Source organism: Anser brachyrhynchus, assembly GCF_964034855.1.
Source record: "Anser brachyrhynchus genome assembly, chromosome: 28".
In the NCBI taxonomy this organism is placed as follows: Eukaryota; Metazoa; Chordata; class Aves; order Anseriformes; family Anatidae; genus Anser; species Anser brachyrhynchus.
In genome coordinates this window covers 3,720,615-3,958,320 of record NC_137721.1, presented here as the reverse complement: position 1 = coordinate 3,958,320, position 237,706 = coordinate 3,720,615, and the positions used below count along the sequence as shown (strand labels likewise).

The 237,706-nt window shown below is 50.0% G+C and overlaps 10 protein-coding genes and 2 long non-coding RNA genes across 37 annotated transcripts; 3 read left to right on the top strand and 9 right to left on the bottom strand.

Moving 5' to 3' along the window:
- Positions 1-26,296: 26,296 nt before the first annotated feature.
- On the bottom strand, positions 26,297-29,250 carry LOC308183675. Its single transcript, XR_013942483.1, has 2 exons — positions 28,225-29,250; positions 26,297-28,041 (listed from the first exon to the last, which is right to left on the bottom strand). It is a non-coding gene; the product is annotated as an uncharacterized lncRNA (long non-coding RNA).
- A 47,626-nt stretch (positions 29,251-76,876) lies between these two features.
- Positions 76,877-81,369, bottom strand: LOC308183915 (ubiquitin carboxyl-terminal hydrolase 42-like). Its single transcript, XM_080570479.1, has 4 exons — positions 81,153-81,369; positions 80,356-80,438; positions 77,544-77,655; positions 76,877-77,182 (listed from the first exon to the last, which is right to left on the bottom strand). The coding sequence occupies exons 1-4, from the start codon at positions 81,360-81,362 to the stop codon at positions 77,150-77,152; spliced, it is 438 nt and encodes a 145-aa protein (XP_080426605.1). The 5' UTR covers positions 81,363-81,369; the 3' UTR covers positions 76,877-77,149.
- Positions 81,370-90,149: 8,780 nt separating this feature from the next.
- Positions 90,150-96,761, bottom strand: LOC308183913 (EF-hand calcium-binding domain-containing protein 12-like). 2 transcript variants are annotated; one of them, XM_080570476.1, is made up of 7 exons: positions 95,800-96,761; positions 95,418-95,612; positions 94,537-94,690; positions 93,565-93,791; positions 92,774-92,987; positions 91,785-92,034; positions 90,150-90,584 (listed from the first exon to the last, which is right to left on the bottom strand). In XM_080570476.1, the coding sequence occupies exons 1-7, from the start codon at positions 96,265-96,267 to the stop codon at positions 90,422-90,424; spliced, it is 1,671 nt and encodes a 556-aa protein (XP_080426602.1). In that variant the 5' UTR covers positions 96,268-96,761; the 3' UTR covers positions 90,150-90,421. The 2 variants fall into 2 exon arrangements, with proteins under 2 accessions (XP_080426602.1, XP_080426603.1); XM_080570477.1 differs by having other exon boundaries at positions 91,869-92,034; positions 95,800-96,757.
- A 16,228-nt stretch (positions 96,762-112,989) lies between these two features.
- LOC308183550 (EF-hand calcium-binding domain-containing protein 12-like) lies at positions 112,990-130,597 on the bottom strand. Of its 5 annotated transcripts, XM_080569752.1 has the most exons (16): positions 130,458-130,597; positions 126,765-126,826; positions 126,001-126,160; positions 124,996-125,252; positions 124,146-124,219; positions 123,435-123,505; positions 122,480-122,600; positions 120,528-120,636; positions 119,802-119,960; positions 118,639-118,896; positions 118,257-118,451; positions 117,377-117,530; positions 116,405-116,631; positions 115,614-115,827; positions 114,625-114,874; positions 112,990-113,424 (listed from the first exon to the last, which is right to left on the bottom strand). In XM_080569752.1, the coding sequence occupies exons 2-16, from the start codon at positions 126,774-126,776 to the stop codon at positions 113,262-113,264; spliced, it is 2,424 nt and encodes an 807-aa protein (XP_080425878.1). In that variant the 5' UTR covers positions 126,777-126,826; positions 130,458-130,597; the 3' UTR covers positions 112,990-113,261. The 5 variants fall into 5 exon arrangements, with proteins under 5 accessions (XP_080425878.1, XP_080425876.1, XP_080425875.1 ...); XM_080569750.1 differs by lacking the exon at positions 130,458-130,597 and having other exon boundaries at positions 126,765-128,503; XM_080569749.1 differs by lacking the exon at positions 130,458-130,597 and having other exon boundaries at positions 118,639-118,893; positions 126,001-128,503.
- A 59-nt stretch (positions 130,598-130,656) lies between these two features.
- LOC308183551 (EF-hand calcium-binding domain-containing protein 12-like) lies at positions 130,657-136,515 on the bottom strand. Of its 2 annotated transcripts, none has more exons than XM_080569753.1 (4): positions 135,645-136,515; positions 134,854-135,067; positions 133,865-134,114; positions 130,657-132,664 (listed from the first exon to the last, which is right to left on the bottom strand). In XM_080569753.1, the coding sequence occupies exons 1-4, from the start codon at positions 135,690-135,692 to the stop codon at positions 132,502-132,504; spliced, it is 675 nt and encodes a 224-aa protein (XP_080425879.1). In that variant the 5' UTR covers positions 135,693-136,515; the 3' UTR covers positions 130,657-132,501. The 2 variants fall into 2 exon arrangements, with proteins under 2 accessions (XP_080425879.1, XP_080425880.1); XM_080569754.1 differs by having other exon boundaries at positions 133,949-134,114; positions 135,645-136,510.
- A 45-nt stretch (positions 136,516-136,560) lies between these two features.
- Positions 136,561-147,962, bottom strand: LOC308183549 (uncharacterized protein; the record flags this gene model as incomplete). Its single annotated transcript, XM_080569747.1, has 11 exons — positions 146,238-147,962; positions 145,474-145,633; positions 144,469-144,725; positions 143,619-143,692; positions 142,908-142,978; positions 141,952-142,072; positions 140,000-140,108; positions 139,042-139,200; positions 137,879-138,136; positions 137,497-137,691; positions 136,561-136,770 (listed from the first exon to the last, which is right to left on the bottom strand). The coding sequence occupies exons 1-11, from the start codon at positions 146,352-146,354 to the stop codon at positions 136,561-136,563; spliced, it is 1,731 nt and encodes a 576-aa protein (XP_080425873.1). The 5' UTR covers positions 146,355-147,962.
- A 64-nt stretch (positions 147,963-148,026) lies between these two features.
- Positions 148,027-171,336, bottom strand: LOC308183876 (EF-hand calcium-binding domain-containing protein 12-like). Of its 7 annotated transcripts, XM_080570400.1 has the most exons (17): positions 170,361-171,336; positions 169,383-169,567; positions 165,690-165,751; positions 164,926-165,085; positions 163,921-164,177; positions 163,071-163,144; positions 162,360-162,430; positions 161,405-161,525; positions 159,453-159,561; positions 158,515-158,673; positions 157,352-157,609; positions 156,970-157,164; positions 156,090-156,243; positions 155,118-155,344; positions 154,327-154,540; positions 153,338-153,587; positions 148,027-152,137 (listed from the first exon to the last, which is right to left on the bottom strand). In XM_080570400.1, the coding sequence occupies exons 3-17, from the start codon at positions 165,699-165,701 to the stop codon at positions 151,975-151,977; spliced, it is 2,424 nt and encodes an 807-aa protein (XP_080426526.1). In that variant the 5' UTR covers positions 165,702-165,751; positions 169,383-169,567; positions 170,361-171,336; the 3' UTR covers positions 148,027-151,974. The 7 variants fall into 7 exon arrangements, 6 of the variants coding, with proteins under 6 accessions (XP_080426526.1, XP_080426527.1, XP_080426524.1 ...); XM_080570401.1 differs by lacking the exon at positions 169,383-169,567; XR_013942517.1 differs by lacking the exons at positions 165,690-165,751; positions 169,383-169,567; positions 170,361-171,336 and having other exon boundaries at positions 148,027-150,115; positions 150,909-152,137; positions 164,926-165,677.
- A 73-nt stretch (positions 171,337-171,409) lies between these two features.
- Positions 171,410-188,108, bottom strand: LOC308183548 (uncharacterized protein). Its single transcript, XM_080569746.1, has 15 exons — positions 185,146-188,108; positions 184,382-184,541; positions 183,377-183,633; positions 182,527-182,600; positions 181,816-181,886; positions 180,861-180,981; positions 178,909-179,017; positions 177,967-178,125; positions 176,804-177,061; positions 176,422-176,616; positions 175,542-175,695; positions 174,570-174,796; positions 173,779-173,992; positions 172,790-173,039; positions 171,410-171,589 (listed from the first exon to the last, which is right to left on the bottom strand). The coding sequence occupies exons 1-15, from the start codon at positions 185,260-185,262 to the stop codon at positions 171,427-171,429; spliced, it is 2,529 nt and encodes an 842-aa protein (XP_080425872.1). The 5' UTR covers positions 185,263-188,108; the 3' UTR covers positions 171,410-171,426.
- Positions 188,109-190,611: 2,503 nt separating this feature from the next.
- On the bottom strand, positions 190,612-215,139 carry LOC308183875 (EF-hand calcium-binding domain-containing protein 12-like). Of its 8 annotated transcripts, XM_080570393.1 has the most exons (17): positions 214,660-215,119; positions 207,284-207,899; positions 204,407-204,468; positions 203,643-203,802; positions 202,638-202,894; positions 201,788-201,861; positions 201,077-201,147; positions 200,122-200,242; positions 198,170-198,278; positions 197,424-197,582; positions 196,261-196,518; positions 195,879-196,073; positions 194,999-195,152; positions 194,027-194,253; positions 193,236-193,449; positions 192,247-192,496; positions 190,612-191,046 (listed from the first exon to the last, which is right to left on the bottom strand). In XM_080570393.1, exons 3-17 carry the CDS (start codon positions 204,416-204,418, stop codon positions 190,884-190,886), a joined length of 2,424 nt encoding a protein of 807 aa, XP_080426519.1. In that variant the 5' UTR covers positions 204,419-204,468; positions 207,284-207,899; positions 214,660-215,119; the 3' UTR covers positions 190,612-190,883. The 8 variants fall into 8 exon arrangements, with proteins under 8 accessions (XP_080426519.1, XP_080426520.1, XP_080426516.1 ...); XM_080570394.1 differs by lacking the exon at positions 207,284-207,899 and having other exon boundaries at positions 215,021-215,139; XM_080570390.1 differs by having other exon boundaries at positions 204,407-207,899; positions 214,660-215,120.
- Positions 207,898-214,629, top strand: LOC308183885. The gene is made up of 2 exons (XR_013942520.1): positions 207,898-212,134; positions 212,970-214,629. It is a non-coding gene; the product is annotated as an uncharacterized lncRNA (long non-coding RNA).
- Positions 215,140-215,239: 100 nt separating the features above from the next.
- KHDC4 (KH domain containing 4, pre-mRNA splicing factor) lies at positions 215,240-227,272 on the top strand. 7 transcript variants are annotated; one of them, XR_013942519.1, is made up of 15 exons: positions 215,240-215,396; positions 215,577-215,814; positions 217,190-217,318; positions 217,669-217,748; positions 218,354-218,406; positions 218,947-219,110; positions 219,490-219,701; positions 220,293-220,353; positions 221,129-221,186; positions 221,400-221,653; positions 222,159-222,314; positions 223,283-223,395; positions 224,780-224,871; positions 225,228-225,963; positions 226,424-226,458. XR_013942519.1 is itself a non-coding variant. In XM_080570404.1 (15 exons), the coding sequence occupies exons 1-15, from the start codon at positions 215,305-215,307 to the stop codon at positions 226,469-226,471; spliced, it is 1,854 nt and encodes a 617-aa protein (XP_080426530.1). In that variant the 5' UTR covers positions 215,240-215,304; the 3' UTR covers positions 226,472-227,272. The 7 variants fall into 7 exon arrangements, 5 of the variants coding, with proteins under 5 accessions (XP_080426530.1, XP_080426529.1, XP_080426528.1 ...); XM_080570404.1 differs by having other exon boundaries at positions 225,860-225,963; positions 226,424-227,272; XR_013942518.1 differs by having other exon boundaries at positions 223,311-223,395; positions 225,860-227,272.
- A 97-nt stretch (positions 227,273-227,369) lies between these two features.
- Positions 227,370-233,607, top strand: RIT1 (Ras like without CAAX 1). The gene is made up of 6 exons (XM_080570420.1): positions 227,370-227,531; positions 227,608-227,729; positions 228,146-228,202; positions 229,005-229,078; positions 229,561-229,752; positions 230,831-233,607. The coding sequence occupies exons 2-6, from the start codon at positions 227,636-227,638 to the stop codon at positions 231,059-231,061; spliced, it is 648 nt and encodes a 215-aa protein (XP_080426546.1). The 5' UTR covers positions 227,370-227,531; positions 227,608-227,635; the 3' UTR covers positions 231,062-233,607.
- The last annotated feature ends 4,099 nt before the right edge of the window (positions 233,608-237,706 follow it).

Here is a 237,706-nt window from a genome sequence, read left to right as displayed (position 1 = left end):
TGGGGATGCACTGCAGTGACTCGAAAGAGTCCACTGGCACCACTGCGGATGCACTGCAGTGAGTCCGGAGAGTGCCCTGGCACCAATGGTGATGCAGTGCAGTGAGTCCAGAGAGTGCAGTGGCACCACTGGGGATGCAGTGCAGTGAGTCCAGAGAGTGCACTGGCACCACTGGGGATGCAATGCAGTGAGTCCAGAGAGTGCACTGGCACCACTGGGGATGAAGTGCAATGAGTCCAAAGAGTGCACTGGCACCACTGGGGATGCAGTGCAGTGAGTCCAGAGAGTGCACTGGCACCACTGGGGATGCACTGCAGTGAGTCCAGAGAGTGCACTGGCACCACTGGGGATGCACTGCAGTGAGTCCAGAGAGTGCTCTGGCAGCACTGGCGATGTAGTGCAGTGACTCCAGAGAGTGCAGAGGCACCACTGTTGATGCAGTGCTGCGACTCCAGAGAGTGCACTGGCACCACTGGGGATGCAGTGCAGTGAGTCCAGAGAGTGCACTGACACCACTGGGGATGCAGTGCAGTGAGTCCAGAGAGTGCACTGGCACCACTGGTGATGCAGTGCAGTGAGTGCAGAGAGTGCACTGGCACCACTGGGGATGCACTGCAGTGAGCTCAGAGAGTGCACTGGCACCACTGGGGATGCAGTGCACTGAGTCCAGAGAGTGCACTGGCACCACTGGGGATGCAGTGCAGTGAGTGCAGAGAGTGCACTGGCACCACTGGGGATGCAGTGCAGTGAGTCCAGAGAGTGCACTGGCAGAAAAGGGGATGCACTGCAGTGAGTCCAGAGAGTGCACTGGCACCACTGGGGATGCACTGCAGTGAGTACAGAGAGTGCACTGGCACCACTGGGGATGCACTGCAATGAGTCCAGAGAGTGCACTGGCACCACTGGGGATGCACTGCAATGAGTCCAGAGAGTGCACTGGCACAAAAGGGGATGCACTGCAGTGAGTCCAGAGAGTGCACTGGCACCACTGGGGATGCAGTGCAGTGAGTCCAGAGAGTGCACTGGCAAAAAAGGGGATGCACTGCAGTGAGTCCAGAGAGTACACTGGCACCACTGGGGATGCAGTGCAGTGAGTCCAGAGAATGCACTGGCACCACTGGGGATGCACTGCAGTGAGTCCAGAGAGTGCACTGTCAGCACTGGGGATGCAGTGCAGTGAGTCCAGAGAGTACACTGGCAACACTGGGGATGCAGTGCAGTGAGTCCATAGAGTGCACTGGCACCACTGGGGATGCAGTGCAGTGAGTCCAGAGAGTGCACTGGCACCACTGGGGATGCACTGCAATGAGTCCAGAGAATGCACTGGCACTAATGGGGATGCTGTGCAGTGACTCGAAAGAGTGCACTGGCACCACTGGGGATGCACTGCAGTGAGTCCAGAGAGTGCCCTAGCACCAATGGTGATGCAGTGCAGTGAGTCCAGAGAGTGCAGTGGCACCACTGTTAATGCAGTGCAGTGAGTCCAGAGAGTGCACTGGCACCACTGGGGATGCACTGCAGTGAGTCCAGAGAGTGCACTGTCACCACTGGGGATGCAGTGCAGTGAGTCCAGAGAGTGGTCTGGGAACACTGGGGATGCAGTGCATTGAGTGCAGAGAGTGCACTGGCACCACTGGGGATGCAGTGCAGTGAGTCCAGAGAGTGCACTGGCACCACTGGGGATGAACTGCAGTGAGTCCAGAGAGTGCACTGGCACCACTGGGGATGCACTGCAGTGACTCCAGAGAGTGCACTGGCACCACTGGGGATGCACTGCAGTGAGTCCGGAGAGTGCCCTGGCACCAATGGTGATGCAGTGCAGTGAGTCCAGAGAGTGCACTGGCACCACTGGGGATGCACTGCATTGAGTCCAGAGAGTGCACTGGCACCACTGGGGATGCACTGCAGTGAGTCCAGAGAGTGCACTGGCACCACTGGGGATGCAGTGCAGTGACTCCAGAGAGTGCAGAGGCACCACTGTTGATGCAGTGCTGCGACTCCAGAGAGTGCACTGGCACCACTGGGGATGCAGTGCAGTGAGTCCAGAGAGTGTACTGGCACCACTGGGGATGCAATGCAGTGAGTCCAGAGAGTGCACTGGCACCACTGGGGATGCACTGCAGTGAGTCCAGAGAGTGCACTGGCACCACTGGGGATGCACTGCAATGAGTCCAGAGAATGCACTGGCACTAATGGGGATGCAGTGCAGTGAGTCCAGAGAGTGCAGTGGCACCACTGGGGATGCAGTGCAGTGAGTCCAGAGAGTGCACTGGCACCACTGGGGATGCACTCCAGTGACTCCAGAGAGTGCCCTGGCACCAATGGTGATGCAGTGCAGTGAGTCCAGAGAGTGCAGTGGCACCACTGGGGATGCAGTGCAGTGAGTCCAGAGAGTGCACTGGCACCACTGGGGATGCACTGCAGTGAGTCCTGAGAGTGCACTGGCACCACTGGGGATGCAGTGCAGTGACTCCAGAGAGTGCTCTGGGAACACTGGGGATGCAGTTCAGTGAGTGCAGAGAGTGCACTGGAACCACTGGGGATGCAGTGCAGTGAGTCCAGAGAGTGCACTGGCACCACTGGGGATGCACTGCAGTGACTCGAAAGAGTCCACTGGCACCACTGCGGATGCACTGCATTGAGTCCGGAGAGTGCCCTGGCACCAATGGTGATGCAGTGCAGTGAGTCCAGAGAGTGCAGTGGCACCAATGGGGATGCAGTGCAGTGAGTCCAGAGAGTGCACTGGCACCACTGGGGATGCAATGCAGTGAGTCCAGAGAGTGCACTGGCACCACTGGGGATGAAGTGCAATGAGTCCAAAGAGTGCACTGGCACCACTGGGGATGCAGTGCAGTGAGTCCAGAGAGTGCACTGGCACCACTGGGGATGCACTGCAGTGAGTCCAGAGAGTGCACTGGCACCACTGGGGATGCACTGCATTGAGTCCAGAGAGTGCAGTGGCACCATTGGGGATGCAGTGCACTGAGTCCAGAGAGTGCGCTGTCAGCACTGGGGATGCAGTGCAGTGAGTCCAGAGAGTGCACTGGCACCACTGGGGATGCAGTGCAGTGAGTCCAGAGAGTGCACTGGCCCCACTGGGGATGCAGTCCAGTGAGTCCTGAGAGTGCAATGGCACCACAAGGGATGCACTGCAGTGAGTCCAGAGAGTCCACTGGCACCACTGGGGATGCAGTTCAGTGAGTCCAGAGAGTGCACTGGCACCACTGGGGATGCACTGCAGTGAGTCCAGAGAGTGCACTGGCACCAACTTGAGCTGTACTGCTGTGAGTCCTGAGATTGCACTGGCACCACTGGGGTTGCAGTGCAGGTAGTCCAGAGAGTGCACTGGCAACACTGGGGATGCAGTCCAGTGCGTGCAGAGAGTGCACTGGCACCAGTGGGGAAGCACTGCAGTGAGTCCAGAGAGTGCACTGGCACCACTGGGGATGCACTGCAGTGAGTCCAGAGAGTACACTGGCACCACTGGGGATGCACTGCAGTGAGTACAGAGACTGCACTGGCACAACTGGGGATGCAGTGCAGTGAGTCCAGAGAGTGCACTGGCACCACTGGGGATGCACTGCAGTGAGTACAGAGACTGCACTGGCACAACTGGGGATGCAGTGCAGTGAGTCCAGAGAGTGCACTGGCACCACTGGGGATGCAGTGCAGTGAGTCCAGAGAGTGCACTGGCACCACTGGAATGCAGTGCAGTGAGTCCAGAGAGTGCACTGGCACCACTGGGGATGCAGTGCAGTGAGTCCAGAGAGTGCACTGGCACCACCGGGGATTCACTGCAAGGAGTCCAGAGAGTGCACTGGCACCACTGGGAATGCACTGCAGTGAGTCCAGAGAGTGCACTGGCACCACTGGGGATGCAGTGCAGTGAGTCCACAGAGTGCACTGGCACCACAGGGGATACACTGCAGTGAGTGCAGAGAGTGCACTGTCACCAATGGGGATGCAGTGCAGTGACTACAGAGAGTGCACTGGCACCACTGGGGATGCAGTGCAGTGAGTCCAGAGAGTGCACTGTCACCACTGGTGATGCACTGCAGTGGGTCCAGAGAGCCACTGGCACCACTGGGGATGCAGTGCAGTGAGTCCAGAGACTGCACATGCACCACTGGGGATGTAGTGCAGTGAGTCCAGAGAGTGCACTGGCACCACTGGGGATGCAGTGCACTGAGTCCAGAGAGTGCACTCTCAGCACTGGGGATGCACTGCAGTGAGTCCAAAGAGTGCACTGGCACCAAAGGGGATGCAGTGCAGTGAGACCAGAGAGTGCACTGGCACCACTGGGGATGCAGTGCAGTGAGTCCAGAGAGTGCACTGGCTCCACTGGGGATGCAGTGCAGTGAGTCCAGAGAGTGCACTGGCACCACTGGGTATGCAGTGCAGTGAGTCCAGAGAGTGCACTGGCTCCACTGGGGATGCAGTGCAGTGAGTCCAGAGAGTGCACTGGCACAACTGGGGATGCAGTGCAGTGAGTACAGAGAGTGCACTGGCACCACTGGGGATGCAGTGCAGTGAGTCCAGAGAGAGCAGTGGCACCACTGGGGATGCAGTGCAGTGAGTCCAGAGAGTGCAGTGACACCACTGGGGATGCAGTGCAGTGAGTCCAGAGAGTGCACTGGCACCACTGGGGATGCAGTGCAGTGAGTCCAGAGAGTGCACTGGCTCCACTGGGGATGCAGTGCAGTGAGTCCAGAGAGTGCACTGGCTCCACAGGGGATGCAGTGCAGTGAATCCAGAGAGTGCACTGGCACCACTGGGGGTGCAGTGAGTCCTGAGAGTGCAATGGCACCACAGGGGAGGCACTGCAGTGAGTCCAGAGAGTGCACTGTCACCACTGGGGATGCACTGCAGTGAGTCCAGAGAGTGCACTGGCACCACTGGGGATGCAGTGCAGTGAGTCCAGAGAGTGCACTGGCACCACTGGGGATGCAGTGCAGTGAGTCCAGAGAGTGCATTGGCACCAACTGGAGCTGCACTGCTGTGAGTCCTGAGATTGCACTGGCACCACTGGGGTTACAGTGCAGTGAGTCCAGAGACTACACTGGCACCACTGGGGTTGCACTGCAGTGAGTCCAGAGATTTCACAGGCACCACTGGGAATGCAGTGCAGTGAGTCCAGAGAGTGCACTGGCACCACTGGGGATGCAGTTCAGTAAGTCCAGAGAGTGCAATGGCACCACTGGGGATGCAGTGCAGTGAGTCCAGAGAGTGCACTGGGACCACCGGGTATTCACTGCAGTGAGTCCAGAGAGTGCACTGACACCACTGGGAATGCACTGCAGTGAGTACAGAGAGTGCACTGGTACCTCAGGGGCTGCACTGCAGTGAGTCCAGAGAGTGCACTGGCACCAATGGGGATGCACTGCAGTGAGTCGAGAGAGTGCACTGACACCACTGGGGATGCTATGCAGTGAGTCCAGAGAGTGCACTGGCACCACTGGGGATGCACTGCAGTGAGTCCAGAGAGTGAACTGTCACCACTGGGGACGCAGGGCAGTGAGTCCAGAGAGTGCACTGGCACCACTGGGGATGCACTGCAGTGGGTCCAGAAAGTGCACTGGCACCACTGGGGATGCAGTGCTGTGAGTCCAGAGAGTGCACTGGCCCCACTGGGGTTGCACTGCAGTGAGTCCAGAGAGTGCACTGGCACCACTGGGGATGCAGTGCAGTGAGTCCAGAGAGTGCACTGGCACCACTGGAGATGCACTGCAGTGAGTCCAGAGAGTGCACTGGCTCATCTGGGGATGCAGTGCTGTGAGTCCAGAGAGTGCACTGGTACCACTGGGGATTCAATGCAGTGAGTCCAGAGAGTGCACTGTCAGCACTGGGGATGCAGTGCAGTGAGTCCAGAGAGTGCACTGCCACCATTGGGGATGCAGTGCAGTGAGTCCAGAGAGTGCACTGGCACTTCTGGGGATGCAGTGCAGTGAGTGCAGAGAGTGCACTAGCACAACAGGGGATGCTATGCAGTGACTCCAAAAAGTGCACTGGCACCACTGGGGATGCACTGCAGTGAGTCCAGAGAGTGCACTGGCACCACTGGGGATGCAGTGCAGTGAGTCCAGAGAGTGCACTGGCACCACTGGGGATGCACTGCAGTGAGTCCAGAGAGTGCACTGGCTCCACTGGTGATGCAGTGCAGTGAATCCAGAGAGTGCACTGGCACCACTGGGGGTGCAGTGAGTCCTGAGAGTGCAATGGCACCACAGGGGAGGCACTGCAGTGAGTCCAGAGAGTGCACTGTCACCACTGGGGATGCACTGCAGTGAGTCCAGAGAGTGCACTGGCACCACTGGGGATGCAGTGCAGTGAGTCCAGAGAGTGCACTGGCACCACTGGGGATGCAGTGCAGTGAGTCCAGAGAGTGCATTGGCACCAACTGGAGCTGCACTGCTGTGAGTCCTGAGATTGCACTGGCACCACTGGGGTTACAGTGCAGTGAGTCCAGAGACTACACTGGCACCACTGGGGTTGCACTGCAGTGAGTCCAGAGATTTCACAGGCACCACTGGGAATGCAGTGCAGTGAGTCCAGAGAGTGCACTGGCACCACTGGGGATGCAGTTCAGTAAGTCCAGAGAGTGAACTGGCACCACTGGGGATGCAGTGCAGTGAGTCCAGAGAGTGCACTGGGACCACCGGGTATTCACTGCAGTGAGTCCAGAGAGTGCACTGACATCACTGGGAATGCACTGCAGTGAGTACAGAGAGTGCACTGGTACCTCAGGGGCTGCACTGCAGTGAGTCCAGAGAGTGCACTGGCACCAATGGGGATGCACTGCAGTGAGTCGAGAGAGTGCACTGACACCACTGGGGATGCTATGCAGTGAGTCCAGAGAGTGCACTGGCACCACTGGGGATGCACTGCAGTGAGTCCAGAGAGTGAACTGTCACCACTGGGGATGCAGGGCAGTGAGTCCAGAGAGTGCACTGGCACCACTGGGGATGCACTGCAGTGGGTCCAGAAAGTGCACTGGCACCACTGGGGATGCACTGCAGTGAGTCCAGAGAGTGCACTGGCACCACTGGGGTTGCACTGCAGTGAGTCCAGAGAGTGCACTGGCACCACTGGGGATGCAGTTCAGTGAGTCCAGAGAGTGCACTGGCACCACTGGAGATGCACTGCAGTGAGTCCAGAGAGTGCACTGGCTCATCTGGGGATGCAGTGCAGTGAGTCCAGAGAGTGCACTGGTACCACTGGGGATTCAATGCAGTGAGTCCAGAGAGTGCACTGTCAGCACTGGGGATGCAGTGCAGTGAGTCCAGAGAGTGCACTGCCACCACTGGGGATACAGTGCAGTGAGTCCAGAGAGTGCACTGGCACCACTGGGGATGCAGTGCAGTGACTCCAGAGAGTGCACTGGCACCACTGGGGATGCAGTGCAGTGAGTCCAGAGAGTGCACTGGCACCACTGGAGATGCAGTACAGTGAGTCCAGAGAGTGCACTGGCACCACTGGGGATGCAGTGCAGTGAGTCCACAGAGTGCACTGGCACCACGGGGGATGCAGTGCAGTGAGTCCAGAGAGTGCACTGGCACCACTGGGGATGCAATGCAGTGAGTCCAGAGAGTGCACTGGCACCACTGGGGATGAAGTGCAATGAGTCCAAAGAGTGCACTGGCACCACTGGGGATGCAGTGCAGTGAGTCCAGAGAGTGCACTGGCACCACTGTGGATGCAGTGCAGTGAGTCCAGAGAGTGCACTGGCACCACTGGGGATGCACTGCATTGAGTCCAGAGAGTGCAGTGGCACCATTGGGGATGCAGTGCACTGAGTCCAGAGAGTGCGCTGTCAGCACTGGGGATGCAGTGCAGTGAGTCCAGAGAGTGCACTGGCACCACTGGGGATGCAGTGCAGTGAGTCCAGAGAGTGCACTGGCCCCACTGGGGATGCAGTCCAGTGAGTCCTGAGAGTGCAATGGCACCACAAGGGATGCACTGCAGTGAGTCCAGAGAGTCCACTGGCACCACTGGGGATGCAGTTCAGTGAGTCCAGAGAGTGCACTGGCACCACTGGGGATGCACTGCAGTGAGTCCAGAGAGTGCACTGGCACCACTGGGGATGCACTGCAGTGACTCCAGAGAGTGCACTGGCACCACTGCGGATGCACTGCAGTGAGTCCAGAGAGTCCACTGGCACCACTGGGGATGCAGTGCAGTGAGTCCAGAGAGTGCACTGGCAGCACTGGTGATGCACTGCAGTGAGTCCAGAGAGTGCACTGGCACCACTGGGGATGCAGCGCAGTGACTACAGAGAGTGCACTGGCACCACTGGGGATGCACTGCAGTGAGTCCAGAGAGTGCACTGGCACCAGTGGGGTAGCACTGCAGTAGGTCCAGAGAGTGCACTGGCACAACTGGGGATGCACTGCAGTGAGTCCAGAGAGTGCACTGGCACCACTGGGGATGCAGTGCAGTGAGTCCAGAGAGTGCACTGGCACCACTGCGGATGCACTGCAGTGACTCCAGAGAGTGCACTGGCACCACTGGGGATGCAGTGCAGTGAGTCCAGAGAGTGCAGTGGCACCACTGGGGATGCAGTGCACTGAGTCCAGAGAGTGCACTGGCACCACTCTCAGGACTCACTGCACTACATCCCCAGTGGTGCATGTGCAGTCTCTGGTCTCACTGCAGAGAGTGCAGTGGCACCACTGGGGATGCAGTGCACTGAGTCCAGAGAGTGCACTGGCACCACTCTCAGGACTCACTGCACTACATCCCCAGTGGTGCATGTGCAGTCTCTGGTCTCACTGCACTGCATCCCCAGTGGTGCCAGTGGCTCTCTGGACTCACTGCACTGCATCACCAGTGGTGACAGTGCACTCTCTGGTCTCACTGCACTGCATCTCCTTTGGTGCCAGTGCACTCTTTGGACTCACTGCAGTGCATCCCCAGTGCTGAGAGTGCACTCTCTGGACTCAGTGCACTGCATCCCCAGTGGTGCCAGTGCACTCTCTGGACTCAGTGCACTGCATCCCCAGTGGTGCCAGTGCACTCTCTGGACTCACTGCACTACATCCCCAGTGGTGCATGTGCAGTCTCTGGACTCACTGCACTGCATCCCCAGTGGTGCCAGTGGCTCTCTGGACTCACTGCACTGCATCACCAGTGGTGACAGTGCACTCTCTGGACTCATTGCACTGCATCCCCAGTGGTGCCAGTGCACTCTCTGGAGTCACTGCACTGCATCAACAGTGGTGCCAGTGCACTCTCTGGACTCACTGCACTGCATCCCCAGTGGTGCCAGTGCACTCTCTGGACTCAGTGCACTGCATCCCCAGTGGTGCCACTGCACTCTCTGGACTCACTGCACTGCATCCCCAGTGGTGCCAGTGCACTCTCTGGAGTCACTGCAGTGCATCACCAGTGGTGCCAGTGCACTCTCTGGACTCACTGCACTGCATCCCCAGTGGTGCCAGTGCACTCTCTGGACTCACTGCAGTGCATTCCCAGTGGTTACATTGAACTCTCTGGACTCATTGCATTGCATCCCCTGTGGTGCCAGTGCACTCTCTGGACTCACTGCACTGCATCCCCAGTGGTGCCAGTGCACTCTCTGGACCCACTGCAGTGCTACCCCACTGGTGCCAGTGCACTCTCTGGACTCACTGCAGTGCATCCCCAGTGGTGCCAGTGCACTCTCTGTAGTCACTGCGCTGCATCCCCATTGGTGACAGTGCACTCTCTGGACTCACTGCACTGCATCCCAGTGGTGCCAGTGCACTCTTTGGACTCACAGCACTGCATCCCCAGAGGTGCCAGTGCACTCTCTGGACTCACTGCAGTGCATCCCCAGTGGCGCCAGTGCACTCTCTGGACTCACTGCACTGCATCCCCAGTTGTGCCAGTGCACTCTCTGGACTCACTGCAGTGCATCCCCACTGTTGCCAGTGCACTCTCTGGACTCACTGCAGTGCTTCCCCACTGGTGCCAGTGCACTCTCTGCACGCACTGGACTGCATCCCCAGTGTTCCAGTGCACTCTCTGGACTACCTGCACTGCATTCACAGTGGTGCCAGTGCACTCTCTGGACTCACTGCACTGCATCCCCAGTGGTGCCAGTGCACTCCCTGGACTCACTGCAGTGCATCCCCTGTGGTGCCATTGCACTCTCAGGACTCACTGCACCCCCAGTGGTGCCAGTGCACTCTCTGGACTCACTGCACTGCATCCCCAGTGGAGCCAGTGCACTCTCTGGACTCACTGCACTGCATCCCCAGTGGTGCCAGTGCACTCTCTGGACTCACTGCACTGCGTCCCCAGTGGAGCCAGTGCACTCTCTGGACTCACTGCACTGCATCCCCAGTGGTGCCACTGCACTCTCTGGACTCACCCCACTGCATCCCCAGTGGTGCCAGTGCACTCTCTGGACTCACTGCACTGCATCCCCAGTGGAGCCAGTGCACTCTCTGGACTCACTGCACTGCATCCCCAGTGGTGCCAGTGCACTCTATGGACTCACTGCACTGCATCCCCAGTGGAGCCAGTGCACTCTCTGGACTCACTGCACTGCATCCCCAGTGGTGCCAGTGCACTCTCTGGTCTCACTGCACTGCATCCCCTTTGGTGCCAGTGCACTCTTTGGACTCACTGCAGTGCATTCCCAGTGCTGAGAGTGCACTCTCTGGACTCAGTGCACTGCATCCCCAGGGGTGCCAGTGCACTCTCTGGACTCAGTGCACTGCATCCCCAGTGATGCCAGTGCACTCTCTGCACTCACTGCACTACATCCCCAGTGGTGCATGTGCAGTCTCTGGTCTCACTGCACTGCATCCCCAGTGGTGCCAGTGGCTCTCTGGACTCACTGCACTGCATCACCAGTGGTGACAGTGCACTCTCTGGACTCATTGCACTGCATCCCCTGTGGTGCCAGTGCACTCTCTGGAGTCACCGCACTGCATCAACAGTGGTGCCAGTGCACTCTCTGGACTCACTGCACTGCATCCCCAGTGGTGCCAGTGCACTCTCTGGACTCACTGCACTGCATCCCCAGTGGTGCCACTGCACTCTCTGGACTCACTGCACTGCATCCCCAGTGGTGCCAGTGGACTCTCTGGACTCACTGCAGTGCATCCGCAGTGGTGCCAGTGCACTCTCTGGAGTCACTGCAGTGCATCACCAGTGCTGCCAGTGCACTCTCTGGACTCACTGCAGTGCATCCCCAGTGGTGCCAGTGCACTCTCTGGACTCACTGCAGTGCATCCCCAGTGGTTACATTGCACTCTCTGGACTCATTGCGTTGCATTCCCTGTGGTGCCAGTGCACTCTCTGGACTCACTGCACTGCATCCCCAATGGTGCCAGTGCACTCTCTGGACCCACTGCAGTGCTTCCCCACTGGTGCCAGTGCACTCTCTGGACTCACTGCAGTGTATCCCCTGTGGTGCCAGTGCACTCTGTAGACTCACTGCACTGCATCCCAGTGGTGCCAGTGCACTCTCTGGACTCACTGCAGTGCATGCCCAGTGGTGCCAGTACACTCTCTGGACTAACTGCAGTGAATCCCCGGTGGTGCCAGTGCACTCTCTGGACTCACTGCACTGCATCCCCAGTGGTGCCAGTTCACTCTCTGGACTCACTGAACTGCATCCCCAGTGGTGCCAGTGCACTCTCTGGACTCACTGCACTGCATCCCAAGTGGTGCCTGCGAAGTCTCTGGACTCACTGCAGTGCATCCCCAGTGGTGCCAGTGTAGTCTCTGGACTCACTGCACTGCAACCCCAATGGTGCCAGTGCAATCTCAGGACTCACAGCAGTACAGCTCCAGTTGGTGCCAGTGCACTCTCTGGACTCACTGCAGTTTATCCCCAGTGGTGCCAGTGCACTCTCTGGACTCACTGCACTGCATCCCCAGTGGTGCCAGTGGACTCTCTGGTCTCACTGCAGTGCATCCCTTGTGGTGCCATGGCACTCTCAGGACTCACTGCACTGCATCCCCAGTGCTGACAGCGCACTCTCTGGTCTCACTGCACTGCATCCCCTTTGGTGCCAGTGCACTCTTTGGACTCACTGCAGTGCATCCCCAGTGCTGAGAGTGCACTCTCTGGACTCAGTGCACTGCATCCCCAGTGGTGCCAGTGCACTCTCTGGACTCACTGCACTACATCCCCAGTGGTGCATGTGCAGTCTCTGGACTCACTGCACTGCATCCCCAGTGGTGCCAGTGGCTCTCTGGACTCACTGCACTGCATCACCAGTGGTGACAGTGCACTCTTTCGACTCATTGCACTGCATCCCCAGTGTTGCCAGTGCACTCTCTGGAGTCACTGCACTGCATCCCCAGTGGTGCCAGTGCACTCTCTGGACTCACTGCACTGCATCCCCAGTGGTGCCAGTGCACTCTCTGGACTCAGTGCACTGCATCCCCAGTGGTGCCACTGCACTCTCTGGACTCACTGCACTGCATCCCCAGTGGTGCCAGTGCACTCTCTGGAGTCACTGCAGTGCATCCGCAGTGGTGCCAGTGCACTCTCTGGACTCACTGCACTGCATCCCCAGTGGTGCCAGTGCACTCTCTGGACTCACTGCAGTGCATCCCCAGTTGTGCCAGTGCACTCTCTGGACCTACTGCAGTGCTACCCCACTGGTGCCAGTGCACTCTCTGGACTCACTGCAGTGCATCCCCAGTGGTGCCAGTGCACTCTCTGTAGTCACTGCGCTGCATCCCCATTGGTGACAGTGCACTCTCTGGACTCACTGCACTGCATCCCAGTGGTGCCAGTGCACTCTTTGGACTCACTGCACTGCATCCCCAGTGGTGCCAGTGCACTCTCTGGACTCACTGCACTGCATCCCCAGTGGCGCCAGTGCACTCTCTGGACTCACTGCAGTGCAGCTCCAGTTGTGCCAGTGCAGTCTCTGGACTTACTGCAGTGCATCCCCACTGGTGCCAGTGCACTCTCTGGACTCACTGCAGTGCATCCCCAGTGGTGCCAGTGCACTCTCTGGACTCACTGCAGTGCTTCCCCACTGGTGCCAGTGCACTCTCTGCACGCACTGGACTGCATCCCCAGTGTTGCCAGTGCACTCTCTGGAGTCACTGCAGTGCATCCCCTGTTGTGCCAGTGCACTCTCTGGACTCACTTCACTGCATCCACAGTGGTGCCAGTGGACTCTCTGGTCTCACTGCAATGCATCCCAAGTGGTGCCTGCGAAGTCTCTGGACTCACTGCAGTGCATCCCCTGAGGTGCCAGTGCACTCTCTGGACTCACTGCAGTGCATGTCCAGTGGTGCCAGTGCACTCTCTGGACTAACTGCAGTGAATCCCCGCTGGTGCCAGTGCACTCTCTGGACTCACTGCACTGCATCCCCAGTGGTGCCAGTTCACTCTCTGGACTCACTGAACTGCATCCCCAGTGGTGCCAGTGCACTCTCTGGACTCACTGCACTGCATCCCAAGTGGTGCCTGCGAAGTCTCTGGACTCACTGCAGTGCATCCCCAGTGGTGCCAGTGGACTCTCTGGACTCACTGTAGTGCATCCCTTGTGGTGCCATTGCACTCTCAGGACTCACTGCACTGCATCCCCAGTGGTGCCATTGCACTCTCTGGACTCACTGCACTGCATCCCCAGTGGTGCCAGTGCACTCTCTGGACTCACTGCAGTGCATCCCCAGTGGTGCCAGCGCACTCTCTGGACTCACTGCACTGCAATCACAGTGGTGCCAGTGCACTCTCTGGACTCACTGCACTGCATCCCCAGTGGTGCCAGTGCACTCTCTGGACTCACTGCACTGCATCCCCAGTGGTGCCAGTGCACTCTCTGGACTCACTGCACTGCATCAACAGTGGTGCCAGTGCACTTTCTGGACTCACTGCACTGCATCCACAGTGGTGCCAGTGCACTCTCTGGACTCACTGCAGTGCATCCCCAAGGGTGCCAGTGCAATTACTGGACTCAGTGCAGTGCAGCTCAGTGGTGCCAGTGCACTCTCTGGACTCACTGCACTGCATCCCCAGTGGTGCCAGTGCACTCTCTGGACTCACTGCAGTGCATCCCCAGTGGTGCCAGTGCACTCTCTGGACTCACTGCACTGCATCCCCAGTGGTGCCAGTGCACTCTCTGGACCCACTGATGTGCTTCCCCACTGGTACCAGTGTACTCTCTGGACTCACTGCAGTGCATCCCCAGTGGTGCCAGTGCACTCTCTGGTCTCACTGCAGTGCATCCCCAGTGGTGCCAGTGCACTCTCTGGACTCACTGCAGTGCATCCCCAGTGGTGCCAGTGCACTCTCTGGACTCACTGCAGTGCATCCCCAGTGTGCCAGTGCACTTTTTGGAGTCACTGCAGTGCATCCCCTGTTGAGCTAGTGCACTCGCTGCACTCACTGCACTGCATCCCCAGAAGTGCCAGTGCACTCTCTGTACTCACTGCACTGTATCCCCATTGGTGGCAGTGCACTCTCTGGACTCACTGCACTGCATCCCCAGTGGTGCCAGTGCACTCTCTGGACTCACTGCAGTGCAACCCCAGTGGTGCCAGTGCACTCTCTGGACTCACTGCACTGCATCCCCAGTGGTGCCAGTGCACTCTCTGGACTCACTGCAGTGCATCCCCAGTGGTGCCAGTGCACTCTCTGGACTCACTGCAGTGCAGCCCCTGAGGTACCAGTGCACTCTCTGTACTCATTGCAGTGCATTCCCAGTGGTGTCAGTGCACTCTCTGGACTCACTGCAGTGAATCCCCGGTTGTCCCAGTGCACTCTCTGGACTCACTGCACTGCATCCCCAGTGGTGCCAGTGCACTCTCTGGACTCACTGCACTGCATCCCCAGTGGTGACAGTGCACTCTCTGGACTCACTGCACTGCATCCCAAGTGGAGCCAGTGCACTCTCTGGACTCAATGCACTGCATCCCCATTGGTGCCAGTGCACTCTATGGACTCACTGCACTGCATCCCCAGTGGAGCCAGTGGACTCTCTGGACTCACTGCACTGCAACCCCAGTTGTGCCAGTGCACTCTCTGGTCTCACTGCACTGACTCCCCTTTGGTGCTAGTGAAATCTTTGGACTTACTGCAGTGCATCCCCAGTGGCGAGAGTGCACTCTCTGGACTCATTGCTCTGCATCCCAAGTGGTGCCAGTGCACTCTCTGGACTCAGTGCACTGCATCCCCAATGATGCCAGTGCACTCTCTGGACTCACTGTACTACATCCCCAGTGTTGCATGTGCAGTCTCTGGACTCACTGCACTGCATCCCCAGTGGTGCCAGTGGCTCTCTGGACTCACTGCACTGCATCACCAGTGGTGACAGTGCACTCTCTGGACTCATTGCACTGCATCTCCAGTGGTGCCAGTGCACTCTCTGGACTCACTGCAGTGCATCCCCAGTGGTGCCAGTGCACTCTCTGGACTCACTGCACTGCATCCCCAGTGGTGCCAGTGCACTCTCTGGACTCACTGCACTGCATCAACAGTGGTGCCAGTGCACTTTCTGGACTCACTGCACTGCATCCACAGTGGAGCCAGTGTAGTCTCTGGACTCACAGCAGTGCATCCCCAAGGGTGCCAGTGCAATTACTGGACTCAGTGCAGTGCAGCTCAGTGGTGCCAGTGCACTCTCTGGACTCACTGCACTGCATCCCCAGTGGTGCCAGTGCACTCTCTGGACTCACTGCAGTGCATCCCCAGTGGTGCCAGTGCACTCTCTGGACTCACTGCACTGCATCCCCAGTGGTGCCAGTGCACTCTCTGGACCCACTGATGTGCTTCCCCACTGGTACCAGTGTACTCTCTGCACTCACTGCAGTGCATCCCCAGTGGTGCCAGTGCACTCTCTGGTCTCACTGCAGTGCATCCCCAGTGGTGCCAGTGCACTCTCTGGACTCACTGCAGTGCATCCCCAGTGGTGCCAGTGCACTCTCTGGACTCACTGCAGTGCATCCCCAGTGTGCCAGTGCACTTTTTGGAGTCACTGCAGTGCATCCCCTGTTGAGCTAGTGCACTCGCTGCACTCACTGCACTGCATCCCCAGAAGTGCCAGTGCACTCTCTGTACTCACTGCACTGTATCCCCATTGGTGGCAGTGCACTCTCTGGACTCACTGCACTGCATCCCCAGTGGTGCCAGTGCACTCTCTGGACTCACTGCAGTGCAACCCCAGTGGTGCCAGTGCACTCTCTGGACTCACTGCACTGCATCCCCAGTGGTGCCAGTGCACTCTCTGGACTCACTGCAGTGCATCCCCAGTGGTGCCAGTGCACTCTCTGGACTCACTGCAGTGCAGCCCCTGAGGTACCAGTGCACTCTCTGTACTCATTGCAGTGCATTCCCAGTGGTGTCAGTGCACTCTCTGGACTCACTGCAGTGAATCCCCGGTTGTCCCAGTGCACTCTCTGGACTCACTGCACTGCATCCCCAGTGGTGCCAGTGCACTCTCTGGACTCACTGCACTGCATCCCCAGTGGTGACAGTGCACTCTCTGGACTCACTGCACTGCATCCCAAGTGGAGCCAGTGCACTCTCTGGACTCAATGCACTGCATCCCCATTGGTGCCAGTGCACTCTATGGACTCACTGCACTGCATCCCCAGTGGAGCCAGTGGACTCTCTGGACTCACTGCACTGCAACCCCAGTTGTGCCAGTGCACTCTCTGGTCTCACTGCACTGACTCCCCTTTGGTGCTAGTGAAATCTTTGGACTTACTGCAGTGCATCCCCAGTGGCGAGAGTGCACTCTCTGGACTCATTGCTCTGCATCCCAAGTGGTGCCAGTGCACTCTCTGGACTCAGTGCACTGCATCCCCAATGATGCCAGTGCACTCTCTGGACTCACTGTACTACATCCCCAGTGTTGCATGTGCAGTCTCTGGACTCACTGCACTGCATCCCCAGTGGTGCCAGTGGCTCTCTGGACTCACTGCACTGCATCACCAGTGGTGACAGTGCACTCTCTGGACTCATTGCACTGCATCTCCAGTGGTGCCAGTGCACTCTCTGGACTCACTGCACTGCATCCCCAGTGGTGCCAGTGCACTCTCTGGACTCAGTGCACTGCATCCCCAGTGGTGCCAGTGCACTCTCTGGACTCAGTGCACTGCATCCCCACTGGTGCCACTGCACTCTCTGGACTCACTGCACTGCATCCCCAGTGGTGCCAGTGCACTCTCTGGAATCACGGCAGTGCATCCCCAGTGGTGCCAGTGCACTCTCTGGACTCACTGCAGTGCATCACCAGTGGTGCCAGTGCACTCTCTGGACTCACTGCCCTGCATCCCCAGTGGTGCCAGTGCACTCTGTGGACTCACTGCACTGCATCCCCAGTGTTGCCAGTGCACTATCTGGACTCACTGCCGTGCATCCCCAGTGGTGCCAGTGCACTCTCTGGACTCACTGCACTGCATCCCCATTGGTGCCAGTGCACTCTCTGGACTCACTGCACTGCATCCCCAGAGGTGCCAGTGCACTCTCTGGACCCACTGCAGTGCTTCCCCACTGGTACCAGTGCACTCTCTGGACTCACTTCAATACATCCCCAGTGGTGTCAGTGCACTCTCTGTAGTCACTGCGCTGCATCCCCAGTGGTGCCTGTGCACTCTCTGGACTCACTGCAGTGCATCCCCAGTGGTGCCAGTACACTCTCTGGACTCACTGCAGTGCATCCGCAGTGGTGCCAGTGCACTCTCTAGACTCACTGCAGTGCATTCCCAGTGGTGCCAGTGCACTCTCTGGACTCCTTGCAGTGAATCCCCGGTGGTGCCAGTGCACTCTCTGGACTCACTGCACTACCTCCCCAGTGGTGCCAGTGCACTCTCTGGACTCACTGCACTGCATCCCCAGTGGTGCCACTGCACTCTCTGCACTCACTGCAGTGCATCCTCTGTGGTGCCATTGCACTCTCAGGACTCACTGCACTGCATCCCCAGTGGAGCCAGTGCACTCTCTGGACTCACTGCACTGCACCCCAGTGGTGCCAGTGCACTCTCTGGACTCACTGCACTGCATCCCCAGTGGTGCCAGTGCACTCTCTGGACTCACTGCACTGCATCAACAGTGGTGCCAGTGCACTTTCTGGACTCACTGCACTGCATCCGCAGTGGTGCCAGTGCACTCTCTGGACTCACTGCAGTGCATTCCCAGTGGTGCCAGTGCACTCTCTGGATTCCTTGCAGTGAATCCCCGGTGGTGCCAGTGCACTCTCTGGACTCACTGCACTGCATCCCCAAGGAGCCAGTGCACTCTCTGGACTCACTGCACTGCATCCCCAGTGGTGCCAGTGCACTCTCTGGACTCACTGCAGTGCAAACCCAGTGGTGCCAGAGCAGTCTCTTTACTCACTGCAGTGCATCCCCAGTGGTGCCAGTGCACTCTCTGGACTCACTGCAGTGCATCCCCAGTGGTGCCAGGGCACTCTCTGGACTCACTGCACTGCATCCCCAGTGGTGACAGTACACTCTCTGGACTCACTGCACTGCATCCCCAGTGGTGCCAGTGCACTCTCTGGACTCACTGCACGGCCTCCCCTGTGGTGCCATTGCACTCTCAGGACTCACTGCACCCCCAGTGGTGACAGTGCACTCTCTGGACTCACTGCACTGCATCCCCAGTGGTGCCAGTGCACTCTCTGTAGTCACTGCGCTGCATCCCCAGTGGTGCCAGTGCACTCTCTGGACTCACTGCAGTGCATCCCCAGTGGTGCCAGTGCACTCTCTGTACTCACTGCAGTGCATCCCCTGTGGTGCCAGTGCACTTTTTGGAGTCACTGCAGTGCATCCCCTGTTGAGCTAGTGCACTCGCTGCACTCACTGCACTGCATCCCCAGTGGTGACAGAGCACTCTCTGTACTCACTGCACTGCATCCCCAGTGGTTCCATTGCACTCTCTAGACTCACTGCATTGCATCCCCAGTGGTGCCAGTGCACTCTCTGGACTCACAGCACTGCATCCCCAGTGTAGCCAGTGCACTCTCTGGACTCACTGCAGTGCATCTCCAGTGGTGCCAGTGCACTCTCTGGACTCACTGCACTGCATCCCCAGTGGTGCCAGTGCACTCTCTGGACTCACTGCAGTGCAACCCCAGTGGTGCCTGTGCACTCTCTGGACTCACTGCACTGCATCCCCAGTGGTGCCAGTGCACTCTCTGGACCCACTGCAGTGCATCCCCAGTGGTGCCAGTGCACTCTCTGGACTCACTGCGCTGCTTCCCCAGTGGTGACAGTTCACTCTCTGGACTCACTGCACTGCATCCCAAGTGGTGCCAGTGCACTCTCTGGACCCACTGCATAGCATCCCCAGTGGTGCCAGTGCACTCTCTGGACTCACTGCAGTGCATCCCCAGTGGTGCCAGTGCACTCTCTGGACTCACTGTAGTGCAGCCCCTGAGGTACCAGTGCACTCTCTGTACTCACTGCAGTGCATTCCCAGTGGTGTCAGTGCACTCTCTGGACTCACTGCAGTGAATCCCCGGTGGTCCCAGTGCACTCTCTGGACTCACTGCAGTGAATTCCCGGTGATGCCAGTTCACTCTCTGGACTTACTGAACTGCATCCCCAGTGGTGCCAGTGCACTCTCTGGACTCACTGCACTGCATTCCCAGTGGTGCCTGTGAAATCTCTGGACTCACTGCAGTGCAACCCCAGTGGTGCCAGTGTAGTCTCTGGGCTCACTGCACTGTAACCCCAGTGGTGCCAGTGCAATCTCAGGACTCACAGCAGTGCAGATCCAGTTGGTGCCAATGCACTCTCTGGACTCACTGCACTGCATCCCCAGTGGTGCCAGTGGACTCTCTGGACTCACTGCACTGCATCCCCAGTGGTGACAGTGCACTCTCTGGACTCACTGCACTGCATCCCCAGTGGTGCCAGTGCACTCTCTGGACTCACTGCACGGCCTCCCCTGTGGTGCCATTGCACTCTCAGGACTCACTGCACCCCCAGTGGTGACAGTGCACTCTCTGGACTCACTGCACTGCATCCCCAGTGGAACCAGTGCACTCTCTGGACTCACTGCACTGCATCCCCAGTGGTGCCAGTGCACTCTCTGGACTCACTGCACTGCATCCCCAGTGGTGCCAGTGCACTCTCTGGACTCACGGCAGTGCATCCCCTTTTGTGCCAGTGCACTCTCTGGACTCACTGCACTGCATCCCCAGTGGAGCCAGTGCACTCTCTGGACTCAATGCACTGCATCCCCATTGGTGCCAGTGCACTCTATGGACTCACTGCACTGCATCCCCAGTGGAGCCAGTGCACTCTCTGGACTCACTGCACTGCAACCCCAGTTGTGCCAGTGCACTCTCTGGTCTCACTGCACTGACTCCCCTTTGGTGCCAGTGCACTCTTTGGACTCACTGCAGTGCATCCCCAGTGGCGAGAGTGCACTCTCTGGACTCATTGCTCTGCATCCCCAGTGGTGCCAGTGCACTCTCTGGACTCAGTGCACTGCATCCCCAATGATGCCAGTGCACTCTCTGGACGCACTGCACTACATCCCCAGTGTTGCATGTGCAGTCTCTGGACTCACTGCACTGCATCCCCAGTGGTGCCAGTGGCTCTCTGGAGTCACTGCACTGCATCACCAGTGGTGACAGTGCACTCTCTGGACTCATTGCACTGCATCCCCAGTGGTGCCAGTGCACTCTCTGGACTCAGTGCACTGCATCCCAAGTGGTGCCACTGCACTCTCTGGACTCAGTGCACTGCATCCCCAGTGGTGCCAGTGGACTCTCTGGAATCACGGCAGTGCATCCCCAGTGGTGCCAGTGCACTCTCTGGACTCACTGCAGTGCATCCCCAGTGGTGCCAGTGCACTCTCTGGACTCACTGCAGTGCATCCCCAGTGGTTACATTGCACTCTCTGGACTCATTGCATTGCATCCCCAGTGGTGCCAGTGCACTCTCTGGACTCACTGCAGTGCATCCCCATTGGTGCCAGTGCACTCTCTGGACTCACTGCACTGCATCCCCAGTGGTGCCAGTGCACTCTCTGGACCCACTGATGTGCTTCCCCACTGGTACCAGTGTACTCTCTGGACTCACTGCAGTGCATCCCCAGTGGTGCCAGTGCACTCTCTGTAGTCACTGCGCTGCATCCCCAGTGGTGCCAGTGCACTCTCTGGACTCACTGCAGTGCATCCCCAGTGGTGCCAGTGCACTCTCTGGACTCCTTACAGTGAATCCCCGGTGGTGCCAGTGCACTCTCTAGACTCACTGCACTACCTCCCCAGTGGTGCCAGTTCACTCTCTGGACTCACTGAACTGCATCCCCAATGGTGCCAGTGCACTCTCTGGACTCACTGCACTGCATCCCCAGTGGTGCCAGTGCACTCTCTGGACTTACTGCACTGCATCCCCAGTGGTGCCAGAGCACTCTCTGCACTCACTGCAGTGCATCCCCTGTGGTGCCATTGCACTCTCAGGACTCACTGCACTGCATCCCCAGTGGAGCCAGTGCACTCTCTGGACTAACTGCAGTGCATCCCCAGTGGTGCCAGTGCACTCTCTGGTCTCTCTGCACTGCATCCCCAGTGGTGCCAGTGCACTCTCTGGACTCACTGCACTGCATCCCCATTGCTGACAGTGCCCTCTCTGGACTCAGTGCATTGCATCCCCAGTGGTGCCAGTTCACTCTCTGGACTCACTGCACTGCATCCCCAGTGGTGCCAGTGGCTCTCTGGACTCACTGCACTGCATCACCAATGGTGACAGTGCACTCTCTGGACTCACTGCACTGCATCCCCAGTGGTGCCAGTGCACTCTCTGGACTCACTGCACTGCATCCCCAGTGGTGCCACTGCACTTTCTGGACTCACTGCACTACATTCCCAGTGGTGCCAATGCACTCTCTGGACTCACTGCAGTGCATCCCCAGTGGTGCCAGTGCACTTTCTGGAGTCACTGCAGTGCATCCCCTGTTGTGCTAGTGCACTCTCTGCACTCACTGCACTGCTTCACCAGTGGTGCCACTGCACTCTCTGGAAACAGCGGGGTGCATCCGCAGCGGTGCCAGTGCACTCTCTGGACTCACTGCAGTGCATCCCCAGTGGTGCCAGTGCACTCTCTGGACTCACTGCACTGCATCCCCAGTGGTGCCAGTGCACTCTCTAGACTCACTGCAGTGCAGCTCCTGAGGTGCCAGTGCACTCTCTGGACTCACTGCAGTGCATCCCCAGTGGTGCCAGAGTACTCTCAGGTCTCACTGAACTGCATCCCCAGTGGTGCCAGTGCACTCTCTGGACTCACTGCACTGCATCCCCAGTGGTGCCAGTGCACTCTCTGGACTCACTGCACTGCATCCCCAGTGGTGCCAGTACACTCTCTGGACTCACTGCACTGCATCCCCAGTGGTGCCAGTGCACTCTCTGGACTCACTGCACTGCATTCCCAGTGGTGCCAGAGCACTCTCTGGACACACTGTAGTGTATCCCCATTGGAGCCGGTGCACTCTCTGGACTCACTGCAGTGCAGCTCCTGAGGTGCCAGTGCACTCTCTGGACTCACTGCAGTGCATCCCCAGTGGTGCCAGAGCATTCTCTGGTCTCACTGAACTGCATCCCCAGTGGTGCCAGTGCACTCTCTGGACTCACTGCAGTGCATCCCCAGTGGTGCCAGTGCACTCTCTGGACTCACTGCAGTGCATCCCCAGTGGTGCCAGCGCACTCTCTGGACTCACGGCACTGCATCCCCACTGGTGCCAGTGCACTCTCTGGACTCACTGCAGTGCATCCCCAGTGGTGCCAGTGCACTCTCTAGACTCACTGCAGTGCACCTCCTGAGGTGCCACTGCACTCTCTGCACTCACTGCAGTGCATCCCCAGTGGTGCCAGAGCACTCTCTGGTCTCACTGAACTGCATCCCCAGTGGTGCCAGTGCACTCTCTGGACTCACTGCAGTGCATCCCCAGTGGTGCCAGTACACTCTCTGGACTCACTGCACTGCATCCCCAGTGGTGCCAGTACACTCTCTGGACTCACTGCACTGCATCCCCAGTGGTGCCAGTGCACTCTCTAGACTCACTGCAGTGCATCCGCAGTGGTGCCAGTGCACTCTCTGGAGTCACTGCACTGCATCCCCAGTGGTGCCAGTGCACTCTCTGGACTCACTGCAGTGCAACCCCAGTGGTGCCAGTGCACTCTCTGGACTCACTGCAGTGCATCCCCAGTGGTGCCAGTGCACTCTCTGGACTCACTGCACTGCATCCCCAGTGGTGACAGTACACTCTCTGGACTTACTGTACTGCCCCAGCTGCCGCAGCCGCTCCAGACGTGGTAGCCCCTCCAGCCTCGGCAGCCGTTCCAGCCGCTCCAGCCGCGGCATCCGCGGCAGCCGGTCCAGCCGCGGCAGCCGCTCCATCCGCGGCATACGCGGCAGACGCTCCAGCCGCTCCAGCCGCGGCAGCCGCTCCAACCGCGGCAGGTGCTCCAGCCGCGGCAGCCGCGGCAGCCGCTCCAGCCGCTCCAGCCGCGTCAGCCGCTCCAACCGCTGCAGCCGCTCCAGCCGTGGCAGCCGCTCCACTCGGTAGCGGCACCACTGGGGATGCACTGCAGTGACTCCAGAGAGTGTACTGGCACCACTGGGGATGCAGTACAGTGAGTCCAGAGAGTGCACTGGCACCACTGGGGATGCACTGCAGTGAGTCCAGAGAGTGCACTGGCACCACTGGGGATGCAGTGCAGTGAGTCCAGAGAGTGTACTGGCACCACTGGGGATGCAGTGCATTGAGTCCAGAGAGTGCAGTGGCACCACTGGGGATGCAGTGCAGTGAGTCCAAATAGTGCACTGGCACCATTGGGGATGCAGTGCAGTGAGTCCAGAGAGTGCACTGGCACCACTGGGGATGCAGTGCAGTGACTCCAGAGAGTGCACTGGCACCACTGGGGATGCAGTGCGGTGAGTCCAGAGAGGTCACTGGCACCACTGGGGATGCACCCCGGCAAGTCCAGAGAGTGCACTGGCACCACTGGGGATGCAGTGCAGTGAGTCCAGAGAGTGCACTGGCACCACTGGGGATGCACTGCAGTGAGTCCAGAGAGTGCACTGGCACCACTGGGGATGCAGCGCAGTGAGTCCAGAGAGTGCACTGGCACCACTGGGGATGCAGCGCAGTGAGTCCAGAGAGTGTTCTGGCACCACTGGGGATGCAGCGCGGTGAGTCCAGAGAGTGCACTGGCACCAGTGGGGATGCAGTGCAGTGAGTCCAGAGAGTGCACTGGCACCACTGGGGATGCACTGCAGTGAGTCCAGAGAGTGCACTGGCACCACTGGGGATGCAGCGCAGTGAGTCCAGAGAGTGCACTGGCACCAGTGGGGATGCAGTGCAGTGAGTCCAGAGAGTGCACTGTCACCACTGGGGATGCAGTGCCGTGAGTCCAGAGAGTGCGCTGGCACCACTGGGGATGCACTGCAGTGAGTCCAGAGAGTGCATTGGCACCACTGGGGATGCACTGCAGTGACTCCAGAGAGTGCACTGGCACCACTGGGGATGCACTGCAGTGAGTCCAGATGCTAGCGTAGCAACCACATAATCACCAAGTGGTTATATGAAGGTGCTTTATTCAGCGCTGGAAGCCGGGACAGGTGCCCAAATCTGGCTTCAAGTCCCGTTACTTCCCAGCCGTTATTTATACATACAATATTGCGTCAGGTATACATATTCATTACCGGTTGCAACATCAGCCTCGCTTTTCATTCTAATTAGCTCCCCTCCCCTTTGCACATGCGTGGCGCACTCTGGTGGTCGTCCAGATGAAGTAAGGAGTCTTCCTCTCCGCTAAACTTTTCACCTTTCTTACTCGACGCATGCTCCCTCCGCTTCTTGGTTCTGCTTCAACTCATTTCATCATTTCCAGGCCCTTATCCAAGGTCAGGTTGTACCTGTTCCCTCCCAAGGTTCCCCTTCAATGATTCTTTTGATTGTTCAATGTACTCCCTAAGTATCCAGTATACATAGATTAATTGATAATGTAAGTACATTTGGCAATGCTTAATTATACTGTAGGTCCCATTACCTAAGAGACATTAGTAAAACCTCCATTCGATTCTCCCCAACACTAACAGTCCCCCCCCTTTAAAAATACTTCACTCATACCAAGAGCAAGTATTTTCATTACTGTTAGGTTGAATCAGGTTAGTAGAGGTTAGTGAGTATAACTTGATATAGTGATTACTAAGTATAATCTTAACGCATCTTCGTTAGTCTACTATCTTATTGATTCCTCTATGCCTGCTTGTTAACGCTAGTACTATAGGATGGGGGTGGAGTAAGTGGGATAGGCTGTTCTGGGTGATTCCCAGTAACCTACTAACCTCCTTGACCACGTTGGCAATGAAATGTGGTCCCCTGTCTGAAGAAATACCCAACGGTACACCAAATCTAGGGATTATTTCCCGTAGTAACCATTTTACCGTTTCCTTTGCTTAGTTGGTGTGACAGGGAAGGGCCTCTGGCCATCCTGAAAAAGTATCAACCCCTACCAATCGGTATTTATAACCTCTTGCTTTAGGCAGTTCCACGAAGTCTATTTGCCAGTAATCTCCAGGCTCTATTCCAGCTCTAGTTCTTCCCATCTCAGCATGTTTCCTTGCTACCGGATTATTCTTTAAGCAAAGCTCACATTTTGACATTACTGACTTTGCCATTGTTAACATGTGTACCGAGATGACACCTCGTTTCAAATAGGTCACCATTGCTTCTGCACCCCAGTGACATTCATTATGTTTTATTTGTAAGAGTTCTCGCATTATTATAGGAGGTACTATGAGTTGTCCTGTCGTAGTCACATACCACCCGTCAGGATTCTTCTGGGCCTTCATCAAATTTGCAAGTCTCTCATCTTCCGCTGAATACTTTGGGTCTTTAGGTAATTTAAAACAAGAGAGGCCTACCTTCGATGGAATTAGAGCCATTACTTTCCATACTTCACGTGCAACCTTCCGGGCCGTCAAATCCGCCAGTCTGTTACCTTCTGCAATCTCTGACACCCCTCCTTGATGAGCTTTACAATGCATTATGGCCACCTGTTGGGGTTTCTGTACAGCTGTTATTAATTTCAATAGTTCTTCCTGGTATTTTATATTAGTCCCTTGTGAGGATAGCATTCCCCTTTCTTTCCATAATGCCCCATGTACGTGGACTACCCCGAATGCATATTTTGAATCTGTCCAAATATTCACGTTCTTACCCTCGCTTAGTTCCAGGGCTCGTGTCAGGGCGACTATTTCTGCTCGTTGGGCTGAAGTCCCCGGAGGTAGGGAATTTGCCTCAATCACTACCTTTGATGTAGTTGCCGCGTATCCTGCATAACGAGTCCCATTTTCCCAAAGCTGCTTCCATCCGTGAAAAGTTCCCAATCCGGTCTCCCCCGAGGCTGATCCTTTAAGTCTGTTCTGCTGGCATAGGTATGTTCGATGATCTCCACGCAATCATGACTGAGGTCTCCTTCCTCCGTAGTTGTTCCTAGAAACACTGCTGGGTGCAATAAGTTAGTAGTTCTTAAGATTACATCATCTTGCTCAGTTAGTATAGCTTGATATTTCATCATTCGGCTGGGCCATAGCCAATGGCCCCCCTTTTGCTCCAATACCGTAGTCACCATCTGTGGCACGAACACTCAATTTGCTTCCCTAATGTGAGCTTCCTGGCTTCCTGTATTAAAAGGACTGTGGCTGCCACGGCCCTTAAACACGAGGGCCATCCAGCGCTTACTGCATCCAATTGTTTAGAAAAATACCCCACAGGTCTTTTCCAGCTCCCAAGTCGCTGGGTCAGTACTCCTAATGCCAATCGTTGTCTCTCATGCACAAACAGCTGGAAGTCCTTTGATAAGTCCGGGGCATGGCATTCTGTACCCCGACTTGTACCCAATCTTGATATCTCTTCAGCCTCCTTATTCCATCCCCTGTGTTATAATCCCATTGGGGATCCTCGGTGGGGAAGTTTTGATCTAGATTTCCAAGCACTAATCCATTACGTATATCTTCTCGGGCTCTCTCTCTGGCTGCCCGCAATACCATGTCTTTTTCTGTCGAGTCCATCAAAGTATCCAGGATCACCTGGAGATCATCCCAATCGGGATTTTGAGTTTTAATTATCATTTTCATTACCCTAGCTACTTTATCTGGGTTTTCCCTGTAGGTGCCGGCTGCTTGTTTCCATATCATTAAATCCCCAGCTGAAAAAGGCACCTTAACATATACCGGTCCTTCTGTCCCCACTCCTTGCCTGAGGGGAGCGATTATTTTCCCTCCCTGTTCATTTATAGTTTCTCCTGCCCTTCGCTGTTGCCGGGTCCTATGTGACACAGGGGAGACTAAAGTCGGGGATTCTCCATCACTACTGCTATCTTCCTTTTCTCTTTTCCCTCCCTGTCCTGGCTCTTCCGGCGGAGCCGACGGCGCAACTTCCAAATCAATATTTCCATTATTCATTTCCCCATAATACTTATTATCCTCTATTGCCTGATGCTGTATACAGTGTCCCTCCTTAGTACATGCACAACAACGTTCCTCAGTTGAAACCTCAAGCACCATTATTCCACAAGCATGCTGCCATTCAGGCTTTCGGCGCAAATAAAAGAATAATTCCACATACGGCAGTTCATCATATTTTCCTTCCCGCTTACAGAATAGCATCAATTGTAAAATTGTATTATATTGCAATGTTCCATTCTCAGGCCAAGTTTCTTGGTCCTCTAGTTTATACTGTGGCCACCAAATATTACAATAATCAATCAGCTTTCCTTTCCGCATTTCTTGACCAAAACCTCCCTCTTTCCAGTGTGCTAGCAAACACCCCAGCGGGGATGTCCGCGGGATAGGTACATCTTTTCCCAGAATTCCTTTGATCTTTTTCATTTTGAGCTTATGATACAAACCCAAAAGCTGCCAGAGCAGCAGCACACTTTCCCAGAAGCTGCCGGAGCAGCAGCACGCTTTCCCAAAAGCTGCCGGAGCAGCAGCATGCTCTCCCAAAAGCTGCCGGAGCAGCAGCACGCTTTCCCAAAAGCTGCCGGAGCAGCAGCGTGCTCTCCCAAAAGCTGCCGGAGCAGCAGCACGCTTTCCCAAAAGCTGCCGGAGCAGCAGCACACTCTCCCAAAAGCTGCCAGAGCAGCAGCACGCTTTCCCAGAAGCTGCCGGAGCAGCAGCACGCTTTCCCAAAAGCTGCCGGAGCAGCAGCGTGCTCTCCCAAAAGCTGCCGGAGCAGCAGCACGCTTTCCCAGAAGCTGCCGGAGCAGCAGCGTGCTCTCCCAGAAGCTGCCGGAGCAGCAGCACGCTTTCCCAGAAGCTGCCGGAGCAGCAGCGTGCTCTCCCAAAAGCTGCCGGAGCAGCAGCACGCTTTCCCAGAAGCTGCCGGAGCAGCAGCGTGCTTACTACATACCAATAATACCAAGTGCTGACCCTTCAGCACAAACCAATACAATTACCAATACCAAACCACCAATGCCGAACCTGCAGAGCTTTCGCTCTGTCTAACGGACGGCGCCTAGGCTTACCCCGGGAGCTCCCTGCCCAACCGAGCGTGGCTTTCGCCGCGTCTGACCGGCAGGCTTTCCCAACCAAATCGGTACCGAATACCCAAAGTTGAAAGCACCTTTGCTTACCACTCCAGTGGTACGTTGTGAGCAGCGGAGGTCGGTCGTGGTCGACTGCTCCCCGAGAATCCCTCGGTGCCGGCTGGAGCGAAACCGAGACACCAGCCGCCTCAGCAGTGCCCACGCTGTCCCACCTGGGTCGCCAAAATGTTAGCGTAGCAACCACATAACCACCAAGTGATTATATGAAGGTGCTTTATTCAGCGCTGGAAGCCGGGGCAGGTGCCCAAATCTGGCTTCAAGTCCCGTTACTTCCCAGCCGTTATTTATACATACAATATTGCGTCAGGTATACATATTCATTACCGGTTGCAACATCAGCCTCGCTTTTCATTCTAATTAGCTCCCCTCCCCTTTGCACATGCGTGGCGCACTCTGGTGGTCGTCCAGATGAAGTAAGGAGTCTTCCTCTCCGCTAAACTTTTCACCTTTCTTACTCGACGCATGCTCCCTCCGCTTCTTGGTTCTGCTTCAACTCATTTCATCATTTCCAGGCCCTTATCCAAGGTCAGGTTGTACCTGTTCCCTCCCAAGGTTCCCCTTCAATGATTCTTTTGATTGTTCAATGTACTCCCTAAGTATCCAGTATACATAGATTAATTGATAATGTAAGTACATTTGGCAATGCTTAATTATACTGTAGGTCCCATTACCTAAGAGACATTAGTAAAAAATCCATTCGATTCGCCCCAACATTAACACAGAGACTGCACTGGCACCACTGGGGATGCAGTGCAGTGAGTCCAGAGAGGGCATTGGCACCACTGGCGATGCACTGCAGTGAGTCCAGAGAATGCACTAGCACCACTGGGGATGCAGTGCAGTGAGTCCAGAGAGTACACTGGCACCACTGGAGTTGCAGTGCAGTGAGTCCAGAGAGTGCACTGGAACCACTGGGGATGCAGCACAGTGACTCCAGAGAGTGCACTGGCACCACTGGGGATGCAGTGCAGTGAGTCCAGAGAGTGCACTGGCACCACTGGGGATGCACTGCAGTGAGTCCAGAGAGTGCACTGGCACCACTGGGGATGCAGTGCAGTGAGTCCTGAGAGTGCAATGGCACCACAAGGGATGCACTGCAGTGAGTCCAGAGAGTGCACTGGCACCACTGGTGATGCAGTGCAGTGAGTCCAGAGAGTGCACTGGCACCAACTGGAGCTGCACTGCTGTGAGTCCTGAGATTGCACTGGCACCACTGGGGTTGCAGTGCAGTGAGTCCAGAGACTTCACAGGCACCACTTGGGATGCAGTAGAGTGAGTCCAGAGAGTTCACTGGCACCACTGGGGATGCAGTTCAGTGAGTCCAGAGAGTGAACTGGCACCACTGGGGATGCAGTGCAGTGAGTCCAGAGAGTGCACTGGCACCATCGGGGATGCAGTTCAGTGAGTCCAGAGAGTGAACTGGCACCACTGGGGATGCAGTGCAGTGAGTCCAGAGAGTGCACTGGCACCACTGGAGATGCAGTACAGTGAGTCCAGAGAGTGCACTGGCACCACTGGGGATGCAGTGCAGTGACTCCAGAGAGTGCACTGGCAACACTGGGGATGCTCTGCAGTGAGTCCAGAGAGTGTACTGGCACCAGTGGGGAAGCACTGCAGTGAGTCCAGAGAGTGCACTGGCACCACTGGGGATGCACTGCAGTGAGTCCAGAGATTGCACTGGCACAACTGGGGATGCAGTGCAGTGAGTCCAAAGAGTACACTGGCACCACTGGGATGCAGTGCAGTGAGTCCAGAGAGTGCACTGGCACCACTGGGGATGCAGTGCAGTGACTCCAGAGAGTGCACTGGCACCACTGGGGATGCAGAGCTGTGAGTCCAGAGAGTGCACTGGCACCACTGGGGATGCACTGCAGTGAGTCCAGAGAGTGCACTGGCACCACTGTTGATGCAGTGCAGTGAGTCCAGAGAGTGCACTGGCACCACTGGGGATGCAGTGCAGTGACTCCAGAGAGTGCACTGGCACCACTGGGGATGCAGTGCAGTGAGCTCAGAGAGTGCACTGGCACCACTGGGGATGCAGTGCAGTGAGTCCAGAGAGTGCACTGGCATCACTGGGGATGCACTGCAGTGAGTCCAGAGAGTGCAGTGGCACCATTGGGGATGCAGTGCAGTGAGTCCAGAGAGTGCACTGGCACCACTGGGGATGCAGTGCAGTGAGTCCAGAGAGTGCACTGGCACCACTGGGGATGCAGTGCAGTGAGTCCAGAGAGTGCACTGGCACCACTGGGGAAGCACTGCAGTGAGTCCAGAGAGTGCACTGGCACCACTGGGAATCCACTGCAGTGAGTACAGAGAGTGCACTGGCACCACTGGGGATGCACTGCAGTGAGTCCAGAGAGTGCACTGGCACAACTGGGGATGCAGTGCAGTGAGTCCAGAGAGTGCACTGGCACCACCGGGGATGCACGGCAGTGAGTCCAGATAGTGCACTGGCAACACTGGGGATGCAGTGCAGTGAGTCCAAAGAGTGCACTGGCACCACTGGAATGCAGTGCAGTGAGTCCAGAGAGTGCACTGGCACCACTGGGGATGCAGTGCAGTGACTCCAGAGAGTGCACTGGCACCACTGGGGATGCAGTGCAGTGAGTCCAGGGAGTGCACTGGCACCACTGGGGATGCAGTGCAGTGAGTCCAGAGAGTGCACTGGCATCACTGGGGATGCACTGCAGTGAGTCCAGAGAGTGCAGTGGCACCATTGGGGATGCAGTGCACTGAGTCCAGAGAGTGCACTGGCACCACTGGGGATGCAGTGCAGTGAGTCCAGAGAGTGCACTGGCACCACTGGGGATGCAGTGCAGTGAGCTCAGAGAGTGCACTGGCACCACTGGGGATGCAGTGCAGTGAGTCCAGAGAGTGCACTGGCACCACAAGGGATGCACTGCAGTGAGTCCAGAGAGTGCACTGGCACCTTGGGGATGCACTGCAGTGACTCCAGAGAGTGCACTGGCACCACTGGGGATGCAGTGCAGTGACTCCAGAGAGTGCACTGGCACCACTGGGGATGCGGTGCAGTGAGTCCAGAGAGTGCACTGGCACCACTGTTGATGCAGTGCAGTGAGTCCAGAGAGTGCACTGGCACCACTGGGGATGCAGTGCAGTGACTCCAGAGAGTGCACTGGCACCACTGGGGATGCAGTGCAGTGAGCTCTGAGAGTGCACTGGCACCACTGGGGATGCAGTGCAGTGAGTGCAGAGAGTGCACTGGCACCAGTGGGGAAGCACTGCAGTGAGTCCAGAGAGTGCACTGGCAACACTGTGGATGCAGTGCCGTGAGTCCAAAGAGTGCACTGGCACCACTGGGATGCAGTGCAGTGAGTCCAGAGAGTGCACTGGCACCACTGGGGATGCAGTGCAGTGAGTCCAGAGAGTGCACTGGCACCACTGGGGATGCACGGCAGTGAGTCCAGATAGTGCACTGGCAACACTGGGGATGCAGTGCAGTGAGTCCAAAGAGTGCGCTGGCACCACTGGGATGCAGAGCAGTGAGTCCAGAGAGTGCACTGGCACCACTGGGGATGCAGTGCAGTGAGTCCAGAGAGTGCACTGGCACCACTGGGGATGCACTGCAGTGAGTCCAGAGAGTGCACTGGCACCACTGGGGATGCAGTGCAGTGAGTCCAGAGAGTGCACTGGCACCAGTGGGGATGCACTGCAGTGAGTCCAGAGAGTGCACTGGCACCACTGGGGATGCAATGCAGTGAGTCCAGAGAGTACAATGGAACCACTGGGGATGCAGTGCAGTGAGTCCAGAGAGTGCACTGGCACCACTGGGGATGCACTGCAGTGAGTCCAGAGAGTGCACTGGCACTTCTGGGGATGCAGTGCAGTGAGTGCAGAGAGTGCTCTAGCACAACAGGGGATGCACTGCATTGACTCTAGAGAGTGCACTGGCACCACTGGGGATGCACCCCGGTGAGCCCAGAGATTACACTGGCACCACTGGGGATGCACTGCAGTGAGTCCAGAGAGTGCACTGGCACCACTGGGGATGCGGTGCAGTGAGTCCAGAGAGTGCACTGGCACCACTGGGGATGCAGTGCAGTGAGTCCAGAGAGTGCACTGGCACCACTGGGGATGCACTGCAGTGAGTCCAGAGACTGCACTGGCACCACTGGGGATGCGGTGCAGTGAGTCCAGAGAGTGCACTGGCACCACTGTTGATGCAGTGCAGTGAGTCCAGAGAGTGCACTGGCACCACTGGGGATGCAGTGCAGTGACTCCAGAGAGTGCACTGGCACCACTGGGGATGCAGTGCAGTGAGCTCAGAGAGTGCACTGGCACCACTGGGGATGCAGTGCAGTGAGTCCAGAGAGTGCACTGGCATCACTGGGGATGCACTGCAGTGAGTCCAGAGAGTGCAGTGGCACCATTGGGGATGCAGTGCAGTGAGTCCAGAGAGTGCACTGGCACCACTGGGGATGCAGTGCAGGTAGTCCAGAGAGTGCACTGGCACCACTGGGGATGCAGTGCAGTGAGTGCAGAGAGTGCACTGGCACCAGTGGGGAAGCACTGCAGTGAGTCCAGAGAGTGCACTGGCACCACTGGGAATCCACTGCAGTGAGTACAGAGAGTGCACTGGCACCACTGGGGATGCACTGCAGTGAGTCCAGAGAGTGCACTGGCACAACTGGGGATGCAGTGCAGTGAGTCCAGAGAGTGCACTGGCACCACTGGGGATGCACGACAGTGAGTCCAGATAGTGCACTGGCAACACTGTGGATGCAGTGCCGTGAGTCCAAAGAGTGCACTGGCACCACTGGGATGCAGTGCAGTGAGTCCAGAGAGTGCACTGGCACCACTGGGGATGCAGTGCAGTGAGTCCAGAGAGTGCACTGGCACCACTGGGGATGCAGTGCAGTGAGTCCAGAGAGTGCACTGGCACCACTGGGGATGCAGTGCAGTGAGTCCAGAGAGTGCACTGGCACCACTGGGGATGCACTGCAGTGAGTCCAGAGAGTGCACTGGCACCACTGGGGATGCACTGCAGTGAGTCCAGAGAGTACAATGGAACCACTGGGGATGCAGTGCAGTGAGTCCAGAGAGTGCACTGGCACCACTGGGTATGCACTGCAGTGAGTCCAGAGAGTGCACTGGCACTTCTGGGGATGCAGTGCAGTGAGTGCAGAGAGTGCTCTAGCACAACAGGGGATGCACTGCATTGACTCTAGAGAGTGCACTGGCACCACTGGGGATGCACCCCGGTGAGCCCAGAGATTGCACTGGCACCACTGGGGATCGACTGCAGTGAGTCCAGAGAGTGCACTGGCACCACTGGGGATGCACTGCAGTGAGTGCAGAGAGTGCACTGGCACGACTGGGGATGCAGTGCAGTGAGTCCACAGAGTGCCCTGGCTCCACTGGGGATACACTGCAGTGAGTCCAGAGAGTGCACACTGGCACCACTGAGGATGCAGTGCAGTGAGTCCACAGAGTGCCCTGGCACCACTGGGGATACACTGCAGTGAGCCCAGAGAGTGCACTGGCACCACTGGGGATGCAGTGCAGTGAGTCCAGAGAGTGCACTGGCACCACTGGGGTTTTAGTCTAGTGAGTCCAGAGAGTGCACTGTCAGCACTGGGGATGCAGTGCAGTGAGTCCAGAGAGTGCACTGGCACCACTGGGGATGCAGTGCAGTGAGTCCAGAGAGTGCTCTGGCACCAATGAGCTGCACTGCAGTGAGTCCAGAGACTACACTGGCACCACTGGGGATGCACTGCAGTGAGTCCAGAGAGTGCACTGGCACCACTGGGGATGCACTGCAGTGAGTCCAGAGAGTGCACTGGCACCACTGGGGATGCAGTGCAGTGAGTCCAGAGAGTGCAATGGCACCACAAGGGATGCACTGCAATGAGTCCAGAGAGTGCACTGGCACCTTGGGGATGCACTGCAGTGACTCCAGAGAGTGCACTGGCACCACTGGGGATGCAGTGCAGTGAGTCCAGAGAGTGCACTGGCACCACTGGGGATGCACTGCAGTGAGTCCAGAGAGTGCACTGGCACCACTGTGGATGCGGTGAAGTGAGTCCAGAGAGTGCACTGGCACCACTGTTGATGCAGTGCAGTGAGTCCAGAGAGTGCACTGGCACCACAAGGGATGCACTGCAGTGACTCCAGAGAGTGCACTGGCACCACTGGGGATGCAGTGCAGTGAGCTCAGAGAGTGCACTGGCACCACTGGGGATGCAGTGCAGTGAGTCCAGAGAGTGCACTGGCTCCACTGGGGATGCACTGCAGTGAGTCCAGAGAGTGCAGTGGCACCATTGGGGATGCAGTGCACTGAGTCCAGAGAGTGCACTGGCACCACTGGGGATGCAGTGCAGTGAGTCCAGAGAGTGCACTGGCACCACTGGGGATGCAGTGCAGTGAGTGCAGAGAGTGCACTGGCACCAGTGGGGAAGCACTGCAGTGAGTCCAGAGAGTGCACTGGCACCACTGGGAATCCACTGCAGTGAGTACAGAGAGTGCACTGGCACCACTGGGGATGCACTGTAGTGAGTCCAGAGAGTGCACTGGCACAACTGGGGATGCAGTGCAGTGAGTCCAGAGAGTGCACTGGCACCACTGGGGATGCACGGCAGTGAGTCCAGAGAGTGCACTGGCAACACTGGGGATGCAGTGCAGTGAGTCCAGAGAGTGCACTGGCAACTCTGGGATGCAGCGCAGTGAGTCCAGAGAGTGCACTGGCACCACTGGGGATGCAGTGCAGTGAGTCCAGAGAGTGCACTGGCACCAGTGGGGATGCACTGCAGTGAGTCCAGAGAGTGCACTGGCACCACTGGGGATGCAATGCAGTGAGTCCAGAGAGTACAATGGAACCACTGGGGATGCAGTGCAGTGAGTCCAGAGAGTGCACTGGCACCACTGGGGATGCACTGCAGAGAGTCCAGAGAGTGCACTGGCACCACTGGGGATGCAGTGCAGTGAGTGCAGAGAGTGCACTAGCACAACAGGGGATGCACTGCATTGACTCTAGAGAGTGCACTGGCACCACTGGGGATGCACCCCGGTGAGCCCAGAGATTGCACTGGCACCACTGGGGATGCACTGCAGTGAGTCCAGAGAGTGCACTGGCACCACTGGGGATGCACTGCAGTGAGTCCAGAGAGTGCACTGGCACCACTGGGGATGCAGTGCAGTGAGTCCAGAGAGTGACCTGGCACCATTGGGGATACACTGCAGTGAGTCCAGAGAGTGCACTGGCACCACTGAGGATGCAGTTCAGTGAGTCCAGAGAGTGCACTGGCACCACTGGGGATGCAGTGCAGTGAGTGCAGAGAGTGCACTGGCACCACTGGGGATGCAATGCGATGAGTCCAGAGAGTGCACTGGCACCACTGGGGATGCACTGCAGTGAGTCCAGACACTGCACTGGCACCACTGGGGATGCAGTGCAGTGAGTCCAGAGAGTGCACTGGCACCACTGGAGATGCAGTACAGTGAGTCCACAGAGTGCACTGGCACCACTGGGGATGCAGTGCAGTGAGTCCACAGAGTGCACTGGCACCACTGGGGATGCAGTGCAGTGAGTTCAGAGAGTGCACTGACACCACTGGGGATGCAGTGCGGTGAGTTCAGAGAGTGCACTGGCACCACTGCGGATGCAATGCAGTGAGTCCAGAGAGTGCACTGGCACCACTGGGGATGCAGTGCAGTGAGTCCAGAGAGTGCACTGGCACCACTGGGGATGCAGTGCAGTGAGTCCAGAGAGGGCTCTGGCACCACTGGGGATGCAGTGCAGTGAGTCCAGAGAGTGCACTGGCACCACTGGGGATGCACCTCGGTGAGTCCAGAGAGTGCACTGGCACCACTGGGGATGCAGTGCAGTGAGTCCAGAGAGTGCACTGGCACCTTTGGGATGCACTGCAGTGAGTCCAGACAGTGCACTGGCACCAGTGGGGATGCAGTGCAGTGAGTCCAGAGAGTGCACTGGCACCACTGGGGATGCAGTGCAGTGAGTCCAGAGAGTGCACTGGCTCCACTGGAGATGCACTGCAGTGAGTCCAGAGAGTGCACTGGTACCACTGGGGATGCACTGCAGTGAGTCCAGAGAGTGCACTGGCACCACTGGGGATGCAGTGCCGTGAGTCCAGAGAGTACTCAGGCACCACTGGAGATGCACTGCAATGAGTCCAGAGAGTGCACTGGAACCACTGGGGATGCAGTGCTGTGAGTCCAGAGAGTGCACTGGCACCACTGGGGATGCAGTGCAGTGAGTCCAGAGAGTGCACTGGCACCACTGGGGATGCAGTGCAGTGAGTCCAGAGAGTGCAATGGCACCACTGGGGATGCAGTGCAGTGAGTGCAGAGAGTGCACTGGCACTACTGGGGATGCACCCCGGCAAGTCCAGAGAGTGCACTGGCACCACTGGGGATGCAGTGCAGTGAGTCCAGAGAGTGCACTGGCACCACTGGGGATGCACTGCCGTGAGTCCAGAGAGTGCACTGGCACCACTGGGGATGCAGTGCAGTGAGTCCAGAGAGTGCACTGGCACCACTGGGGATGCAGTGCAGTGAGTCCAGAGAGTGCACTGGCACCACTGGGGATGCAGTACAGTGAGTCCAGAGAGTGCACTGGCACCACTGGGGATGCAGTGCAGTGAGCTCAGAGAGTGCACTGGCAGCACTGGGGATGCAGAACGGTGAGTCCAGAGAGTGCACTGGCACCACTGGGGATGCAGTGCAGTGAGTCCACGGAGGGCACTGGCTCCACAGGGGATGCACTGCAGTAAGTCCAGAGAGGTCACTGGCACCACTGGGGATGCACTGCAGTGAGTCCAGAGAGTGCACTGGCACCACTGGGGATGCACCCCGGTGAGTCCAGAGAGTGCACTGGCACCACTGGGGTGCACCCCGGCAAGTCCAGAGAGTGCACTGTCACCACTGGGGATGCAGTGCAGTTAGTCCAGAGAGTGCACTGGCACCACTGGGGATGCAGTGCAGTGAGTCCACAGAGGGCACTGGCACCACTGGGGATGCAGTGCAGTGAGTCCAGAGAGTGCCCCGGCACCACTGGGGATGCAGTGCAGTGAGTCCAGAGAGTGCACTGGCACCACTGGGGATGCAGTGCAGTGAGTCCAAAGAGTGCACTGGCACCACTGGGGATGCACTGCAGTGAGACCAGAGAGTGCACTGGCACCACTGGGGATGCACGGCAGTGAGTCCAGAGAGTGCACTGGCAACAAAGGGGATGCAGTGCAGTGATTCCAAAGAGTGCACTGGCACCACTGGGATGCAGTGCAGTGAGTCCAGAGAGTGCACTGGCACCACTGGGGATGCAGTGCAGTGAGTCCAGAGAGTGCACTGGCACCACTGGGGATGCACTGCAGTGAGTCCAGAGAGTGCACTGGCACCACTGTTCATGCAGTGCAGTGAGTCCAGAGAGTGCACTGGCACCACTGGGGATGCAGTGCAGTGAGTCCAGAGAGTGCACTGGCACCACTGGGGATGCACTGCAGTGAGTCCAGAGAGTGCACTGGTACTTCTGGGGATGCAGTGCAGTGAGTGCAGAGAGTGCACTAGCACAACAGGGGATGCACTGCATTGACTCTAGAGAGTGCACTGGCACCACTGGGGATGCACCCCGGTGAGCCAAGAGATTGCACTGGCACCACTGGGGATGCAGTGCAGTGAGTCCAGAGAGTGCACTGGCACCACTGGGGATGCACTGCAGTGAGTCCAGAGAGTGCACTGGCACCACTGGGGATGCAGTGCAGTGAGTCCAGAGAGTGCACTGGCACCTTTGGGATGCACTGCAGTGAGTCCAGAGAGTGCACTGGCACCACTGGGGATGCAGTGCAGTGAGTCCAGAGAGTGCACTGGCACCACTGGGGATGCAGTGCAGTGAGTCCAGAGAGTGCACTGGCTCCACTGGAGATGCACTGCAGTGAATCCAGAGAGTGCACTGGTACCACTGGGGATGCACTGCAGTGAGTCCAGAGAGTGCACTGGCACCACTGGGGATGCACTGCAGTGAGTCCAGAGAGTGCACTGGCACCACTGGGGATGCACTCCGGTGAGTCCAGAGAGTGCACTGGCACTACTGGGGATGCACCCCGGCAAGTCCAGAGAGTGCACTGGCACCACTGGGGATGCAGTGCAGTGAGTCCAGAGAGTGCACTGGCACCACTGGGGATGCACTGCCGTGAGTCCAGAGAGTGCACTGGCACCACTGGGGATGCAGTGCAGTGAGTGCAGAGAGTGCACTGGCACCACTGGGGATGCAATGCGATGAGTCCAGAGAGTGCACTGGCACCACTGGGGATGCAGTGCAGTGACTCCAGAGAGTGCACTGGCACCACTGGGGATGCAGTGCAGTGAGTCCAGAGAGTGCACTGGCACCACTGGAGATGCAGTACAGTGAGTCCAGAGAGTGCACTGGCACCACTGGGGATGCAGTGCAGTGAGTCCACAGAGTGCACTGGCACCACGGGGGATGCAGTGCAGTGAGTTCAGAGAGTGCACTGACACCACTGGGGATGCAGTGCGGTGAGTTCAGAGAGTGCACTGGCACCACTGCGGATGCAATGCAGTGAGTCCAGAGAGTGCACTGGCACCACTGGGGATGCAGTGCAGTGAGTCCAGAGAGTGCACAGGCACCACTGGGGATGCAGTGCAGTGAGTCCAGAGAGTGCTCTGGCACCACTGGGGATGCAGTGCAGTGAGTCCAGAGAGTGCACTGGCACCACTGGGGATGCACTGCAGTGAGTCCAGAGAGTGCACTGGCACCACTGGGGATGCACTCCGGTGAGTCCAGAGAGTGCACTGGCACTACTGGGGATGCACCCCGGCAAGTCCAGAGAGTGCACTGGCACCACTGGGGATGCAGTGCAGTGAGTCCAGAGAGTGCACTGGCACCACTGGGGATGCACTGCCGTGAGTCCAGAGAGTGCACTGGCACCACTGGGGATGCAGTGCAGTGAGTCCAGAGAGTGCACTGGCACCACTGGGGATGCAGTGCAGTGAGTCCAGAGAGTGCACTGGCACCACTGGGGATGCAGTACAGAGAGTCCAGAGAGTGCACTGGCACCACTGGGGATGCAGTACAGTGAGTCCAGAGAGTGCACTGGCACCACTGGGGATGCAGTGCAGTGAGTCCAGTGAGTCCACAGGCACCACTGGGGATGCAGTGCAGTGAGTCCAGAGAGTGCTCTGGCACCACTGGGGATGCAGTGCAGTGAGTCCAGAGAGTGCACTGGCACCACTGGGGATGCACTGCAGTGAGTCCAGAGAGTGCACTGGCACCACTGGGGATGCAGTGCAGTGAGTCCAGAGAGTGCACTAGCACCCTGGGGATGCAGTGCAGTGAGTCCAGAGATTGCACTGGCACCACTGGGGATGCAGTGCAGTGAGTCCAGAGAGTGCACTGGCACCACTGGGGATGCACCCCGGCAAGTCCAGAGAGTGCACTGGCACCTCTGGTGATGCACCCCGGCAAGTGCAGAGAGTGCACTCTCTGGACTCACTGAACTGCATCCCCAGTGGTGCCACTGCACTCACTGGACTCACTGCAGTGCATCCCCAGTGGTGCCAGTGCAATCTCTGGACTCACTACACTGCATCACCAGTGGTGCCAGTGCACTCTCTGGACTCCCTGCACTGCATCCCCAGTGGTGCCAGTGCACTCTCTGGACTCACTGCACTGCATCCCCAGTGGTGCCAAAGCACTCTCTGGACTCACTGCAGTGCATCCCCAGTGGTGCCAGTGCACTCTCTGGAGTCACTGCAGTCCATCCCCAGTGGTGCCACTGCACTCTCTGGACTCACTGCACTGCACCCCAAGGTGCCAGTGCACTCTCTGCACTCAACTGCACTGCATCCCCAGTGGTGCCCGTGCACTCTCTGGACTCACTGCACTGCATCCCCAGTGGTGCCAGTGCACTCCCTGGACTCACTGGAGTGCACTCCCAGTGGTGCCAGTGCACTCTCTGGACTCACTGCACTGCATCCCCAGTGGTGCCAGTGCACTCTCTGGACTCACTGCACTGCACCCCAAGGTGCCAGTGCACTCTCTGCACTCAACTGCACTGCATCCCCATTGGTGCCAGTGCACTCTCTGGACTCACTGCACTGCATCCCCAGTGGTGCCAGTGCACTCTCTGGACTCACTGCACCGCATCCCCAGTGGTGCCAGTGCACTCTCTGGACTCACTGCAGTGCATCCCCAGTGGTGCCACTGCACTCTCTGGACTCACTGCACTGCATCCCCAGTGGTGCCAGTGCACTCTCTGGACTCACTGCAGTGCATCCCCAGTGGTGCCAGTGCACTCTCTGGACTCACTGCACTGCATCCCCAGTGGTGCCAGTGCACTATCTGGACTCACTGCACTGCATCCCCAGTGGTGCCAGTGCACTCTCTGGCCTCACTGCACTGCATTCCCAGTGGTGCCAGTGCACTCTCTGGACTCACTGCACTACATCCCCAGTGGTGCCAGTGTACTCAGGGCACTGCATTCCAGTGGTGCCAGTGCACTCTCTGGACTCACTGCAGTGCATCCCCAGTGGTGCCAGTGCACTCTCTGGACTCACGGCAGTGCATCCCCAGTGGTGCCAGTGCACTCTCTGGAGTCACTGCACTGCATCCCCAAGGTGCCAGTGCACTCTCTGGACTCACTGCACTGCATCCCCAGTGGTGACAGTGCACTCTCTGGAATCACCGGGGTGCATCTCCAGTGCTACCAGTGCACTCTCTGGACTCACTGCAGTGCATCCCCATTGGTGCCAGTGCACTCTCTGTAGTCACTGCACTGCATCCCCAGTGTTGACAGTGCACTCTCTGGACTCAATGCACTGCATTCCCAGTGGTGCCAGTGCACTCTCTGGACTCACTGCACTGCATCCCCAGTGGTGCCTGTGCAGTCTCTGGACTCACTGCACTGCATCCCCAGTGGTGCCAGTGCACTCTCTGGACTCACTGCACTGCATCCCCAGTGGAGCCAGTGCACTCTCTGGACTCACTGCACTGCATCCACAGTGGAGCCAGTGCACTCTCTGGACTAACTGCATTGCATCCCCTGTGGTGCCAGTGCACTCTCTGGTCTCACTGCACTGCATCCCCAGTGGTGCCAGTGCACTCTCTGGACTCACTGCACTGCATCCCCATTGCTTACAGTGCCTTCTCTGGACTCAGTGCACTGCATCCCCAGTGGTGCCAGTTCACTCTCTGGACTCATTGCACTGCATCCCCAATGGTGCCACTGCACTCTCTGGACTCACTGCAGTGCATCCCCAGTGGTGCCAGTGCACTCTCTGGACTCACTGCACTGCATCCCCAGTGGTGCCAGTGGCTCTCTGGACTACCTGCACTGCATCCCCAGTGGTGACAGTGCACTCTCTGGACTCACTGCAGTGCATCCCCAGTGGTGCCAGTGTACTCTCTGGACTCACTGCACTGCATCACCAGTGGTGCCAGTGCACTCTCTGGACTCACTGCAGTGCATCCCCAAATGTGCCACTGCGCTCTCTGGAGTCACTGGACTGCATCCCCAGTGGTGCCAGTGCATTCTCTGGACTCATTGCAGTGCATCCCCAGTGGTGCCAGTGCACTTTCTGGGGTCACTGCAGTGCATCCCCAGTGGTGCCAGTGCACTCTCTGCACTCACTGCACTGCATCCCCAGAAGTGCCAGTGCACTCTCTGGACTCACTGCAGTGCATCCCCAGTGGTGCCAGTGCACTCTCTGGACTCACTGCACTGCATCACCAGTGGTGCCAGTGCACTCTCTGGACTCACTGCAGTGCATCCCCAAATGTGCCACTGCGCTCTCTGGAGTCACTGGACTGCATCCCCAGTGGTGCCAGTGCATTCTCTGGACTCATTGCAGTGCATCCCCAGTGGTGCCAGTGCACTTTCTGGAGTCACTGCAGTGCATCCCCAGTGGTGCCAGTGCACTCTCTGCACTCACTGCACTGCATCCCCAGAAGTGCCAGTGCACTCTCTGGACTCACTGCAGTGCATCCCCAGTGGTGCCAGTGCACTCTCTGGACTCACTGCACTGCAACCCCAGTGGTGCCAGTGCACTTCCTGGACTCACTGGAGTGCACTCCCCGTGGTGCCAGTGCACTCTCTGGACTCACTGCACTGCATCCCCAGTGGTGCCAGTGCACTCTCTGGACTCACTGCAGTGCACCCCAAGGTGCCAGTGCACTCTCTGCACTCAACTGCACTGCATCCCCAGAGGTGCCTTTGCACTCTCTGGACTCACTACATTGCATCCCCAGTGGTGCCAGTGCACTCTCTGGACTCACTGCACTGCATCCCCAGTGGTGCCAGTGCACTCTCTGGACTCACCGGGGTGCATCCCCAGTGGTGCCATTGCACTCTCTGGACTCACTGCAGTGCATCCCCAGTGGTGCCAGAGCACTCTCTGGATTCATTGCACTACATCAACAGTGGTGCCAGTGCACTCTGTGGACTCACTGCAGTGCATCCCCAGTGTTGCGAGTGCACTCTCTAGACTCAGTGCACTGCATCCCCAGTGGTGCCAGTGCACTCTCTGGACTCTCTGCAGTGCAGCCCCTGAGGTGCCAGTGCACTCTCTGGAGTCACTGCACTGCATCCCCAGTGGTGCCAGTGCACTCTCTGGACTCACTGCAGTGAAACCCCGGTGGTGCCAGTGCACTCTCTGGACTCACTGCAGTGCATCCCCAGTGGTGCCAGTACACTCTCTGGACTCACTGCAGTGCATCCCCAGTTGTGCCAGTGCACTCTGTTTACTCACTGCAGTGCATTCCCAGTGGTGCCAGTGCAGTCTCTGGACTCACTGCAGTGCATTCCCAGTGGTGCCAGTGCAGTCTCTGCACTCACTGCAGTGCATACCCAGTGGTGCCAGTGCACTCTCTGGACTCACTGCGCTGCATTCCCAGTGGTGCCAGTGCACTCTCTGGACTCACTGCACTGCCTCCCCAGTGGTGCCAGTGCATTCTCTGGACTCACTGCACTGCAACCCCAGTGGTGCCAGTGCACTCTCTGGACTCACTGCAGTGTATCCCCTGTGGTGCCAGGGAACTCTGTGGACTCACTGCACTGCATCCCCAGTGGTGCCAGTGCACTCTCTGGACTCACTGCACTGCATCCCCAGTGGTGCCAGTGCACTCTCTGGAGTCACTGCACTGCATCCCCGGTGGTGCCAGTGCACTCTCTGGAGTCACTGCAGTGCATCCCCAGTTTTGCCAGTGCAATCTCTGGACTCACTGCACTGCATCCCCAGTGGTGCCAGTGCACTCTCTGGACTCACTGCACTGCATCCCCAGTGGTGCCAGTGCACTCTCTGGACTCACTGCACTCCATCCCCACTGGTACCAGTCCAATCTCTGGACTCACTGCACTGCATCCCCAGTGGTGCCAGTGCACTCTCTGCACTCATGCACTGCATCCCCAGTGGTGCCAGTGCACTCTTTGGACTCACTGCACTGCATCCCCAGTGGTGCCAGTGCACTCTCTGGACTCACTGCAGTGCATCCCCAGTGGTGCCAGTGTAGTCTCTGGGCTCACTGCAGTGCATCCCCAGTGGTGCCAGTGCAATCTCAGGACTCACTGCAGTACAGCTAAAGTTGGTGCCAGTGCAGTCTCTGGACTCACTGCACTGCACCCCAGTGGTGCCAGTTCACTCTCTGGAGTCACTGCATTGTATCCCCAGTGGTGCCAGTGCACTCTCTGGACTCACTGAACTGCATCCCCAGTGGTGCCAGAGCACTCTCTGTAGTCACTGCACTGCATCCCCAGTGGTGCCAGTGCACTCTCTGGACTCACTGCACTGCATCGCCACTGGTGCCAGTGCACTCTCAGCACTCACTGCACTGCATCCCCAGTGGTGCCAGTGCACTCTCTGGACTCAGTGCACTGCATCCCCAGTGGTGCCAGTGCACTCTCTGGACTCACTGCACTGCATCCGCAGTGGTGCCAGTGCACTCTCTGGACTCACTGCACTGCATCCGCAGTGGTGCCTCTGCACTCTCTGGAGTCACTGCACTGCATCCCCAGTGGTGCCAGTGCACTCTCTGGACTCACTGCACGGCATCCCCAGTGGTGCCAGTGCACTCTCTGGACTCACTGCACTGCATCCCCAGTGGAGCCAGTGCACTCTCTGGACTCACTGCACTGCATCCCCAGTGGTGCCAGTGCACTCTCTGGACTCACTGCACGGCATCCCCAGTGGTGCCAGTGCACTCTCTGGACTCACTGCACTGCATCCCCAGTGGAGCCAGTGCACTCTCTGGACTCACTGCACTGCATCCCCAGTGGTGCCAGTGCACTCTCTGGACTCACTGCACTGCATCCCCAGTGGTGCCAGTGCACTCTCTGGACTCACTGCATTGCATCCCCAGTGGTGCCAGTGCAATCTCTGGACTCACTGCACTGCATCCCCAGTGGTGCCACTGCACTCTCTGGACTCACTGCACTGCATCCCCAGTGGTGCCAGGGCACTCTCCGGACTCACTGCAGTGCATCCCCAGTGGTGCCAGTGCACTCTTTCGAGTCACTGCAGTGCATCCCCAGTGGTGCCAGTGCACTCTCTGCACTCACTGCACTGCATCCCCAGTGTTCCCAGAGCACTCTCTGGACTCACTGCAGTGCATCCCCAGTGGTGCCAGTGCACTCTCTGGACTCACTGCACTGCATCCCCAGTGGTTCCACTCCACGCTCTGGACTCACTGCATTGCATCCCCAGTGGTATCAGTGCACTCTCTGGACTCACTGCAGTGCATCCCCAGTGGTGCCAGTGCACTCTCTGGACTCACTGCACTGCATCCCCAGTGGTGCCAGTGCACTCTCTGGACTCACTGCACTGCATCCCCAGTGGTGACAGTGCACTCTCTGGACTCACTGCAGTGCATCCCCAGTGGTGCCAGTGCACTCTCTGGACTCACTGCACTGCATCCCCAGTGGTGCCAGTGCACTCTCTGGACTCACTGCACTGCATCCCCAGTGGTGCCAGTGCACTCTCTGGACTCACTGCAGTGCATCCCCAGTGGTGCCAGTGCACTCTCTGGACTCACTGCACTGCATCCCCAGTGGTGCCAGTGCACTCTATGGACTCAGTGCACTGCATCCCCAGTAGTGCCACTGCACTCTCTGGACTCACTGCACTGCATCCCCAGTGGTGCCAGTGCACTCTTTGGACTCACTGCACTGCATCCCCAGTGGTTCCAGTGCACTCTCTGGATCACTGCACTGCATCACCATTGGTGCCAGGGCACTCTCCGTACTCACTGAAGTGCATCCCCAGTGGTGCCATTGCACTCTCTGGACTCAGTGCACTGCATCCCCAGTGGTGCCACTGCACTCTCTGGACTCACTGCAGTATATCCCCAGTGGTGCCAGTGCACTCTCTGCACTCACTGCACTGCATCACCAGTGTTCCCACAGCACTCTCTGGACTCACCGAGGTGCATCCCCAGTGGTGCCAGTGCACTCTCTGGACTCACTGCAGTGCATATCCTGTGGTGCCAGTGCACTCTCTGGACTCAGTGCAGTGCAGCCGCTGAGGTGCCAGTGTACTTTCTGGACTCACTGCACTACATCCCCATTGGTGCCAGTGCACTCTCTGGAGTCACTGCAGTGCATCCCCAGTGCCGACAGTGCACTCTCTGGACTCACTGCACTGCATCCCCAGTGGTGCCAGTGCACTCTCTGGACTCACTGCACTGCATCCCCAGTGTTCCCAGAGCACTCTCTGGACTCACTGCACTGCATCCCCAGTGGTGCCAGTGCACTCTCTGGACTCACTGCACTGCATCCCCAGTGGTGCCAGTGCACTCTCTGGACTCACTGCACTGCATCCCCAGTGGTGCCACTGCACTCTCTGGACTCACTGCACTGCATCACCATTGGTGCCAGGGCACTCTCCGGACTCACTGCAGTGCATCCGCAGTGGTGCCAGTGCACTCTTTCGAGTCACTGCACTGCATCGCCATTAGCGCCAGTGCATTCTCTGGACTCATTGCAGTGCATCCCCAGTGGTGCCAGTGCACTCTCTGGACTCACTGTACTGCATCCCCAGTGGTGCCAGTGCACTCTCTGGACTCACTGCAGTGCATCCCCAGTGGTACCAGTGCACTCTCTGGACTCACTGCACTGCATCACCAGTGGTGCCAGTGCTTTCTCTGCACTCACTGCACTGCATCCCCAGTGGTGCCAGTGCACTATCTGGACTCATTGCAGTGCATTCCCAGTGGTGCCAGTGCACTCTCTGGACTCACTGCACTGCATCCCCAGTTGTGCCAGTGCACTCTCTGGACTCACTGCACTGCATCCCCAGTGGTGCCAGTGCACTCTCTGGACTCACTGCAGTGCATCCCCAGTGGTGCCAGTGTAGTCTCTGGACTCACTGCAGTGCATCCCCAGTGGTGCCAGTGCAATCTCAGGACTCACTGCAGTGCAGCTCCAGTTGGTGCCAGTGCAGTCTCTGAACTCACTGCACTGCACCCCAGTGGTGCCAGTGCACTCTCTGGAGTCACTGCACTGCATACCCAGTGGTGCCAGTTCACTCTCTGGAGTCACTGCATTGTATCCCCAGTGGTGCCAGTGCACTCTCTGGACTCACTGAACTGCATCCCCAGTGGTGCCAGAGCACTCTCTGTAGTCACTGCACTGCATCCCCAGTGGTGCCAGTGCACTCTCTGGACTCACTGCACTGCATCGCCAGTGGTGCCAGTGCACTCTCAGCACTCACTGCACTGCATCCCCAGTGGTGCCAGTGCACTCTCTGGACTCAGTGCACTGCATCCCCAGTGGTGCCAGTGCACTCTCTGGACTCACTGCACTGCATCCGCAGTGGTGCCAGTGCACTCTCTGGAGTCACAGCACTGCATCCCCAGTGGTGCCTCTGCACTCTCTGGAGTCACTGCACTGCATCCCCAGTGGTGCCAGTGCACTCTCTGGACTCACTGCACTGCATCCCCAGTGGTGCCAGTGCACTCTCTGGACTCACTGCACTGCATCCCCAGTGGAGCCAGTGCACTCTCTGGACTCACTGCACTGCATCCCCAGTGGTGCCAGTGCACTCTCTGGACTCACTGCACTGCATCCCCAGTGGTGCCAGTGCACTCTCTGGACTCACTGCATTGCATCCCCAGTGGTGCCAGTGCAATCTCTGGACTCACTGCACTGCATCCCCAGTGGTGCCACTGCACTCTCTGGACTCTCTGCACTGCATCACCATTGGTGCCAGGGCACTCTCCGGACTCACTGCAGTGCATCCCCAGTGGTGCCAGTGCACTCTTTCGAGTCACTGCAGTGCATCCCCAGTGGTGCCAGTGCATTCTCTGCACTCACTGCACTGCATCCCCAGTGTTCCCAGAGCACTCTCTGGACTCACTGCAGTGCATCCCCAGTGGTGCCAGTGCACTCTCTGGACTCACTGCACTGCATCCCCAGTGGTGCCAGTGCACTCTCTGGACTCACTGCAGTGCATCCCCAGTGGTGCCAGTGCACTCTTTCGAGTCACTGCAGTGCATCCCCAGTGGTGCCAGTGCACTCTCTGGACTCACTGCATTGCATCCCCAGTGGTGCCAGTGCACTCTCTGGACTCACTGCACTGCATCCCCAGTGGTGCCAGTGCACTCTCCGGACTCACTGCAGTGCATCCGCAGTGGTGCCAGTACACTCTTTCGAGTCACTGCACTGCATCCCCATTAGTGCCAGTGCATTCTCTGGACTCATTGCAGTGCATCCCCAGTGGTGCCAGTGCACTCTCTGGACTCACTGCACTGCATCCCCAGTGCTGACAGTGCACTCTCTGGACTCACTGCAGTGCATCCCCAGTGGTGCCAGTGCACTCTCTGGACTCACTGCACTGCATCCCCAGTGGTGCCAGTGTACTCTCTGGACTCACTGCAGTGCATCACCAGTGGTGCCAGTGCACTCTCTGGACTCACTGCACTGCATCCCCAGTGGTGACAGTGCACTCTCTGGACTCACTGCACTGCATCCCCAGTGGTGCCAGTGCACTCTCTGGACTCACTGCAGTGAATCACCAGTGGTGCCAGTGCACTCTCTAGAGTCACTGCAGTGCATCCCCTGTTGTGCTAGTGCACTCTCTGCACTCACTGCACTGCATCCCCAGAAGTGCCAGTGCACTCTCTGGACTCACTGCAATGCATCCCCAGTGGTGCCAGTGCACCCTCTGGACTCACTGCACTGCATCCCCAGTGGTTCCACTCCACTCTCTGGACTCACTGCATTGCATCCCCAGTGGTATCAGTGCAATCTCTGGACTCACTGCAGTGCATCCCCAGTGGTGCCAGTGCACTCTCTGGACTCACTGCACTGCATCCCCAGTGGTGCCAGTGCACTCTCTGGACTCACTGCACTGCATCCCCAGTGGTGACAGTGCACTCTCTGGACTCACTGCAGTGCATCCCCAGTGGTGCCAGTGCACTCTCTGGACTCATCGCAGTGCATCCCCAGTGGTGCCAGTGCACTCTCTGGACTCACTGCACTGCATCAACAGTGCTGACAGTGCACTCTCTGGACTCACTGCACTGCATCCCCAGTGGTGCTAGTGCACTCTATGGACTCAGTGCACTGCATCCCCAGTAGTGCCACTGCACTCTCTGGACTCACTGCACTGCATCCCAGTGGTGCCAGTGCACTCTTTGGACTCACTGCACTGCATCCCCAGTGGTTCCAGTGCACTCTCTGGATCACTGCACTGCATCACCATTGGTGCCAGGGCACTCTCCGTACTCACTGAAGTGCATCCCCAGTGGTGCCAGTGCACTCTTTCGAGTCACTGCACTGCATCCCCAGTGGTGCCAGTGCATTCTCTGGACTCAGTGCAGTGCATCCCCAGTGGTGCCAGTGCACTCTCTGGACTCACTGCACTGCATCAACAGTGCTGACAGTGCACTCTCTGGACTCACTGCACTGCATCCCCAGTGGTGCCAGTGCACTCTCTGGACTCAGTGCACTGCATCCCCAGTGGTGCCACTGCACTCTCTGGACTCACTGCAGTATATCCCCAGTGGTGCCAGTGCACTCTCTGGACTCACTGCACTGCATCCCCAGTGGTGCCAGTGCACTCTCTGGACTCACTGCACTGCATCCCCAGTGGTGCCAGTGCACTCTCTGGACTCACTGCACTGCATCCCCAGTGGTGCCAGTGCACTCTCTGGACTCACTGCACTGCATCCCCAGTGTTCCCAGAGCACTCTCTGGACTCACTGCAGTGCATCCCCAGTGGTGCCAGTGCACTCTCTGGACTCACTGCACTGCATCCCCAGTGGTGCCAGTGCACTCTCTGGACTCACTGCACTGCATCCCCAGTGGTGCCACTGCACTCTCTGGACTCACTGCACTGCATCACCATTGGTGCCAGGGCACTCTCCGGACTCACTGCAGTGCATCCGCAGTGGTGCCAGTGCACTCTTTCGTGTCACTGCACTGCATCGCCATTAGCGCCAGTGCATTCTCTGGACTCATTGCAGTGCATCCCCAGTGGTGCCAGTGCACTCTCTGGACTCACTGCACTGCATCCCCAGTGGTGCCAGTGCACTCTCTGGACTCACTGCAGTTCATCCCCAGTGGTACCAGTGCACTCTCTGGACTCACTGCACTGCATCCCTAGTGGTGCCAGTGCACTCTCTGGACTCACTGCAGTGCATCCCCAGTGGTGCCAGTGCACTCTCTGGACTCACTGCAGTACATCCCCAGTGGTGCCAGTGCACTCTCTGGACTCACTGCACTGCATCCCCAGTGGTGCCAGTGCACTCTCTCGACTCACTGCAGTGCATCCCCACTGGTGCCAGTACACTCTCTGGACTCACTGTACTGCATCCCCAGTGGTGCCAGTGCTTTCTCTGCACTCACTGCACTGCATCCCCAGTGGTGCCAGTGCACTATCTGGACTCATTGCAGTGCATTCCCAGTGGTGCCAGTGCACTCTCTGGACTCACTGAACTGCATCCCCAGTTGTGCCAGTGCACTCTCTGGACTCACTGCACTGCATCCCCAGTGGTGCCAGTGCACTCTCTGGACTCACTGCACTGCATCCCCAGTGGTGCCAGTGCACTCTCTGGACTCACTGCACTCCATCCCCAGTGGTTCCAGTGCACTCTTTGGACTCACTGCACTGCATGAACAGTGGTGCCAGTGCACTCTCTGGACTCACTGCAGTGTATCCCCTGTGGTGCCAGTGCACTCTCTGGACTCACTGCAGTGTATCCCCAGTGTTGCCAGTGCACTCTCTGGACTCACTGAACTGCATCCCCAGTGGTGCCAGAGCACTCTCTGGACTCACTGCAGTGCATCCCCAGTGGTGCCAGTGCACTCTCTGGACTCACTGCACTGCATCCCCAGTGGTGCCAGTGCACTCTCTGCACTCACTGCACTGCATCACCAGCGGTGCCAGTGCACTCTCTGGACTCACTGCACTGCAGCCCCAGTGGTGCCAGTGCATTCTCTGCACTCACTGCACTGCATCCCCAGTGGTGCCAGTGCACTCTCTGCACTCACTGCACTGCATCACCAGCGGTGCCAGTGCACTCTCTGGACTCACTGCACTGCATCCCCAGTGGTGCCAGTGCACTCTCTGCACTCACTGCACTGCATCCCCAGTGGTGCCAGTGCACTCTCTGGACTCACTGCACTGCATCCCCAGTGGTGCCAGTGCACTCTCTGGAGTCACTGCAGTGTATCCCCAGTGGTGCCAGTGCACTCTCTGGACTCACTGAACTGCATCCTCAGTGGTGCCAGTGCACTCTCTGGACTCACTGCAGTGCATCCCCAGTGGTGCCAGTGCACTCCCTGGACTCACTGCAGTGCATCCCCAGTGGTGACAGAGCACTCTCTGGACTCACTGCAGTGCATCCCCAGTGGTGCCAGTGCACTCTCTGGACTCACTGCACTGCATCACCATTGGTGCCAGGGTACTCTCCGGACTCACTGCAGTGCATCCCCAGTGGTGCCAGTGCACTCTCTGGACTCACTGCACTGCATCCCCAAGGTGCCAGTGCACTCTCTGGAGTCACTGCACTGCATCCCCAGTGGTGCCAGTGCACTCTCTGTACTCACTGCACTGCATCCCCAGTGTTCCCAGAGCACTCTCTGGACTCACCGAGGTGCATCCCCAGTGGTGCCAGTGCACTCTCTGGACTCACTGCAGTGCATATCCAGTGGTGCCAGTGCACTCTCTGGACTCACTGCAGTGTAGCCCCTGAGGTGCCAGTGTACTCTCTGGACTCACTGCACTGCATCCCCAGTGGTGCCAGTGCACTCTCTGGACTCACTGCACTGCATCCCCAGTGGTGCCAGTGCACTCTCTGGACTCACTGCAGTGCATCACCAGTGGTGCCAGTGCACACTCTGGACTCACTGCACTGCATCCCCAGTGGTGCCAGTGCACTCTCTGGAGTCACTGCAGTGCATCCCCTGTTGTGCCAGTGCACTCTCTGCACTCACTGCACTACATCCCCAGTGGTGCCAGTGCACTCTCTGGACTCACTGCACTGCATCCCCAGTGCTGACAGTGCACACTCTGGACTCACTGCACTGCATCACCAGTGGTGGCAGTGCACTCTCTGGACTCACTGCAGTGCATCCCCAGTGGTGCCAGTGCACTCTCTGGACTCACTGCACTGCATCCCCAGTGGAGACAGTGCACTCTCTGTAGTCACTGCGCTGCATCCCCAGTGGTGACAGTGCACTCTCTGGACTCACTGCACTGCATCCCCAGTGGTGCCAGTGCATTCTCTAGATTCACTGCACTGCATCCCCAGTGGTGCCAGTGCACTCTCTGGACTCACTGCAGTGCATCCCCAGTGGTGCCAGTGCACTCTCTGGACTCACTGAACTGCATCCCCAGTTGTGCCAGTGCACTCTCTGGACTCACTGCACTGCATCACCAGTGGTGCCAGTGCATTCTCTAGACTCACTGCACTGCATCCCCAGTGGTGCCAGTGCACTCTCTGGACTCACTGCAGTGCATCCCCAGTGGTGCCAGTGCACTCTCTGGACTCACTGCAGTGCATCCCCAGTGGTGCCAGTGCACTCTCTGGACTCACTTTAGTGAATCCCCAGTGGTGCCAGTGCACTCTCTAGAGTCACTGCAGTGCATCCCCTGTTGTGCTAGTGCACTCTCTGCACTCACTGCACTGCATCCCCAGAAGTGCCAGTGTACTCTCTGGACTCACTGCACTGTATCCCCAGTGGTGCCAGTGCACTCTCTGGACTCACTGCACTGCATCCCCAGTGGTTCCATTGCACTCTCTGGACTCACTGCACTGCATCCCCAGTGGTGCCAGTGCACTCTCTGGACTCAGTGCAGTGCATCCCCAGTGGAGCCAGTCCACTCTCTGGACTCACTGCAGTGCATCTCCAGTGGTGCCAGTGCACTCTCAGGACTCACTGCACTGCATCCCCAGTGGTGCCAGTGCACTCTCTGGACTCACTGCAGTGCAACCCCAGTGGTGCCAGTGCACTCTCTGGACTCACTGCACTGCATCCCCCGTGGTGCCAGTGCACTCTCTGGACTCACTGCAGTGCATCACCAGTGGTGCCAGTGCACTCTCTGGACTCACTGCGCTGCGTCCCCAGTGGTGACAGTTCACTCTCTGGACTCACTGCAGTGCATCCCCAGTGGTGCCAGTGCACTCTCTGGACTCACTGCATAGCATCCCCAGTGGTGCCAATGCACTCTCTGGACTCACTGCACTGCATCCCCAGTGGTGCCAGTGCACTCTCTGGACTCACTGCAGTGTATCCCCTGTGGTGCCAGTGCACTCTCTGGAGTCACTGCAGTGTATCCCCAGTGTTCCCAGTGCACTCTCTGGACTCACTGAACTGCATCCCCAGTGGTGACAGAGCACTCTCTGGACTCACTGCAGTGCATCCCCAGTGGTGCCAGTGCACTCTCTGGACTCACTGCACTGCATCGCCAGTGGTGCCAGTGCACTCTCTGCACTCACTGCACTGCATCACCAGCGGTGCCAGTGCACTCTCTGGACTCAGTGCACTGCATCCCCAGTGGTGCCAGTGCACTCTCTGGACTCACTGCACTGCATAGCCACTGGTGCCAGTGCACTCTCTGCACTCACTGCACTGCATCCCCAGTGGTGCCAGTGCACTCTCTGGACTCACTGCAGTGTATCCCCAGTGGTGCCAGTGCGCTCTCTGGACTCACTGAACTGCATCCTCAGTGGTGCCAGAGCACTCTCTGGACTCACTGCAGTGCATCCCCAGTGGTGCCAGTGCACTCCCTGGACTCACTGCAGTGCATCCCCAGTGGTGACAGAGCACTCTCTGGACTCACTGCACTGCATCAACAGTGCTGACAGTGCACTCTCTGGACTCACTGCACTGCATCACCATTGGTGCCAGGGCACTCTCCGGACTCACTGCAGTGCATCCGCAGTGGTGCCAGTGCACTCTCTGGACTCACTGCACTGCATCCCCAAGGTGCCAGTGCACTCTCTGGACTCACTGCACTGCATCCTCAGTGGTGCCAGTGCACTCTCTGCACTCACTGCACTGCATCCCCAGTGTTCCCAGAGCACTCTCTGGACTCACCGAGGTGCATCCCCAGTGGTGCCAGTGCACTCTCTGGACTCACTGCAGTGCATATCCAGTGGTGCCAGTGCACTCTCTGGACTCACTGCAGTGTAGCCCCTGAGGTGCCAGTGTACTCTCTGGACTCACTGCACTGCATCCCCAGTGGTGCCAGTGCACTCTCTGGACTCACTGCACTGCATCCCCAGTGGTGCCAGTGCACTCTCTGGACTCACGGCAGTGCATCCCCAGTCGTGCCAGTGCACTCTCTGGACTCACTGCACTGCATCCCCAGTGGTGCCAGTGCACTCTCTGGAGTCACTGCAGTGCATCCCCTGTTGTGCCAGTGCACTCTCTGCACTCACTGCACTGCATCCCCAGTGGTGCCAGTGCACTCTCTGGACTCACTGCACTTAATCACCAGTGGTGCCAGTGCACTCTCTGGACTCACTGCACTGCATCCCCAGTGCTGACAGTGCACTCTCTGGACTCACTGCACTGCATCACCAGTGGTGGCAGTGCACTCTCTGGACTCACTGCAGTGCATCCCCAGTGGTGCCAGTGCACTCTCTGGACTCACTGCACTGCATCCCCAGTGGAGACAGTGCACTCTCTGTAGTCACTGCGCTGCATCCCCAGTGGTGACAGTGCACTCTCTGGACTCACTGCAGTGCATCCCCAGTGGTGCCAGTGCACTCTCTGGAATCACTGCAGTGCATCCCCTGTGGTGCCAGTGCACTCTCTGGAGTCACTGCACTGCATCACCAGTGGTGCCAGTGCATTCTCTAGACTCACTGCACTGCATCCCCAGTGGTGCCAGTGCACTCTCTGGACTCACTGCAGTGCATCCCCAGTGGTGCCAGTGCACTCTCTGCACTCACTGCAGTACATCCCCAGTGGTGCCAGTGCACTCTCTGGACTCACTGCAGTGAATCCCCAGTGGTGCCAGTGCACTCTCTAGAGTCACTGCAGTGCATCCCCTGTTGTGCTAGTGCACTCTCTGCACTCACTTCACTGCATCCCCAGAAGTGCCAGTGTACTCTCTGGACTCACTGCGCTGTATCCCCAGTGGTGCCAGTGCACTCTCTGCACTCACTGCACTGCATCCCCAGTGGTGCCAGTGCACTCTCTGAACTCACTGCACTGCATCCCCAGTGGTGCCAGTGCACTCTCTGGACTCAGTGCAGTGCATCCCCAGTAGAGCCAGTCCACTCTCTGGACTCACTGCAGTGCATCTCCAGTGGTGCCAGTGCACTCTCAGGACTCACTGCACTGCATCCCCAGTGGTGCCAGTGCACTCTCTGGACTCACTGCATTGCAACCCCAGTGGTGCCAGTGCACTCTCTGGACTCACTGCACTGCATCCCCAGTGGTGCCAGTGCACTCTCTGGACCCACTGCAGTGCATCCCCAGTGGTGCCAGTGCACTCTCTGGACTCACTGCGCTGCGTCCCCAGTGGTGACAGTTCACTCTCTGGACTCACTGCAGTGCTTCCCCAGTGGTGCCAGTGCACTCTCTGGACTCACTGCATAGCATCCCCAGTGGTGCCAGTGCACTCTCTGGACTCACTGCAGTGCATCCCCATTGGTGCCAGTGCACTCTCTGGACTCACTGCAGTGCAGCCCCTGAGGTACCAGTGCACTCTCTGTACTCACTGCAGTGCATTCCCAGTGGTGTCAGTGCACTCTCTGGACTCACTGCAGTGGATCCCCGGTGGTCCCAGTGCACTCTCTGGACTCACTGCACTGCATCCCCAGTGGTGCCAGTGCACTCTCTGGACTCACTGCAGTGAATCCTCAGTGGTGCCAGTGCACTCTCTAGAGTTACTGCAGTGCATCCCCTGTTGTGCTAGTGCACTCTCTGCACTCACTGCACTGCATCCCCAGAAGTGCCAGTGCACGCTCTGGACTCACTGCACTGTATCCCCAGTGGTGCCAGTGCACTCTCTGGACTCACTGCACTGCATCCCCAGTGGTTCCATTGCACTCTCTGGACTCACTGCATTGCATCCCCAGTGGTGCCAGTGCACTCTCTGGACTCACTGCAGTGCATCCCCAGTGGAGCCAGTGCACTCTCTGGACTCACTGCAGTGCATCTCCAGTGGTACCAGGGCACTCTCTGGACTCACTGCACTGCATCCCCAGTGGTGCCAGTGCACTCTCTGGACTCACTGCATAGCATCCCCAGTGGTGCCAGTGCACTCTCTGGACTCACTGCACTGCATCCCCAGTGGTGCCAGTGCACTCTCTGGACCCACTGCAGTGCATCCCCAGTGGTGCCAGTGCACTCTCTGGACTCACTGCGCTCCATCCCCAGTGGTGCCAGTGCACTCTCTGGACTCACTGCAGTGCATCCCCAGTGGTGCCAGTGACCTCTCTGGACTCACTGCACTGCATCGCCAGTGGTGCCAGTGCACTCTCTGGACTCACTGCAGTGCATCCCCATTGGTGCCAGTGCACTCTCTGGACTCACTGCAGTGCAGCCCCTGAGGTACCAGTGCACTCTCTGTACTCACTGCAGTGCATTCCCAGTGGTGTCAGTGCACTCTCTGGACTCACTGCAGTGAATCCCCGGTGGTCCCAGTGCACTCTCTGGACTCACTGCACTGCATCCCCAGTGGTGCCAGTTCACTCTCTGGACTTACTGAACTGCATCCCCAGTGGTGCCAGTGCACTCTCGGGACTCACTGCACTGCATTCCCAGTGGTGCCTGTGAAGTCTCTGGACTCACTGCAGTGCAACCCCAGTGGTGCCAGTGTAGTCTCTGGACTCACTGCACTGTAAGCCCAGTGGTGCCAGTGCAATCTCAGGACTCACAGCAGTGCAGCTCCAGTTAGTGCCAATGCACTCTCTAGACTCACTGCACTGCATCCCCAGTGGTGCCAGTGCACTCTCTGGACTCACTGCACTGCATCCCCAGTGGTGCCAGTGCACTCTCTGGACTCACTGCACTGCATCCCCAGTGGGGCCAGTGCACTCTCTGGACTCACTGCAGTGCCTCCCCTGTGGTGCCATTGCACTCTCAGGACTCACTGCACCCCCAGTGGTGCCAGTGCACTCTCTGGACTCACTGCACTGCATCCCCAGTGGAGCCAGTACACTCTCTGGACTCACTGCACTGCATCCCCAGAGGTGCCAGTGCACTCTCTGGTCTCACTGCACTGCATCCCCAGTGGTGCCAGTGCACTCTCTGGACTCACTGCACTGCATCCCCAGTGGAGCCAGTGCACTCTCTGGACTCACTGCACTGCATCCCCAGTGGTGCCAGTGCACTCTCTGAGCTCACTGCACTGCATCCCCAGTGGTGCCAGTGAACTCTTTGGACTCACTGCAGTGCATCCCCAGTGCTGAGAGTGCACTCTCTGGACTCAGTGCACTGCATCCCCAGTGGTGCCTGTGCACTCTCTGGACTCAGTGCACTGCATCCCCAATGATGCCAGTGCACTCTCTGGACTCACTGCACTACATCCCCAGTATGCATGTGCAGTCTCTGGACTCACTGCACTGCATCCCTAGTGGTGCCAGTGGCTCTCTGGACTCACTGCACTGCATCACCAGTGCTGACAGTGCACTCTCTGGACTCACTGCACTGCATCCCCAGTGGTGCCAGTGCACTCTCTGGACTCACTGCACTGCATCCCCAGTGGTGCCAGTGCACTCTCTGGAATCACGGCAGTGCATCCCCAGTGGTGCCAGTGCACTCTCTGGAGTCACTGCAGTGCATCCCCAGTGGTGCCAGTGCACTCTCTGGACTCACTGCACTGCATCCCCAGTGGTGCCAGTGCACTCTCTGGACTCACTGCAGTGCATCCCCCGTGGTGCCAGTGCACTCTCTGGACTCATTGCATTGCATCCCCTGTGGTGCCAGTGCACTCTCTGGACTCAGTGCAGTGCATCCCCAGTGGTGACAGTGCACTCTCTGGACTCACTGCAGTGCATCACCAGTGGTGCCAGTGCACTCTCTGGACTCACTGCAGTGCATCCCCAGTGGTGACAGTGCACTCTCTGGACCCACTGCAGTGCTTCCCCACTGGTGCCAGTGCACTCTCTGGACTCACTGCAGTGCATCCCCAGTGGTGCCAGTGCACTCTCTGTAGTCACTGCGCTGCATCCCCAGTGGTGCCAGTGCACTCTCTGGACTCACTGCACTGCATCCCCAGTGGTGCCAGTGCACTCTCTGGACTCACTGCATTTCATCCCCAGTGGTGCCAGTGCACTCTCTGGACTCACTGCAGTGCATTCCCAGTGGTGCCAGTGCACTCTCTGGACTCCTTGCAGTGAATCCCCGGTGGTGCCAGTGCACTCTCAGGATTCACTGCAGTGCATTCCCAGTGGTGCCAGTGCACTCTCTGGACTCCTTGCAGTGAATCCCCGGTGGTTCCAGTGCAATCTCTGAACTCACTGCACTACATCCCCAGTGGTGCCAGTTCATTCTCTGGACTCACTGAACTGCATCCCCAGTGGTGCCTGTGAAGTCTCTGGACTCACTGCAGTGCATCCCCAGTGGTGCCAGTGCACTCTCTGGACTCACTGCACTGCATCCCCAGTGGTGCCAGTGCACTCTCTGGACTCACTGCAGTGCATCCCCAGTGGAGCCAGTGCACTCTCTGGACTCACTGCAGTGCATCTCCAGTGGTACCAGTGCACTCTCTGGACTCACTGCACTGCATCCCCAGTGGTGCCAGTGCACTCTCCGGACTCACTGCACTGCATCCCGAGTGGAGCCAGTGCACTCTCTGGGCTAACTGCAGTGCATCCCCTGTGGTGCCAGTGCACTCTCTGGTCTCACTGCACTGCATCCCCAGTGGTGCCAGTGCACTCTCTGGACTCACTGCACTGCATCCCCATTGCTGACAGTGCCCTCTCTGGACTCAGTGCATTGCATCCCCAGTGGTGCCAGTGCACTCTCTGGAATCACGGCAGTGCATCCCCAGTGGTGCCAGTGCACTCTCTGGACTCACTGCACTGCATCCCCAGTGGTGCCAGTGCACTCTCTGGACTCACTGCAGTGCATCCCCAGTGGTGCCAGTGCACTCTCTGGACTCACTGCAGTGCATCCCCAGTGGTGCCAGTGCACTCTCTGGACTCACTGTACTGCATCCCCAGTGGTGCCAGTGCACTCTCTGGACTCACTGCAGTGCATCCCCAGTGGTGCCAGTGCACTCTCTGGAATCACTGCACTGCATCCCCAGTGGTGCCAGTGCACTCTCTGGACTCACTGCACTGCATCCCCATTGCTGACAGTGCCCTCTCTGGACTCAGTGCATTGCATCCCCAGTGGTGCCAGTGCACTCTCTGGAATCACGGCAGTGCATCCCCAGTGGTGCCAGTGCACTCTCTGGACTCACTGCACTGCATCCCCAGTGGTGCCAGTGCACTCTCTGGACTCACTGCAGTGCATCCCCAGTGGTGCCAGTGCACTCTCTGGACTCACTGCAGTGCATCCCCAGTGGTGCCAGTGCACTCTCTGGACTCACTGTACTGCATCCCCAGTGGTGCCAGTGCACTCTCTGGACTCACTGCAGTGCATCCCCAGTGGTGCCAGTGCACTCTCTGGACTCACTGCAGTGCATCCCCAGTGGTGCCAGTGCACTCTCTGGACTCACTGTACTGCATCCCCAGTGGTGCCAGTGCACTCTCTGGACTCACTGCAGTGCATCCCCAGTGGTGCCAGTGCACTCTCTGGAATCACTGCACTGCATCCCCAGTGGTGCCAGTGCACTCTCTGGAGTCACTGCACTGCATCCCCAGTGGTTTTAGTGCACTCTCTGGAGTCACTGGGGTGCATCCCCAGTGGTGCCAGTGCACTCTCTGGAGTCACCAGGGTGCATTCCCAGTGGTGCCTGTGCACTCTCTGGAGTCACTGCACTGCATCCCCAGTGGTGCCAGTGCACTCTCTGGACTCACTGCAGTGCATCCCCAGTGGTGCCAGTGCACTCTCTGCACTCACTGCACTGCATCCCCAGTGGTGCCAGTGCACTCTCTGGACTCACTGCACTGCATCCCCAGTGGTGCCAGTGCACTCTCTGCACTCACTGCACTGCATCCCCAGTGGTGCCAGTGCACTCTCTGGACTCACTGCACTGCATCCCCAGTGGTGCCAGTGCACTCTCTGGAGTCACTGCAGTGTATCCCCAGTGGTGCCAGTGCACTCTCTGGACTCACTGAACTGCATCCTCAGTGGTGCCAGTGCACTCTCTGGACTCACTGCAGTGCATCCCCAGTGGTGCCAGTGCACTCCCTGGACTCACTGCAGTGCATCCCCAGTGGTGACAGAGCACTCTCTGGACTCACTGCAGTGCATCCCCAGTGGTGCCACTGCACTCTCTGGACTCACTGCACTGCATCACCATTGGTGCCAGGGCACTCTCCGGACTCACTGCAGTGCATCCGCAGTGGTGCCAGTGCACTCTCTGGACTCACTGCACTGCATCCCCAAGGTGCCAGTGCACTCTCTGGAGTCACTGCACTGCATCCCCAGTGGTGCCAGTGCACTCTCTGCACTCACTGCACTGCATCCCCAGTGTTCCCAGAGCACTCTCTGGACTCACCGAGGTGCATCCCCAGTGGTGCCAGTGCACTCTCTGGACTCACTGCAGTGCATATCCAGTGGTGCCAGTGCACTCTCTGGACTCACTGCAGTGTAGCCCCTGAGGTGCCAGTGTACTCTCTGGACTCACTGCACTGCATCCCCAGTGGTGCCAGTGCACTCTCTGGACTCACTGCACTGCATCCCCAGTGGTGCCAGTGCACTCTCTGGACTCACTGCAGTGCATCCCCAGTGGTGCCAGTGCACACTCTGGACTCACTGCACTGCATCCCCAGTGGTGCCAGTGCACTCTCTGGAGTCACTGCAGTGCATCCCCTGTTGTGCCAGTGCACTCTCTGCACTCACTGCACTACATCCCCAGTGGTGCCAGTGCACTCTCTGGACTCACTGCACTGCATCCCCAGTGCTGACAGTGCACTCTCTGGACTCACTGCACTGCATCACCAGTGGTGGCAGTGCACTCTCTGGACTCACTGCAGTGCATCCCCAGTGGTGCCAGTGCACTCTCTGGACTCACTGCACTGCATCCCCAGTGGAGACAGTGCACTCTCTGTAGTCACTGCGCTGCATCCCCAGTGGTGACAGTGCACTCTCTGGACTCACTGCACTGCATCCCCAGTGGTGCCAGTGCATTCTCTAGATTCACTGCACTGCATCCCCAGTGGTGCCAGTGCACTCTCTGGACTCACTGCAGTGCATCCCCAGTGGTGCCAGTGCACTCTCTGGACTCACTGAACTGCATCCCCAGTTGTGCCAGTGCACTCTCTGGACTCACTGCACTGCATCACCAGTGGTGCCAGTGCATTCTCTAGACTCACTGCACTGCATCCCCAGTGGTGCCAGTGCACTCTCTGGACTCACTGCAGTGCATCCCCAGTGGTGCCAGTGCACTCTCTGGACTCACTGCAGTGCATCCCCAGTGGTGCCAGTGCACTCTCTGGACTCACTGCACTGCATCCCCAGTGGTGCCAGTGCACTCTCTAGAGTCACTGCAGTGCATCCCCTGTTGTGCTAGTGCACTCTCTGCACTCACTGCACTGCATCCCCAGAAGTGCCAGTGCACTCTCTGGACTCACTGCACTGCATCCCCAGTGGTTCCATTGCACTCTCTGGACTCACTGCACTGCATCCCCAGTGGTGCCAGTGCACTCTCTGGACTCAGTGCAGTGCATCCCCAGTGGAGCCAGTCCACTCTCTGGACTCACTGCAGTGCATCCCCAGTGGTGCCAGTGCACTCTCAGGACTCACTGCACTGCATCCCCAGTGGTGCCAGTGCACTCTCTGGACTCACTGCAGTGCAACCCCAGTGGTGCCAGTGCACTCTCTGGACTCACTGCACTGCATCCCCCGTGGTGCCAGTGCACTCTCTGGACTCACTGCAGTGCATCACCAGTGGTGCCAGTGCACTCTCTGGACTCACTGCGCTGCGTCCCCAGTGGTGACAGTTCACTCTCTGGACTCACTGCACTGCATCCCCAGTGGTGCCAGTGCACTCTCTGGACTCACTGCATAGCATCCCCAGTGGTGCCAATGCACTCTCTGGACTCACTGCACTGCATCCCCAGTGGTGCCAGTGCACTCTCTGGACTCAGTGCACTGCATCCCCAGTGGTGCCACTGCACTCTCTGGAGTCACTGCAGTGTATCCCCAGTGTTCCCAGTGCACTCTCTGGACTCACTGAACTGCATCCCCAGTGGTGACAGAGCACTCTCTGGACTCACTGCAGTGCATCCCCAGTGGTGCCAGTGCACTCTCTGGACTCACTGCACTGCATCGCCAGTGGTGCCAGTGCACTCTCTGCACTCACTGCACTGCATCACCAGCGGTGCCAGTGCACTCTCTGGACTCAGTGCACTGCATCCCCAGTGGTGCCAGTGCACTCTCTGGACTCACTGCACTGCATAGCCACTGGTGCCAGTGCACTCTCTGCACTCACTGCACTGCATCCCCAGTGGTGCCAGTGCACTCTCTGGACTCACTGCAGTGTATCCCCAGTGGTGCCAGTGCGCTCTCTGGACTCACTGAACTGCATCCTCAGTGGTGCCAGAGCACTCTCTGGACTCACTGCAGTGCATCCCCAGTGGTGCCAGTGCACTCCCTGGACTCACTGCAGTGCATCCCCAGTGGTGACAGAGCACTCTCTGGACTCACTGCACTGCATCAACAGTGCTGCCAGTGCACTCTCTGGACTCACTGCACTGCATCACCATTGGTGCCAGGGCACTCTCCGGACTCACTGCAGTGCATCCGCAGTGGTGCCAGTGCACTCTCTGGACTCACTGCACTGCATCCCCAAGGTGCCAGTGCACTCTCTGCACTCACTGCACTGCATCCCCAGTGTTCCCAGAGCACTCTCTGGACTCACCGAGGTGCATCCCCAGTGGTGCCAGTGCACTCTCTGGACTCACTGCAGTGCATATCCAGTGGTGCCAGTGCACTCTCTGGACTCACTGCAGTGTAGCCCCTGAGGTGCCAGTGTACTCTCTGGACTCACTGCACTGCATCCCCAGTGGTGCCAGTGCACTCTCTGGACTCACTGCACTGCATCCCCAGTGGTGCCAGTGCACTCTCTGGACTCACGGCAGTGCATCCCCAGTCGTGCCAGTGCACTCTCTGGACTCACTGCACTGCATCCCCAGTGGTGCCAGTGCACTCTCTGGAGTCACTGCAGTGCATCCCCTGTTGTGCCAGTGCACTCTCTGCACTCACTGCACTGCATCCCCAGTGGTGCCAGTGCACTCTCTGGACTCACTGCACTTAATCACCAGTGGTGCCAGTGCACTCTCTGGACTCACTGCACTGCATCCCCAGTGCTGACAGTGCACTCTCTGGACTCACTGCACTGCATCACCAGTGGTGGCAGTGCACTCTCTGGACTCACTGCAGTGCATCCCCAGTGGTGCCAGTGCACTCTCTCGACTCACTGCACTGCATCCCCAGTGGAGACAGTGCACTCTCTGTAGTCACTGCGCTGCATCCCCAGTGGTGACAGTGCACTCTCTGGACTCACTGCAGTGCATCCCCAGTGGTGCCAGTGCACTCTCTGGAATCACTGCAGTGCATCCCCTGTGGTGCCAGTGCACTCTCTGGAGTCACTGCACTGCATCACCAGTGGTGCCAGTGCATTCTCTAGACTCACTGCACTGCATCCCCAGTGGTGCCAGTGCACTCTCTGGACTCACTGCAGTGCATCCCCAGTGGTGCCAGTGCACTCTCTGCACTCACTGCAGTGCATCCCCAGTGGTGCCAGTGCACTCTCTGGACTCACTGCAGTGAATCCCCAGTGGTGCCAGTGCACTCTCTAGAGTCACTGCAGTGCATCCCCTGTTGTGCTAGTGCACTCTCTGCACTCACTTCACTGCATCCCCAGAAGTGCCAGTGTACTCTCTGGACTCACTGCACTGTATCCCCAGTGGTGCCAGTGCACTCTCTGGACTCACTGCACTGCATCCCCAGTGGTTCCATTGCACTCTCTGAACTCACTGCACTGCATCCCCAGTGGTGCCAGTGCACTCTCTGGACTCAGTGCAGTGCATCCCCAGTAGAGCCAGTCCACTCTCTGGACTCACTGCAGTGCATCTCCAGTGGTGCCAGTGCACTCTCAGGACTCACTGCACTGCATCCCCAGTGGTGCCAGTGCACTCTCTGGACTCACTGCATTGCAACCCCAGTGGTGCCAGTGCACTCTCTGGACTCACTGCACTGCATCCCCAGTGGTGCCAGTGCACTCTCTGGACCCACTGCAGTGCATCCCCAGTGGTGCCAGTGCACTCTCTGGACTCACTGCGCTGCGTCCCCAGTGGTGACAGTTCACTCTCTGGACTCACTGCATTGCTTCCCCAGTGGTGCCAGTGCACTCTCTGGACTCACTGCATAGCATCCCCAGTGGTGCCAGTGCACTCTCTGGACTCACTGCAGTGCATCCCCATTGGTGCCAGTGCACTCTCTGGACTCACTGCAGTGCAGCCCCTGAGGTACCAGTGCACTCTCTGTACTCACTGCAGTGCATTCCCAGTGGTGTCAGTGCACTCTCTGGACTCACTGCAGTGGATCCCCGGTGGTCCCAGTGCACTCTCTGGACTCACTGCACTGCATCCCCAGTGGTGCCAGTGCACTCTCTGGACTCACTGCAGTGAATCCTCAGTGGTGCCAGTGCACTCTCTAGAGTTACTGCAGTGCATCCCCTGTTGTGCTAGTGCACTCTCTGCACTCACTGCACTGCATCCCCAGAAGTGCCAGTGCACGCTCTGGACTCACTGCACTGTATCCCCAGTGGTGCCAGTGCACTCTCTGGACTCACTGCACTGCATCCCCAGTGGTTCCATTGCACTCTCTGGACTCACTGCATTGCATCCCCAGTGGTGCCAGTGCACTCTCTGGACTCACTGCAGTGCATCCCCAGTGGAGCCAGTGCACTCTCTGGACTCACTGCAGTGCATCTCCAGTGGTACCAGGGCACTCTCTGGACTCACTGCACTGCATCCCCAGTGGTGCCAGTGCACTCTCTGGACTCACTGCATAGCATCCCCAGTGGTGCCAGTGCACTCTCTGGACTCACTGCACTGCATCCCCAGTGGTGCCAGTGCACTCTCTGGACCCACTGCAGTGCATCCCCAGTGGTGCCAGTGCACTCTCTGGACTCACTGCGCTCCATCCCCAGTGGTGCCAGTGCACTCTCTGGACTCACTGCAGTGCATCCCCAGTGGTGCCAGTGACCTCTCTGGACTCACTGCACTGCATCGCCAGTGGTGCCAGTGCACTCTCTGGACTCACTGCAGTGCATCCCCATTGGTGCCAGTGCACTCTCTGGACTCACTGCAGTGCAGCCCCTGAGGTACCAGTGCACTCTCTGTACTCACTGCAGTGCATTCCCAGTGGTGTCAGTGCACTCTCTGGACTCACTGCAGTGAATCCCCGGTGGTCCCAGTGCACTCTCTGGACTCACTGCACTGCATCCCCAGTGGTGCCAGTTCACTCTCTGGACTTACTGAACTGCATCCCCAGTGGTGCCAGTGCACTCTCTGGACTCACTGCACTGCATTCCCAGTGGTGCCTGTGAAGTCTCTGGACTCACTGCAGTGCAACCCCAGTGGTGCCAGTGTAGTCTCTGGACTCACTGCACTGTAACCCCAGTGGTGCCAGTGCAATCTCAGGACTCACAGCAGTGCAGCTCCAGTTAGTGCCAATGCACTCTCTAGACTCACTGCACTGCATCCCCAGTGGTGCCAGTGCACTCTCTGGACTCACTGCACTGCATCCCCAGTGGTGCCAGTGCACTCTCTGGACTCACTGCACTGCATCCCCAGTGGGGCCAGTGCACTCTCTGGACTCACTGCAGTGCCTCCCCTGTGGTGCCATTGCACTCTCAGGACTCACTGCACCCCCAGTGGTGCCAGTGCACTCTCTGGACTCACTGCACTGCATCCCCAGTGGAGCCAGTACACTCTCTGGACTCACTGCACTGCATCCCCAGAGGTGCCAGTGCACTCTCTGGTCTCACTGCACTGCATCCCCAGTGGTGCCAGTGCACTCTCTGGACTCACTGCACTGCATCCCCAGTGGAGCCAGTGCACTCTCTGGACTCACTGCACTGCATCCCCAGTGGTGCCAGTGCACTCTCTGAGCTCACTGCACTGCATCCCCAGTGGTGCCAGTGAACTCTTTGGACTCACTGCAGTGCATCCCCAGTGCTGAGAGTGCACTCTCTGGACTCAGTGCACTGCATCCCCAGTGGTGCCTGTGCACTCTCTGGACTCAGTGCACTGCATCCCCAATGATGCCAGTGCACTCTCTGGACTCACTGCACTACATCCCCAGTATGCATGTGCAGTCTCTGGACTCACTGCACTGCATCCCTAGTGGTGCCAGTGGCTCTCTGGACTCACTGCACTGCATCACCAGTGCTGACAGTGCACTCTCTGGACTCACTGCACTGCATCCCCAGTGGTGCCAGTGCACTCTCTGGACTCACTGCACTGCATCCCCAGTGGTGCCAGTGCACTCTCTGGAATCACGGCAGTGCATCCCCAGTGGTGCCAGTGCACTCTCTGGAGTCACTGCAGTGCATCCCCAGTGGTGCCAGTGCACTCTCTGGACTCACTGCACTGCATCCCCAGTGGTGCCAGTGCACTCTCTGGACTCACTGCAGTGCATCCCCCGTGGTGCCAGTGCACTCTCTGGACTCATTGCATTGCATCCCCTGTGGTGCCAGTGCACTCTCTGGACTCAGTGCAGTGCATCCCCAGTGGTGACAGTGCACTCTCTGGACTCACTGCAGTGCATCACCAGTGGTGCCAGTGCACTCTCTGGACTCACTGCAGTGCATCCCCAGTGGTGACAGTGCACTCTCTGGACCCACTGCAGTGCTTCCCCACTGGTGCCAGTGCACTCTCTGGACTCACTGCAGTGCATCCCCAGTGGTGCCAGTGCACTCTCTGTAGTCACTGCGCTGCATCCCCAGTGGTGCCAGTGCACTCTCTGGACTCACTGCACTGCATCCCCAGTGGTGCCAGTGCACTCTCTGGACTCACTGCATTTCATCCCCAGTGGTGCCAGTGCACTCTCTGGACTCACTGCAGTGCATCTCCAGTGGTGCCAGTGCACTCTCTGGACTCCTTGCAGTGAATCCCCGGTGGTGCCAGTGCACTCTCAGGATTCACTGCAGTGCATTCCCAGTGGTGCCAGTGCACTCTCTGGACTCCTTGCAGTGAATCCCCGGTGGTTCCAGTGCAATCTCTGAACTCACTGCACTACATCCCCAGTGGTGCCAGTTCATTCTCTGGACTCACTGAACTGCATCCCCAGTGGTGCCTGTGAAGTCTCTGGACTCACTGCAGTGCATCCCCAGTGGTGCCAGTGCACTCTCTGGACTCACTGCACTGCATCCCCAGTGGTGCCAGTGCACTCTCTGGACTCACTGCAGTGCATCCCCAGTGGAGCCAGTGCACTCTCTGGACTCACTGCAGTGCATCTCCAGTGGTACCAGTGCACTCTCTGGACTCACTGCACTGCATCCCCAGTGGTGCCAGTGCACTCTCCGGACTCACTGCACTGCATCCCGAGTGGAGCCAGTGCACTCTCTGGGCTAACTGCAGTGCATCCCCTGTGGTGCCAGTGCACTCTCTGGTCTCACTGCACTGCATCCCCAGTGGTGCCAGTGCACTCTCTGGACTCACTGCACTGCATCCCCATTGCTGACAGTGCCCTCTCTGGACTCAGTGCATTGCATCCCCAGTGGTGCCAGTGCACTCTCTGGAATCACGGCAGTGCATCCCCAGTGGTGCCAGTGCACTCTCTGGACTCACTGCAGTGCATCCCCAGTGGTGCCAGTGCACTCTCTGGACTCACTGCAGTGCATCCCCAGTGGTGCCAGTGCACTCTCTGGACTCACTGTACTGCATCCCCAGTGGTGCCAGTGCACTCTCTGGACTCACTGCAGTGCATCCCCAGTGGTGCCAGTGCACTCTCTGGAATCACTGCACTGCATCCCCAGTGGTGCCAGTGCACTCTCTGGACTCACTGCACTGCATCCCCATTGCTGACAGTGCCCTCTCTGGACTCAGTGCATTGCATCCCCAGTGGTGCCAGTGCACTCTCTGGAATCACGGCAGTGCATCCCCAGCGGTGCCAGTGCACTCTCTGGACTCACTGCACTGCATCCCCAGTGGTGCCAGTGCACTCTCTGGACTCACTGCAGTGCATCCCCAGTGGTGCCAGTGCACTCTCTGGACTCACTGCAGTGCATCCCCAGTGGTGCCAGTGCACTCTCTGGACTCACTGTACTGCATCCCCAGTGGTGCCAGTGCACTCTCTGGACTCACTGCAGTGCATCCCCAGTGGTGCCAGTGCACTCTCTGGACTCACTGCAGTGCATCCCCAGTGGTGCCAGTGCACTCTCTGGACTCACTGTACTGCATCCCCAGTGGTGCCAGTGCACTCTCTGGACTCACTGCAGTGCATCCCCAGTGGTGCCAGTGCACTCTCTGGAATCACTGCACTGCATCCCCAGTGGTGCCAGTGCACTCTCTGGAGTCACTGCACTGCATCCCCAGTGGTTTTAGTGCACTCTCTGGAGTCACTGGGGTGCATCCCCAGTGGTGCCAGTGCACTCTCTGGAGTCACCAGGGTGCATTCCCAGTGGTGCCTGTGCACTCTCTGGAGTCACTGCACTGCATCCCCAGTGGTGCCAGTGCACTCTCTGGAGTCACTGCAGTGCATCCCCAGTGGTGCCAGTGCACTCTCTGGACTCACCGGGGTGCATCCCCAGTGGTGCCAGTGCACTCTCTGGACTCACTGGAGTCTGGAGTCACCGGGGTGGGTCCCCCGTGGTGCAAGTGGACTCTCTGGAGTCACCGGGGTGGGTCCCCTGTGGTGCAAGACGACTCTCTGCAGTCACCGGGGTGGGTCCTTCGGGGTTCAAGTGGACTCTCTGGAGTCACCGGGGTGGGTCCCCCGTGGTGCAAGTGGACTCTCTGGAGTCACCAGGGTGGGTCCCCCGTGGTGCAAGTGGACTCTCTGGGAGACACCGGGGTGGGTCCCCCGTGGTGCAAGTGGACTCTCTGGAGTCACCGGGGTAGGTCCCCTGTGGTGCAAGTGGACTCTCTGGAGTCACCGGGGTGGGTCCCCCGTGGTGCAAGTGTACGCTCGTCCGCTCTGGGGTTCCGCTCTGGGGTAACCCTAACCCTGACCGTGACCCTAACCCTAACCCTAACCCTAACTTCCATTTAAGTGTTCTTCCCCCCAATTTGGGGGTTTGCGCATGCACTTTTGGGGGTTCCTCCCCTAATTTGGGGGGATGCGATCAATTTTGGGGGTCCCCCTCAGTTTTAGAGTCCCCCACCCTCCTTTTTTGGGTTTCCCCCTAATATTAAAGAGTTCTTCCGCCCAATTTTGGGGGACCCCACAATTTTGAGGTTTCTTCCCCTAACTTGGGGCTTCAACCCTTCAATTTTGGGGGGGCTCCCACCCTCTTATTTTGGCCTTCCGCCCTAATAGTAGGCCTAACCCCTAAGAACCCTGACCCCTAACCCTACGGCACCCACGGATCTAACCCTAACCCCATACCCCAAAAAACCCTAGAAACCCTAACCCTAAAAACCCTTACAGCCCTAACCCGATAAAATTTACCACACTAAACCCCTGAAGACCTACGCCTAAAACCCCTAACCCTAAAAATTAAGACCCTCTAAACCCTAACCCAAAAAATTAAGACTCTCAAGGCCCTAACCCTGGAGACCCTAACCTTAAAAAAAAATTAAGACCTTAAAACCCTAACCCTAAATACCTGACCATAAATAAAACCCTAAGACCCTAACCCTAAAAACCCTATCAACACTAAAACCCCAAAAAACTTTAAAACCTTAACACACTAACCCCCAAACCCTAACCCTTATAACTCCAACCCTAACAACCTTAAAATCCTAACCCTAAACCCTGGAAACCCTAACCCTGAAACCCAACCCTAGTGCCTTAGCCCTGAAACCTTAAAACCCTAACGCCTTGTTAGAAACACTCTGTAACCAGTAACATAGGCTCAGGCAAGGATCTTAGTGAGGTAGCATTTTTATTCACAATTGCAATGGCATGCATCCCACACGCCACCTGCTAGGTCCATAACACAGTTTATATACATTTTTTTTTCCTCTCGGTGACCAGGACCCTCCCCAGTTTCTCCATTGACTGGGTAATCCAGGTTCACAATTTATCCGGTGCTTCACAGAAAATACACAGCTTCTGGCCTGTTACAAGTCAATTTTCTGCCGCCCAGGGGCCCACCGGGGGTTGACGGGCTGTGTCATCCGGGGCACCTGGGGGCCCGCCTGGGGTCGCCGGGCTGTGTCGTCCAGGGCGCCCGGGGGTCTGCCTGGGGTCACCAGGGTGGGTCCTCGGGGGCGCCCGAGGGCCAGCCGGGCGCCCTGGAGGACGCACCTCGGTGAACCCAGGAGGCCCCCAGGCGCCCTGGAGGTCCCAACCCGGCCACCCCCAGCGGGCCTACAGGCGCCCTGCACGACCCACCCTGGTGACCCCCAGAGGGCCCCCGGGCGCCCCGGAGGACCCACCCCAATGACCCCCGACGGGCCCCCAGGGCTGCCAGGAGGACCCACCCCAGTGACCACCGGGGGGCCCCCGGGCACCCCCGAGGACCCACCCCGGTGACCCGCCGCGAGTCCCCGGGTGCCCCGGAGCACCCACCCCGGTTACCCCCCGGCGGGCTCCTGGGCGCCCTGGAGGACCCACCCCGGTGTCCCCCAGTGGGCCCCAATGGGCGCCGGAGGACCCACCCCGGTGTCCCCCAGCGGAACCTTCCCACCACAGTCCTACATTTGACTGGAGAACCTTAGCATCTCCCCAGGGCACCAAAACACCACCTGGGGCACACAAACATCTCACTGGACATGGGAAGCACCTCCCTTGGCACCCAAGAGCTTCCGAGGGCTGCACAAGTACCTACCAGGGTCATTCAAGTATGTCCCCGTGCTCATGCACGCATCCCCCAGGGGACACACATACCAAATTGCAGGAACCAAGCATCTCCTCACAGCACTCCAGCATCTCCCTGGAGCCAAGCATCACACAAAAAGCACCCAACCATCTCCCTGGAGCACCCAAAATCCTCCCTGGAGAAACAAAGCTTTACCCTGGATCAAACTAGCCTCTCCCTTGGGCACACAAGCACATCTCCTAGGGTACACAAGCATCCCCAAATAGCACTCAAGCATTTCTCTGGAGCCACCAAGAAACAGCCAGGATCACCAATCCATCTTCCTGAGACATCCAAAAAAATCTCTGCATCACCCAGCTGTCTTCTTGGAGAAACCAAGCATCTCCCTGCGCACCCAGGGAGCATCTGGACAGAGCAGCTAGAAGCCTGGGGAGCACCCAGATTCTTCTTGCCATAGCCAAGAACTTCCATCGAGCAAGAAAGCAGCTCCTGAGTCCCGCGGGCATCTTCTGAGGCACCCGGGCATCATCTCTGCACTGGGATGAGCACACAAGCATCTCCTCCCCACATCGGTTCCTGGACCATTCAGGCTGGCACTGCACTTCAGCCCCTGCTCCATCGTGCACTCACCTCCCTGTCCTGCCCTGCTCTGCCCTCTGCTGCCTGCTGCCAGGGGCTTCCATCCCGACTGGGGCCTGCCTGCAACCAGGGGCCTTTTATCCTGACTGGGCTGCCATGTCATGGCCCCACTGTGACACCTGGGCGACACAGCCACCGCTGCCCTCCTGCCTACTGGGACACCACTCAGTATCTATTTCCTTGGACTCACAGGTTTGTCAGTGACAGTTAAATTTAAGATAATTTATCAGATTCACCCCCAGAAAAAAAATATTTCTGGCAACTTCCGTAAACCTCAACAAGATAACGAATGCCAAATCATTCTTGAAGTTTTAGTCTAAAGTGTTGGTGTTTATATTTCTTTGTGTTTTTCTTGTCAGTGTTTAGCATGCTTTTCCTTTCTTGTTCAAGTTTGAAGTTACACACATATGCTTTCCTCTTTCTCTAGCTTGGAAAGTTCTCTTCTAAAAAGATCTTCTATTTCTAGCTGCTTTCTCTACTCTTCTGTTAAGAAGAATCCTCATGGTTTGTGTCTTGTCCTTGTCTCTATGTTTGCTTGGTCAGCTCTGTGTCTCAGCACTTGTGCTTATTATCATAGAATTGTCAAATCCTTTAGGCTCGAAAACAGCTCTGAGGTCATCAAGTCCAAGCGCTAACCCAGCCCTACCACTAAACCACGTCCCCAAGCACCACATCTACACGTCTTTTGCAGAGCTGCATGGACAGTGACTCAACCCCTTCCCTGGGCAGCCTCTTCCAAGGCCTCACAACCCTTGAAGAATTTTTTCCTCATATCCACCCCATGCCTTCCTGGGTGAAACCTGAGGCCAATTCCTCTTCTGTCGCTTGCTGCTTGGGAGAAAGACCGACCCCCACGCTGCTACAACCTCTAAGAGGGAGTTGTGGAGAGCAATAAGGTCTTGTGGAGTAATTGCCTAAAGTGACTAGGAAAATTAAACTAATATTCACATTTTAAAGAAACTGTAGAGCATTGAGGAGGCTTTCAGGGTAGAGTGTAGCTGCATTACCTGAGTGTTCCCTAGGCTTCCACCCTTACATGTTACCGCACTGGGGGAACCTGGTGTGCTGACTGTAAGGAACAGCATGGAGCATGGATTAGCATGGATTATAACTGCTCTTGCAAGTGCCCTTCTTTTAGGCACAACAGTTTAAATGATCAGGTTACAGAGAAAACCCTTTCACTGCAAAATAGATTCAATAAAGACTTGTGGCTTACCAGTTTCATTTCAAAACCCAAGTTGTTGGGTTTGACAGAAAAATGGTTGGTTTGGATGGTAAAAAGGTCGTCAGTTTTGATGGTAGGTTTAGTCTGAGTATTGAAGGCTTCCATCAGTAAGCTCTGCATCTGAAAGACAAAGGGAAGAAATGTCATTCCCTGTTGTGATACTCAACATGGAACTGTCTGGCTCAGTGGTTTTCTTTCTGAAGAGAGAAGTCACAACCCTGCACACGGCTTGATCTGCTCTCTGACTACAGGGCTGAACTGACTGGAGAAGGCGGCTTCCAAAGACCTCCCATTAAACTGACTGCATTTCAGTTCTGTGCTGAAACTGGTGAACTGTATAGAATATTAGGACAAAGCTACCTGCTTTGATAGCAAATGGTAGACCTTAGGTAAGTTACATTCATCTGAAGGTTTGACTGGACGGCATCCTTGTTTTACTAGTGATCTTGTGGTCAAGCTGACCAAATCCTGGCCACAGAACAGAAGCGTTCAGAAACTTGCTAGAGAGAGCACTTAGGAATGCAGGAATTTAACTGCTTTAACGCTGCTCTTTCTCTCACGTATCTGGAATTTCCTTAAATCACAAATTATCACTAGCTATCCTTGTTAATTTATTCAAAGTAACATGAGTCCAGGTGAAAAGGCACACTCTAACAAGTCCTCAGTTGTTCCTAGTCTGTCCCTAGCTTAATTTAAGAGGTTCAATACAGTAAAAAATAAATAAATAACCTGCTGAAGTGGCCTTTTTTCAGATTATATTCCACCATGCAGAAAATCCTGCTTAAGAGACATTTTTTCTTTTCTTTGAAAGACTGACCTTCCCCCACATGAAACTAATTAGTATCTTTAGGCTTGATGAAATACATGAATTCCTCAATTTACCAAAATTGCTTTGCACAGCCCTCCTATCCTGCTTATGTTGCAAGCAGCGTATCAAAGTGGGGTACTGTTGGGGTACATCTCTTTCACTTATATAGCCCAGTGATCCCAATGCCCTGGACTTGTGTAATGTATGCAAGACATTTACTTTCTTCCTATACTTTTGACTGGTTTAGAAAAAACGAGTTCACCATCTGCTGGCCAGAGAATTCACCGAAGCCCAAAGAGCATTAGAGCAGACGCATTTTCTTCTGTGCTGTTCCTGATTTATCAGCTAGAAGAGACACTTACAGTTTAGTACAATCAGGATTCTTTTGACATTAGTAGCATAAAAAGTCTATTTTTGCAACACTGGTATTTGAAAGACCTCCGTTCAGTCCCTAATTTTGTTCTTGATAATGGGACAGATTGTATTAATGTTTGCAAGAATGTGTGAACAACCAGCCTCCCCTCCATGTCGTATTTTAAGATTAAAACTTGTGGTCGTCCCTGTCTCAAAACACAGACGTGCTTTGCAACAATCGCACTCCCTCTTTAGCTTGAAGGAACTTGTCAGTGCCAGAATCTACTGACTATGGCAATTTACTTCATCATCCAAACCGGGCAGAATTTTTGAAAACCTCTTCCAAGATTTCACTTCTCCAAACATTATGTAAAAGGCATTCAGCTGTAAAGCAAGAAGATGAAGTCCTTTGTTTCCTATGCCAGAATGACATTTTCAACACTGAACAGGATTGTCACTGACTGTTAACTGGTTGTTAAGTTGTGGCTAGGTATAAAATGTAGAAAATGTTTAAAAATAAAATTTGCCTTTGGATAGTGAACTGTCTTCTTTGGGGATTACTTCAGTTATCTGTGAGAGGAAAATAGATTATTGGGGGGTTGTTTGTTTTTAAGAACGGGTGCAGTCTTGCCAGTAATTTAGCTGGTATTTTTCAAAGTGACCTCTTAGAAACTTTACAGCTCTGTTGAATCAACATGTCTCTAACCCTACAATTAAATAATGCTAAAAGATGCAGCAATTTATCTTACTGCAAGTGCTTATTAAAATATCTGAGTAACTGCGACCGTGGCTTCATCACAGATTATATATATATTTCATACTACACACTTCTGCTCAGAAAGAAAATCATGGAAAATGTAAAATTTCATTTTAGATGTTGAATTTGTTGCAGTGTGAGATCTTCTTCATCACATGATTCTATTCATAATTAAACCATATTATCTACTGAGAGACCAAGATTATGACAAGAACAGCACAGAGTTCAGCATGAAGCCAATCAGGAGCTCAAGTTTGTATTTATTTTTTAATAAGGAGATGTACCAAGCTGGCTTTTTTATTGTTTCATCAGCACATTTCTCTATATTCTTAAGCCTATATTGGTAGGAAAAAAAAAAAGAAAAAAAAAAGTAGAACAATAGCAGGGCTCCTCAGTCTACATCACGAGGTCACTTTTTCCAGGTGAAAAAGCGGAGCCATAAGTGGCAGTACACTAAAGCCCTGGCACGTTGAGATCCAAGAGGAGAGATGTTTGGCCCTCCTTTTCACTCCTGGGAACCACATACCTCAAAACCCACAGACTATGGGATATATCTCAGAGAAATCTTGGGAAAGGAGAGCATGAAGAGCATGTTTGTAAATTTATTTCTCCCTGGGCTTCTTCTGCTTCTCCAAGAAATACTTGTTTGAATATAACTTTGGCAGCAGTACTTATGCTTTTTGCACCTACCACATTTAAAACTCCTACAAAAAACTGAAAAGTTAGACTGAAAAGCATCTCTTTCCATTCTACTTTGTAAAGCTGCATGTTTTCCTCATGCAAAACAACAGGCGAATGGAAGCTAGAAAAGGAAATGCTGAATGTAAAACAAAACAAACCAAACCTCAGCCCTCCAGGACAAAAGCCGATAACTGATACTAAGTGCTTTCTAACATGCTGATTAGGTTTCAAGATGATACCGCTTTAAATAAGCGTAATTGTGTGTCCATAGGCAGAAGCTGAATAATGACAGGATGAATATCTATACTTAATTTTTTGTTACTGTATTACACACGGGGACTTGTTACGTTTAGGGAAACCGCTAACCTAATGGAGGGTTTAAAACATAAGCTAGTTTGTTATACCAAAATGACTGAGAGAACAAAGCATAAAGTGTTTTCAGATTTCTAGTACACCTTGATTGCTATCCCTTAAACTTAAGACAGGTTAAACAAAGCACAGGAAGTAACAAAACTCCTAGTCCCACAACTGGCAAATTGTGTGCACACTTTCCATTCCTGAGAAAATAATACACAAACCTGAAAAATGCATTTAACTAAGAAATGAAGACATCCTTGTCCTATTGGAAGACTAAGGTGACAGCTCTTGGGCTCAGTGATTTTCAGATAAGCTCCAGTCTTCAACTTGCAGACACCAGTGACAGCTCCTTTATTCGCATTGAAAGGGAATACGTTTCAACAACACACTGAAAAACATACTTAAGTATTGAAAACATACTTAAGGGACAAGAAACAAAATCAAGGCTGCAGTGAGAAGGAAAACAGAAAAACAATACTGGGGAAAAAAAAGAGAAAAGAGAAAAGACCTTGATCTTTGTATCGACCAACGAGATAAGCCTTACACATTTTTAAGTTTATTTTTGACGATTGATTGATGCATTACCAGGTATTAAGTACTATTCAAGAGCAAATATTAACACTAGTAAGAATAAATCCGATCCACCAGCCCTTATTCAAAATACATCAATTTCTAATTTGGAGATAACGTCTCTCTGACAAGGAAGTAGAAAAACTGAAAATACCGATATAGTTTCCTCTCCCGATGTTCCATATACATACCGATGCTGTTCCTACACCTAAACTCTGAGCATAAATTTATGTTGACATGAGTATTGGGTGTTATTTCTCTCCCTGTTTGCCTTGAGAGACTCTCCTCCTGTCCACTGAAAAGTAAACTCAAGATTCCAGATCAGTTAAGACAGTTGCTAGCCCCCCATTCAGAGTTCTGCAGCAGCACTGTTCAGATTTTTCAGCAGTCTCTTTACAAAATGACCACTTATAAGTGTACAAAAACACTTATCACCTAGCTTCTCAGTAGGTACACGTTTGGCCTCTGTTAAGCAGAGAGTCGATCACAGCTTAAGATTTTATACAAGATCCCATTTTCAAGTTTGGGATTATTTCAGAAAATCTTTTTGCCTAGAAACAGTACTACTAGTAACACCTTAATTGGTTTGCCAGCACAACCTTTACCCTGTTAGAACTGATGTTGACTTCTACCTTTATGTAGCATACATAGTGTCCTGTGTGACAGTTGATACCATGATGCACCAGCACCGCATATAAGGCACAGATGAGTGGTTCTCCACTTGATTGAGACATGTAGGCTCAAAGGTCCAAATACTCAGGATATTTTACTTCCTAAAGAGAGACCAAGAAGATAGAAAAATTATCCCAGAGTACTTCGTGGACTAGCCACAGAAAAACACTTCCAAAAAACAGAGACTGGAATTATATTAATATATTTCTTGATTCACTAAAAATAAGTCTTCCCATAAGCAACGTTTAATACTAGAAGTTGCAGAGAACTGTTTTCTGATGAATTAGCCTTCTCAGAGGAAAGTATATGCTTCTTGTCAAGCAGGAACTTTACTGATATTAAGAGAAAGAATAAGCCACAGTCGTCAGTCTACAATTATTGTCTGAAAAAAATCAACAACTTTCAGCTTTGGGGGATGTCCCATTACATGATGACAAAGTTGCATTACAGCGGTAAATATACCTTGTTGATCTTTCCACCTGTGAAATCTGCAAATCTTTTCAGTGATATTGTGAGAACATTGGAAGAACGGTGTATGGTAAATCTCTTGGATGCAGGAACCATCTTTTTACACCTTAAAAACAAGCAGAGACAAGTGTTTGAAAGCATCTTCTTTTTCGCCCCCAAAACAAACTCGTTTTAATGTCTCACGCATGCTTATGCTATTTGAATGATATTTACTTGCATAATATGTTTGGTTTTTTCTTTTCATAAACCCATACACTGCATGTCACGTTTGTTAATACAGAGAAGAAGGTAAGTTTTCCCAACAACTCAGAGCATAGCGGGAACAGGAATCTCTCACAAAAGCGTATTACCAGGGAGTTATAAAATATAAAAAAAAATATTAAAAATGAGTTATATATAAGACTAATAACAGTTATCAGCAATGGAAAAAGTACTGTACATGTGCAAGGCCTTTCCTTTTAAACTCACAAAAAGATGGAAAATTCTGGCTTTATGTGTGACTGAACCGATCACACCTCAAAGAGCCCATTAACGAAGGACCATGCAATTCAGATGTGAGGTGCTATTACAGTTCTTTCTCTTCCTCACACATCAGTTATGAGAATCCTGAATACGCTGCATGTTGCTTTCTAGGATCCGCAGGCTAAGACGAACCTGGGATTAAATTGCTTTAACAACCTAGTGGACGCTCTTGATTCAACACCCTAATTTCCTTAGTTTCCAACAACAAGAAGTGGATACTGCATTTTTCATTTAGAGGGGTCAGGCATGACCCCAGCCAGCATGGGTTTGTGAAGGGTAGGTCCTGCCTAACTAACCTGATTTCCTTTTATGATAAGATTACCCGTATGATGGACCAAGGGAAACCAGCTGATGTGATTTTTTTGGACTTCAGCAAGGCTTTTGACACGGTTTCCCATAGGATCCTACTGGACAAAATGTCCACCATACAGCTAAATAAAAACATCATACGATGGGTGAGCAATTGGCTAACGGGCAGGGCCCAAAGGGTTATGGTAAATGGGGCTGCGTCAGGCTGGCGGGCGGTCACCAGTGGGGTCCCTCAAGGCTCCATTTTAGGGCCGGTACTTTTCAATATTTTTATAAACGATCTGGATGTAGGAATAGAAGGTATTTTGAGCAAGTTTGCTGATGACACCAAACTTGGAGGAGTTGTGGACTCGAATGAGGGTGGAAAGGCCTTGCAGAGGGATCTGGATAGGTTGGAGAGCTGGGCGATCACCAACCGCATGAAGTTCAATAAGAGCAAGTGCCGGGTCCTGCACCTGGGACGGGGAAACCCTGGCTGCACGTACAGACTGGGCGATGAGACGCTGGAGAGCAGCCTAGAAGAGAGGGATCTGGGGGTCGTGGTAGACAGCAAGTTGAACATGAGCCAGCAGTGTGCCCTGGCGGCCAGGAGGGCCAACCGTGTCCTGGGGTGCATCAAGCACGGCATCGCTAGTAGGTCAAGGGAGGTGATTGTCCCGCTCTACTCTGTGCTGGTGCAGCCTCACCTCGAGTACTGTGTGCAGTTCTGGGCACCACAGTATAAAAAGGACATGAAACTGTTGGAGAGTGTACAGAGGAGGGCTACGAAGATGGTGAAAGGCCTGGAGGGGAAGACGTACGAGGAACGGCTGAGGTCACTGGGCCTGTTCAGCCTGGAGAAGAGGAGGGTGAGGGGAGACCTCATCACAGTCTACAACTTCCTCGTAAGGGGGTGTCGAGAGGCAGGAGACCTTTTCTCCATTAACACCAGTGACAGGACCCGCGGGAACGGGGTTAAGCTGAGGCAGGGGAAATTTAGGCTTGACATCAGGAGGGGGTTCTTCACAGAGAGGGTGGTTGCACACTGGAACAGGCTCCCCAGGGAAGTGGTCACTGCACCGAGCCTGTCTGAATTTAAGAAGCGATTGGACTGTGCACTTAGTCACATGGTCTGAACTTTTGGGTAGACCTGTGCGGTATCAAGAGTTGGACTTGATGATCCTTAAGGGTCCCTTCCAACTCAGGATATTCTATGATTCTATGATATTCTATGAATCCTACAGAACTGAGCCGGGCACTCTGTGCTTTTCTGAGGGGATGTTTGACTAACAACTTGTTTTGCCAAACCATCTTATACAAATGTTCAATTGTTTCTCACATACGTAGAAACATCTTACATCTTGATCAGCACAGAGAGCGCCTGAACTCAATAGGCTTTCCCTGTGCACGGGTTAGGCTTAAGGGAGCTCATTTCAGACATTAGTCCACATCGACAGGTTTCACAGTTCAAGAGCTGTGCAAGACGCTGTTTAGTGAGCCAGCACAGGCTGCTAACATCAATTACCACAGAGCCAGCTCACATTCCCTGACACTCAATCTAACTTTGATTCACAGTGAACTCTAGGACCTTCAGGAACCTGCTGCTGCCTTCCACTCCAAATCATTCTCCATAGCTCCTTGCTTCAGCTCACCACTACTTACTGGGCATGTCTTTTCACTTCTGCCAATATGAATATTTCAGCATGCAGCTACACTTCTAGGAAGCCTGACAAGCCATGGTGCAGACAATGCTACGAGAAAAGTCCAATATCAGCTAATAGCCACTCTTCTTAGATTTCCAAAACAGATGTAACGTTTTCAAGTTGGGGATTATTTCAGTGCACCAGTTGTTTAAACAAAATGAAGCAACAACAACAACAACAATGAAGCTGCGTCTCCTTATTTCTAAATGAAGTTAAAAGATAACTTATGCTCTAAGTCATGCAATACATAAAACTAATATCTAGTATTAAGACATAATTAGTAATAATCTTACTCGCTACATTTATAGCAATTCTCTCCATCCGGCTCTTCAGGTTTCACAAATAGTTCTAGAGCTCTGATAACAGATGAAACTGCCTAGAGGAGCGAGAAAGAAGAGTGTAAAGTCACTGTAAATTCAAAATTCCGGAGATGCACTAGGAGTTTATAAGAGAATCTGACTAATACATACTTAAGCGATCTACTATGAGCACTGTGAAGGAGGCAGGAAGAGCATGCTCAGCATTCACCTCACCTGGAAGTCGTTTTACTTTGAAACAAATCATTTTCCAGTAACGTAGACAGCATCTATAGTGTGCTTTGTCATCAATACTGGGAACAAATCCAGCAGTCTAACAATTAGATGTATATAGAGATAGAACAACAGTATGACAGTATCATAATTTCTGCAGACACAAAATTCTTTCAGCTTAAACCCAATACAAATTTGGAGACTATTTACATGGCTTCCATCGGCGCATTTCTCTGTATTCTTAAACCTGTAATAGTAGAGAAAAAAGAAAAAGGAAAAAAAAAACAGTAGAAAAAATAACAGGATTTTTACATATTACATACTTTTACATATTACATATTTTACATATCCCTCCACATGCTGTTCTGAATAATAGCCAAAATACTCATAGCCACTGTATTTGTCCTCCCCACATACCTGAAAACAACATTTGAAACATGTTTTTCAAAACATATTTTAATATCCAGCAGACTGTTCAGTCATCAAGCATTTAAAGACTGTTTTAAATAATCTCTAGATTAATCTAAAAGGAAACCCATAAACATGCTGCAGCCGCTTACCTTTAATATACTCGCTGGATGCGATGGAGCTGTATTTCTTGCTTTCACCTGCACTGGAAGGCTTCCCTTCTTTGTAAGGTTGGTTACTGCCCTCACTTCTGCATTGCTCTCAGAAGAGCCATCTGGAGGATGGGATTCTTCCTTCTTCTCCCGGCTTTTCTTCTGGAAACGAGGATCTAAGTATTCCAAGAAGCCTGCCACTTTCCTCATGTTTCTCCTTTTTCTTCTTTTTGTTACGCTTGCGATTGGCGGTGTCAAAGTGGAGCGCAGAGAAATACAAATCATAAAGTCTGAAAGAAACATGCAAGTTAAAAAGAGAAAAAAAGATGTGCCACTTGTTGCATATAGGAAACTTTATTTAGTTTACCACAGGGGATGATTTGCCGCGTGTCAGCTATTTTGTGGTACTTTGTGCACATGTAACTTACTTTAGATGCAGCAAACTTAAGCCCTCAGATTGAAGGACCATAGGTCCCGGTTGGTACACAGATCATTAACAATGGGTAGCTCTGGAATATGTGCAAGTAAAAGAACAAAATGTTTTAACCTAATCCAGAATGGTGTGCAGATGTGATTCGAACTACGTGGTCCAAAGCTAGTGCTCTGACACAATTCAGCAATATCTTTCCTGTCTTCACTGATCAACCCAATGGTCCCCAGTCATGATCCGCAGCCAGATTATGCAATCTAAATAACTTAGAAACTACGATAAAAAAACAAAACATGAGAAGCACACAGAAAAGAATTAGGAAAAAAAATGCTGATTATGCTGGAATCCCTGCTTACTTGGAATCCTTCTCTCCCTGTTTATCTTCAGACTTCTTTTTCTTCTAGAACTTCTTATATTTTTTCATGTTTTCACCACCCAAAAGCTCCTTTTCTATCTTTCTGCGCTTCCTTTCTATTTCACTTTCACTACCTTCTGCACGAGCATATTGTCTTTTTCGGTTTCCTTCTTTTGCCTTTTTCTGGCGACAGTTCTCCAAATGAGCTGACACAGGTGGAAGTGCATGTCTCTCACGCAAATGTTTTCCAGAATGTTGCTGAGGTACTGAGCAACGATGTGAGGCTGCTCTGGGTGTGCTAAAGTGATGTACATCTTCCTCTCTCAAGAGGGAACCGTGAGGCCATCTGCTTTTGCAATGATAACGCTTATGTGACCTGCTGGAGTAAGTTTGAGTCAATTTGTCAAAGTCTTTATCACCGTCAGAGAACTTTCTCTCTCTACTGTCTCCTGCTGCATGAGGTGAATAGCAATCCTTGTAATAGCTACATTTTTCCCATCTCCGTGGTTCATCTCGATAGTATCTTTCTCTGCTCCAACTTCCTTCCCCTTTGGAATGGTAATATCTAGTGCTATCTTGTTCTGATCTTCCTCTGCTTCGAGATCTGTACTTTGAATATTTTACTGGTCTTCTGCCATTATCAGGGCTGTTTCTTTCACTATGGAAAGATCTGTACTTGCTTCTCTCACAATACTCCTGCTTGTGACGCTTTTGCTTAACAACTTCCACACTCCGAGAGCACCTTCTCTTGCTGGAATGGCCTTCTGTTTTGCTTCTGTTTTGAGTCTCCTTCCCTTCAGTAGGAGAATGTTCCCTCTTTCTTTGGTAATGCTCTTTGTCAGTTTTTTTGGTGTCGTGTATCTTTTTTTCTATCCTTTTTTTAAATGCAGGGTGTTGTCTTCCCATTTTTCTATCACCAAATTCTTCATTTGGTCTAGAGAATTGCCTTTCCACAACTTTATCCAGCTTTTTAATAGATGAGTCATTAACCTGTACGTAGTTATTAGATATGTCCTTTGTACCTTGGTATTTCTGTGTAATAGCTAAGGATGACCGGAGTGACTCGCCAAGACGATCGGCTCCGGGGCGGACCCATTCTGCAGGGGAGCGGGGGATCGAGGCGGGCAGGGCTTTTTTCCCGGCATCGAAGCCACTCCAGGCAGCCGAGGGAGCCGGCAGGCCCCGGCAGCCCTCGCGAGGGAGGCTGCCGAGCTGTGGGGGGAGCCGGCAGCGGCGGGCCGTTTACGTCGGGCGTCGCCGCCGTTTTGCGGCCACTCACCGAGGCGATCGGCTCGGGGCGGGCGCGTTGTACAGCGGAGCCGGGGATCGAGGCGGGCAGGGCTTTTATTTATTTATTTTCTCCTGTAAAATCGCGTTTTCTGTAAAATCGATGAAAGATTTTTAGAACTCCAGTGTCAGACTGTGACAAACACTCTGTAGCCAATAACATAGGCTCAGGCAACGATCTGAGTCAGCGAAGTAGCATTTTTATTCGCGATTGCAATGGCGGGCGTCCCACAAGCAGGAGCGCACCTACTAGTCACATAGTACAGTTTATCTACTTTATTTCTCGACGACCGGGACCCTCCCCTGGTTCCCCATTGACTGGGTAATGCAGGTTCACAACCTATCTGATGCTTCACAGATGATACCTGGCTTTCAGTTGCCAGCCTGTTACTCTTCAAATTTCTTTTGACTTTTTTACTAATTGGGGTGGTAATGTTTTTTCACTTACCTGACTTGACACTGTGATTTTCGCTTAATTGCACTGAGGAATCTGGTTGTCTGCATTTTACAAGGTTCTCTGTTAAGCTTTCTTATCACCGCAAGCTTACCTCGATAGCACATTCCTTCCCTCTAACCAATGTAACTCTGTGCAAAAACAACATTTTTTTTTCCCCACTAAACTGATGTAAAAAATATTTTCTTCTGAAATTAGTTCAGGTTCTTTTGATCTTCTTGGTTTGTCTTTGTCTGCACAGTACTGTCTGATCTTTGATCGGTACTGTTCAAGGAATTAAACTTCAGTATCAAAGCATCTTTCCCTAATTTTGTGCTGACCATTGATATTAGGATGTGCATTATCAGCTTATGTTATAATACTTCCAACTTTTTCTTTGGTAGAAATGGTTTCAGAATGTGATTGAATAAAGAGATTCTCAGCCTCACAGCTAAATACAGAAGGAACTTTCCTGGATTCTTCATAGACCAACGGTGCTTCCATCACTACAGTTTCGATAAGAGCATAATTCTGAGTAGATTTCTGAGGTCCCAGGACCTACGTAAAAAAAGAAAGAAGAAAAGAAAAAAAACAGTACTACAGGAAAACTCTGAAAGATACTCCATTTAGAAACCCATCCTGTGATTATTACACCTTCTTCAGCTCCCAGAGAAAGTGTTTTTTCCCCTCTTGCTTCTGAAACCATTGCAGTAAAAAAAAACCAAACACATCTGTCTCCCTCTACATGCTGTTCTGAATAATAGCCAAAATACCCAAAACCACTGTATTTGCTTTCCCCCCCATAGCTGACAAAACAACAGTTGAGACATATTTTTCTACCTCTTTCCCAAGAATTTACATTCACATATCCTATGACTGAAAAAAAAAGGGGGGGGGGGGGGGCTGGGGAGGAACAGCCAATGCTGAAAATGAAAAAAAAAACAGCCCATTTCTCTATAAGTCTTAAGCCTATACTAGTAGTGAAGAAAAACAACAACAACAACAAACAGTAGAACAATAGCAGGAAGTTTACATGTTCTCCAGGTGTTAAATTGCAAAGCCTCCTCTGGAGGAGTAATAGCTGTGAATTCAGTGTGCTTAGGAGAAATCAGATCTTTTAGGCACAATAGTTTAAATGATCAGGTTACAGAGAAAACCCTTTCACTGCAAAATAGATTCAATAAAGTATGCTACAGCTATGAATGTTAATTCCAGTAAGAGCTGGAGATCTCCGTTTCCCTTGAGAAGCACCCTAAATTAGCAAAAGGACCTGACAAAGTATTTCCTTGTGTCTCAGTCAAATGTAAGTGGGAGAAAAAGTGATCGCCTCTCCTCAAGGAGACGAATGAGACCTCCCCTTGGCAGAAGCAGCCAACACCGCTGCAGTTGCCCCATTTTCTTCAGAGGGCTAAGCTGAAGCTGTCCCTCACTGCACTCCCCAACTCCTGTATGGTGGCTAGTTCCAGCAGTAGTTGTTGCTGGAGCACTTAATAGACAAAGCACTAAAAAAGTACAGCAGTGAACGTTTAAACTCCTTTTATACATTTAAGCCCAGAGTTATTGATCAGACAAAACACAAGACACCAAATCTTGGAGCCAAAGGACAAAAGAGGAAAAAAAAAGCCAGATACAGGACAGGTGGGTGTTTTCTTTGTCACGTTACTTTAGGTAACTTAACACAACTGTTGTCATAGAAACATTATGCAGGGTACACTTACGGTTTGGCTTTATGGTGTTTTCCATGTACCAAAATATTACTTGAAGTATTTAGTAAAACATTAACCTTGCTCCTTTTTTAGTGTCACACAGTGTGGAAAGCTCCTGCTGAACTTCCAACCTGTTGCCTGCTTTTGGAAGCTTTTAACTTCAAAGGAGAAAGACTTCTGCATTCTTGTCGAGGCAGTTGAAGTCCCAAGTTACTTGTCTTCTCTGGGTCACACCAACAGGATCTTCTCACCTACCACTTCAAGGAAGATCTGATTTCTTGATTATCCAACACTCTGAAAGCTGTCAAGTCACATGACGTATTGCATGTTAAATAACTCAAGTAAAACTCAAGTAAAAATCCATTTTAACTTTGCTGCATTTATATACTAGATACATTTGACGTGCTATATATTTACAGTGCGGCAAGTGCATTTTATCTTTAAAAAACAAAGATCAAACATTAGACATCTCTGAACAACACAGTTTGTATAAACCAGACAGATTACTCAGACCAACTGTATTTAATACAGGTTCCCCACTCATCTCCTGATGCAGGACCAGTAAGTAAGAAGCGCGTCACAGTTTGATAGCATTTAATAATAAAAATAAAAATCACAGTATGAATTTGTTTGTAACTAGAAACTTTAGAGGGACAAAACAGACAACTGAAACTTAAGACAAGTGGCGCTGTATAAAACAATGTAATAAAAACATACGGAAGTGTATACAAATAGTCTGAGAGATACATTCAGAACTGCATATTCTGATCATTATTCCGCAGCGTTGAAAACCAGAACGTTCTTCCGATCTTGAATAGAATTAAAATGTGAGGTAAATTAGTTTCTAGTGTCAGGCATCACAAAAAAGATGAAGCTCTTGCAAAACTCCTGTTACGTGAGAGCTTGTGAAGTCTCAAATAAGTCTTGAAATTCGGTATACAGACTGTCATTTACAACTCTTATAATTGTGTGGTTTTCCTGGTCGTTCTTGCACCAGATGTCTAACTTGGATTAACATTACATGAATAACACACAGTCAACCCGAGTCTGTAATTAAGCAGCATTTGAGATGTTCTATTCCAGGGCATTGTTTTCTGTGAGATATTTACTTGGTAATGTACAATGTTCAGCAGTTATAGAAAGTTGCCACCCTTTTGGATTAGAAGTACATTTTAAGAAAGAAAGTCTCAAGTTAAAAGCTAAAAAAAAAAGTTCTTTCATGGTAAAAGTCTGTACAGACATTTGAAGCACCACTGATGATTGGATTTTGTTTTGATGGTAATTTTACAGTATTGATAAATTTTAAGTTTTGATAGTTTGTTCTGATAATGTTGCGTCGTCGGTTGTGAAGGTAAAAGGTGGTTGGTTTTGACTGTAAAAGGTTGGTTTTGACAGTAAGAAGACGTTGGGTTTGATGGTAAGAAATTGTAAGAAGTTGTTGGGTTTTTGATGGTAAGTCGTAAGATGTTGCTGGGTTTGAAGTTGTTGGGTTTGACAGTAAGAAGTTGTAGCGTTTCGATGGTAAAAAGGTCGTCGGTTTTGATGGTAGGTTTAGTCTGAGTATTGAAGGCTTCCATCAGTAAGCTCTGCATCTGAAAGACAAAGGGAAGAAATGTCATTCCCTGTTGTGATACTCAACATGGAACTATCTGGCTCAGTGGTTTTCTTTCTGAAGAGAGAAGTCACAACCCTGCACACGGCTTGATCTGCTCTCTGACTACAGGGCTGAACTGACTGGAGAAGGCGGCTTCCAAAGACCTCCCATTAAACTGACTGCATTTCAGTTCTGTGCTAAAATTGGTCAACTGTACAGAATATTAGGACAAAGCTTTGATAGCAAATGGTAGACCTTAGGTAAGTTACATTCATCTGAAGGTTTGACTGGACGGCATCCTTGTTTTACTAGTAATCTTGTGGTCAAGCTGACCAAATCCTGGCCACAGAACAGAAGCGTTCAGAAACTTGCTAGAGAGAGCACTTAGGAATGCAGGAATTTAACTGCTTTAATGCTGCTCTTTCTCTCACATATCTGGATTTTCCTTAAATCACAAATTATCACTAGCTATCCTTGTTAATTTATTCAAAGTAACATGAGTCCAGGTGAAAAGGCTTATTTGAGAGGTTCAATACTGTAAAAAACAAAAACAAACAAACAAAAAAGAAAACTGTTGGATTGAAAGTATGGCTGCTCAGGGATAGGCTGGGCATCGTTCAGTAGTTGGTGAGCAATTGCATTGTGCATCACTTGTTTGTACACATTATTATTAGTACTATTATCATTATTATTATTATTTTCCTTTCTTTTGTGTCCTAATAAACTGTCCTTTTCTCAATCCACAGGCTTTCATTTCTTTGTAATTCTCTCCCCCCATCCCAGAGAGGGAGGGGGGAGGGTGAGCAAACAGCTATGTGGTGCTTAGCTGACGGCCGGGTTAAACCACAACAGTCTTTTTTGACACCCAATATGGGGCACAAAGGGTTGAGATAACGACAGATCTGACCAGAGTGTGTTAAACCAAATTTGGTATATTAGATCTGCTTAATAGTTGATAGTCACAATGTTGGTTGCTTTGATCTCAGGTCTGCTGTGCCTGTTCTTCAAATTGAGTTATATAGCACATTACTTACTGTATGTATGTCCCACCGCTCCCTGCCCGCGGGCACCCATGGGCAAGGCCTCCAATGAAATAGTGCTCACAACAGAAGCCTTTTGGTAGACCTCCACTTCCTTTAGCAGCCTTTACACAACCCCACTCACAACAGGACTCTGTTCTTTCTCCAGAAAGAGAAAGAAATTATTCTCTTCTTTTAACCCTCATTATGACCCTAATCCAACGATAACCCTAGTTAATAAGGGATGTCGGCTCTCCTCTTGGATGCCCTAGAGCGCACTCTAGAAAGCACTAGAAGCCACCCAGACTTCCCTAGACGTTCTGAGACGTTCTGAGGGACTCTCAGTGCAGTTGCACACCTAGAGAGCACCAGAGGTCTCCCAGTGCACCCTAGAGATTTCCACAATGTACCAGTGCAATACAACGCCCCCCAGAAATCTGTCTGGGCTACTGGGTGTGCCTAGAGAACTACCGTGTGTTCTAGTGTCCCACAGAAGATTCCCAGCACAATCTAGAGGCCTCCCAGGGCCCCCAGTGTGCTCTCAGTTGTTCTACAGTCCTGCTAGTACAAACTAGAGGCCTCCCAGTGAATGCCTCACTACGCTCTCCGGTGTTCTCTACAGTCCCCTACAGGAATCCCAGTGTCCTGTACTGTGCTCTAGTGCCCGCTGTATGCCCCCCAGCACTCCCAATGCACTCTAGTATCTTGTGCATTCATCGGAGGGCCTCCCAGTGCTATCACTTCCCAAAGGCATCCCAGGACTCCCAAGTAGTTTAGGATGTCTGTGAGGACTCCCAGGGCCACACACAGCACGTTAATGAGTACTACATGCCTCCCCGTGCATCCCCTTGTAGTGGGTTTACATGGCAAGGTTTTGGTAGCAGGGGCCATAGGGGTGGCTTCTGTGAGAAGAATCCAGAAGCTGCCCCATGTTTGTTAAGGGCCCCACTGCTGACCAGAGCGAGCCAATAAGTGATGTTATTTGCGCCTCTGTGAGAGCATATTTAAGACAGGGGAAAAAAAAAACGCTGCGCCACACAGCAGCTGGGAGAGTGAGAGGAGTGAGGAACAGCCTTGCAGGTGCCAAGGTAAGTGAAGAAGGAGGGGGAGAGATGCTCCAGGTGCCGGAGCAGAAGTCCCCTGCGGCCTGTGGTGAGGACCATGGTGAAGCAGGCTGTCTCCCTGCAGCCCACGGAGTACCACGGTGGAGCAGGTTTCCACACTGCAGCCTGTGGAGGAGACCACAGTAGAGCAGGTGGACCTGCACGGACGGAGGCTGTGGCCTGTGGAGGACTCCCACCAGAGCAGATTCCGGGCCGGACCTGTAGCCCATGGAGAGGAGCCCACGCAGGAGCAGATGACCTGGCAGGAGCTGCTGCCCGTGGGGGACCCAGGCTGGAGCAGTGTGATCCTGAGGGAAGGACCCCGTGGTACAGACCCATATCTGGAGCAGTTCTTGAAGAGCTGCTGCCTGTGGGTAGCCAACGCTGGATCAGTTCAGGAAGGACTGCATCCCGTGGGAGGGACCTCACAGTACAGGGGACGAGAGTGACCATGAAGGAGCGGCAGAGACAAAGTGCTATAGACTGACCACAACCTCCAATCCCCCGATCCCCTGCGCCGCTCGGGGGCAGGAGGTGGAAGAGGGTAGATGGGGGGGAAGGTGCTTTTGGTTTCTTTCATTTGTTTCTCACTTCTCTAGCTTGTTAGTAATAGGCAATAAATCTTACTGTCTCCCTATGCTGAGTCTGTTTTGCCCGTCACAATAATTGTTGACCGATCTCCCTGTCCTTCTCTCAACCCTTGAGCCCTTTTTATTGTATTTCTCCCCCTTTCCCTTTGAGGAAGGGGAGTGAGGGAGTTGTTGTGGTGGAGCTTGGCCACCCACCCAAGTAAAACCACCACACCTCTAGTAACCTCTAAGAGCATTCTAGAAGTCTACCTGGAAAACCCAGCAGATGCTAGAGTGCACTGGGAGTGTTGTGAGGTCTCCAGGGGTCACAAGAGCACACCATGAGGCACTGGGATGCATGTCAGGTATGTTAAACAGCACTGGTGGGTGTGGGGGAGTGAACGAATGGCTGTATGGTGTTCAGATGCCTGCTGGGTTAACCACAAGATCCAGTCATGGCAGAAAGTCAGCCAGAGATCAAGAAGCTTTTGGACAACGCTGTCAGATATATGGTTTAATTTTTAGGTAGTCCTGTGTGAAGCCAGCTGTTAGACTTGACGATCAGTCCTTGTGAACCCCTTCCAACTCAGGATAGTTGATGATGATCTCCGTGAACTTGGCCCAGATCCCATGAGCTGACCTGATGAGTCACAAAGCTGTGCACACATCTCATGCTGCTAGGAGCAGAACTTCAGGTGAAATGAGTTTTCTTGAATGGAGTGTCTCTAGAGGCCAAGTATCCTGGCTCTGATGCGCTAGCTGTAGCCAGGGTTTTAGATACCACGGTAGGCAGGCCTGGTTGGGGGAACATAGCTAAACAAGGCGTGTGCCCTGTCAAGCTCCTTATCTGGAAAGTACAGGCGCATCTTGTCCAGGAGATGGCCTGGCCAGAAGTTATTGTCGCTTGACTTTTGATTCTTATTCTTCTCAAGAGGCCTAGAGAAAAAGAAAGAAAAAAAGAAAAGAAAGAAAAAGGTAAGAGAGAGTGGCACGTTTTATGGAAATAAAATTCTCGGCAACTTCACTGCTATTACCAGTAATGGCAAATGCGAGCCTGACAAGAACCAGCTACTAGGACTTCTGGAAATCCCTGCCTGTCCTTCTTATACATGACTGACATTGGAAATGCCAACTTGCGAAGCTATCTTAAGAGCTGATGCGTTGCCTGTCACTGTAGTATATAAACTCTCTGAGATGAACTGGGAAGATTGTGCTCTATTTTGCAAAGTGTTTTTTCTCCTCAAAAGCTTCTCCAGTCTTGCAAAGTTGGATTCTTTAGGACTGCCTTTCTTCCACGAGCTCAGCTGTGAGGCTGAGTCTTTCTATTCAATCGGATTTGGGAATCACTTTGACTAAAGAAGACGCTGCAAGTGCTATGACCAAGCTGGCAGTGGACATCCCAGTTTCATGGGTCAGGAAAGACCTTTGCACACTCATGAACTCCTTGGACAGTACGAGTCTGAAGACAGCAGGGACAAGGACAGCAAAAGATCTTGGACTCGTTTGGGAAGAAAAGCTTTTGTGGGTGACCTGAGATGGAAGAAAAATTAGGGCAAACTGCCTCTGTTCTCAGGGCTGACATTGTGTCTATGTCCAGAAAACATGCATCTCCAGATCCTACAGATAAATGTTGAGATGCAAAGAATGTTGCTCCGTAAAACAGATCTGCCACCTGCATCTGACTTTCCTCCTGCAACGTTTAGTAACGTTCTGAAGGGTCAGTTTTCTAGAGAAACAGAGGAACTGAGGTATAATGGGAGGAAAATAAGCACTGCCCTACTAGGAGCAGCTGGCTGCTGGCTGCACGCTTCTGCAGCGGGCTGCTTCTGCCCCTGACTGGGGAGCTTCTCCAGGCATCCACAGCTGGATTCTTTGGGATTGCCTTTCTTATGCAAGAAAAAACGTTCTCTGAGGGGATTTCCAAGAAGTGCTGGGTTGGCCTGACGAGGACCGTCTTAGGTGAGAAGTTCTGTCATCTCTGCAGATTGGAGTACAGAGAAACTGTTCGCCAGCACCACTGCAACCCCGCAAGTCAGCACAAACACAGCCGTGGCCGTGTAGCTGAGAAGAGATCTCGCTCTCTCTCTGCTATCGCTCGCTGCTCCCTTGCAGCATCCTAATGTTTCACTTCAGTACCTCAGTACCACCTCTGATGCAGTGGGAGCTGATGCACAGCAGGGCAGCAGGAAGGGACTGATCATAAGCCCTCTTTGAACCAACCTTTTTTCTGCCTCTTTGGCCTGTTTTCCTGATGCACTTTTTGACTTGGACATGCTCAGAGAAGATGTGGCGTCAGCATGTCCTGTGCTGTAGTATCCTCCAGGCTGCCTGATCTTCCTCACGTCTTCTCCTTCTTTGATGATCTTGTCTCCTGGGTGCAGCAGGCCTGTTGACAAAGCGCACAGAGAAGAGCAACGGTGTATGGACAGCCAATGCTGAATATATTTATCCAAGAAAACTCTGTTCTCCTGTTGCCCCAAGCCTGTCCCCGTGCTGTCTCTCCCCATCCGATCCAGGTCACCTCTGGGTTTGGTCAGTGATACTGACCAGGAGGGGACAGAAAAGACGTCCCCACTCTGGAAAGGAGGAAGACATGATGGCCCAGCAAGTACTGAGAGGACACGATGGCCCTGGCCAACTTCACATGGGGCCTCTTCCCGCATTCTCTGCCCTGGGCTCAGGAGCCCCATTTCAGCTCAGCCCTTGGCTCACGTTGCAGGTATAGCAGTGTCCAGCTCTGACACAGCTGTGCCACAGCTGTGCCTGGCCATGGACCTGCCGAACCTGACCATGGTCTGGCCTCCCTGCTTGACCTTGCACCTGCCCCATCACCATGAGCTTGCCCCATTAGCTGCACTTGTGTTTGATCCTGGCTACCAGTCCAGGGGGACGTGGCCCTGGCTGCTCTGTAGCGCTCTTTGCTAGCTCAGCCCTGCTCTGGCCCTGCTGATGGTATCGCTGATCCTAACCAGCAGCATCTGCCGTGGCCCTCCAAGGGCTGCAAACATTCTCCATCAGCAGTGCCCCACCCTGAACATGCATCGTGCTTCTGGGTCTTGGGAAGAGGCATGAGCATGTCAGGCTTAGTACGTTCACATTAGTACGTTCCTTGCTCTTTGCTTTACCTCTTTGCAGCGCTTTGTCAGTGAGACAAATGTTACGCTCCTTGCACAGCTTGGAGCAATTCAGATAGCTCACAACGGCATTTCTGCGATACCGGTCAACCAGTGCTCCCATGTCACCCTCTGTAGTTGATGGCAGGCAGTGTTCATCAACAGGTGCATCCCCAGATCTCACCAGCCGACACTTTTCTTTCCATTCTATCGGGCTGTCTTTGATCTGCAAGTAAAGGAATGGTCCCCGTTAGCTTTCAGTGAGGCCCTGGAGTTGCTACATTCCCTTTGGAGAAACTACAGGCAGGGATCCATCTCAGAAGTGTGTGTAGATGGGACTCAGCACCCTGCGATGGGACCAAGCACTTATCCGGGAGTACCATTCCCTTCCAGTGCCAGGCCCGCAGGCGGGTGCTCCCTAGAGCACCAGGCAGAAGAGCAGCATACTGGACATAGGTGCCCCAGATGAAAAAAGTCTCCCAGCCACCATCTTTTTCTGATTGTGTCAGGTTGACTAGAGCTCAGATGACTCCATCGCCACACCTAAACGTCGCTTCAACTCCCATTTCTTGCCACTTCAGTTACCCAGAAAAGAGTGTTTACATCACCAAAGTGTTCAGAAGCCAAACCAGTTGTTTGAGACAGCTTGTAGCATCTCAGCTGTGAGGCACTATGTGGTCAAGGGACTACCTGACCTTCTACTCTGAGAAGTTAATATTCAGAACAATCTCCAACCTTGTCCTTTGCTGCCCACCCCACATTCGCAAGCACGTAGAGGTGCGCCTTTTTTCCTGCCACAGTACCTTCTCCAGCCGTCTCCTCTCTCTTGAGCGTTTTCCAATCTCTTCCATTTCATCACAGTTTAAATGTCGCCGGCCTGGCTCAATGTTGACTGGGGGCACTTCCAAGAGTGTTAGCTTTTCTTTGGGCTCGGTAGGAGAGCAAGGCTTCGTCCCCACAGCTTTGTCCCCAGCAGAAGGTGGAGAAGTGGCAGCTTTGCAAGCGTTTCTCCGGACCTGAGGCTGTACATCTACAGCAGTTTAAAAAGCAAACAAATGAAAAGCTCAGAGAAACCCTGTTAGACAGTAGCAGAAATAAAAAACAAGGCTGATCAATGTTTATAAGGCAAAAAGCTCTGGCATTTTGTGCAGTCTGGAGCACCCAACAGATGACGGTCTTTGAATGGAAGCATCCTTTAGCTTTCAATCCAGGCATACGTATTACAGACTACTCCCATCTCCGCTTTGCCCCATTCTGTTTCACGCTCACAATACATGTTTAGTCTACAAAACAATTAGTACAACAACACAGCAGCAAAACGCCTCTTCTCTCCAAGATGTGAAACCTTCAGACAAAAATGACACGGGTACCATGGCAAGCCTTCAGGTTTGGGCTAGGTTTTAAAGAGTAGGACCTTTGAATCTGCATTATCCAGCTGCCCTCAACAGCTGGAGAAAGGGTCTGCTTCTGATCAGCCGGATGATCAACGCTAACCAATAAAATACAGTACAGGAGGTTAAACCTCAGGGTTCAGATTCCGAGTCAAACCGAAAAGACCGGATAAGCTGTCTCCCACAAACGGGCTGAGTATTGCACTTCCCCTGGATTCTTTAGCTTCTCCCCAGAGGTCTCCTTTCAGCAACCCCGTTGCAGGACAGTAGTGGCAAGGAGCCATATTCTGGACTCACTTTGGCATTCCCTAATGCCACCTGTGTACTTTTAGGGCATCTGTAAGGATATAGAGAGAGATTCCCAGCCCAGGGTTCTCCTCTCACCTTTGCTGGTCTCTTTGGGCTGTCCTTTCCTCATTTCCAGCCATTGCTTTTGACATTCCATCAGCTCTTCACTGCTTATATAATTCCCCCGTTTTGAAGAAGTCAAGAAGATGACCACATCCTCCAGTTCCTTGTCACTGATGGGAACTTTTGCCTGGCAACCAAAACAGAAGACGACAGTGTGATCAATAAAAAAAACAAGGCTTGGCCCAGAGTAGGGGGGATGAGCTTTGCTGTTGTTTTAAATGCTTTTTCAGAAAAGGCACAGAGGCAACCTGTTGAGCTTTAAGCTTTACAGGAGTTTACCAAGCACTGAAAAATTTACCGGTCTTCTGCTGGCCTCTGCTGAGCTCTCAGTTTTCAGTGTGCCAAACTTCTCAGCCATCTGGGCATCAAGAAGCTAATTTGGCTTGGAACAGAATACCAGAAAACACCTGAACTGCTAAACCCTAACAGACCTGGGCATGCTCTTGACAGTTCTGTACCGCTGCAGCCTGTGGAAAGTGAGGCTCAGCATGAGCTCTGCTGTGCCAACAGGTACTAAAAGGCAGTGCAGCGGGCAGACATATGAAACTGGTCAAGGAAAGACCAAGTATCACCACGAGGAAACTTGATGCCACTTCAGGCCACGTTACTCAGCACCGACTGTCTTTAGAGACTATGAGGCAATGAGTTTCACTCCCTCCTGGGACTCAGTCTGGGTGACACCTCGCATCCCTGCAGCCTTCCCTTCCCTCTTCCCTTCAACATTTCACTGGCTGTGGGAGCCATCCTCTGAGAGTAACACAAGAGAAGTTGGAGCTTTTCCAGTTCTCTGGGTTGGCATGCAGCAAAACAAGGCAAAGTTGCAGCAGTTCCTTACTTTTCTCTTCCCTACATACCTCCTTGATGACTTTAATGAAGTCTGCTCTCATGATCTTTCTCTGTTCCATTCCAGCCTTTCTGAAGATGTCTACCATTGTCAACTTCTGTTGTTGTAGGAGGTTATGCAGTTTGAGAAGAGCTTGGGGGTATGGTGCACGAATAAGGGGAAGGCTACCCTTCTTCCGGGTCTGGCTCCTTGTTGGTGGTGAGCACTGAAAAGGAATTAGAAAATACCCTCAAATCACCGTTATCCAGAATCACTGTGCCAGCAGATGCAGAAGTGGCTGGGATAAAGCAGTGTCACGCTGCCGACGTATGAGCAGATGCTGAGGCCGTGGCACGGCCACAGGAGATGAAGTACAGTAATCCCAAGAGTGGCACAACACAAGGTATACTTACGTCTGGCCTGTCGGTCACGGCTGACTTGCTTTTAGCCCTCTGGTCTACTCCAGCTGCCATTATTCGTTTCCTGACTCTACTTTCCAGTCTGCTTAAGGTAGGTTTATGACTCAGCCATTTCTCAACATCTCCAAAGCTTTCCAGCTGAGATCGGAGTTGCTTCCTCTCCTGAATCCAAGCCTCCAGCTTTTGTAGATCATCTTTTGTATCACAGGTGATCTCTGGGGAGCTGAGGCTATCTTCTTCTTCCTGTAGCTGCTGAAAAACAGACAAATGACAGAAATCGGTGTCCTGAGTTGGTTTCAAACAGGGAGAGCCTGGTCTTGCCATACAGGGAGCAAAAACGAATGCGACATCTGGAGCATGGAGCAAATCTACTTGCTTTCCGTTTAAAGACAAACTTTGGATACAGTTTTCTCCAATGGTACAGTTTGAAACCCTGCTCCAAAACCACTTCTGGCTTGACATTAGTCAAACCATCAGCCGTATCCTCGCTGCTTGTGTTAGTACTTTAACAACAGATGAGCTTCTTACAAAACCTACTGTTGAGATCGCATTGGTATAATGGTTTTGGAGGGGACTTCCTGCTCTGAGGCTTTTCTGAGATAGAGATGGGAGGGGTGTCTGGGCCTGCCACCAATCCCAGGTGTATGAGAGCGCTGAGAAACAGCCATCGGGCAGTCACAGAACAGCATCAAGACACGTGCGTCCTGCCTCTTATCAAGGTGTTGGCTCCCTGCCCTGAAAGAGCAGCTGGAACAAAACGTCAGCTGTTACGCTCACGAAAAATGGTCTTAGTGCTCTTCATGTTAACTGAAGAGACCGGAAGTAACAGCTGCTCCTGGAGCTCTCCTGCAGCATGCTGCAGCTGGAGCTGCCTCAAGCCACTGGACTCAAGTTCCAGGGCAGGGAAAAGGTGTCCTCCTGTCAAGGGACAGAGAGTGTGCTTCTGCCCTCACTCTGCTAGACTGCTCTTGCTCACGCAAATGTTTTCCAGAATGTTGCTGAGGTACTGAGCAACGATGTGAGGCTGCTCTGGGTGTGCTAAAGTGATGTACATCTTCCTCTCTCAAGAGGGAACCGTGAGGCCATCTGCTTTTGCAATGATAACGCTTATGTGACCTGCTGGAGTAAGTTTGAGTCAATTTGTCAAAGTCTTTATCACCGTCAGAGAACTTTCTCTCTCTACTGTCTCCTGCTGCATGAGGTGAATAGCAATCCTTGTAATAGCTACATTTTTCCCATCTCCGTGGTTCATCTCGATAGTATCTTTCTCTGCTCCAACTTCCTTCCCCTTTGGAATGGTAATATCTAGTGCTATCTTGTTCTGATCTTCCTCTGCTTCGAGATCTGTACTTTGAATATTTTACTGGTCTTCTGCCATTATCAGGGCTGTTTCTTTCACTATGGAAAGATCTGTACTTGCTTCTCTCACAATACTCCTGCTTGTGACGCTTTTGCTTAACAACTTCCACACTCCGAGAGCACCTTCTCTTGCTGGAATGGCCTTCTGTTTTGCTTCTGTTTTGAGTCTCCTTCCCTTCAGTAGGAGAATGTTCCCTCTTTCTTTGGTAATGCTCTTTGTCAGTTTTTTTGGTGTCGTGTATCTTTTTTTCTATCCTTTTTTTAAATGCAGGGTGTTGTCTTCCCATTTTTCTATCACCAAATTCTTCATTTGGTCTAGAGAATTGCCTTTCCACAACTTTATCCAGCTTTTTAATAGATGAGTCATTAACCTGTACGTAGTTATTAGATATGTCCTTTGTACCTGTTGTGGTTTAACCCGGCTGGCAGCTAAACACCACACAGCCGTTCGCTCACCCTCCCCCCTCCCTCTCTGGGATGGGGGAGAGAAACGGGAAAGTGAAGCCGGAGAGTTGAGATAAAGACAGTTTATTAAGACAGGAAAATAATAATAACAATAATAATAATAATAGTGATAATGGTAATAGTATTAACAATAATAATGTGTAAGAAAACAAGTGATGCACAATGCAATTGCTCACCACCCGCTGACCGATGCCCAGCCTATTCCCGAGCAGCCGGCCCCCCACCCCGGCCAGCCACCCCTATATATTGTTTAGCATGACGTCAGATGGTATGGAATACCCCTTTGGCCAGTTTGGGTCAGCTGTCCTGGGTCTGTCCCCTCCCAGCTCCTGCTGCACCCCCAGCCTGCTCGCTGGCAGGACAGAGCAAGAAGCCGAAAAGTCCTTGGCCTGGTGTAAACACTGCTCTGCAACAATTAAAACATCAGCATGTTATCAGCACTCTTCTCATCCTAATCCAAAACATAGCACCCTACCAGCTACTATGAGCTACTTAACTCTGTCCTAACTGGAACCAGGACAGATATCCACCCCTTATTCCATACCATTTATGTCATGCTCAGGTTACACTCTGTCCAATACATTCTAATTAATCACCATTTTCATCTATGATATATAGCAATCATGGTAGTGATGACATACATTATTATATAATAATTAACATACTACAATTCAACTCATGGGCTATTCTCACCCAGTATCAAATCCCCTTGAGGTACACACCGGACCTCCCCATTCTTTTGCATTACCCACCAAGTGCATCCAGGTCCCTGAGCAAAAGCAATTCCACGAATGGGTTTGCCTTTTCCTGAGGCAGGAGTAGCCCAGACTGTTTTACCCAGCATGTTTCTTACGTGCACTACAGGAACTTTATCCCCTTCTACAGTGCGTAACAGGTTTGATTGGGCAGGTCCAGCTCGGTTGGCAGATCCCCTGGTATTGACTAACCAGGTGGCCTTTGCCAAATGTGTATCCCAATTTTTGAATGTCCCAGCACCCATTGCTTTCAGTGTAGTCTTCAACAGTCCATTGTATCGTTCAACTTTTCCAGAGGCTGGTGCATGATAGGGGATGTGATACACCCACTCAATACCATGTTCTTTGGCCCAAGTGTCTATAAGGTTGTTTCGGAAATGAGTCCCGTTGTCTGACTCAATTCTCTCTGGGGTGCCATGTCGCCATAAGACTTGCTTTTCAAGGCCCAGGATAGTGTTCCGGGCGGTGGCATGGGGCACAGGATATGTTTCCAGCCATCCGGTGGTTGCTTCCACCATTGTAAGTACGTGGCGCTTGCCGTTGCGGGTTTGAGGGAGTGTGATGTAATCAATCTGCCAGGCCTCTCCATATTTATATTTCAGCCATCGTCCTCCATACCAAAGAGGTTTTGACCGTTTGGCTTGCTTGATTGCAGCACATGTTTCACAGTCATGAATAACCTGTGCTATAGTGTCCATGGTCAGGTCCACCCCTCGATCACGAGCCCATCTGTAGGTTGCATCTCTACCTTGATGGCCTGAGGTGTCATGGGCCCATCGGGCTATAAATAATTCACCTTTATGTTGCCAGTCCAGGTCCACCTGAGCCACTTCAATCTTAGCAGCCTGATCCACCTGCTGGTTGTTTTGGTGTTCTTCAGTAGCCCGATTCTTGGGCACATGAGCATCTACATGGCGTACCTTTACAACCAGGTTCTCTACCCGGGCAGCAATATCTTGCCACAATGCCGCAGCCCAGATGGGCTTGCCCCTGCGCTGCCAGTTGTTCTGCTTCCATTGCTGTAACCACCCCCACAGGGCATTTGCTACCATCCATGAATCAGTATAGAGATAGAGAACTGGCCACTTTTCTCGTTCAGCAATATCTAAAGCCAGCTGAATGGCTTTTACTTCTGCAAACTGACTCGATTCACCTTCTCCCTCAGCAGCTTCTGCAACTCGTCGTGTAGGACTCCATACAGCAGCTTTCCATCTCCGATGCTTTCCCACAATACGACAGGACCCGTCAGTGAACAAGGCATATTTCTTCTCATTTTCTGGTAGCTTGTTGTACAGGGGGGCTTCTTCAGCACGAACCACCTCCTCCTCTGGTGATATCCCAAAGTATTTGCCTTCTGGCCAGTCCATAATCACCTCCAAGATTCCTGGGCGACTGGGGTTTCCTATTCGAGCCCGCTGAGTAATCAGTGCAACCCACTTGCTCCATGTAGCATCAGTTGCATGATGCGTAGAGGGGACCCTTCCTTTGAACATCCAGCCTAGTACCGGCAGTCGGGGTGCCAGGAGGAGCTGCGCTTCAGTACCGACCACTTCCGAAGCAGATCGAACTCCTTCATATGCTGCCAATATCTCCTTTTCAGTTGGAGTATAGCGGGCTTCAGATCCTCTGTATCCCCGACTCCAAAACCCCAGGGGTCGACCTCGAGTTTCCCCAGGTTCTTTCTGCCAGAGGCTCCAGGTGGGACCATTCTCTCCGGCTGCGGTGTAGAGCACATTCTTTACATCTGGTCCTGTTCGGACTGGCCCGAGGGCTACTGCATGAACTATTTCCTGCTTAATTTGTTCAAAGGCTTGTCGTTGCTCAGGGCCCCATTCAAAAGCATTCTTCTTACGGGTTACTTGGTAGAGCGGGTTTACAATCAGACTGTAATTTGGAATATGCATTCTCCAAAACCCCACGACACCTAGGAAAGTTTGTGTTTCTTTTTTGCTAGTTGGTGGAGACATAGCTGTTATTTTGTTGATCACATCCATTGGGATTTGACGGCGTCCATCTTGCCATTTTATTCCTAAAAACTGGATCTCTCGTGCAGGTCCTTTAACTTTATTCTGTTTTATGGCAAAACCAGCCTTCAGAAGGATTTGGACTATTTTCTTCCCTTTCTCGAAAACTTCTTCTGCAGTGTCACCCCACACAATGATGTCATCGATGTACTGCAGGTGTTCAGGAGCTTCCCCCTGCTCCAGCGCAGACTGGATCAGTCCATGGCAAATGGTAGGGCTATGTTTCCACCCCTGGGGCAGCCGATTCCAAGTATATTGGACTCCCCTCCAAGTGAAAGCAAACTGTGGCCTGCACTGTGCTGCTAGAGGGATGGAGAAAAATGCATTAGCGATATCAATTGTGGCATACCACTTGGCTGCCTTTGATTCCAGTTCATACTGGAGTTCTAGCATGTCCGGCACTGCAGCACTCAGTGGTGGCGTGACTTCGTTCAGGCCACGATAGTCCACTGTTAGTCTCCACTCACCATTAGACTTTCGCACTGGCCATATGGGACTATTAAAAGGTGAATGAGTCTTGCTGATCACTCCTTGGCTCTCCAGTTGACGAATTAGCTTATGGATGGGACTCAGGGAGTCTCGGTTGGTGCGATATTGCCGCCGGTGCACAGTTGTGGTAGCGATCGGCACTTGCTGTTCTTCAGCCCTCAGCAACCCCACAACAGAAGGGTCCTCTGAGAGACCAGGCAAGGTAGACAACTGTTTAATGTCCTCTGTCTCCAAAGCAGCTATGCCAAAAGCCCAGCGGAACCCTTTTGGGTCCTTGAAATATCCTCTTCTAAGATAGTCTATGCCAAGGATGCACGGAGCATCTGGGCCAGTCACAATACGGTGCTTTTGCCACTCATTACCGGTTAGACTCACTTCAGCCTCCAATACAGTTAACTGCTGGGATCCCCCCGTCACACCATAAATACAAATGGGCTCTGGCCCTTTATAGCTTGATGGCATTAGAGTACATTGTGCACCGGTGTCTACCAAAGCCTTATACTTCTGTGCGTCTGACGTGCCAGGCCATCGAATCCACACAGTCCAATAAACTCGATTGTCCCTTTCCTCCCCCTGGCTGGAGGCAGGGCCCCTCTAGTCCTGGTCAGAATCTTCATTTCTGTGTTTAAAGGACTGCCTGCTGGAAGTTGGAGCAGCAAACCTTTCAGAGAACTCCTTTTTCCCAATTGTTTTCCTTTGCAATTCACGTACCCGTGCCTCTAGGGTCGCAGTAGATTTTCCATCCCATTTTCTCATGTCCTCTCCATGGTCACGTAGGTAAAACCACAGGGTGGCGCGGTGTGTGTGCCCACCATATTGTCTTCCTTGCATAGATGAACGTTTACCCCTAATAGCTGAGACACTGGTTTGTACAGGTGGGGAGGAAAATAAACTCTCTTTAAGTTGGTGGATCTCTTCAGAAAGTTTCTCCAAGGTATTCTCTTTTAGCTGGTGGACACTGGTTCGTTCAGGTGAAGGGGAAGATAATCTTTCTTCAAGTTGGTGGATCTTTTCAGAAAGTTTCTCCAAAGCATTCTCTTTTAGCTGGTGGACACTGGTTCGTTCAGGTGAAGGGGAAGATAATCTTTCTTCAAGTTGGTGGATCTTTTCAGAAAGTTTCTCCAAAGCATTCTCTTTTAGCTGGTGGACACTGGTTCGTTCAGGTGAAGGGGAAGATAATCTTTCTTCAAGTTGGTGGATCTTTTCAGAAAGTTTCTCTAAAGCATTCTCTTTTAGCTGGTGGACACTGGTTCGTTCAGGTGGAGGGGAAGATAAATTCTCTTTAAGTTGGTGGACCTCTTCAGAGAGTTTCTCCACAGCTGAGACACAGGCCTTTAGGGAAGAGGAGAGATTTCCTTCGTACTGCCGGAGTATTTTAGTCACTTCATTCACTGTGGGATTCTCCTCCGTTTTCCAGGCTAGCATTGCCAATGAGCTGGCATATGATGATGGGGCACTCTGTACAAACTTCCGCCACATGGGTAGTGTACACCGGACTGCATCTGGATCTGCGGATGTTTGTGCGTCGTCTAGGTCCTTATAAATTACTTCCCGTACGGCCAATTCCCTCAGGTACTGAATTCCCTTCTCCATGGTGGTCCATTTGCTTGGTAAACATACAAGTTCTTCCTTGAAGAGATACCTTTCCTTCACAGCTGACAGGAGACGCCTCCAGAGGCTGCGAGATCGTGCTCCATCTCCAATTGCTTTGTCAATGCATGCGTCCCTAGCAAGGGATCCCAGCCGCCTGGCTTCCTTGCCCTCCAATTCCACATAATTGGCTCCCGTGTCCCAGCACCGGAGCAGCCAGGTGACAAGCTGCTCGCCTATACAGCGACCAAAATCTTTTCGCACATCTCGTAGCTCACGCTGGTATAGAGTCCGGGTAATTACTGTTGATTTTTCGACATCCTCATCCTCATCTTCAGTCTTCTGCACCTTTGATGGCCGGTGTAGAGTCCGGGTAGTTACTGTTGATTTTCCGACATCCTCATCCTCATCTTCAGTCTCCTGCACCTTTGATGGCTGGTATGGAGTCCGGGTAGTTACTGTTGATTTTTCGCCATCCTCATCCTCATCTTCAGTCTCCTGCACCTTTGATGGCCCAGCCTCGTCTTCACTACGCCCAGACTTAGCAGAAGACTGTCTGCGTTTTAAACGACCTGAGCCTCTATACCATTTTTTCACCTTGTCTACAGGGGCAACTTGCACTGCTACAGCTCGTTTCTCTGACCCAGCCACAGGGTCTGCCACAGGGGTTGGAATACCCTCTGCGGGGTCAACTTGCACTGCTACAGCTCGTTTCTCTGACCCAGCCACAGGGTCTGCCACAGGGGTTGGAATACCCTCTGCGGGGTCAACTTGCACTGCTACAGCTCGTTTCTCTGACCCAGCCACAGGAGTGGGAGCAGCTGCACGAGCTGGGGCAGCTGCAGGAGCTGGAGCGGCTGCAGGGGCTGGAGCTGGAGCGGCTGCAGGGGCTGGAGCTGGAGCGGCTGCAGGAGCCGGAACGGCTGCAGGAGCTGGAGCTGGAGCGGCTGCAGGAGCTGGAGCTGGAGTGGCTGCAGGGGCTGGAGCGGCTGCAGGAGCTGGAGCGGCTGCAGGAGCTGGAGCTGGAGCGGCTGCAGGAGCTGGAGCGGCTGCAGGAGCTGGAGCGGCTGCAGGAGCTGGAACTGGAACGGCTGCAGGAGCCGGAATGGCTGCAGGAGCTGGAACTGGAGCGGCTGCAGGAGCTGGAGCGGCTGCAGGAGCTGGAACTGGAACGGCTGCAGGAGCTGGAGCTGGAGTAGCTGCAGGAGCTGGAACTGGAGCGGCTGCAGGAGCTGGAACTGGAACGGCTGCAGGAGCCGGAATGGCTGCAGGAGCTGGAACTGGAGCAGCTGCAGGAGCTGGAGCGGCTGCAGGAGCTGGAACTGGAACGGCTGCAGGAGCTGGAGCTGGAGTAGCTGCAGGAGCTGGAACTGGAGCGGCTGCAGGAGCCGGAACGGCTGCAGGAGCTGGAGCGGCTGCAGGAGCTGGAACTGGAACGGCTGCAGGAGCCGGAATGGCTGCAGGAGCTGGAACTGGAGCGGCTGCAGGAGCTGGAGCGGCTGCAGGAGCTGGAACTGGAACGGCTGCAGGAGCTGGAGCTGGAGTAGCTGCAGGAGCTGGAGCTGGAACGGCTGCAGGAGCTGGAGCGGCTGCAGGAGCTGGAGCGGCTGCAGGAGCTGGAACTGGAACGGCTGCAGGAGCCGGAATGGCTGCAGGAGCTGGAACTGGAGCGGCTGCAGGAGCTGGAGCGGCTGCAGGAGCTGGAACTGGAACGGCTGCAGGAGCTGGAGCTGGAGTAGCTGCAGGAGCTGGAACTGGAGCGGCTGCAGGAGCTGGAGCGGCTGCAGGAGCTGGAGCGGCTGCAGGAGCTGGAGCTGGAGCGGCTGCAGGAGCTGGAGCTGGAGCGGCTGCAGGAGCATCAATTGCAGCTCGATAGGCACAAGCCAGACCCCAGCACGCTACAGTGATTTGTGTCACTTTGGAACTGCCAGAGTCATGACACCTTTTTTTCAAGCATTCTGCCAGCTTTTTAGGATTTTGCAGTTGTTCAGGGGTGAATGTCCAAAACACTGGAGGTGACCACTGCTCTAGAAACCTGCCCATATCCTCCCACACTCCCTGCCACTCGCAACTATCCCGCCTCAAGACAGATCTCCGGATGAGATTCCTAAGTAGTTGTTTAACCCTCCACAAAATCTGAAGCGCATTCAGGAGACATAACAACAAGAGCAGGCTGGTCTGAGTATCCCAAGGATATTCAACATCTCGGAGAACCACCGTAACTAGCTCGGGGGATAAGAGGGTGGTGGTGAAGGAGAAAGGGAGAGTGAACAGGTAGGGAAACATGTCTTCCCCTGTCCCCTTCACAGATTGGCTCCCTAACGAAAACAGGCAATAGGTGTAATTGCTAATAGTTTCCGAGATATGGGTTCCAAAGTATAGAGTCGATGTCAGTGCTGAGTACAAATACCAGGTTAAAGTCGTGACCAGATATTTCATCATTTCATAAGCCATTGCTACACCGCACAGTACCATAACAATCTTAAACCAGGGCCCGGAAAGGATAAACAGTGCAACAGGGAGCACATACAGAAAGTAACGCACCATAAAACTCAATTTGGAATACAGGTACAGCAGACTGGAGATTAAGGCAATCAACATCGTGACTAGCAACTATTAAGCAGGTCCAATACTTGTACCAATTTTAGTTTAACACACTCTGGTCAGATTTGTCGATATCTCAACCCTTCGGGCCCCACGTTGGGCGCCAAAAAGACTGTTGTGGTTTAACCCGGCTGGCAGCTAAACACCACACAGCCGTTCGCTCACCCTCCCCCCTCCCTCTCTGGGATGGGGGAGAGAAACGGGAAAGTGAAGCCTGTGAGTTGAGACAAAGACAGTTTATTAAGACAGGAAAATAATAATAACAATAATAATAATAATAGTGATAATGGTAATAGTATTAACAATAATAATGTGTAAGAAAACAAGTGATGCACAATGCAATTGCTCACCACCCGCTGACCAGTGCCCAGCCTATCCCCGAGCAGCCGGCCCCCCCACCCCGGCCAGCCACCCCTATATATTGTTTAGCATGACGTCAGATGGTATGGAATACCCCTTTGGCCAGTTTGGGTCAGCTGTCCTGGGTCTGTCCCCTCCCAGCTCCTGCTGCACCCCCAGCCTGCTCGCTGGCAGGACAGAGCGAGAAGCTGAAAAGTCCTTGGCCTGGTGTAAACACTGCTCTGCAACAATTAAAACATCAGCATGTTATCAGCGCTCTTCTCATCCTAATCCAAAACATAGCACCCTACCAGCTACTATGAGCTACTTAACTCTGTCCTAACTGGAACCAGGACAGTACCTTGGTATTTCTGTGTAATAGCTAAGGATGACCGGAGTGACTCGCCAAGACGATCGGCTCCGGGGCGGACCCATTCTGCAGGGGAGCGGGGGATCGAGGCGGGCAGGGCTTTTTTCCCGGCATCGAAGCCACTCCAGGCAGCCGAGGGAGCCGGCAGGCCCCGGCAGCCCTCGCGAGGGAGGCTGCCGAGCTGTGGGGGGAGCCGGCAGCGGCGGGCCGTTTACGTCGGGCGTCGCCGCCGTTTTGCGGCCACTCACCGAGGCGATCGGCTCGGGGCGGGCGCGTTGTACAGCGGAGCCGGGGATCGAGGCGGGCAGGGCTTTTATTTATTTATTTTCTCCTGTAAAATCGCGTTTTCTGTAAAATCGATGAAAGATTTTTAGAACTCCAGTGTCAGACTGTGACAAACACTCTGTAGCCAATAACATAGGCTCAGGCAACGATCTGAGTCAGCGAAGTAGCATTTTTATTCGCGATTGCAATGGCGGGCGTCCCACAAGCAGGAGCGCACCTACTAGTCACATAGTACAGTTTATCTACTTTATTTCTCGACGACCGGGACCCTCCCCTGGTTCCCCATTGACTGGGTAATGCAGGTTCACAACCTATCTGATGCTTCACAGATGATACCTGGCTTTCAGTTGCCAGCCTGTTACTCTTCAAATTTCTTTTGACTTTTTTACTAATTGAGGTGGTAATGTTTTTTCACTTACCTGACTTGACACTGTGATTTTCGCTTAATTGCACTGAGGAATCTGGTTGTCTGCATTTTACAAGGTTCTCTGTTAAGCTTTCTTATCACCGCAAGCTTACCTCGATAGCACATTCCTTCCCTCTAACCAATGTAACTCTGTGCAAAAACAACATTTTTTTTTCCCCACTAAACTGATGTAAAAAATATTTTCTTCTGAAATTAGTTCAGGTTCTTTTGATCTTCTTGGTTTGTCTTTGTCTGCACAGTACTGTCTGATCTTTGATCGGTACTGTTCAAGGAATTAAACTTCAGTATCAAAGCATCTTTCCCTAATTTTGTGCTGACCATTGATATTAGGATGTGCATTATCAGCTTATGTTATAATACTTCCAACTTTTTCTTTGGTAGAAATGGTTTCAGAATGTGATTGAATAAAGAGATTCTCAGCCTCACAGCTAAATACAGAAGGAACTTTCCTGGATTCTTCATAGACCAACGGTGCTTCCATCACTACAGTTTCGATAAGAGCATAATTCTGAGTAGATTTCTGAGGTCCCAGGACCTACATAAAAAAAGAAAGAAGAAAAGAAAAAAAACAGTACTACAGGAAAACTCTGAAAGATACTCCATTTAGAAACCCATCCTGTGATTATTACACCTTCTTCAGCTCCCAGAGGAAGTGTTTTTTCCCCTCTTGCTTCTGAAACCATTGCAGTAAAAAAAAACCAAACACATCTGTCTCCCTCTACATGCTGTTCTGAATAATAGCCAAAATACCCAAAACCACTGTATTTGCTTTCCCCCCCATAGCTGACAAAACAACAGTTGAGACATATTTTTCTACCTCTTTCCCAAGAATTTACATTCACATATCCTATGACTGAAAAAAAAGGGGGGGGGGGGGGGGGGGGGGGGCTGGGGAGGAACAGCCAATGCTGAAAATGAAAAAAAAAACAGCCCATTTCTCTATAAGTCTTAAGCCTATACTAGTAGTGAAGAAAAACAACAACAACAACAAACAGTAGAACAATAGCAGGAAGTTTACATGTTCTCCAGGTGTTAAATTGCAAAGCCTCCTCTGGAGGAGTAATAGCTGTGAATTCAGTGTGCTTAGGAGAAATCAGATCTTTTAGGCACAATAGTTTAAATGATCAGGTTACAGAGAAAACCCTTTCACTGCAAAATAGATTCAATAAAGTATGCTACAGCTATGAATGTTAATTCCAGTAAGAGCTGGAGATCTCCGTTTCCCTTGAGAAGCACCCTAAATTAGCAAAAGGACCTGACAAAGTATTTCCTTGTGTCTCAGTCAAATGTAAGTGGGAGAAAAAGTGATCGCCTCTCCTCAAGGAGACGAATGAGACCTCCCCTTGGCAGAAGCAGCCAACACCGCTGCAGTTGCCCCATTTTCTTCAGAGGGCTAAGCTGAAGCTGTCCCTCACTGCACTCCCCAACTCCTGTATGGTGGCTAGTTCCAGCAGTAGTTGTTGCTGGAGCACTTAATAGACAAAGCACTAAAAAAGTACAGCAGTGAACGTTTAAACTCCTTTTATACATTTAAGCCCAGAGTTATTGATCAGACAAAACACAAGACACCAAATCTTGGAGCCAAAGGACAAAAGAGGAAAAAAAAAGCCAGATACAGGACAGGTGGGTGTTTTCTTTGTCACGTTACTTTAGGTAACTTAACACAACTGTTGTCATAGAAACATTATGCAGGGTACACTTACGGTTTGGCTTTATGGTGTTTTCCATGTACCAAAATATTACTTGAAGTATTTAGTAAAACATTAACCTTGCTCCTTTTTTAGTGTCACACAGTGTGGAAAGCTCCTGCTGAACTTCCAACCTGTTGCCTGCTTTTGGAAGCTTTTAACTTCAAAGGAGAAAGACTTCTGCATTCTTGTCGAGGCAGTTGAAGTCCCAAGTTACTTGTCTTCTCTGGGTCACACCAACAGGATCTTCTCACCTACCACTTCAAGGAAGATCTGATTTCTTGATTATCCAACACTCTGAAAGCTGTCAAGTCACATGACGTATTGCATGTTAAATAACTCAAGTAAAACTCAAGTAAAAATCCATTTTAACTTTGCTGCATTTATATACTAGATACATTTGACGTGCTATATATTTACAGTGCGGCAAGTGCATTTTATCTTTAAAAAACAAAGATCAAACATTAGACATCTCTGAACAACACAGTTTGTATAAACCAGACAGATTACTCAGACCAACTGTATTTAATACAGGTTCCCCACTCATCTCCTGATGCAGGACCAGTAAGTAAGAAGCGCGTCACAGTTTGATAGCATTTAATAATAAAAATAAAAATCACAGTATGAATTTGTTTGTAACTAGAAACTTTAGAGGGACAAAACAGACAACTGAAACTTAAGACAAGTGGCGCTGTATAAAACAATGTAATAAAAACATACGGAAGTGTATACAAATAGTCTGAGAGATACATTCAGAACTGCATATTCTGATCATTATTCCGCAGCGTTGAAAACCAGAACGTTCTTCCGATCTTGAATAGAATTAAAATGTGAGGTAAATTAGTTTCTAGTGTCAGGCATCACAAAAAAGATGAAGCTCTTGCAAAACTCCTGTTACGTGAGAGCTTGTGAAGTCTCAAATAAGTCTTGAAATTCGGTATACAGACTGTCATTTACAACTCTTATAATTGTGTGGTTTTCCTGGTCGTTCTTGCACCAGATGTCTAACTTGGATTAACATTACATGAATAACACACAGTCAACCCGAGTCTGTAATTAAGCAGCATTTGAGATGTTCTATTCCAGGGCATTGTTTTCTGTGAGATATTTACTTGGTAATGTACAATGTTCAGCAGTTATAGAAAGTTGCCACCCTTTTGGATTAGAAGTACATTTTAAGAAAGAAAGTCTCAAGTTAAAAGCTAAAAAAAAAAGTTCTTTCATGGTAAAAGTCTGTACAGACATTTGAAGCACCACTGATGATTGGATTTTGTTTTGATGGTAATTTTACAGTATTGATAAATTTTAAGTTTTGATAGTTTGTTCTGATAATGTTGCGTCGTCGGTTGTGAAGGTAAAAGGTGGTTGGTTTTGACTGTAAAAGGTTGGTTTTGACAGTAAGAAGACGTTGGGTTTGATGGTAAGAAATTGTAAGAAGTTGTTGGGTTTTTGATGGTAAGTCGTAAGATGTTGCTGGGTTTGAAGTTGTTGGGTTTGACAGTAAGAAGTTGTAGCGTTTCGATGGTAAAAAGGTCGTCGGTTTTGATGGTAGGTTTAGTCTGAGTATTGAAGGCTTCCATCAGTAAGCTCTGCATCTGAAAGACAAAGGGAAGAAATGTCATTCCCTGTTGTGATACTCAACATGGAACTATCTGGCTCAGTGGTTTTCTTTCTGAAGAGAGAAGTCACAACCCTGCACACGGCTTGATCTGCTCTCTGACTACAGGGCTGAACTGACTGGAGAAGGCGGCTTCCAAAGACCTCCCATTAAACTGACTGCATTTCAGTTCTGTGCTAAAATTGGTCAACTGTACAGAATATTAGGACAAAGCTTTGATAGCAAATGGTAGACCTTAGGTAAGTTACATTCATCTGAAGGTTTGACTGGACGGCATCCTTGTTTTACTAGTAATCTTGTGGTCAAGCTGACCAAATCCTGGCCACAGAACAGAAGCGTTCAGAAACTTGCTAGAGAGAGCACTTAGGAATGCAGGAATTTAACTGCTTTAATGCTGCTCTTTCTCTCACATATCTGGATTTTCCTTAAATCACAAATTATCACTAGCTATCCTTGTTAATTTATTCAAAGTAACATGAGTCCAGGTGAAAAGGCTTATTTGAGAGGTTCAATACTGTAAAAAACAAAAACAAACAAACAAAAAAGAAAACTGTTGGATTGAAAGTATGGCTGCTCAGGGATAGGCTGGGCATCGTTCAGTAGTTGGTGAGCAATTGCATTGTGCATCACTTGTTTGTACACATTATTATTAGTACTATTATCATTATTATTATTATTTTCCTTTCTTTTGTGTCCTAATAAACTGTCCTTTTCTCAATCCACAGGCTTTCATTTCTTTGTAATTCTCTCCCCCCATCCCAGAGAGGGAGGGGGGAGGGTGAGCAAACAGCTATGTGGTGCTTAGCTGACGGCCGGGTTAAACCACAACAGTCTTTTTTGACACCCAATATGGGGCACAAAGGGTTGAGATAACGACAGATCTGACCAGAGTGTGTTAAACCAAATTTGGTATATTAGATCTGCTTAATAGTTGATAGTCACAATGTTGGTTGCTTTGATCTCAGGTCTGCTGTGCCTGTTCTTCAAATTGAGTTATATAGCACATTACTTACTGTATGTATGTCCCACCGCTCCCTGCCCGCGGGCACCCATGGGCAAGGCCTCCAATGAAATAGTGCTCACAACAGAAGCCTTTTGGTAGACCTCCACTTCCTTTAGCAGCCTTTACACAACCCCACTCACAACAGGACTCTGTTCTTTCTCCAGAAAGAGAAAGAAATTATTCTCTTCTTTTAACCCTCATTATGACCCTAATCCAACGATAACCCTAGTTAATAAGGGATGTCGGCTCTCCTCTTGGATGCCCTAGAGCGCACTCTAGAAAGCACTAGAAGCCACCCAGACTTCCCTAGACGTTCTGAGACGTTCTGAGGGACTCTCAGTGCAGTTGCACACCTAGAGAGCACCAGAGGTCTCCCAGTGCACCCTAGAGATTTCCACAATGTACCAGTGCAATACAACGCCCCCCAGAAATCTGTCTGGGCTACTGGGTGTGCCTAGAGAACTACCGTGTGTTCTAGTGTCCCACAGAAGATTCCCAGCACAATCTAGAGGCCTCCCAGGGCCCCCAGTGTGCTCTCAGTTGTTCTACAGTCCTGCTAGTACAAACTAGAGGCCTCCCAGTGAATGCCTCACTACGCTCTCCGGTGTTCTCTACAGTCCCCTACAGGAATCCCAGTGTCCTGTACTGTGCTCTAGTGCCCGCTGTATGCCCCCCAGCACTCCCAATGCACTCTAGTATCTTGTGCATTCATCGGAGGGCCTCCCAGTGCTATCACTTCCCAAAGGCATCCCAGGACTCCCAAGTAGTTTAGGATGTCTGTGAGGACTCCCAGGGCCACACACAGCACGTTAATGAGTACTACATGCCTCCCCGTGCATCCCCTTGTAGTGGGTTTACATGGCAAGGTTTTGGTAGCAGGGGCCATAGGGGTGGCTTCTGTGAGAAGAATCCAGAAGCTGCCCCATGTTTGTTAAGGGCCCCACTGCTGACCAGAGCGAGCCAATAAGTGATGTTATTTGCGCCTCTGTGAGAGCATATTTAAGACAGGGGAAAAAAAAAACGCTGCGCCACACAGCAGCTGGGAGAGTGAGAGGAGTGAGGAACAGCCTTGCAGGTGCCAAGGTAAGTGAAGAAGGAGGGGGAGAGATGCTCCAGGTGCCGGAGCAGAAGTCCCCTGCGGCCTGTGGTGAGGACCATGGTGAAGCAGGCTGTCTCCCTGCAGCCCACGGAGTACCACGGTGGAGCAGGTTTCCACACTGCAGCCTGTGGAGGAGACCACAGTAGAGCAGGTGGACCTGCACGGACGGAGGCTGTGGCCTGTGGAGGACTCCCACCAGAGCAGATTCCGGGCCGGACCTGTAGCCCATGGAGAGGAGCCCACGCAGGAGCAGATGACCTGGCAGGAGCTGCTGCCCGTGGGGGACCCAGGCTGGAGCAGTGTGATCCTGAGGGAAGGACCCCGTGGTACAGACCCATATCTGGAGCAGTTCTTGAAGAGCTGCTGCCTGTGGGTAGCCAACGCTGGATCAGTTCAGGAAGGACTGCATCCCGTGGGAGGGACCTCACAGTACAGGGGACGAGAGTGACCATGAAGGAGCGGCAGAGACAAAGTGCTATAGACTGACCACAACCTCCAATCCCCCGATCCCCTGCGCCGCTCGGGGGCAGGAGGTGGAAGAGGGTAGATGGGGGGGAAGGTGCTTTTGGTTTCTTTCATTTGTTTCTCACTTCTCTAGCTTGTTAGTAATAGGCAATAAATCTTACTGTCTCCCTATGCTGAGTCTGTTTTGCCCGTCACAATAATTGTTGACCGATCTCCCTGTCCTTCTCTCAACCCTTGAGCCCTTTTTATTGTATTTCTCCCCCTTTCCCTTTGAGGAAGGGGAGTGAGGGAGTTGTTGTGGTGGAGCTTGGCCACCCACCCAAGTAAAACCACCACACCTCTAGTAACCTCTAAGAGCATTCTAGAAGTCTACCTGGAAAACCCAGCAGATGCTAGAGTGCACTGGGAGTGTTGTGAGGTCTCCAGGGGTCACAAGAGCACACCATGAGGCACTGGGATGCATGTCAGGTATGTTAAACAGCACTGGTGGGTGTGGGGGAGTGAACGAATGGCTGTATGGTGTTCAGATGCCTGCTGGGTTAACCACAAGATCCAGTCATGGCAGAAAGTCAGCCAGAGATCAAGAAGCTTTTGGACAACGCTGTCAGATATATGGTTTAATTTTTAGGTAGTCCTGTGTGAAGCCAGCTGTTAGACTTGACGATCAGTCCTTGTGAACCCCTTCCAACTCAGGATAGTTGATGATGATCTCCGTGAACTTGGCCCAGATCCCATGAGCTGACCTGATGAGTCACAAAGCTGTGCACACATCTCATGCTGCTAGGAGCAGAACTTCAGGTGAAATGAGTTTTCTTGAATGGAGTGTCTCTAGAGGCCAAGTATCCTGGCTCTGATGCGCTAGCTGTAGCCAGGGTTTTAGATACCACGGTAGGCAGGCCTGGTTGGGGGAACATAGCTAAACAAGGCGTGTGCCCTGTCAAGCTCCTTATCTGGAAAGTACAGGCGCATCTTGTCCAGGAGATGGCCTGGCCAGAAGTTATTGTCGCTTGACTTTTGATTCTTATTCTTCTCAAGAGGCCTAGAGAAAAAGAAAGAAAAAAAGAAAAGAAAGAAAAAGGTAAGAGAGAGTGGCACGTTTTATGGAAATAAAATTCTCGGCAACTTCACTGCTATTACCAGTAATGGCAAATGCGAGCCTGACAAGAACCAGCTACTAGGACTTCTGGAAATCCCTGCCTGTCCTTCTTATACATGACTGACATTGGAAATGCCAACTTGCGAAGCTATCTTAAGAGCTGATGCGTTGCCTGTCACTGTAGTATATAAACTCTCTGAGATGAACTGGGAAGATTGTGCTCTATTTTGCAAAGTGTTTTTTCTCCTCAAAAGCTTCTCCAGTCTTGCAAAGTTGGATTCTTTAGGACTGCCTTTCTTCCACGAGCTCAGCTGTGAGGCTGAGTCTTTCTATTCAATCGGATTTGGGAATCACTTTGACTAAAGAAGACGCTGCAAGTGCTATGACCAAGCTGGCAGTGGACATCCCAGTTTCATGGGTCAGGAAAGACCTTTGCACACTCATGAACTCCTTGGACAGTACGAGTCTGAAGACAGCAGGGACAAGGACAGCAAAAGATCTTGGACTCGTTTGGGAAGAAAAGCTTTTGTGGGTGACCTGAGATGGAAGAAAAATTAGGGCAAACTGCCTCTGTTCTCAGGGCTGACATTGTGTCTATGTCCAGAAAACATGCATCTCCAGATCCTACAGATAAATGTTGAGATGCAAAGAATGTTGCTCCGTAAAACAGATCTGCCACCTGCATCTGACTTTCCTCCTGCAACGTTTAGTAACGTTCTGAAGGGTCAGTTTTCTAGAGAAACAGAGGAACTGAGGTATAATGGGAGGAAAATAAGCACTGCCCTACTAGGAGCAGCTGGCTGCTGGCTGCACGCTTCTGCAGCGGGCTGCTTCTGCCCCTGACTGGGGAGCTTCTCCAGGCATCCACAGCTGGATTCTTTGGGATTGCCTTTCTTATGCAAGAAAAAACGTTCTCTGAGGGGATTTCCAAGAAGTGCTGGGTTGGCCTGACGAGGACCGTCTTAGGTGAGAAGTTCTGTCATCTCTGCAGATTGGAGTACAGAGAAACTGTTCGCCAGCACCACTGCAACCCCGCAAGTCAGCACAAACACAGCCGTGGCCGTGTAGCTGAGAAGAGATCTCGCTCTCTCTCTGCTATCGCTCGCTGCTCCCTTGCAGCATCCTAATGTTTCACTTCAGTACCTCAGTACCACCTCTGATGCAGTGGGAGCTGATGCACAGCAGGGCAGCAGGAAGGGACTGATCATAAGCCCTCTTTGAACCAACCTTTTTTCTGCCTCTTTGGCCTGTTTTCCTGATGCACTTTTTGACTTGGACATGCTCAGAGAAGATGTGGCGTCAGCATGTCCTGTGCTGTAGTATCCTCCAGGCTGCCTGATCTTCCTCACGTCTTCTCCTTCTTTGATGATCTTGTCTCCTGGGTGCAGCAGGCCTGTTGACAAAGCGCACAGAGAAGAGCAACGGTGTATGGACAGCCAATGCTGAATATATTTATCCAAGAAAACTCTGTTCTCCTGTTGCCCCAAGCCTGTCCCCGTGCTGTCTCTCCCCATCCGATCCAGGTCACCTCTGGGTTTGGTCAGTGATACTGACCAGGAGGGGACAGAAAAGACGTCCCCACTCTGGAAAGGAGGAAGACATGATGGCCCAGCAAGTACTGAGAGGACACGATGGCCCTGGCCAACTTCACATGGGGCCTCTTCCCGCATTCTCTGCCCTGGGCTCAGGAGCCCCATTTCAGCTCAGCCCTTGGCTCACGTTGCAGGTATAGCAGTGTCCAGCTCTGACACAGCTGTGCCACAGCTGTGCCTGGCCATGGACCTGCCGAACCTGACCATGGTCTGGCCTCCCTGCTTGACCTTGCACCTGCCCCATCACCATGAGCTTGCCCCATTAGCTGCACTTGTGTTTGGTCCTGGCTACCAGTCCAGGGGGACGTGGCCCTGGCTGCTCTGTAGCGCTCTTTGCTAGCTCAGCCCTGCTCTGGCCCTGCTGATGGTATCGCTGATCCTAACCAGCAGCATCTGCCGTGGCCCTCCAAGGGCTGCAAACATTCTCCATCAGCAGTGCCCCACCCTGAACATGCATCGTGCTTCTGGGTCTTGGGAAGAGGCATGAGCATGTCAGGCTTAGTACGTTCACATTAGTACGTTCCTTGCTCTTTGCTTTACCTCTTTGCAGCGCTTTGTCAGTGAGACAAATGTTACGCTCCTTGCACAGCTTGGAGCAATTCAGATAGCTCACAACGGCATTTCTGCGATACCGGTCAACCAGTGCTCCCATGTCACCCTCTGTAGTTGATGGCAGGCAGTGTTCATCAACAGGTGCATCCCCAGATCTCACCAGCCGACACTTTTCTTTCCATTCTATCGGGCTGTCTTTGATCTGCAAGTAAAGGAATGGTCCCCGTTAGCTTTCAGTGAGGCCCTGGAGTTGCTACATTCCCTTTGGAGAAACTACAGGCAGGGATCCATCTCAGAAGTGTGTGTAGATGGGACTCAGCACCCTGCGATGGGACCAAGCACTTATCCGGGAGTACCATTCCCTTCCAGTGCCAGGCCCGCAGGCGGGTGCTCCCTAGAGCACCAGGCAGAAGAGCAGCATACTGGACATAGGTGCCCCAGATGAAAAAAGTCTCCCAGCCACCATCTTTTTCTGATTGTGTCAGGTTGACTAGAGCTCAGATGACTCCATCGCCACACCTAAACGTCGCTTCAACTCCCATTTCTTGCCACTTCAGTTACCCAGAAAAGAGTGTTTACATCACCAAAGTGTTCAGAAGCCAAACCAGTTGTTTGAGACAGCTTGTAGCATCTCAGCTGTGAGGCACTATGTGGTCAAGGGACTACCTGACCTTCTACTCTGAGAAGTTAATATTCAGAACAATCTCCAACCTTGTCCTTTGCTGCCCACCCCACATTCGCAAGCACGTAGAGGTGCGCCTTTTTTCCTGCCACAGTACCTTCTCCAGCCGTCTCCTCTCTCTTGAGCGTTTTCCAATCTCTTCCATTTCATCACAGTTTAAATGTCGCCGGCCTGGCTCAATGTTGACTGGGGGCACTTCCAAGAGTGTTAGCTTTTCTTTGGGCTCGGTAGGAGAGCAAGGCTTCGTCCCCACAGCTTTGTCCCCAGCAGAAGGTGGAGAAGTGGCAGCTTTGCAAGCGTTTCTCCGGACCTGAGGCTGTACATCTACAGCAGTTTAAAAAGCAAACAAATGAAAAGCTCAGAGAAACCCTGTTAGACAGTAGCAGAAATAAAAAACAAGGCTGATCAATGTTTATAAGGCAAAAAGCTCTGGCATTTTGTGCAGTCTGGAGCACCCAACAGATGACGGTCTTTGAATGGAAGCATCCTTTAGCTTTCAATCCAGGCATACGTATTACAGACTACTCCCATCTCCGCTTTGCCCCATTCTGTTTCACGCTCACAATACATGTTTAGTCTACAAAACAATTAGTACAACAACACAGCAGCAAAACGCCTCTTCTCTCCAAGATGTGAAACCTTCAGACAAAAATGACACGGGTACCATGGCAAGCCTTCAGGTTTGGGCTAGGTTTTAAAGAGTAGGACCTTTGAATCTGCATTATCCAGCTGCCCTCAACAGCTGGAGAAAGGGTCTGCTTCTGATCAGCCGGATGATCAACGCTAACCAATAAAATACAGTACAGGAGGTTAAACCTCAGGGTTCAGATTCCGAGTCAAACCGAAAAGACCGGATAAGCTGTCTCCCACAAACGGGCTGAGTATTGCACTTCCCCTGGATTCTTTAGCTTCTCCCCAGAGGTCTCCTTTCAGCAACCCCGTTGCAGGACAGTAGTGGCAAGGAGCCATATTCTGGACCCACTTTGGCATTCCCTAATGCCACCTGTGTACTTTTAGGGCATCTGTAAGGATATAGAGAGAGATTCCCAGCCCAGGGTTCTCCTCTCACCTTTGCTGGTCTCTTTGGGCTGTCCTTTCCTCATTTCCAGCCATTGCTTTTGACATTCCATCAGCTCTTCACTGCTTATATAATTCCCCCGTTTTGAAGAAGTCAAGAAGATGACCACATCCTCCAGTTCCTTGTCACTGATGGGAACTTTTGCCTGGCAACCAAAACAGAAGACGACAGTGTGATCAATAAAAAAACAAGGCTTGGCCCAGAGTAGGGGGGATGAGCTTTGCTGTTGTTTTAAATGCTTTTTCAGAAAAGGCACAGAGGCAACCTGTTGAGCTTTAAGCTTTACAGGAGTTTACCAAGCACTGAAAAATTTACCGGTCTTCTGCTGGCCTCTGCTGAGCTCTCAGTTTTCAGTGTGCCAAACTTCTCAGCCATCTGGGCGTCAAGAAGCTAATTTGGCTTGGAACAGAATACCAGAAAACACCTGAACTGCTAAACCCTAACAGACCTGGGCATGCTCTTGACAGTTCTGTACCGCTGCAGCCTGTGGAAAGTGAGGCTCAGCATGAGCTCTGCTGTGCCAACAGGTACTAAAAGGCAGTGCAGCGGGCAGACATATGAAACTGGTCAAGGAAAGACCAAGTATCACCACGAGGAAACTTGATGCCACTTCAGGCCACGTTACTCAGCACCGACTGTCTTTAGAGACTATGAGGCAATGAGTTTCACTCCCTCCTGGGACTCAGTCTGGGTGACACCTCGCATCCCTGCAGCCTTCCCTTCCCTCTTCCCTTCAACATTTCACTGGCTGTGGGAGCCATCCTCTGAGAGTAACACAAGAGAAGTTGGAGCTTTTCCAGTTCTCTGGGTTGGCATGCAGCAAAACAAGGCAAAGTTGCAGCAGTTCCTTACTTTTCTCTTCCCTACATACCTCCTTGATGACTTTAATGAAGTCTGCTCTCATGATCTTTCTCTGTTCCATTCCAGCCTTTCTGAAGATGTCTACCATTGTCAACTTCTGTTGTTGTAGGAGGTTATGCAGTTTGAGAAGAGCTTGGGGGTATGGTGCACGAATAAGGGGAAGGCTACCCTTCTTCCGGGTCTGGCTCCTTGTTGGTGGTGAGCACTGAAAAGGAATTAGAAAATACCCTCAAATCACCGTTATCCAGAATCACTGTGCCAGCAGATGCAGAAGTGGCTGGGATAAAGCAGTGTCACGCTGCCGACGTATGAGCAGATGCTGAGGCCGTGGCACGGCCACAGGAGATGAAGTACAGTAATCCCAAGAGTGGCACAACACAAGGTATACTTACGTCTGGCCTGTCGGTCACGGCTGACTTGCTTTTAGCCCTCTGGTCTACTCCAGCTGCCATTATTCGTTTCCTGACTCTACTTTCCAGTCTGCTTAAGGTAGGTTTATGACTCAGCCATTTCTCAACATCTCCAAAGCTTTCCAGCTGAGATCGGAGTTGCTTCCTCTCCTGAATCCAAGCCTCCAGCTTTTGTAGATCATCTTTTGTATCACAGGTGATCTCTGGGGAGCTGAGGCTATCTTCTTCTTCCTGTAGCTGCTGAAAAACAGACAAATGACAGAAATCGGTGTCCTGAGTTGGTTTCAAACAGGGAGAGCCTGGTCTTGCCACACAGGGAGCAAAAACGAATGCGACATCTGGAGCATGGAGCAAACCTACTTGCTTTCCGTTTAAAGACAAACTTTGGATACAGTTTTCTCCAATGGTACAGTTTGAAACCCTGCTCCAAAACCACTTCTGGCTTGACATTAGTCAAACCATCAGCCGTATCCTCGCTGCTTGTGTTAGTACTTTAACAACAGATGAGCTTCTTACAAAACCTACTGTTGAGATCGCATTGGTATAATGGTTTTGGAGGGGACTTCCTGCTCTGAGGCTTTTCTGAGATAGAGATGGGAGGGGTGTCTGGGCCTGCCACCAATCCCAGGTGTATGAGAGCGCTGAGAAACAGCCATCGGGCAGTCACAGAACAGCATCAAGACACGTGCGTCCTGCCTCTTATCAAGGTGTTGGCTCCCTGCCCTGAAAGAGCAGCTGGAACAAAACGTCAGCTGTTACGCTCACGAAAAATGGTCTTAGTGCTCTTCATGTTAACTGAAGAGACCGGAAGTAACAGCTGCTCCTGGAGCTCTCCTGCAGCATGCTGCAGCTGGAGCTGCCTCAAGCCACTGGACTCAAGTTCCAGGGCAGGGAAAAGGTGTCCTCCTGTCAAGGGACAGAGAGTGTGCTTCTGCCCTCACTCTGCTAGACTGCTCTTGGTGTCCCCTGGCTTCTACCAGGAATTCCTTCCTCATGGCAATGTGCCAGCGGCAATAAAAGCAACAGCCACGTGCCCTGCTCTCTAGAGGTGGCAATATTGCTGGGACTCAGAGACCTTCACAACTCAGCTTCACCCCAGCCAGCAAAATGCTACTCTGCGGGATGCTTTACAGGGCCTCCCGTACCTGGGCCATCCACATCTCATCCCTTTGTCTCTCATCTTGCTCTTCCAGCACTTCTGGAAATGTGACCCTTTTTGCTTCTCTGGTCTCTTCTTTCTCCTTGCTGGCCACGGATGCCTCCAGTTTCCCTCCAGCCTGCATCCCCAGTACAGAGCGTGCTTCCTAGAGGAACCCAGAAATGCAATAGCAGCAGTTATTCATCTGGTTTTTTTCTTTTTCATTTTATTTTTATTTTTAATACTGTTCTTCTCTCCCTCATCTTCTCTATTTTTCCCTGAAGGTTCGTCAGCAATTTTTTGCTCCCAGGTTCTTACAGACGCAACCAGAAAGCCGTTCTGTTATGACCAATGAGCTAACTCATGAACGAGCTATTTTTCAAAATGGGCCACTGCTTCTTTCTTTCTTTCTTTCTTTCTTTCTTTCTTTCTTTCTTTCTTTCTTTCTTTCTTTCTTTCTTTCTTTCTTTTTTTTTTTTTCTGAAGTAAACTATGCCCAAATAAACTTTCTGGCATGCTCCATGAAACTATGGATGTGAACAGGGGATTGCTAAGATTCAGAGAAATGCACATCTTTGAAATACTCAGAACAGAAAAATGGACATACAGTAAAGGGATCTTTTCACAATAAACATCTAAGTATTTAGCGCGTACATCCTTTTCCTAAGATACCCCCACATGATCATCTACAATCAAAAGAGACACAAAAATTATCTTGGTCCATGTTACATACCTGTCCTGTGTGTCTATGATCTTCAGAAGTAAGCAATGGCAATTTAAGCCTCTTGCAGGGAGTTTCTTTGTGCTGCCTTCCTTCTGGGTCTGGACATTCAGGGAACAGTCTGAAAATACACACCAGCATGAGTCAGGAAGTGAATCTGAGTGCAGGAAGAGTTTCTTTTCTCCACCCTCTCTCCAAACTGAGAGACCAGGCTCATGGAAATCTAAAGAACCATGCGCATGACTCGCAGCTGCTGGGATAATGATCAGCATTAATCACCAAGAAGACCTCAACACTGGAAGCAGTCAGGAGATAAAGGAAGACACATAAGAGAGTCACAAGACACCGCAACACAATTCCCACAAGCACCTGTGAGGCACTTCCCATCCAGCAAGGCAATGCTCTGCATAGTGACGTGTGTTGAGGCAGGGCACGCTTGGACAGGGCAGAGCATCCCCCCCCACTCAGGAGAATAGCTCATCTGCCGGCTGTCTACCTACAGCTAAACCGCCGTGGTCTGCACCAGGCAGAAAGCTCTTTCTAGAAAGTCTGTGGCGACCCAGACTGAATGCCCGCTCAAAAAGGCAGCAGTTCAGGTCTCTGGATGTAGGGAGTGCCTGAGCCTGTCGCTGCCATCAGAGGGTGGCAGAGACTCCGTGTGCGTGTGAGGTGTGAGCAGGTGGATGACCTGGTCAGCCTGGTGGCAGAGCTCAGGGAGGAGGTGGAGAGGCTAAGGGCTATCGGGGAGTGTGAGCAGGAGTTAGACTGGTGGAGCAACTCCCTGCCAGGCCTGAAAGAAAGGCACCGGGGTGAGACACCCCAGCAAGTGGTGGACCCCCTGCCCTGTCGCTGTCGGGCAGAGGGAGGGACCTAGGAGATGAAGAGGAATGGGAACGGGTCCCTGCTCGGTGTCGCAGGGAACCCCTCTCCCTACCAGCTTCGCCTTCCCAGGCGCACTTACACAACACGTTTGAGGCCTTGGAGCTTGAGAGACTAGTGGGGGAGGATGTGTTTGAAAGTCCACCCAGGAGGTTGCCTAGGGCGAGGAAGTTGACTCCACACCTCAGGACTGCCTCCACCAAGAAAGAAAGAAGGGTAATCGTTGTAGGCAACTCCCTTCTCAGGGGAACAGAGGGCCCTATATGTCGGCCTGACCCTACCCGTAGGGAAGTCTGCTGCCTCCCTGGGGCCCAGGTCAGGGACATTGCCAGAAACCTTCCCAACCTGGTTCGCCCCTCTGATTACTATCCTCTATTGATAGTCCAGGCTGACAGTGATGAAATTGCTGAGAGAAGCCTGGAGGCTATCCAAAGGGATTTCAGGGGACTGGGGCGGTTAGTAGATGGAGCGGGAGTACAGGTGGTGGTTTCCTCCATCCCTACAGTGCAAGGGAAGGGTACAGAGTGGGTACTCCCACATGCCCAGTGATAGGACGAGGGGGAATGGGCTAAAGTTGCGCCAGGGGAGGTTTTGTTGGATATTGGGACAAACATCTTTACGGAAAGGGTTGTCAGGCACTGCGTTGGGATGCCCAGGGAAGTGGTTGAGTCACCGTCCCTGGAGGTCTTCAAAAGACGTTTAGACGTAGAGCTTAGTGATATGGTTTAGTGGAGGACTTGTTAGTGTTAGGTCAGAGGTTGGACTAGGTGATCTTGGAGGTCTCTTCCAACCTCAATGATTCTGTCGTTCTGCGATTCAGTATAAGGGCCAGTTCTCTTCAATGTCTTTATCGATGATCTGGATGAGGGGATCGAGTGCACCCTCAATAAGTTTGCAGACGACATCAAGTCAGGTGCAACCAGCACCTGACTTCAGAGCAATCTGAGCAACCAGCTCTGACTTCAGAGCTGATCACACTTGCAGCAGCCCACTGGACTGAGACCTCCTGAGAAGTAGGATCCTATAAAGCATGCCACACAAGCACAAGAGCATGAGGCCACTCTAACAAATCCTTTACATCTCACCTGCCAGGAGGCTCTTTTGCCTTTGTTTTCTCCTCTGCTTCTTCCTTCACTTTAGCTGTGGCCAACGTGTTTGGAGAAAGTCTCCTTCGCAATCGCAGAAGTTGTAATGTATGAAGAGACGCTGTAAACACAAAAGGAGAAAACCTCTCAGGACATCAGGCACAGATCTGCTCTGCAATGTTATAAGCTAGTTGAGGTATCCCTGTGACTCCTTCTGAGACCTGTTTTCCAGAAGATTGCAAGCCCTTTCCTGACACCAGGTCCCATCTGACCTTTGATATCCACAGTGCTGCATTACTCCTTTTGGTGTGAGCTTTCTACTGCTGCAGCAAGTCCATCCCCTCTGAACAGTGGGGGTTTTGCGGGGAGACGCATTTTGGTGCCTAACAATCTCTTTTGGGGCAACAATTTCTTGGAGCGGCATAAATGGTTTTTATACACAGGCTTTCTATCCTGGTGCATTCAACTCAAGCACATTATATCTGTGATATTCACGAGGAATTAAGAATGAGGAGTTCCCAGCTTTAGAGGAGAACCAAAGTTTTGGCACAGCTTGGCAACCTTTGTGCACTGTTCTCTACACAATTTTTCTCTCATCAAATGACAACATGGTGATTCAAAGGGGTATGCCCAACCCCTCAGTCTCCCACAACTCAAGACGGAGTTTGTTATTCACGGTGCTAGTGGACTTGCCAAACATTTACTCCCTCCTGCACAAACAAACCCATAAAATGGAAGAGAGGCACTCTTTGGCACGTAATGCAGGGGAAAAACATCCTTCAGCACTATCTTGTTCAAAATGTGTCCCTTGAGATTTACCAGGAGGGTAAACAGAGGCACAGAGGGTGCCTCTGCTATCCCAGGCATCTCACTGTAACCTGAGTGCCAAGCACCCCCCAGTGAGGACAACAGGGAAAGGCACAAACCTCCACCAGCAGTCAGTCATTAACATTACCTTGTTCATCAAGCATCTCTTCCTCTGCAAGATGCTCCCTAGCAAGCCGAGGTACCGCCTTAATCTCAAACCTGGAAATAGGAAGAAGGCAGCATTCTGTGAAAAGGGCTCCTTTGCCAGATTAATGTCAAGGTATCTGTGGGGAGTCCAACACATGCCCTAAACCATTCAAACTGAGCAGTGCTGGCCTCGGGAACAGCTCAGCTGCCCCTCGCTAGACAGAGGTTTGGGTTTTTATTTTGCCCCAGTGCTCCTGTGTCATCCTGACACAAGAAGGCATTTCAGAGTTCCTTTGATTGACACGAGTTTCACAAAAGACATGGAAACATCACAGACAGAGGACAAGCATAGATCTGGTCCTTGTTCCACCTGCTAAGAGATCCTGTCCGTGTTGCATTCAAAACAACAGAAATATTAGGATCTTACTTCTTTTAGATATTTTGGCAGTTTTAACCACATAAAAGAGAAGAAGCAGATGAAACATTAGGTGAGTTGCTTCAACGCCTCTGCAGAGCAAACCAGTTGCCTCTGACTGGAGTAACGGTAAAATGCAGAACACAGTCAGTAACTGAGGATGATGCATAAGTCCAAGCTAAGCAAAAGCAAGGATGAAATTAACTGCAAAACAGTAATTTGGAAGAGCACTACCGATCATGAGCTGAGCACACGTGAGTGTGCACAGAGAAGGGTTGCAGGAACAAATATACTCACTGAGGGAGCAGGTGGGCACGGCCAAAATGGCTTGGAAAGAGGGCAGTTTCTTTGTCCAGTCTGACCAACTTTTTCTGCAGCAGGGACAGAAACATCTGACATCAGTCCAAGGAAATGATCTCAACAGTCACAGAGGCCTTTCTATAGCTCCACGAATTCACTGCCTCTCAGCAAACTTCTTGACAAGCGCCTCAGCCAGTTAAAACACACTGCACAGCACATGATCTGCTAGGGTGAGGAACACTGCCAACCTTTTCACAAGGACCGTAGTTAACAGCCTCAGCCTGTGAACAAGTCAACGGAGCAAACACAAGGGAAGGCCCATCGTGAGCCCCGGCTTCCAGCTGCTGCTTTCAGTGGGGTCACTTGCTTTAACTATTCCTGAATGCAGCGCAAATGGGTCAGAGCTGGTTTTATCCCCAGAGTTCTTCATAGGAGTCAGAGGATTGCATTGGCAGTGTGGAGGAACACAGAGACCAGACCTTTTCTGCTGGGTCAGGAGAACCACACCAACGGCCTGCCTGCAGCCAAAAGGGCCTGGTGTCCTTGTGCCTCAGCCTCACACCCGCAGCGGCGGGGACATCATCAGCCTAGCCGTTGCTTTGGCTTTTTTCCTATTTATGGCGAGGCCCTTCCAGGGCTGTCCTTTGCCCAGCAACGATACGACTGCACGCATTGCCAGCAGTCATACAGCAAATAAAAGAAGGAAAACAAAAAGCTTTCACTGCGATGGACTGTGCCTAGCTCCAGCGTCCTGGCAGCTCACAGCTGCCAGCAGGGCTCAGTGCCCCCAGCCTTTGATGGGGCTTCAAACCCTCTCTAAGTAGGACTGCAGAAACAATAAACTTACAGCGACCAGCTTCTCTACCACGTATGTGGACTTGTTGAGACTGTGTAAAAACTCTTCAGAAAATGTCATTTTCACTCTTTGCCCTCGGATAGCAAGAGTGCCAACATCCTTTAACGTGAAGTCCGTGTCTTCCCTGTTTGTGAGGATGCGGTAGAAGTATTGCAAGGTCTCCTCCAAACAGCTCTGCACAGTTTCCTTGGTGTAGGGGACGTTCAAGCGTATATTCTCATAGCTCAGCACCACTATCTTCATATCATCTGGAAAAAATGAGGAACAATGCAACCTGCACTGCAGTTGAGCAGATTCAAACAAAGTGCCAGGAGCTTCCAGCTCAAACATGCTGCTGTAGCTGCCGTCGTCTAAGCCTGGTACGACTCCTTAAAGCAGCTGATGTATGCTCCCCCTCAAGATAAACTGAAATCACTCCATCAATGTACCAAGTGCACAGCTGTGACTCCTCAGCCCAACAACCTCAGCCGTCCGCGGAACGCAGGAGGAGGAGGCGAGAAGAATGCGGCTGGTTCCCATGCAAAGAGCCCAGGCTCAGTGCACTCCTGGTCTGGGGAGACCTGCCTCGCACTGAGACAGGCAAGCACAAGAACTCTTCCAGACAGTTCTGGACAGTCCCTGTGGCCTTCAAAACTGAGGACCAAATGTCTCTGCTTTTGGTACCAGAGCCCTTTACCCCGGGGCTGCCCGACGGAAGTTCCTATCCAGGAGAAGCTGGGAGCCATTGGAAAGAGAAGAACCACCCCAAATGAAGCACCAAGCTCTCAGTGCTGCGCAGGTCTCATCCATGGCACACTGTAGCCAAAGCAATGGCAGCAGTCGACAGAAATTACAGCAAATCTGGCCATTGATGGCTTTCTATGCCAGCCATCTTTTCTGTCTCTCAGGGCCTTCCGATGGCATCTGAGCTGTCTATCAGCACTTCTAAACAGCAATCAGCACAACCCCTTAATAGATGTACACATGGGAAAACAAGACTTTAATTGGTATTCTTACCAGGAACACGTACACAACGGTGTTTCAGCTTACGAATCTGTCCAAGAGTCTTGGACAGCGAAAACACAGGTCTCCGAAATGTGAGCACCTGGCCGTTTTCAAAAGATAACCATTTTTTAATATGGAATGTCCCCAGTCCTGTTACAGTGACGGCCCGAGGCTGGTAAAGAAAAGAAGGGGAAGCATGTTTAAGTTGGAAAACAGAGTGAGGACTTGTGACATCTTGCAAGGGGGTGCCCTGTGCCCTGCCCACTCCTAATGCGGCATGGGGTAAGATGGGGGAGCTGGGAAAGCTCATGAGAGCTGAGTATGCCCACATACTCAGGGCATTTTCTCTCCCTTTCCTTTGCCCCTCAAGAAAATATGCGGTGAAGTAAAGCAGGTGGAGGAGGTCTAGCCCATCCTTCAGCTAGGTCCCTTCCAGCAACTGGGGATAACCCTGGAAGCATCCCCAGCTGTCTGTTTGCTCTCTCCACTCTGAGAGCGAAGAACAGAGAAGCCCCCAGCAAGTTCTGAACACATTTTCCTGCCGTTTTATATCTTCGATATAAATATGAATACTTGATTTTTTGTTTGGTTGGTTTTAATTATTATAATTATTTATAATAATATATAAATTTACGGAGAAACTGGTCTTTGGCACACTTGGGGCACATCTGTATGTGTCAGTGCGGCTCTGGGAAGAGCAATGGCACTTCCTGGCACAGGGCTGCCAGGACTTACTGAAGCCGTGGGGTGAGGGGAGGGGTAGGGTGCAGTCCCACCTTTGTCAGCATGAGCAATTGCTGAACCTGCTTGGACACACCACCCCAAATCGTGACGACATCTGGAAAGCAAGGGGACGACATGTCAAGCTCGAAGTCAGCAAGTCCATGGCCCATCAGCACATTTCTTAAAAGGCGTTTGCAGATGCAGGTATGATCTGACACAGCTCCCAGGATGAACCCATCTGTGACTCTGGCTGAATTTTTGACTGATATCAGTCTAACAGCCCTGCCACGCCCCAGGAAAGGTCTGCAGCTGCAGGAGCTATTAAAAGGGTTTTGGACAAGGGAATGCAGCCTGTAGGCATCTGAAATGGGAGGGCCTCTCTTAGCCCTAAGCCTTTTCTGAGAGCCATGAGGCACAGGAGGCTGCAGCAGGAAGGAGCCACAGGCAGGGAGGGGCTCAGCTCCTCCGTGAGAGGCCTTGTTGAAATGCTGAAAAGTCAGCAGATTTCCTCCTGACACGTGTATTTCTGGCAGTTTCTTGGGAGCCCATCAGGAACCTCAGCCCTCTTCCAACCGTGCACGCATCTTTCCGGTCAGAGCCAGATGTCCACGTGTGACCCACCAGCAAGCGGAACCCGGCCACAGGACTGCCACCACGGACAGGGCAGGAGGCCACACACACAGCACCCTTGAGGCCTCCCCCGCAGACAGGGAGCTCGCTTTCCACAATTTGTAGAGTTCATATTAGTCTGTAGCTACACTCATAAGAGGTCCCAAATGCCTTACCATTGACAGAAAGCTTCTTGAGAGTGGGAAACGTGACCTTGGTGCAGCCCTCAACCTCACTGCAGCGCTCAATGTTGGTGATTAGCGCTTCCAGGTTTGTCATGATCCTGCTTTGGGTCAGCACGTGAGGCTAGAGAGTGAAAGATCTGTGATTTTTCCTACTAGGAAACACTCTCTTTTTGATGTCCTCTGTGCTTCACCAAATAGCTCCTGCACCGTCCTACGCCTCCCTTTGTCCTCTGAGACTCTGAGCTACAGGAGAGACTTCTCGTGTCCTCCAGAGAAAACTGGATGCAAGAGCCTCCTTCAGCGCCCGAGCTCACTGAGGCACTGACAGAGAGGGCCTGGCGCGCTGTGGCATAAGGGGAGCTGCCATTGTGATGCGGAGGTGTCCCTTTGTGACCTGCGCTCAAGCCAGAGGGGTGCAGAGCCACTCCTTAACACAGCCCCTGTGGCCCAGCCAACTCGCTGGGCCCTGCAGCAGGAAGGGGGTTGCACGTTAGGGAACTGCTCCCCCACACACACACCCTCTCCTCACTCCCCAACGAGGCTGTGGGACAGGAAGAGCCTCTGAGATGTCACCAAAAGGAGGACACTGGGGAACACAGAACCACAGAAGGGTTAAGCTTGGACGGGACCTCTGGGTTCATCTGGTCCAAGCCCTGCTCAGGCAAGGCCACCGAGAGCCCCTTGCCGAGGACCACGTTCTGGTGGCTTTTCAGTATCTCCAAGGACAGAGGCCAGGCCCTTCAGCACCCTGGTGGCCTTCATGGGACTCTCCCCAGTAGGCCCCGGCCTCTCCCGTACTGGGGAGCTGTCCTGGTTTTGGCTACGATAGAGTTAATTTTCCTTCCTAGTAGCTGTTAATGTGCCGTGGTTTTGATTTAGGATAATAATCATGTTGATAACATGCTGATGTTTTAATTGTTGCAGAGCAGTGCTTGCACTAAGCCAAGGACTTTTCAGCTTCTCGCTCTGTCCTGCCAGCGGGCAGGCTGGGGTGCAGCAGGAGCTTGGAGGGGACAGAACCAGGACAGCTGACCTAAACTGGCCAAAGGGGTGTTCCATACCACATGATGTCTTGCTGAGCAAATAATAAGGGGTGGTTGGCTGGGGTGGGGGGACCACTGCTCAGGGAGGGGCGGGGCATCGGTCAGCGGGTGGTGAGCAACTGCATTGTGCATCTCTGGATGCTCTGGCTCTGGAGCATCCCCAAATGTGAATGGAGGGGTCCCGAGAGCATCTGGTGGCAAACAGAGGGCTCTGGCGCATCCCTAGAAGCAAACGGGGGCACCCAGAGTGTCACTGACAGGAAAGGGAACACTGGAACATCCTTTATCTTGTTCCCTGTCTCAAGTCCCCCCTTTTCTTTATCCTAAGAAAATTCTTGTGCTTATAACACGCCTTCTTGATTCAAAGTTTTCAGAAAATTCTTACCACTTTCTACTTGGTGCTTGATTTGGTTACGCTTACAGGTTTCATCTAGTCCTTTCATACAGCACCAAAATGCACACTGTACCAATACACAGGTTAAGAATACTAGTAAAAGCAAGATCAATATTCCTACTAACAATTGCTTAAGCCAAGAAAAGTTGGGGAACCAAGAGGTCAGTTTGTTCCATAATTCTCAAACCCACGAGGTGTCAGCTTGAACTACCTTATGTAAGATCTTGGTCTTTTCCCAAATATTTTTGAGATCAGCCTCAATTCGTCCTGCCTCATTTACATACATACAGCAACTAATATTTATTAAAGTGCAAACTCCCCCCCTTGGGACACTAATAAAAGGTCTAGTGCCTAAAACGTTCTTATTGAGTTGTTCTAGTTGCTTGCCCAAAACTGTAATATGTTGTTGCAGCTATAGGTTTCCTGCTTGTGTTAGATCTTCTCCTTTGTATGGCATTTGGTAAGGCCTGCCATACAGTATCTCAAAGGGGCTTAGTTCTACCAGTACATACCGGTTTCTTGACAGATTTTAGCAATCCGGTTTTTTTATCAAATGATTCATTTTTTTCACTCGGCCATTTGTGCGTAGTCTATACAGAGTGTGTTGGTGCCAGTCAATCCCCAGAACTTTGCTGACTTGGTAGGTCAGTTCTGCAGTGAAGTGTGGTCCCTTGTCAAATGACATTACTGAGGGTACGCCAAATCTCAGTGTCATTTCATTCAACAATACTTTGGACACTTCTCTGGCTTTGTTAGTTCTACATGGGAATGCTCCTGGCCATCTGGAAAAGGTGTCTGTTAGTACCAATAGGCATCTGAAGCCCCCTTTTCTTGGGAGTTCAAACAAATCAATTTGCCACTCTTTCCCAGAAACATTTCCCTTCCCTATTGTTCCTATTTGGGGTTTGATTCCTGTCTGTGGGCTACTCTTAAGACATATGACGCATTGTTTCAGTACCTGTCTGACGATGGTGTACAAGTTAGGTCCTATCCACTTTCTACTTAAAAACTGTTGTGATATTTCAGCTCCCCAGCATGCTTTATTGTGTTCTCCAATTACCATCCAGTATAATATGGCATCACAATTCTCCCATCATTTATTTGTGTTAAACCTGTAGGTAACGCTTTCCGATTACATCTTCAATGAATTGCGTATCAATCTTAGAATACTCTACTTCATTTTCTAAGGCTTTTGTTAATGCCTGGTAGTAGTGCCAAAATTTGACTCTCAGATGCCCGTTCTGCTGCCCCTTTGGCTTCTGCGCCAGCCAATCTATTTCCTCGTCCAATATCAGTATCCCCTGTTTAATGTCCTTTACAGTGCATAATGGCAACTTTAATAGGCAGGTATACCACCTGGAGTAACTTCAGTATGTCTTCTGCATGTTTAATTGAGGATGATAAGAGTCCTCTCTCCTTCCAAATTGCCCCGTGTGCATGCACCACACCAAAGGCATATTTTGAATCTGTCCAAATGTTAATTCTTTTCCCTTTTGCCAGCTCAAGAGCTCTTACCAAGGCGATGATTTCAGCCTTTTGGGCTGATGTTTGTTATCGCATATCCTGTGGGGCAAAGTCCCTGGTGGACGAAGCTGCTGCCGTCTACATACCAACCCTCCGCATCTTCTAGGGGCGTTTCCTTTAAGTCTGGTCGGCTGAAGTATACCGCGTCCATGGTCTTGATGCAATAAACTCTGTTACTAAAGGAAGAGGCTGGGTTCACACTACTAATGCCAAAAAAAAAATAGTAAACTAATAGTCCATTCTACACATTCCTTTTCTTCTTCGGTCGCTATCAACGGGTCATCTATGTATTGCAACAGTGTCCCCTTTTTCTGAAGGGGTTTTCTAAGCTTCAAGATCACAGGCTAGTTGTTTCCCAAATACAGTGGGGCTGTTCTTGAACCCCTGTGGTAACATAGTCCAAGTAAGCTGACTTTTTCGTCCTCTATTAGGATTTTCCCATTCAAAGGCAAGGAGTTTCTGGCTTTCCGTTGCCACGGGCAGGCAGAAAAAGGCATCCTTTCAATCTAGTACCGTGAACCAAACTTGACTGTTTTCTAATTTTGTCAAAAAGTTATAGGGATTGGCTACTACAGGGTATACATCTTTTGTGGTCCTATTGATGTCCCTTAAATCCTGAACTATGCGATAGGTTCCATCTGCTTTCTAACTCGGCCTATATGGAGTGTTATATTCTGACTCGCATTCAGTAATAGTCCATATTTAAGAAAGTTATTGATTATTCCTTCCATTCCCCTTCTGTCTTCCACCTTTACTGGGTGTTGCTTTTAGCATACCTTGGGAGCATTTTCCTTTTTTTTTTTTTTTTTTTAATTTTTTTTTACAGGCACTACATTCTTTGCTCCCCCAGGTATTCCTGTAGCCCAAACTCCCAGATAGATTTGGTTCAGGATTACATCCATCCAGGGAGTCCTATCTAGAGCTTTCTCTGGAGTCACCAGGAATAGATTTCAGAGTTTAATATGTTACCTTTATTTCCATTTTCCCTTGTCCAAAAGAAATCTTTGCATCCAATTTTTCCAGCAAGTCCCTTCCTAATAAGGGCCTTGGCGAATTGGGCAAGTATAAAAATTGATGTATTCAAATCATTTTTCCCCAATTTAAATTTCAAGCACTGAAAAAAAAAAAAAATCAACAAAAAACACCTTTTCCTGTTGGCCAGTTGCTCCTATTACATTTACAGACTCAGCACTTTTCCAGAATCAATTTTTGGATTAACACAGAGAAAGAGGCTCCCGTAACCAACAAAAAATCCAAGCCTCTCTCTTCGTTCTCTAGCTTCATTTCTCTAGCTTGTTAGTAATAGGCAATAAATCTTACTGTCTCCCTATGCTGAGTCTGTTTTGCCCGTCACAATAATTGTTGACCGATCTCCCTGTCCTTCTCTCAACCCTTGAGCCCTTTTTATTGTATTTCTCCCCCTTTCCCTTTGAGGAAGGGGAGTGAGGGAGTTGTTGTGGTGGAGCTTGGCCACCCACCCAAGTAAAACCACCACACCTCTAGTAACCTCTAAGAGCATTCTAGAAGTCTACCTGGAAAACCCAGCAGATGCTAGAGTGCACTGGGAGTGTTGTGAGGTCTCCAGGGGTCACAAGAGCACACCATGAGGCACTGGGATGCATGTCAGGTATGTTAAACAGCACTGGTGGGTGTGGGGGAGTGAACGAATGGCTGTATGGTGTTCAGATGCCTGCTGGGTTAACCACAAGATCCAGTCATGGCAGAAAGTCAGCCAGAGATCAAGAAGCTTTTGGACAACGCTGTCAGATATATGGTTTAATTTTTAGGTAGTCCTGTGTGAAGCCAGCTGTTAGACTTGACGATCAGTCCTTGTGAACCCCTTCCAACTCAGGATAGTTGATGATGATCTCCGTGAACTTGGCCCAGATCCCATGAGCTGACCTGATGAGTCACAAAGCTGTGCACACATCTCATGCTGCTAGGAGCAGAACTTCAGGTGAAATGAGTTTTCTTGAATGGAGTGTCTCTAGAGGCCAAGTATCCTGGCTCTGATGCGCTAGCTGTAGCCAGGGTTTTAGATACCACGGTAGGCAGGCCTGGTTGGGGGAACATAGCTAAACAAGGCGTGTGCCCTGTCAAGCTCCTTATCTGGAAAGTACAGGCGCATCTTGTCCAGGAGATGGCCTGGCCAGAAGTTATTGTCGCTTGACTTTTGATTCTTATTCTTCTCAAGAGGCCTAGAGAAAAAGAAAGAAAAAAAGAAAAGAAAGAAAAAGGTAAGAGAGAGTGGCACGTTTTATGGAAATAAAATTCTCGGCAACTTCACTGCTATTACCAGTAATGGCAAATGCGAGCCTGACAAGAACCAGCTACTAGGACTTCTGGAAATCCCTGCCTGTCCTTCTTATACATGACTGACATTGGAAATGCCAACTTGCGAAGCTATCTTAAGAGCTGATGCGTTGCCTGTCACTGTAGTATATAAACTCTCTGAGATGAACTGGGAAGATTGTGCTCTATTTTGCAAAGTGTTTTTTCTCCTCAAAAGCTTCTCCAGTCTTGCAAAGTTGGATTCTTTAGGACTGCCTTTCTTCCACGAGCTCAGCTGTGAGGCTGAGTCTTTCTATTCAATCGGATTTGGGAATCACTTTGACTAAAGAAGACGCTGCAAGTGCTATGACCAAGCTGGCAGTGGACATCCCAGTTTCATGGGTCAGGAAAGACCTTTGCACACTCATGAACTCCTTGGACAGTACGAGTCTGAAGACAGCAGGGACAAGGACAGCAAAAGAACTTGGACTCGTTTGGGAAGAAAAGCTTTTGTGGGTGACCTGAGATGGAAGAAAAATTAGGGCAAACTGCCTCTGTTCTCAGGGCTGACATTGTGTCTATGTCCAGAAAACATGCATCTCCAGATCCTACAGATAAATGTTGAGATGCAAAGAATGTTGCTCCGTAAAACAGATCTGCCACCTGCATCTGACTTTCCTCCTGCAACGTTTAGTAACGTTCTGAAGGGTCAGTTTTCTAGAGAAACAGAGGAACTGAGGTATAATGGGAGGAAAATAAGCACTGCCCTACTAGGAGCAGCTGGCTGCTGGCTGCACGCTTCTGCAGCGGGCTGCTTCTGCCCCTGACTGGGGAGCTTCTCCAGGCATCCACAGCTGGATTCTTTGGGATTGCCTTTCTTATGCAAGAAAAAACGTTCTCTGAGGGGATTTCCAAGAAGTGCTGGGTTGGCCTGACGAGGACCGTCTTAGGTGAGAAGTTCTGTCATCTCTGCAGATTGGAGTACAGAGAAACTGTTCGCCAGCACCACTGCAACCCCGCAAGTCAGCACAAACACAGCCGTGGCCGTGTAGCTGAGAAGAGATCTCGCTCTCTCTCTGCTATCGCTCGCTGCTCCCTTGCAGCATCCTAATGTTTCACTTCAGTACCTCAGTACCACCTCTGATGCAGTGGGAGCTGATGCACAGCAGGGCAGCAGGAAGGGACTGATCATAAGCCCTCTTTGAACCAACCTTTTTTCTGCCTCTTTGGCCTGTTTTCCTGATGCACTTTTTGACTTGGACATGCTCAGAGAAGATGTGGCGTCAGCATGTCCTGTGCTGTAGTATCCTCCAGGCTGCCTGATCTTCCTCACGTCTTCTCCTTCTTTGATGATCTTGTCTCCTGGGTGCAGCAGGCCTGTTGACAAAGCGCACAGAGAAGAGCAACGGTGTATGGACAGCCAATGCTGAATATATTTATCCAAGAAAACTCTGTTCTCCTGTTGCCCCAAGCCTGTCCCTGTGCTGTCTCTCCCCATCCGATCCAGGTCACCTCTGGGTTTGGTCAGTGATACTGACCAGGAGGGGACAGAAAAGACGTCCCCACTCTGGAAAGGAGGAAGACATGATGGCCCAGCAAGTACTGAGAGGACACGATGGCCCTGGCCAACTTCACATGGGGCCTCTTCCCGCATTCTCTGCCCTGGGCTCAGGAGCCCCATTTCAGCTCAGCCCTTGGCTCACGTTGCAGGTATAGCAGTGTCCAGCTCTGACACAGCTGTGCCACAGCTGTGCCTGGCCATGGACCTGCCGAACCTGACCATGGTCTGGCCTCCCTGCTTGACCTTGCACCTGCCCCATCACCATGAGCTTGCCCCATTAGCTGCACTTGTGTTTGGTCCTGGCTACCAGTCCAGGGGGACGTGGCCCTGGCTGCTCTGTAGCGCTCTTTGCTAGCTCAGCCCTGCTCTGGCCCTGCTGATGGTATCGCTGATCCTAACCAGCAGCATCTGCCGTGGCCCTCCAAGGGCTGCAAACATTCTCCATCAGCAGTGCCCCACCCTGAACATGCATCGTGCTTCTGGGTCTTGGGAAGAGGCATGAGCATGTCAGGCTTAGTACGTTCACATTAGTACGTTCCTTGCTCTTTGCTTTACCTCTTTGCAGCGCTTTGTCAGTGAGACAAATGTTACGCTCCTTGCACAGCTTGGAGCAATTCAGATAGCTCACAACGGCATTTCTGCGATACCGGTCAACCAGTGCTCCCATGTCACCCTCTGTAGTTGATGGCAGGCAGTGTTCATCAACAGGTGCATCCCCAGATCTCACCAGCCGACACTTTTCTTTCCATTCTATCGGGCTGTCTTTGATCTGCAAGTAAAGGAATGGTCCCCGTTAGCTTTCAGTGAGGCCCTGGAGTTGCTACATTCCCTTTGGAGAAACTACAGGCAGGGATCCATCTCAGAAGTGTGTGTAGATGGGACTCAGCACCCTGCGATGGGACCAAGCACTTATCCGGGAGTACCATTCCCTTCCAGTGCCAGGCCCGCAGGCGGGTGCTCCCTAGAGCACCAGGCAGAAGAGCAGCATACTGGACATAGGTGCCCCAGATGAAAAAAGTCTCCCAGCCACCATCTTTTTCTGATTGTGTCAGGTTGACTAGAGCTCAGATGACTCCATCGCCACACCTAAACGTCGCTTCAACTCCCATTTCTTGCCACTTCAGTTACCCAGAAAAGAGTGTTTACATCACCAAAGTGTTCAGAAGCCAAACCAGTTGTTTGAGACAGCTTGTAGCATCTCAGCTGTGAGGCACTATGTGGTCAAGGGACTACCTGACCTTCTACTCTGAGAAGTTAATATTCAGAACAATCTCCAACCTTGTCCTTTGCTGCCCACCCCACATTCGCAAGCACGTAGAGGTGCGCCTTTTTTCCTGCCACAGTACCTTCTCCAGCCGTCTCCTCTCTCTTGAGCGTTTTCCAATCTCTTCCATTTCATCACAGTTTAAATGTCGCCGGCCTGGCTCAATGTTGACTGGGGGCACTTCCAAGAGTGTTAGCTTTTCTTTGGGCTCGGTAGGAGAGCAAGGCTTCGTCCCCACAGCTTTGTCCCCAGCAGAAGGTGGAGAAGTGGCAGCTTTGCAAGCGTTTCTCCGGACCTGAGGCTGTACATCTACAGCAGTTTAAAAAGCAAACAAATGAAAAGCTCAGAGAAACCCTGTTAGACAGTAGCAGAAATAAAAAACAAGGCTGATCAATGTTTATAAGGCAAAAAGCTCTGGCATTTTGTGCAGTCTGGAGCACCCAACAGATGACGGTCTTTGAATGGAAGCATCCTTTAGCTTTCAATCCAGGCATACGTATTACAGACTACTCCCATCTCCGCTTTGCCCCATTCTGTTTCACGCTCACAATACATGTTTAGTCTACAAAACAATTAGTACAACAACACAGCAGCAAAACGCCTCTTCTCTCCAAGATGTGAAACCTTCAGACAAAAATGACACGGGTACCATGGCAAGCCTTCAGGTTTGGGCTAGGTTTTAAAGAGTAGGACCTTTGAATCTGCATTATCCAGCTGCCCTCAACAGCTGGAGAAAGGGTCTGCTTCTGATCAGCCGGATGATCAACGCTAACCAATAAAATACAGTACAGGAGGTTAAACCTCAGGGTTCAGATTCCGAGTCAAACCGAAAAGACCGGATAAGCTGTCTCCCACAAACGGGCTGAGTATTGCACTTCCCCTGGATTCTTTAGCTTCTCCCCAGAGGTCTCCTTTCAGCAACCCCGTTGCAGGACAGTAGTGGCAAGGAGCCATATTCTGGACCCACTTTGGCATTCCCTAATGCCACCTGTGTACTTTTAGGGCATCTGTAAGGATATAGAGAGAGATTCCCAGCCCAGGGTTCTCCTCTCATCTTTGCTGGTCTCTTTGGGCTGTCCTTTCCTCATTTCCAGCCATTGCTTTTGACATTCCATCAGCTCTTCACTGCTTATATAATTCCCCCGTTTTGAAGAAGTCAAGAAGATGACCACATCCTCCAGTTCCTTGTCACTGATGGGAACTTTTGCCTGGCAACCAAAACAGAAGACGACAGTGTGATCAATAAAAAAACAAGGCTTGGCCCAGAGTAGGGGGGATGAGCTTTGCTGTTGTTTTAAATGCTTTTTCAGAAAAGGCACAGAGGCAACCTGTTGAGCTTTAAGCTTTACAGGAGTTTACCAAGCACTGAAAAATTTACTGGTCTTCTGCTGGCCTCTGCTGAGCTCTCAGTTTTCAGTGTGCCAAACTTCTCAGCCATCTGGGCGTCAAGAAGCTAATTTGGCTTGGAACAGAATACCAGAAAACACCTGAACTGCTAAACCCTAACAGACCTGGGCATGCTCTTGACAGTTCTGTACCGCTGCAGCCTGTGGAAAGTGAGGCTCAGCATGAGCTCTGCTGTGCCAACAGGTACTAAAAGGCAGTGCAGCGGGCAGACATATGAAACTGGTCAAGGAAAGACCAAGTATCACCACGAGGAAACTTGATGCCACTTCAGGCCACGTTACTCAGCACCGACTGTCTTTAGAGACTATGAGGCAATGAGTTTCACTCCCTCCTGGGACTCAGTCTGGGTGACACCTCGCATCCCTGCAGCCTTCCCTTCCCTCTTCCCTTCAACATTTCACTGGCTGTGGGAGCCATCCTCTGAGAGTAACACAAGAGAAGTTGGAGCTTTTCCAGTTCTCTGGGTTGGCATGCAGCAAAACAAGGCAAAGTTGCAGCAGTTCCTTACTTTTCTCTTCCCTACATACCTCCTTGATGACTTTAATGAAGTCTGCTCTCATGATCTTTCTCTGTTCCATTCCAGCCTTTCTGAAGATGTCTACCATTGTCAACTTCTGTTGTTGTAGGAGGTTATGCAGTTTGAGAAGAGCTTGGGGGTATGGTGCACGAATAAGGGGAAGGCTACCCTTCTTCCGGGTCTGGCTCCTTGTTGGTGGTGAGCACTGAAAAGGAATTAGAAAATACCCTCAAATCACCGTTATCCAGAATCACTGTGCCAGCAGATGCAGAAGTGGCTGGGATAAAGCAGTGTCACGCTGCCGACGTATGAGCAGATGCTGAGGCCGTGGCACGGCCACAGGAGATGAAGTACAGTAATCCCAAGAGTGGCACAACACAAGGTATACTTACGTCTGGCCTGTCGGTCACGGCTGACTTGCTTTTAGCCCTCTGGTCTACTCCAGCTGCCATTATTCGTTTCCTGACTCTACTTTCCAGTCTGCTTAAGGTAGGTTTATGACTCAGCCATTTCTCAACATCTCCAAAGCTTTCCAGCTGAGATCGGAGTTGCTTCCTCTCCTGAATCCAAGCCTCCAGCTTTTGTAGATCATCTTTTGTATCACAGGTGATCTCTGGGGAGCTGAGGCTATCTTCTTCTTCCTGTAGCTGCTGAAAAACAGACAAATGACAGAAATCGGTGTCCTGAGTTGGTTTCAAACAGGGAGAGCCTGGTCTTGCCACACAGGGAGCAAAAACGAATGCGACATCTGGAGCATGGAGCAAACCTACTTGCTTTCCGTTTAAAGACAAACTTTGGATACAGTTTTCTCCAATGGTACAGTTTGAAACCCTGCTCCAAAACCACTTCTGGCTTGACATTAGTCAAACCATCAGCCGTATCCTCGCTGCTTGTGTTAGTACTTTAACAACAGATGAGCTTCTTACAAAACCTACTGTTGAGATCGCATTGGTATAATGGTTTTGGAGGGGACTTCCTGCTCTGAGGCTTTTCTGAGATAGAGATGGGAGGGGTGTCTGGGCCTGCCACCAATCCCAGGTGTATGAGAGCGCTGAGAAACAGCCATCGGGCAGTCACAGAACAGCATCAAGACACGTGCGTCCTGCCTCTTATCAAGGTGTTGGCTCCCTGCCCTGAAAGAGCAGCTGGAACAAAACGTCAGCTGTTACGCTCACGAAAAATGGTCTTAGTGCTCTTCATGTTAACTGAAGAGACCGGAAGTAACAGCTGCTCCTGGAGCTCTCCTGCAGCATGCTGCAGCTGGAGCTGCCTCAAGCCACTGGACTCAAGTTCCAGGGCAGGGAAAAGGTGTCCTCCTGTCAAGGGACAGAGAGTGTGCTTCTGCCCTCACTCTGCTAGACTGCTCTTGGTGTCCCCTGGCTTCTACCAGGAATTCCTTCCTCATGGCAATGTGCCAGCGGCAATAAAAGCAACAGCCACGTGCCCTGCTCTCTAGAGGTGGCAATATTGCTGGGACTCAGAGACCTTCACAACTCAGCTTCACCCCAGCCAGCAAAATGCTACTCTGCGGGATGCTTTACAGGGCCTCCCGTACCTGGGCCATCCACATCTCATCCCTTTGTCTCTCATCTTGCTCTTCCAGCACTTCTGGAAATGTGACCCTTTTTGCTTCTCTGGTCTCTTCTTTCTCCTTGCTGGCCACGGATGCCTCCAGTTTCCCTCCAGCCTGCATCCCCAGTACAGAGCGTGCTTCCTAGAGGAACCCAGAAATGCAATAGCAGCAGTTATTCATCTGGTTTTTTTCTTTTTCATTTTATTTTTATTTTTAATACTGTTCTTCTCTCCCTCATCTTCTCTATTTTTCCCTGAAGGTTCGTCAGCAATTTTTTGCTCCCAGGTTCTTACAGACGCAACCAGAAAGCCGTTCTGTTATGACCAATGAGCTAACTCATGAACGAGCTATTTTTCAAAATGGGCCACTGCTTTTTTTTTTCTTTCTTTCTTTCTTTCTTTCTTTCTTTCTTTCTTTCTTTCTTTCTTTCTTTCTTTCTTTCTTTCTTTCTTTCTTTCTTTCTTTCTTTCTTTCTTTCTTTCTTTCTTTCTTTCTTTCTTTCTTTCTTTCTTTCTTTCTTTCTTTCTTTCTTTCTTTCTTTCTTTCTTTCTTTCTTTCTTTCTTTCTTTCTTTCTTTCTTTCTTTCTTTCTTTCTTTCTTTCTTTCTTTCTTTCTTTCTTTCTTTCTTTCTTTCTTTCTTTCTTTCTTTCTTTCTTTCTTTCTTTCTTTCTTTCTTTCTTTTTTTTTCTGAAGTAAACTATGCCCAAATAAAGTTTCTGGCATGCTCCATGAAACTATGGATGTGAACAGGGGATTGCTAAGATTCAGAGAAATGCACATCTTTGAAATACTCAGAACAGAAAAATGGACATACAGTAAAGGGATCTTTTCACAATAAACATCTAAGTATTTAGCGCGTACATCCTTTTCCTAAGATACCCCCACATGATCATCTACAATCAAAAGAGACACAAAAATTATCTTGGTCCATGTTACATACCTGTCCTGTGTGTCTATGATCTTCAGAAGTAAGCAATGGCAATTTAAGCCTCTTGCAGGGAGTTTCTTTGTGCTGCCTTCCTTCTGGGACTGGACATTCAGGGAACAGTCTGAAAATACACACCAGCATGAGTCAGGAAGTGAATCTGAGTGCAGGAAGAGTTTCTTTTCTCCACCCTCTCTCCAAACTGAGAGACCAGGCTCATGGAAATCTAAAGAACCATGCGCATGACTCGCAGCTGCTGGGATAATGATCAGCATTAATCACCAAGAAGACCTCAACACTGGAAGCAGTCAGGAGATAAAGGAAGACACATAAGAGAGTCACAAGACACCGCAACACAATTCCCACAAGCACCTGTGAGGCACTTCCCATCCAGCAAGGCAATGCTCTGCATAGTGACGTGTGTTGAGGCAGGGCACGCTTGGACAGGGCAGAGCATCCCCCCCCACTCAGGAGAATAGCTCATCTGCCGGCTGTCTACCTACAGCTAAACCGCCGTGGTCTGCACCAGGCAGAAAGCTCTTTCTAGAAAGTCTGTGGCGACCCAGACTGAATGCCCGCTCAAAAAGGCAGCAGTTCAGGTCTCTGGATGTAGGGAGTGCCTGAGCCTGTCGCTGCCATCAGAGGGTGGCAGAGACTCCGTGTGCGTGTGAGGTGTGAGCAGGTGGATGACCTGGTCAGCCTGGTGGCAGAGCTCAGGGAGGAGGTGGAGAGGCTAAGGGCTATCGGGGAGTGTGAGCAGGAGTTAGACTGGTGGAGCAACTCCCTGCCAGGCCTGAAAGAAAGGCACCGGGGTGAGACACCCCAGCAAGTGGTGGACCCCCTGCCCTGTCGCTGTCGGGCAGAGGGAGGGACCTAGGAGATGAAGAGGAATGGGAACGGGTCCCTGCTCGGTGTCGCAGGGAACCCCTCTCCCTACCAGCTTCGCCTTCCCAGGCGCACTTACACAACACGTTTGAGGCCTTGGAGCTTGAGAGACTAGTGGGGGAGGATGTGTTTGAAAGTCCACCCAGGAGGTTGCCTAGGGCGAGGAAGTTGACTCCACACCTCAGGACTGCCTCCACCAAGAAAGAAAGAAGGGTAATCGTTGTAGGCAACTCCCTTCTCAGGGGAACAGAGGGCCCTATATGTCGGCCTGACCCTACCCGTAGGGAAGTCTGCTGCCTCCCTGGGGCCCAGGTCAGGGACATTGCCAGAAACCTTCCCAACCTGGTTCGCCCCTCTGATTACTATCCTCTATTGATAGTCCAGGCTGACAGTGATGAAATTGCTGAGAGAAGCCTGGAGGCTATCCAAAGGGATTTCAGGGGACTAGGGCGGTTAGTAGATGGAGCGGGAGTACAGGTGGTGGTTTCCTCCATCCCTACAGTGCAAGGGAAGGGTACAGAGTGGGTACTCCCACATGCCCAGTGATAGGACGAGGGGGAATGGGCTAAAGTTGCGCCAGGGGAGGTTTTGTTGGATATTGGGACAAACATCTTTACGGAAAGGGTTGTCAGGCACTGCGTTGGGATGCCCAGGGAAGTGGTTGAGTCACCGTCCCTGGAGGTCTTCAAAAGACGTTTAGACGTAGAGCTTAGTGATATGGTTTAGTGGAGGACTTGTTAGTGTTAGGTCAGAGGTTGGACTAGGTGATCTTGGAGGTCTCTTCCAACCTCAATGATTCTGTCGTTCTGCGATTCAGTATAAGGGCCAGTTCTCTTCAATGTCTTTATCGATGATCTGGATGAGGGGATCGAGTGCACCCTCAATAAGTTTGCAGACGACATCAAGTCAGGTGCAACCAGCACCTGACTTCAGAGCAATCTGAGCAACCAGCTCTGACTTCAGAGCTGATCACACTTGCAGCAGCCCACTGGACTGAGACCTCCTGAGAAGTAGGATCCTATAAAGCATGCCACACAAGCACAAGAGCATGAGGCCACTCTAACAAATCCTTTACATCTCACCTGCCAGGAGGCTCTTTTGCCTTTGTTTTCTCCTCTGCTTCTTCCTTCACTTTAGCTGTGGCCAACGTGTTTGGAGAAAGTCTCCTTCGCAATCGCAGAAGTTGTAATGTATGAAGAGACGCTGTAAACACAAAAGGAGAAAACCTCTCAGGACATCAGGCACAGATCTGCTCTGCAATGTTATAAGCTAGTTGAGGTATCCCTGTGACTCCTTCTGAGACCTGTTTTCCAGAAGATTGCAAGCCCTTTCCTGACACCAGGTCCCATCTGACCTTTGATATCCACAGTGCTGCATTACTCCTTTTGGTGTGAGCTTTCTACTGCTGCAGCAAGTCCATCCCCTCTGAACAGTGGGGGTTTTGCGGGGAGACGCATTTTGGTGCCTAACAATCTCTTTTGGGGCAACAATTTCTTGGAGCGGCATAAATGGTTTTTATACACAGGCTTTCTATCCTGGTGCATTCAACTCCAAGCACATTATATCTGTGATATTCACGAGGAATTAAGAATGAGGAGTTCCCAGCTTTAGAGGAGAACCAAAGTTTTGGCACAGCTTGGCAACCTTTGTGCACTGTTCTCTACACAATTTTTCTCTCATCAAATGACAACATGGTGATTCAAAGGGGTATGCCCAACCCCTCAGTCTCCCACAACTCAAGACGGAGTTTGTTATTCACGGTGCTAGTGGACTTGCCAAACATTTACTCCCTCCTGCACAAACAAACCCATAAAATGGAAGAGAGGCACTCTTTGGCACGTAATGCAGGGGAAAAACATCCTTCAGCACTATCTTGTTCAAAATGTGTCCCTTGAGATTTACCAGGAGGGTAAACAGAGGCACAGAGGGTGCCTCTGCTATCCCAGGCATCTCACTGTAACCTGAGTGCCAAGCACCCCCCAGTGAGGACAACAGGGAAAGGCACAAACCTCCACCAGCAGTCAGTCATTAACATTACCTTGTTCATCAAGCATCTCTTCCTCTGCAAGATGCTCCCTAGCAAGCCGAGGTACCGCCTTAATCTCAAACCTGGAAATAGGAAGAAGGCAGCATTCTGTGAAAAGGGCTCCTTTGCCAGATTAATGTCAAGGTATCTGTGGGGAGTCCAACACATGCCCTAAACCATTCAAACTGAGCAGTGCTGGCCTCGGGAACAGCTCAGCTGCCCCTCGCTAGACAGAGGTTTGGGTTTTTATTTTGCCCCAGTGCTCCTGTGTCATCCTGACACAAGAAGGCATTTCAGAGTTCCTTTGATTGACACGAGTTTCACAAAAGACATGGAAACATCACAGACAGAGGACAAGCATAGATCTGGTCCTTGTTCCACCTGCTAAGAGATCCTGTCCGTGTTGCATTCAAAACAACAGAAATATTAGGATCTTACTTCTTTTAGATATTTTGGCAGTTTTAACCACATAAAAGAGAAGAAGCAGATGAAACATTAGGTGAGTTGCTTCAACGCCTCTGCAGAGCAAACCAGTTGCCTCTGACTGGAGTAACGGTAAAATGCAGAACACAGTCAGTAACTGAGGATGATGCATAAGTCCAAGCTAAGCAAAAGCAAGGATGAAATTAACTGCAAAACAGTAATTTGGAAGAGCACTACCGATCATGAGCTGAGCACACGTGAGTGTGCACAGAGAAGGGTTGCAGGAACAAATATACTCACTGAGGGAGCAGGTGGGCACGGCCAAAATGGCTTGGAAAGAGGGCAGTTTCTTTGTCCAGTCTGACCAACTTTTTCTGCAGCAGGGACAGAAACATCTGACATCAGTCCAAGGAAATGATCTCAACAGTCACAGAGGCCTTTCTATAGCTCCACGAATTCACTGCCTCTCAGCAAACTTCTTGACAAGCGCCTCAGCCAGTTAAAACACACTGCACAGCACATGATCTGCTAGGGTGAGGAACACTGCCAACCTTTTCACAAGGACCGTAGTTAACAGCCTCAGCCTGTGAACAAGTCAACGGAGCAAACACAAGGGAAGGCCCATCGTGAGCCCCGGCTTCCAGCTGCTGCTTTCAGTGGGGTCACTTGCTTTAACTATTCCTGAATGCAGCGCAAATGGGTCAGAGCTGGTTTTATCCCCAGAGTTCTTCATAGGAGTCAGAGGATTGCATTGGCAGTGTGGAGGAACACAGAGACCAGACCTTTTCTGCTGGGTCAGGAGAACCACACCAACGGCCTGCCTGCAGCCAAAAGGGCCTGGTGTCCTTGTGCCTCAGCCTCACACCCGCAGCGGCGGGGACATCATCAGCCTAGCCGTTGCTTTGGCTTTTTTCCTATTTATGGCGAGGCCCTTCCAGGGCTGTCCTTTGCCCAGCAACGATACGACTGCACGCATTGCCAGCAGTCATACAGCAAATAAAAGAAGGAAAACAAAAAGCTTTCACTGCGATGGACTGTGCCTAGCTCCAGCGTCCTGGCAGCTCACAGCTGCCAGCAGGGCTCAGTGCCCCCAGCCTTTGATGGGGCTTCAAACCCTCTCTAAGTAGGACTGCAGAAACAATAAACTTACAGCGACCAGCTTCTCTACCACGTATGTGGACTTGTTGAGACTGTGTAAAAACTCTTCAGAAAATGTCATTTTCACTCTTTGCCCTCGGATAGCAAGAGTGCCAACATCCTTTAACGTGAAGTCCGTGTCTTCCCTATTTGTGAGGATGCGGTAGAAGTATTGCAAGGTCTCCTCCAAACAGCTCTGCACAGTTTCCTTGGTGTAGGGGACGTTCAAGCGTATATTCTCATAGCTCAGCACCACTATCTTCATATCATCTGGAAAAAATGAGGAACAATGCAACCTGCACTGCAGTTGAGCAGATTCAAACAAAGTGCCAGGAGCTTCCAGCTCAAACATGCTGCTGTAGCTGCCGTCGTCTAAGCCTGGTACGACTCCTTAAAGCAGCTGATGTATGCTCCCCCTCAAGATAAACTGAAATCACTCCATCAATGTACCAAGTGCACAGCTGTGACTCCTCAGCCCAACAACCTCAGCCGTCCGCGGAACGCAGGAGGAGGAGGCGAGAAGAATGCGGCTGGTTCCCATGCAAAGAGCCCAGGCTCAGTGCACTCCTGGTCTGGGGAGACCTGCCTCGCACTGAGACAGGCAAGCACAAGAACTCTTCCAGACAGTTCTGGACAGTCCCTGTGGCCTTCAAAACTGAGGACCAAATGTCTCTGCTTTTGGTACCAGAGCCCTTTACCCCGGGGCTGCCCGACGGAAGTTCCTATCCAGGAGAAGCTGGGAGCCATTGGAAAGAGAAGAACCACCCCAAATGAAGCACCAAGCTCTCAGTGCTGCGCAGGTCTCATCCATGGCACACTGTAGCCAAAGCAATGGCAGCAGTCGACAGAAATTACAGCAAATCTGGCCATTGATGGCTTTCTATGCCAGCCGTCTTTTCTGTCTCTCAGGGCCTTCCGATGGCATCTGAGCTGTCTATCAGCACTTCTAAACAGCAATCAGCACAACCCCTTAATAGATGTACACATGGGAAAACAAGACTTTAATTGGTATTCTTACCAGGAACACGTACACAACGGTGTTTCAGCTCACGAATCTGTCCAAGAGTCTTGGACAGCGAAAACACAGGTCTCCGAAATGTGAGCACCTGGCCGTTTTCAAAAGATAACCATTTTTTAATATGGAATGTCCCCAGTCCTGTTACAGTGACGGCCCGAGGCTGGTAAAGAAAAGAAGGGGAAGCATGTTTAAGTTGGAAAACAGAGTGAGGACTTGTGACATCTTGCAAGGGGGTGCCCTGTGCCCTGCCCACTCCTAACGCGGCATGGGGTAAGATGGGGGAGCTGGGAAAGCTCATGAGAGCTGAGTATGCCCACATACTCAGGGCATTTTCTCTCCCTTTCCTTTGCCCCTCAAGAAAATATGCGGTGAAGTAAAGCAGGTGGAGGAGGTCTAGCCCATCCTTCAGCTAGGTCCCTTCCAGCAACTGGGGATAACCCTGGAAGCATCCCCAGCTGTCTGTTTGCTCTCTCCACTCTGAGAGCGAAGAACAGAGAAGCCCCCAGCAAGTTCTGAACACATTTTCCTGCCGTTTTATATCTTCGATATAAATATGAATACTTGATTTTTTGTTTGGTTGGTTTTAATTATTATAATTATTTATAATAATATATAAATTTACGGAGAAACTGGTCTTTGGCACACTTGGGGCACATCTGTATGTGTCAGTGCGGCTCTGGGAAGAGCAATGGCACTTCCTGGCACAGGGCTGCCAGGACTTACTGAAGCCGTGGGGTGAGGGGAGGGGTAGGGTGCAGTCCCACCTTTGTCAGCATGAGCAATTGCTGAACCTGCTTGGACACACCACCCCAAATCGTGACGACATCTGGAAAGCAAGGGGACGACATGTCAAGCTCGAAGTCAGCAAGTCCATGGCCCATCAGCACATTTCTTAAAAGGCGTTTGCAGATGCAGGTATGATCTGACACAGCTCCCAGGATGAACCCATCTGTGACTCTGGCTGAATTTTTGACTGATATCAGTCTAACAGCCCTGCCACGCCCCAGGAAAGGTCTGCAGCTGCAGGAGCTATTAAAAGGGTTTTGGACAAGGGAATGCAGCCTGTAGGCATCTGAAATGGGAGGGCCTCTCTTAGCCCTAAGCCTTTTCTGAGAGCCATGAGGCACAGGAGGCTGCAGCAGGAAGGAGCCACAGGCAGGGAGGGGCTCAGCTCCTCCGTGAGAGGCCTTGTTGAAATGCTGAAAAGTCAGCAGATTTCCTCCTGACACGTGTATTTCTGGCAGTTTCTTGGGAGCCCATCAGGAACCTCAGCCCTCTTCCAACCGTGCACGCATCTTTCCGGTCAGAGCCAGATGTCCACGTGTGACCCACCAGCAAGCGGAACCCGGCCACAGGACTGCCACCACGGACAGGGCAGGAGGCCACACACACAGCACCCTTGAGGCCTCCCCCGCAGACAGGGAGCTCGCTTTCCACAATTTGTAGAGTTCATATTAGTCTGTAGCTACACTCATAAGAGGTCCCAAATGCCTTACCATTGACAGAAAGCTTCTTGAGAGTGGGAAACGTGACCTTGGTGCAGCCCTCAACCTCACTGCAGCGCTCAATGTTGGTGATTAGCGCTTCCAGGTTTGTCATGATCCTGCTTTGGGTCAGCACGTGAGGCTAGAGAGTGAAAGATCTGTGATTTTTCCTACTAGGAAACACTCTCTTTTTGATGTCCTCTGTGCTTCACCAAATAGCTCCTGCACCGTCCTACGCCTCCCTTTGTCCTCTGAGACTCTGAGCTACAGGAGAGACTTCTCGTGTCCTCCAGAGAAAACTGGATGCAAGAGCCTCCTTCAGCGCCCGAGCTCACTGAGGCACTGACAGAGAGGGCCTGGCGCGCTGTGGCATAAGGGGAGCTGCCATTGTGATGCGGAGGTGTCCCTTTGTGACCTGCGCTCAAGCCAGAGGGGTGCAGAGCCACTCCTTAACACAGCCCCTGTGGCCCAGCCAACTCGCTGGGCCCTGCAGCAGGAAGGGGGTTGCACGTTAGGGAACTGCTCCCCCACACACACACCCTCTCCTCACTCCCCAACGAGGCTGTGGGACAGGAAGAGCCTCTGAGATGTCACCAAAAGGAGGACACTGGGGAACACAGAACCACAGAAGGGTTAAGCTTGGACGGGACCTCTGGGTTCATCTGGTCCAAGCCCTGCTCAGGCAAGGCCACCGAGAGCCCCTTGCCGAGGACCACGTTCTGGTGGCTTTTCAGTATCTCCAAGGACAGAGGCCAGGCCCTTCAGCACCCTGGTGGCCTTCATGGGACTCTCCCCAGTAGGCCCCGGCCTCTCCCGTACTGGGGAGCTGTCCTGGTTTTGGCTACGATAGAGTTAATTTTCCTTCCTAGTAGCTGTTAATGTGCCGTGGTTTTGATTTAGGATAATAATCATGTTGATAACATGCTGATGTTTTAATTGTTGCAGAGCAGTGCTTGCACTAAGCCAAGGACTTTTCAGCTTCTCGCTCTGTCCTGCCAGCGGGCAGGCTGGGGTGCAGCAGGAGCTGGGAGGGGACAGAACCAGGACAGCTGACCTAAACTGGCCAAAGGGGTGTTCCATACCACATGATGTCTTGCTGAGCAAATAATAAGGGGTGGCTGGCTGGGGTGGGGGGACCACTGCTCAGGGAGGGGCGGGGCATCGGTCAGCGGGTGGTGAGCAACTGCATTGTGCATCTCTGGATGCTCTGGCTCTGGAGCATCCCCAAATGTGAATGGAGGGGTCCCGAGAGCATCTGGTGGCAAACAGAGGGCTCTGGCGCATCCCTAGAAGCAAACGGGGGCACCCAGAGTGTCACTGACAGGAAAGGGAACACTGGAACATCCTTTATCTTGTTCCCTGTCTCAAGTCCCCCCTTTTCTTTATCCTAAGAAAATTCTTGTGCTTATAACACGCCTTCTTGATTCAAAGTTTTCAGAAAATTCTTACCACTTTCTACTTGGTGCTTGATTTGGTTACGCTTACAGGTTTCATCTAGTCCTTTCATACAGCACCAAAATGCACACTGTACCAATACACAGGTTAAGAATACTAGTAAAAGCAAGATCAATATTCCTACTAACAATTGCTTAAGCCAAGAAAAGTTGGGGAACCAAGAGGTCAGTTTGTTCCATAATTCTCAAACCCACGAGGTGTCAGCTTGAACTACCTTATGTAAGATCTTGGTCTTTTCCCAAATATTTTTGAGATCAGCCTCAATTCGTCCTGCCTCATTTACATACATACAGCAACTAATATTTATTAAAGTGCAAACTCCCCCCCTTGGGACACTAATAAAAGGTCTAGTGCCTAAAACGTTCTTATTGAGTTGTTCTAGTTGCTTGCCCAAAACTGTAATATGTTGTTGCAGCTATAGGTTTCCTGCTTGTGTTAGATCTTCTCCTTTGTATGGCATTTGGTAAGGCCTGCCATACAGTATCTCAAAGGGGCTTAGTTCTACCAGTACATACCGGTTTCTTGACAGATTTTAGCAATCCGGTTTTTTTATCAAATGATTCATTTTTTTCACTCGGCCATTTGTGCGTAGTCTATACAGAGTGTGTTGGTGCCAGTCAATCCCCAGAACTTTGCTGACTTGGTAGGTCAGTTCTGCAGTGAAGTGTGGTCCCTTGTCAAATGACATTACTGAGGGTACGCCAAATCTCAGTGTCATTTCATTCAACAATACTTTGGACACTTCTCTGGCTTTGTTAGTTCTACATGGGAATGCTCCTGGCCATCTGGAAAAGGTGTCTGTTAGTACCAATAGGCATCTGAAGCCCCCTTTTCTTGGGAGTTCAAACAAATCAATTTGCCACTCTTTCCCAGAAACATTTCCCTTCCCTATTGTTCCTATTTGGGGTTTGATTCCTGTCTGTGGGCTACTCTTAAGACATATGACGCATTGTTTCAGTACCTGTCTGACGATGGTGTACAAGTTAGGTCCTATCCACTTTCTACTTAAAAACTGTTGTGATATTTCAGCTCCCCAGCATGCTTTATTGTGTTCTCCAATTACCATCCAGTATAATATGGCATCACAATTCTCCCATCATTTATTTGTGTTAAACCTGTAGGTAACGCTTTCCGATTACATCTTCAATGAATTGCGTATCAATCTTAGAATACTCTACTTCATTTTCTAAGGCTTTTGTTAATGCCTGGTAGTAGTGCCAAAATTTGACTCTCAGATGCCCGTTCTGCTGCCCCTTTGGCTTCTGCGCCAGCCAATCTATTTCCTCGTCCAATATCAGTATCCCCTGTTTAATGTCCTTTACAGTGCATAATGGCAACTTTAATAGGCAGGTATACCACCTGGAGTAACTTCAGTATGTCTTCTGCATGTTTAATTGAGGATGATAAGAGTCCTCTCTCCTTCCAAATTGCCCCGTGTGCATGCACCACACCAAAGGCATATTTTGAATCTGTCCAAATGTTAATTCTTTTCCCTTTTGCCAGCTCAAGAGCTCTTACCAAGGCGATGATTTCAGCCTTTTGGGCTGATGTTTGTTATCGCATATCCTGTGGGGCAAAGTCCCTGGTGGACGAAGCTGCTGCCGTCTACATACCAACCCTCCGCATCTTCTAGGGGCGTTTCCTTTAAGTCTGGTCGGCTGAAGTATACCGCGTCCATGGTCTTGATGCAATAAACTCTGTTACTAAAGGAAGAGGCTGGGTTCACACTACTAATGCCGAAAAAAAAATAGTAAACTAATAGTCCATTCTACACATTCCTTTTCTTCTTCGGTCGCTATCAACGGGTCATCTATGTATTGCAACAGTGTCCCCTTTTTCTGAAGGGGTTTTCTAAGCTTCAAGATCACAGGCTAGTTGTTTCCCAAATACAGTGGGGCTGTTCTTGAACCCCTGTGGTAACATAGTCCAAGTAAGCTGACTTTTTCGTCCTCTATTAGGATTTTCCCATTCAAAGGCAAGGAGTTTCTGGCTTTCCGTTGCCACGGGCAGGCAGAAAAAGGCATCCTTTCAATCTAGTACCGTGAACCAAACTTGACTGTTTTCTAATTTTGTCAAAAAGTTATAGGGATTGGCTACTACAGGGTATACATCTTTTGTGGTCCTATTGATGTCCCTTAAATCCTGAACTATGCGATAGGTTCCATCTGCTTTCTAACTCGGCCTATATGGAGTGTTATATTCTGACTCGCATTCAGTAATAGTCCATATTTAAGAAAGTTATTGATTATTCCTTCCATTCCCCTTCTGTCTTCCACCTTTACTGGGTATTGCTTTTAGCATACCTTGGGAGCATTTTCCTTTTTTTTTTTTTTTTTTTAATTTTTTTTTACAGGCACTACATTCTTTGCTCCCCCAGGTATTCCTGTAGCCCAAACTCCCAGATAGATTTGGTTCAGGATTACATCCATCCAGGGAGTCCTATCTAGAGCTTTCTCTGGAGTCACCAGGAATAGATTTCAGAGTTTAATATGTTACCTTTATTTCCATTTTCCCTTGTCCAAAAGAAATCTTTGCATCCAATTTTTCCAGCAAGTCCCTTCCTAATAAGGGCCTTGGCGAATTGGGCAAGTATAAAAATTGATGTATTCAAATCATTTTTCCCCAATTTAAATTTCAAGCACTGAAAAAAAAAAAAAATCAACAAAAAACACCTTTTCCTGTTGGCCAGTTGCTCCTATTACATTTACAGACTCAGCACTTTTCCAGAATCAATTTTTGGATTAACACAGAGAAAGAGGCTCCCGTAACCAACAAAAAATCCAAGCCTCTCTCTTCGTTCTCTAGCTTCATTTCTCTAGCTTGTTAGTAATAGGCAATAAATCTTACTGTCTCCCTATGCTGAGTCTGTTTTGCCCGTCACAATAATTGTTGACCGATCTCCCTGTCCTTCTCTCAACCCTTGAGCCCTTTTTATTGTATTTCTCCCCCTTTCCCTTTGAGGAAGGGGAGTGAGGGAGTTGTTGTGGTGGAGCTTGGCCACCCACCCAAGTAAAACCACCACACCTCTAGTAACCTCTAAGAGCATTCTAGAAGTCTACCTGGAAAACCCAGCAGATGCTAGAGTGCACTGGGAGTGTTGTGAGGTCTCCAGGGGTCACAAGAGCACACCATGAGGCACTGGGATGCATGTCAGGTATGTTAAACAGCACTGGTGGGTGTGGGGGAGTGAACGAATGGCTGTATGGTGTTCAGATGCCTGCTGGGTTAACCACAAGATCCAGTCATGGCAGAAAGTCAGCCAGAGATCAAGAAGCTTTTGGACAACGCTGTCAGATATATGGTTTAATTTTTAGGTAGTCCTGTGTGAAGCCAGCTGTTAGACTTGACGATCAGTCCTTGTGAACCCCTTCCAACTCAGGATAGTTGATGATGATCTCCGTGAACTTGGCCCAGATCCCATGAGCTGACCTGATGAGTCACAAAGCTGTGCACACATCTCATGCTGCTAGGAGCAGAACTTCAGGTGAAATGAGTTTTCTTGAATGGAGTGTCTCTAGAGGCCAAGTATCCTGGCTCTGATGCGCTAGCTGTAGCCAGGGTTTTAGATACCACGGTAGGCAGGCCTGGTTGGGGGAACATAGCTAAACAAGGCGTGTGCCCTGTCAAGCTCCTTATCTGGAAAGTACAGGCGCATCTTGTCCAGGAGATGGCCTGGCCAGAAGTTATTGTCGCTTGACTTTTGATTCTTATTCTTCTCAAGAGGCCTAGAGAAAAAGAAAGAAAAAAAGAAAAGAAAGAAAAAGGTAAGAGAGAGTGGCACGTTTTATGGAAATAAAATTCTCGGCAACTTCACTGCTATTACCAGTAATGGCAAATGCGAGCCTGACAAGAACCAGCTACTAGGACTTCTGGAAATCCCTGCCTGTCCTTCTTATACATGACTGACATTGGAAATGCCAACTTGCGAAGCTATCTTAAGAGCTGATGCGTTGCCTGTCACTGTAGTATATAAACTCTCTGAGATGAACTGGGAAGATTGTGCTCTATTTTGCAAAGTGTTTTTTCTCCTCAAAAGCTTCTCCAGTCTTGCAAAGTTGGATTCTTTAGGACTGCCTTTCTTCCACGAGCTCAGCTGTGAGGCTGAGTCTTTCTATTCAATCGGATTTGGGAATCACTTTGACTAAAGAAGACGCTGCAAGTGCTATGACCAAGCTGGCAGTGGACATCCCAGTTTCATGGGTCAGGAAAGACCTTTGCACACTCATGAACTCCTTGGACAGTACGAGTCTGAAGACAGCAGGGACAAGGACAGCAAAAGAACTTGGACTCGTTTGGGAAGAAAAGCTTTTGTGGGTGACCTGAGATGGAAGAAAAATTAGGGCAAACTGCCTCTGTTCTCAGGGCTGACATTGTGTCTATGTCCAGAAAACATGCATCTCCAGATCCTACAGATAAATGTTGAGATGCAAAGAATGTTGCTCCGTAAAACAGATCTGCCACCTGCATCTGACTTTCCTCCTGCAACGTTTAGTAACGTTCTGAAGGGTCAGTTTTCTAGAGAAACAGAGGAACTGAGGTATAATGGGAGGAAAATAAGCACTGCCCTACTAGGAGCAGCTGGCTGCTGGCTGCACGCTTCTGCAGCGGGCTGCTTCTGCCCCTGACTGGGGAGCTTCTCCAGGCATCCACAGCTGGATTCTTTGGGATTGCCTTTCTTATGCAAGAAAAAACGTTCTCTGAGGGGATTTCCAAGAAGTGCTGGGTTGGCCTGACGAGGACCGTCTTAGGTGAGAAGTTCTGTCATCTCTGCAGATTGGAGTACAGAGAAACTGTTCGCCAGCACCACTGCAACCCCGCAAGTCAGCACAAACACAGCCGTGGCCGTGTAGCTGAGAAGAGATCTCGCTCTCTCTCTGCTATCGCTCGCTGCTCCCTTGCAGCATCCTAATGTTTCACTTCAGTACCTCAGTACCACCTCTGATGCAGTGGGAGCTGATGCACAGCAGGGCAGCAGGAAGGGACTGATCATAAGCCCTCTTTGAACCAACCTTTTTTCTGCCTCTTTGGCCTGTTTTCCTGATGCACTTTTTGACTTGGACATGCTCAGAGAAGATGTGGCGTCAGCATGTCCTGTGCTGTAGTATCCTCCAGGCTGCCTGATCTTCCTCACGTCTTCTCCTTCTTTGATGATCTTGTCTCCTGGGTGCAGCAGGCCTGTTGACAAAGCGCACAGAGAAGAGCAACGGTGTATGGACAGCCAATGCTGAATATATTTATCCAAGAAAACTCTGTTCTCCTGTTGCCCCAAGCCTGTCCCTGTGCTGTCTCTCCCCATCCGATCCAGGTCACCTCTGGGTTTGGTCAGTGATACTGACCAGGAGGGGACAGAAAAGACGTCCCCACTCTGGAAAGGAGGAAGACATGATGGCCCAGCAAGTACTGAGAGGACACGATGGCCCTGGCCAACTTCACATGGGGCCTCTTCCCGCATTCTCTGCCCTGGGCTCAGGAGCCCCATTTCAGCTCAGCCCTTGGCTCACGTTGCAGGTATAGCAGTGTCCAGCTCTGACACAGCTGTGCCACAGCTGTGCCTGGCCATGGACCTGCCGAACCTGACCATGGTCTGGCCTCCCTGCTTGACCTTGCACCTGCCCCATCACCATGAGCTTGCCCCATTAGCTGCACTTGTGTTTGGTCCTGGCTACCAGTCCAGGGGGACGTGGCCCTGGCTGCTCTGTAGCGCTCTTTGCTAGCTCAGCCCTGCTCTGGCCCTGCTGATGGTATCGCTGATCCTAACCAGCAGCATCTGCCGTGGCCCTCCAAGGGCTGCAAACATTCTCCATCAGCAGTGCCCCACCCTGAACATGCATCGTGCTTCTGGGTCTTGGGAAGAGGCATGAGCATGTCAGGCTTAGTACGTTCACATTAGTACGTTCCTTGCTCTTTGCTTTACCTCTTTGCAGCGCTTTGTCAGTGAGACAAATGTTACGCTCCTTGCACAGCTTGGAGCAATTCAGATAGCTCACAACGGCATTTCTGCGATACCGGTCAACCAGTGCTCCCATGTCACCCTCTGTAGTTGATGGCAGGCAGTGTTCATCAACAGGTGCATCCCCAGATCTCACCAGCCGACACTTTTCTTTCCATTCTATCGGGCTGTCTTTGATCTGCAAGTAAAGGAATGGTCCCCGTTAGCTTTCAGTGAGGCCCTGGAGTTGCTACATTCCCTTTGGAGAAACTACAGGCAGGGATCCATCTCAGAAGTGTGTGTAGATGGGACTCAGCACCCTGCGATGGGACCAAGCACTTATCCGGGAGTACCATTCCCTTCCAGTGCCAGGCCCGCAGGCGGGTGCTCCCTAGAGCACCAGGCAGAAGAGCAGCATACTGGACATAGGTGCCCCAGATGAAAAAAGTCTCCCAGCCACCATCTTTTTCTGATTGTGTCAGGTTGACTAGAGCTCAGATGACTCCATCGCCACACCTAAACGTCGCTTCAACTCCCATTTCTTGCCACTTCAGTTACCCAGAAAAGAGTGTTTACATCACCAAAGTGTTCAGAAGCCAAACCAGTTGTTTGAGACAGCTTGTAGCATCTCAGCTGTGAGGCACTATGTGGTCAAGGGACTACCTGACCTTCTACTCTGAGAAGTTAATATTCAGAACAATCTCCAACCTTGTCCTTTGCTGCCCACCCCACATTCGCAAGCACGTAGAGGTGCGCCTTTTTTCCTGCCACAGTACCTTCTCCAGCCGTCTCCTCTCTCTTGAGCGTTTTCCAATCTCTTCCATTTCATCACAGTTTAAATGTCGCCGGCCTGGCTCAATGTTGACTGGGGGCACTTCCAAGAGTGTTAGCTTTTCTTTGGGCTCGGTAGGAGAGCAAGGCTTCGTCCCCACAGCTTTGTCCCCAGCAGAAGGTGGAGAAGTGGCAGCTTTGCAAGCGTTTCTCCGGACCTGAGGCTGTACATCTACAGCAGTTTAAAAAGCAAACAAATGAAAAGCTCAGAGAAACCCTGTTAGACAGTAGCAGAAATAAAAAACAAGGCTGATCAATGTTTATAAGGCAAAAAGCTCTGGCATTTTGTGCAGTCTGGAGCACCCAACAGATGACGGTCTTTGAATGGAAGCATCCTTTAGCTTTCAATCCAGGCATACGTATTACAGACTACTCCCATCTCCGCTTTGCCCCATTCTGTTTCACGCTCACAATACATGTTTAGTCTACAAAACAATTAGTACAACAACACAGCAGCAAAACGCCTCTTCTCTCCAAGATGTGAAACCTTCAGACAAAAATGACACGGGTACCATGGCAAGCCTTCAGGTTTGGGCTAGGTTTTAAAGAGTAGGACCTTTGAATCTGCATTATCCAGCTGCCCTCAACAGCTGGAGAAAGGGTCTGCTTCTGATCAGCCGGATGATCAACGCTAACCAATAAAATACAGTACAGGAGGTTAAACCTCAGGGTTCAGATTCCGAGTCAAACCGAAAAGACCGGATAAGCTGTCTCCCACTAACGGGCTGAGTATTGCACTTCCCCTGGATTCTTTAGCTTCTCCCCAGAGGTCTCCTTTCAGCAACCCCGTTGCAGGACAGTAGTGGCAAGGAGCCATATTCTGGACCCACTTTGGCATTCCCTAATGCCACCTGTGTACTTTTAGGGCATCTGTAAGGATATAGAGAGAGATTCCCAGCCCAGGGTTCTCCTCTCACCTTTGCTGGTCTCTTTGGGCTGTCCTTTCCTCATTTCCAGCCATTGCTTTTGACATTCCATCAGCTCTTCACTGCTTATATAATTCCCCCGTTTTGAAGAAGTCAAGAAGATGACCACATCCTCCAGTTCCTTGTCACTGATGGGAACTTTTGCCTGGCAACCAAAACAGAAGACGACAGTGTGATCAATAAAAAAACAAGGCTTGGCCCAGAGTAGGGGGGATGAGCTTTGCTGTTGTTTTAAATGCTTTTTCAGAAAAGGCACAGAGGCAACCTGTTGAGCTTTAAGCTTTACAGGAGTTTACCAAGCACTGAAAAATTTACCGGTCTTCTGCTGGCCTCTGCTGAGCTCTCAGTTTTCAGTGTGCCAAACTTCTCAGCCATCTGGGCGTCAAGAAGCTAATTTGGCTTGGAACAGAATACCAGAAAACACCTGAACTGCTAAACCCTAACAGACCTGGGCATGCTCTTGACAGTTCTGTACCGCTGCAGCCTGTGGAAAGTGAGGCTCAGCATGAGCTCTGCTGTGCCAACAGGTACTAAAAGGCAGTGCAGCGGGCAGACATATGAAACTGGTCAAGGAAAGACCAAGTATCACCACGAGGAAACTTGATGCCACTTCAGGCCACGTTACTCAGCACCGACTGTCTTTAGAGACTATGAGGCAATGAGTTTCACTCCCTCCTGGGACTCAGTCTGGGTGACACCTCGCATCCCTGCAGCCTTCCCTTCCCTCTTCCCTTCAACATTTCACTGGCTGTGGGAGCCATCCTCTGAGAGTAACACAAGAGAAGTTGGAGCTTTTCCAGTTCTCTGGGTTGGCATGCAGCAAAACAAGGCAAAGTTGCAGCAGTTCCTTACTTTTCTCTTCCCTACATACCTCCTTGATGACTTTAATGAAGTCTGCTCTCATGATCTTTCTCTGTTCCATTCCAGCCTTTCTGAAGATGTCTACCATTGTCAACTTCTGTTGTTGTAGGAGGTTATGCAGTTTGAGAAGAGCTTGGGGGTATGGTGCACGAATAAGGGGAAGGCTACCCTTCTTCCGGGTCTGGCTCCTTGTTGGTGGTGAGCACTGAAAAGGAATTAGAAAATACCCTCAAATCACCGTTATCCAGAATCACTGTGCCAGCAGATGCAGAAGTGGCTGGGATAAAGCAGTGTCACGCTGCCGACGTATGAGCAGATGCTGAGGCCGTGGCACGGCCACAGGAGATGAAGTACAGTAATCCCAAGAGTGGCACAACACAAGGTATACTTACGTCTGGCCTGTCGGTCACGGCTGACTTGCTTTTAGCCCTCTGGTCTACTCCAGCTGCCATTATTCGTTTCCTGACTCTACTTTCCAGTCTGCTTAAGGTAGGTTTATGACTCAGCCATTTCTCAACATCTCCAAAGCTTTCCAGCTGAGATCGGAGTTGCTTCCTCTCCTGAATCCAAGCCTCCAGCTTTTGTAGATCATCTTTTGTATCACAGGTGATCTCTGGGGAGCTGAGGCTATCTTCTTCTTCCTGTAGCTGCTGAAAAACAGACAAATGACAGAAATCGGTGTCCTGAGTTGGTTTCAAACAGGGAGAGCCTGGTCTTGCCACACAGGGAGCAAAAACGAATGCGACATCTGGAGCATGGAGCAAACCTACTTGCTTTCCGTTTAAAGACAAACTTTGGATACAGTTTTCTCCAATGGTACAGTTTGAAACCCTGCTCCAAAACCACTTCTGGCTTGACATTAGTCAAACCATCAGCCGTATCCTCGCTGCTTGTGTTAGTACTTTAACAACAGATGAGCTTCTTACAAAACCTACTGTTGAGATCGCATTGGTATAATGGTTTTGGAGGGGACTTCCTGCTCTGAGGCTTTTCTGAGATAGAGATGGGAGGGGTGTCTGGGCCTGCCACCAATCCCAGGTGTATGAGAGCGCTGAGAAACAGCCATCGGGCAGTCACAGAACAGCATCAAGACACGTGCGTCCTGCCTCTTATCAAGGTGTTGGCTCCCTGCCCTGAAAGAGCAGCTGGAACAAAACGTCAGCTGTTACGCTCACGAAAAATGGTCTTAGTGCTCTTCATGTTAACTGAAGAGACCGGAAGTAACAGCTGCTCCTGGAGCTCTCCTGCAGCATGCTGCAGCTGGAGCTGCCTCAAGCCACTGGACTCAAGTTCCAGGGCAGGGAAAAGGTGTCCTCCTGTCAAGGGACAGAGAGTGTGCTTCTGCCCTCACTCTGCTAGACTGCTCTTGGTGTCCCCTGGCTTCTACCAGGAATTCCTTCCTCATGGCAATGTGCCAGCGGCAATAAAAGCAACAGCCACGTGCCCTGCTCTCTAGAGGTGGCAATATTGCTGGGACTCAGAGACCTTCACAACTCAGCTTCACCCCAGCCAGCAAAATGCTACTCTGCGGGATGCTTTACAGGGCCTCCCGTACCTGGGCCATCCACATCTCATCCCTTTGTCTCTCATCTTGCTCTTCCAGCACTTCTGGAAATGTGACCCTTTTTGCTTCTCTGGTCTCTTCTTTCTCCTTGCTGGCCACGGATGCCTCCAGTTTCCCTCCAGCCTGCATCCCCAGTACAGAGCGTGCTTCCTAGAGGAACCCAGAAATGCAATAGCAGCAGTTATTCATCTGGTTTTTTTCTTTTTCATTTTATTTTTATTTTTAATACTGTTCTTCTCTCCCTCATCTTCTCTATTTTTCCCTGAAGGTTCGTCAGCAATTTTTTGCTCCCAGGTTCTTACAGACGCAACCAGAAAGCCGTTCTGTTATGACCAATGAGCTAACTCATGAACGAGCTATTTTTCAAAATGGGCCACTGCTTTTTTTTTTCTTTCTTTCTTTCTTTCTTTCTTTCTTTCTTTCTTTCTTTCTTTCTTTCTTTCTTTCTTTCTTTCTTTCTTTCTTTCTTTCTTTCTTTCTTTCTTTCTTTCTTTCTTTCTTTCTTTCTTTCTTTCTTTCTTTCTTTCTTTCTTTCTTTCTTTCTTTCTTTCTTTCTTTCTTTCTTTCTTTCTTTCTTTCTTTCTTTCTTTCTTTCTTTCTTTCTTTCTTTCTTTCTTTCTTTCTTTCTTTCTTTCTTTCTTTCTTTCTTTCTTTCTTTCTTTCTTTCTTTTTTTTTCTGAAGTAAACTATGCCCAAATAAAGTTTCTGGCATGCTCCATGAAACTATGGATGTGAACAGGGGATTGCTAAGATTCAGAGAAATGCACATCTTTGAAATACTCAGAACAGAAAAATGGACATACAGTAAAGGGATCTTTTCACAATAAACATCTAAGTATTTAGCGCGTACATCCTTTTCCTAAGATACCCCCACATGATCATCTACAATCAAAAGAGACACAAAAATTATCTTGGTCCATGTTACATACCTGTCCTGTGTGTCTATGATCTTCAGAAGTAAGCAATGGCAATTTAAGCCTCTTGCAGGGAGTTTCTTTGTGCTGCCTTCCTTCTGGGACTGGACATTCAGGGAACAGTCTGAAAATACACACCAGCATGAGTCAGGAAGTGAATCTGAGTGCAGGAAGAGTTTCTTTTCTCCACCCTCTCTCCAAACTGAGAGACCAGGCTCATGGAAATCTAAAGAACCATGCGCATGACTCGCAGCTGCTGGGATAATGATCAGCATTAATCACCAAGAAGACCTCAACACTGGAAGCAGTCAGGAGATAAAGGAAGACACATAAGAGAGTCACAAGACACCGCAACACAATTCCCACAAGCACCTGTGAGGCACTTCCCATCCAGCAAGGCAATGCTCTGCATAGTGACGTGTGTTGAGGCAGGGCACGCTTGGACAGGGCAGAGCATCCCCCCCCACTCAGGAGAATAGCTCATCTGCCGGCTGTCTACCTACAGCTAAACCGCCGTGGTCTGCACCAGGCAGAAAGCTCTTTCTAGAAAGTCTGTGGCGACCCAGACTGAATGCCCGCTCAAAAAGGCAGCAGTTCAGGTCTCTGGATGTAGGGAGTGCCTGAGCCTGTCGCTGCCATCAGAGGGTGGCAGAGACTCCGTGTGCGTGTGAGGTGTGAGCAGGTGGATGACCTGGTCAGCCTGGTGGCAGAGCTCAGGGAGGAGGTGGAGAGGCTAAGGGCTATCGGGGAGTGTGAGCAGGAGTTAGACTGGTGGAGCAACTCCCTGCCAGGCCTGAAAGAAAGGCACCGGGGTGAGACACCCCAGCAAGTGGTGGACCCCCTGCCCTGTCGCTGTCGGGCAGAGGGAGGGACCTAGGAGATGAAGAGGAATGGGAACGGGTCCCTGCTCGGTGTCGCAGGGAACCCCTCTCCCTACCAGCTTCGCCTTCCCAGGCGCACTTACACAACACGTTTGAGGCCTTGGAGCTTGAGAGACTAGTGGGGGAGGATGTGTTTGAAAGTCCACCCAGGAGGTTGCCTAGGGCGAGGAAGTTGACTCCACACCTCAGGACTGCCTCCACCAAGAAAGAAAGAAGGGTAATCGTTGTAGGCAACTCCCTTCTCAGGGGAACAGAGGGCCCTATATGTCGGCCTGACCCTACCCGTAGGGAAGTCTGCTGCCTCCCTGGGGCCCAGGTCAGGGACATTGCCAGAAACCTTCCCAACCTGGTTCGCCCCTCTGATTACTATCCTCTATTGATAGTCCAGGCTGACAGTGATGAAATTGCTGAGAGAAGCCTGGAGGCTATCCAAAGGGATTTCAGGGGACTAGGGCGGTTAGTAGATGGAGCGGGAGTACAGGTGGTGGTTTCCTCCATCCCTACAGTGCAAGGGAAGGGTACAGAGTGGGTACTCCCACATGCCCAGTGATAGGACGAGGGGGAATGGGCTAAAGTTGCGCCAGGGGAGGTTTTGTTGGATATTGGGACAAACATCTTTACGGAAAGGGTTGTCAGGCACTGCGTTGGGATGCCCAGGGAAGTGGTTGAGTCACCGTCCCTGGAGGTCTTCAAAAGACGTTTAGACGTAGAGCTTAGTGATATGGTTTAGTGGAGGACTTGTTAGTGTTAGGTCAGAGGTTGGACTAGGTGATCTTGGAGGTCTCTTCCAACCTCAATGATTCTGTCGTTCTGCGATTCAGTATAAGGGCCAGTTCTCTTCAATGTCTTTATCGATGATCTGGATGAGGGGATCGAGTGCACCCTCAATAAGTTTGCAGACGACATCAAGTCAGGTGCAACCAGCACCTGACTTCAGAGCAATCTGAGCAACCAGCTCTGACTTCAGAGCTGATCACACTTGCAGCAGCCCACTGGACTGAGACCTCCTGAGAAGTAGGATCCTATAAAGCATGCCACACAAGCACAAGAGCATGAGGCCACTCTAACAAATCCTTTACATCTCACCTGCCAGGAGGCTCTTTTGCCTTTGTTTTCTCCTCTGCTTCTTCCTTCACTTTAGCTGTGGCCAACGTGTTTGGAGAAAGTCTCCTTCGCAATCGCAGAAGTTGTAATGTATGAAGAGACGCTGTAAACACAAAAGGAGAAAACCTCTCAGGACATCAGGCACAGATCTGCTCTGCAATGTTATAAGCTAGTTGAGGTATCCCTGTGACTCCTTCTGAGACCTGTTTTCCAGAAGATTGCAAGCCCTTTCCTGACACCAGGTCCCATCTGACCTTTGATATCCACAGTGCTGCATTACTCCTTTTGGTGTGAGCTTTCTACTGCTGCAGCAAGTCCATCCCCTCTGAACAGTGGGGGTTTTGCGGGGAGACGCATTTTGGTGCCTAACAATCTCTTTTGGGGCAACAATTTCTTGGAGCGGCATAAATGGTTTTTATACACAGGCTTTCTATCCTGGTGCATTCAACTCAAGCACATTATATCTGTGATATTCACGAGGAATTAAGAATGAGGAGTTCCCAGCTTTAGAGGAGAACCAAAGTTTTGGCACAGCTTGGCAACCTTTGTGCACTGTTCTCTACACAATTTTTCTCTCATCAAATGACAACATGGTGATTCAAAGGGGTATGCCCAACCCCTCAGTCTCCCACAACTCAAGACGGAGTTTGTTATTCACGGTGCTAGTGGACTTGCCAAACATTTACTCCCTCCTGCACAAACAAACCCATAAAATGGAAGAGAGGCACTCTTTGGCACGTAATGCAGGGGAAAAACATCCTTCAGCACTATCTTGTTCAAAATGTGTCCCTTGAGATTTACCAGGAGGGTAAACAGAGGCACAGAGGGTGCCTCTGCTATCCCAGGCATCTCACTGTAACCTGAGTGCCAAGCACCCCCCAGTGAGGACAACAGGGAAAGGCACAAACCTCCACCAGCAGTCAGTCATTAACATTACCTTGTTCATCAAGCATCTCTTCCTCTGCAAGATGCTCCCTAGCAAGCCGAGGTACCGCCTTAATCTCAAACCTGGAAATAGGAAGAAGGCAGCATTCTGTGAAAAGGGCTCCTTTGCCAGATTAATGTCAAGGTATCTGTGGGGAGTCCAACACATGCCCTAAACCATTCAAACTGAGCAGTGCTGGCCTCGGGAACAGCTCAGCTGCCCCTCGCTAGACAGAGGTTTGGGTTTTTATTTTGCCCCAGTGCTCCTGTGTCATCCTGACACAAGAAGGCATTTCAGAGTTCCTTTGATTGACACGAGTTTCACAAAAGACATGGAAACATCACAGACAGAGGACAAGCATAGATCTGGTCCTTGTTCCACCTGCTAAGAGATCCTGTCCGTGTTGCATTCAAAACAACAGAAATATTAGGATCTTACTTCTTTTAGATATTTTGGCAGTTTTAACCACATAAAAGAGAAGAAGCAGATGAAACATTAGGTGAGTTGCTTCAACGCCTCTGCAGAGCAAACCAGTTGCCTCTGACTGGAGTAACGGTAAAATGCAGAACACAGTCAGTAACTGAGGATGATGCATAAGTCCAAGCTAAGCAAAAGCAAGGATGAAATTAACTGCAAAACAGTAATTTGGAAGAGCACTACCGATCATGAGCTGAGCACACGTGAGTGTGCACAGAGAAGGGTTGCAGGAACAAATATACTCACTGAGGGAGCAGGTGGGCACGGCCAAAATGGCTTGGAAAGAGGGCAGTTTCTTTGTCCAGTCTGACCAACTTTTTCTGCAGCAGGGACAGAAACATCTGACATCAGTCCAAGGAAATGATCTCAACAGTCACAGAGGCCTTTCTATAGCTCCACGAATTCACTGCCTCTCAGCAAACTTCTTGACAAGCGCCTCAGCCAGTTAAAACACACTGCACAGCACATGATCTGCTAGGGTGAGGAACACTGCCAACCTTTTCACAAGGACCGTAGTTAACAGCCTCAGCCTGTGAACAAGTCAACGGAGCAAACACAAGGGAAGGCCCATCGTGAGCCCCGGCTTCCAGCTGCTGCTTTCAGTGGGGTCACTTGCTTTAACTATTCCTGAATGCAGCGCAAATGGGTCAGAGCTGGTTTTATCCCCAGAGTTCTTCATAGGAGTCAGAGGATTGCATTGGCAGTGTGGAGGAACACAGAGACCAGACCTTTTCTGCTGGGTCAGGAGAACCACACCAACGGCCTGCCTGCAGCCAAAAGGGCCTGGTGTCCTTGTGCCTCAGCCTCACACCCGCAGCGGCGGGGACATCATCAGCCTAGCCGTTGCTTTGGCTTTTTTCCTATTTATGGCGAGGCCCTTCCAGGGCTGTCCTTTGCCCAGCAACGATACGACTGCACGCATTGCCAGCAGTCATACAGCAAATAAAAGAAGGAAAACAAAAAGCTTTCACTGCGATGGACTGTGCCTAGCTCCAGCGTCCTGGCAGCTCACAGCTGCCAGCAGGGCTCAGTGCCCCCAGCCTTTGATGGGGCTTCAAACCCTCTCTAAGTAGGACTGCAGAAACAATAAACTTACAGCGACCAGCTTCTCTACCACGTATGTGGACTTGTTGAGACTGTGTAAAAACTCTTCAGAAAATGTCATTTTCACTCTTTGCCCTCGGATAGCAAGAGTGCCAACATCCTTTAACGTGAAGTCCGTGTCTTCCCTATTTGTGAGGATGCGGTAGAAGTATTGCAAGGTCTCCTCCAAACAGCTCTGCACAGTTTCCTTGGTGTAGGGGACGTTCAAGCGTATATTCTCATAGCTCAGCACCACTATCTTCATATCATCTGGAAAAAATGAGGAACAATGCAACCTGCACTGCAGTTGAGCAGATTCAAACAAAGTGCCAGGAGCTTCCAGCTCAAACATGCTGCTGTAGCTGCCGTCGTCTAAGCCTGGTACGACTCCTTAAAGCAGCTGATGTATGCTCCCCCTCAAGATAAACTGAAATCACTCCATCAATGTACCAAGTGCACAGCTGTGACTCCTCAGCCCAACAACCTCAGCCGTCCGCGGAACGCAGGAGGAGGAGGCGAGAAGAATGCGGCTGGTTCCCATGCAAAGAGCCCAGGCTCAGTGCACTCCTGGTCTGGGGAGACCTGCCTCGCACTGAGACAGGCAAGCACAAGAACTCTTCCAGACAGTTCTGGACAGTCCCTGTGGCCTTCAAAACTGAGGACCAAATGTCTCTGCTTTTGGTACCAGAGCCCTTTACCCCGGGGCTGCCCGACGGAAGTTCCTATCCAGGAGAAGCTGGGAGCCATTGGAAAGAGAAGAACCACCCCAAATGAAGCACCAAGCTCTCAGTGCTGCGCAGGTCTCATCCATGGCACACTGTAGCCAAAGCAATGGCAGCAGTCGACAGAAATTACAGCAAATCTGGCCATTGATGGCTTTCTATGCCAGCCATCTTTTCTGTCTCTCAGGGCCTTCCGATGGCATCTGAGCTGTCTATCAGCACTTCTAAACAGCAATCAGCACAACCCCTTAATAGATGTACACATGGGAAAACAAGACTTTAATTGGTATTCTTACCAGGAACACGTACACAACGGTGTTTCAGCTTACGAATCTGTCCAAGAGTCTTGGACAGCGAAAACACAGGTCTCCGAAATGTGAGCACCTGGCCGTTTTCAAAAGATAACCATTTTTTAATATGGAATGTCCCCAGTCCTGTTACAGTGACGGCCCGAGGCTGGTAAAGAAAAGAAGGGGAAGCATGTTTAAGTTGGAAAACAGAGTGAGGACTTGTGACATCTTGCAAGGGGGTGCCCTGTGCCCTGCCCACTCCTAATGCGGCATGGGGTAAGATGGGGGAGCTGGGAAAGCTCATGAGAGCTGAGTATGCCCACATACTCAGGGCATTTTCTCTCCCTTTCCTTTGCCCCTCAAGAAAATATGCGGTGAAGTAAAGCAGGTGGAGGAGGTCTAGCCCATCCTTCAGCTAGGTCCCTTCCAGCAACTGGGGATAACCCTGGAAGCATCCCCAGCTGTCTGTTTGCTCTCTCCACTCTGAGAGCGAAGAACAGAGAAGCCCCCAGCAAGTTCTGAACACATTTTCCTGCCGTTTTATATCTTCGATATAAATATGAATACTTGATTTTTTGTTTGGTTGGTTTTAATTATTATAATTATTTATAATAATATATAAATTTACGGAGAAACTGGTCTTTGGCACACTTGGGGCACATCTGTATGTGTCAGTGCGGCTCTGGGAAGAGCAATGGCACTTCCTGGCACAGGGCTGCCAGGACTTACTGAAGCCGTGGGGTGAGGGGAGGGGTAGGGTGCAGTCCCACCTTTGTCAGCATGAGCAATTGCTGAACCTGCTTGGACACACCACCCCAAATCGTGACGACATCTGGAAAGCAAGGGGACGACATGTCAAGCTCGAAGTCAGCAAGTCCATGGCCCATCAGCACATTTCTTAAAAGGCGTTTGCAGATGCAGGTATGATCTGACACAGCTCCCAGGATGAACCCATCTGTGACTCTGGCTGAATTTTTGACTGATATCAGTCTAACAGCCCTGCCACGCCCCAGGAAAGGTCTGCAGCTGCAGGAGCTATTAAAAGGGTTTTGGACAAGGGAATGCAGCCTGTAGGCATCTGAAATGGGAGGGCCTCTCTTAGCCCTAAGCCTTTTCTGAGAGCCATGAGGCACAGGAGGCTGCAGCAGGAAGGAGCCACAGGCAGGGAGGGGCTCAGCTCCTCCGTGAGAGGCCTTGTTGAAATGCTGAAAAGTCAGCAGATTTCCTCCTGACACGTGTATTTCTGGCAGTTTCTTGGGAGCCCATCAGGAACCTCAGCCCTCTTCCAACCGTGCACGCATCTTTCCGGTCAGAGCCAGATGTCCACGTGTGACCCACCAGCAAGCGGAACCCGGCCACAGGACTGCCACCACGGACAGGGCAGGAGGCCACACACACAGCACCCTTGAGGCCTCCCCCGCAGACAGGGAGCTCGCTTTCCACAATTTGTAGAGTTCATATTAGTCTGTAGCTACACTCATAAGAGGTCCCAAATGCCTTACCATTGACAGAAAGCTTCTTGAGAGTGGGAAACGTGACCTTGGTGCAGCCCTCAACCTCACTGCAGCGCTCAATGTTGGTGATTAGCGCTTCCAGGTTTGTCATGATCCTGCTTTGGGTCAGCACGTGAGGCTAGAGAGTGAAAGATCTGTGATTTTTCCTACTAGGAAACACTCTCTTTTTGATGTCCTCTGTGCTTCACCAAATAGCTCCTGCACCGTCCTACGCCTCCCTTTGTCCTCTGAGACTCTGAGCTACAGGAGAGACTTCTCGTGTCCTCCAGAGAAAACTGGATGCAAGAGCCTCCTTCAGCGCCCGAGCTCACTGAGGCACTGACAGAGAGGGCCTGGCGCGCTGTGGCATAAGGGGAGCTGCCATTGTGATGCGGAGGTGTCCCTTTGTGACCTGCGCTCAAGCCAGAGGGGTGCAGAGCCACTCCTTAACACAGCCCCTGTGGCCCAGCCAACTCGCTGGGCCCTGCAGCAGGAAGGGGGTTGCACGTTAGGGAACTGCTCCCCCACACACACACCCTCTCCTCACTCCCCAACGAGGCTGTGGGACAGGAAGAGCCTCTGAGATGTCACCAAAAGGAGGACACTGGGGAACACAGAACCACAGAAGGGTTAAGCTTGGACGGGACCTCTGGGTTCATCTGGTCCAAGCCCTGCTCAGGCAAGGCCACCGAGAGCCCCTTGCCGAGGACCACGTTCTGGTGGCTTTTCAGTATCTCCAAGGACAGAGGCCAGGCCCTTCAGCACCCTGGTGGCCTTCATGGGACTCTCCCCAGTAGGCCCCGGCCTCTCCCGTACTGGGGAGCTGTCCTGGTTTTGGCTACGATAGAGTTAATTTTCCTTCCTAGTAGCTGTTAATGTGCCGTGGTTTTGATTTAGGATAATAATCATGTTGATAACATGCTGATGTTTTAATTGTTGCAGAGCAGTGCTTGCACTAAGCCAAGGACTTTTCAGCTTCTCGCTCTGTCCTGCCAGCGGGCAGGCTGGGGTGCAGCAGGAGCTTGGAGGGGACAGAACCAGGACAGCTGACCTAAACTGGCCAAAGGGGTGTTCCATACCACATGATGTCTTGCTGAGCAAATAATAAGGGGTGGTTGGCTGGGGTGGGGGGACCACTGCTCAGGGAGGGGCGGGGCATCGGTCAGCGGGTGGTGAGCAACTGCATTGTGCATCTCTGGATGCTCTGGCTCTGGAGCATCCCCAAATGTGAATGGAGGGGTCCCGAGAGCATCTGGTGGCAAACAGAGGGCTCTGGCGCATCCCTAGAAGCAAACGGGGGCACCCAGAGTGTCACTGACAGGAAAGGGAACACTGGAACATCCTTTATCTTGTTCCCTGTCTCAAGTCCCCCCTTTTCTTTATCCTAAGAAAATTCTTGTGCTTATAACACGCCTTCTTGATTCAAAGTTTTCAGAAAATTCTTACCACTTTCTACTTGGTGCTTGATTTGGTTACGCTTACAGGTTTCATCTAGTCCTTTCATACAGCACCAAAATGCACACTGTACCAATACACAGGTTAAGAATACTAGTAAAAGCAAGATCAATATTCCTACTAACAATTGCTTAAGCCAAGAAAAGTTGGGGAACCAAGAGGTCAGTTTGTTCCATAATTCTCAAACCCACGAGGTGTCAGCTTGAACTACCTTATGTAAGATCTTGGTCTTTTCCCAAATATTTTTGAGATCAGCCTCAATTCGTCCTGCCTCATTTACATACATACAGCAACTAATATTTATTAAAGTGCAAACTCCCCCCCTTGGGACACTAATAAAAGGTCTAGTGCCTAAAACGTTCTTATTGAGTTGTTCTAGTTGCTTGCCCAAAACTGTAATATGTTGTTGCAGCTATAGGTTTCCTGCTTGTGTTAGATCTTCTCCTTTGTATGGCATTTGGTAAGGCCTGCCATACAGTATCTCAAAGGGGCTTAGTTCTACCAGTACATACCGGTTTCTTGACAGATTTTAGCAATCCGGTTTTTTTATCAAATGATTCATTTTTTTCACTCGGCCATTTGTGCGTAGTCTATACAGAGTGTGTTGGTGCCAGTCAATCCCCAGAACTTTGCTGACTTGGTAGGTCAGTTCTGCAGTGAAGTGTGGTCCCTTGTCAAATGACATTACTGAGGGTACGCCAAATCTCAGTGTCATTTCATTCAACAATACTTTGGACACTTCTCTGGCTTTGTTAGTTCTACATGGGAATGCTCCTGGCCATCTGGAAAAGGTGTCTGTTAGTACCAATAGGCATCTGAAGCCCCCTTTTCTTGGGAGTTCAAACAAATCAATTTGCCACTCTTTCCCAGAAACATTTCCCTTCCCTATTGTTCCTATTTGGGGTTTGATTCCTGTCTGTGGGCTACTCTTAAGACATATGACGCATTGTTTCAGTACCTGTCTGACGATGGTGTACAAGTTAGGTCCTATCCACTTTCTACTTAAAAACTGTTGTGATATTTCAGCTCCCCAGCATGCTTTATTGTGTTCTCCAATTACCATCCAGTATAATATGGCATCACAATTCTCCCATCATTTATTTGTGTTAAACCTGTAGGTAACGCTTTCCGATTACATCTTCAATGAATTGCGTATCAATCTTAGAATACTCTACTTCATTTTCTAAGGCTTTTGTTAATGCCTGGTAGTAGTGCCAAAATTTGACTCTCAGATGCCCGTTCTGCTGCCCCTTTGGCTTCTGCGCCAGCCAATCTATTTCCTCGTCCAATATCAGTATCCCCTGTTTAATGTCCTTTACAGTGCATAATGGCAACTTTAATAGGCAGGTATACCACCTGGAGTAACTTCAGTATGTCTTCTGCATGTTTAATTGAGGATGATAAGAGTCCTCTCTCCTTCCAAATTGCCCCGTGTGCATGCACCACACCAAAGGCATATTTTGAATCTGTCCAAATGTTAATTCTTTTCCCTTTTGCCAGCTCAAGAGCTCTTACCAAGGCGATGATTTCAGCCTTTTGGGCTGATGTTTGTTATCGCATATCCTGTGGGGCAAAGTCCCTGGTGGACGAAGCTGCTGCCGTCTACATACCAACCCTCCGCATCTTCTAGGGGCGTTTCCTTTAAGTCTGGTCGGCTGAAGTATACCGCGTCCATGGTCTTGATGCAATAAACTCTGTTACTAAAGGAAGAGGCTGGGTTCACACTACTAATGCCAAAAAAAAAATAGTAAACTAATAGTCCATTCTACACATTCCTTTTCTTCTTCGGTCGCTATCAACGGGTCATCTATGTATTGCAACAGTGTCCCCTTTTTCTGAAGGGGTTTTCTAAGCTTCAAGATCACAGGCTAGTTGTTTCCCAAATACAGTGGGGCTGTTCTTGAACCCCTGTGGTAACATAGTCCAAGTAAGCTGACTTTTTCGTCCTCTATTAGGATTTTCCCATTCAAAGGCAAGGAGTTTCTGGCTTTCCGTTGCCACGGGCAGGCAGAAAAAGGCATCCTTTCAATCTAGTACCGTGAACCAAACTTGACTGTTTTCTAATTTTGTCAAAAAGTTATAGGGATTGGCTACTACAGGGTATACATCTTTTGTGGTCCTATTGATGTCCCTTAAATCCTGAACTATGCGATAGGTTCCATCTGCTTTCTAACTCGGCCTATATGGAGTGTTATATTCTGACTCGCATTCAGTAATAGTCCATATTTAAGAAAGTTATTGATTATTCCTTCCATTCCCCTTCTGTCTTCCACCTTTACTGGGTATTGCTTTTAGCATACCTTGGGAGCATTTTCCTTTTTTTTTTTTTTTTTTTAATTTTTTTTTACAGGCACTACATTCTTTGCTCCCCCAGGTATTCCTGTAGCCCAAACTCCCAGATAGATTTGGTTCAGGATTACATCCATCCAGGGAGTCCTATCTAGAGCTTTCTCTGGAGTCACCAGGAATAGATTTCAGAGTTTAATATGTTACCTTTATTTCCATTTTCCCTTGTCCAAAAGAAATCTTTGCATCCAATTTTTCCAGCAAGTCCCTTCCTAATAAGGGCCTTGGCGAATTGGGCAAGTATAAAAATTGATGTATTCAAATCATTTTTCCCCAATTTAAATTTCAAGCACTGAAAAAAAAAAAAAATCAACAAAAAACACCTTTTCCTGTTGGCCAGTTGCTCCTATTACATTTACAGACTCAGCACTTTTCCAGAATCAATTTTTGGATTAACACAGAGAAAGAGGCTCCCGTAACCAACAAAAAATCCAAGCCTCTCTCTTCGTTCTCTAGCTTCATTTCTCTAGCTTGTTAGTAATAGGCAATAAATCTTACTGTCTCCCTATGCTGAGTCTGTTTTGCCCGTCACAATAATTGTTGACCGATCTCCCTGTCCTTCTCTCAACCCTTGAGCCCTTTTTATTGTATTTCTCCCCCTTTCCCTTTGAGGAAGGGGAGTGAGGGAGTTGTTGTGGTGGAGCTTGGCCACCCACCCAAGTAAAACCACCACACCTCTAGTAACCTCTAAGAGCATTCTAGAAGTCTACCTGGAAAACCCAGCAGATGCTAGAGTGCACTGGGAGTGTTGTGAGGTCTCCAGGGGTCACAAGAGCACACCATGAGGCACTGGGATGCATGTCAGGTATGTTAAACAGCACTGGTGGGTGTGGGGGAGTGAACGAATGGCTGTATGGTGTTCAGATGCCTGCTGGGTTAACCACAAGATCCAGTCATGGCAGAAAGTCAGCCAGAGATCAAGAAGCTTTTGGACAACGCTGTCAGATATATGGTTTAATTTTTAGGTAGTCCTGTGTGAAGCCAGCTGTTAGACTTGACGATCAGTCCTTGTGAACCCCTTCCAACTCAGGATAGTTGATGATGATCTCCGTGAACTTGGCCCAGATCCCATGAGCTGACCTGATGAGTCACAAAGCTGTGCACACATCTCATGCTGCTAGGAGCAGAACTTCAGGTGAAATGAGTTTTCTTGAATGGAGTGTCTCTAGAGGCCAAGTATCCTGGCTCTGATGCGCTAGCTGTAGCCAGGGTTTTAGATACCACGGTAGGCAGGCCTGGTTGGGGGAACATAGCTAAACAAGGCGTGTGCCCTGTCAAGCTCCTTATCTGGAAAGTACAGGCGCATCTTGTCCAGGAGATGGCCTGGCCAGAAGTTATTGTCGCTTGACTTTTGATTCTTATTCTTCTCAAGAGGCCTAGAGAAAAAGAAAGAAAAAAAGAAAAGAAAGAAAAAGGTAAGAGAGAGTGGCACGTTTTATGGAAATAAAATTCTCGGCAACTTCACTGCTATTACCAGTAATGGCAAATGCGAGCCTGACAAGAACCAGCTACTAGGACTTCTGGAAATCCCTGCCTGTCCTTCTTATACATGACTGACATTGGAAATGCCAACTTGCGAAGCTATCTTAAGAGCTGATGCGTTGCCTGTCACTGTAGTATATAAACTCTCTGAGATGAACTGGGAAGATTGTGCTCTATTTTGCAAAGTGTTTTTTCTCCTCAAAAGCTTCTCCAGTCTTGCAAAGTTGGATTCTTTAGGACTGCCTTTCTTCCACGAGCTCAGCTGTGAGGCTGAGTCTTTCTATTCAATCGGATTTGGGAATCACTTTGACTAAAGAAGACGCTGCAAGTGCTATGACCAAGCTGGCAGTGGACATCCCAGTTTCATGGGTCAGGAAAGACCTTTGCACACTCATGAACTCCTTGGACAGTACGAGTCTGAAGACAGCAGGGACAAGGACAGCAAAAGAACTTGGACTCGTTTGGGAAGAAAAGCTTTTGTGGGTGACCTGAGATGGAAGAAAAATTAGGGCAAACTGCCTCTGTTCTCAGGGCTGACATTGTGTCTATGTCCAGAAAACATGCATCTCCAGATCCTACAGATAAATGTTGAGATGCAAAGAATGTTGCTCCGTAAAACAGATCTGCCACCTGCATCTGACTTTCCTCCTGCAACGTTTAGTAACGTTCTGAAGGGTCAGTTTTCTAGAGAAACAGAGGAACTGAGGTATAATGGGAGGAAAATAAGCACTGCCCTACTAGGAGCAGCTGGCTGCTGGCTGCACGCTTCTGCAGCGGGCTGCTTCTGCCCCTGACTGGGGAGCTTCTCCAGGCATCCACAGCTGGATTCTTTGGGATTGCCTTTCTTATGCAAGAAAAAACGTTCTCTGAGGGGATTTCCAAGAAGTGCTGGGTTGGCCTGACGAGGACCATCTTAGGTGAGAAGTTCTGTCATCTCTGCAGATTGGAGTACAGAGAAACTGTTCGCCAGCACCACTGCAACCCCGCAAGTCAGCACAAACACAGCCGTGGCCGTGTAGCTGAGAAGAGATCTCGCTCTCTCTCTGCTATCGCTCGCTGCTCCCTTGCAGCATCCTAATGTTTCACTTCAGTACCTCAGTACCACCTCTGATGCAGTGGGAGCTGATGCACAGCAGGGCAGCAGGAAGGGACTGATCATAAGCCCTCTTTGAACCAACCTTTTTTCTGCCTCTTTGGCCTGTTTTCCTGATGCACTTTTTGACTTGGACATGCTCAGAGAAGATGTGGCGTCAGCATGTCCTGTGCTGTAGTATCCTCCAGGCTGCCTGATCTTCCTCACGTCTTCTCCTTCTTTGATGATCTTGTCTCCTGGGTGCAGCAGGCCTGTTGACAAAGCGCACAGAGAAGAGCAACGGTGTATGGACAGCCAATGCTGAATATATTTATCCAAGAAAACTCTGTTCTCCTGTTGCCCCAAGCCTGTCCCCGTGCTGTCTCTCCCCATCCGATCCAGGTCACCTCTGGGTTTGGTCAGTGATACTGACCAGGAGGGGACAGAAAAGACGTCCCCACTCTGGAAAGGAGGAAGACATGATGGCCCAGCAAGTACTGAGAGGACACGATGGCCCTGGCCAACTTCACATGGGGCCTCTTCCCGCATTCTCTGCCCTGGGCTCAGGAGCCCCATTTCAGCTCAGCCCTTGGCTCACGTTGCAGGTATAGCAGTGTCCAGCTCTGACACAGCTGTGCCACAGCTGTGCCTGGCCATGGACCTGCCGAACCTGACCATGGTCTGGCCTCCCTGCTTGACCTTGCACCTGCCCCATCACCATGAGCTTGCCCCATTAGCTGCACTTGTGTTTGGTCCTGGCTACCAGTCCAGGGGGACGTGGCCCTGGCTGCTCTGTAGCGCTCTTTGCTAGCTCAGCCCTGCTCTGGCCCTGCTGATGGTATCGCTGATCCTAACCAGCAGCATCTGCCGTGGCCCTCCAAGGGCTGCAAACATTCTCCATCAGCAGTGCCCCACCCTGAACATGCATCGTGCTTCTGGGTCTTGGGAAGAGGCATGAGCATGTCAGGCTTAGTACGTTCACATTAGTACGTTCCTTGCTCTTTGCTTTACCTCTTTGCAGCGCTTTGTCAGTGAGACAAATGTTACACTCCTTGCACAGCTTGGAGCAATTCAGATAGCTCACAACGGCATTTCTGCGATACCGGTCAACCAGTGCTCCCATGTCACCCTCTGTAGTTGATGGCAGGCAGTGTTCATCAACAGGTGCATCCCCAGATCTCACCAGCCGACACTTTTCTTTCCATTCTATCGGGCTGTCTTTGATCTGCAAGTAAAGGAATGGTCCCCGTTAGCTTTCAGTGAGGCCCTGGAGTTGCTACATTCCCTTTGGAGAAACTACAGGCAGGGATCCATCTCAGAAGTGTGTGTAGATGGGACTCAGCACCCTGCGATGGGACCAAGCACTTATCCGGGAGTACCATTCCCTTCCAGTGCCAGGCCCGCAGGCGGGTGCTCCCTAGAGCACCAGGCAGAAGAGCAGCATACTGGACATAGGTGCCCCAGATGAAAAAAGTCTCCCAGCCACCATCTTTTTCTGATTGTGTCAGGTTGACTAGAGCTCAGATGACTCCATCGCCACACCTAAACGTCGCTTCAACTCCCATTTCTTGCCACTTCAGTTACCCAGAAAAGAGTGTTTACATCACCAAAGTGTTCAGAAGCCAAACCAGTTGTTTGAGACAGCTTGTAGCATCTCAGCTGTGAGGCACTATGTGGTCAAGGGACTACCTGACCTTCTACTCTGAGAAGTTAATATTCAGAACAATCTCCAACCTTGTCCTTTGCTGCCCACCCCACATTCGCAAGCACGTAGAGGTGCGCCTTTTTTCCTGCCACAGTACCTTCTCCAGCCGTCTCCTCTCTCTTGAGCGTTTTCCAATCTCTTCCATTTCATCACAGTTTAAATGTCGCCGGCCTGGCTCAATGTTGACTGGGGGCACTTCCAAGAGTGTTAGCTTTTCTTTGGGCTCGGTAGGAGAGCAAGGCTTCGTCCCCACAGCTTTGTCCCCAGCAGAAGGTGGAGAAGTGGCAGCTTTGCAAGCGTTTCTCCGGACCTGAGGCTGTACATCTACAGCAGTTTAAAAAGCAAACAAATGAAAAGCTCAGAGAAACCCTGTTAGACAGTAGCAGAAATAAAAAACAAGGCTGATCAATGTTTATAAGGCAAAAAGCTCTGGCATTTTGTGCAGTCTGGAGCACCCAACAGATGACGGTCTTTGAATGGAAGCATCCTTTAGCTTTCAATCCAGGCATACGTATTACAGACTACTCCCATCTCCGCTTTGCCCCATTCTGTTTCACGCTCACAATACATGTTTAGTCTACAAAACAATTAGTACAACAACACAGCAGCAAAACGCCTCTTCTCTCCAAGATGTGAAACCTTCAGACAAAAATGACACGGGTACCATGGCAAGCCTTCAGGTTTGGGCTAGGTTTTAAAGAGTAGGACCTTTGAATCTGCATTATCCAGCTGCCCTCAACAGCTGGAGAAAGGGTCTGCTTCTGATCAGCCGGATGATCAACGCTAACCAATAAAATACAGTACAGGAGGTTAAACCTCAGGGTTCAGATTCCGAGTCAAACCGAAAAGACCGGATAAGCTGTCTCCCACAAACGGGCTGAGTATTGCACTTCCCCTGGATTCTTTAGCTTCTCCCCAGAGGTCTCCTTTCAGCAACCCCGTTGCAGGACAGTAGTGGCAAGGAGCCATATTCTGGACTCACTTTGGCATTCCCTAATGCCACCTGTGTACTTTTAGGGCATCTGTAAGGATATAGAGAGAGATTCCCAGCCCAGGGTTCTCCTCTCACCTTTGCTGGTCTCTTTGGGCTGTCCTTTCCTCATTTCCAGCCATTGCTTTTGACATTCCATCAGCTCTTCACTGCTTATATAATTCCCCCGTTTTGAAGAAGTCAAGAAGATGACCACATCCTCCAGTTCCTTGTCACTGATGGGAACTTTTGCCTGGCAACCAAAACAGAAGACGACAGTGTGATCAATAAAAAAACAAGGCTTGGCCCAGAGTAGGGGGGATGAGCTTTGCTGTTGTTTTAAATGCTTTTTCAGAAAAGGCACAGAGGCAACCTGTTGAGCTTTAAGCTTTACAGGAGTTTACCAAGCACTGAAAAATTTACCGGTCTTCTGCTGGCCTCTGCTGAGCTCTCAGTTTTCAGTGTGCCAAACTTCTCAGCCATCTGGGCGTCAAGAAGCTAATTTGGCTTGGAACAGAATACCAGAAAACACCTGAACTGCTAAACCCTAACAGACCTGGGCATGCTCTTGACAGTTCTGTACCGCTGCAGCCTGTGGAAAGTGAGGCTCAGCATGAGCTCTGCTGTGCCAACAGGTACTAAAAGGCAGTGCAGCGGGCAGACATATGAAACTGGTCAAGGAAAGACCAAGTATCACCACGAGGAAACTTGATGCCACTTCAGGCCACGTTACTCAGCACCGACTGTCTTTAGAGACTACGAGGCAATGAGTTTCACTCCCTCCTGGGACTCAGTCTGGGTGACACCTCGCATCCCTGCAGCCTTCCCTTCCCTCTTCCCTTCAACATTTCACTGGCTGTGGGAGCCATCCTCTGAGAGTAACACAAGAGAAGTTGGAGCTTTTCCAGTTCTCTGGGTTGGCATGCAGCAAAACAAGGCAAAGTTGCAGCAGTTCCTTACTTTTCTCTTCCCTACATACCTCCTTGATGACTTTAATGAAGTCTGCTCTCATGATCTTTCTCTGTTCCATTCCAGCCTTTCTGAAGATGTCTACCATTGTCAACTTCTGTTGTTGTAGGAGGTTATGCAGTTTGAGAAGAGCTTGAGGGTATGGTGCACGAATAAGGGGAAGGCTACCCTTCTTCCGGGTCTGGCTCCTTGTTGGTGGTGAGCACTGAAAAGGAATTAGAAAATACCCTCAAATCACCGTTATCCAGAATCACTGTGCCAGCAGATGCAGAAGTGGCTGGGATAAAGCAGTGTCACGCTGCCGACGTATGAGCAGATGCTGAGGCCGTGGCACGGCCACAGGAGATGAAGTACAGTAATCCCAAGAGTGGCACAACACAAGGTATACTTACGTCTGGCCTGTCGGTCACGGCTGACTTGCTTTTAGCCCTCTGGTCTACTCCAGCTGCCATTATTCGTTTCCTGACTCTACTTTCCAGTCTGCTTAAGGTAGGTTTATGACTCAGCCATTTCTCAACATCTCCAAAGCTTTCCAGCTGAGATCGGAGTTGCTTCCTCTCCTGAATCCAAGCCTCCAGCTTTTGTAGATCATCTTTTGTATCACAGGTGATCTCTGGGGAGCTGAGGCTATCTTCTTCTTCCTGTAGCTGCTGAAAAACAGACAAATGACAGAAATCGGTGTCCTGAGTTGGTTTCAAACAGGGAGAGCCTGGTCTTGCCACACAGGGAGCAAAAACGAATGCGACATCTGGAGCATGGAGCAAACCTACTTGCTTTCCGTTTAAAGACAAACTTTGGATACAGTTTTCTCCAATGGTACAGTTTGAAACCCTGCTCCAAAACCACTTCTGGCTTGACATTAGTCAAACCATCAGCCGTATCCTCGCTGCTTGTGTTAGTACTTTAACAACAGATGAGCTTCTTACAAAACCTACTGTTGAGATCGCATTGGTATAATGGTTTTGGAGGGGACTTCCTGCTCTGAGGCTTTTCTGAGATAGAGATGGGAGGGGTGTCTGGGCCTGCCACCAATCCCAGGTGTATGAGAGCGCTGAGAAACAGCCATCGGGCAGTCACAGAACAGCATCAAGACACGTGCGTCCTGCCTCTTATCAAGGTGTTGGCTCCCTGCCCTGAAAGAGCAGCTGGAACAAAACGTCAGCTGTTACGCTCACGAAAAATGGTCTTAGTGCTCTTCATGTTAACTGAAGAGACCGGAAGTAACAGCTGCTCCTGGAGCTCTCCTGCAGCATGCTGCAGCTGGAGCTGCCTCAAGCCACTGGACTCAAGTTCCAGGGCAGGGAAAAGGTGTCCTCCTGTCAAGGGACAGAGAGTGTGCTTCTGCCCTCACTCTGCTAGACTGCTCTTGGTGTCCCCTGGCTTCTACCAGGAATTCCTTCCTCATGGCAATGTGCCAGCGGCAATAAAAGCAACAGCCACGTGCCCTGCTCTCTAGAGGTGGCAATATTGCTGGGACTCAGAGACCTTCACAACTCAGCTTCACCCCAACCAGCAAAATGCTACTCTGCGGGATGCTTTACAGGGCCTCCCGTACCTGGGCCATCCACATCTCATCCCTTTGTCTCTCATCTTGCTCTTCCAGCACTTCTGGAAATGTGACCCTTTTTGCTTCTCTGGTCTCTTCTTTCTCCTTGCTGGCCACGGATGCCTCCAGTTTCCCTCCAGCCTGCATCCCCAGTACAGAGCGTGCTTCCTAGAGGAACCCAGAAATGCAATAGCAGCAGTTATTCATCTGGTTTTTTTCTTTTTCATTTTATTTTTATTTTTAATACTGTTCTTCTCTCCCTCATCTTCTCTATTTTTCCCTGAAGGTTCGTCAGCAATTTTTTGCTCCCAGGTTCTTACAGACGCAACCAGAAAGCCGTTCTGTTATGACCAATGAGCTAACTCATGAACGAGCTATTTTTCAAAATGGGCCACTGCTTTTTTCTTTCTTTCTTTCTTTCTTTCTTTCTTTCTTTCTTTCTTTCTTTCTTTCTTTCTTTCTTTCTTTCTTTCTTTCTTTCTTTCTTTCTTTCTTTCTTTCTTTCTTTCTTTCTTTCTTTCTTTCTTTCTTTCTTTCTTTCTTTCTTTCTTTCTTTCTTTCTTTCTTTCTTTCTTTCTTTCTTTCTTTCTTTCTTTCTTTCTTTCTTTCTTTCTTTCTTTCTTTCTTTCTTTCTTTCTTTCTTTCTTTCTTTCTTTCTTTCTTTCTTTCTTTCTTTCTTTCTTTCTTTCTTTTTTTTTCTGAAGTAAACTATGCCCAAATAAAGTTTCTGGCATGCTCCATGAAACTATGGATGTGAACAGGGGATTGCTAAGATTCAGAGAAATGCACATCTTTGAAATACTCAGAACAGAAAAATGGACATACAGTAAAGGGATCTTTTCACAATAAACATCTAAGTATTTAGCGCGTACATCCTTTTCCTAAGATACCCCCACATGATCATCTACAATCAAAAGAGACACAAAAATTATCTTGGTCCATGTTACATACCTGTCCTGTGTGTCTATGATCTTCAGAAGTAAGCAATGGCAATTTAAGCCTCTTGCAGGGAGTTTCTTTGTGCTGCCTTCCTTCTGGGACTGGACATTCAGGGAACAGTCTGAAAATACACACCAGCATGAGTCAGGAAGTGAATCTGAGTGCAGGAAGAGTTTCTTTTCTCCACCCTCTCTCCAAACTGAGAGACCAGGCTCATGGAAATCTAAAGAACCATGCGCATGACTCGCAGCTGCTGGGATAATGATCAGCATTAATCACCAAGAAGACCTCAACACTGGAAGCAGTCAGGAGATAAAGGAAGACACATAAGAGAGTCACAAGACACCGCAACACAATTCCCACAAGCACCTGTGAGGCACTTCCCATCCAGCAAGGCAATGCTCTGCATAGTGACGTGTGTTGAGGCAGGGCACGCTTGGACAGGGCAGAGCATCCCCCCCCACTCAGGAGAATAGCTCATCTGCCGGCTGTCTACCTACAGCTAAACCGCCGTGGTCTGCACCAGGCAGAAAGCTCTTTCTAGAAAGTCTGTGGCGACCCAGACTGAATGCCCGCTCAAAAAGGCAGCAGTTCAGGTCTCTGGATGTAGGGAGTGCCTGAGCCTGTCGCTGCCATCAGAGGGTGGCAGAGACTCCGTGTGCGTGTGAGGTGTGAGCAGGTGGATGACCTGGTCAGCCTGGTGGCAGAGCTCAGGGAGGAGGTGGAGAGGCTAAGGGCTATCGGGGAGTGTGAGCAGGAGTTAGACTGGTGGAGCAACTCCCTGCCAGGCCTGAAAGAAAGGCACCGGGGTGAGACACCCCAGCAAGTGGTGGACCCCCTGCCCTGTCGCTGTCGGGCAGAGGGAGGGACCTAGGAGATGAAGAGGAATGGGAACGGGTCCCTGCTCGGTGTCGCAGGGAACCCCTCTCCCTACCAGCTTCGCCTTCCCAGGCGCACTTACACAACACGTTTGAGGCCTTGGAGCTTGAGAGACTAGTGGGGGAGGATGTGTTTGAAAGTCCACCCAGGAGGTTGCCTAGGGCGAGGAAGTTGACTCCACACCTCAGGACTGCCTCCACCAAGAAAGAAAGAAGGGTAATCGTTGTAGGCAACTCCCTTCTCAGGGGAACAGAGGGCCCTATATGTCGGCCTGACCCTACCCGTAGGGAAGTCTGCTGCCTCCCTGGGGCCCAGGTCAGGGACATTGCCAGAAACCTTCCCAACCTGGTTCGCCCCTCTGATTACTATCCTCTATTGATAGTCCAGGCTGACAGTGATGAAATTGCTGAGAGAAGCCTGGAGGCTATCCAAAGGGATTTCAGGGGACTAGGGCGGTTAGTAGATGGAGCGGGAGTACAGGTGGTGGTTTCCTCCATCCCTACAGTGCAAGGGAAGGGTACAGAGTGGGTACTCCCACATGCCCAGTGATAGGACGAGGGGGAATGGGCTAAAGTTGCGCCAGGGGAGGTTTTGTTGGATATTGGGACAAACATCTTTACGGAAAGGGTTGTCAGGCACTGCGTTGGGATGCCCAGGGAAGTGGTTGAGTCACCGTCCCTGGAGGTCTTCAAAAGACGTTTAGACGTAGAGCTTAGTGATATGGTTTAGTGGAGGACTTGTTAGTGTTAGGTCAGAGGTTGGACTAGGTGATCTTGGAGGTCTCTTCCAACCTCAATGATTCTGTCGTTCTGCGATTCAGTATAAGGGCCAGTTCTCTTCAATGTCTTTATCGATGATCTGGATGAGGGGATCGAGTGCACCCTCAATAAGTTTGCAGACGACATCAAGTCAGGTGCAACCAGCACCTGACTTCAGAGCAATCTGAGCAACCAGCTCTGACTTCAGAGCTGATCACACTTGCAGCAGCCCACTGGACTGAGACCTCCTGAGAAGTAGGATCCTATAAAGCATGCCACACAAGCACAAGAGCATGAGGCCACTCTAACAAATCCTTTACATCTCACCTGCCAGGAGGCTCTTTTGCCTTTGTTTTCTCCTCTGCTTCTTCCTTCACTTTAGCTGTGGCCAACGTGTTTGGAGAAAGTCTCCTTCGCAATCGCAGAAGTTGTAATGTATGAAGAGACGCTGTAAACACAAAAGGAGAAAACCTCTCAGGACATCAGGCACAGATCTGCTCTGCAATGTTATAAGCTAGTTGAGGTATCCCTGTGACTCCTTCTGAGACCTGTTTTCCAGAAGATTGCAAGCCCTTTCCTGACACCAGGTCCCATCTGACCTTTGATATCCACAGTGCTGCATTACTCCTTTTGGTGTGAGCTTTCTACTGCTGCAGCAAGTCCATCCCCTCTGAACAGTGGGGGTTTTGCGGGGAGACGCATTTTGGTGCCTAACAATCTCTTTTGGGGCAACAATTTCTTGGAGCGGCATAAATGGTTTTTATACACAGGCTTTCTATCCTGGTGCATTCAACTCAAGCACATTATATCTGTGATATTCACGAGGAATTAAGAATGAGGAGTTCCCAGCTTTAGAGGAGAACCAAAGTTTTGGCACAGCTTGGCAACCTTTGTGCACTGTTCTCTACACAATTTTTCTCTCATCAAATGACAACATGGTGATTCAAAGGGGTATGCCCAACCCCTCAGTCTCCCACAACTCAAGACGGAGTTTGTTATTCACGGTGCTAGTGGACTTGCCAAACATTTACTCCCTCCTGCACAAACAAACCCATAAAATGGAAGAGAGGCACTCTTTGGCACGTAATGCAGGGGAAAAACATCCTTCAGCACTATCTTGTTCAAAATGTGTCCCTTGAGATTTACCAGGAGGGTAAACAGAGGCACAGAGGGTGCCTCTGCTATCCCAGGCATCTCACTGTAACCTGAGTGCCAAGCACCCCCCAGTGAGGACAACAGGGAAAGGCACAAACCTCCACCAGCAGTCAGTCATTAACATTACCTTGTTCATCAAGCATCTCTTCCTCTGCAAGATGCTCCCTAGCAAGCCGAGGTACCGCCTTAATCTCAAACCTGGAAATAGGAAGAAGGCAGCATTCTGTGAAAAGGGCTCCTTTGCCAGATTAATGTCAAGGTATCTGTGGGGAGTCCAACACATGCCCTAAACCATTCAAACTGAGCAGTGCTGGCCTCGGGAACAGCTCAGCTGCCCCTCGCTAGACAGAGGTTTGGGTTTTTATTTTGCCCCAGTGCTCCTGTGTCATCCTGACACAAGAAGGCATTTCAGAGTTCCTTTGATTGACACGAGTTTCACAAAAGACATGGAAACATCACAGACAGAGGACAAGCATAGATCTGGTCCTTGTTCCACCTGCTAAGAGATCCTGTCCGTGTTGCATTCAAAACAACAGAAATATTAGGATCTTACTTCTTTTAGATATTTTGGCAGTTTTAACCACATAAAAGAGAAGAAGCAGATGAAACATTAGGTGAGTTGCTTCAACGCCTCTGCAGAGCAAACCAGTTGCCTCTGACTGGAGTAACGGTAAAATGCAGAACACAGTCAGTAACTGAGGATGATGCATAAGTCCAAGCTAAGCAAAAGCAAGGATGAAATTAACTGCAAAACAGTAATTTGGAAGAGCACTACCGATCATGAGCTGAGCACACGTGAGTGTGCACAGAGAAGGGTTGCAGGAACAAATATACTCACTGAGGGAGCAGGTGGGCACGGCCAAAATGGCTTGGAAAGAGGGCAGTTTCTTTGTCCAGTCTGACCAACTTTTTCTGCAGCAGGGACAGAAACATCTGACATCAGTCCAAGGAAATGATCTCAACAGTCACAGAGGCCTTTCTATAGCTCCACGAATTCACTGCCTCTCAGCAAACTTCTTGACAAGCGCCTCAGCCAGTTAAAACACACTGCACAGCACATGATCTGCTAGGGTGAGGAACACTGCCAACCTTTTCACAAGGACCGTAGTTAACAGCCTCAGCCTGTGAACAAGTCAACGGAGCAAACACAAGGGAAGGCCCATCGTGAGCCCCGGCTTCCAGCTGCTGCTTTCAGTGGGGTCACTTGCTTTAACTATTCCTGAATGCAGCGCAAATGGGTCAGAGCTGGTTTTATCCCCAGAGTTCTTCATAGGAGTCAGAGGATTGCATTGGCAGTGTGGAGGAACACAGAGACCAGACCTTTTCTGCTGGGTCAGGAGAACCACACCAACGGCCTGCCTGCAGCCAAAAGGGCCTGGTGTCCTTGTGCCTCAGCCTCACACCCGCAGCGGCGGGGACATCATCAGCCTAGCCGTTGCTTTGGCTTTTTTCCTATTTATGGCGAGGCCCTTCCAGGGCTGTCCTTTGCCCAGCAACGATACGACTGCACGCATTGCCAGCAGTCATACAGCAAATAAAAGAAGGAAAACAAAAAGCTTTCACTGCGATGGACTGTGCCTAGCTCCAGCGTCCTGGCAGCTCACAGCTGCCAGCAGGGCTCAGTGCCCCCAGCCTTTGATGGGGCTTCAAACCCTCTCTAAGTAGGACTGCAGAAACAATAAACTTACAGCGACCAGCTTCTCTACCACGTATGTGGACTTGTTGAGACTGTGTAAAAACTCTTCAGAAAATGTCATTTTCACTCTTTGCCCTCGGATAGCAAGAGTGCCAACATCCTTTAACGTGAAGTCCGTGTCTTCCCTATTTGTGAGGATGCGGTAGAAGTATTGCAAGGTCTCCTCCAAACAGCTCTGCACAGTTTCCTTGGTGTAGGGGACGTTCAAGCGTATATTCTCATAGCTCAGCACCACTATCTTCATATCATCTGGAAAAAATGAGGAACAATGCAACCTGCACTGCAGTTGAGCAGATTCAAACAAAGTGCCAGGAGCTTCCAGCTCAAACATGCTGCTGTAGCTGCCGTCGTCTAAGCCTGGTACGACTCCTTAAAGCAGCTGATGTATGCTCCCCCTCAAGATAAACTGAAATCACTCCATCAATGTACCAAGTGCACAGCTGTGACTCCTCAGCCCAACAACCTCAGCCGTCCGCGGAACGCAGGAGGAGGAGGCGAGAAGAATGCGGCTGGTTCCCATGCAAAGAGCCCAGGCTCAGTGCACTCCTGGTCTGGGGAGACCTGCCTCGCACTGAGACAGGCAAGCACAAGAACTCTTCCAGACAGTTCTGGACAGTCCCTGTGGCCTTCAAAACTGAGGACCAAATGTCTCTGCTTTTGGTACCAGAGCCCTTTACCCCGGGGCTGCCCGACGGAAGTTCCTATCCAGGAGAAGCTGGGAGCCATTGGAAAGAGAAGAACCACCCCAAATGAAGCACCAAGCTCTCAGTGCTGCGCAGGTCTCATCCATGGCACACTGTAGCCAAAGCAATGGCAGCAGTCGACAGAAATTACAGCAAATCTGGCCATTGATGGTTTTCTATGCCAGCCGTCTTTTCTGTCTCTCAGGGCCTTCCGATGGCATCTGAGCTGTCTATCAGCACTTCTAAACAGCAATCAGCACAACCCCTTAATAGATGTACACATGGGAAAACAAGACTTTAATTGGTATTCTTACCAGGAACACGTACACAACGGTGTTTCAGCTTACGAATCTCTCCAAGAGTCTTGGACAGCGAAAACACAGGTCTCCGAAATGTGAGCACCTGGCCGTTTTCAAAAGATAACCATTTTTTAATATGGAATGTCCCCAGTCCTGTTACAGTGACGGCCCGAGGCTGGTAAAGAAAAGAAGGGGAAGCATGTTTAAGTTGGAAAACAGAGTGAGGACTTGTGACATCTTGCAAGGGGGTGCCCTGTGCCCTGCCCACTCCTAATGTGGCATGGGGTAAGATGGGGGAGCTGGGAAAGCTCATGAGAGCTGAGTATGCCCACATACTCAGGGCATTTTCTCTCCCTTTCCTTTGCCCCTCAAGAAAATATGCGGTGAAGTAAAGCAGGTGGAGGAGGTCTAGCCCATCCTTCAGCTAGGTCCCTTCCAGCAACTGGGGATAACCCTGGAAGCATCCCCAGCTGTCTGTTTGCTCTCTCCACTCTGAGAGCGAAGAACAGAGAAGCCCCCAGCAAGTTCTGAACACATTTTCCTGCCGTTTTATATCTTCGATATAAATATGAATACTTGATTTTTTGTTTGGTTGGTTTTAATTATTATAATTATTTATAATAATATATAAATTTACGGAGAAACTGGTCTTTGGCACACTTGGGGCACATCTGTATGTGTCAGTGCGGCTCTGGGAAGAGCAATGGCACTTCCTGGCACAGGGCTGCCAGGACTTACTGAAGCCGTGGGGTGAGGGGAGGGGTAGGGTGCAGTCCCACCTTTGTCAGCATGAGCAATTGCTGAACCTGCTTGGACACACCACCCCAAATCGTGACGACATCTGGAAAGCAAGGGGACGACATGTCAAGCTCGAAGTCAGCAAGTCCATGGCCCATCAGCACATTTCTTAAAAGGCGTTTGCAGATGCAGGTATGATCTGACACAGCTCCCAGGATGAACCCATCTGTGACTCTGGCTGAATTTTTGACTGATATCAGTCTAACAGCCCTGCCACGCCCCAGGAAAGGTCTGCAGCTGCAGGAGCTATTAAAAGGGTTTTGGACAAGGGAATGCAGCCTGTAGGCATCTGAAATGGGAGGGCCTCTCTTAGCCCTAAGCCTTTTCTGAGAGCCATGAGGCACAGGAGGCTGCAGCAGGAAGGAGCCACAGGCAGGGAGGGGCTCAGCTCCTCCGTGAGAGGCCTTGTTGAAATGCTGAAAAGTCAGCAGATTTCCTCCTGACACGTGTATTTCTGGCAGTTTCTTGGGAGCCCATCAGGAACCTCAGCCCTCTTCCAACCGTGCACGCATCTTTCCGGTCAGAGCCAGATGTCCACGTGTGACCCACCAGCAAGCGGAACCCGGCCACAGGACTGCCACCACGGACAGGGCAGGAGGCCACACACACAGCACCCTTGAGGCCTCCCCCGCAGACAGGGAGCTCGCTTTCCACAATTTGTAGAGTTCATATTAGTCTGTAGCTACACTCATAAGAGGTCCCAAATGCCTTACCATTGACAGAAAGCTTCTTGAGAGTGGGAAACGTGACCTTGGTGCAGCCCTCAACCTCACTGCAGCGCTCAATGTTGGTGATTAGCGCTTCCAGGTTTGTCATGATCCTGCTTTGGGTCAGCACGTGAGGCTAGAGAGTGAAAGATCTGTGATTTTTCCTACTAGGAAACACTCTCTTTTTGATGTCCTCTGTGCTTCACCAAATAGCTCCTGCACCGTCCTACGCCTCCCTTTGTCCTCTGAGACTCTGAGCTACAGGAGAGACTTCTCGTGTCCTCCAGAGAAAACTGGATGCAAGAGCCTCCTTCAGCGCCCGAGCTCACTGAGGCACTGACAGAGAGGGCCTGGCGCGCTGTGGCATAAGGGGAGCTGCCATTGTGATGCGGAGGTGTCCCTTTGTGACCTGCGCTCAAGCCAGAGGGGTGCAGAGCCACTCCTTAACACAGCCCCTGTGGCCCAGCCAACTCGCTGGGCCCTGCAGCAGGAAGGGGGTTGCACGTTAGGGAACTGCTCCCCCACACACACACCCTCTCCTCACTCCCCAACGAGGCTGTGGGACAGGAAGAGCCTCTGAGATGTCACCAAAAGGAGGACACTGGGGAACACAGAACCACAGAAGGGTTAAGCTTGGACGGGACCTCTGGGTTCATCTGGTCCAAGCCCTGCTCAGGCAAGGCCACCGAGAGCCCCTTGCCGAGGACCACGTTCTGGTGGCTTTTCAGTATCTCCAAGGACAGAGGCCAGGCCCTTCAGCACCCTGGTGGCCTTCATGGGACTCTCCCCAGTAGGCCCCGGCCTCTCCCGTACTGGGGAGCTGTCCTGGTTTTGGCTACGATAGAGTTAATTTTCCTTCCTAGTAGCTGTTAATGTGCCGTGGTTTTGATTTAGGATAATAATCATGTTGATAACATGCTGATGTTTTAATTGTTGCAGAGCAGTGCTTGCACTAAGCCAAGGACTTTTCAGCTTCTCGCTCTGTCCTGCCAGCGGGCAGGCTGGGGTGCAGCAGGAGCTTGGAGGTGACAGAACCAGGACAGCTGACCTAAACTGGCCAAAGGGGTGTTCCATACCACATGATGTCTTGCTGAGCAAATAATAAGGGGTGGCTGGCTGGGGTGGGGGGACCACTGCTCAGGGAGGGGCGGGGCATCGGTCAGCGGGTGGTGAGCAACTGCATTGTGCATCTCTGGATGCTCTGGCTCTGGAGCATCCCCAAATGTGAATGGAGGGGTCCCGAGAGCATCTGGTGGCAAACAGAGGGCTCTGGCGCATCCCTAGAAGCAAACGGGGGCACCCAGAGTGTCACTGACAGGAAAGGGAACACTGGAACATCCTTTATCTTGTTCCCTGTCTCAAGTCCCCCCTTTTCTTTATCCTAAGAAAATTCTTGTGCTTATAACACGCCTTCTTGATTCAAAGTTTTCAGAAAATTCTTACCACTTTCTACTTGGTGCTTGATTTGGTTACGCTTACAGGTTTCATCTAGTCCTTTCATACAGCACCAAAATGCACACTGTACCAATACACAGGTTAAGAATACTAGTAAAAGCAAGATCAATATTCCTACTAACAATTGCTTAAGCCAAGAAAAGTTGGGGAACCAAGAGGTCAGTTTGTTCCATAATTCTCAAACCCACGAGGTGTCAGCTTGAACTACCTTATGTAAGATCTTGGTCTTTTCCCAAATATTTTTGAGATCAGCCTCAATTCGTCCTGCCTCATTTACATACATACAGCAACTAATATTTATTAAAGTGCAAACTCCCCCCCTTGGGACACTAATAAAAGGTCTAGTGCCTAAAACGTTCTTATTGAGTTGTTCTAGTTGCTTGCCCAAAACTGTAATATGTTGTTGCAGCTATAGGTTTCCTGCTTGTGTTAGATCTTCTCCTTTGTATGGCATTTGGTAAGGCCTGCCATACAGTATCTCAAAGGGGCTTAGTTCTACCAGTACATACCGGTTTCTTGACAGATTTTAGCAATCCGGTTTTTTTATCAAATGATTCATTTTTTTCACTCGGCCATTTGTGCGTAGTCTATACAGAGTGTGTTGGTGCCAGTCAATCCCCAGAACTTTGCTGACTTGGTAGGTCAGTTCTGCAGTGAAGTGTGGTCCCTTGTCAAATGACATTACTGAGGGTACGCCAAATCTCAGTGTCATTTCATTCAACAATACTTTGGACACTTCTCTGGCTTTGTTAGTTCTACATGGGAATGCTCCTGGCCATCTGGAAAAGGTGTCTCTTAGTACCAATAGGCATCTGAAGCCCCCTTTTCTTGGGAGTTCAAACAAATCAATTTGCCACTCTTTCCCAGAAACATTTCCCTTCCCTATTGTTCCTATTTGGGGTTTGATTCCTGTCTGTGGGCTACTCTTAAGACATATGACGCATTGTTTCAGTACCTGTCTGACGATGGTGTACAAGTTAGGTCCTATCCACTTTCTACTTAAAAACTGTTGTGATATTTCAGCTCCCCAGCATGCTTTATTGTGTTCTCCAATTACCATCCAGTATAATATGGCATCACAATTCTCCCATCATTTATTTGTGTTAAACCTGTAGGTAACGCTTTCCGATTACATCTTCAATGAATTGCGTATCAATCTTAGAATACTCTACTTCATTTTCTAAGGCTTTTGTTAATGCCTGGTAGTAGTGCCAAAATTTGACTCTCAGATGCCCGTTCTGCTGCCCCTTTGGCTTCTGCGCCAGCCAATCTATTTCCTCGTCCAATATCAGTATCCCCTGTTTAATGTCCTTTACAGTGCATAATGGCAACTTTAATAGGCAGGTATACCACCTGGAGTAACTTCAGTATGTCTTCTGCATGTTTAATTGAGGATGATAAGAGTCCTCTCTCCTTCCAAATTGCCCCGTGTGCATGCACCACACCAAAGGCATATTTTGAATCTGTCCAAATGTTAATTCTTTTCCCTTTTGCCAGCTCAAGAGCTCTTACCAAGGCGATGATTTCAGCCTTTTGGGCTGATGTTTGTTATCGCATATCCTGTGGGGCAAAGTCCCTGGTGGACGAAGCTGCTGCCGTCTACATACCAACCCTCCGCATCTTCTAGGGGCGTTTCCTTTAAGTCTGGTCGGCTGAAGTATACCGCGTCCATGGTCTTGATGCAATAAACTCTGTTACTAAAGGAAGAGGCTGGGTTCACACTACTAATGCCGAAAAAAAAATAGTAAACTAATAGTCCATTCTACACATTCCTTTTCTTCTTCGGTCGCTATCAACGGGTCATCTATGTATTGCAACAGTGTCCCCTTTTTCTGAAGGGGTTTTCTAAGCTTCAAGATCACAGGCTAGTTGTTTCCCAAATACAGTGGGGCTGTTCTTGAACCCCTGTGGTAACATAGTCCAAGTAAGCTGACTTTTTCGTCCTCTATTAGGATTTTCCCATTCAAAGGCAAGGAGTTTCTGGCTTTCCGTTGCCACGGGCAGGCAGAAAAAGGCATCCTTTCAATCTAGTACCGTGAACCAAACTTGACTGTTTTCTAATTTTGTCAAAAAGTTATAGGGATTGGCTACTACAGGGTATACATCTTTTGTGGTCCTATTGATGTCCCTTAAATCCTGAACTATGCGATAGGTTCCATCTGCTTTCTAACTCGGCCTATATGGAGTGTTATATTCTGACTCGCATTCAGTAATAGTCCATATTTAAGAAAGTTATTGATTATTCCTTCCATTCCCCTTCTGTCTTCCACCTTTACTGGGTATTGCTTTTAGCATACCTTGGGAGCATTTTCCTTTTTTTTTTTTTTTTTTTAATTTTTTTTTACAGGCACTACATTCTTTGCTCCCCCAGGTATTCCTGTAGCCCAAACTCCCAGATAGATTTGGTTCAGGATTACATCCATCCAGGGAGTCCTATCTAGAGCTTTCTCTGGAGTCACCAGGAATAGATTTCAGAGTTTAATATGTTACCTTTATTTCCATTTTCCCTTGTCCAAAAGAAATCTTTGCATCCAATTTTTCCAGCAAGTCCCTTCCTAATAAGGGCCTTGGCGAATTGGGCAAGTATAAAAATTGATGTATTCAAATCATTTTTCCCCAATTTAAATTTCAAGCACTGAAAAAAAAAAAAAAATCAACAAAAAACACCTTTTCCTGTTGGCCAGTTGCTCCTATTACATTTACAGACTCAGCACTTTTCCAGAATCAATTTTTGGATTAACACAGAGAAAGAGGCTCCCGTAACCAACAAAAAATCCAAGCCTCTCTCTTCGTTCTCTAGCTTCATTTCTCTAGCTTGTTAGTAATAGGCAATAAATCTTACTGTCTCCCTATGCTGAGTCTGTTTTGCCCGTCACAATAATTGTTGACCGATCTCCCTGTCCTTCTCTCAACCCTTGAGCCCTTTTTATTGTATTTCTCCCCCTTTCCCTTTGAGGAAGGGGAGTGAGGGAGTTGTTGTGGTGGAGCTTGGCCACCCACCCAAGTAAAACCACCACACCTCTAGTAACCTCTAAGAGCATTCTAGAAGTCTACCTGGAAAACCCAGCAGATGCTAGAGTGCACTGGGAGTGTTGTGAGGTCTCCAGGGGTCACAAGAGCACACCATGAGGCACTGGGATGCATGTCAGGTATGTTAAACAGCACTGGTGGGTGTGGGGGAGTGAACGAATGGCTGTATGGTGTTCAGATGCCTGCTGGGTTAACCACAAGATCCAGTCATGGCAGAAAGTCAGCCAGAGATCAAGAAGCTTTTGGACAACGCTGTCAGATATATGGTTTAATTTTTAGGTAGTCCTGTGTGAAGCCAGCTGTTAGACTTGACGATCAGTCCTTGTGAACCCCTTCCAACTCAGGATAGTTGATGATGATCTCCGTGAACTTGGCCCAGATCCCATGAGCTGACCTGATGAGTCACAAAGCTGTGCACACATCTCATGCTGCTAGGAGCAGAACTTCAGGTGAAATGAGTTTTCTTGAATGGAGTGTCTCTAGAGGCCAAGTATCCTGGCTCTGATGCGCTAGCTGTAGCCAGGGTTTTAGATACCACGGTAGGCAGGCCTGGTTGGGGGAACATAGCTAAACAAGGCGTGTGCCCTGTCAAGCTCCTTATCTGGAAAGTACAGGCGCATCTTGTCCAGGAGATGGCCTGGCCAGAAGTTATTGTCGCTTGACTTTTGATTCTTATTCTTCTCAAGAGGCCTAGAGAAAAAGAAAGAAAAAAAGAAAAGAAAGAAAAAGGTAAGAGAGAGTGGCACGTTTTATGGAAATAAAATTCTCGGCAACTTCACTGCTATTACCAGTAATGGCAAATGCGAGCCTGACAAGAACCAGCTACTAGGACTTCTGGAAATCCCTGCCTGTCCTTCTTATACATGACTGACATTGGAAATGCCAACTTGCGAAGCTATCTTAAGAGCTGATGCGTTGCCTGTCACTGTAGTATATAAACTCTCTGAGATGAACTGGGAAGATTGTGCTCTATTTTGCAAAGTGTTTTTTCTCCTCAAAAGCTTCTCCAGTCTTGCAAAGTTGGATTCTTTAGGACTGCCTTTCTTCCACGAGCTCAGCTGTGAGGCTGAGTCTTTCTATTCAATCGGATTTGGGAATCACTTTGACTAAAGAAGACGCTGCAAGTGCTATGACCAAGCTGGCAGTGGACATCCCAGTTTCATGGGTCAGGAAAGACCTTTGCACACTCATGAACTCCTTGGACAGTACGAGTCTGAAGACAGCAGGGACAAGGACAGCAAAAGAACTTGGACTCGTTTGGGAAGAAAAGCTTTTGTGGGTGACCTGAGATGGAAGAAAAATTAGGGCAAACTGCCTCTGTTCTCAGGGCTGACATTGTGTCTATGTCCAGAAAACATGCATCTCCAGATCCTACAGATAAATGTTGAGATGCAAAGAATGTTGCTCCGTAAAACAGATCTGCCACCTGCATCTGACTTTCCTCCTGCAACGTTTAGTAACGTTCTGAAGGGTCAGTTTTCTAGAGAAACAGAGGAACTGAGGTATAATGGGAGGAAAATAAGCACTGCCCTACTAGGAGCAGCTGGCTGCTGGCTGCACGCTTCTGCAGCGGGCTGCTTCTGCCCCTGACTGGGGAGCTTCTCCAGGCATCCACAGCTGGATTCTTTGGGATTGCCTTTCTTATGCAAGAAAAAACGTTCTCTGAGGGGATTTCCAAGAAGTGCTGGGTTGGCCTGACGAGGACCGTCTTAGGTGAGAAGTTCTGTCATCTCTGCAGATTGGAGTACAGAGAAACTGTTCGCCAGCACCACTGCAACCCCGCAAGTCAGCACAAACACAGCCGTGGCCGTGTAGCTGAGAAGAGATCTCGCTCTCTCTCTGCTATCGCTCGCTGCTCCCTTGCAGCATCCTAATGTTTCACTTCAGTACCTCAGTACCACCTCTGATGCAGTGGGAGCTGATGCACAGCAGGGCAGCAGGAAGGGACTGATCATAAGCCCTCTTTGAACCAACCTTTTTTCTGCCTCTTTGGCCTGTTTTCCTGATGCACTTTTTGACTTGGACATGCTCAGAGAAGATGTGGCGTCAGCATGTCCTGTGCTGTAGTATCCTCCAGGCTGCCTGATCTTCCTCACGTCTTCTCCTTCTTTGATGATCTTGTCTCCTGGGTGCAGCAGGCCTGTTGACAAAGCGCACAGAGAAGAGCAACGGTGTATGGACAGCCAATGCTGAATATATTTATCCAAGAAAACTCTGTTCTCCTGTTGCCCCAAGCCTGTCCCCGTGCTGTCTCTCCCCATCCGATCCAGGTCACCTCTGGGTTTGGTCAGTGATACTGACCAGGAGGGGACAGAAAAGACGTCCCCACTCTGGAAAGGAGGAAGACATGATGGCCCAGCAAGTACTGAGAGGACACGATGGCCCTGGCCAACTTCACATGGGGCCTCTTCCCGCATTCTCTGCCCTGGGCTCAGGAGCCCCATTTCAGCTCAGCCCTTGGCTCACGTTGCAGGTATAGCAGTGTCCAGCTCTGACACAGCTGTGCCACAGCTGTGCCTGGCCATGGACCTGCCGAACCTGACCATGGTCTGGCCTCCCTGCTTGACCTTGCACCTGCCCCATCACCATGAGCTTGCCCCATTAGCTGCACTTGTGTTTGGTCCTGGCTACCAGTCCAGGGGGACGTGGCCCTGGCTGCTCTGTAGCGCTCTTTGCTAGCTCAGCCCTGCTCTGGCCCTGCTGATGGTATCGCTGATCCTAACCAGCAGCATCTGCCGTGGCCCTCCAAGGGCTGCAAACATTCTCCATCAGCAGTGCCCCACCCTGAACATGCATCGTGCTTCTGGGTCTTGGGAAGAGGCATGAGCATGTCAGGCTTAGTACGTTCACATTAGTACGTTCCTTGCTCTTTGCTTTACCTCTTTGCAGCGCTTTGTCAGTGAGACAAATGTTACGCTCCTTGCACAGCTTGGAGCAATTCAGATAGCTCACAACGGCATTTCTGCGATACCGGTCAACCAGTGCTCCCATGTCACCCTCTGTAGTTGATGGCAGGCAGTGTTCATCAACAGGTGCATCCCCAGATCTCACCAGCCGACACTTTTCTTTCCATTCTATCGGGCTGTCTTTGATCTGCAAGTAAAGGAATGGTCCCCGTTAGCTTTCAGTGAGGCCCTGGAGTTGCTACATTCCCTTTGGAGAAACTACAGGCAGGGATCCATCTCAGAAGTGTGTGTAGATGGGACTCAGCACCCTGCGATGGGACCAAGCACTTATCCGGGAGTACCATTCCCTTCCAGTGCCAGGCCCGCAGGCGGGTGCTCCCTAGAGCACCAGGCAGAAGAGCAGCATACTGGACATAGGTGCCCCAGATGAAAAAAGTCTCCCAGCCACCATCTTTTTCTGATTGTGTCAGGTTGACTAGAGCTCAGATGACTCCATCGCCACACCTAAACGTCGCTTCAACTCCCATTTCTTGCCACTTCAGTTACCCAGAAAAGAGTGTTTACATCACCAAAGTGTTCAGAAGCCAAACCAGTTGTTTGAGACAGCTTGTAGCATCTCAGCTGTGAGGCACTATGTGGTCAAGGGACTACCTGACCTTCTACTCTGAGAAGTTAATATTCAGAACAATCTCCAACCTTGTCCTTTGCTGCCCACCCCACATTCGCAAGCACGTAGAGGTGCGCCTTTTTTCCTGCCACAGTACCTTCTCCAGCCGTCTCCTCTCTCTTGAGCGTTTTCCAATCTCTTCCATTTCATCACAGTTTAAATGTCGCCGGCCTGGCTCAATGTTGACTGGGGGCACTTCCAAGAGTGTTAGCTTTTCTTTGGGCTCGGTAGGAGAGCAAGGCTTCGTCCCCACAGCTTTGTCCCCAGCAGAAGGTGGAGAAGTGGCAGCTTTGCAAGCGTTTCTCCGGACCTGAGGCTGTACATCTACAGCAGTTTAAAAAGCAAACAAATGAAAAGCTCAGAGAAACCCTGTTAGACAGTAGCAGAAATAAAAAACAAGGCTGATCAATGTTTATAAGGCAAAAAGCTCTGGCATTTTGTGCAGTCTGGAGCACCCAACAGATGACGGTCTTTGAATGGAAGCATCCTTTAGCTTTCAATCCAGGCATACGTATTACAGACTACTCCCATCTCCGCTTTGCCCCATTCTGTTTCACGCTCACAATACATGTTTAGTCTACAAAACAATTAGTACAACAACACAGCAGCAAAACGCCTCTTCTCTCCAAGATGTGAAACCTTCAGACAAAAATGACACGGGTACCATGGCAAGCCTTCAGGTTTGGGCTAGGTTTTAAAGAGTAGGACCTTTGAATCTGCATTATCCAGCTGCCCTCAACAGCTGGAGAAAGGGTCTGCTTCTGATCAGCCGGATGATCAACGCTAACCAATAAAATACAGTACAGGAGGTTAAACCTCAGGGTTCAGATTCCGAGTCAAACCGAAAAGACCGGATAAGCTGTCTCCCACAAACGGGCTGAGTATTGCACTTCCCCTGGATTCTTTAGCTTCTCCCCAGAGGTCTCCTTTCAGCAACCCCGTTGCAGGACAGTAGTGGCAAGGAGCCATATTCTGGACTCACTTTGGCATTCCCTAATGCCACCTGTGTACTTTTAGGGCATCTGTAAGGATATAGAGAGAGATTCCCAGCCCAGGGTTCTCCTCTCACCTTTGCTGGTCTCTTTGGGCTGTCCTTTCCTCATTTCCAGCCATTGCTTTTGACATTCCATCAGCTCTTCACTGCTTATATAATTCCCCCGTTTTGAAGAAGTCAAGAAGATGACCACATCCTCCAGTTCCTTGTCACTGATGGGAACTTTTGCCTGGCAACCAAAACAGAAGACGACAGTGTGATCAATAAAAAAACAAGGCTTGGCCCAGAGTAGGGGGGATGAGCTTTGCTGTTGTTTTAAATGCTTTTTCAGAAAAGGCACAGAGGCAACCTGTTGAGCTTTAAGCTTTACAGGAGTTTACCAAGCACTGAAAAATTTACCGGTCTTCTGCTGGCCTCTGCTGAGCTCTCAGTTTTCAGTGTGCCAAACTTCTCAGCCATCTGGGCGTCAAGAAGCTAATTTGGCTTGGAACAGAATACCAGAAAACACCTGAACTGCTAAACCCTAACAGACCTGGGCATGCTCTTGACAGTTCTGTACCGCTGCAGCCTGTGGAAAGTGAGGCTCAGCATGAGCTCTGCTGTGCCAACAGGTACTAAAAGGCAGTGCAGCGGGCAGACATATGAAACTGGTCAAGGAAAGACCAAGTATCACCACGAGGAAACTTGATGCCACTTCAGGCCACGTTACTCAGCACCGACTGTCTTTAGAGACTACGAGGCAATGAGTTTCACTCCCTCCTGGGACTCAGTCTGGGTGACACCTCGCATCCCTGCAGCCTTCCCTTCCCTCTTCCCTTCAACATTTCACTGGCTGTGGGAGCCATCCTCTGAGAGTAACACAAGAGAAGTTGGAGCTTTTCCAGTTCTCTGGGTTGGCATGCAGCAAAACAAGGCAAAGTTGCAGCAGTTCCTTACTTTTCTCTTCCCTACATACCTCCTTGATGACTTTAATGAAGTCTGCTCTCATGATCTTTCTCTGTTCCATTCCAGCCTTTCTGAAGATGTCTACCATTGTCAACTTCTGTTGTTGTAGGAGGTTATGCAGTTTGAGAAGAGCTTGAGGGTATGGTGCACGAATAAGGGGAAGGCTACCCTTCTTCCGGGTCTGGCTCCTTGTTGGTGGTGAGCACTGAAAAGGAATTAGAAAATACCCTCAAATCACCGTTATCCAGAATCACTGTGCCAGCAGATGCAGAAGTGGCTGGGATAAAGCAGTGTCACGCTGCCGACGTATGAGCAGATGCTGAGGCCGTGGCACGGCCACAGGAGATGAAGTACAGTAATCCCAAGAGTGGCACAACACAAGGTATACTTACGTCTGGCCTGTCGGTCACGGCTGACTTGCTTTTAGCCCTCTGGTCTACTCCAGCTGCCATTATTCGTTTCCTGACTCTACTTTCCAGTCTGCTTAAGGTAGGTTTATGACTCAGCCATTTCTCAACATCTCCAAAGCTTTCCAGCTGAGATCGGAGTTGCTTCCTCTCCTGAATCCAAGCCTCCAGCTTTTGTAGATCATCTTTTGTATCACAGGTGATCTCTGGGGAGCTGAGGCTATCTTCTTCTTCCTGTAGCTGCTGAAAAACAGACAAATGACAGAAATCGGTGTCCTGAGTTGGTTTCAAACAGGGAGAGCCTGGTCTTGCCACACAGGGAGCAAAAACGAATGCGACATCTGGAGCATGGAGCAAACCTACTTGCTTTCCGTTTAAAGACAAACTTTGGATACAGTTTTCTCCAATGGTACAGTTTGAAACCCTGCTCCAAAACCACTTCTGGCTTGACATTAGTCAAACCATCAGCCGTATCCTCGCTGCTTGTGTTAGTACTTTAACAACAGATGAGCTTCTTACAAAACCTACTGTTGAGATCGCATTGGTATAATGGTTTTGGAGGGGACTTCCTGCTCTGAGGCTTTTCTGAGATAGAGATGGGAGGGGTGTCTGGGCCTGCCACCAATCCCAGGTGTATGAGAGCGCTGAGAAACAGCCATCGGGCAGTCACAGAACAGCATCAAGACACGTGCGTCCTGCCTCTTATCAAGGTGTTGGCTCCCTGCCCTGAAAGAGCAGCTGGAACAAAACGTCAGCTGTTACGCTCACGAAAAATGGTCTTAGTGCTCTTCATGTTAACTGAAGAGACCGGAAGTAACAGCTGCTCCTGGAGCTCTCCTGCAGCATGCTGCAGCTGGAGCTGCCTCAAGCCACTGGACTCAAGTTCCAGGGCAGGGAAAAGGTGTCCTCCTGTCAAGGGACAGAGAGTGTGCTTCTGCCCTCACTCTGCTAGACTGCTCTTGGTGTCCCCTGGCTTCTACCAGGAATTCCTTCCTCATGGCAATGTGCCAGCGGCAATAAAAGCAACAGCCACGTGCCCTGCTCTCTAGAGGTGGCAATATTGCTGGGACTCAGAGACCTTCACAACTCAGCTTCACCCCAGCCAGCAAAATGCTACTCTGCGGGATGCTTTACAGGGCCTCCCGTACCTGGGCCATCCACATCTCATCCCTTTGTCTCTCATCTTGCTCTTCCAGCACTTCTGGAAATGTGACCCTTTTTGCTTCTCTGGTCTCTTCTTTCTCCTTGCTGGCCACGGATGCCTCCAGTTTCCCTCCAGCCTGCATCCCCAGTACAGAGCGTGCTTCCTAGAGGAACCCAGAAATGCAATAGCAGCAGTTATTCATCTGGTTTTTTTCTTTTTCATTTTATTTTTATTTTTAATACTGTTCTTCTCTCCCTCATCTTCTCTATTTTTCCCTGAAGGTTCGTCAGCAATTTTTTGCTCCCAGGTTCTTACAGACGCAACCAGAAAGCCGTTCTGTTATGACCAATGAGCTAACTTATGAACGAGCTATTTTTCAAAATGGGCCACTGCTTCTTTCTTTCTTTCTTTCTTTCTTTCTTTCTTTCTTTCTTTCTTTCTTTCTTTCTTTCTTTCTTTCTTTCTTTCTTTCTTTCTTTCTTTCTTTTTTTTTTTTTCTGAAGTAAACTATGCCCAAATAAAGTTTCTGGCATGCTCCATGAAACTATGGATGTGAACAGGGGATTGCTAAGATTCAGAGAAATGCACATCTTTGAAATACTCAGAACAGAAAAATGGACATACAGTAAAGGGATCTTTTCACAATAAACATCTAAGTATTTAGCGCGTACATCCTTTTCCTAAGATACCCCCACATGATCATCTACAATCAAAAGAGACACAAAAATTATCTTGGTCCATGTTACATACCTGTCCTGTGTGTCTATGATCTTCAGAAGTAAGCAATGGCAATTTAAGCCTCTTGCAGGGAGTTTCTTTGTGCTGCCTTCCTTCTGGGACTGGACATTCAGGGAACAGTCTGAAAATACACACCAGCATGAGTCAGGAAGTGAATCTGAGTGCAGGAAGAGTTTCTTTTCTCCACCCTCTCTCCAAACTGAGAGACCAGGCTCATGGAAATCTAAAGAACCATGCGCATGACTCGCAGCTGCTGGGATAATGATCAGCATTAATCACCAAGAAGACCTCAACACTGGAAGCAGTCAGGAGATAAAGGAAGACACATAAGAGAGTCACAAGACACCGCAACACAATTCCCACAAGCACCTGTGAGGCACTTCCCATCCAGCAAGGCAATGCTCTGCATAGTGACGTGTGTTGAGGCAGGGCACGCTTGGACAGGGCAGAGCATCCCCCCCCACTCAGGAGAATAGCTCATCTGCCGGCTGTCTACCTACAGCTAAACCGCCGTGGTCTGCACCAGGCAGAAAGCTCTTTCTAGAAAGTCTGTGGCGACCCAGACTGAATGCCCGCTCAAAAAGGCAGCAGTTCAGGTCTCTGGATGCAGGGAGTGCCTGAGCCTGTCGCTGCCATCAGAGGGTGGCAGAGACTCCGTGTGTGTGTGAGGTGTGAGCAGGTGGATGACCTGGTCAGCCTGGTGGCAGAGCTCAGGGAGGAGGTGGAGAGGCTAAGGGCTATCGGGGAGTGTGAGCAGGAGTTAGACTGGTGGAGCAACTCCCTGCCAGGCCTGAAAGAAAGGCACCGGGGTGAGACACCCCAGCAAGTGGTGGACCCCCTGCCCTGTCGCTGTCGGGCAGAGGGAGGGACCTAGGAGATGAAGAGGAATGGGAACGGGTCCCTGCTCGGTGTCGCAGGGAACCCCTCTCCATACCAGATTCGCCTTCCCAGGCGCACTTACACAACACGTTTGAGGCCTTGGCGCATGAGAGACTAGTGGGGGAGGATGTGTTTGAAAGTCCACCCAGGAGGTTGCCTAGGGCGAGGAAGTTGACTCCACACCTCAGGACTGCCTCCACCAAGAAAGAAAGAAGGGTAATCGTTGTAGGCAACTCCCTTCTCAGGGGAACAGAGGGCCCTATATGTCGGCCTGACCCTACCCGTAGGGAAGTCTGCTGCCTCCCTGGGGCCCAGGTCAGGGACATTGCCAGAAACCTTCCCAACCTGGTTCGCCCCTCTGATTGCTATCCTCTATTGATAGTCCAGGCTGGCAGTGATGAAATTGCTGAGAGAAGCCTGGAGGCTATCCAAAGGGATTTCAGGGGACTGGGGCGGTTAGTAGATGGAGCGGGAGTACAGGTGGTGGTTTCCTCCATCCCTACAGTGCAAGGGAAGGGTACAGAGTGGGTACTCCCACATGCCCAGTGATAGGACGAGGGGGAATGGGCTAAAGTTGCGCCAGGGGAGGTTTTGTTGGATATTGGGACAAACATCTTTACGGAAAGGGTTGTCAGGCACTGCGTTGGGATGCCCAGGGAAGTGGTTGAGTCACCGTCCCTGGAGGTCTTCAAAAGACGTTTAGACGTAGAGCTTAGTGATATGGTTTAGTGGAGGACTTGTTAGTGTTAGGTCAGAGGTTGGACTAGGTGATCTTGGAGGTCTCTTCCAACCTCAATGATTCTGTCGTTCTGCGATTCAGTATAAGGGCCAGTTCTCTTCAATGTCTTTATCGATGATCTGGATGAGGGGATCGAGTGCACCCTCAATAAGTTTGCAGACGACATCAAGTCAGGTGCAACCAGCACCTGACTTCAGAGCAATCTGAGCAACCAGCTCTGACTTCAGAGCTGATCACACTTGCAGCAGCCCACTGGACTGAGACCTCCTGAGAAGTAGGATCCTATAAAGCATGCCACACAAGCACAAGAGCATGAGGCCACTCTAACAAATCCTTTACATCTCACCTGCCAGGAGGCTCTTTTGCCTTTGTTTTCTCCTCTGCTTCTTCCTTCACTTTAGCTGTGGCCAACGTGTTTGGAGAAAGTCTCCTTCGCAATCGCAGAAGTTGTAATGTATGAAGAGACGCTGTAAACACAAAAGGAGAAAACCTCTCAGGACATCAGGCACAGATCTGCTCTGCAATGTTATAAGCTAGTTGAGGTATCCCTGTGACTCCTTCTGAGACCTGTTTTCCAGAAGATTGCAAGCCCTTTCCTGACACCAGGTCCCATCTGACCTTTGATATCCACAGTGCTGCATTACTCCTTTTGGTGTGAGCTTTCTACTGCTGCAGCAAGTCCATCCCCTCTGAACAGTGGGGGTTTTGCGGGGAGACGCATTTTGGTGCCTAACAATCTCTTTTGGGGCAACAATTTCTTGGAGCGGCATAAATGGTTTTTATACACAGGCTTTCTATCCTGGTGCATTCAACTCAAGCACATTATATCTGTGATATTCACGAGGAATTAAGAATGAGGAGTTCCCAGCTTTAGAGGAGAACCAAAGTTTTGGCACAGCTTGGCAACCTTTGTGCACTGTTCTCTACACAATTTTTCTCTCATCAAATGACAACATGGTGATTCAAAGGGGTATGCCCAACCCCTCAGTCTCCCACAACTCAAGACGGAGTTTGTTATTCACGGTGCTAGTGGACTTGCCAAACATTTACTCCCTCCTGCACAAACAAACCCATAAAATGGAAGAGAGGCACTCTTTGGCACGTAATGCAGGGGAAAAACATCCTTCAGCACTATCTTGTTCAAAATGTGTCCCTTGAGATTTACCAGGAGGGTAAACAGAGGCACAGAGGGTGCCTCTGCTATCCCAGGCATCTCACTGTAACCTGAGTGCCAAGCACCCCCCAGTGAGGACAACAGGGAAAGGCACAAACCTCCACCAGCAGTCAGTCATTAACATTACCTTGTTCATCAAGCATCTCTTCCTCTGCAAGATGCTCCCTAGCAAGCCGAGGTACCGCCTTAATCTCAAACCTGGAAATAGGAAGAAGGCAGCATTCTGTGAAAAGGGCTCCTTTGCCAGATTAATGTCAAGGTATCTGTGGGGAGTCCAACACATGCCCTAAACCATTCAAACTGAGCAGTGCTGGCCTCGGGAACAGCTCAGCTGCCCCTCGCTAGACAGAGGTTTGGGTTTTTATTTTGCCCCAGTGCTCCTGTGTCATCCTGACACAAGAAGGCATTTCAGAGTTCCTTTGATTGACACGAGTTTCACAAAAGACATGGAAACATCACAGACAGAGGACAAGCATAGATCTGGTCCTTGTTCCACCTGCTAAGAGATCCTGTCCGTGTTGCATTCAAAACAACAGAAATATTAGGATCTTACTTCTTTTAGATATTTTGGCAGTTTTAACCACATAAAAGAGAAGAAGCAGATGAAACATTAGGTGAGTTGCTTCAACGCCTCTGCAGAGCAAACCAGTTGCCTCTGACTGGAGTAACGGTAAAATGCAGAACACAGTCAGTAACTGAGGATGATGCATAAGTCCAAGCTAAGCAAAAGCAAGGATGAAATTAACTGCAAAACAGTAATTTGGAAGAGCACTACCGATCATGAGCTGAGCACACGTGAGTGTGCACAGAGAAGGGTTGCAGGAACAAATATACTCACTGAGGGAGCAGGTGGGCACGGCCAAAATGGCTTGGAAAGAGGGCAGTTTCTTTGTCCAGTCTGACCAACTTTTTCTGCAGCAGGGACAGAAACATCTGACATCAGTCCAAGGAAATGATCTCAACAGTCACAGAGGCCTTTCTATAGCTCCACGAATTCACTGCCTCTCAGCAAACTTCTTGACAAGCGCCTCAGCCAGTTAAAACACACTGCACAGCACATGATCTGCTAGGGTGAGGAACACTGCCAACCTTTTCACAAGGACCGTAGTTAACAGCCTCAGCCTGTGAACAAGTCAACGGAGCAAACACAAGGGAAGGCCCATCGTGAGCCCCGGCTTCCAGCTGCTGCTTTCAGTGGGGTCACTTGCTTTAACTATTCCTGAATGCAGCGCAAATGGGTCAGAGCTGGTTTTATCCCCAGAGTTCTTCATAGGAGTCAGAGGATTGCATTGGCAGCGTGGAGGAACACAGAGACCAGACCTTTTCTGCTGGGTCAGGAGAACCACACCAACGGCCTGCCTGCAGCCAAAAGGGCCTGGTGTCCTTGTGCCTCAGCCTCACACCCGCAGCGGGGGGGACATCATCAGCCTAGCCGTTGCTTTGGCTTTTTTCCTATTTATGGCGAGGCCCTTCCAGGGCTGTCCTTTGCCCAGCAACGATACGACTGCACGCATTGCCAGCAGTCATACAGCAAATAAAAGAAGGAAAACAAAAAGCTTTCACTGCGATGGACTGTGCCTAGCTCCAGCGTCCTGGCAGCTCACAGCTGCCAGCAGGGCTCAGTGCCCCCAGCCTTTGATGGGGCTTCAAACCCTCTCTAAGTAGGACTGCAGAAACAATAAACTTACAGCGACCAGCTTCTCTACCACGTATGTGGACTTGTTGAGACTGTGTAAAAACTCTTCAGAAAATGTCATTTTCACTCTTTGCCCTCGGATAGCAAGAGTGCCAACATCCTTTAACGTGAAGTCCGTGTCTTCCCTATTTGTGAGGATGCGGTAGAAGTATTGCAAGGTCTCCTCCAAACAGCTCTGCACAGTTTCCTTGGTGTAGGGGACGTTCAAGCGTATATTCTCATAGCTCAGCACCACTATCTTCATATCATCTGGAAAAAATGAGGAACAATGCAACCTGCACTGCAGTTGAGCAGATTCAAACAAAGTGCCAGGAGCTTCCAGCTCAAACATGCTGCTGTAGCTGCCGTCGTCTAAGCCTGGTACGACTCCTTAAAGCAGCTGATGTATGCTCCCCCTCAAGATAAACTGAAATCACTCCATCAATGTACCAAGTGCACAGCTGTGACTCCTCAGCCCAACAACCTCAGCCGTCCGCGGAACGCAGGAGGAGGAGGCGAGAAGAATGCGGCTGGTTCCCATGCAAAGAGCCCAGGCTCAGTGCACTCCTGGTCTGGGGAGACCTGCCTCGCACTGAGACAGGCAAGCACAAGAACTCTTCCAGACAGTTCTGGACAGTCCCTGTGGCCTTCAAAACTGAGGACCAAATGTCTCTGCTTTTGGTACCAGAGCCCTTTACCCCGGGGCTGCCCGACGGAAGTTCCTATCCAGGAGAAGCTGGGAGCCATTGGAAAGAGAAGAACCACCCCAAATGAAGCACCAAGCTCTCAGTGCTGCGCAGGTCTCATCCATGGCACACTGTAGCCAAAGCAATGGCAGCAGTCGACAGAAATTACAGCAAATCTGGCCATTGATGGCTTTCTATGCCAGCCGTCTTTTCTGTCTCTCAGGGCCTTCCGATGGCATCTGAGCTGTCTATCAGCACTTCTAAACAGCAATCAGCACAACCCCTTAATAGATGTACACATGGGAAAACAAGACTTTAATTGGTATTCTTACCAGGAACACGTACACAACGGTGTTTCAGCTCACGAATCTGTCCAAGAGTCTTGGACAGCGAAAACACAGGTCTCCGAAATGTGAGCACCTGGCCGTTTTCAAAAGATAACCATTTTTTAATATGGAATGTCCCCAGTCCTGTTACAGTGACGGCCCGAGGCTGGTAAAGAAAAGAAGGGGAAGCATGTTTAAGTTGGAAAACAGAGTGAGGACTTGTGACATCTTGCAAGGGGGTGCCCTGTGCCCTGCCCACTCCTAACGCGGCATGGGGTAAGATGGGGGAGCTGGGAAAGCTCATGAGAGCTGAGTATGCCCACATACTCAGGGCATTTTCTCTCCCTTTCCTTTGCCCCTCAAGAAAATATGCGGTGAAGTAAAGCAGGTGGAGGAGGTCTAGCCCATCCTTCAGCTAGGTCCCTTCCAGCAACTGGGGATAACCCTGGAAGCATCCCCAGCTGTCTGTTTGCTCTCTCCACTCTGAGAGCGAAGAACAGAGAAGCCCCCAGCAAGTTCTGAACACATTTTCCTGCCGTTTTATATCTTCGATATAAATATGAATACTTGATTTTTTGTTTGGTTGGTTTTAATTATTATAATTATTTATAATAATATATAAATTTACGGAGAAACTGGTCTTTGGCACACTTGGGGCACATCTGTATGTGTCAGTGCGGCTCTGGGAAGAGCAATGGCACTTCCTGGCACAGGGCTGCCAGGACTTACTGAAGCCGTGGGGTGAGGGGAGGGGTAGGGTGCAGTCCCACCTTTGTCAGCATGAGCAATTGCTGAACCTGCTTGGACACACCACCCCAAATCGTGACGACATCTGGAAAGCAAGGGGACGACATGTCAAGCTCGAAGTCAGCAAGTCCATGGCCCATCAGCACATTTCTTAAAAGGCGTTTGCAGATGCAGGTATGATCTGACACAGCTCCCAGGATGAACCCATCTGTGACTCTGGCTGAATTTTTGACTGATATCAGTCTAACAGCCCTGCCACGCCCCAGGAAAGGTCTGCAGCTGCAGGAGCTATTAAAAGGGTTTTGGACAAGGGAATGCAGCCTGTAGGCATCTGAAATGGGAGGGCCTCTCTTAGCCCTAAGCCTTTTCTGAGAGCCATGAGGCACAGGAGGCTGCAGCAGGAAGGAGCCACAGGCAGGGAGGGGCTCAGCTCCTCCGTGAGAGGCCTTGTTGAAAGGCTGAAAAGTCAGCAGATTTCCTCCTGACACGTGTATTTCTGGCAGTTTCTTGGGAGCCCATCAGGAACCTCAGCCCTCTTCCAACCGTGCACGCATCTTTCCGGTCAGAGCCAGATGTCCACGTGTGACCCACCAGCAAGCGGAACCCGGCCACAGGACTGCCACCACGGACAGGGCAGGAGGCCACACACACAGCACCCTTGAGGCCTCCCCCGCAGACAGGGAGCTCGCTTTCCACAATTTGTAGAGTTCATATTAGTCTGTAGCTACACTCATAAGAGGTCCCAAATGCCTTACCATTGACAGAAAGCTTCTTGAGAGTGGGAAACGTGACCTTGGTGCAGCCCTCAACCTCACTGCAGCGCTCAATGTTGGTGATTAGCGCTTCCAGGTTTGTCATGATCCTGCTTTGGGTCAGCACGTGAGGCTAGAGAGTGAAAGATCTGTGATTTTTCCTACTAGGAAACACTCTCTTTTTGATGTCCTCTGTGCTTCACCAAATAGCTCCTGCACCGTCCTACGCCTCCCTTTGTCCTCTGAGACTCTGAGCTACAGGAGAGACTTCTCGTGTCCTCCAGAGAAAACTGGATGCAAGAGCCTCCTTCAGCGCCCGAGCTCACTGAGGCACTGACAGAGAGGGCCTGGCGCGCTGTGGCATAAGGGGAGCTGCCATTGTGATGCGGAGGTGTCCCTTTGTGACCTGCGCTCAAGCCAGAGGGGTGCAGAGCCACTCCTTAACACAGCCCCTGTGGCCCAGCCAACTCGCTGGGCCCTGCAGCAGGAAGGGGGTTGCACGTTAGGGAACTGCTCCCCCACACACACACCCTCTCCTCACTCCCCAACGAGGCTGTGGGACAGGAAGAGCCTCTGAGATGTCACCAAAAGGAGGACACTGGGGAACACAGAACCACAGAAGGGTTAAGCTTGGACGGGACCTCTGGGTTCATCTGGTCCAAGCCCTGCTCAGGCAAGGCCACCGAGAGCCCCTTGCCGAGGACCACGTTCTGGTGGCTTTTCAGTATCTCCAAGGACAGAGGCCAGGCCCTTCAGCACCCTGGTGGCCTTCATGGGACTCTCCCCAGTAGGCCCCGGCCTCTCCCGTACTGGGGAGCTGTCCTGGTTTTGGCTACGATAGAGTTAATTTTCCTTCCTAGTAGCTGTTAATGTGCCGTGGTTTTGATTTAGGATAATAATCATGTTGATAACATGCTGATGTTTTAATTGTTGCAGAGCAGTGCTTGCACTAAGCCAAGGACTTTTCAGCTTCTCGCTCTGTCCTGCCAGCGGGCAGGCTGGGGTGCAGCAGGAGCTGGGAGGGGACAGAACCAGGACAGCTGACCTAAACTGGCCAAAGGGGTGTTCCATACCACATGATGTCTTGCTGAGCAAATAATAAGGGGTGGCTGGCTGGGGTGGGGGGACCACTGCTCAGGGAGGGGCGGGGCATCGGTCAGCGGGTGGTGAGCAACTGCATTGTGCATCTCTGGATGCTCTGGCTCTGGAGCATCCCCAAATGTGAATGGAGGGGTCCCGAGAGCATCTGGTGGCAAACAGAGGGCTCTGGCGCATCCCTAGAAGCAAACGGGGGCACCCAGAGTGTCACTGACAGGAAAGGGAACACTGGAACATCCTTTATCTTGTTCCCTGTCTCAAGTCCCCCCTTTTCTTTATCCTAAGAAAATTCTTGTGCTTATAACACGCCTTCTTGATTCAAAGTTTTCAGAAAATTCTTACCACTTTCTACTTGGTGCTTGATTTGGTTACGCTTACAGGTTTCATCTAGTCCTTTCATACAGCACCAAAATGCACACTGTACCAATACACAGGTTAAGAATACTAGTAAAAGCAAGATCAATATTCCTACTAACAATTGCTTAAGCCAAGAAAAGTTGGGGAACCAAGAGGTCAGTTTGTTCCATAATTCTCAAACCCACGAGGTGTCAGCTTGAACTACCTTATGTAAGATCTTGGTCTTTTCCCAAATATTTTTGAGATCAGCCTCAATTCGTCCTGCCTCATTTACATACATACAGCAACTAATATTTATTAAAGTGCAAACTCCCCCCCTTGGGACACTAATAAAAGGTCTAGTGCCTAAAACGTTCTTATTGAGTTGTTCTAGTTGCTTGCCCAAAACTGTAATATGTTGTTGCAGCTATAGGTTTCCTGCTTGTGTTAGATCTTCTCCTTTGTATGGCATTTGGTAAGGCCTGCCATACAGTATCTCAAAGGGGCTTAGTTCTACCAGTACATACTGGTTTCTTGACAGATTTTAGCAATCTGTTTTTTTATCAAATGATTCATTTTTTTCACTCGGCCATTTGTGCGTAGTCTATACAGAGTGTGTTGGTGCCAGTCAATCCCCAGAACCACACCAAAGGCATATTTCGAATCTGTCCAAATGTTAATTCTTTTCCCTTTTGCCAGCTCAAGAGCTCTTACCAAGGCGATGATTTCAGCCTTTTGGGCTGATGTTTGTTATCGCATATCCTGTGGGGCAAAGTCCCTGGTGGACGAAGCTGCTGCCGTCTACATACCAACCCTCCGCATCTTCTAGGGGCGTTTCCTTTAAGTCTGGTCGGCTGAAGTATACCGCGTCCATGGTCTTGATGCAATAAACTCTGTTACTAAAGGAAGAGGCTGGGTTCACACTACTAATGCCAAAAGAAAAATAGTAAACTAATAGTCCATTCTACACATTCCTTTTCTTCTTCGGTCGCTATCAACGGGTCATCTATGTATTGCAACAGTGTCCCCTTTTTCTGAAGGGGTTTTCTAAGCTTCAAGTTCACAGGCTAGTTGTTTCCCAAATACAGTGGGGCTGTTCTTGAACCCCTGTGGTAACATAGTCCAAGTAAGCTGACTTTTTCGTCCTCTATTAGGATTTTCCCATTCAAAGGCAAGGAGTTTCTGGCTTTCCGTTGCCACGGGCAGGCAGAAAAAGGCATCCTTTCAATCTAGTACCGTGAACCAAACTTGACTGTTTTCTAATTTTGTCAAAAAGTTATAGGGATTGGCTACTACAGGGTATACATCTTTTGTGGTCCTATTGATGTCCCTTTGTAAGGAATAGTCCAGCAATTCGTGCCACTAAGGGGTGTGAAGGGTTAACATTGAGGCCTGGGTTTAGGCGAGAAGAGAACAAAGGGATTTCTTCAGAGAAAAACTGCTGACTTTGCACAGACGTGCAGTAACTTCTCACAGCCGGCCAAGAGACCACTAGATAAGGAGGAAGAATACGAGCCTCCCTGTCCGAGCGGCCCCCGAGAAACCAACAGAGACTGATAAGCAGGTGCACCTGGGAGGACTTCGGATTCGGGAAACCAATTATAATAACCCTGCCTCTTCTAGAAGTAGTAATGAATATGTATTAGCCTAGGAGCATAAAAACCAGCCGCCTTACGTAACAGGTGTGCGTCCTGGTGGAGCAGAGACTCCCGGCGCACCCAGCGCTGTTTGCTTGCCTCTATTCATTTAATAAATTGTAAACTTTGATTGTAATCCTATTTGGGACTCAGTCATTTATAACAATTGGGGGCTCGTCCGGGATGGTCTTGGTTCCTGAATTCTGACTTGATCTAGGAGGGGCGCCCCCACCATTTGGTGGCTCCTGTTCGAGTCAGGTCGGGGCTAATGCCATCTTGAACCTGAATAAGGGCAAGCAAAGATTTAGATTTTTTTATGAGCTCCCTTTGCCGGCTGCAGCACTATATTTTGCCCGTAATTCTGCGCGCGAAGATCCGAACGAAGACGACGGAGTCGTAAGTATTTAAGGCGTATACCGTTCGGTTGGGTGGGATTCGGTTGCCTGTGTGTGTGAGAGTGTGACTGAGACGGAACGTAGTTCCAAAGCGATTGTGGAGGTCTTCTAACCGCGGTTCCAATCTTCCGCGAGGGACTTGGCCGGTGAAGGACCGAAGCGATTCCTATAGGATTCGTGGGTGGGTGATAGGTCCTAAACCCCCTGCAAGACACTCTCACTAAGGCAACCAAGGGCTGTAGGAATTGCCACAGTAAAATTCCTAGATGGGTCAGACAAAATTGAAGACCCGGGACCAGAGAAAAGGGAGCAAATTACCAGACATACCACCAGAAAGTCCATTAGGGATAATGATTAGAAATTGGAACGATAGGGGCCCCAGAAAAGGGAAAAAGTAAATTAAAAATGGTTCAGTATTGTATGACAGAATGGCCAAAGGAGCCTTTAAGACCACATGTCTTTTGGCCCGTTTTCGGAGCCTTTGAAGACTGGGTTTGCCAGGCCTTAAATATACATGTTAATTCAAAGGAACCTTTTAGCCAGGAGGAAAGTGATTATGCAGGATTATGGATCAGGATCTCACGTCCTTTTCCAGCCTCAATATTTACACTAAAAGCAGACGAGAAGTTTGACGAAGAAGAGAACAAAAAAATAAAAAATAAAAAAAAAAAGGAAAAAGAAAAAGATGATGAATGGGAGTCACTGGATAACCTACCACCTCTATATCCTAACAATCCACCCCCGGTGGTGCATCTTGTAATCCTGTTTTGTTCTTAAATGTTTTGACTGTGTCAAGGAGGAAGGTGGGAGCATTATCTAAGTAACAGTTTAGAAGTTTGGGTATATTCGCGGTGGTGTTCGGTCAGTTTCCCAAGTATCGGGGGAGGGGGGCTGACTGATTATCAAAGTGGTAGAACAGAGAGTAACTTCTTTGGTGGTTCGGGCCTGAGCCCTGGGAATTCGGTAAGAAGGGGGAGAGCGAATTTATTTAGGCCTCAATACCTTTTTAAACCCCCATCTTGACGGATACACAGGAGTGATTCCTTGTTTGGTGTAGGCTTACTAACAAAGTGCATGAGAAAAATTAGCATTTGGCTTGAAATTCGGTCTTATTGAAATGTAAATTTTGTGGAAAAGGTGTTATTGTTTGTCTAGAAGACAGAAGGCTGAGTGCTTCAGGTGTTTTTCCGAAGTCCTGCGGATTTATGATTGGAATGGGGCTCATTAATAATCTGAAATAGTAAAGTTTGTATGTGGAAAGAAGAGTTTAATCCCAGAGAATTGGGACATTTGGGAAGAAGATTAGGAAAAGATAGTAAAAACCTGCAATAAAAAGGTTTGCGTGGAAATTGAAACAAGGGACAGTAACTAATATAAATAAATAAAAGGGAATGGGAAATCAAGGAAAAGGGGAAAATCCAAAAAAAAAAGGCGTCCTAAAAAAAAAAAAAAAGCCTCCTTGGGTGCATATTGGCACATTGGAAGGATATTGTTAGAAATGGGGGCACAGAAAGCAAGAGGACTTCCACTAAGTATTGCAATCAATGGTGGCCACTATATAAACTAAATGGCCACTTTATGGATCAATCGACTATAACAGTGTCTTGCAATTAATGTTTTTGAGGAGAGAAGGAAAATAGGATGAAATGTTGTATAGTGATATGTTGTTTCAGCATGTTGGAGGGAAAAGGTTTGGAATTAAGTTGGCCCCTGACTGAGCCTTTGGTGTTGGCATTAGAAAAGTACGGGCTGGAGAAAGATAAAGGAAGTGTTAAAAGGATTGTTGAAGGTGTTAAAGGTTGTGTGGCATGTAGTATTTAACAGAGCTGTTTGAAGTTGAATGAGCAGGGAAGGAGGATGTAGGAATGTTAATAGTTCCGTCTCAACCCGAGGCTGAGATCTCTAAATCGCGGGTGTGAGCCCTCTGGGGCAGGGGGACCGTGATGGGTCCGAGAGAGTTGTCGTGGAAACAGAAAAGCAGCTAACTCTTGAAACAACCTGAGTTCCTGTGTGAGCTCAGATTGCCAATGGGACCGCTCAGGGAACTTTCAACGATTGCATTCCCCTGACCGACCCCCTCACTGAGACCCTAATCACCCCGGAAATTATGTAAATACTAAAATCTGGTTAAATTGGCTATTGGGAGTTGAGAATCTGTTCCAACAAGGTCCAAAAGAAACCCCTATGGAATTTATGGAATTTTTGAATTTCTGGACCAACTTTGAAATGCAATGAAAAAAAAAATGGACCTGGCTTAAAAAAAAAAAAAAAGAGAGAGAGAGGCAACTGGCTAGCCTCTTTCCAGGGCAATCAGCCCCTGATATCAGAAAGAAATTGTCTTAGGCTGCAGGACAAACTTACAACAGTCAGGAATGATGGGGACCTGGGGCATCTACCCTAGCAGGTCCACTAGTTGAAATAAAGCTAGGAAACGAAGACAGAGGCTTGAATTTTTTGTTGGTTATGGGAGCTTCTTTCTCTGTGTTAATTAGGCTGTAAATGTAATAGGAGCAACATATTCAGTGTTAAATAGTTTAAAAGGACGATTAGGAACTAAGACAACTACAATAATTGGAGCCACAGGGAAAGAGGAGGAATGGTCATTCTTACAACCCCTTGATTTGCGTTTTGGGGGTAAGGAACTAACCCATGAATTTTAGTATGTACCAGAATGCCCGATGCCACTCTTGGGACGGGATCTATTAGCCAAATTAGATGCAACAATAACCTTTGAGGATGGAGAATTAATAATGAAGGTACCTGAGTCCAAAGTAGGCCAAATCCTAATGATCAAAGATAAACCCTTTGTTAATATTCCAAGAGAAGTAGAAAATGCAGTTATAGCAACAGTACGGGAAACAGATGTACCAGGGAAGTCGAAACTGGCACAACTGGTAAAGGTGGAATTAAAGGAAGGAGCCAAACCTGTTTGAATCAAACAATATCCACTTAAGATAGAAGCTAGGCACAGGAATGGTGAAAATTATTGACAAATTTCTCAAATATCAGATTCTGGAAGAATGTAAATCGGAATACAATACTCCAATTTTTCCAGTAAAGAAGCCGAATGGCGAGTATAGATTTGTACAAGATCTTAGAGCAATAAATGAAATAACAAAGGATATTCACCCGGTAGTAGCTAATCCTTACACATTGTTAACATCTGTGAAAGGGAAATATAAATGGTTTACCGTGATAGATTTAAAGGATGCCTTCTTTTGCATACCTCTTGATAAAGATAGTAGAAAATTATTTGCCTTCAAATGGGAAAACATATTGGAGTTTTTGGACCACATATGGTAACAACCGTTTTGGAACAAAGGGGGGGGGGCACTGGTTATCACCCAGCTGGATGATGAAATATCAGGCAATCCTAACTGAACAAGATGACATAACCTTGAAAACGACTAACCTGTTATATCCAGCAGTATTTCTAGGAACCATTCCAGAAGAAGGACCGTTGGAACACAATTGTGTGGAAATAATCGAACATACGCCAGCCACAAAGATTTGAAGGATGTACCCCTTGAAAGGTATTCAGTGGGAATACCACACTCCGTGGCACCCACAAAGCTCAGGGAAAGTAGAAAGGATGAATCAAACAATAAAACAACAATTGGCTAAGTTAATGATCGAGACACAGCTGCCCTGGACGAAATGCTTACCATTGGCACTTTTAAACATAAGAACTAAACCACACAGTGAGACTGGTTATCATCATATGAAATGTTATATGGTATGCCTTATTCTCAAGGGATGCCCCTAGGGAACAATGTAGTTGAGGATCATAGTATCCAGAAATACATAATTACCATTGGAAAGAGATTACAGGAGATAAGAGAAATTGGGATGATGACTCAGACACCACCTTTAGGATTTGCTATTCATAAAATACAACCAGGAGACAAGGTCTTAATAAAAACCTGGAGAGAAGAATCATTGAACCCCCGATGGGAGGGACTGTACCTTGTTTTACTTACTACTGAAACAGCTGTGAGAACAGCAGAAAGGGGTTGGACCCACGCATCCAGAATAAAAGGACCAATAACTACCGAAGCCTGGAGGGTTGAGTCCACTCCTGGGGAACTGAAACTGAGACTAAAGAGGAACTGATATCCCAGCAATGAGGTTCTGCATGAATTAAGGGCACTGGATAAAGAGGACAAGGCTGAAGGGAGGAAAGGGAGAAGGCAAGACCGGGGTAGGACCCTCCACTGCGGCGTGTATGGTCTACCGAGGGAGGCAACCCCTATGGGTATTGACCGCCGAGTGAGAGTGCCTCGACCGGACTTCTCCCACACCAAGATCAGTTTGTCCTGAGAAAAATAACATGAGAACCTTTTAAACCCATAATAAAATTGTGATTAGTTTTTCCAGGAGCTGGATCACCCTGAAGGGCTGAATGGTAACACAAGCTTTGAAAGCGGGCCCAACCCCATGATTGAAGGCGCTTCCCACACTCTCAAGATTGGACGGCGAAAAAGGCTTATAATATGACAGGTCGCCAAAGAGAACTGAATTGTGACTGTAAGTGGAAACCCAACGTGGGAGCTTGGAAGCGTGCATATACGAGTACAAACGGGGCAGACATTGTAACAGGACCACTCGGTAACAAGGACACTCTGTATTATCACGCCCCAAAGGGTAAAGATGGATGGGATGGTCATTTTCCAAACGGGACGTGGGCCCTAAAGGGACATTATTGGGTGTGTGGCAAACATGCTTACAAGAGGCTACCTGGAAACTGGTCGGGAATATGCTATGGGGGGTACATAAGACCCTTGTTCTTTTTATTGTCACAAACACAAGGAAATCATTTAGGAATAAGATTATATGATGACCTGAACAGAGTAAAACGATCTATTGATACTTCCTTATCCGGGGGTAGTGCCCAAAAATGGGGAAAGGATGAATGGCCTCCTGAAAGAATCATACAGCATTATGGGCCAGCTACCTGGAACCCGAATGAGTTGGTGTCAGGAGCCCGAGAACCTATTTATAATTTGAACCGAACAATTAGGTCGCAAGCTATCCTCGAAGTTGTAACCAATCAAACAGCGACGACCTTGGATCTTCTGGCTGATCAATCCACTCAGATGAGGAATGCTATCTTTCAACGTAGAATGGTCTTAGACTATTTACTAGCAGAAGAAGGGGGAGTGTGTGGAAAACTGAACGATTCTAATTGTTGTTTACAAATTGATGATAATGGAAAAGTGGTTAAGCAGATAACAAAAGAAATTAAAAAGCTAGCCCACGTCCCAGTACAAACTTGGAAGGGTATGGATTGGGATTTCTTTCCATGGTTGCCCGGTGGACCATGGGTTAAAAGAATGCTATTTTTATTTTTATGTGGTGTAATGACATTATTGTTTATACCTTGTATGATACCTTGCTTTACGTTGTTGATACGGCAGATAATAAATAGCACCCAATTTGTGATGACTTTGGGAGAGAAAAGGTGATGTGTCGATAATGATGCTTAAGAAATGGACACCCCGAGAACTGACTGATGAAATCCAACTGCTACTAACAAAAGTTGAAGAAGAGACACGAATTGATGATATTGAAAAAAAAAAGGGAGGAATTGTAAGGAATAGTCCAGCAATTCGTGCCACTAAGGGGTGTGAAGGGTTAACATTGAGGCCTGGGTTTAGGCGAGAAGAGAACAAAGGGATTTCTTCAGAGAAAAACTGCTGACTTTGCACAGACGTGCAGTAACTTCTCACAGCCGGCCAAGAGACCACTAGATAAGGAGGAAGAATACGAGCCTCCCTGTCCGAGCGGCCCCCGAGAAACCAACAGAGACTGATAAGCAGGTGCACCTGGGAGGACTTCGGATTCGGGAAACCAATTATAATAACCCTGCCTCTTCTAGAAGTAGTAATGAATATGTATTAGCCTAGGAGCATAAAAACCAGCCGCCTTACGTAACAGGTGTGCGTCCTGGTGGAGCAGAGACTCCCGGCGCACCCAGCGCTGTTTGCTTGCCTCTATTCATTTAATAAATTGTAAACTTTGATTGTAATCCTATTTGGGACTCAGTCATTTATAACACCTTAAATCCTGAACTATGCGATAGGTTCCATCTGCTTTCTAACTCGGCCTATATGGAGTGTTATATTCTGACTCGCATTCAGTAATAGTCCATATTTAAGAAAGTTATTGATTATTCCTTCCATTCCCCTTCTGTCTTCCACCTTTACTGGGTATTGCTTTTAGCATACCTTGGGAGCATTTTCCTTTTCTTTTTTTTTTTTTAATTTTTTTTTACAGGCACTACATTCTTTGCTCCCCCAGGTATTCCTGTAGCCCAAACTCCCAGATACATTTGGTTCATGATTACATCCATCCAGGGAGTCCTATCTAGAGCTTTCTCTGGAGTCACCAGGAATAGATTTCAGAGTTTAATATGTTACCTTTATTTCCATTTTCCCTTGTCCAAAAGAAATCTTTGCATCTAACTGGGGACTACTGGGGAAACATGGCGCACTGGGGACGCTGGTGCAGATCCCGGCCCGCCCATCTTCGCCTGCCTGGTGCCGCCCTCCCCCCGCCCCTGTGCCCCGTGCCGGGCTCGCTCCGCCCGCTGAGCCCCCGGCCGCGAGGGAGGGAGGGGCCGGAGGGGAGGCAGCGAGTGCGTCACCGCTGTTGCCATGGCAACGGGCGGAAGGGGCCTCGCGGGCTCGCTGGGAGGCCGGAAATGACGCTGCGGCTCGCGCGGAGGCGGTGGAGCCGGGCCGGAGCCATGTCGGCGGGAGGTGCCGGGCAGCGCGACGCTGGGGCCGCCGGCGGGTGAGGTTGGGGCCGCCGGCGGGTGAGGTTGGGGCCGCCGGGGCGGGGCCCGGGGCGGGCGGCCCGCGGGCGGCCCGCGGGCCGGGGCTTCGGCGCGGCGGCTGCCAGGCGCGGCGGCTCGGCCGCTGGAGCTCCGGGGAGGCCGCGGCCGGCGGGGACTGAGGGCTCTCCGTTTTGCAGGCGTCGCAGCAAGTGGGACCAGCCCGGCCCGGCCCCCGCCTTCCTCCTCCCCGGCACGGCCCCGCTGCCCGGGCGCCCCTTTCCTGGCGGCGGGGATGGCGGGCCCGCTGCGGCCGGTTCCGAGAGCTCCGCGGCTCCATCCGGGGCGCTGGATGCGGCCGCCGCCGTGGCGGCGAAAATCAACGCGATGTTAATGGCCAAAGGGAAGCTGAAGCCGGCGCCCAGCACGGCGGACAAGGTGGGTGAGCGGGGTTGGCGACAGGAGCCGCTGGGACCCCCTGGGCCGGCCGGAGAGCGAGGGCAGGTGTCACGTCCCTTATTTGCAGCCCCACGGGTGGTATTTTTCGAAATGTCCGTCAACAAGCCAGAGAACGGATGGGGGTTTCGTTCTTGGAGTAGGGTGTAACAAAAACAACTGGAAAAGTTTTCTTGGTGTTCGCAGAAGAATGCAAAACTGCCATAGCTGTAAGTCCTCCTCCACAAGTCTTAACCAAAGTGATTCTTGGTAAGAAGATAAATACTTCTGACGTATCTTTTAAATAGTACAGCTGTCTTGTGTATAAAACAATTTAAAACATGGAAACCAAATTACTGTCGTGGTTAGACAAGCTATCAGTAGGAGCATATGTCCATGTTCTAAATAAAGAAAGTGTAACTTAAAGCTGCTTTTTCAGTTCTACCAACGGGAACAATCCTGCTTTTCTGCATGTTATTAGGCTACATTAGAGCTGAATTTAAAAGACTACTTCAAGTTTCCTTCCTAGTTGGTTGAAATATGAGGTTAACAAGAAGAGTATGATTTCACAGTGTATCTTATCTTTTCTTGACATCCGTAGTGTTGGTGAGACTGCCAGTTATTTTTTAAGGGTTGCCTTATGAAGTGATATCAAAATGAATACTTGTTTTGTCATGGAATCGTTTGTAGATAATGAGAGAGAGAGTGGCAAATGTGCCCTGCTGTGTAGTCACCACAAATGGTTCGCTGTTGGTCGTGTATCTGAAATGACGATTACACCCCTTTTAACACGTAAGGTTTAGTGGCAAGTAAGCCCCTGGGAGCGGAGGCACAGGCGCTGTTCTCTTCTCTCTGGTGACAGCAACGGGACACGAGGGAATGGCATGGAGCTGTGACAGAGGTTTGGGTCGGATGTCAGGAGATGGTTCTTCACTGAGAGGCTGGGCACTGGAACAGGCTCCTCAGGGACATGGTCATGGCACTGAGGCTGCTGGAGTTCAAGAAGCGTTTGAACACTGCTCTCAGACTGATGATCTGATTTTTGGGTCGTCCTGTGTGGAACCAAGAGTGTGTTCCTTGTGTGTCCCTTCTAATATTTCAGTAACTAATTATTAAAATAACTAATTATTAAAACGTCCTGAGAATATAACTAATAATGTTTTTTATTTGAGGTTGAGGTTGTGCAGAAGTGAATTAGTAAGTAATAGGTAGGTATAATGTACTTTCTGTTAATATTTGTGAAGCTTTTGGGTCCAACAGCTAAAGGGGGAGAATGTAAAAGGTATTCACCTCCCTAGATTGCTAGGGTCGATGTGTATGTTACGTGGTTTTTCTCAGCTTTCCAACCACTGGTCTGTTGCAATGGTTGTCTTTGAAGCTGCAGGCTCTGGGAAAAGGTCCGGCTACAAGTAAAAGCAAAGATGACCTTGTGGTGGCAGAGGTAGAAATCAATGACGTGCCCCTCACATGCAGAAACCTGCTGACAAGAGGACAGACTCAGGATGAGGTATGTTCAGGAGCTCCTGCTGATTTGTTAGGCTTGGCAGCTCAATGGTTGTACCTTTTTTGTATGGTTAAAAAACCTTGCAATAAACTATGTTCAGTGGTTGTTTTCTGTTTTTTACAAAACTTACTGTGTTTTCTAAGACACTTCTTGAGTAGTTTATTGGTTTGTTCAATAAGGTGTTGTATCACGAGGTAAGGTAGCATAGCCAGTATCCTTTAGCAGGCACCAGTTGTTCTCTTAGCACTTCAGTAATGATTTCTGTTCTCTTTACACAACAGCTTAGCTTAAACCACTTTAATGTTTGTATGTTTTATTATTGGTAAACTTGTCGCTTTTTTACTTGCTTGTAGATAAGTCGACTGAGTGGAGCAGCTGTCTCTACTCGAGGGAGATTCATGACTGCAGAAGAGAAAGCAAAAGTGGGACCTGGGTTTGTATTTTTCTGCCCCATTTTTTTGTAATTGGCTGGTTAATAATGAGGTTTTCTTGTTTTTCATGAGCAGTGTCATGTTTGTGTGACAGTAAATTGACCATTGAATATTTCAAATGTGTTTATCGTTATGATAATGCTGACTGCATAGCTGCTTTCCTTCCTGCTTAGAACTGATAAGGTGAAATAAAAAACAAACATGACAGATCAGAGTGTGCTGAAGTTCTTCTGTTTGAACCCTATCCTAGATTTCTTGAGCACTTTGTCAAGAATGGGACCCTTCCAATTCTGAAGCGAGCTAATATTTCGTAGACTTGGTGCTTTTAATTGTCCTTTCATGTGGACAAGCAAGTTAGAGTTTTCAATAGAATAACTTTTATAAGTTGTCATGTAATTAACTTCTGAATCTTTGTAGTTTCTAGCGCAAAGTTTTGCTTACTGAGTGCTGTGATATTAAATTTGAATGGATTATTTTTCTATTTCATGTCTTTTGCAAGATTTTGAGGAAGAATTCATATAGCCAGATGACTGTAATAGAATTAGATTGAATCCATTACTGTATGTGCTCTGTGGATTTAATAGAGTGTTTGACATTTCCTTCCTAGAGATCGTCCTTTGTATCTTCATGTCCAGGGTCAGACAAGGGAATTGGTTGACAGTAAGTGTGCAAAGCATTCTGTTTTTATCTAATTATTTGCAATATGTTAAGACAGTCTTAATTAGTCTAGTACTAATAGGTTTTGTTATGACTGGTACGGATTTGTGCCATAAATAATGTCAGTGCTAATCATTGATATTAGTTTTGAGCAGAGACTTTATCTAAAGTACTGTGTCCTGTAAGTCATGGAACTAAAACCTTTGATTTACTACGAGAAAGCGCAGTATGTGCTTTGATCACTGCAACTAGTGTTGCCTTCAAAATTAATTTCTGTAGATGGATGGTGTGTGTGCGTGTGGCAGGCAGGGGATGTGGTTTTGTTTTTTAAACTCAGTTGCCTGAATTTCTTTTTTCTATACTCAGGCATGAAGGGAATCACTTATGTGTTGACGTGTTGAATCTAGTCTGCTGTAGTTACCAAGAAGATCAGTGTTTGGGTGGCTATCCCACTAGTATAAATTCTTCTTGTGAAGAGAACTAAGATCTCTTAGTAATTTCCCTCTACTGAAATACAAATATATTTCATATTCTGTCAAATAGGAGCTGTTAACCGTATTAAAGAGATTATTACTAACGGAGTAGTGAAAGCTGCCACAGGTTCTAGTCCAACATTCAATGGAGCTACAGTTACTGTCTACCACCAGCCGGCCCCCATTACTCAGTTGTCTCCAGCAGTTGGTCAAAAACCTCCGTTCCAGTCAGGGGTGGGTAATTAATTTCTGTGTCTTTCATTAAATGTCATTGATTACAAAATTTGCCTATTGCAAAGTATAAATGTTGTGTCATTTACTGAGGGGAAAAAAAAAAAACAAACTTACATGTTGTGAAATCTGGAGGACTAATCAGACTGAGTCTGAAGAGTGAGACTCAGGTGACAGTAATCTCCTAGAAGAAAAGGGATGGAGAGAGCAGTCCTACTTAAAGAAAAGCAAAGGGCCTACTGTGCCATCCAACATGAACTGTGCTGACTCACAGAAATAAGTTTTTTTGGTCTCCAGTGAAATGAACTAAGAATCCAGTGAAATGAACTTAGAATCCTAATTCTAAGAGTGAAATAATAAGTCTTTACTGTTGCATTTACAGATGCATTATGTTCAGGACAAATTATTTGTTGGTCTGGAACATGCTGTACCTACATTTAATGTGAAGGAGAAGGTGGAAGGGCCTGGTTGCTCCTACTTGCAGCATATTCAAATTGAAACAGGTGCCAAAGTCTTTCTTCGCGGGAAAGGCTCAGGTTGCATAGAACCAGCATCAGGCAGAGAAGCCTTTGAACCCATGTACATCTACATCAGGTACGAGGAGGCTTTTAAAAATAGAATAATAAAAAATCCCAGTGACCACTTATGAATGTAGCTTAATTTTTTATTGTTGTGGGGAGTTCTTAGTCTCAAAATCTTTAAGAAGATGACTTTAAGAATTATGTCTTAATTCTGTCCGATTAATGCAAATGAGACAGGTTTTATACTTCTATTTTAATAGAGCTATCTATGAAGTGGTAAAGATAGAGGAAGAAGGATCGTGCATAGCTTTTAACTATAATGTACTACTTTTACTGGGAAGACAGTAAAGCTATGTTCTTCTTGTGCTTGGGTTGTGATGTTGAGCTTTAAGAGCTCAACAAAATGCATTGAGCAACAAGTCATTTCTCTTTGCATGTTTCTTTCAGTGTTTAGAGTACCCTGAATTTTCATCTAGAAAATAAATGTTCTTCACTGTTGTTCACAATTGTGCTAAAGTAGCTGCAGAGCAACTAGAGTCCTGTTGTGGTGACTGATGGCTCTTTAAAGGGATAAGATTTGACAGTAGGTTGCTGATGGAAGAACCAGCTCCCAAATTTGGTGGTAATGTTTGTGCTTATGAGACTTTTTTGTATATGTTTTCAGTCACCCAAAGCCAGAAGGTTTGGCAGCTGCTAAAAAGCTGTGTGAGAATCTGTTGCAAACTGTGAGTAGCTTTTACAAATATGGGATTTCAGATCCTGTCATAACTTTAGCATGTGCCTGGCTAACAAAGATTTTACTTTATGCTCTCAGCAAAACAGTATATTCTGATTTGCCATTAGTTTTTTCCTCAGAGTGTGTGGAATTTTGACTGTGTACATAAAAAAGCAGGATTCTTTTGTTTGATTCCTGTAGCTTACCTTGTCTTAGCTTTAAATGTTGTCCAGAGGCACACAGCCTGCTTTCTTTCCTAGGGATATTGTTGTCCTTGGCACCAAATGAGTTTTTAGAAAATTTCACAGTGTACACATATAACAAAACCTAAAAAAATTATTTGTATGAATGCACCACCCCAAAATAAAGTAAAATCCTGTCAGACAGTCTTCCTGTTTGGAGCCTGTACTCAAGTATCAATACTAAGTCTCTCTTCAAAAAATGCTTTAGATGCTTTGACTTAAGTATTTTGCATCTACTGAATTCATTTGCCATAGTACATTTCCTGTGAAAGGGTATCCTGTGTTTTACATGAATTTGTCACAGAGACCAGCAGTTTCTCACCAGTAGTGGTTTGTTCTGCAGGATTTTGCTGGTTTTTGGTCTGTGGGTTCTCGATTTTCTGTTTTCGTGTTTGGATTTTTGTTATGGCTTTGAGTATAGTGTGTTCTGTAATCAAAGTCCACTTACAGTTTTATGGTGATACATAGTTAAATGCCCTTTGCCTTCAGGAGAGTAATAAAGGAAATAGATGCTTATTTTCTAATCTTTGACATCCTTTGTAGGTTCATGCTGAATACTCTCGATTTGTGAATCAAATAACCACTGCAGTACCTTTAGCAGGTAAATGTTACGAAGTCTTTAGAGCTGCGTTCTATGGAGCTGTACTTACAGCTAAGTTTTGTAGAATTTCTTTACCTGTGGAAGTCTTGTGTGTTAACTTCTTTAATTCAGAAGCAGTCCAGCTTTTTATACTTGGTAACTGAATTCACTGTTTGTGTGACTGCGAGCTGAATTGAAGATGACCCTTTTGTTCCTTCTTCCCTCTCTCTCCAGGCTTCGCGCAGCCTGCTGCTATAAATAGCGTACCTTCTCAGCCATCATATTACCCTTCCAATGGATATCAGTCTGGTTATCCTGTCGTTCCCCCTCCTCAGCAACCAGTTCAGCCACCGTATGGTGTACCAGGCATAGTACCACCTGCTGTGCCATTGGCACCAGGAGTCTTAACAACACTACCTACAGGAGTTCCGCCTGTGCCGACACAATACCCAATATCTCAAGTACAGCCTCCAGCCAGCACTGGCCAGGTACTGCCACAGATGAACTGTTTGCCTTACAGCTGTCAACTTCCTGAGCTGTTTCTTGCTAACAATAAAATACTTACAATAAAGTACTTACAGATAGAGAATTCTTCTTTATGGTATGCATAGGCAATTTCTACGGTTATTGCTTTGATGCTTCTGTCTAAGCAATGACGTTTTTGGTATGGCTGTTTTATACTGCAGTTTTCATACTGTAACCACCTGTTAGCATAAAGGGTGTCTGCAGGGATAGGTCACTTATGAAAAGCATTACCACAGGCTATATAGGTACAGTGAGTTGCAGATAATGATTACTTTGAGGTGGGAGCATTCCATAAATCAAATGTTTGTTGTGAATTTAAATTGTAAATTTCCTTTTTGGCTCTCAAGTTCTGCAAAGAAAAACTAGTTGTGTTTTCTGATCCTATGCATGAAACTGTACATTGGGTTTATACTTCATACACATGTATTATCAAATTATCTTTTTTTTTCCCCAACTTCTACATGCCAGAGTCCACTGAGTGCTCCTTTTCTTCCTGCTGCCCCAGTAAAAACAACTTTGCCAACTGGTACACAGCCACAAGTCCAACCCCATCCCCAAGGTCAAAAGAGGCGCTTCACTGAGGAACTACCAGATGAGAGAGAGTCAGGACTGCTGGGATATCAGGTGGAATAAAATCAGCAATTCTACTTAATTCAACAAAATAGAACTTGGCTAGAGAGGGATTGTTATTAGCACAGTTTATTTAGGACCAGACAGGCAGGACCTTTGGCAGACAGTAATTGTTACGACACATTGAGACCATGCTACAGTTTCTTTGACTGGGTGCACTGTTCTCAGGCTGTCTTATTTGATTAATTGGCATCTGGCTTTCCAGACCTGCATTCTTTCATGAAGAATAGCAGTGCATTCAGGTCAAAGAGATGGCAATAGTGTTTTACTGGTTAGTTTAAAGGGAGGTTATTTTTTCTCTTTGCTTTCTCTGTTGGGTCTCTTGGGCAGGCTTGTTTGAAGGGAGGGGAGGAAAGCAGGGTAATAACTTCCAGATTTTCCTATTTACCTTTCTTGTAGGTTGCACTTGAGAGGATTACAAGAAGCCTAGTTTTAAGAGATTGATTTTATTTATTTATTTTTAGATAGCGAATGTTACACAGTTGATTTTAATAAAAATAACTTCGAGTTTTTCTTCAGACTTGTATGTGAGAAAAGGGAAATTCTGGAAATGCTTGTGATATATCCCTGCTCATAGGCAGAAACCCTTAATAAAAGCTTTGCCTAGAGAATATAAGGAACTGCCTACATACCAGACCTAATATTAGTATCTCAAGCAGAGTTTACTGTGGCTTGAGGCCTATACAGTATTCAGAATTGGCTGATTGAGGAGATAAGTCCTCATGAAGATAGACTAAGTGGTGAGGTGTCTTCTATATTGGTGCTCAGATGTGTTTCTTACTACTTTACTCTCCTCAGTATTTTTAGGAGAAAGTATTTTGTTTAACAGTGGTGATTAGTGGCTTCTTCTAGTAGTTGGCAATATACTCTGAAAAGTTGGGTTTCCTATCATTATCATTAAGGAGCTGTAGCTTATGTTGTAGTTGTAGATTTGCTAATGCCGTGTGTTTTTCTGCTCATAGCATGGACCCATTCATATGACTAATTTAGGTACAGGCTTCTCCAGTCAGAGTGAAATCGATGGAGCCGGATCGAAGCCAGCAAGTTCCTCAGGAAAGGAGAGAGAGAGGGACAGGTAAGTGGTGAAAGAAATATGATCAGACCTTTGCTAATTCTGATGGAAAGCTTATTCCAGACCTGTTTTCATGGTCTCTTCTGTGACTTGGTATTTTGCTTTTTTTGTTTGTTTTCATAGAATCATAGAATGGCTTGGGTTGGAGGGGACATTAAAGGTAACCTAACTCCAACCCCCTGCCATAGGCTGCATGCTAGATCAGGTTGGCCAAGGCCCCATCCAGCATGGCCTTGAACACCTCCAGGGATGGGGCATCCAACACTTCTCTTGGCAGTCAGTTCCAGTGCCTCAGTACCCTTACTGTGATGAATTTTCTTCTAGTGTCTAGACTAAATCTATCCTCTTTTAGTTTAAGACCATTCACCCGTGTCCTATCACTAGCTACCCAAGTAAAGAGTCCGTCTCCCTCCTTTTTATACAACCCCTTTAAGTATTGAAAGGCCACAATGAGGCTTCCCCAGAGCCTTCTCTTCTCCAGGATGAACATGCCCAGCTCTCTCAGCCTTTCTTCATAGGAGAGGTGTTCCAACCCTCTGATCATCTTTGTAGCCCTCCTCTGGACTCATTTTAACAGGTCCACATCTTTCTTCTGCTAGGGGCCCCAAACCTGGATGCAGTACTCTGCCTCAAGAGGGCAGAGTAGAGGGGGACAATCCCCTCCCTCAACATGCTGGCCACTCCTCTTTTGATGCAGCCCGGGACACAGTTGGCCTTCTGGGCTGCAGGCACCCACTGCTGGCTCATGTTGAGCTTTTCGTCCACCAGAACCCCCAAGTCCTTCTCAGCAGGGCTGCTCTCAATGAGTTCTTCTCCCAGTCTGTACTCCTGTCTGGGATGGCCCCGACCCAGTTGCAGCACCTTGCACTTGGACTGTTAAGTCTAAGGCAAACACAGAAAAGAGAGGGTGAAATATAAGACTTATGTTATTACTCATTTTCTGTGATTTCAAAAATAGCCTGTGGCTTTATAAGACCTAATGTATGAAAGAGTTGGTAATAAAAAAAAAAAAAAGATAGTTCATCTGAAAAGATAGTTCATCTGGAGAGCTGGTGGTATGCTTCCTGAATTCATTTAAGAAGCAATTTCATAAGAAGCATCATATAGCTTTATTCCTGTTTTTAAGTTTTAAGTTTATCTTGTATTGCACATTTTTGTCTCTTTAAGTTGCTTGGAGTGCTAAGATGCTCTAGGTGAAATGGAACCACGTGTTTGCTGTTATCCTTTATACGTTCCTATCCATCCTGAATTTTAGAGTACAATGAATCTAATTAAAAGTTAAACTCAGTCAAGGACTGCATTTTGAATTTGTTTGCTCTTACCTTTGTCTCTGCTTGCTCTTAATATATAAATAAATAATAATAAAGGCTTGCACTTGTTTAAATAGGCAGTTGATGCCTCCACCAGCTTTTCCAGTCACTGGGATGAAATCAGAATCTGAAGAAAGAAATGGTGTGGGGTCTTTACCAGGCAACCATGGTGAGTGCAGTGAGTAAAACACACTTGTAAGTCAAGTTTGAGTTTCCAAACAAGTTTGCACTGGTCTTACTGCCCATTTAAATAAATTAGTGATTTTTTTGGCTGCTCTTCATACTGCGTTCAGTGAAAGGGATTTTAAAACATTGCCCTGTTCTAAAATCTCTTGTGTTCACTGTGACTATATACACAGATAATGCTTCTCATAAAACTTCAGTAAATACCTATATGAATGATGAGGGTGTGATTAAGCGAAGGCAGAGTTGACTGAGTTTTTTGACCCATCAGTCAGCTGAGGCATAGAATCTCATGGGATTGTTTTGTAACACAGATGTCATGTGGCTTTTCATTGTGAACAGCTATCTCTAGAAGCACTAAGGAGTATCAGAGGGAGTTATGGTTCAGGTGTGTATTTACAGACATGAGTTACGTCTACCTCATCTGCAAACAACAGAAGTGTTACTAGATTTCATCCTTTCATAGGGCTTTCATGCATCAAGTCTTTGCAACTTGGTAAAACACGTAATCACTTTAACTCTCCTAGTAGTTTAGTGCCTTCCATATCAGATCTGCAGGCACATCGTGCTAGTTTGTTTAACCTTAGTTTTTCTGCAGTATTGGTCCCAGAGATTGCTCTTCTGTTAGCTTTCTTTTGAACAAAATTTCTACTTTTCTTTACATATTTATCTCTTTAACGGTGAAATTGCCATCACTTAGACCCATTTGCTAACTTTACCTTTTTTTGTGTGTTTGTTTCTTCTTTCTCTGTTCTCTTACATGGTTCTGATGGATCACTTGTGCTGTTGCTGGTGCTGTTTCGTGTGGCCTTCGACCTTGGATGACCGTTGGCCTTGTGACCTCAAAATGGTGTCCAACTAACAATTTACAATTAACATCTTTTTTTATTAACTTGTTTTGGGGCATTTTATCTCTTTTTATTTTTGTTTTTCCTTCTTGGGGGCTGGGGGGTTGTTTTGTTTTCCCTTCCTAGATCATCAAGCTAAGAAGATGAAAACTTCAGAAAAGGGCTTTGGATTAGTGGCGTATGCTGGAGATTCATCAGACGAAGAGGAGGAACATGGTGGCCATAAAAATGCAAGTACTTTTTCACAGGGATGGAGTTTGGGTTACCAATACCCTTCCTCACAACAGCGAGCCAAACAACAGATGCCATTTTGGATGGCACCATAAAAGCTACAGAGCAGTTTTCATTCATCCTCTTTTTTTTCTCTAGCAATAATGCATGTATATTACAAAATGAACTTTGCAAATATGCATTGTTTTTACATTTACAGAAGCTAAAGGTTCAGTATTCCCCCTTGAAAGGGCTCCGTTATTTCTAAAAATCCTTATTTCTGCAGTGGATTTGTCAACTCTGAAAAATATTTGAAATAGTATTTTGACAGGGCCAGTCCCTTAAAGAGTGGGGGAAATACTGTAAAGGAAAACTAGGGAAGCCTGTTGGTCTGTTTCCCGTCTTTCCAGGATAACTTAAAAATGGAAAGTGTCAGTCACACTGACTTCATTATACATCTGTTGTTTGTATTTTATCTAGTGTTCCTGCTGTCAGCCTGTGTTTGCAGTCCCATTAAGACAATGGTGACTATGGATTCAATGTTTGGACTTTCACCAAAGGAAAGGAATATACAGTAGTTCAGAAAAACGTGGATCACACTTCCTAAAGTCATAATTTAATTTTACTTTAAGTGTCTCCTGTAACTCCACATTGTTTTTTTTTCTTTGAAATGTGGTTTTACTAACTCCGCAACTTCTGGTTCTAGCCTAATGTTGGGGACGGGAGGGTGCTCAGGTCTTTAATTGGTTTATCTTGATGCTAATCCCCAGGTGGACTTGGTACTGTAACACCGGTACTTCATCTTCTCAAATTATCCCTGTGTATTTCATTCCATTCAGCGGTTCATATGGAACTACTTCCCATGAGGTTCTCCCAAACTTCTGTCAATCTCTTAATGCGTTCACTTATTTGATTTTACCCATTTTGTTCCATGGTGATTTAACAAGGAAAAGAAATGCAGCAACTAGCCTTATACAGCGCCAGAGACCTGACCGCAACCATTGCTCTTGCTTTGAAGAGCAGGAGTGGAGTCTGTGAATAAATGAATAAATGTCTGTTGTTTACGGGCATGAACTGCACCACAGGCTTTCTTGGCAGGGCAGGTCGTTGCAGGAGGAGCTCTTGTAATGAGAACATTGGTGTGTGGGGCAGCCAGGAGGTACCGGTCAGCTTTTGAAACAGCAGTAAAAAGTTTTAAAAATCAGAACGTGTGTCCCTGCTGCACACGGAACGACCGTGCTGGCTCACTTGTACAAACGTCGTCTTTCCTATGTCTTGTAAATAAGTAGAACCATACTTCCATTATAAATAAATGTATAAATATTCTGCTTCTTGCTGACTTTTTTGTTGAACCTCGCTGCCCTCGGCCTCCGCCGGGGGGGGGGGTGAATCCTGTCAGGGGTGGGGGCGTGGCCAGGATGGGGAGAGGCGGGGCTGGGCTCTCGCGGAGGAGCAGGAGCCGCCGCCATTTTGGTGTCGCTACCTCGGCGCGGAGTGGGGCTGGAGCAAGGGCCGGGCCGGGCCGGGCCGGGCGAAGGTGGCGGTCCCGGGCAGCGGCCGGGAGGATGCGGCGCGGAGGAGCCTGACGGTAAAGGGGACGGGAACGGGGCGGGGTGGGGCCGAGAGAGGGGCTGCCGGCGCTTACGCTCTTTTCTCCTCCTCAGGGGCGGCGGCTTCTTGGGCGCTGAGGAGATGGACGCTGGAGCCCGCCCGGGCGGCGGCACCCCGGGGCAGTCCCGCGAGTACAAGCTGGTGATGCTGGGCGCCGGCGGCGTCGGCAAGAGCGGTGCGTGCGGGGGAAGGGGCCGCGGAGAGGCCTGAAGTCCCGTGGCCTGCTCGGCCCCGGCGCCGTCTTCGCGGGCCGGGTTCGTGTGCTGCCCGCCCGGGGCGGGAGGGAGCGCGGCGTGTCGTCGCTTTCCGTGCCCTGGAAAAAACAAACAAACAAAAACAAAGCTTCCAGCTTTGTTTCTGAACCCTCTAAGGCCGCGTTTGTTGAGGATAAGAGCGTAGTTCTCCACGTTTCTGCGTTGTTTAATCTGTTCGGTTCTTGCGTTGTTTTTTCTCTGTCAGTTTTATCTTCTAGTTGTTAGTTGAATAATATCAGGTAAATAACACGCACAGATGTGTTGTGAAGTGAATGCCGAAGTGGCAGACTTATTTACCAGACTTATGTGACTGTAAGCCTCCGATTTTTGTTTCCAGCCATGACTATGCAGTTCATCAGTCACCGATTTCCGGAGGATCACGATCCCACAATTGGTATGAAAAATCTCTTTTCTCTTTCCTCTTTGCCATTCACTCCATCTCCTAGGAGACTGAGGTGCTGTCGAGTCCATTTCTTTAATGTGTTCGATGTAAAGGAGCATGTGAACTTGGCTGTAAATTGAGGAGTCAGGTCCCTTAGTTTACTAATTTACAGTGTTAAAAGTTTTGAGACTACCGTAAGGACTGGGATACATATCCCGAGTTTTCTCTCTTGAATGTTTTTCCCATCATGTATTCATTTATTTGGGCCAAATGCTACCTTGTATTTGTATGTTGACAAATAAGAATAAGAAATTTCTGAGGGGTGATTACTAGTTTTCTGTTCAAAAAATCTAATCTAATCTGATGCAGATCAGTTACTGTTAATTTGTCAGGCCAAACTGTGCTTTGTGGTTTGGAAATTTCACATTAACAGGGGTGAAGTGCTTCAGAGCTGAATATGTTGTTATGTACAGTGATGTTGAAGGGCTTGGAATACCTCTGCTCAGGTTATTCAGAGAGACTATGGACTCTCTGTCCTCGGAAATATTCAGAAGCCACCTGGATGTGATCCTGAGCCAAGTGGCTCTGGGTGAGCATGTTTCAGCAGGGTTTGGACCAGATGGACCCAGCTGAGAAGATCCTAAATCACAAAGCAGTCAAATTTTAATTTGTTGTTAAGTGAAGAACTGGCTAATTTACTGTTATAATATTAACAGCTTACGTGGTTCTTGTGTAACATTCTGTGTAGTGATGACTAATGCATATTGCAATTGTACTCCAACTTTGTTTTTTCTGATGTGCCATGAATTCACAGAGGATGCTTATAAAATACGAATACGCATTGATGATGAACCTGCTAATCTGGATATCTTAGACACGGCGGGGCAGGTATGTAAGCACTAATCAGTGAGTGGGAGGGTGTTAGAAGTCTGTAATGATCAGTTACAGAGACAGAAGTCCTGTAAGAGTATTCCTATCTTTTCTTCCAAATCGTTTTTAGAGCTGTCGTAGTTCTTCTAAGTATCATATTGTTTATAGCATCTGTATCATTTTATATATGTTCAGGCATCCCAGGCAGTACTATTTTCATATACTGTTTTCTCCATTGCATCTTGCTATTCATGCTCAGCAAGTGATTGATATATATTGGCTGAAAAAAATACACATTTGCATAATTTCTATAGCAAGGGAAGTTTGGTATTAATCCAATAGTATCTCGTCCTATATGTAACAGGACGAGAAGATAGATGACCCGTTTGCTAATAGTGTTTTTATGCAGCTGTTTTTGGAATACATACTTCGTTTCCGATTTTAAGCAGATTGGAAAGTCATCATATTTGTGCAATTGAAATGTAATTGTCTGTTTCTAGGCAGAGTTTACGGCCATGAGAGACCAGTACATGAGGGCTGGCGAGGGATTTATCATCTGTTATTCAATCACAGACCGACGCAGTTTCCATGAAGTGCGTGAATTCAAACAGCTTATCTATCGCGTTCGGCGCACTGATGACACTCCTGTGGTCCTGGTGGGAAATAAATCTGATCTGACACAGCTACGGCAGGTAAATGGCTAAGAAATAGGCCCTCAATTACATTTCTCCTGTAAAGTGTGGTAATAAAAGAGGTCAGATTCCCTTTCTCAATTTTTTTCTGCATGTTTACTATACAAGTTGAACATTAGAGAAGTACATATTTAACCTGGTATGTGTTGAATAACCAAATGCACATAGCAATCACAAAGGTAAAGTTTTCAGATTGATTCTTTGAGTTTCAACCTAGGTTTTTTTTTCCAAACCTAGGTTGAAACTCAAAGAATCAATCCTTTTTAATTCCTGAAGAGAGATGCTGTTAATAGAGATACAGCATTCCATAAACCACTTGCAAATAGTAGTACAAATTACAAAGTACAAATTACAGATGCAAGTGTGATAAGAATAGAGGCATAATAATGGGGAACTTAGAATCTAAGAATGGGCAGAAAGGAAAATGAGTTTCAGCTTAAGGAAATTGTATTGTCTGTGGGGAAAACAGTTTGAAGCAGAGGTTCACTGCGTGGAAAAGTAACATGAAAAACAATTTCCAGAAGTGCTGTTTCTACACCTGATTTTTTAGTGTGCGTTGTGGCAGGAAAGTCATGGTAGTTAAGGTAGAAGCCCCATGCTAAGAGGTGTAAAGCATAGGACAGGGAGTGGGTGCTTGTCTTTGTATGTCTTTGGCAAGACTGGTGTTCAGGAAAGGTTTTGTTCAGTTCCGGGAAGTGATTTGACAAAAATAATAGATTTTAACCAAGAGATGGAAATACCCTTAACTGACCAAGCTGACAAATACTTGTGTTAGGGCTGAGAACTGCTCGTATTAGGCAGTCCCTGATTAAGTTCCAAGAAAGGAATATTCCTTCAGTGGTGGTTGTTTTTCTATAATGACCAGAAGCTGCTATGTCTGGAGAATCTCTTACAGATGATTGCATTGCTTGAGAAGCGATGAGTGAAAAAGAAATGGTTTTGTAAAGATTTAGACATCAGTGGAAACGTGCTGTTAGGAAAGTGGGAGAGGGTGCATGTAAAGTTCTGGGCTGAACAGAGTAGGAAGAGGTAGACTTTATGGTTTTGCCTTTCTTGATAAGCGTGAACTTTGTTTTAGGTCTCCAAAGAAGAAGGCTCTGCTTTAGCTCGAGAATTCAACTGCCCTTTTTTTGAAACTTCAGCTGCGTACCGTTATTATATTGATGATGTATTTCATGCTCTTGTGAGAGAAATCCGCAGGAAAGAAAAAGAAGCAGTAATGGCAATGGAAAAAAAATCCAAACCTAAAAGCAGCATGTGGAAAAGACTAAAGTCACCATTTAGAAGGAAGAAGGACTCAGTCACTTGAACGGAGATAATTCCTCTGCAGAATAAAACCTGTGAACGGCCATTTGTAACCGAAGTGGTTTAGTGACATTTCAACAGTATGTTTTAGACTGACGGGACTTTTATGAGGGAGTGTGTAACTTTACCAATTATTTTTGTTTAAAATGGTATCTCTTCATTTTGGATATTTAACTTAAGATACAGTAACAATTTTGTTTGTTGTCATTTTTTGACTGGATCCAGCAAATACTGTTTATATGTTGTTGGTTACAAATGCCGATAGGTTTATGACACTGCACTTTTTAATGTTTGTCTTTGGTCACTGCATACTGGAAGTTGAACTGTGTAAAAATATCGCTGAACTTCTACCCAGCCTAACTTAATTTTTTTTCCTAGTTGTTTGCACAACAAAATGTTGCTGCTCTCCAGAACAGTAACCCACATCATGAGAGAAGGCTTTCTGAGGTCGTGCTGAGAAGTAGTTTACAAAGTGTATGTCATGACTGTGTCCAGCTACATATTGGTGGCAATGAAGGGAGATGTACTAGAGGGGTTTTGTTGTTGTTCTCACTGAGAAGAATTTTTCTATCAAAAGTAATGTGGCATATCTTGTGCAAGTTTATCTGAGTTATCAGTTAAACCTCAGTGTGGTAGGTGGGATTCTAAACAAGTCAGAAAAAGCAAATTACGGTTCCTATGGCAGCTATAACTTGGCAACAGTGCATGAATATGTAGCATTTTCCTACTGTATATAGCATTTACTGTGTTGTCATAGCATGTGTAATGTAATGATGCTGTAGATGCTCTAGAAACTACAGCTTTGAATTTTCTGACTTGCTTTTTAAAATGACAGCTGTAATGGTGCAGTGGCTTATTTATTTACATTCAATTTTATATTATTATTTTAAAGGAGCCAGTATCATTGAGTAGAAGTCTTTAATGTAGTCATTTCAAATTATTCTATGATAACTACTTTGTAAAGAAAATGACTGAAACTGAGGTATCTGGGCCCAGGATTCTTCCAATACTGTCTTAAAAGTAGAACTAGTGATGCAGTAGAAGGAAGCAGTTAGCTGGGCACCAATGACAGATTTCTCTTGACAGATATTCATATCCCTGATCTTAAATATGCAAGAGGTCCAGTTAGTGCATGTACATGTGTTTTTTTTATGCTCAGTAATCAATGATTCGGTTAAGAAAGTGCTTCTGAGGCAGATGCTCCGTGCATAGCAGATCTTTTTTTGCTTTTGAGGTGATTTACATATACATTGGTTATAGAATTTAAATCCAGAGCTGGTGTCACAGTGCTAAAAGGTCACTGGAGAGATGAATGTCTGGTGTTCATTTTTTAAATAGTACAGCAAATCATGATGAGATGACTCAGATGTGTTTAAAACACTTTTCTCAGAGACCTAAGTGCCTAGACTCTTTCAGTTTAGGAATGAAAGAGACTCTAGTCTGTAGGTGTAGTATAGCTTCTGTTAATCTTTGATCATCCATGTCAGTAACTGTTAATCTTACTGACTAAAAATAAGATCTGTAACGTCAGTCTTAGTGTGCTGCATATGTGCAGTCAAAACTGAAAATGAAGTTGTTCAAATTTGTATGTAAAAGGATCTAGTACAAGTAAGGATAACAAATATAATCCTTTACACTTTCTTCTTTCTAAACTCTTTACTATTTAAGTTACCACTGGAAATTCTGTGCCTGGTGCTTTTAAGAATATTTGCTTTGTGTGGGATTAAAAACAAAGAAATTTATAATAAAAAATGGGGGGTGAGCATTTTTTTTATTTTGTTTGTAGCTGAGCTAAATATCTAAATTGGTCTCTGTTTCTCACTTCCTTCCAAAACTCCAGTGTTACGATACGCTAGTAATCATTGCACATAACGCCAATTGAAAAAGAGACTGAGAATAATCTGGATTGTTGGGAACGTAAGATCTCTTTTAAATTAACAGTGTGAGCAGTTGTGCATCTTTCAGTAGCTACTGGTTTAGAACTTAAAGCCTATTATTCATTCATTGTCGGAATAAATAAATGCTGTCTATAACCCTTAAAAATCCTAGGAAAACCATTCGGCAGAGAATTTGGGGAGGAGGGGAGTGACAACTAAGATGTTGCTCTAAAAGCAGTTGCTGATTCTGTTGTCATAACAATTTCTTCAAACCAGACTTTTGGGACTGCTAAGCAGGGGCCTGATTGTGATTACAAGTTTTCCCTGTGCTTTTCCTTAATTCAGTAATTTAACATAAGTATTAGTCAGCTTCCTACATTCAAAGTTTTCAGATAGCATGCAAAGTTAACCTGCCAGCAGTACTGAAAGCTATATGGGACTAATATTTCACCTTAACGTAACTGATGTCTGTGCCTTACCTGATTCCTTCAATGCAATTCAAGTGTTTACTAATGCCTTTTGTGAGCCTGTTGCTTATAGAACTATTAAATCAGAACAGCAGCAAGCACTTTTTTTACAGTATTATTCAAACAGAGTTTTATTTTTGTCATATATAAATTTGTACACGGGATTATTGTTTTATTTGACACAATATAGAATTTTTAATACAAAATTTGTATTTGACGTTTTAATGTGTGGTGTGTAGTATGGTGGGTAGAAGGCTGCTTAGCATGAGAGTGCTGAAGTAGCAAAGCTCACGGTGTGTTTTTAAGTTACTTTGGAAAATGCTCATCTTGCTAGCTGGTGGCTTGAAGGTAAAATAATAGTAATAATAAATTTTAAAAATGGAATTGGTAATTTATGTTTAAGTGGTGCAAAGCTTAAAAATTAAGATGTCTGGTGCTAAAGCATTTAAATGACCTAGATATTTTGCAATTGTATTACTTTACGTTTCTATGCTCTATATAATGTGTGTTAGCTTTCACAGTTCTAGTTACGAGGAATGAAAGAATTACTGGACGAGTTAAGTGTCTAAATCTTCATCCAGATACTTCGGTACTGAGATGCTGGGCTAACCAGTCCTGCGTTTTCTGATGAATCAGATTCTCTGAGCATTGGTTGTTTGTATGTTATTATTTTGTACTGATAGAAAGCAGCTGTTTGGAGGCTCCTTTTGGTCTATGTCATGGTTTTTTCACCCCTTCAAGATGTTATTAGAAACATAAAAATTACTTCAGTATATTTTCTAAGTAGTAGTAAATAGCACAATTGTGACGGCCTTGGTGGTGGTATTTTCTTCCTGTATTAGTGTGCAGTTTTCCTTGTCATTTAATACTGTGTCTCCTTTGTAAGCCAACTATAAAACATTACAGGTCTATCTAGCTTTAATACCTTAGAAGCCATGTTACATTGCTGCTTCCCCGATTTTGCAAGCAACTTAAGAATATACTGACTATCACATTTTCTTGGGGCTTTCCAGTAACTCATTCTGCTGTCACCTTGCTCATGCTCCTTTTGGTTTTTGTTTTTCACAGTTGAGGACATTCATTCTTATTTCCTGATAGCTTTGCTTCTTTACTTGTCTTGGGAGAGAGAGAAAATATCCTAGTACATCTCCCTATTAACCCTGTACCTTCATAAACCTTCAATACATCCTGAGTCAAGTTCAGAAATGCAATGACCTTGTTCTCATGCTCGGCTGTCACTGGTCTTACTGTTGCTCCTGTTATTTGCAATGGAGTGGGCCGATTTATTCGAAGTCAGCATGTTAAAGTGTAGTTAAGTGGTAGGTAGTGGTTCATTTTGCTACATCACTGTCATACTTCCCTAAAAACAGCAAACATAATTTAGCCCTAAGGAAAAGGCTCTCTTTGAATCTTTTTTTTTTTTTTGGCTACATGTCTTTCAAATGTAGACTGGAACAGACTTCTTTGCCAGCATTCATACTAAAAAATTATAAATACATAAGTGCTGTGGTAAGATCTTAGAACGAATTAGGGGAAAAATTCAAATTACCTTCTTGGAAGCATCTCTTCCTTAAACAGCATGAAAATATCGGTGGAATGAAAAAACTTAACACCACTGCATTCCTATAACTCTTTCTCCAAGGTGATTGTCAGCTGCCGTTTGTCATCTAAATAGTTACAGGAGGTTTCTCCTTTTTTTTTTTTTTAATATAAAAGCTTACTGTAATGGCAACTTCGATCCATAAGGTAGTTTTTTGTTTACAGAAGTCAGTACTATTGCATGATTGTTGTCTGGGTCTCCAAGAGTTTGGAAAGGTGTCAAATGTGTCTTGTATGGGAACAGGGAGAGCTTTTCAGTGTTTCATCCCCCTGAGGCCAAGCTCAGAGGTGTGTTTAAGGCAGTAATTACCAAGATACGTTCACAAACATTCCCAGGAACAAAGAAATCATAGCTAAGGGTCTAACACTATCATAATGCATGTGTAGTTGAGCAAATGTTACTGTTGTCCACTCTGAGCATGCTAAGAAAAGCTTTGTTATATTCTGTGGTGCTGATACAGCTTTACTTTTGCTTGCTTTTATTGCAGGAATGCAAAACCGTAACACCTTCTTACTGTTGATAAAGGTCAGTCTTTTGCTGACATAACAAATTGTTTACAAAAGTGCAAAACTAGTAAAAATTTAAAATACGCAGATGTTAATTACATATAACTGAGAAATCCTGTGACTTTCTTACTGAATTAAAGTGGCAATACTTCATGTTGCAAGACTGGAAGAGTGAAAAAAAATGCTATATAGAAAACAGATGACTAAGTATCTGGGTCACAGGAGCTTGCTGACATGCCTGCTCTTTTACACAGGTATAAATCCGGTTGCAAGAAACCTTACAAGATTTAAGATGAATGCTCCTGATCTGATCCTTTTCCTCCAGCGCAAGCCAGCTGCATTCTGGTTTGCACTTAGCCACAGCAAATGAGTGAAGCTGGAATGTTTCACGGCGTAGGCTGAGGTCATTTCTTCCAGTGAGTCTGCGCATTCAATTCGCAGAAGATGCACAAGAGGCATATGACTTGAATTTGCACTGGAACAGCTAAACCACTAGATGGCCTACAGCGGAAGATGCAACCAGTATTATTCTGGATGGAAAGGTCTGATCTAACACGCGCCTTCTTTGCTAATAATCAGCTTTAAATCCTGCATATAACTGGAACGCTCTATGAATAAATAAACCCTAGAAGCACAGGAAGAAAAAAAAAAACTATGAAAACATTACCAAAACTTAGTAAAGTTTGAGATGTTACCTTAAGATGACTTGAAAGGATGAAAAGAAAAAAAAAATAAAGCTTATTAAAACAAGCTTATTACATGACCTAAGCACGGTCACACTAACACTCATCAGCCAGTAAAACCAATCCTGCCATGAGATCCCAAAGGACAGTTGTATGGTTGGGTTGTTGGTTCCTTTGGTTCCTTTGTGTTTTTTTGTTTTTCTTTCTTTATTGTAAAGAAGAGACTACAGCACTTTGAAAATATAATTAGAAAAACTGGAACTTCTTCTGGGGCCATATTGTGACTAATGTTGGAGTTGCAAGGAAATAATATTCTCTGAAGAGAATATTGATAACTTTAAAAAAGGTATGGGTTGGTGATAGACAAGACACCTATTCAGTCTGTTAGCATCCAATATGATTAGATGGTATTCTGTAAAGGCTTACTATTAGATTTCTGTCCGCAAAGTGCAGCTTTTGCGCAAGGTCATCTTTTGTGTTCACTCCTTTTATAGATTTTTTTCCCATGATCCCCAGACATTCTTTTCCCTTTTTTTTTTACTGATATATAGGCAGAAAAAATGCATAATGACAAGAAATACAGTAATATTATATAATTATATATGTTACATAAAAAAATATAAATATCTAAAGCTGAACCTTAGCTTTAATGGCCCCTAACCCTAATGGCCTCTGAAACTCCACCTCATGGGCAATAACCTTAATGTTCCCTAAAGCCTAACAAACCTATCTGTAACACTAACCCTAAACTCTGACCAGAACCATACCCCTAACCCAAACATCCAGTTAGGGAGGGTTTCCACCTGAAAGGTTCCTCCTTGCGTATCTTAAGGAAATCTGTCAAACTTAAGAGCAAAGTGTAGCAAAAGGAACAGATTCTAAATTTGCTGAAAATTAAACCAAACCCAAACCAAATGGCCTCAAAGAGCACTTGCCTTTCTGCTGCCTAGTCTCCCTCCTCATTTTTCCTGTCATTTCCCTTTCCGTTATCTCCTTACTTTCTCCTACTTATTTCTTGGTATGTTTTTCCTTTCCTGTTGTGTTTCCTGACTGGCCTGGTAGATAAAGGATCTTCTCAAGAATCACAGAAAGAAGAAAGTAGAGCAGGCGCTTAGACAAAGCACTTGAAAGAAAAACAGGCAGGTTTGACGTTACAGACCTTCTGTGTACAGACATCACAATTTTCTAGTGTTGTAGGTTCTGAGAGAGCTTAACTTTAGTTACTAGCAAAGATTTGTTAAGTTTCAACAGTAACACTACTAGCGTTGGGGCCGTTTTATCTGTCTCAAAACGTCTTTTTAAATGGTCAAGATCCAAATGCTGCATTTTGACCAGGGTGGGATGAGAGGTCTAAAGCATGAGGCACTGCCCAGGGACGGGACAGGTTGCCCTGAAAGGGAAGGGGGCTTGGAGGGAGATGAGCTATTTCTGACTCTGCCTGTTAAAGGAAATGCCGAAAGAGCCCTGACCCAGAGTCTGTGATGAAGAAGCAAATCGCATTACCATGGTAACTAGT

Coding starts and splice junctions, on each gene's coding strand:
- LOC308183915 (XM_080570479.1), bottom strand. CDS start 81,362: ATGAGGAAAGTGGCAGGCTTCTTGGAATACTTAGATCCTCGTTTCCAG. Junction 80,439..81,152: donor ATCCAGCGAGTATATTAAAG/GTAAGCGGCTGC, acceptor TCGCTCCTCTAG/GCAGTTTCATCTGTTATCAG. Junction 77,656..80,355: donor AATTGCTATAAATGTAGCGA/GTAAGATTATTA, acceptor CTTGTTTTTAAG/GTGTAAAAAGATGGTTCCTG.
- LOC308183913 (XM_080570476.1), bottom strand. CDS start 96,267: ATGTCAAGCCAGAAGTGGTTTTGGAGCAGGGTTTCAAACTGTACCATT. Junction 93,792..94,536: donor GCCCAAAGAGACCAGCAAAG/GTGAGAGGAGAA, acceptor AAACTGCTGTAG/ATGTACAGCCTCAGGTCCGG. Junction 92,988..93,564: donor AGAGGAGACGGCTGGAGAAG/GTACTGTGGCAG, acceptor CTTTACTTGCAG/ATCAAAGACAGCCCGATAGA.
- LOC308183550 (XM_080569748.1), bottom strand. CDS start 126,319: ATGTGGGCATACTCAGCTCTCATGAGCTTTCCCAGCTCCCCCATCTTA. Junction 120,637..122,479: donor GCAAAAGAGCCTCCTGGCAG/GTGAGATGTAAA, acceptor GTGTATTTTCAG/ACTGTTCCCTGAATGTCCAG. Junction 119,961..120,527: donor ATCATAGACACACAGGACAG/GTATGTAACATG, acceptor GGGTTCCTCTAG/GAAGCACGCTCTGTACTGGG.
- LOC308183551 (XM_080569753.1), bottom strand. CDS start 135,692: ATGGAAGAGATTGGAAAACGCTCAAGAGAGAGGAGACGGCTGGAGAAG. Junction 135,068..135,644: donor AGAGGAGACGGCTGGAGAAG/GTACTGTGGCAG, acceptor CTTTACTTGCAG/ATCAAAGACAGCCCGATAGA. Junction 134,115..134,853: donor TGACAAAGCGCTGCAAAGAG/GTAAAGCAAAGA, acceptor CTTTGTCAACAG/GCCTGCTGCACCCAGGAGAC.
- LOC308183876 (XM_080570396.1), bottom strand. CDS start 165,244: ATGTGGGCATACTCAGCTCTCATGAGCTTTCCCAGCTCCCCCATCTTA. Junction 164,178..164,925: donor CCGTTGTGTACGTGTTCCTG/GTAAGAATACCA, acceptor CATTTTTTCCAG/ATGATATGAAGATAGTGGTG. Junction 162,431..163,070: donor CGTGCCCACCTGCTCCCTCA/GTGAGTATATTT, acceptor TCCTATTTCCAG/GTTTGAGATTAAGGCGGTAC.
- LOC308183548 (XM_080569746.1), bottom strand. CDS start 185,262: ATGGGCCATGGACTTGCTGACTTCGAGCTTGACATGTCGTCCCCTTGC. Junction 183,634..184,381: donor CCGTTGTGTACGTGTTCCTG/GTAAGAATACCA, acceptor CATTTTTTCCAG/ATGATATGAAGATAGTGGTG. Junction 171,590..172,789: donor GCATCAGAGGTGGTACTGAG/GTACTGAAGTGA, acceptor CTTTTTCTCTAG/GCCTCTTGAGAAGAATAAGA.
- LOC308183875 (XM_080570388.1), bottom strand. CDS start 203,961: ATGTGGGCATACTCAGCTCTCATGAGCTTTCCCAGCTCCCCCATCTTA. Junction 201,148..201,787: donor CGTGCCCACCTGCTCCCTCA/GTGAGTATATTT, acceptor TCCTATTTCCAG/GTTTGAGATTAAGGCGGTAC. Junction 197,583..198,169: donor ATCATAGACACACAGGACAG/GTATGTAACATG, acceptor GGGTTCCTCTAG/GAAGCACGCTCTGTACTGGG.
- KHDC4 (XM_080570402.1), top strand. CDS start 215,305: ATGACGCTGCGGCTCGCGCGGAGGCGGTGGAGCCGGGCCGGAGCCATG. Junction 217,319..217,668: donor GAGGACAGACTCAGGATGAG/GTATGTTCAGGA, acceptor ACTTGCTTGTAG/ATAAGTCGACTGAGTGGAGC. Junction 223,396..224,779: donor AAGGAGAGAGAGAGGGACAG/GTAAGTGGTGAA, acceptor TTGTTTAAATAG/GCAGTTGATGCCTCCACCAG.
- RIT1 (XM_080570420.1), top strand. CDS start 227,636: ATGGACGCTGGAGCCCGCCCGGGCGGCGGCACCCCGGGGCAGTCCCGC. Junction 228,203..229,004: donor GGATCACGATCCCACAATTG/GTATGAAAAATC, acceptor ATGAATTCACAG/AGGATGCTTATAAAATACGA. Junction 229,079..229,560: donor TCTTAGACACGGCGGGGCAG/GTATGTAAGCAC, acceptor GTCTGTTTCTAG/GCAGAGTTTACGGCCATGAG.